At 47.3% G+C, this 288,358-nt stretch overlaps 5 protein-coding genes across 11 annotated transcripts; 2 read left to right on the forward strand and 3 right to left on the reverse strand.

Moving 5' to 3' along the window:
* Window positions 1-12,412: 12,412 nt before the first annotated feature.
* Window positions 12,413-37,166, reverse strand: LOC126527315 (sodium- and chloride-dependent glycine transporter 2-like). 2 transcript variants are annotated; one of them, XM_072284449.1, is made up of 13 exons: window positions 36,659-37,166; window positions 35,784-35,953; window positions 34,725-34,909; window positions 33,913-34,045; window positions 32,907-33,041; window positions 30,130-30,233; window positions 28,943-29,067; window positions 24,810-24,922; window positions 23,416-23,544; window positions 21,606-21,705; window positions 18,612-18,712; window positions 17,098-17,253; window positions 12,413-13,728 (listed from the first exon to the last, which is right to left on the reverse strand). In XM_072284449.1, exons 1-13 carry the CDS (start codon window positions 36,850-36,852, stop codon window positions 13,280-13,282), a joined length of 2,094 nt encoding a protein of 697 aa, XP_072140550.1. In that variant the 5' UTR covers window positions 36,853-37,166; the 3' UTR covers window positions 12,413-13,279. The 2 variants fall into 2 exon arrangements, with proteins under 2 accessions (XP_072140550.1, XP_072140551.1); XM_072284450.1 differs by having other exon boundaries at window positions 13,343-13,728; window positions 35,784-36,726.
* A 7,998-nt stretch (window positions 37,167-45,164) lies between these two features.
* Window positions 45,165-80,000, reverse strand: LOC126527494 (sodium- and chloride-dependent glycine transporter 1-like). The gene is made up of 16 exons (XM_055068652.2): window positions 79,929-80,000; window positions 76,826-77,067; window positions 75,279-75,410; window positions 73,880-74,052; window positions 71,702-71,877; window positions 70,440-70,572; window positions 67,082-67,219; window positions 65,425-65,528; window positions 62,968-63,092; window positions 61,770-61,882; window positions 60,418-60,546; window positions 58,165-58,264; window positions 56,861-56,961; window positions 55,924-56,082; window positions 48,900-49,040; window positions 45,165-46,469 (listed from the first exon to the last, which is right to left on the reverse strand). Exons 2-16 carry the CDS (start codon window positions 77,049-77,051, stop codon window positions 45,165-45,167), a joined length of 3,255 nt encoding a protein of 1,084 aa, XP_054924627.2. The 5' UTR covers window positions 77,052-77,067; window positions 79,929-80,000.
* A 5,669-nt stretch (window positions 80,001-85,669) lies between these two features.
* LOC126527312 (phosphatase and actin regulator 2) lies at window positions 85,670-223,256 on the reverse strand. Of its 6 annotated transcripts, none has more exons than XM_072284451.1 (13): window positions 223,115-223,256; window positions 127,825-128,034; window positions 126,633-126,731; window positions 117,558-117,743; window positions 114,033-114,248; window positions 108,548-108,953; window positions 105,908-106,110; window positions 104,733-104,889; window positions 103,489-103,544; window positions 103,312-103,373; window positions 102,337-102,474; window positions 101,315-101,391; window positions 85,670-86,283 (listed from the first exon to the last, which is right to left on the reverse strand). In XM_072284451.1, the coding sequence occupies exons 1-13, from the start codon at window positions 223,230-223,232 to the stop codon at window positions 86,079-86,081; spliced, it is 2,133 nt and encodes a 710-aa protein (XP_072140552.1). In that variant the 5' UTR covers window positions 223,233-223,256; the 3' UTR covers window positions 85,670-86,078. The 6 variants fall into 6 exon arrangements, with proteins under 6 accessions (XP_072140552.1, XP_072140553.1, XP_072140554.1 ...); XM_072284452.1 differs by lacking the exon at window positions 223,115-223,256 and adding an exon at window positions 142,774-143,608; XM_050175099.3 differs by lacking the exon at window positions 85,670-86,283 and adding an exon at window positions 87,302-99,167.
* Window positions 223,257-227,015: 3,759 nt separating this feature from the next.
* LOC126527323 (arylsulfatase B-like) lies at window positions 227,016-240,066 on the forward strand. The gene is made up of 9 exons (XM_072284363.1): window positions 227,016-227,084; window positions 231,462-231,621; window positions 232,084-232,196; window positions 232,874-232,984; window positions 234,378-234,515; window positions 236,099-236,225; window positions 238,196-238,510; window positions 238,656-238,826; window positions 239,957-240,066. The coding sequence occupies exons 1-9, from the start codon at window positions 227,016-227,018 to the stop codon at window positions 240,064-240,066; spliced, it is 1,314 nt and encodes a 437-aa protein (XP_072140464.1).
* Window positions 240,067-268,946: 28,880 nt separating this feature from the next.
* LOC126527497 (uncharacterized) lies at window positions 268,947-273,218 on the forward strand. The gene is made up of 3 exons (XM_055068776.2): window positions 268,947-269,225; window positions 270,862-271,201; window positions 272,737-273,218. The coding sequence occupies exons 1-3, from the start codon at window positions 269,062-269,064 to the stop codon at window positions 272,899-272,901; spliced, it is 669 nt and encodes a 222-aa protein (XP_054924751.2). The 5' UTR covers window positions 268,947-269,061; the 3' UTR covers window positions 272,902-273,218.
* The last annotated feature ends 15,140 nt before the right edge of the window (window positions 273,219-288,358 follow it).

The raw sequence follows: 288,358 nt of genomic DNA on the forward strand, positions 1-288,358 counted from the left end.
AATGTAGTTCCATGTCCTCTCTGGTTAAACTCTATGCCATAAGATGGCACCACCACCATGGTTACTCGTATGCTTCTAATAACCCTGCATTGCGTAAGTGGCAATATGCGTACAGATGGGCTAACACACTACCATTGCATTGAAATTCAAAAGGTGGTGGTTCAGAACCTGAGCTCATAGCCACCATGGCTCACAGTGCTCACGGAATCCAGACAAGGAGGTCGCAGGAAGATGGAGACATGATCACAAGTGGCCGGATAAGAGATGCCTCAGACTGGACCCAACATTTCAACAAGTGCACTTGTCTATATTGTGGGCCTTTATGAAAACGGCTCAAAACTCAAAAGAAAAAACATACAAGAAAGTGTCTTGGTAACTACATGTGCTGCCCTTGGCAGCTCAAGATGCCAGACGGGTGCTTGCACCGAGCAAGTTTTATTCAGCCAAGTTCCTGAAGCAGGTGGAATAGGCACACCAATATCACTGAAAAAGTCAATGCAATCTAAACACACTGTGTTGCTTGTCAGTCTCTGCTGTTCAATGTTGGCGGCTCTGCAGTTTTCAATTGTTCATTGGCTCTAAAGGTATGTCATCGTTAATAAGATGTGTATGTATTCTACAAAAGCTGTGTGCTCCAGGGAAACTAATGCCTGCTATTATGCCCCCCTCCCCAAGTCATATCCGTGAGACTTTAACGAATATTGAAGTGCTCAGGTTGGCTGGTACGTAGTATATGCAAGCTCATTTTAAACGTACACAAGATGTACTGAATGATGAACACGCCGATTGGTGACATTAATCACATTGCACTGTTGTTATGAGACATCATGCAGCTACATGACATACTCTTCATTGTTCTAGGAATGACTCTGCATCCATTCAACAACTCGCCACAAGCGGCCACACCTCCATAAACGTCTACGCCACACTAACTCATGCTGGGCTAGGACCGCTGGTTCGGATAACCGGCAGTGCCACACCGGAGAAAGTCGTCAACATCATCAGCAACACCCTCGTGCCGTACCTGTTGGATGGGCCATTCAGGGATGGTGATTACATTCTGCAACAAGACACCACACCAGCCTACACATCAGAGGAAGTGCAAGACCACTTCGAAGAGCTGGGCATCTCCGTGATTGACTGGCCACCAAAAAGCGAGGACCTGAACCCCATCAAGAGCGTCTGGGAAGTGGTGAAAAAGCGCATTTGCCGCAAGCGCGTGTCGGAGCCTTCGCCCGACAAGCTGTGGCACCTCATCAAGAAGGAGTGGGATGTTCTGAGGAAGACTCCAGACTTCGTGCGGGGCTTTTACACATCACTGCCAAACAGTATCGCTGATGTAGTTAGGCTTAAAGGTAGCGCATTCTGAACACTGCTGAGCCACCACTGTGGCAGGCAAAGCGAAGGTAGAGAGAACCAAACAAGGTGATTTGCTGGTGCATGCTATATACATGTTTCCCCGTGGCTGCCTATATTTATGTGGTTGATGTGAAGGAAAAGGACCGATTTCACTCTTTGCATAAGTGTACTACTGTGTTTTTCTTTTTTTAAAGCAAAGCTTTCTTCAGACACTCTACCGGGTTTGCATGGTGGTTGTGAGCCACATCTTGAGCACAGTGCACTCACGTGGAAATCGCATGTCTGGCATCTCTTGAGCACAACGCATACAAAAAGCTCGGGCATAAACGCATTGATCATGCTAAGTGATGTGCTCACATGGAAGTCTTGTATCTCTCGAGCGCAATGCCTATATCATACGAAACACTTAGTTGAACACAATAGACTCAAGCATCAACGCATCAGTCTCACCAAGCAACGTGCTCACGTCTTTATGGGCAATTTTGTGATATAAATCCGAGTAATGGTGAGACAAAACTACCAGTGCAGCGGAAGATCGAAAGATATCAGCGCTATGCAGCAGATAATGTTAGGCATTAGCGTCGGGCAACAATGTCTGTCCAAATGCCTAAAAAATTTTGCATTCTCACGGTTTCAACACCAGCGTTGGCCCTGCGCAAATTTTTTTCTCATAATTCATTTAGATTTTTGCTAGATTAGTCTGTTATTCTTTTTTATGTTGTTATATTAGGTAAACTGTGTTTGCTCTTTATTTTTCTGTGCTGCTGTTAGTTTATCATTGTCGATATTTATTGTTTTTGTTCTTGTATTGCACCTGCTAGCTCTTTTAGCTTGAAGCAGACATATGAGCTTTTATAGTCATGACTATCTTGATTTATGATAAGGCTTTTTACAATGCTTTCCTTGTTGCCTATTTTATTATGTATATCTTTTTACTGGTGCTTTATAGGTGCTATTTACATTGCCTTGAAAGCAGAGTAATATTGATGTTGAAAGCAGTGAAATGAATTAGTTATGTGGTGTCATTCTGTTCTTGATAGTTGTTGGCAATGTTTGCCAAGTTCCTGGAAACTAATCTGTTTAAGATTTTCCTGTTTGAGACTTACTCGGGTGTGCTGCAAATGAGAACATTGTGCATTATGCCTGGAGTTATCTATTGACTGTTCGTGGTAGAGCAGGCATTGATTCATTTTTCGTGTAGTTCCCACATTTCATAACAATATATTCAGTTCATACAGTTCATGAATGCAAAAACACTACAGAAGATTGTACACACTGACATACATGCCCCCTACACATGTCGACCAACTCTTCTCGGCGTGTCCTTAAATTCAACCACACCAGCTTAGAGTCATTTGTGTTGTGAAATGTGTGTCCTCATGACAATGCTTTCTGCACAGTATGACCCTTGCTCAAGACTTTTGTTTTTGCTCTAAGGTAATTGGCACCATTGACACGCTTTCTTGCATATTTGCTTAGGATGGCAATATTACCCAAAGATTTCAATTCACCTAAGGAAATGTAAGATGCAGTTGTTTCTTTGATATAAGAGGAAGCCACTCTCTTTACACTTTACGGAATTGACCTTCACGTACATCATGTGGCATCATGCCAGTTTTGTAAAACCTGTTGTAAGTTATCCTCTCTAGCAGCCTTGTAATTTCATCTTCATTTTATTTATTTCAATTTGCTTTTTTGAAGCCCTAGATGTTTTAAACATAATACAGACACACCGGAAAGTTGACTGAATATTATCTCGGCAACAGTCTTCATAATTTTCTTTGATGCGTGATGTGTGCCCTATCTTGGGATCCTAAATGTTGCTGCCATATTTTGAATGAATTCAGTCTGTTGTGTCTATTCTGTTGAAAATTAAGTCTTTACTATTTCGAAAAGTGTATAGACTGTGGTACAATCTGGTGTGCACATAAATTCTTAGAAATACGCTATTTGTTTATTAACGAAAAATTTTATAGCCACAGTGGTTGCATCTGCACTGACAGGCGCTACTTGTGTCAGTAATTGGTAGAGTGATGCTAGAATGCCACCTATTGGTGTTGAATGCAACTAGCCTGGCAGTAAATAATTTTGTAATTTACTGAGAAATTATACTGCTAGAATAGTTACATCTGCACTCACAGGTGTCGCTTTACTTGTGTCAGTAGCTTGTACAGTTAAGGTCGATAAATAAAGAAGTTTCAAAGTAAAGCCACTCTTTCATCTAGCTGAGGCGGCTCAGGCCTCCCGATCCGCCTCAACTTCGCTTTCGTGCGAACGCCGAGAAACCTGTCGTGCGGCAACCGGGTTACTCTCTCACGCTTCCTTCTGGACATACGGCGCCATCTAGTGGCATTGCTGAGAAGCTCACACGTGTCCTCCGAGGGTTGCAGAAGATAGTGCCAGCCTTTCCTCCTTTCCCTACAAGAACCACTTCTCTCTCGCACGAACGGAAGCGCCATGCATTTCGGAGGCCACGCTCAGGTTTCGTGGTGGCGGTGCTAGATGGCGCTGGATGGGCGCCGAGTGTATTGAAATGTAAAGAGTAGAAAGCAGACCATTATATGTGGTCCTTTTAGACATTTCTTAAGGAAGCGCGAAAGGGGACCCCCCCCCCCCCCCCTGCAGTGCACGCCTCATATACGTAACTTGTTTCGACGGTGGCAATACGTTTTTTCGCTATATTGATTCAATGCCAAGGAGGTTAAAGAAAAACTGGTTTTTCTTTAACCTCCTTGTTCAATGCTAACGCATAACAGTCGACAGTCATGGTGAGATAAGTTCTGCGGCATTTTTTTTTTTGGCTTATAGAATTTTTTTGGAGTTTTGGATTTAAACCATCTTGAATATTTATTTAACGAAAAACAAAGAACGGCAAGTCGAAGGTAATTTAGTACATTCCTTTAGGTGTATACCCTTGTGGCACCGCGCGAATAGCACGAAACTTTCAGTGTATATTAAATACGAATATGAAGTTGAGCTGCATTTTAAATAATTGCCGTCCTGTGACAGCAGATGGTCCGCTCTCAGCAATAAACAGTTTGGAAGCCACACACACGCACACGCACACGCACACACACACACACACACACACACACACACACACACACACACACACAAACGCTAGAACGAAAGGCTGGTGGTCGACTCCGGTAGTGGGTGCACGTCTTGAATTAGGTCGCGGTGACGTCAAAAAAAAAAACGGAAAACAAAAATCGATTAAAATAAACTCTAAGCTTTTACGTGCCTAACCACATTCCGATTACGAGGCACGCCGTAGCGGGGGACGCGGATTAATTTGGCTACAGCTGGAGTTACTTAAACCAAGCTCGTGAACGATCTGCAATTATTGGACATCTGTATATGTGAAATTTCTTGCATATTTAACATATAAATAATACACAATGGCTGTTACTACTTCTCTTCAACAAGACCAGCAGAAAATGCAATAGACGTTCCTGTTACCATATATTTAAAACAAAAATGAGCGCAAAATAACAGGTCGAAAGAAATTCCCCACTTTTTTTTTTAAAAGTTGTTTTCCAAAATTTGTCACGGCAGTTAAGTGGTTAACTTATATCTAAGCATACATGAGCGTTTTTTTTTTTTTTTTTGCCTTTCTCTCCCTTCGAAATGCGACCACGGCGGTCGGGACCGAACCCACGACCTCACGCTCAGCGGCGCAACGCCATGAAGCCACATGGGCCGCCGCTACGAGTGTGAGGGCAAGGATTTTGACAGCGGCTGTATTAGAGTCCAAGCAGTTGTTTACCACCAAAGGTGCGCTACACTGCATTCTGATATAGTCAAGCACTCAATCTAGAAATTTTGACAGCTCTTCGATCGCGCATCAGAAATTCGTGACGTCACAATGTCGCAGCGGCGCGAAATCCAAGTGACGGGGTACCATGCCCTTCGTTTCTTTGCTCCTGCGAGTGATGAACCTAACTTCCCTTGAAGTGATTGAAAAAAAAAAAAACAGGCATTTGAAGTTAATGTTTAATTATTTTTACGACAAATTTACCTCCGCATTCTAGAACGCTCCCTCGCTCCACATTCCACCTCGACTCGAGAAAGCGAATAATGGCCGCGCCGCCCCCATACTCGACAGAAGTGGTCACTTACGCTTCACTAACGTTGCGCTTCACCCCGCGACAATCGTAGCGCCATCATTAGCCAAGGGGCGACGCCGTGGTCAACTCGAAGCACGTGAGGCGGCAAGCCGGCGTATACCTACCGTGGCCGCCTGCTTTTTATGCGGAAGGAGCGATTGGCCCAGGCAGGCCTTCGAATACTTGGCATCGACATGCATGCGCACCGACTGGACAAACCGCATGTGCCGCCTTGAGAAGAAATACGGCTTCTTCACGGCACCCACATAGGCGGAATATCCGGGACGTGCGCGACCGCGTCAAGGAAAAGGAGGAGGCACTATGGCTGCAAGCGATCGAAAAGACCACATCGATTCTATATGGCCGACACAAGTGGCAAATCCCCGCGTAGGTGTGAAGTTCTGTGGCGACAGCTGCATACTCGCACCTTTCCGTCCCCTTAGCTCCTCCACCGCATTCATCCCGCCATTTACCTTTCTCCCTCTTGTAAATTCTGTGTCTCTCCCAAAGCAGACTGAAACCACATCATGTGAGGGTGCCCTAAACACCCCCTTCCCCTTTTCCTCAAGCAATTAATATCTAGTGAGGAGCAGTGGGAGGCTGCCTTGCGCAGCTCCAGGCCCGATCTTCAGGAGGCCATCCTGGAGTGGGCTGAGAGGACAAAGGAGGCTTACTTCAAGTAGTTCCTCCCCCCACCCTCTACTCCATTGCTTCCTTCCCTTTAAAGAGGGATGAATAAAGTTTTTCATCATCATCATCATCATTGGCGTGGTGCCGGTCTTCGGGAGCTGCCTGCTCTTCGAGGCACGAGCTGGGGCACTGCGCACGCTGGAGCGTCAACGGAGGATTGACAGTGAGCGGCCGGACGTGACGTGTCGCGCATCCGGTGGCGGTGACGAATCTACGCGGCTCATTGTAATGCATTACATTACATTACATTATGGGGTTTTACGTGCCAAAACCACTTTCTGATTATGAGGCACGCCGTAGTGGAGGACTCCGGAAATTTCGACCACCTGGGGATCGTTAACGTGCACCTAAATCTACGTTAGGATGGATAGTTGGGCGTGTTGGTTAAGCATGATTTCTGAAGTGAAGGCGCTCTGTGTGTGTGTGTTTCTTCTTTGTCCTCCGTCTTTTTAGCGCCTTCAAAAAGGCGCCCTGTGTGTGTGTGTTTCTTCTTTGTCCTCCGTCTTTTTAGCGCCTTCAAAGGCGCCCTGTGTGTGTGTGTTTCTTCTTTGTGTGTGTGTGTTTCTTCTTTGTCCTCCGTCTTTTTAGCGCCTTCACTTCAGAAATCACCTAAATCTAAGTACACGGGTGTTTTCGCATTTCGCCCCCATCGAAATGCCGCCGCCATGGCCGGGATTTGATCCCGCGACCTCGTGCTCAGCAGCCCAACACCATGGCCACTGAGCAACCACGGCATTGTGATGCAGTGCAAGAAAATTGAGCCCCACAGTGTGTAGGAGATATCCCCGTTCATATTGCACTAGGCTTTGAGGGCGATGGTGGGGAGGTTAACCATGGGTTAACAGGGGAGCGGTAGAGCGAACTAAGCGGCGCCTCGAAAGAGATGAATAGCTGCAATTCTGGGGAGGTGGTCCGGATAAACGCTACAGAAGTACGCGTAGTGAGCGGCTGCCCCATAATGTGACCCTGCCCTCCCGCCTTCGCTCCCTCTGTCTGTTTTTTTTTTTTTATTGCCAAGCCGCTATAAATGCGGTGACCCGTTACAAAGGGAAAGGCACCACGTCGTCGCAAACATCATCATCATCATGGAGATGAGAAAGGGCTAGTCGGGGATCGTTTAAGAATAAGGGGGTTAAGTGTCGCTCATTAGTGTCCCTTGATGATGATGATGATATGTGGTGTTTAATGGCGCAAGGGCCAGGTGTGGCCAAAGAGCGCCATGACAAGTGATGATGTTGACGATGTAATATGGAGATGTGACTTGGCTGTAAAGTGGCCTAAAATAGTTGCTGTAAAGTGCATAAAATCTACGTGATATAAAATTATGGCGATGACTAATGACGAATACTATGAACATTAAAATCCATCGTAAAAGAATGACATAGAATTGAAAATATATGAGATGGTAAAAATAGCTGGAGCACTGTTGCCTCGCCGGAGCCCTTGAAACACAAGGGCCTAGAGGCACGTGCTATACGAAAGAACTATCACAGCGCCATCCTCTGAAGAGAGGAGACGCTACGAACATGTGGGGCTAACAACATGCAATACAACATCTTTCAGATAACTTAGGACTGCATTGGTGTCAAATAGCGGTTCTGGGCCGAGTAACATTAATGGGTGAAAGGGAATGTGCTGCCGGTATGCTAAGGGAAAATGTTTCTTTCTTTCAAATTCGGCTTTCCGGCACTCCAGGAGGACGTGGAGGACGGTAAGCCTCTCCTCGCATCTACCGCAGGTTGGAGGGTCATTTCCGGTGATTAGAAAATTATGGGTGCCGAATGTGTGTCCTATTCTGAGATGACAGAATAGGACATCTGTTCGGCGTGATTTTGTTACAGAGGGCCAGAATCCTAACTGTGGCTTTATCACGTGGAGCTTATTATTTGTTTCCGCGTCCCATAGGCGCTGCCAGTGGTTTCCTCCGTAAGAAGGGCTTCAGGTCTGTGACAGGAACTGCAGCGGTGGGATTTGCAGAATGCGATGCAACTGACGTGGCCATCTGGTCCGCCAGATTATTACCTTCGATGCCCCTGTGACCTGGCACCCAGCATATGATGACATGCTGGTTACCTATATACGCTTTACACAGAACGGAATAGAGTTCATTAATTACCGGATTTTTGTGGTTAGAGAATGACATCAAGGCCTTCACAAGTCTGGTTAACCTCCCTGCCTTCCTCTCATTTGCATCTCTCTCTCTAAGGGAGTCCGTATATATGACTGATTTCTGGAGTTTTGATTTCCTGATATGCTTCACAGCTGATAATAGTGCGTAGGCCTCAGCCGTAAAGATACTAATTTCGGGATTCAGTACATCGGTTTCCGAGAAGGATGGACCGACGGCTGCGTAGGACACCCCGTCGTGTGACTTCGATGCATCTGTGTAGAACTCCGTGCAGGAGTACTTGTACTGGAGTTCCCGGAAATGCATTTGTATTTCAATCTCTGGAGCATGCTTTGTGACTTGCACGAAAGATATATCGCATTCTATGAGCTGCCAATCCCAAGGAGGTAGCAGCTTAACTGGATGCATTAGGCGGAGCTCGAGTAGTGGGACATGCATTTCATCACTAAGCTCCCTCACACGCATCGAGAAAGGCTGTCTTACGGAAGGACGATTATGAAAGAGCGTAGCATATGTCATATCGTTGATGGTATTAAAACATGGATGCTGGGGATTAGAGTGGGCTTTCAGGAAATATGTTTGGCTGATGTATGCTCTCTGCAGCTGAAGTGACCACTCATTTGATTCTACGTATAAACTTTCAATGGGACTTGTTCTGAAAGCTCCAGTGGCCAGTCGGATTCCTAGATGGTGGACCGGATCTAGCATCTTTAGCGCGCTCAAGGCTGCAGAACGGTAGATCACGGCACCGTAGTCCAACCGAGATCGAATGAGACTCTTGTATAAATTCATTAAACATTTCCTGTCGCTGCCCCATGTTGTGTGGGATAACACTTTCAGTAAGTTCATTGTTTTTAAGCATTTGACCTTGAGATTCTTTATGTGTGGAATAAAAGTTAATTTAGAATCAAGTATGATACCTAAGAACTTGTGCTCTTCGTTCACAGGGATTTGCTGGCCATACATTTCAATATTGGGATCTGCAACGAGGCCTCTCTTTCTTGTGAAAAGCACACAAGAACTTTTGTTCGGGCTCACTTTAAATCCGTTTTCGTCTGCCCATTTAGAGACTTTGTTCAAGTCCTGTTGTACTTGCCTCTCGCACACTGCAAGGTTGCAGGACTTGAAGCCTATTTGTATATCATCTGCGTAAACAGAATAAAAAATGGCTGGCGGTAATGAAGCACGAAGGCTGTTCATTTTCACGTTAAAGAGTGTGCAACTAAGCACACCTCCTTGAGGTACACCATTTTCTTGTATGAAAGGTCGCGACAGTACACTGCCGATTTTCACGTGGAAGGTACGTTTGGACAGATAGCTTTCTATTATGTTTAGCATATTTCCACGGATGCCCATCCCCGTCAAGTCTCGCAAGATCCCGTATCGCCACGTCGTGTCGTACGCCTTCTCCATGTCGAGGAATATCGATAAGAAGAACTGTTTATGTACAAATGCATTGCGGATATTTGCTTCAATGCGTACGAGATGATCAGTTGTGGACCGCCCTTCTCTAAAGCCACACTGATAGGGATCAAGCATATTGTTCAGTTCAAGGAAATGTATTAGTCTACGATTAATCATTTTTTCGAATAGCTTACAAAGACAACTTGTTGGAGCTATCGGGCGATAACTTGCCGCCAAGGAAGGGTCTTTACCCGGCTTCAAGACGGGAATAACAATAGCTTCCTTCCATGAGGATGGGAGGTATCCGGCAGCCCAAATAGAGTTGAAAAGTGCCAGAAGTGCCATTTGTGTGTCTTCGTGCAAGTTCTTAATCATATCATAGATAATTCTGTCAGCTCCCGGTGCAGAGCTTCTACATGTGCTCAATGCAGCTTTAAGCTCGGCAATATTGAAAGGACGGTTATATGGTTCATCTGGACGGCATTTACGATCAAGTGTCTTAAGTTCAGCTAATTGTTTATATTTGAGGAATGATTTTGTGTAATGTGTGGAGCTTGATACTTTTTCGAAGTGTTCGCCCAGAGCATTCGCCTGGTCCTCCAAGGTAGTCCCTTGGTCGTCCACTAAGGGCAGAGGGTGGATTTGTTGCCCCTTTATCTTTCGTACGCCATTCCATACTTTGGACTCTTGGGTGTAGGAAGTGATGCCCGAGAGAAACCTCTCCCAGCTAGCCCTCCTTGCCCGTCTCCGTGTGCGCCTTCCTTGTGACTTTGCGAGCTTAAATTCTATGAGGTTTTCTGCGGTCGGGGAGCGACGCAGCAAACCCCACGCTTTGTTTTGTTTCTTTCGTGCCAGTCTACACTGTTCATTCCACCAGGGTACCCGTCTTTTACAAGAGAGACCTTGTGTTTGGGGAATGAACTTTTCAGCTGCGTCGATTATAAAACCAGTAAAATATGCTACGGCATTGTCTAAGTTAAAATCAGTGATAAGATCTCGTGATAAGTAAGTTGCTTCCTTAAAATCATTCCATTCGGCGGAGGCTAGTTTCCATCGGGGTGTATGTAGGGGGCATTCATATTGAGGCGTTGACTTTAACATTACAGGGAAGTGGTCACTTCCATAGGGATTTTTTATTACATGCCATTGCAAGTCCGGGTAAATTGAAGCCGAGCCAATAGACACGTCTATTGATGAATATGAATTATTATGAATATTATAATAAGTTGGCTCCTTCTTGTTGAAGATGCATGCACCGGAGTTCACAAGAAAGTTTTCAATGAAACGACCTCTCGCGTCGCATCGCGAGTCCCCCCACATGGTGTGGTGTGCATTAAAATCGCCTGCGAGTATGTAAGGGTGCGGAAGCTGGTCAATTAGTTTATAAAAATCACTTTTTTCCAGATCAAAGTTAGGGGGTATGTATATGCAACATACAGTGATCAATTTATTAAAAAGAATTGCCCGAATTGACACTGCCTCAAGGGGCGTCTGAAGGGCGACCTGGTGACAAGCTATGGACTTGTCTACAACTATTGCTACACCTCCAGACGAGGTATTCGCCTCGTTGCGGTCTTTACGGTAGATGGCGTACTGACTAAGAAACTTTGTTTGTGTGCATTTAAGATGTGTTTCCTGAACACACAGCACCTTTGGGTTATATGTGTGTAATAGTTCTTTAATGTCATCGCCGTTGTGGATAAGACCTCTAACGTTCCAGTGTATTATTTGTGTAGCCATATTGTTCGTGTTTTTATGCTGTGTGTCAAGAAGAGTCAAGTAAGAGAAAAGACTTACGGAGCCTTTTCAGGCCCCGTAATTATGGTACGGGTTTTGTCTGTCTTGGAGCGGTCGCGAGACTCGCGCCGCTCCCGAGGCGCTAGATGCGCCTTCTGGCTAGGGGTTGTGTCCATCGACTCCTGGGAGCCGCTGGACTTCCGCTCACTAGAGCGGGGTGTTTTCAGGGTAGGCCTTGCCTCGAAAAGCAGGGCCTTGGAGGCCACCAACCCAGAGGTCGATGGGCCCTCCTTCGGGGACGGCACAGCAGCGCTGGCTGCTGACGCCAGCGGGGCTGGTGGCAGGGCCGCAACCACGCTCGTTGTGGTCTGGGCCGGAGCCGGAGTCCGCTGCGACGCTGCCCCCTTGCGCGCCGCACCAGCATACCCTGAGGTATGGAAAAAGGAAACACGTTTCCGCGCTTCTTGAAAAGAGATGTTTTCTTTGATTTTCATTGTTATTATGTCTTTTTCTTTTTTCCATGTGGGACAGGTTCGAGAGTATGCTGCGGGTCCACCGTCACACTTGGGACAGTGGGGTGTGCCATTACAGTTGTTGGATTCGTGTTCGTGTTCGCCACACTTTGCACAGGTTAGTCGGCCACGGCAGCTTTGCGAACCATGGCCATATCTCTGACACTTGAAGCATCTTCGGGGGTTTGGGATGTAAGGCCTGACTCGAAGTTTCGTATATCCTGTTTCTAAGGTTTCTGGCAAAACGCTGGACGCAAAGGTGAGGATGAGATGTTTAGTTGGGATATCTTGGTTGTCTCGCTTGATCTTTATTCTTTGCACCTGAATCACATTGTGTTCTTTCCAGCCCTCCAGGAGCTCTTCCTCGCATAGATCTTCATCAGAGATGACTCCTTTAGATGTGTTCAGTGATCGGTGGGGGGTAACAGTGATTTTCACATTACGGAACGCTAAGAGACTGGAGAGTTTTCCATATTGTACAGTGTCGCGGACCTCAAGAAGAAGGTCGCTACTGCTCAGTTTCGTCACTTTGTAGCCAGCACCTAGTGTTTCGGTAAGGCATTTAGCTACGATGAAAGGTGAGATAGTTCTGACTGTCTTTTCAGGATCTTGACTGTGTATTACATGGTAGCGGGGGAAAGTTTCTTTGCGCTGGCTGAATAGTTGGAAAGTTTCTTCGGTGCGCCCTCTTTTTGAAAGAGGACGATCGGAAAGGGGGGGGAATGACGTGTTAGCCATGCAGAATTCATTTATTTCGGCAGCTACGCCAGCCGCCCACCACCGAGCCCAACAAGGGGACGCCACGAGTCCGGGAGGAAACGCAGACGCCAGCTGTACGTAGCCACTATAACCTAATATAACATACCCAAGGTTGGATACATACACCAGGTTAACCCTTGCCGCCTAGAAATTCGGAAGTGAAAAGAAGTGATAAGAAGACAGGAAAGAAGAGATAGCGAGAGGGAAAGCAAAAGATTGAATAGAGGGACAGGAAAAGGCGACTGCCGATTTCCCCCGGGTGGGTCAGTCCGGGGGTGCCGTCTATGTGAAGCAGAGGCCAAAGGGGTGTGTTGCCTCCGCCGGGGGGCCTTAAAGGTCCAGACACCCAGCATCGGCTCAACCCCCAGGATCCCCTTTTCCCCAAACACGGCTAAGCCGCGCACGGCTACACGCGGGAGGGTCCAACCCTCGTGTGCTCGGGTACGTGGTGTCGCAACACACCAAACGCCTGCTTGCGCAGACGCCCCTGCGGGGATTAGTGTCCCTTAAGACACTGAGAAGTTGTCTCGTTTGTTGCTCCTTTTTTTTTTTTTTTGACGCCGTGTGGCACGCATACTAAATTACGTAAACGTGTGCTTATACTTTACAGTTTTACTGGCTCCGTGGGAGCTGGAAATTAACGAAGACCACTTGAAGGCGCCCAGCTGGATTTCGCCTCTCAATTTTTTTTTCTTTTTCTTTAGGTGTAGGCTCGAGCGATCCGCCGTCAAGGCCTGGCCTCCTAGACGCCTGGCTGGCCCGGCCACGGAGCTCCGGGCTGGCCAAAAGCAGCATCTCCCGGCGCCTTTGCCGGCACGGCCGACGGCAGCCATGCAACCGGCGGTGGTGGGACTCCCTCCGGGGGGATCAGTGGCAGCAGCAGGTTGAGCGTGTCCGGGGCCGACGACGGCAGCACTGGCGGCGCGGCCGCACCGTAGCCGCGGTCTGCGAGGAACTTCTCGTACGCGCGACGGGTCTCGGGGTCTCGGGGACCCCACACCGGCCGCGGCTGCAGCGCCTTGGTCAGGTCCTGCGTTTGGGAGGAGAAGCCGGAAATCGCGCCGTAGCAACCTTTCGCTGTCGTTTTCGTTTTGTATACCTAATGATGAGACACGTGCATTAAGCTATTGAAACGTCCAATGAAATCTAATTCAAGCAATATTACCGCATTCACACGTTACGCTGATAATTTACAAAGTATGCTATTATTGTGTGTCACTGACTCTGAGGCACCTGCTTCGCATTGCCGTATGTGAAAGCTGCGTTGTTTATTTTGACTGTACGAGTGCGTATCGGGAACCCGAAAACTCGTCAGGCAAAGATGTGCGCCTTTAGTACCGGTGCCGCTGCACAGTTTTGTAAATGTGAATAAACTGCTATTACATTACCATTATCATAGTCAGCCTGAACTCCAGGGCATAGGCCTCTTGCAGGGAACTCCATTACCCCTGTCTTGAGTCAGGCGACTCCACTATAGTAGAGCCAGCTATTTGCCCTACACCATAGATGTCCAGTGCAACTTTCTTCCTGCTAACGTCGGCGGGAGGGAAAAAAAAGAAAAGGAAAAAAAATGAATGAAAAGAAAAAGAAAGACACACGCGAGACAGATCGTCTACATTTCTCGTTCCGCTGCTCTGTAATAATGCAATGATTGTGCAATTTTCTTTTCAATGATAACGCTAATCTGTCGCTCATGACTTGATAAGTTTGCAGTCTGCGCTCCAACTTATTTTCATGCTGTAAATTTCCTTCTCACGATACGGCTCGCCTGTGGCTAATTGGCCTGGATGAATGTACACTTGCGCAGATTCAAGGAACTGATTACCAACAGCGAATTCTCGTTCTCTCCGGAAATCAGTGGTGTCCGAAACCTGCGGCTATGAGAAGCTTTCGGCTCCTGCAGTTGCTTCCGATGCACGCAAGCCGCAGACACGTAGCCTTCGAGATTTGTTTCCGTCACTCGACGAAAGCTCTTATATCGTAGAAATCCCGCGAGTACTAACGTGCATTTCGTTTGAACGGCACAAAAATCCAACGGCGTTGCTGATCGAAGAAAATCGGAACGTGTCCGCCTTTACTTCTGGACACAGTATACTATCGCATAAATTCGAACGCCTACAATTCCGAAACTATGATCACACGAGTTGTTTTGTTTCCAGTTTCGCCTGCATTTGTAACAGCGGCTAAATTCCGAAATTCAGACTACAGTGTACTAGAATAAGCTTGAATGGGCCAGACGGCGCTCTTCCGCTGAGGCGCAGCATTTCTAAAGAAAACTCAAGCACGAACTTCTCTGGGTATTGTCTAAGTATGCGTAAGCATTGTTTCGCTTGCTTATCTCAACGAAGTGTAGTGTCGTTATGAATGTCATGAAACTTGATTCGCCCAGCACGAACGACAGCGCTGCGGCGACACGAACTGGTGCAGACGGCGGCGCCAGGTGGATTGATGACGCAAGCAAAGTGTACTGCAGGTTGCGGCGCCAGGTGCTTTGATGTCACTCCGATCATTATACGCCGTTATCGCTCTTTAGCGCCTTGTTCGTCCGCGTCGAACTATTATGAACCGTGATCAAACGTACTCCGGTGGGAGCTGCGTATGGCACGGCCGCGCGGACCGTATCTTGAAACCGATCTACGAGACGGGCAGGGTGTGCAGAGAGCTTCGTAAGCGCTCTGTTCTCGCCCCCTTCGTTCGCGTTGCAGCGACAGGCAACAGGAAGGTTGGGTAAGCATAGACATGCTTACGTATTAAACGACCTCTCGAGGGCGCCGAGGGGGAACTTGATTGGGGCGGGGACGCGCTCCTCCGCGGCATGTTCAACGTAATTTCTCTGCGGGTGCTGAGACCACTGGCATCTACTGAATCTCCCTTCTATAGTGGAGATCAATGTATGAGACGGATTGCGCATGTAGACTTTTGAAATAGTACTGTACTTCAACTGCTAATCTATATTTGCGTGATTTTGCCACACACACACACACACACACACACACACACACACACACACACACACACACACACACACACACACACACACACACACACACACACACACACACACACACACACACACACACGCACGCACGCACGCACGCACGCACGCACACACACACACACACACACGCACACATATTATATATATATATATATATATATATATATATATATATATATATATATATATATATATATATATATATACATACCAGAAAAAGAAAACGTTTCTAGATCCGGGCAAATATATGCAGTGCAGTAGACGTACGTATGAAGTGATTTATTGACGTTTCGGCCGGGGTCCGGCCTTCATCAGAATCTGATGAAATTCTGAAGAAGGCCGGACTCCGGCATTGAGTCACCCAGTTTAGTTTTCACCACATGGGGTTCCTTAACGTGCACCTAAAGATAGGTAGACAATTGTTTTTCTATTTTGTTCGCATTGAATTGCGCAGCCTGGACTAACTCTGCGAGCTCCAGTTTAGTAGCGCAACGCCCTAACCACTATATCCACCAAAAAAAAGCAACGTTTAAAAAAAGAAAACGGATTGGGAAAAAAGTTGAAAGCGGTTTATTGACCAAATATTAATACAATGAATGACGAAATAAAGCTGTTTTCGGAGCACGAGGTCCGACCGCAATAAAAGACCCCGCACCAATCAATTACTCCGCACTATGTTACGCAAAGAAGACGCAAACACGAACAGAAAACTTGGAAGGGTTTGGTCGCCAGCTAGTTGGTACGGATCATTCATTTTAAACAGCGCCAAGAGACACACGGACCAGATCCAGCGCTGACTGCCGACAACACGATCATTAAACATGCGCTAACATATACTACACGCAACGGGCTTAAAGTGAAAAAAGAAGAAAGGGAAGGCGACTCATCAGCAAGAGTTGATTGACGACGACTCGCCTTCCCTTCAGATTTTGAGCAGAATTAGCTACGATTGTAATGCGCATGCAAATATCAAAGCCCTCTTTTATAAAAGAAAAGGTGCGCGTTAGAATCGCGCAAATACGGCATATATGCAGACACGAGCCCCGCGAGGACTTCGCAGAGGCGCCGCTAGATGGCGCAACGTGTCCGGCGGGAAGCGCGAGAGGAGTCCGGCTGAAGCATACACCTCGTACACGAAGCGTTTCGGCGGTGGCCACACAGGTGAGTCGCTGCATTGCTTTAGTGCAAATCGCGTTAACGTCGCCGTTTATTCCGAGACGGTTTGTGCCGGAATTTACGGCCCTCGTCAGCAAACGCACCACGACTGGTGCTCGCACTGGATCACGAACGAGCCAAAATCGTCATCCTAATGAAGTTCCCATAGCAGCCATTCTAAAGTTCAAACCCCCGAAATAAATTTGTCTACGAGCGTCGAAAATTGCGCCAAGGTCGCGCGCTTACCAGTCCGCAGCTGAGCAGGTGATGGATGGCGATGGCGACCCCGATGATAACGGGTCCGAGCACGAGCAGGACGGAGACGCCCTCGGCCCACTGCGGGTACACGTAACTTCCGAACGCCAGCGGCTTGTACGTGAAAAGCTGCGTCGCCAGGATGGTCTGCGTGGATAGGTTGTGAGATAGCTTTGGCCGGTCTTGTCTTGTCCGCAAACACCTGGTCACTCAGGCAAGGTCGAGTACCGTTGTCGTAGGCGTGATGCTGATGATGAGCTGAGGCTAATCCCATTGTAAAGAATATACTATATACATAGCGATAACAAAGCATTCACCGACGATTACGATACTCCCTAATGCGAAATTTGAGCGCAGCTCGATACGTGTTTTCATTGCGCGATGTATTGGATGGCGCGGGAAAACCGCCTCGCGCGGCGCGTTGCGAACTGAGTCAAGCGTTGCAAAACAAGTAACACTCAAGCACAGCTATAGTGGAAAGCAGAGTCGGCGATGGCCGAAAATCTGATCCGCGGGTCAAGGGTTCAAGCCCGTCGGCTATTATAGATGACTCGTCGAAGGTTCCAGCGTACTCGCTGGTGCCCGCATTGCTTCCAAAAAGTGATACACAATTCGCGTTGCGCGTACAATCACATTAGAAATACTATGGCGCCATCACGTGGTCTCGTGCGCCACTCTGTCTTCTTCTTATTATTTTTTTTTGGGGGGGGGGGCGCAAATGTAACAGGGATACTGGATCTGGGTATGTATGCTTCAACGTTTCAGATCGCTGGCGTTTCCGGGACCAAGCTTCGCTTGGACGAGATACGTTGCGGTAGGATTCGCAACTTGGACTGTGTTACGGTTGGCCTTGTGTTCCCGCGTTATGCGACTAATTATTACAGAAGGCAGCTAAAACCTAGCTTTAGCCAATCACATAAACGCTGTCACGTGTCCAGATCTAAAAAAAAAAAATCCCCTCTGGAGGTAATGTCCGTGTGATTGGAATGTCTTCAGTGGTATTACGCTCTCCTGCCTGAAAGTCCCTGGTCACGTGGTCACGGGGGCTCACAAACGCGTTCTCACTTTAGTTTGACCGAGGTTCAGCTACCGCGAGCTTCGGTGTTGTGCTGCCTGTAAAGCGTGCATCACAACCTACACAAGCGCACTGCGGCGAAGTCAACAATGCACTCCACATGGGCGTTTGTTTTTTTGTTGGGTAACTCGTTGCTTGTACAAGCACCATTTAGCGCTACATATGCAGCAATAACAAAGGTGAAGCTTTCTTTGGCTCTTTCCCCTTGCCGTGGCGAGCCCGTGGCGATCACCTGCCTTTCGTTTTTGTGTTTTTTATTTATGATTTATCAAAAACTCCTCTAGAGGAAGTAGCCGCCGCGTTGCTTTTGCAAAAACGTAATTTACTAATACAGAATAACTTAATATTTATCCTTAGTGTCCATTTAATGTCGTCCTAATTTAATTTTAGCACGATGCGTCAGCGTTCTCCCCCAGACCGGTGAACTTACGCTTAGGACTATGGGACAAATAAACTGCCAGCAGATCCTGACTGCCGTTCCCGGGATCCTGTCGAGCATAAATTCGATGTCCAACGACATCCGCTTGACGCCTGCACGAGAAGAAAAGAAAACGAAAGGGCTCTGTGTCATACGTTATTGGATAAAAAAAATGCACGCAGAAATAAATAATGGCTCCCTGAAAGCCCCAGTGCGTTCGCCCTCAAACCTCCTTCGATGGATGACAGTCATTGGTGCAATTGCAGTATACCGACTTCCGTTAAGACTAAACTCGGTTGAAACGAATTCTCGGATACGCTGAACAATTCGTTTGGCCGTAGACCCGATTAGAAAAAACAAACAAACAATTGAGCTTATCCCACGAGCTGTGGGAATCGACGGGAAGCCTCAGCACTAAAGACGCGTGACCGGGCTAGCAGTCATGGGCAGCCTGATTGCCCACTGAATCCCGCGACCTAAGTTTCCACGTTTCTGAGAGTCTTGAGCGCTATATAAGGCCCCGACTGGCGACCAACGAGCCAAATCCGCATTACAGCCTTCGACAACATAACATTAGAACACCAAAAATAAGAACAAATTACGGAAAACAACTAGTCAGTTACCAGGCACATTCACTACTAAATCGCCTGCGTGATTTTTAAGATGAAATTATAGAATATTTGAATAAATCATTCAAAAGTTCTCTCATTCTCAACAATATTGAGTTTGTCTGATTAGAACCACAGTATAAATTGTCAGTCTTTTGTTTCTCTTGTTTTCTGGTTGTGGTTGGTCTGAAACAAAATGCATCGTACTTTGAGTATCCTGTTGGTTTCTCATATTTCTTGTATACATGTTTCGTTTCACAAAAATAATAATCTGTCTCGCGACTCTCCAGTTGATTTCAGTATGTATGTATGATACATGTTGCTGCGTACGGCCTGCGTGCCGAATTGTTGTGGGAGCAGAAGCCTCCGTCAGGCCACATGGCCTTTAGCTTCTGCTTCCTTTCTGTTGTAAACAGGAGAAATAAACTCACTTCATTCATTCATTCATTCATTCATTCATTCATTCAATTCAGACACGTAGGTATAACAAAACGAAAAATTAGATTATGGGGTTTTACGTGCCAAAACTACGATCTTATTAGTATGACGCACGCCATAGTGGGGGATTCCGGAAGTTTGGACCACCTGGGGTTCTTTAAAGGGACACTAAATCGAAACAATAAATCAATTTAGACTAATAAAGCATTGTTAGAGAACCCTGCAGGCAGTCATTTCGAAGTAATAGTTTGATTATTACAAGAGAAAATTAAGGTGGAAGTATCAGTATTTGAATTTCGCGCCGGATTCCCGACGCCGGTACGTCAGTGTGACGTCAGGGGCTCCAAAGTATGTTTTCACATTCGGGCCGCGTTGGCTGAGTAAAGGTTACCGAAACTTGCTGTGTTTAATATTTGGCACCATTAGAACACAATGTAGTCAATATGTACCACTGTATAAGGAGGTAAGCCCTAAAAGATGCCATAAACATCCATGACGTCACAGCGACCAGCTGCGGGAACCTTAAGGAGGCGTCGCCACCCGTCTTTCGTTCTTGCACTTTTTCTGGCTTACCAAGCGTCTTATGGTGGTAAGAGTGGTGTTTTCAGCGTCGTGGAATGGTAATTCACTGATGCAGAAGGAAACATTTTTCTCTTTAGTGTCCCTTTAACGTGCACCTAAATCTAAGTACGCGGGTGTTTTCGCATTTCGCCCCCATCGAAATGCGGCCACCGTGGCTGGGATTCGAACCCGCGAACTCGTGCTTAGCAGCCCAACACCATATCCACCAAGCAAGAACGGCGGGTTTGTGTATAAAAAAGCTCACCACAGCTAATGCTATATGAAGTCACAGTGCACTATTTCACACGCTATTGCTATCGCACTATTATAGCCAACTCCACATAGAACGCAGTGTGTCGGAGAGGATTGCGACATCCGTATGCGCAGCCGAGCTGCTTGACGAGAGGAATGCGCAAACCCGCGCATCTGGAGTGACGATCCATCGCCACCGTGACGGACAGCGCTAACCGCAACGACGGGCAAGAAGGGCAGACGGAACAGATTTCTCCTCCCGTAGTCGGCCCGCGCTGTTCGTCGGGCTGTTTCACAAACAAAAATAGCACAATTTCGAGCTGTCGCGATCAGTCCACGAGTACAGGGAGAGCAGGTGAGGAAAGTTGAAGGCGATGCCTGCCACCCGCCTTACGGTTTTGGCCGCCTTTGCTGGCGAAAAGCAGCCTGATTGAAGCTACGAAGGAAACCCTTCAACGGTCTCTCTTGAGAAAGAAACGATTCGCAGCGGGGCCAATAATTCGTCCGGGGATCGAGTGCGGCACCACAGCCTCTCCTCGGCAGTCATTGTATGCATTTTCAGATGGTCAGTAGGCTATAGTAGGGAGGGCGCGAATAATTTTATAGTCCGAGTTTAGTCATACCGAGTATAACCTAAAACGAGTTGCCGAGGGCCTGGCTGGCGCATACTTGGTATATCAACACACACATGCATGAACGAAAAAGGAACAGTTGAAAGTAACACATTTGTCGGTGTGTGTGCGTGTGTGTGCGTGTGTGTGTGTGTGTGTGTGTGTGTGTGTGTGTGTGTGTGTGTGTGTGTGTGTGTGTGTGTGTGTGTGTGTGTGTGTGTGTGTGTGTGTGTGTGTGTGTGTGAGTGTGTGTGTGTGTGTGTGTGTGTGTGTGTGTGTGTGTGTGTGTGTGTGTGTGTGTGTGTGTGTGTGTGTGTGTGTGTGTGTGTGTGTGTGTGTGTGTGTGTGTGTGTGTGTGTGTGTGTGTGTGTGTGTGTGTGTGTGTGTGTGCGTGCGTGCGTGCGTGCGTGCGTGCGTGCGTGCGTGCGTGCGTGCGTGCGTGCGTGCGTGCGTGCGCGTTCTCTCTCACAAATTATGTCAAATCCTGAGCATACACAGACACAGCGAGCGCCAGTGAAAAGATGTCTTCCACGCACCGTAAATCAGGGACATCGAAATGGACTCGAACACTGCGATGAACAAGAGCAACTGGCCTCCGATGTACGTGTCCAGCATATTCAGGATGTACATGCCACCCTGCATACGGAAACCCCCGACGTCTGTCTACGAACATCCAGGGTACATGGTAAGCAGCTATACTACCTTATAGTTATCGTTAAACTATAATTGTTCATAAACTGTAATCATCTTTGAAACCCAAGCGCAATTCTTTTTTCTTCTTTTTTTTTTTTTTTTGCAGATCGCCTGTGAAAGGCAGCGCGATTCCAACTTTTCAGACGGACTATACGTGAAGCGGCGGACATTCAAGCAAGACAAATCGTAAGGGTAGGATTATCTGACAGATCTACCTCAGCACGTTGAGAACGCATACATGCCTGTTGTAAAGGCGTTGTGATGCACCAGTGGTCTTTGACGCTTTTCTGGTCGAGCATAACCCAGAGGCGAATTTCGTTATGTGTTTTGCCGCACCATAAGTAAACCACCGGAGAGGTCTCTGGCCCTAGTGTCTACGGGAACTGCAACAATGGTGGTTCAGCCAGAACGGGAATGATGGTAACCACTTTAATGACGTGCAATATATGTTGTTACGGCGCAACCAAGAGCGGCGCCAGTCAGAAGACGACGATTTGCCGCGTGTAAGTGGAAGCGGCCCCGACAGTCATCTTGTTTATGCACGGTTGTCTCTGTTGTAGATATTATAAGTACATCGCTATATGTGACTTCTCAAACTTAACAATATGAATTCGGCTAAACCTGGTCCCTGTAGCTTCAAACGGCTTTGCGACATTGTAAATCGACAATTATCAGCGCAGTACTCCGCTATATGTGCAAAAGTTCACAATGATTACGAATGCACGCAGAGACTTAATAGATGGCGTCCAGAACATGGCGGAAGTGACGTGTTTACGACTTCCGAAACCACTTCCGGCGCGTGCAGCCCGAAAAAAAAGCGTGCACGAACAAGTACACGTGTCAATATTCTGTCACTCACGGGAAAGCGGTCGCTGAGGGCTGAGTTCGGACACCAGCTATTGCCCTGCTGTGGTGAGGAAATTACTAGTGCTCGGAAACCTAGAAAGCTAAAGCATAACAAACAACGTCACGAGAACATTTGAAGCCACAAGAACGAAGATTAGACAACTACAACTACTGACCATCATTGGCATTGTAAATCCGTGGTATCTGAACGGGGAAATGATTTTCGAAGTTTCGGGGTACGTTCCCGAATGGTGCGCTCTACGCGTGCACAGGCCAACCAAGCGTCGCCTAGCAACGAGGACTCGCCTCTTCTGCACAACACTTTTCCTCTTTGGCTTCTGCAGTGCTTGTGTTTCTGTTTGTTTTCCTATGCCTCACTACAAGGCCTGCCACGAATGGTTCCGAGCAACGGGAGCGGTGTGAGACGATTAGGTAGATGCCATTTTAGCGAGGAAAGGCCAACGAATAATATGACACGCTGCAAATTAAAAAAAAATATATTATTGTGACGTAGCCATTTGGGAGGTTACGTACGGAATTTCGTGTTCCTGGCTTGGCGGAGCACACGCAGATCGTACTGCTATAAGATCCCTCCCATCTGAACGATTCGCCATCTTGTGTAGGACTACTGTGGCCGAAGCCTATACACCTTGTCTTTCACATATCTGCTATCACGGCCAGTACAAACTTCCGCGATCGACGGCGCAGCGAAACTGATCTTCAAGCGAGTACGTTAAGGAAAATTAGTTCAAATTACGCCCGTGGCCATAGTATTTGAAAACAAAGCAGTCCGCTCGCCACGCATACTTTGGTGGTCATGGGAATGCCGAGTAAGAAGCCCAAGACGCAGACTAAGAAACCCATCGCCGTCAGGTGCTCCTGCAGGACGGGATAAGCATCCTTCAGAGGTGTTAGGAGGCCCTCCACCAAGCCAAACTGTGAGGGGGGAAAACAACGAAGGAGAAAATTAGGCAGATCCAGCGTACACTTACATTTTGTAGTCTATGTGATGAGAAGCTATCGTGAAGCCGTTAACTAAATGTTATAAAAACTAAGTGAGATGCGTGTAATTGCTTTTATTAATTCTCATCTTAGATATGAAATGCGTAATCTCATGCACTGTTCGTGTTTATGTGCTACACCGCTAACAAGATATATGCCGCAATGAAAGCAGCAGTTCATGCAAATGCACAACGTAAGACATCGACACAGTGATCTCGCGAGAACGTAGGCAATGCTTGACGTTCGTCGGCGAAAGAACGGTGAGAAGAGGTATAATAATTCACAGAGACACTTACAATATATCCATAAGACGGCTTGAAGGCGAAAGCCCAAGTGCCGATGCATTAAAGACGGACTCATGCCGTACACATCCACCTTAATTCACTTAGTCATCCCTTTTAATTCGCTTACTCATGCTCTTCATTCACTTAGCCATCCCCCTTAATTAGTCTACTTCGCTTAGTCATCACTCTGCGTTCGCTAATTCATCTTCTTACTTCGCTTACTCATCCTCTTAGTTCGATTAGTCTAATTCGCTTAGTCATCCTCAAAACGGATGATTCCCTTATCTACAAGATAAGTGAATCTACCGCAACGAAAACGAAAACATCCACGTTTTGGCGCAGTAACACGCGTACATGTGGCCTCGTTTATGTGACCCGTAGTATATACGCGTATGTGACCTCCTGCAGTGGCGAGTCAACGGTTAGAAAACAACAACAACCCAGTTTTCTAAAACGCTATCAGGCCTCAACACTGCACTCTGCCTGTTCTGCCGCATCGCAGATGCAGGCAGCAGCAGCGCAAACAGCTCGGAAACTCCCGTGAAACTCAGCGTGCGAAACAGTCTCTTGAAGAAACGGCTTTAGATCAAATGCAATTTCTTCTTTGTACTTTCTGTATTTTTCTTTGTGAAAAATGTTCTTCGAATGAACAGTTCAATGAAGGCGATCAAGTTGTTTCAAGTTTCCTCACAGTGGAACTGCGTTTGGGCGTTACAAGGTTAAAAAAGTATGAACTGTTAGCGTAAAAGCGAGAGTACTACGCTCAAGGCCTTCGTGAGCGACCCGCTTTGCATTCGTCGCTTCTAGCCGCCCGCGCTGGGTGCCGCGATTGCGCTACACCGCAGACAGAGTGGACGACCGTGCTACAACCAAACAGTCGGTACTCGTGGGTTTCATTATGGGGGCCAAGCACACCTCGGAGTCCACGGCGAGGAAGAAGAGCATGACGAAGAAGGCGATGGCCCAGAGATGCGGGAACGTGATCAGGGTCACGGCCTCTGGATACGTGATGAAGGCCAACGCGAAGCCTGCGTCGAAAGCGGTATTTAGGGCATGCAAAAAATAAAAAAGAAAGAGAAAAAAAAAGGAAAAATAAAGGAAACAGAACTAGAAGAAATATTATAGTAGTTGGGGGAGCAGTAGTAGGAGGTGGAAGAACAACACTAGCAAGGAGAGTGTCGTTAAAGCAGTACTGACATACTTTCTAAGTCTCAGAAACTACGCCGCGTGCTTCTGGCACGCAAAAGTATGAAACTTAGCAAGTACGGAGGTCTGGAAGCGCATATGAAGTGCTTTAATTTGAAGTGCTTCGGCATCGGTGGCGTAGAGGTAGAACACCCGCCTCGCGTGGAAGAGGTCCGTGGTTCGAATCCCGGTGCCGCGCAATTTTCCACCGGATTAAAAAAAAAAAAAAAAAAAAAAAATCCGCGTGTTGATAAAATTGCATAAACAGGCCTGGAGTGTGGCCTGATCCCGGTGACCAGAACCGGTAACGCACTCCCTCACCAGAGCAGGATTGGCCACCCTGGTGCAGTACTTGGCCACAACCTCCTATATGAACACAACAATCAAACCCCGGCCCTCAGTCCCCAGCAGCTGCGAAGCAACTGACCACGGCGGCGGTCAGACCTGCGACGCTGCAGAGGGTGCTAAGAATCCCTGGCTCCGGACAGGCCGCCATTGGAATATAAACCTGGCAACGTTTAACGCTAGAACATTATCTAGTGAGGCGAGTCTAGCAGTGCTATTGGAAGAATTAGAGGGCAGTAAATGGGATATAATAGGGCTCAGTGAAGTTAGGAGGCCAAAAGAAGCATATACAGTGCTCAGAAGCGGGCACGTCCTGTGCTACCGGGGCTTAGCGGAGAGACGAGAACTAGGAGTCGGATTCCTGATTAATAAGAATATAGCTGGTAACATACAGGAATTCTATAGCATTAACGAGAGGGTGGCATGTCTTGTTCTGAAACTTAATAAGAGGTACAAAATGAAGGTTGTACAGGTCTACGCTCCTACATCCAGTCATGATGACCAGGAAGTCGAAAGCTTCTATGAAGACGTGGAATCGGCGATGGGTAGAGTGAAAACAAAATACACTGTACTGATGGGCGATTTCAATGCCAAAGTAGGCAAGAAGCAGGCTGGAGACAAGGCAGTGGGGGAATACGGCATAGGCACTAGGAATAGCAGGGGAGAGTTATTAGTAGAGTTTGCGGAACAGAATAATATGCGGATAATGAATACCTTCTTCCGCAAGCGGGATAGCCGAAAGTGGACGTGGAGGAGCCCGAACGGCGAGACTAGAAATGAAATAGACCTTATACTCTGCGCTAACCCTGGCATCATACAAGATGTGGACGTGCTCGGCAAGGTGCGCTGCAGTGACCACAGGATGGTAAGAACTCGAATTAGCCTAGACTTGAGGAGGCAACGGAAGAAACTGGTACATAGGAAGCCGATCAATGAGTTAGCGGTAAGAGGGAAAATAGAGGAATTCCAGATCAAGCTACAGAACAGGTATTCGGCTTTAACTCAGGAAGAGGGCCTTAGTGTTGAAGCAATGAACGACAATCTTATGGACATCATTAAGGAGTGCGCAATAGAAGTCGACGGTAACTCTGTTAGACAGGATACCAGTAAGCTGTCGCAGGAGACGAAAGATCTGATCAAGAAACGCCAATGTATGAAAGCCTCTAACCCTACAGCCAGAATAGAACTGGCAGAACTTTCGAAGTTAATCAACAAGCGTAAGACAGCTGACATAAGGAAGTATAATATGGATAGAATTCAACAAGCTCTCAGGAACGGAGGAAGCCTAAAAGCAGTGAAGAAGAAACTAGGAATTGGCAAGAATCAGATGTATGCGTTAAGAGACAAAGCCGGCAATATCATTACTAATATGGATGAGATAGTTCAGGTGGCTGAGGAGTTCTATAGAGATCTATACAGTACGAGTGGAACCCACGATGATAATGGAAGAGAGAATAGTCTAGAGGAATTCGAAATCCCACAAGTAACGCCGGAAGAAGTAAGGAAAGCCTTGGGAGCTATGCAAAGGGGGAAGGCAGCTGGGGAGGATCAGGTAACAGCAGATTTGTTGAAGGACGGTGGGCAGATTGTTCTAAAGAAACTGGCCACCCTGTATACGCAATGCCTCATGACTTCGAGCGTACCGGAATCTTGGAAAAACGCTAACATAATCCTAATCCATAAGAAAGGGGACGCCAAGGACTTGAAAAATTATAGACCGATCAGTTTACTGTCCGTTGCCTACAAAGTATTTACTAAGGTAATTGCAAATAGAATCAGGAACACCTTAGACTTCCGTCAACCAAAGGACCAGGCAGGATTCCGTAAAGGCTACTCAACAATAGACCATATTCACACTATCAATCAGGTGATAGAAAAATGTGCGGAATATAACCGACCTTTATATATAGCTTTCATTGATTATGAGAAAGCGTTTGATTCAGTCGAAACCTCAGCAGTCATGGAGGCATTGCGGAATCAGGGTGTAGACGAGCCGTACGTAAAAATACTGAAAGAAATCTATAGCGGCTCCACAGCCACTGTAGTCCTCCATAAAGAAAGCAACAAAATCCCTATAAAGAAAGGCGTCAGGCAGGGAGATACGATCTCTCCAATGCTATTCACAGCATGTTTACAGGAGGTATTCAGAGACCTGGATTGGGAAGAATTGGGGATAAGAGTAAATGGAGAATACCTTAGTAACTTGCGCTTCGCTGATGATATTGCCTTGCTTAGTAACTCAGGGGACCAACTGCAATGCATGCTCACTGACCTGGAGAGGCAGAGCAGAAGGGTGGGACTAAAAATTAATCTGCAGAAAACTAATGTAATGTTTAACAGTCTCGGAAGGGAACAGCAGTTTACGATAGGTAGCGAGGCACTGGAAGTGGTAAGGGAATACATCTACTTAGGACAGGTAGTGACTGCTGATCCGGATCATGAGAGTGAAATAATCAGAAGAATAAGAATGGGCTGGGGTGCGTTTGGCAGGCATTCTGAGATCATGAACAGCAGGTTGCCATTATCCCTCAAGAGAAAAGTTTATAACAGCTGTGTCTTACCAGTACTCACGTACGGGGCAGAAACCTGGAGGCTTACGAAAAGGGTTCTACTTAAATTGAGGACGACGCAACGGGCTATGGAAAGAAGAATGATAGGTGTAACATTAAGGGATAAGAAAAGAGCAGATTGGGTGAGGGAACAAACGCGCGTTAATGACATCTTAGTTGAAATCAAGAAAAAGAAATGGGCATGGGCAGGACATGTAATGAGGAGGGAAGATAACCGATGGTCATTAAGGGTTACGAACTGGATTCCGAGGGAAGGGAAGCGTAGCAGGGGGCGACAGAAAGTTAGGTGGGCAGATGAGATTAGGAAGTTTGGAGGGTCAACATGGCCACAATTAGCACATGACCGGGGCAGTTGGAGAAGTATGGGAGAGGCCTTTGCCCTGCAGTGGGGTTAACCAGGCTGATGATGATGATGATGATGATGATGAATTTGATACTAAAGTTATGGCGGCTAGAAGTTGTCCATACTAAAGTTGGTGTCCAAGCGCCGCCGGACCTGACGTCATCGACGTCAGGCCCGACGTAGGGCGTAAGGGTGCGAGTTAGACCTATTTACACCCTCATTTCACCTTTAAGAGTGCAAATTACTTTACATTGTGTGATTAGGTGAATGGACGTTGAAGAAACAGAGGTGGTCAAAATTAATCTTCGAGCACCCGTCACTACGGAGTGCCTCGTAATCGCCTCACGGTTTTGGAACGTAAAATCCCAGAATTAAATTGTTTTAATGTATTTTTTCCACTGTGTTGTGTACCTTAATATTCCTGAAATTCAATTAAAACACCGGTAATTTGCCTTGCGCATTCCTTGACCTGCTGCCTTCACATATATGGCTGCTCTTGATATAGATTGCTTCTTGTAATTTCTTGGCATCAATCGCACATATCAAGAAGAGAGGCTTCGCAATTTACGATTTCATTTGAGCAACAGTACAGGAGGCCCACCCACCTCCCGAGGCGACGTTCGAGACGTCCTCGCCGAGAACGTACGCCATGTTTCCCAGCACGGAGAACACCGCTATGCCAGCCACGAAGCTCACCAGCAGATCGGCCAGGGCTATGATGTACACATCTCTGCGGGGCGAAGAGTGACAAGAGAAGTTATTTATCACCGAAGAAAAAAAAAACCCAACCAACAAACAAACATGACGATGCGTTTCGCAGAGCAGCATACGCATTACGTTGTGAAATTGCACTTGCATTTTCTGCACGAAACAAAACAAAACAAAAACAAAAGTGCTTATCGGCGGGGAAAGAAAGCGATCAAAAAGTCTGCCACTTTTAATTTTGCGCCTATCACCGCGGCTTCGATAATGTAAGTGCGACGGCACCTATTTTAATGTTACGTATCTTCGTGTCTCCTTCCACTGAAAATTTACTTTCACCGAAACAGTTTTGGGCTACTGTCCTGGCCGAGTGCTTAATTGTCATCCGCTACTGATGCTACCTATCGTTATCTCGAATATGTATCGTGTCATGTAGAGTCCGATATTGCGTTACACCTGTCTGCTTTTTAATGCAATTAGCATTGTTAGGATACCTAGGAATGCTAGGGTGCAACATTCATAGGTGTGGGCATTCCTGGGGTGTAACATACGCTCAGTCTAATGACATGTTAGACTTTCATTTACATCCAGATATGAAATGGGGTAGCAGAAAGCAAGCGCTTTCAACATTCTCACGCGATTCCTCAGTTAACCCCCTGTTAAAATATAATTAAATATAATTAAGAAACTGCTACGAATGAACACGAAAAGTAGGCTTATCTGTATGTGTAGCACTGGTCTGACATAACCACAATGTCCGCATCTAACTGTTTCAATTTCACGTCAACTTGGGCGACAGTGCACTCGCCGATCTTCAATGGACCTCTCTGACGTCAGCTTACGTCACCGGGAATGTGCCACTGAGCATGGGATCCTGAAAATGTGCTCCTGGGCTCCTCTTCAGGAGAGAGGAGCCCAGATGCAGCACATGCGTCATGCGTGACAAATTTAGGCGGTGGCAATAGAGTGTGTCACTACAATGCCTCAATGCTAATCGCATTAACGTCGACAGTCATTCTGAGACGGTTTATGCCGGATTTGATGTTTTTTTCGCTCCCGACGGTCAGACCGGTGCGTTGCGAGATCTCACTTGTAGAGCGTGTTCTTGAAGTCGTTGTAGCTGCCGAGGCAGAAGATCACGCCCTGGCTCACGCTCAGGGAAAAGAACACCTGTTGCGCTGCCTTCTGCCACACCTGCAAAATGTTAAGGAAGGAAAAAAAAGCGATTGCCTCCGAGACCACACTGGTGCACCTGCCACAATCTCGGAGGCCACGAAGAAAAAGAACAATTTGTTACAAAGGACACTAGCTAAAACTCGTGCAAACCTTTATGTAGGAGCTGCGAGTGTATGGCGGTCCATACAGGGGGGATTCGCCCTAAACCTCGCCTTTCTGAGTTCAAACAGATTGGTGACATCGTAAAAAGATCATAATCAACAAGGAATAATAATAATAATAATAATAATAATAATAATAATAATAATAATAATAATAATAATAATGAGGCAGCTCGACAAAGGCCCACAGCGACGTTTGTACTAAACAGTCAGCAGTGGCAATTACAATAGTATTCATTATCATCATCATCAGCCTAGTTACGCCCACTGCAGGGCAAAGGCCTCTCCCATACTTCTCCAGCTACCCCGGTCATGTACTAATTGTGGCCATGTTGTCCCTGCAAACGTCTTAATGTCATCTGCCCACCTAACTTTCTGCCGCCCCCTACTACGCTTCCCTTCCCTTGGAATCCAGTAACATACAGCAAATCTGTTAAAAAATACGGAGGATCCCTTAGCCTCATAAGCAAAGCGCAAGAACATGTATAAGGGTGAATAGATAGCCAGTGTAGTTTTTAAAAACCTAGCATATGCAATTTTCGCAATCATATCGGTGCACACTGCAGAAAATATATACCAGCGTTCACACATATATGAAGTAGTGTGGACATTACTAGGGTAAGTTATCTTTCGAATAACTTGTTTTTGGGGTTATCGCTTTCCGTATTTAACCGATGTAACCTTTTGCTGCAGATGTGGAAGGTCACGTGCCGTTAACTGATGAGAGAATTCCCAGCAATTACGCAAGCACGCAGAAAAGTATATGAAAAAAAAAAGAAAATGAGGAGGAGGAGGAGGGGGAGGAGGAGGAGGAGGAGGAGGAGGAGGAGGAGGAGGAGGAACTTTATTAAAAACACCCGTCAATGAACGTCAACAGAGAAATGCTTCTCCCCCTTCGCCCCCAGCCGTCGGCCGGAATACCTTGAGACACAGCAGCAGCAAGAGCTTAACCGATGATGTCCTGCTGGACGTTGGGGTCTGGGCTGCGGAGCAAAGCCTCCCAGGATTCTAGAGTGCGCGAGCTATCATGCTTAGACGGACATGTCCACACCATGTGAACCAGATCTGCTGCCTCATCACAGAATTTGCACTTTGACCTGAATACTCATGGATGCCACTTGCTGTAGAGTACGGGGTTTGGAAAAAACCCCGTCTGTAATTTCCTCCACATAACCTCATCTTTCTTACTGAGCGTTCTGTCCGCTCCCGGGTAAATTTGTCGATGTAGTCTCTAGTGTACTGTGATTTCCTGGTATGCGCGCATATCTTCTCTTCTGTTTATAGTTTCGGTGATTTGGGAGCTTCCGGGGGTCGACCGGCAAGTGAGACCTCGGGCGACCGAATGAGCCTCCTCGTTGCTTCTAAGTCCCTGGTGAGCTGGTGCCCAAACGAGCAGAACAAGCTGCCTGGGTCCTCCTTCCCTGATTAATATACGTATGGCAGTCTCCGTCACCCTCCGCGATTCGTAATTTCTCACAGCGTTTTTGGAGTCGCTGATGACCACATTTACCCCCCTTTGGCTGACGGCCAAGGCTATGGCTACTTCCTTAGCTTCAACCGTCTCGACGCCACTGATTGTGCAGCACGCCACCGGTGTTTCATATTCTCTAACCGCCACGGCCGCGTGTGCCGCTTTGCTGTCATATTCTGCAGCGTCCGTATACAGGACGTCCTGTCGACCAGTATATCTAGCTTGTAATGCCTCTGCCCTGTCTTTGCGTCTGCCGTTGTGAAAGGCAGGGTGAATGCTTCTGGGTAGCGGAGGTATTTTTATCTTGTCCCTGATCTGTCTGGGTGTGTCTCTTGAGCGCACTTGCTCATGTTTCGGCTCGTAGCCTAATTTCTCTAAAATTTTCCTCCCTGTTTTAGATCCAAGTAGCCTTTGATGTTGCGTGGTAACGGCAGCCTCAATCAGTTCCTCGAGAGTGTTCGACACACCTAGCTTCATAAGTTTATCGGTAGGCGTGTTCGGGGGGAGTACATGAAAGCTTACAAATAACAAATAATGCAACACGAACGTCAGAAGCCACAAGCATGAACATTACGGACAGATGCATGCGCGCACTATACTTGCCATTTTTTCTTTGCCTTTTTTTTTGTCGCAGCTGAACGATCGGAGTGACAGCTGCAGAGATTCCCGTAGCGTTGATTTTGTGGAAACAATGCGTATTCTTTTGTTTGTTTGTTTGTTTGTTTGTTTGTTTGTTTGTTTCACTTCGGTATTTTGAACAATTTTTGTAATAAGAGCCTGCTCCATAACGTGTATACACTGGAGATGGAGGTTTCTATCTGTATCTATAACTAAATCTATACCTATAGGTATAGATTTTAACTTCTATGAAGCGGTACAGAGAGAGAGAGAGAGCAAGGACAGGAAAGGCAGGGAGGTCAACCAGACGAGCACCCGGTTTGCTACCCTACACCGGGACCAACAAATTCACATTTGGCGCAGTGGATTCGCGTTCGTTTAGAATAGGAGCTCTTAAGGTTAAAAGCTTTCTCAATTAAAGGCGGGCTGTCGCCTTCTCACCTCGAACTCCAGTATCTTGGACCAGTCGGGGATGAAGTAGAACTCGAGGCCCATCCAGGCGCCGGGCAGCGTCACGCCGCGTACCAGGAAGGCGCCCAGTATGAAGAACGGCAGGGTGGCCGACACCAGCACCACCTGCGAGACAGGGTATTCAGAAGCATGCACAGCTGCAGTGACCCCCCCCCTTCCCCCTTTCTTTCTTTTTTATTTCAAAGCGAATAGCTTTTTTTGGCTATTTTACATTCGCCCATTTACGTGGTCGGTACATGGCCGATGGTCGAACTTTCACCGCCCATACAAAGGTGCCCATCCAAAGGGCGCATGGTATCGAACGCCAATATATATATATATATATATATATATATATATATATATATATATATATATATAGTAAACATATTAAATTAAAAAATATCGCAGATGTGGTTCTAGATATGACACTCGCGACGATCAAATAAATATTTCGTCGAATTTCATCATACAGCCGGGGTCATTGCGGAGGTTTTGAAGGTAGCGCAAAGGAGGGGGGGGGGGGGGGGGGGCACAATGCGAATGTAGAACTTTGCTTAGCCAAAGGACATGGCCTTCGTCTGTAAAGCGCAAGGGAGTTGTGCGCGTTAAGCGAATATTCGAGACTTCTGCCGCCGCCTTCTTTCCCAGTGTGTCGTCTGCTGGAAGGGGTTTCGGTTCAGCGACAGATATACTGGTTAGCGGGTACGTTCTTTGTGCAGAAATGCGCGATGAAACGACAAACGGTACCTAACGTCCAAAATGCAAGAAAGATACCCCTTTCAAGCACACCATTCCTTTAACAATGCGAAATGCTCTCTAGAAGTGTTCCATTATTAAAATTACATTGACAATTCGTCGTCGATTGTTTCTGCACTATTTTGCTTATTTGCAGTTTGTTAAATACGCGTTCTTTTATGTTATTTTTGTCCGTCTCATCTCCGCATGGGGGAAATTATCCCCATCAAACAGTTACGCGAGACATGGCCCTCCGCACCTTGCCGGATGACTTGATACCCCTGAAGATGCAAAAGAAGATGCATATCCAGGCGATCAGCAAACAGACGAGCAACTTGGGCTGCACCTCGCCCAGGTTTTCGATGCCGTCGCTCAGGTTGACCACGTTTTTCCTGGGAAAGCGAGGAGGCGTACGTGCAACCGATATACACTGCACGACACACGCTGCTCGATATTTGGGGGAAAATGCGTTAAAGAGTGGACGGGTCAAGGGACACGAGTGGGCAGCACGGGCTCGCAGCATCAGCTGGTTTTACTGCAAAGGTTATAAGCCACCTACCTATACAAGCTCGGCCATCGCATGTTTAACTTTATAATCAACCAGGGTCGCGCGAAATGCCGCTCTTATATAGCGGCTGTGTTTTCGTCGCCAACTATTGAACGCCGTCGACAGCAAACCATGGCTCTGCATATGCATGTACTTTCTGTAGCCCACATCCTGTAAGAGGCCCGACGCGCATTCCAGAACGGCCGGGTCCCTCTCGATCGCGCAACCGCAGCTCACAAAAACAACGTGCGACTTCCTGGAGCAGTCGGGTTTTCACCACCGGGCCGTTCTACGTTGGAGTTACTCCCTGCAGGAGCCAAATACAGTAACTGCATGTGACCTAACTGCGCCGCTGTGCGGCCTCGGGTGGTGACATACCCTCTTGAGGAAGTCACTCCGCAGGCGAACTGGGGATAAACTTTACCATGTAGCTCTGTTGTGCACGTATGTAGTTGACTCCTACTACTCTGCCCTCTGCATGATAATTCTCTCTCCATGTCTTTTTGGTCGCTGTCGCGACTTACCAGAAGAACTGCTGCGTTGCGGGCTCCGTGGCGTTGGTGCAGTTTGCGAGGGCAGCTCTGTAGGTGCTGTTCTCCACCATAACCACCGTGTCGTGCCACTTGACCGGCACGGCGTCCTTGGAGGTCGAGTTGGCGTGCTCGAACGTCTTGAAGAGCTCGCGGTCCACTCGGGTACAGGGCACGAGCTGCGGTCAGTCGACGTACCGATCGTTAACACACACAAACACACACACACACACACACACACACACACACACACACACACACACACACACACACACACACACACACACACACACACACACACACACACACACACACACACACACACACACACACACACACACACACACACACACGCGCGCGCGCGCGCACGCACGCACACGCACACACACGCACGCACGTCCTTCGCAGATGCATGCCAACTTTAGAAACTGATACGTCTAAGTCAGCGACGCTGTGTGAGCAACAGTCTGGGAAAGATGAATGGTACTTCTGGTTTGAAACGGCTTTGTGCCTTTGAAAGATATCGTCAATTTTTCAACCAAGATAGCCCGTTAGAAATGGGAAAACTTGCTGTTGTTATGTATGCCGGCAGAACCTTATTGCCTTCACACGTTTCGAAAAGTACGATAGCTTGGAAATTTAGAAAAATAAGGAGTGATAAATAAAGCAACAGGAACGTCCGAAGCCGCGCGAGCACGAAGAACAGACAAATCCATGCGCCAGCCCATTAATTCCCACGGCAGCTGAAACATCGCAGAGCCAGGTTTCCCTCTAGTAATTCTAGCGGGCAACTTTGCTGCACAAATACGTCGAACGTCGTTGTAACGAAGTCGCACCTATCGCAAAAAACACATTCGTTATATAGGCTAATGTTATAAGCATACCACACGTCCCCCTTCCCAAATCACACACACAAAAAAAAGAACACACACACACACACATTGCACATTTGCTGCGCTATATCCAATATTTCTTGCATCCGTGTTCGTTATATCGAGGTTATACACTGCCCTATACCGCTCGCTACTCGAAATGGTGCAAGTGGAGCCGTACCGCTCTGGAGCCTCGCACGTAGCAGTTCTTGTCGGCCCAGGCCGGGTCGCAGGAGCTCCAGGGCAGCGGGTCGAAGCACGAGTAGTACGCGTACAGCAGCGCGTAGGCCAGTATGACGTTGTAGTAGACGGCGATACCAAAGCAGGCGTACGGCATGCACCACCCCACACCTGCAGGATTTTAGTTAGTTCTTTATTTGCTTCGTCGCCGTACAGTGTAACGGGAGGCGGACGGACTCGTATACCCATGCGCATTTTTACAGCGGTACACAGCTGTCGTGGGTTCCTTGAGCTCTCGACGTATTCGTGTACACTGCGCGAATAACACTCGTGCATATATAGAGGGGTCAGTCGGCCGATTCGCTAAGTTGCTCGACACTTGCCAAGTTTCGCCTCTAGCTTCCGTTCTCCGTTTGACTACGACGCAGTCCATTTTTTTTTTAAATGATAAACGATTGATAAGGCACTAGCAGACAACCTCAAAAGCCATGGCGTCATGGTTCTTGCGTCTTCTTGCAGGTTCACCAAGACACCTGTCACGGTAAGAGTTTTTTTTCTTTTTTGTATCGCAGAACGGTAATTTACTAACACATACCAAGTGATTTTCTTTTCTCTTTAGCAAAATTCAAACAAAAATTTAACAAGAATGGAAATAGTTTTGAAAGAATACTGCGTCCACCTAAACCAATTCGGCGTTTTCCCCTCGCGTCCCTGTTAAACGTGTGGAGGTTGCCCGAATGTTCCTTCGATAAACGAAAACAGTCATACAGTCGCTAGCTCGCTTTCGGAGTAATAACGCTGTCCGCGTCCCCGTTCGCTACACACATGCGAGAGTTGTTTCGGCGGCAAAGACTCCTCAACGAGGACGTCGCGTACCTTGCGCCAGGGGCATCGAGTTGAAGGCCGCGACGGGACCACCGCCGCAGAACTGTCCTAAAACAAGCTCCATGTAGTACATCGGCCGGCCAATGGCGGCCACGATGCAGATATACGGGATCAGGAAAGCCGCTGCACGCCAGCACAGTGGAGACCATAGGCACACATTTAGAAGACTCGGGGAGATATAGCATATAGGCTCACGCGAAGCCCTTGCGTACGTGCAAAAATAGCGAGTGAAAAAATAAGCTTGAACTTCAAGACCATATTGCAACGAGATTTTTGAATGAGTAAAACCAAAGAGTCGAGTTTCCGGTAGCGTTGATAAATCAAACCTCGTTATAAAGAAGTCGCAACCAACATAAAAATACGTTCGTTATAACCAATATTTATTATAAGCAACACTTATGTAAAACACGCGAAATCCTAATTGTCAATTCCAGTCATGCGTTCAGGATCACTTAGCAGCCCGCAACAAAGCCTTCTTTCTTTAGCGTAGATAAATTAAACCTCGTTATAGCGAAGTCGCATCTGACAAGAAAATATATTCGTTTTATCCGATATTCGTTGTAAGAAACACCCAGGTAAAGCACGCGCAATCTTGTGCAATGCAGGCATGCGCTCAGGAACATAAACTGGCCACATGCTTTGTCTGCGAATGTGGGCATCTGTATTAAATATTGAAAAATATATTGCCACGACATCGCTGTTAGGCGGCCACTGACGTCTACGCCGTGTACTGACGTAGCAGCTGCAAGTCTACATGCTTAGAAGTCATTCGCAGCGAAACAGGAATAAACGCGGTGTTCTTTTTATCCGCATCGCCATTCAAACGCTTCACATCTTCTCTTGCCTGCTTTGTAAGGGAACATCTTTTTTTTTTTTAAATATATAAAGTACGAACCGTCAAATGAGCCCCAAAATATTAGAGAAGCTAGCTACTGCAAATGTGTGGTTAATTAGGGGTCGCGACGCCTGTTGGCAAATAAACGTAAACACGAAACAGGGAAGACAACGATGCCTGTTTTTGCTTTACTGAACAACTTAGTCTATTGAAACAAAGGTACCTATGATAGGAATTTGGATTGAAAATGAATCAGTGGCAATCTTCTAATGTTTCCAGAACAAAGGCGCGCGCCACCGTGCACGCACACCGTGCACGTGACACTACATCACGTGCCTCCTCCGTTGTCGTAGACGATGTAGGGAAACCTCCAGATGTTGCCCAAGCCGACGGACAGGCCGATGCAGGCGAGCACGAACTCGAACTTGTTCGCCCACCGTTCTCGCTCCACTGCCATTCTGCACCGACGAGAAGAGAGAGAGTGAGAGAGAAAGCATAAGAGAGAAAAGGCAGGGAGGTCAACCAGACGAGTGTTCGGTCTGTTACCCTACACTGGGGAAAGAGAAAGGGGAGAACGCCGACGAGAAAACTTTTGAATCACTAGACCCGTTGGTGCAGCATGCGCGTTGTGTGACCACCGCGGAAAGTTGGAGCATGCCTCTTGTATTTTTTTTTTTTTCAGGGCCTGTTCAGTGAACGCCAAAACTAGCGTTCTGTTAGGAGGGCGCCATCTTCCCAGTGGTCGACCAGAGTTTATGGACATGGTTAGGGTCACGCAACTTTTCTTAAATCAAGCGGCCCGCAGAAGCAAATCAGCAGGCCCGGAACGTCAGCAGGCGCCGGGCAAAAGTTGGTCATACTCTAGCTATAATTGAGGTGTAAAATAACTGAGAACGTGGTTGGCGTAACGTAGTGCCACCGCCGTGGACGATTGTCTCCTATCCGAAGCGTTCGGTCACTTGAAAAAATACAGAAGGCTATAAATGTTGGAGATACATTTTCATCTACTTCGATGACAAGCCGCTCACAAAGGGGACATTAGATATTTTTAGTTTCGCCGTATTAGCATTTACACACTACCGAGACAACCAAGTCTTCAGCAGTTCTTGTGGCGTGTTATTGCGACTTCGAGTTCAACCAGAGCGCACGTAGATATTAGTGCACGGTCACAGTCAATGTGCAACTTCGCTGGTGGGGCGCAAAGGTCTCGGCAGCCTCATAATAATTCATAGTCGTTTTTTTTTTCCTTTGAATAGAACAGCAAGAAGACCATCGTTTCTGACCTGTTGTGCTTCAGCAAACTGTCACAAGATGTCGGTCCTGTCGCAACTGCTGCTGCTTGTATACACCTCACTGGTTCCTCGGTATTCCGTAAACTGCAATACGCAGACGAACAGGCTAAAACGTTCCGTTGAACCCTGGACAGGACTTTCATCAAGAGCGTTCTCCGAAAGAAACCGTTATGGGTTCTATTGGAGAACGCTCACGGGAAGAAAACCCGCGGGGGAAGAACCTGACAATCATTGACGTCCGGTCTTGTTGTTACGGCACACTTAGTATTGTTTAAGCGCAGTGACAACGAGAACAAGCAAGCGGACACGCAGAAGCACCTGCGCATCCCCTAGCTTGTCCCCGTCTGTCACTACCCTTTAACAATGCTGGGGAAGAACTCGTATGGGTTCTTTCAGAAACCCGTATGGAAAGTCGAGTACGAGTTTTTCTTTTATATATGCATATAGCTTCGTCCTACTCTGTTGTGAATGACAATTTTTTTTTTCGCTTTCGTTAAACTTGCTCCACCCTAGCGATCTCCGCAGAAACTCTTTTTGCCACAAATCCAGCTAAACAAAATCACCACAGTACCGTTTCCCACGGTCACGCCCTCGAAAGTAACAAGGGGCAGCAGAATAGACAAAGCGAATGATCTCCACTCACGCTGAAACAGGTTGTTCGGAAGGCTTGAGATTAGAGACGAGCTTGCGTGTAGCGCGCGAAGGTGCAAACTGCGCTGACCGTTGGAATCACAGATGACGATGATGATAATAAAGATCATGACTTCGAAAAATTTGGCTCATACCCACTGAAGGGGAAAACATAAATAAATGAAACTGCGGTGAAATAGAAACAAAAGGTGCGATTGAGCTTTGAGACGTGGAGGACATAAACCGTGAGTCCGAGTTAACACGAACGAAATCTCCAGCGTATCACTGAAGTCTGTATCTCTCTTTCGCTCTCCCTCTCAGAGAAATTACGAGAAAACTGCGAAAAGGAGACGCGAGACAGAAATGAATAAAAGAGCGTTAACAATTGAACCGGCGAGAAAAGGAAAAACTTTATTAGCAATGCATACGTTCACCTGGGTGCCCCTGTTGCGATGGTGACCATTTAGAACGGAACGTTGCTCGTGAGCGTACTTGCGAGAAGACGACGAAGACAGAGTGAAGCACCGTAACGTGCGCGTGTGGTGGACATCGCGTGAGAAGGAAATAAGAATCGAGGCGAAGCCGTTTTCCTACTTTAATAATGATTGTCTTTCACATCATCCATGGTGATGATGATGATGATGATGAAAACGTTTTATTTAAAGGAAAAGGGGAGGAGAGTTAGGAGAAGGGTGGTCGGATTCTTATTCCGGAATTCCGTTGGCTATAGAGCCGCCGCCCTAGCTCTTTCCACGAGGGCTCGCTGGTCCTTGAGGGTTGAGCTAGACAGGGCTGCCTCCCATCCTTCCTAAGGCATTATTAGCCTGGCAGGCCCATAACATATGGTACAAATCTGCTTTCTGCCCGCATAATTTACATTCGGCCGAAAAGGATTGTGGCTCAATAGCATGTCGCTTGAGTCCCGAAATTTGTTTTGTTTGATTGTCTTGTATTCTCAATATTTTCGATATTTCTACGCAAGACTTGTAAATATGTCGTCCATTCTTATTCGTAGAGTATGTTTCGGATTTTTCTGCTCTTGCAAGGCTGACTGCTGGTTTACGCATCGTTCCTCCATTTACCAACTGTTTCGTTGGAAACTAGATTAATCTTTTCTATTAACTACTGAAGCTTCCTTCTTTGACTATCCTTCACGGCTCGCTCGTGTCATTTTGATGAAAAGAACACAAACAAAACAGACCGACATATAGACACACAGACAGAAGAGAGCTGACTCAGCAAACTAACAAGCAAGCAAACGAGCTCATTTCAGGAGCTCCCTTTGTTACGACAGAAACAACTTCTTTATATATCCCCCTTATTTATATTTCTGACGCCAAAGCCTAAAAGAATGTAAAGAAGGGGGAGCGAAAAGGCGGCGTTTGTAGCCTGTAGCAGCGAAAAGACACCTAAATTCCCATTGGCTGCAGCACCACGTCAAGGGCGTGCCTCGACAGAGCGGGCGAAAGGGACCACCTGCCAAAAAAAAAAATACTGACCCAGCTTTCCCCACTCGCCTCGGCAGTTCCATTGAACGAGACACGAAACCAGACCTCACTTTCACCAAAAACGCAGACAACGCCCATTGGCGCAACATACAACACAACCACGGGAGTGATCACTCTATCAACAAAATTACTCTCCCACACCGAACAGCCGTTACGATAAGAAAAAGGGACTTTACTTGGATGGAATGGGATGCGCTCCGTAAACGCCGTGTAACAGCAACAACGGACACTCCCATTAACGACATAGAATCATGTTCATGCAATCTACAGTCTGACACTAAATCGGCCACCCGCACTATCCCAACAGATGCCCCGACTGAGCGCATGGACAGCAGACTCGCCCACCTTATCGAGGCCAAAACATCTATCCTCTCTAGATGGAAGGGACAACGGCTCAATAGAAGACTCAACCGCAAGGTTGCACTTCTCAACAAGGAAATTGAAGCACACTGCCGCGTTCTAAGTCAACAGCAAAGGACAGAGATCTGTAACTCTCTAGACGGGCAACTCCACGATCCCCGCACGAGGAAAATCCTTAAACATTTCCTTAATAGCACCACCACCCGCTAATATCAACAAGATCGCCTCACCAAGCTTTTATTCACAGAAAGCAACACGCATGGCCAGTACCATGTTAAGAATACCTTCTGTCAAAAGTACATCCCATCTGGGCCCACTCAACCTCACGGGCCATACACGGACACCTCCAACCCTGCCCTTGATGATTTCAGCGTGGCAGAGATTCACGCTTTTCTGCACAAGCTGAACAGCCGTTCGGCGCCAGGCCCAGATGGTTCTACGAATAAAACAATAAGAAATCTAGATGACCCCTCGGTAAGACAACTCACCGAATACATCAACAACTGCTGGCGCCAAGGATCCATTCATCCGACATGAAAAACGGCCAAAGTAATTATCTTCCCCAAACCCGGTAAGCCATCTAGCCTCGCCAATCTCCGGCCCATCTCGCCAACTTCGTGTGTAGGCAAGGTCATGGAGCACGCACTTCTAACCCGTGTAAGCACACACCTCGAAGACGCATCTGTTTACCCCCGACTCGATAATTAGCTTCAGAGAGCAGCTTTCCACCCAAGACGCTATGCTCCAACTTCAGCATCAAATCCTAGATGGCAAATCCCGTCACACGAAGGGGATCTTGGGCCTCGACCTCGAGCGCGCCTTCGATAACATCAGGTACTCCACCATCCTCGAACGCATCTCCTTACTCAACCTTGAAGTACGCACTTACAACTACGTAAGAGACTTTCTATTCAATCGAAAGGCCTTCCTCTCGGTCGGAGTCATTCGATCGGAGGAACTCTCCCTCGGCAGCACGGGCACACCGCAAGGCTCTGTCATTTCCCCAATGCTGTTTAATCTGCATGGTTATGCTCGGACTAGCACAAGAACTACAAAAACTCGACGGCATTCAAAACACCATATACGCCGACGACATTACAATCTGGGCTGCAAAGGGCAGTGACGGCCAAATCGAAACTGTCCTACAAGACGCCATTGACGTCGTAGAAAATTATCAAGGCACGAGACTCCGCTGTTCCCCAGAAAAGTCGGAGCTTCTCCTATACCACCCCACACTCCGTGGACGCCCCCGCGGGGCTCCTCGAATAAACGCCAATACGAGGAAATTAAGCTCCGCCTGAGGGATGGCAGACCCATAACCGTGGTCCCTAGCATCCGCGTTCTTGGTATGACCATAGAAGCCAATGGAGCCAACTGTGCGGCTATCTCCAAGATCCTTCGACAGACCGCTAATACATCCAGACTGCTGAAACGAGTGACCAACCGACGACGGGGTATGAAGGAAAAAGCCTCCTCTGCCTTGTCCAATCTTTTATCATCTGTCACATTACTTACGTTGCGCCCTTTCTCAACTGGTACAAAGCTGAAAAGACTAAACTGGACATCATCATCAGAGGACCCTATAAGCAGGCCTTAGGATTACCTAACCACACCAGCACGGAACTTCTACTGCAATTAGGTATCCACAACACGCTAGACGAGTTAATCGAAGCGCAACGTCGATCCCAACTGGAACAGCTTACCCTCACAGAAACGGGCTGCAGCATTCTAACCAAGCTTGACATCACCTGCCACGACCAACCTGGAGACAAACACCCAATACCACGCGGCATTCATCAATGGATACAGGCCGACCCTATTATTCCCCAAAACATGCACCCAGACCACAACAAAGAACGCATGCAGGAAGGCACGAGCTATATACCTCCCTCATCAAAGCTTATGCCAACACCGCGGGCGTCACCTTCGTCGATGCAGCTGAATACCAAGATGGACGTCGCTTTGCGGCAGTTACCACAGCAGGCAGCTTGCTCCGAGATGCTGCCAGCATCATTACCCAAATGCCGAGACGGCCGAGGAAGTGGACATCGCCATGGCCACTCCTCGGCCTGTGATGGCCACCCAGCCACCCGCCATGGCCACCCAGCCTGTGACACCATACTGAGCGATTCTCGCACAGCAAACAACTACATCAAGGGTCGTATTTCTCAACAGTCACTCCGTATCTTACAACAAGCCCCGCATTCATCTGAAAATCAAATCACCCTCGTCTGGATCCCAGCACACGCCGACGATGTCCACCCGCACCTCACCAACCTCAACGAGGTTACACACTCCGCAGCACGAGGACTAGTCAACCGTGCCGGAGACGGTGCAGGTGCGTCCGCCAGGACGCGACCGCCTTACAAGATGCAACGACCTTGTGAAGTCATTTTTCCTCGAAAGAAGAACTTTCCCCACCCCTCACCGCAAGTTAAATAAAGCACAGGCAACCACCCTTCACCTGTTACAGACCAATACGTACCCCTCCCTCACACGCTATCACATCATATACCCCGACATCTACCCAAGCTACACGTGCAAGATCTGTAAAACTCAATCAGCAACACTCCCCCACATGCTATGGGAGTGCAAAAATTAATACCCAGACCTTAATCCCGTGACCCTCTCGTCGAGATGGCACGCCGCCCTGCGCAGCTCCCATCTCGACGACCAACTCTGGGCTACCCAGCAGGCCTACGAAGTGGCGAAGAGGCAAGACCTCGACGCCCCATCGTGGGCGGCCTAGGCCCAGCAGACTAAACTGCTGGTTCTCATTAAAGTTCTCTCTCTCTCTCTCTAAGCCTCCTGCTGCCGCATTAGCGCGCCAGGTGTTGCGTGAGGTCAGAAGGCACCGCCGCAACGTCACGTCACCCTCGCTCTCAGAAGCCGGCATGCGGTCCGTATCTCTCTCTTCCCACTGGGGTTAGCTGCTGCGCGTGCTTGCTAGCCTTGGTGGTCGCTGTTTATTCCTTGGCTGGTACGCTATATGTAACGGGTTTCGTCAAGGTTTTTATAGTCTTGCCACCCACTATCGCAGGTATACGATGATGTCTGCGAGAAAACAACTGATCCAGCGTATTCCTGATAGCCTTGCTGATCTCGCCGCGCGGGTGTCTGCCTCGTTTAAGAAACATCGTTTGCTTGTAATAGCGGTGAAAAGGCACGTATTTGTTACGAGAGCTTACGTATGTGGTACTTTATTGGCGGGGACGGTGATGTTCACGCCGTGCAGCCTTTCTGAAACAAATTTACCCGCTATCAAACAAACACGTGTTAAACGCATCCGCGGTCTGTCCCGCACAATGCTGCAAGAACGAAACACAACAGAGTGGCCCATGAAGCAGCTAACAACACGAAAAAAAAAATATCAGTTTTGATTTACTAAAACTGGGGACACAGTGGGTTTAGAGGGACGCGGTAGTGGATGGCTCGGTATTATTTTGACTACCTGCAGGCGTTGCTTAGGGTGCATGCCCAATTTAAACGGTGCACGAGCGTTCTTGCATACCGTCTCCATCGGAATGCCAGGGTCGGGAGTCGAACGCGGGTCCTCGTGCTCAGCGACTGAACGCCACAGCCAGCGAGCTACCGCGGCGACCAAATTGACAGATTCGCAATGAGATCGTGATAAAGAAAGCGTAAGAGAAAAGTTGTCCAGGAATCTCGTCTGGTCAGCATAAGTAATGGCTATTATTATTTTGTTGTTGTTTTTGTTCGCACCCCTTTCGGCAAACACAAAAAAATGTAAACGTAGAACAATGGTTCTGCGACCAGCGTGCGGCCCGTCCAGGCCCGGCCACGACACGAAGAAGCACAGCCGAATTGAAACGGCGACGGCGACGATACGTTGCTCCGTTCGTCTCGACCGGTCAGTCGTTGTCGGGGCTCGACAACGCCGACCTGTGGGCGATCTCCCGCAGCCGCGCCAGTTCTTCGGCGCTGAACGGCGAGGCCGAGTCCCCGGGAGGGCTGCTGATCCCGCTGACAGAGGGGCGCGTCGAGGACCGGCGGTCGAACGGCGGGACCGACGCGGGGCCCCCGCCGACAGAACCCCTGGGAGCGGCGAACTGTTGCGCAGGGAAGCCGCCACTCACAGACACGCGCGGAACGCCGAGCTCCGGATTGAATCCGCCGGGTGACGGCCCAGCGCTGCTGGAGCGCCGAGGAGGAAGAGGACCGTACGCGAAACTTCCCCGGCTCACGGACCGGCGCGGACCCGCCATGTACGGAGATGCGCTGACGGAAGGTCGCGAAAGAGCCGAACCCGGCGGGAGGTTCTCTTCGCTAACGGAACGGCGCGGTGGTCCTCCGAGAGGCTGAAATCCGAAGCCGGGACCCCCGCTGACGGACATCCTTGAAGAATTAGCGCCGGGCGGCCCGGCGGCGCTGAGGCGGCGCACGGCGGCGCTGGACTTTCGCCGGATGTGTCTGACGACCCTCTTGACCTGCTCCGCCGCTTGCTTCTCCATCTCGGGCCCGGAGTCCGCCACGGACTCGAGAAGCGTGACCTTGATGCTGGGTCGCCGCAGGACTTCGCTGTAGCCCAGCACTGGTGGGCCGTGGATGCTGCTCAGACGCCGCGCGTACGGCGAGGCGTCCTTCATCTTTACCCCGCTCTCGTGCTCCCCGGTGGGCGCGCTGATGGTGATGTGACCCTTCGCCCGACGCTTGGCGTGACCGTCCCGACCTTCTCGCGTCGCTCCCGGAGACGTCGCCGCGCCGATCGGGCTTCCGGACGCGCCCTGGGCGTGCGGTGGGACGCCTAAGCCGAGAGAGTCGGCTAGTGGAGCACCCGCTTGGCTCAGTGATCCCCGGCGGACTTGCGTCGCCGTCGAGGCCGGCGCTGGTTGTTGCTCGGCGATGTCCGGTGGCTCGAACGGCTTCGGCTTCGATTCCGGCTCGGTGGCGTCCGAAGTCGCGCTGGCGGACGTGGTCGAGCTGCACAGCTTGAGCAACACCTCCATTCGCTTCAGCTCGTTGGGGGTGCGGCCCGTCGCCATCGACATGCGACGGATGGCGGCCTTGCGGAAGGCGCGTGAGCCGCGCTTGCCGTCTTCGTCGGGCGGCCCGTCCTCGGGAAGCGCGATGCGAACGCCGCCGGCTTTCGCCGCTCGCTTCGGCACGGCGGCGCCGGTCGACTTCCTCATGGTGGTCGTGGTGCTAAAGTGGCTCGCCTGGCGGAAAAGGGGGAGAGGCGGGTGTTACCGTAAAGGTTAACAAAGGAAAGTTCTCTGTACAGAAGAACTGACGGATAGGATGCCGCTCCACTGGTTCTCGTTTGTGGGCATACTGACATAGCGTTAGTGCGGAATGAACTAGACATTGGAAAACACCCGAGAACAACCGACGTGTAATTAAGTGAGACTTTCACCGTGTCGGTCCTCCAACATAAGCTAGTAAAGTGGCGAAGATTTAATTCGTTCACTCACTTTTCGAATTTCAAGATGTAGTTTCACAGCGTTCAATATTGTTTGCATTGCATAGCGCGTTCGCGGCGAACTGAGCGCAGATTCGACCAGTGTACGCGTTGCGGGCAACACATCTGTCAACTCCTCACACGGCACGATGACGGATATGGAAACATTGTTTAGAAAATATACGGTGATCCTTCAACCAAAGTCATGTGGGTGACAACTAAGGTGTTACGATTATCCTTCGATCATATTATGTATAGCAATTATCTCTATTTATTACCAGTAACAGTTTGTACGAGATCGATCATGATTTGTAATTGACCGGTCACTAGCCATTTAGGTTGTCGGTCGAAATATTCCTGTATTAACGTTTCCTAATCATATAATAAAATTGGTTGATTGATTGATTGATTGATTGATTGATTGATTGATTGATTGATTGATTGATTGATTGATTCATTCATTCATTCATTCATCGATTGATTCATCGATTGATTGAAATGGGTGACACGTAGGGTGTTACGATCATTCTTTGACCGAAATCATGTGGGTGACACGTCGGGGAGTGACGAAATTGTGGCTGGGTTAGATAACCGCTGTTATTTAACGGTTACACTACATAGGAGTTTCCAAACGATTCTACAGATTCAAGTAAACGGTTCCGCTGGAGCTTGCTGGCTAGAATCTGGGCCATCGTTTTAATTTACCTAAGAATTAACAATATGCAAAAAGCAAGTGAGGCGTGCAGAGAGGACACAAGAGTAGAGAAGTGGACCAACACGAACGCCACTTCTCTACTCTTGCGTTCTGTCTGCACGCCTCACCTCTATTTTGCATAACTAGTCCTTACCAACTAGCTCAGCTTTCTGTCGTTGGAATTAACAATGTTCTGCTAGGTGAGAAGTTGAAAAGAATTAGACACTGCGATATTTCGAGCAAGCAGCTACTAGCCCACCCCTTTGGTGATCTGCTTCGTCGCGGACGAATGCTACGCTTCGCGAAAACTGGCCAACAGTGAGTGATCAGCCGGGAGCCACTGTCTCGACCAAGGGACTAAAAGAGCACCGTATTTATGCACGACGAGTTGTGACAGCTCATTGTCGTTATTATTATTATTATTATTATTATTATTATTATTATTATTTTGCCAACCTACTTTAAAAATGTGCAGCACATGCTTCCACTCCCTTCACTATCAGAACTAGTCTACATAACTAGTCTCCGTTTGAACGCGTCCTGTTCTCTCAGTCGCCCACATAAAGGTATGATGAGCTATATTCATGCAAGGAAAAAAAAAAATAGAACGCCGACCAATGTGATGCTGTCAACGTTACGGCGGCTGCCACAAGGAAGCCTAGTGCACTAAACTAAAATACTCCTAACGTCGAGCTCGTCTCAGTAATCTGTTCAGATACCTTGCGTTAGGAATGCGGCAGATTGCCGTCCCTGACTTTATTTGTTTTTATCGGTATGGTCAAACATTCCAGGTATTTCCACTTCACCCAGTCCTTTTTCTTGGAACCAATACAAGCCTCACCCCAATCGATATCGCGCTGCGTGGTGTCTGCGTGTTGGCCGTAGCATTGGAAACAACCTTTTTTCCGTTCGACATCGTTCAGCTGCTCGTTTAGGCGCCTCTACAAAAATGTTTCAGCGGCGTATACGTAATCACACAGGCCGCACGATATCAACTGGTGTCGGGCTTCAATTGTCGCCAGGGAAAGCAACTGGATGGCGCGGCAGTGCCGTGTAATCCTCGACTACTCAGAAAACGACAGCAATCTCACATGCCTACGATAGATACCTGAACAGGTTACTGAAACGAACTTAAGCTCAATGTTTTCAGCATTTTAGTACAACACTTCCCAGTGGAAGCCGAAACGTCAACCTTTTTTTACAACATCACTTCGATTAACGCTCTGTTCTGTTCGGTTCCTATAAGTTTACTTCCCAACCGCACGCGATATCGTTCAGTTATTGATTTCAGGCTGAGTACGAAAGTCGGTGAAAAACTTGTAGTCGTCGCGTCGACAAACGCAAGCTTCCTCCTGTCGAAGCGTTGACTCTGCAGCCCGAGACTCCTACTATTCGTTCACGTGTTTGACGGTCATCAAATCTCCATCTTCCTGTCAACACGCGTTTGCGTCTGCGTTTTGTGAAAAAGTGTGACTTCAGCGCCAGCTGCCGCACCCTGGTGACCATGGTCCGTGCAGACGACGTAAACGGCGATTTGATGCCACCGTGCTTTTGCAGAAACTCCAGGTACCCCTGGAACAGTTCCGGGTTGTCGGGGCCCCATATCGGTTTCGGTCGGCAAACTGCGCCGAAATTCTGCGCCAGTCGGAAGAGTCAACTAACTCATTGTTGGGTTCATAGGCTGGGCTATACAAATATTCCACGTATAGACATCTGTGTATCGATATCTTATGAACAATAGACTATAAAATTGTAAGGCAATGAGCCCATACACCGTCTATATGACTAGTCTATTATTTATGCCCGTAGAAATTCTATAGAACTTAAAGACAAATATCTACAGATATTCTATACACTGTAAAGAAATGTCGCAAGGGTCAAAGTCCCGAAATTGCACGGCTGATTATGAGGGACGCCACGGTGCAGGACTCTGGAGCAACTATGACCACCCGCTATATTCTTTAACGTGGAGCCGAAGCACCGTACGCGAACGTGTTTTTTTTTTTTTTTTTTTGTATTCCGCCTTTATCGGAATGCGGTGGCTGGGGTTCGAACCTGCGACATTAGCAGCGCCACGCCACATCCACTGACCGACAGCGGTGGGTAAGTTGGAAAAGGCGAGCAGGAAAGCACAAGGGACACACACTCAAGAAGACCTCTCATGGGACGCCCAATGTGCTTCGTTAAATCGGTTTTACAAAACTGGTAAGATGGCAGAGTTTTGTACGTATAGACCGTTTTTTCGTAGGCGCCGCCATATTGTGAACGCAGTGGCGCCGCCTATGAGCAGCGCCATACTGGCTTGGGTGAAAGCGGTCTTTTGCATGGCAGGTATACGCTCAGCGGTAGGTTCTGGCGTTTGTTTTCGCGGTCGTGCGGTCTGTTTAGTATGACGTCCGTCTTCTACGTGGTAAACGGTTCTGTGAGACGTGCTGAAGTGGTTTAAGGCGTCATGGCCGGAATTTCTGCTGGCGTTGAGGTGAACGGAACACGCAGCGCGATGGTGTGCGCGCATATTTGAGCCTACAATCAGCCTCGGAGATCAATTGTGTATTTCTGAATGTTCCAATCACTAATGTGACCTTATTGCAGTATTATCCTCTATTTCTAAGCTGTGGTTTAGGAGCCATGAAACATACGCGATGATCGTAACAGCGTGGGTACCGTTCTGCTACGATAGGAGCTGTGCTGTTATACTTTGACAAGCGTTCAAACTGTTCGCTGCAGGTTACATTGCGTGACTACTTGGTTGGATGGATGAGGTTTCCGCCCATGAATAAAATAGTTTTGGCTAGTAATAGCAGCATACCTTACAGTCTGAATTAAGCTTGTCCAGCAAAGCGACCGTATACGAACTGCGCGAGCGTCGATCTTAAGCAGTAATAGGTGCTGGATTACAGATATCTTTGTTCTATATAGCGCATGGTCCAAGCATACGGCATCAGCGGTTATATATTTATAAACGTTGTGCAGCGTTAGCCCGTTTTCTCTTGCTTTTTAGAGAAGGAGGATGATAACCGAATTTTTTTCCCGTTGTGTTCATTCAGTTCTCTACGACGCACTGACACGTATTACGGAAATTTTGCGCTCAAAAATGGCCATCGCATTCTTTTTATGCGAACTCTCTCATATATTATGGCTGTATACAGGCCAAAAAGGCAATGCCGAAGCACACAGCTTATATATGTATCGTGCTGGCTCACCAACCGCAGTGATCACTGTGTTGAGCAGCGCTAGCGTAGACTAGCGTAGACATATGGTAATTTCAAGCATGCTAGACTTGAAATGCGTGAGAACGGTGCCAGTGTATCACAAATATTTGATAGCGCCTGCCGCTCAGATGTTTCGTGGTTGCCTTAGGTTGGCCGCGCACGAGCATGCGCTCTTATGTTTTACTCCTTACGCCAATCGATCAGACAGTGAGCTGATTTACTATTTAATGCTGGTAATACAGAGACGCCGGTTGTCTTTGTTGAATTAAAATCGATATAAGCAATATAGTAAACAACACATACACGCACCGCGACTGATAATGCGCGTACACCTTATGCTTATGCGGGTCACATTTTTGCGCCCCCAAGACATATTTCTGCCTATACTGTAGTTACGATGCACCGAAAGGCTTCCCTGACGACGTTATATGAACTAACATGGCGTAAATTTCACAAAGTAAGATCTAAAACATCTCGAAATCGTTCCGCAGCACGCGACAGCAATACTTTCAAGCAGCGCCGCGCCGGATCGCCCAAGCCAGAGAGGAGGAAAGGCTTTCGGCGCGCCCTATCCTCCTCGCCCGATGAAACGGTCTATAACCAATTTCCAGTTATGTGACGCCAAAAGCGTAATTGTTACCAGATGAAATCAAAAGCCATACATTCCCCCTTTTGAGGGGAAAGCCTTAAGCTTCACGGGTCGAAAAAATCCGTTGTCCGGTGTTATCGAAAAAAACTGACTGCCCGGTGTTATGTCACCAAACTTAATCAAAATTGATGGCGCCACCCACGACCAGGTGGGAGTCGAACCCATGACATTTGGTGTTAATTAAGCCTATGTTAATTAAGGCACAGTTAAGGGACACGAACCCATAACGTTTGGTGGGAAAAAACAAGTAAGAGGAAGTAAGAATGCATTCGAATGAGAATGGCAAGCAGTTTAATGAATGCCGATATCGTTGGCACGCAGGCTTTCGCCTTTATCCTCTTTAGCGTATGCTAAAGTGACTGTCAACTTTTATTAAGGCAGGCTGAAGAGAAAAACAAATAATTCCAGCTGTGTTGGTAAATTACCTTTCTATGCAATACCAGGAGAGCCACCCTTACCGTGAGGAAAGGGATACTAGGCAAGCTTTAGAAAACATGCCAGAATGAAGGACCGGTGGCGCCGCCACCATAGAATTTCTGAAACGGCTTGTCGTGACGTCATAGACTACGATAAATATAGTCATCTAAAAAAATAACGAATAATAAAAATAAAGAAAGGTAACTTTTGTTGCATTTTCTTTTTATTGTTAATAATTGACGACATCACACACTAATTTGGCCAAGGACTGAATTTAGCAAGTTTACATAAATTTTTATTGTGCCACAACGGCTCAAATGCGAGAAAGATATTTTGAAATGTGTGACGTCACACTGCCGATCCGGCGATGGAGCTTCGACGCGAAGTTACAAAAAAAAAAGCAAAACAATTCGGCCTTCATTTTCCTTCTTAATCAGACCCTTACTGCGAAATTAACGTAAAAAATAATTTTAAATGAGTGCTTGATCAGCATAAAGCCTGCCGTGGTTGCTTAGTGGCTCTGATGTTGCGCTCTACGCACGAGGTCGCGGTATCGAATCCCGGCCACGGCGGCCGCATTTTGATTGGGGCGAAATAAAAAAAAAAGAATACCCGTGTATATAATAACAATAATCTTTATTTTACTCATGAAGTGAGGGAGTGCGGGAAAAAAAGCTGACAAGTCAGCTTGACTAGTTCCCAGCTCCCCGGAGTACAACATAAAAGAAACAGAAACACTCTTCGCATGGCAACATAAAAACCACAAACAAATAGTAATAGTAATGCAGCAATAACTTGTCGATAACAGTGAGAATAAGTAACTATAGAAATAAAAAGTTTGTTAACTGCGTGATAGACCAATGTTAAAGGAAACGTACAAACATGAAAAAACTGCAAGTAAAAAGCGCTACATAATGAAGGAAAAAAACGAAAAATAAAACGGCACACATTGGTGTAGTATGAGACAGTACATTGGTACATTGCAATTCGTATAGCGTACATGCGCAGAGATGAAAAAAACACATGAAATTCTGTCATGGGAAAGGAGCTTTGTCACAGAAGAACAATTTCAGTTTCTGGTTCGATGCTGTTTCGGGGGTGAAACCGTTGTTATGGCAGAAATTTAGCAAATGCGGTAGCGTTCTGTTTGCCATTTGTTCTCCGTATCCGTCTCTGCACGTTTTGATTAGCCATGGCTGTGTGTTTCGATTCTCATAAGGTGTGGTCCTTTTAGAAAGCGATGCCAACCGTAGTAGGGAATAGCTGTTATATTTTAGTTCAAGCTTATAGCGTGAACACAGGCAATGCGGATATAGCTCGTCTATTTTCATTACACAGTACTTCAAGAACAGAGGGTGGGAAGGGTGACTCATGGGGACGCTTTCAATATTTCGTAACATTTTTTTCTGTAATATCATGATTCTTTGCAAATTACCTTTTGTTGTGTTCCCCCAAACTAACTGGCAATATTTCATATGTGAGTAGAATAGCGCATTGTACAATAAAAGCTTAACCTTTGACGGTAGAATGTATCTGTTGGCGTATGTCAATCCAACGATGCGAGACAGTTTTGACACAACGTGGTCGATATGAATGTCCCAGGTAATATTTTCGCTGAAATACACTCCATGTATTTTAAATGCGCTTACAAGTTCTACCTTTGAGTTTTGCAGCTTAATGTCTGAGGTAATGTTAATTTTCTTGTTTTTCGCACGGTATATGACAGCCGTCGTTTTACTAACGTTTGTTTTCAATTTGTTAAGTTGCGCCCATGTATCTAATTTCACAACCATTCTGTTCGCTCTCAGAATCAGCTGATCCGTACTTTCTGCAGAGAATAACAGTGTCACATCATCAGCATAAATGACAAATTTCACCATAGGATCGACGTTAACAATGTCATTCAAATATAAATTAAACAAAAATGGGCCCAGAATACTCCCTTGAGGTACGCCGGCAGAAATTGGTAATATATTAGACGAGCAGCCATTTAAATATACGTACTGCTTGCGCTCACTAAGGTAGGACGTCAGTATAGTGATAGAACCGTTCCGCGGAATCCGTACATTTCAAGTTTCTTTAGCAGGATAGAGTGATTTAAATAATCGAAAGCTTTCGTGAACTCTACGTATATTCCAAGGGCTACTTCTTTATTTTCGAGCGATTCCAGGATAAATTCTTTTTGTTCTAACAGTGCCATTTCTGTTGATCGATATTTCCGGAATCCATACTGCGCGCCGTGAATGATATTGCATTGTTCGCTAAAATTTGTCATTCTAGTAAGAACCATTTTTTCGAATCCTTTTGAGAAAACGGGTAGTATGGATACTTGTCTAAAATTTGTAAAATCCTTCTTACTACTTTTTTTTGTGCAATACGCTCACTTTGGCGAGTTGCATTTGCCCCGGAAATGTTCCTTGAGATAAGCAAAGGTTATATATGTGAGCTAAACACTCTGATATGTCTCCTATCACAAGCTTCCCTGGTTTTATCACAATTCCGTCTGCGTCACAACATTTGCTATTATTTAGCCCCATAAAAACCGACATGACCTCTGATACTGATGTTGGTGTTAAGAACATTGACTACTCGTTTCTTATATGAATAGTATTAGAATCAACGAAAGTACTAGTTATCTCTGTGAAGTAGCTGTTGAATGCGTTTGCAAAATCAATGCCTGTGAGTTCATCTTGAGTATGAATTTTTGTTACTGGGTTTGGGCCTGTAGATATGTTTAGAAGCCCATTCAATTTCCTCCATAATTCATCCGACTTATTCATCGAGCAGCAAAACTGGTTACAGAGATATTCATCACGTGCACTGCGTATTTCCGCCGTCAGTTTATTTCTGAACATTTTAAAAGCTTTCAGCCTATCAGGGTCTCGAGTTTTTTCAAACTTCTTATATAGCCTATCCTTTTTGTAAATTTTCTTTAGCAATTCAGGTGTGATCCATGGCTTCCTATATGGGTTTAGGTGCATGTTAAAGAACTGCAGGTGGTCAAAATTCATCCGGAGTCCCCCGCTACGGCGTGCCTCATAATCAAATCATGGTTCTGGCATGTAAAACCCCATGATTTAATCAGCATAAAGCTGATTCAGAATTTCGTGCAGCGTCCCTTTAATATTTTGCGCCGCAACCACATCTGCCGTCATATTGGTCACTAATCGCTAATATAGTTACGCTAAGTCACTAGCCTTCGCATATCTAGATTGGCAACATATCACAGATGCGCGTCTTTGTCTTCATTTTCCTTCCAACGCGATGATATCTTTAGTGACAAAAGTGGCCCGGAGCAAGCGCTAATAAGATCAATGACGTCACACAAAGATAGTACTATACAAAATTATATAGTGCTGTATAAATGCTCGTAGTTGAAAAGAAATTCGTCCCGGTCCGTAGTGGAGCCACCGCCCCGGAAAGGCGTTGGCCCCGTGTTAGATCCCCCCCCCCCCCCAACCCCCCCTTCACCCAGGACAAATTTTTGTTCAACTCTGCAGCTTTCTTCTTCTTCCTTCCTCTTTTCTTTCTTTTTCTTTCTTTATTTTTTGAGGAGACCACGTATTGCACTTCCTTTATAGTCTCGTGCTACTGTCGGGTGCATTAACCGACACACGAACAAAAAGGAGTTGATGCGTCGATTGAGTTAACGTGTCCCAAGGTAAATCTACCATGGACCGTAGAACCCTGTGTGCAAGAGACATATAGGAAAAGAAGGAAAATCGTTGCGAACAAGTTGTAAAACGCGATTCGTTTGACGTCACGGCAGAGGCGAACTATACTTTCGACGTCGGCATCTCTCTCGGGATCTGCACTCTTAGACAAAGGTACACCCTTTGGGGTGTATCTCTGCCACACAACAATAATCGTCATCTGCCTTGCTTGCGTTTACTTTCTGGAAAACGCCGCGCCCGCTACTTTCCCGTCAGGAATGCTATGCCACGCTGATAACGCGCATGCCGTTCGTTACTGGGAAGTATCAGGCTCGCAGCGTTAAAGAAAGGAAATGCGGACAAGACAGATGACGCTTATTGCTGTGCGGCAAATATACACCCCAAAGGGTGTAATCTTGTTTTAGAGTGTGTAGTACGTGTCTGGGAGCGCGGGGGCAGATACAGGAAGTGTGATCTAGTTTTCGTGGGAGGCGCTCTTATAGAATCGTTACGCTATTGGTGACTCTATATGGCGTCGATTTCGCTATATGCGGAGCGGAAATCGAAGGGGGAGGAGGTTGTCTTACGAAGTGGGCGGCGTACAGCTCGGCGTATGCGAAGAGGGGGATCTGCAGCAGCCCAAAGGCGGCGACGCACCAGCCGATCATCTTGGCGGCCACCGGGTACTTGTAGTTCTCGAAGTACAGGTCCCGCTGCTTGCCGAACAGGGAGAATAGCATCGTGAACTGCGACGCGCGCAAGTGGGGACACCGCGTGTCAACTCGCTGCACGTGTTCCCGAAATCAGCGCTCGAAGGAAACGCGGAGGCCTCTAAAAAAAGTAATACAGCGAACAGACAAAGAATTGCATGAAGTCGATACATCTTTGATCGCGTCTAAAGATACGATCGAACAGATACGATAACGCCCATGGGTCCGTGTCCAGGGGCGGCTTTCACGAACATGTAATAACGAAAATTAGTAACGAATTTAACAACGCGCTCTTGTGCGGACTATGCGTTGTCAATGGAACATTTAAGAACGCGTTCTTAAATTCGTTATTATTTTCGTTATGAAATGTCCGTGTGACCCGCCCCTGGACACGGACCCATGGGCATTATCCTATCTCTTCGATCGTATCTTTAGTCGCGATGAAAGAGGCATCAACTTCATGCAATTGTTTGTGTGTTCGCTATATGACTTTTTTTTTTGTAGCATTGATACAAGTCTCGGCTGCGGTTTGTAACCTTGGGGCCTATGCATATTTCCATGTGTATTACGACGTTGTGATGATAGGACAAACGGACGGAAGCAAATTGACTGCGTGGTATATGGGCGCGTCGTGCGCAAATAATCCTCGGGCAGTAGCCATACAGGTTAGTAGCCCTTATGGTTGCAGCTTCCGAGTTTGCGTCTTCTAAGTTCCGCGCTCACTGATCTCTGTTCTCTCTCCTGCGAGGGCAGCGTCAGGATTTTTGATGGCGTGAGTCAAGCAATTAGGCGTAGAGTCGCTGAGGAAACGCACGCAAAGAGCGCAAGGTGCGAACACGCGCAGGCAGAGATCCAGGTAGCAGCACTGGCGACGGCCCGTCGCGAACTCGTAGTCTAATCCCAGCCTTGTCACTCCTGAAACATACAGACGCACACACAAAATAGCGTAAAAAATAAAGGAGTTCTCACGTGGCCAGCGAAAGCTTACCCGAAAACTATAGTCTTATTAGAGTTTACGAAATCCGAAACACAAGAGACGGGCGCCACCGGCACAGTGGCTTCGCGGTGGCGTCATCTTGCGGCGCCGGCGAAAGTATAGTCTCCAAGATTTGGAGGCGCGCGCGAAAGCAAGCATGCGCGAAAAAGATCTCGGAGGACTTGTGTAACTGTAATCGCTATTTTCTGCCTATGGGCTGATGCAAAGGCGTTGGCCGCCACAACCATTAGCGTATTGAGGATGTTTTTTTTTTACTTTTTACTGCGATAGCAATTGTACGGACACTCAAGGCGCGCCCGCGCCGCCGTTGGCGCTGTCGCCGCCGTCGTGCTGTTCTGGTATCGACGGCGCATGCGCGCGACCCGCGTGTGGAATGGTTAGGTCTCCGGAGGCGCGCAGTGCGATTGGCTGCAAAAAAAGAAAGAAAGAAAAAGAAAAACGGCGAAGCCAAGTAGACGCGCCGTCAACGCTCCACTCAGTCGGCTCTGCAACGGAGCTAAGACTACTTTCTCGGCTGTTCGCGGTCCAGCGCTGTCGCGACGTCACCATAGACGTCACCGTGGTCCGTATACAGCGGTCTGAGCGGGAACACGCAGCAAAGTTCGAGCTACAAATGCCGATGGCGTTCCTTCGGCCCAGTCTGGTGCACTATCGAGATGCGAAGCCTGCAGCACCACCTGACGGCGCTCTTCACCACGCCAGCGTTCTGAGACACCTGGTAGCTGCCAGGGCGCTGTCTCCCCTGCGCGTCAGCAGTATTGCCTCGCGTGCTGCGTAACAAGATGGCGCGCTACCAGCACTTCCGGTATACCGTCAAAGTTTTTTCTGTGCTCCGGTACTCCGTAAACGGAAACAAGTTTATGAACGGGCTAATTAATAAACGATCTGCATTGTGCGTTCTACATGAATTGTGAACTTTCGTTCCCTATGCTCAAATTTTTTTTTTAGTGCTAAAGAAAGACAAGGAAAGCGCATGACCTGAGGCTACCTGCAACTCCCTGCTTAAGCCACCTAAACAGGCAATCGGCCAAAAGAGACATTTCGATTTCACAATGGAATAGGTGTAATTGCATTCGTGGGAGGAAGAATGCAAGTAAACGTCACGTGAAGGCGTTGCTCACCGTAAAATATCACAATGACGCAGATTTCCACGAAGGCGATTATCGGTACCAGCATGCCCCGTACGTACGTGTCAAGAAGGAAGGCCAGGTAAACACCGTTCTGCCAATGAAAAAAGAAAGGAAGAAAATGAAAAGAAGAGTTGACATCACTTTTTGGTTGTATGCGTTCGCAACATTCTGCGCCGGCTCTTTGGTTGGCATGGGGACGTAATTGACACCTAACATGTTTAATGTGTAACTATTGGTTTAATATATAATACCGTTATATTGTCAAATCCTTTCTGCTAACCAAAGTGCTCGCAATGACACTGCTGGAAATGCACAAAGGTATTCATATCTGTATAATATTTCTGTATGTATATAGCATGTACGCGCATGCTTTCTCTATTCATCTTGACATTTATATAAATCGAATGCCAGAGCAGCCGAATTCTGCTATAGGATAATATTGTTGAGCTCTGATCACCTTTTCTTTTTCAAAAGCTCATTTACCGTGTAACCCATGCCAAACTATTATTATAGAGCTGGGAAATCGAACCCGCGACATGGCGCACGCGTTTTGCAAGGACACAACACTGTTATCGCTACTACTGCTGTCGATGGTACAAGGAAGGATCATGCTTGCTTACAAGGCCGTTCGCCCTTTTCTTATGGGAAGGGTCTCATTAAGTCGTGCATCGCTAATGATCGACAGGGATCGAACAAGGTACTTCAAGCTAGCGTCAGCGCTTCGAATAGGGAAGTTCACTTCGCCAATGTTGCTCTGACGAAGACCAGGGAGGTTAAAGGAAAACTACTGGAGTGATGGGAGCACGCGTCAAGTGAAACTGCCGCGTCGCCATCTTGCGGAGGGCATTATCACACTAGAGTCAACGTTTCGAAGAGGGAAGTTCACTTCGCCAATGTTGCTCTGACGAAGACCAAGGAGGTTAAAGAAAAACTGCTGGAGGGATGGGAGCACACGTCAAGTGAAGCCACCGCGTCGCCATCTTGCGGGGGGCAAAAATTACGCCAGTCGCCGCAGCTTACGTGGTTTACCTGTTTCGGATCGTCGTATCTCGCCGTACGCGGTGCTGCGTGGATCCCAAAAGGGTGCTAACGCGCTCGGGTGCTCTTTAGGAAAGTTGACGCACAGGCAGTTGACATGTTGGCGTTTTCCTTCTAATTTAAATAAGGATGAAGATTAGCATTGCCTCGCTCTAGAATAAAGGAAAATTTTGCATTTCAGGGTAAAAGAAAACGGCCGCCACCAAAGCTCCGAGATCCTCCGTGCAATGAGGATGCTAAAGCACCGGCAACGCCTGATGATAATGAAGATAATAATGAATAGTTACGTTTGTTGCGTGTACTGCTATTTCTCATGCTACATTTTCAGTCTTTAATTGTTTTTTTTGTTCTGACACCTTTCATAATCGATCAATTTCCACACTGCATAAAAGAAGATGAATAAACGCTAATTATAGCGCGATTTTTTTTTTTACTTTGCGGCTGCTGCGTATTGATGCCAATAAAATGGAAAAATGTCCCGTACTCGGATATCTGCAATCCGGAGGTCTCCAATATGGCTCGCCTCATAGACCACAGCGTTGCAATAGAACTTGAAATTCCGTTAAGCAACATAAAAACCACAGGAAATGTCGGCGAACAGCGCTGCGAAGCTCTTGGCAGGCCGCTTTTTGCCCGCCGCAAGATGGCCGTCGCCGGCTTCACCCGAGCTGCAGGAGGTTATGCTCGAGCTCATAAGCCGGTATCGGCGACTTCCACTCCAGCATATTTTTTTTTAATCTCCTTGACGAAGGCAAATGTGCTTTCCGAAACGTTGGCTCCAATCAGAGACAACCCTTGTTCGACTCCAGTTGATCACTTTAGGCATAAATCAGCCTCTGAACCTCCCTCTCGTTCAAATTCCGACCGTTAATAGCACCCTACGTTTTCAATTTATGCCAGCAGAGTAACAGTTTATGAATAGATATCTATGTTAGGCCACATGCGAGACACGCTGTTTCTCTTTTTTAATAAAGCTGGATAAATGTTGATGATACATAGTATTCAATGCCAATGACGCGTTTACCGTAAAACGGACCTCTCATTTTCTCTCGTCATGGCCTCCAAGATGGAGCGGCGTCACCGAGCGCGCTGCCCGGTCTCGGAGGCCACGCTCTGGCGTATGCTGAACGTAAAGCTCGAAGCCCTCCTCTCCGGAAACGTCGAACAGGCTGTTATTTGCCGCGAAACGGTGTCGTCTGTTCTTACCTGCATCGCCAGTGGCATGGAGGCGAAGAACGCGATGAGGCTGTAGGCGAAGGCCGTCCGGGGTCTTCGGGCGCGCACGCAGGTAAACTCGTCACTGAGCGGCGTCAGCACAGACTCCACCATGAGGCACTGCGAGTGAGTCGACACTAGCGACCTCTACATAAACCCGATAAAGTCAGGTCGAGTCGGCTCGTCGGGCCGAAAACCGATCGCTGCGTTTACGTAAACGCTAGCGGATTGGACGGAGTGAGCGGCGTCGAGAAGCGGTCGGTCAACCCGCCTATACAAGGGGCGGGTTGACTCGACCCGCTTGGCAATGCACATAGGCTACGTTTACATGAACCCCACGCGAGCGGGTCAAGTCAGGAATCAGGCCGACTGAGCTCCACGTGACCGCGTTTACGTGAAGTTGATTCTGACGAGTCTGAACAACGACGTCAACAACGAGACATCAACACGTTCGAACTGGACTTCCGGCTCCCGCAGCCATCTGCAACAGCTCTATAGTTGGGTTGCACCGCGCACTGCCTGCATTTGCCTTGTCCCGATACCGTGCCCGCTGCCGGCGCATAAATCGCAGTATTGCAGCGGTTCCACGCGTCTCAGCGCTGGCGCGGCCCGACCCGTCCGCGTTCCCACGCACGCTGCAAACGGGCCGGGCTAGGTCAACCTACCCCATTCAGTCGGGCCGACTCAACCCGACTCGACGCTCGTTGAGCCCCACCGGCTACGTTTACATGGACTGAACAAGACGATTCCAGCTTGACGAGCGAACTCGACCCGCTTCTGTCGGGTACATGTAAACGACCTGACACAAACGCAGTCGGATCGGGCTATAGGGTCAGCTCGACTTCAGAGTCGACCCGCTCGCGTCGAGTTGATGTAAACCAAGCTATAGTGACCGGTTAAATTGTGCATCTTCTCCCAGTACTTAAACGCTCACAAAACCAAATCCTGGGACTCGTAGCGTCCAGCCTTTTTCATAGGCCATATAAGCACTCCAATTTATGTTCGATCAGCAGTGGGCGAACGAGGGCAGCCTTCCCAGCTGGAGCTTGCCTTGTGTTAGTCTGGCGTTGACCTCGCCTATTCGTCAAGGCCAGGCCGGAGGCAGACCTGGCGAAGACAGGCCCCTAGCTAGCAAACACAATTGAGTCCCGTTGTATAGACGTTGGCTTAGGCTGTCCAGACGAAAATCTCCTAAACATCCCCTCCCCCCCATATATATATATATATATATATATATATATATGCAGTGGCGTCGTGCGTTAGTTGCGCTCGTGGTGCGACATTAAAGCTAGCTTATAAATGCAAAACAAGCGAGCAAATGGAAAGTCTGAGAGCCTGCTCACGTTCGAGTCGAGGGCGCAGAGGACGAAGGCGCCGAAGAAGCCGGCGCTCCACACGTACGCGAAGTCGATGTCGGCGACCGCCTCGGTGAACGACAGGAACAACAGACTCAATCCTGCGGGAACGACCGGTCACGGGCGGTTCAGGGTGTATCGCCCATGTGTCTGAGCAGGGGCGAGAGAAGAACCCTCGAGACACACACACACACACACGCACGGTGGGACAGGCCCGGAATGACTGAGCTTGTATACCATCGTGCGTGCCTTGTGCTCATATGCCTGTCTTTGACTTCTGTTCGAGCTCATTTATTTTTTCGATTGATTGTAACAGAATGCGAAGACATACAGCCAGAGAGAACCGTAGAAAACGTCGAGCTTCCGGAAGCGCTGGGTTTTAAAACTGATGGGCGGCGTTAGCTGGTCATCAGTGAAGATAGGCAAGATAGTCTTTAGAGTATTGGTGGGGATACAACAGAAAAGAAATTGGGACGGTATAATAACAGACGCAGGTAGCTGAACTAGATAAGACTGAGATAACCAGGGTACGAGATTACGATATTGCGGTATAAAAGTTGCAAAGAGCGATAATGTGCCTCAGAAAGGCTGCCTTGCGTTTCGATAGGTGGGCCTATCTTCGTCGAAGGCGGTCTTGTCATCCTCGGCAGTATCTCTGTTTGTAACTTTTATATCACAGTGTGCTAGTCCATCTGTCGCCCCTCCTTGATTTTAGATTACGATATGGTATAGCACATAAGTATCTCACATAGGATGTAGGTGATTATTTGTCGCCCCGCCGATTAAAAGGGGATGGCATTTGAAATCATTATCGTCATATTTAAGAAGTCGACGAGAAGCTTAGAACCGACATTTCCCTTCATTTTTCGCTCCTCGCAGTGTCAGGTGAACACGTGACTTCTAAGACTCAGCTTAAACTGGCCAAGAATGTGTGGTTCCGGTAACTTTTCTTTAATCGACGCGCACCCGTTCCGCTGCCCCGCCGTAGCTCTGCCTTCGGAGCGGCAGCACTAAAACCCACCGCGCGCTCCGACGTGACGATCACGTGTTGGGCCGACTCGTTTAGCTTCAATCGCACGGCGCAATGTTACCCTCCCCTATTCTTGTGAACACGACGGACAGCCGCACACATTACACATTTAAAAAAAAATAAGAAACGAAAGCGCAATCTGGTATTCGCACTGACCGTGACGTGCGAGGTCCTCGATGGGCGTGTCCAGCCGCTCGGACAGACTGCCCAGCACGGAGAAGACCACGGCGCCGCTGACGAGGCCCAGCAGCACCTCGGCCAGGGCCACGCCCGCGACCACACTGCGAAGGACAGGTTACGCCCAGGCCTGGTTGCCAATGTTTTCCGCTCATTGCAACAGTAGTGTGAACAAACTAGCTGCGCTTTTTGCGTTTACGCTTATACGATCCGCGCGAACGATCCGTACTTAGCGCACTAGTCTGAACGTGGCATTACACGACGTTTGTTCGCCGCGATTACAGCCCGTTGTGGGCTCCGGCTCGAGATGACGTCGTTGTTGGCGTTTGGAGCCACTGTGATAAACACTGGCTGTAGTGAAGTGTCAAGTGCATGTTGCTGGTTGACTGAATTTCAATGTGTATGCTCTTGATATTTATATCTTGGTTGGTGCATCGCAGGTTATCTGTGAAGCGCGTCTTGGGGCCCCATGCGGAAACATGTGTAAAAGTACGATTCGCGCTTGTTTTCGCGTATCCTGAAGTAATCGGTTCGTATGTTTCTGTTGACTTGCGCACGTTTACATGCCTCTATCTATATATGTTTACTAGTTTTTTTTTCCACCTGCCTTGCACTCCGGGAAAGCCCATTGTCAAGCCGATTTGTGGCTTTCTGACTGTGTCTCCGCGACATTTCGGTGTTGAAAGTAAAGATTTTGATTTTATTTGAAGCGCAATCAACTGGCGACGAAAGGGAGAGGCGGCCGGATATATATTAACCGTGCCACTTATCGGCGGACACCTGCTGGACTGTTCCACAGCCACGGAGAAGATTATAATAACAGAGAGAATAGAGCGGAATAACAGAAATGTTGCTATAAACGAGTATATCGAAAAAGATATAATCAAACAACGCATATGCTTAATGCCACACAAGAGCACTCATAACAATAGTGAACGTCAGAGAAACGAACAAAACGTTACTAGAAAACTGCAAACAAGAAATTGACATAACACTCGCTCATTGCTACGCATGTAGCCGTGAACAAAAGTACACGGACTACAGGCTCGCCCGAAAAGCTTAATTACTTCGTAACTCAGACGCAGAAACTACAAGTGACGTGTGTATTGGAAAAATTCGCAATGCCAAAGGTTAAATGCAGTCTCTCAATTTCAATTTGCGTGCATATATAGGCGAAGAAGGAAATCGGCTTTATCCTCAAATCCGTGGTCAACGTATGCCTTTGTTCAGGGAAGTATACAGGCATCGTTAAATACCTATAAAAAGCTTCCCCTGCGGAAGGTCTTTCTTACTCGGCAAATGCACAGGTGCACAATCGAAATTGATGCACGCGGCAGTAGGGGCACAGAGCAGACATGAGGCTTTTCTTTTTTAATTCTACAGTGTGCAGTTGTTATTTGTTTATGAACCTTTCCATTACAGAGGTGCAATTCTATGTGTGGCGATGTGCGATATAGCGATGTGCTATTCCTTCGCATATCCTAGGCTGACCGACACAGTATGCTAATGGTACTAGCAAACAAGCCTGTTGGTTTTGCTACATTATGATACTTTAAAATGCATGTTTCAATAAAACATCTTAATCGATTCATTGTTGTCGCCTTTATAAAAGCGTCCCTAAGCTTCACGCGCATGCATAAAATTAAAATGGAAAGTGGAGTTGCCCGAGCTAAGGATTTATTTTATTAGACCAAGAATGCGAAAGTTCAGAAACAGCAGGCGCTCCGGCATTGCTTGAATGCCTTTCTGAAATTCTAAAGTGGAGTCACAGAGCGATGTGATGACTTCTTTGGTGTGTGCATCAGAAATGCAAGCCCTTCCAAGAACGAATGCAGACATTCTATAGAGTGTCTGCAGAGTTCTTATAAACCGCTAAGCCTTCTTATGTAGCCATGTCTTTATGACTATATATTCTCACGTGCCATAAAGACAGCCGACCTTTAGTCGACAAAAAAAAAAAAAAAAAGCTCAGGCTTTGTCACGCGGATAGAAGCATCTTTCGTCTGCTTCTTTACTGGCGTCTGTTAAAACGTCTGCCCCATTTGGCCTATTCTGGTACGTAGACTACGACACGTGTTGTTTGGAGAAGGTTTATATAAACTGTAGTCAACGAAAAGTTTAAAGCCAGTCCGCATGGTGTCTGTAAAGTGTAGACTTTTAAGAAAATGGGTTTATATACTTCCTACAGACTGTCTAAAAAAAGGTTATTGACTTTGTAATCAATAAAAAAATATAAAGTGAGTCTATACACTGTGTCTGTAAAGTGCATGCTTCCAGCTATATGCGTATAATAACTTCTACAGACTGCATAAATAGACTCTTCAGAGTGCGGTGAAAACCTGTGCCCACTAGAGTAACTACATACGCAGTAACTCTAGTGCACACCGCTCACTAGCCCCCCCCCCACCCCCCCTTCCCGGAATGCACTGCGCTCACGTGTAGGTTCCGCTGGAGAATTGGTTGAAGCTGCCCACGTTGATGATGACGCCAGTGGAGACTCCGCCGCTCAGGAGGCTGTGCCGCATAGCTTCGTACCACACCTGCGCGGTCGAGTGTACTATTATCTATTGCCAGAAATAGAGACAAATTATGGCAGACAGAGCCCTAACTTCTTGATCCCTGCATTTTTGAACGATAACAGAAATCTTTAAACTGAAATTCAGCAAGCAAAGTCCCCGAGTCATTTCAGAAAGCTACCTTATAGAGATCTGTTAACAGACCAATCCTCCTCTCGACATTTTTTGCCAGGGTTTAGGTAACACAAGACTTGGCACTTTCCTTTCTTTTTTTGTGCCAGGCTCAATTTTTTTTCTGTGTATTTACGTTCACACAACAAAGGGTTAGTGGGTGTATTTTACCTAATTTCTTTTAGAATGTCGTTTAGTTATACGATCTCTTGAAGAACTCCGTTTACCTCTTGATAAATGCATTTCCTGTTTGTTGTTTACGTATTTCTTGTCAAGATGTTTAGGTTGATTCGGCTAGAGTGCATCAAAATTTATATTTCGTTGATTTTTTAATTTTGTGACACGATGATACTATGCAACCGTTGTTGCTTGAGTGTATAAATTATTGAGGACAGGGACGTAGTCAGGTGCAGACAAGCACCTTTGATCGCCGGTTTTCCTTGGTTTCGCTTTTCCTTTGTCGTATATTTGTCTGTTTTCCAAATGAGTGTAAAACGAATATTTGTAACGAGCAGGGAAGGTGAAACTCAAATGAACTGAAACTGAAACTAATATATCTCCTTGTATTAAGAGACAATTCGGTCTTTGGGTTATCGGTCCAACTAGCTTTGTAGAGAATCAAGTGACAAGCTGATAGTAAAGAGATTGATTGATTGATTGATTGATTGATTGATTGATTGATTGATTGATTGATTGATTGATTGATTGATTGATTGATTGATTGATTGATTGATTGATTGATTGATTGATTGATTGATTGATTGATTGATTGATTGGTTGGTTGGTTGGTTGGTTGGTTGGTTGGTTGGTTGGTTGGTTGGTTGGTTGATTGTACACCCTCGAAAGAAAGGAGTTCATGGATGACTGAACAGAGCAGAAACAAACTGAAACATGAGAACAGTACACCAGACGAGTGCTAGCTTCTAGTTTCACTCAACACTCAAGTTTCAGACACAAGTTCGAAGTTGCATACAACTTAACTTGCGTCTAGAACCCCTTGCCTCGCGTTTTCTTACGATTTCGCGCTGTTCAGCCAAACACAATATCGTACAAAGTTCCAGGTTTCTGTCCTTGTAAATTCAGGATTAATGAGAAAGAAAGTTAACAAAGACGTTTTGCGAATACCGGCAAGTTGATATTTTGACAGTCCCTCCTAACACCCCCTATAACCTTTGATAGATACGTGCACGCTTCACGCTGAATAATATACAGTTCATATAGTAAGCAGCGTGATTTGTTTCTTCCGGTTGTTACCCGTTTCGCGAATTGAGCTGACATGCATCAGTGTTGCCCATCTTATCCGACTTACTATGGCGACGTATGCAGTAGCTTAGCCAAACTATGGTACGCATTTCTTATAAAAAAAAAAGGGGGGGGGGAAGAAAACGAGGCCAAGGTATGCAAACCCTGATGTTGAGCAGCTTGCTCCATTCCGGCTTGAGCATGTAGTGGATGCCGAAGTCGGCCCCGGGCAGCCGCACCAGGCCGCGTAACAGGAGAACCGACAGTAGCGCGTACGACCCGAGTGACGTCACGTAGACGAACTGCGCAGCCGCAATACCAGACGCCGTGTGCAGGGGGTAACAGGTGAAGGCCACTTGCAACGAAATTTCGCTTTTGTTATAAGTTAGTAATAACATTAATAAGCGTATACTACCAAAGCAATCGCGGCAAAGCTGAAGGGTGGTAATCGTCTAATTTTGTTATTAGCAGCGTTTAAGCAGACGACGAAGCAGACGACGTAGTGACCTTACCGACGATGCGTGCGCCTGGTGATTAGCGGAAACGACGCAAGTCCCAGTACATGGCCTCCTAGGTTTTCCAGCGTGCCGTGGGGGTGGGGGGGGGGAGGGGGGGCAAATCTCCTAGGTCATTGGTGTAGGCACGACTAGAAGGACACCAGATGTCACGCCTAGTGTCCCTAGAAATTACCTCTAGGGACACTAGAGGTCATGTCACGGAGCGACGCGTTCTGAGTCATGCCTCACTTAGGCAAGCGGTAACGGCATGTTTTTTTTTTTTTCAATTTCGGTATTAAGAACATATACTTTTGAAATATTTAAAATACGCACCAATGCTTATTTCAAGTGAAACATTTCGCGCAGAGGTGGCCCAATGTCTAGCTCTCTGAAACTACGGTTCTTACTGGGCCCAAAATTTCGTTGCAGGTATTTAATTATTTAAGCTTAGACGGCCTGCATGTGAAGCGAATGCCACATGAGAACGCATTCCAGATTCACATTCAGATTTCTTAATTCCAAAACCAAGTAATTAAACATCACAAATATACAGACGAGGCTCCCAAAGCGAAATAACTGTAGTGGGACGGACCCTCGGTTAATAATAATAAGATTGATGGTGATATCTATAGATATAGTTCGGCCGAACCCCGCAAGGGCGTCTGGGCGCCTATTTCACGAGGCAAAGTAAACGACTGAAATACGGTCTATGTTAATTATGCATTAAGATTTTGAGCCTCCGAATATAGCGCGGTTAACTGGTGCCGCGAAGGATAGGCTCTGCTAAGAACGGCCAGATGCAGTGCAAGTTTTGCCAACCAGTTGCGACTGTGGAGGCAACATTCCGGGAGCGTCGCCGCACACCTCTAGCCACGGTGTGACTAAGTCGACTGTGGGTGAACAACAATACGTGCGTCCTCGATTCTCCGTCGCCGGAGCCGAGTTTAACGAAGTCGCCATTGTAACTAAACGGGCTCGGCGGACCAACTATTGTTACTGAGCCGCAGGAACATCTACTGACACCGCTTCCCACGCGCCGTCCAAGACGCCAGACAATGGGCGGCCGGTGGGCGCGCTGCAGTTCGGGGAATAAATGCCCCTACGGTGCCTGGCCAATTCGCAACTCGACTACGGTGCTTGGACGGCCGTTTCCGTCACCTGGGTATCGGGAGAGGACCGAGTGTTTAAAAACCGCTGTTGTGCGGCTGCTCAGGACAGTCTCTCTCAAGCAGTCATGTTAGACTGATATAAATACTGTAAATAAACCCATATTCCTCGTTCTCGATGAGAAGCAGTCCTTCCCTTCATCAACGTCCTCAGCGTGGATAAGTTGGACGACGGCATGGGCCAGCTACCTTCTAATTCATGCCAGACTCCAATCTTGACAACGGATCACGAGCGATGGGATTGAACCCCCAATCATAACAGCTCCCCGACGTTGTACACGTCGTGTATCGCACGTGTAGTGCCAAAACGTGGGTTAGTACCCCATCTGCGGCCAGTTGTTTCTTCATCCACTTTTGTTTACATTTATTTATCATTTCTTTATTTGAATTAAGAACTGCAGTTAGTCTCCCTTATGCTGTCCTTTGTGTCGTTTTTTGTTGACTTCTTATGATATGACTAATTAAAACCGCGCCCTTCGGTTTCCTTTCCTTCTCGTTCATTTATATTTATAAATAAATAGGTAAATAAATAAATAAATAAATAAATAAAACTTTTTGTTAAGTTTGACCTGCGTGATAACGCTTCGTACTAATTTCATTATCTAGAACTCGAGACACGGCACACCTTACGTAGTCATTGTTTTTCCGTAAAAAATAAATAAATAAATTCTGAGGTTTTACGAGCCAAAACCAGGATATGATTATGAGGCACGCCGCAGTAGAGGCCTATGGAAATTCCGAACACCCTGGGAATCTCTAACGTCCACTAAATGCACGGAACGGGGGCGTTCTCGCACTTTCCTTATAGAATGTTTCAATAGCGGACGCGTGCTCAGTTGCGGGCGACCATGACATTCCTCAAGCATTCGTAGTACTTTTTTATTGTAATGTGAATAATGTAGTGTAATTTTGAAATGTATTGTCGTGCCCGGATCAACAAATAGTAACTGAGCCGCGAACAGGAAAAGTGTATAATGCAACACTTTCTTGAGACAAAGTGGTAATAACGGACTTAATAGCGACCTAAAGGATTTCCTACCCGCTATAGCGGCCATCAGTCTGTCTAGCAGCAGTGCAGAACTATCGCACTTCGATATTATCAATCATTTAGTCATTCTGAAACTATCTACAGTACAAAAACTACCAAAACTACCATCGACAGCGCACTATCGATAGTGTCGAGACCACAGCATTAATATCTATAGTATACTATCGATAGTACGAAAACTATCGGTCGCGTAAAGTCATGAGACGTACAGCACGCAAACACTGCCACATAAAGTTGGCGACGTTTCCCCTTTTTCAATTGCAAAAGCTGAGTGTTATACCGATAGTTAGCTATCGCAAAATTCTATCTCACAGTTGGCTATATTTCTAGCCAACTGTGAGATAGAAGTGGGATAAACGGGGACAAAGTACCGAAAGGCTGGCCAACGTTTCGATAGGCGGGCCTATCTTTGTGAAAGGCGACAAAGATAGGTCCACTTCTCGCAGCGTTGGCCAGCCAGGCACTCTATCCCTGTTTATCTAACTTCTATTCCACAGTGTGGAATAGAATAATAGAAGAATAAGCGGCTCCACTTCACCTGTGGAGCCGCTTATTGATTTGTATCCCTAGCCAAGAATTGCGAAGCTATCGATCACACTGCCAATAGCGAACCATCGGAATACTGTCAATATCACTGCCAATAGTTTCATAGCGAAATATCGTAATACTAGCGATATGGCTAATACTATAGTATCCGTAGTCTTCTTCTTACTCTATCAATAGTTTTTAAAAAAAGTTGTCAAACTATCGATAGTCCATTTATCGATAGTTTCACATGACTACACTGTCTAGGCGCGTATTGGGGGCGCACCTTCCTGGAGAGGCGTATGCCCCTGGAGGCGGTCAAGTAGAAGACAATCCAGCAGATGCCGATGCAGACGAGGATGTCGATGCGGAAGTTGCCATTCATGCTCACGCTCTCGCTCAGGCCCAGGATGTGACGGCTGCGAGCAGTAACCATACACGGTGCGTGCGTACACACCAACGGTCGGCATCAATCTGCCGACGGTCGGCAGATTGATGCCGACCGACGGCCGACACGAAGAAAAAAACGCTGTTGCCGACAGTCGGCAGACCGAAATCGGTGTCGGGTCGGCCTAGTGTGAGCGAACCATTACAGTCTCAAGACTACAGTCCGGTGCTCTGCAAATTGTCCGTAACAGCCCTCGATCGTTGCTGTTTCTTTGCTGCTATGTGGTCACACATTGAGGCCAAAATAACACCTTCCGACATTGCTTGCCTTGCGATGCCTGCCAGTGTAGAAGCCAACACCTTCCACGGCGGAATGTACTTATGGCAGTATAGCAACACCTTCAAACAGATTATGTCTGTATTTATTTATTGAATTAATTATTTATTGGGAGATACTTCAGTCCAGTATTGGATTTAGCTAGCGATGTTGAATATAATAGCAAAAGTAAAATGCGTTGTTGCATCTATACAGTACCACTATGACAACATCAATACAATAATATTGATGTATTAGCACTTCAATGCAGTAACGCAACATAAATGCCAATCTTGCAAGCATTCTGAAACGCGGGCAAATAGAAAAAAAATCGCGGCATTTGCAACGTTATCAAGGAGCCGGTTCCATTCATACAACGACAATGTAGTTGTAATATACAAAAAAAAGTAATAATAATACGTTAACACTTCAATACGCTAACGCAATCCAAACGCTATACTAGCTTGCAAGCTCTCCGAAACAAAACTTGAGAACAAATCGCGAGTTTCGGCACCGACAACGTGTGCAATTCAGGCGCGCAGGAACCTGTCTCACCGGCCAATCGCCGAGGCTTGGCTAAGTACGTACACCCGGCCACAAAATATTACGGACCATGAAATCTGAGAAAAAAGCTGAATATATCTGCAGCCTCACAACGCAGCCTGCATGGTATATGCACTTCGGCTCTCGACTAGAATGTGCCAACAACATCGTCGTATGCAGGTTCGCTGGCTATACAATGCTACAGGCTGCTCGGGAACGGAACGTTTTCCGAGACCCCGTGGTCCGTAAACTTTTGTGGCCGGGGTGCGCACACAGCGAAGGCATGCGTGCGCGCGACTCACAAGTAAAACTGCTCGGCGGCCGTGTTGGTGCCGTACTGGCAACCGTCGGACTTGTTCTTGTACACGTCGTCGGGCACGTAGAAGACCAGGTCCTCGTACGACACCTCGTGACCCTCGGTCAGGTTGGCGTGAGCGTAGCGCTCGGCCAGCCACCACGTGACGTCCTTGCAGGGCACCTGCGCATTCGCGCGCTTTCCCCGTCTCGTCTTAACCATGTCTTGACCGCGCTGCCCCGTGCCCGTGGCACAGAAGGGCTATCGACCCGAAACAGCGACCCCCTTTATATACAGGATGTTTTTTTTTACGTGAAGCTTTCTTTTTAATGCGAAAGCATTATATGTCCCAATCGCACGAAAATCCGTCGGCGTGCGGCGTCGGCGTGACCGAAAGATGGCACCGGAAATGGCCGACGGCGCAAAGAGTAAGAACACGTACAATAAACGCTCGGATTGACGTCAAATTTATCGGAGAGGTTCGTGTAAACTAAGTACATTAATAGATTCGAAATGAAATTAGGTAAATTTAAGTCTGGGTGGGAATCGAATCGGGGCTTCTGGGGTGCGAGACGAGCCCGCTCACCCTGCGAAACAGCGGCTCTCATGGTTCTGGCTGACTAAAAGGTGGGCGCCCCGAGCCATGCCCCGAGCGGCCAGTCGCGCGGCAATTTTGCGTGTATTGGCGGGCTTCTTTCACGCTGGGGAAAAGAACTTCTATGTGGCACGTATTGAGCAACAGAAAGCTGCATCGGCATAGTTTTTCATGTTCATGTTACTATACAATTATCTCATTGACAATTGTCATCTAGTTATACTATTTCAGAAGTTGATTGATTAATTAAGACTAATTATGTAATAAGCAAGAACGCAAAAAAATAATCTGAGTATCCCCAAGCGACGGCAAACAGCGTTACCTCGGTTCTGTGCAGCTACGTGGCAGTGGCATACGTTTAAATCTTTGTGCATTATAGTTGGGACACCCTATATACATGCGGAGCCTCACGGCGACGCCGACGGTGAAAATTCGATTCCTATCGTTCGTTTTATTTCGGTAATTTAGGTAATTCGTTTTATTGCTATCGCAATAAAACGACGAAGCGAAGAGGACGTGCATAGTCACACAATAGGCGCGCAATAGGCGCGCAATAGGCGCGCAAATAGGCGCACAATAGGCGCGCAAATAGGCGCTGCCAGGGCCAGGGCAGCGCCCAATAGGCGCACAACAGGCGCGCAAGTAGGCGCTGCCTGGGCCAGGGCAGCGCCCAATAGGCGCACAATAGGCGCGCAAATAGGCGCTGCCAGGGCCAGGGCAGCGCCCAATAGGCGCACAACAGGCGCGCAAATAGGCGCTGCCTGGGCCAGGGCAGCGTTCTGGCTTCCACTGCTGGCATGAACGTCGCGCGCACACCCGTTAGCCTGTCAGCTGAGCAGCTGCGTATATGCAAATGCACTATGAGCAGCAAGGAAAGCAAACGTCAAGCTAAATGTAACAAGTTTAATTCCAGAAAGGGGCCCAGCCGGCAGCTACCGGATTGGGTTGCGAACTGCCCCTTGATATCCCGCGGGATTGCTATAAGGCCGCGTCTTTGGCGGCTTACATAGCTATCGACAATCGCCACCGAGCGTCACCGTCACCTGACGTCACGCCCGTCCTTTGGCGTCACGTTAAGTATATGTGATTCTCTCATTGGACGCTGACAAACGCCGAGAGTTTTCCGTGGGTCTCATCTCGCGCACCTTCGAGGCGCGACGCCGGTAACACCGCTGCCGTCGTCCCTCGTCGTGCCAGCGTCGTGAGACGCCTGGCATCTGTCAGCGGCGCTGTTTCTGGTACGCCACAGCAGTTGTGTCACGTGGGGCCACGTCGCATCCGCGCATGGTCAGAACACCGTGCGAGGAGCTAATGCCCAATGCCAAACTTTGTTCTGTCGCTTTCGATGCTTCACCATCATCATCATCGTCATCATAATTTATTATTCCCTCAAAGGCCCCTGCTTGGGGTATTACATAAGGGGGGGGGGGGATAGTACGTTTACAGAATACACAAAGATTGGTCAGCATAATACAAAGTGGGGGAAACGTGAGAAAACTTCGCAATTTTCTTGTTTCATTATGCTTATTTTTTTCGTTGGTAGACCCGAGGTTAACACGAAGACCAGGTATATAAACAAACAGCGCTCACCTTTCCCCGCTGGCGTACGAAGCAGGCGGCGTCGGCGCCCCACTCCTCGTCGCACGTGGCCCACGGCAGCCGATTGCCGAGCGACTTCCACACGAACAGCATGGCGTGCGCCGCGAAGCACACGAAGTACGTGCTGATCAGCAGGCTCACGTAGCACATGCAGATGCCGATCCCTGCGCCGCGCGTCACGGCGGGGCAACGGTCACGCCTTTTTGAAAGTTACGCGCTAGGCCTACTGAACTCAACTGCATGAGATAATCGACCGATCCATTGATTTGGCATTGCTTTTCTTCTCCAAAGTCAACTTTCTCAACAACAACGAAAAATGCTGGTGAAGCTTTCAAAGAATGAGCTATCGGTCTAAAGTAAGATTCTATCTCTGTTCACTCATCCCTTTCAACTGTTGACCATATAGAATGCATACTATTGAATATAAGTAATAGTGACTTTGATGGAGTGCCTCCTAACTGCTCTTTAAGGCGGTGATAGCCTATAAGAATGCAGTGACAAATATATACACGGCTGTTCAACTCGAACAGAATTCGTATACATGAGCCAGCCAACTACGCTCGCTTATTTTGATGACGTCACGGCCGGGACGAACTTCTTTCCATATGGGCGTGTCTCGGAGATTACGTTTTGTGGAGCGGAGGCACGGATGAGTGTGGTTTAGTGGGCGGAGCTTGTACTGAATCCTTACGCTGCCACCGAGTACCAGAGAACTTGCCCGATTGGCCACTCCGCCACTCCAGTGACTCCGCGATGCATAGGAGCCAGCTAGGGTCCACTGCAGCGGCACCGCGTGCTCTGAAATTTTATACCAATTGTTCTTAGAGCATGGACAAGCTTTGCCTGTTACTGCTGCCCTTCTGTATCCGCTCCTCTCCTGCAGAACATGCGATGAAAGAAAGTTGATGTGACCCTATAACGAAGACCTAGAAAATGAGACCAACTATTGCGAAAGTGGCGCCCTCTAAGTGACACTCTGCTTTGGCGTCACTGGGCGGGCACCGAAAAAAACAATATAACTGCAGGAGGTCATGGTAAACACGTGGCCGCTGTGTATGCGTTCATCCGCGCCCTTGTTGTTTTTTAATTAAAGTATGGGGTCTTACGTGCCAAAACCACTTTCTGATTATGAGGCACGCCGTAGTGGAGGACTCCGGAAATTTCGACCACCTGGGGTTCTTTAACGCGCACCTAAATCTAAGTACATGGGTGTTTTCGCATTTCGCCCCCATCGAAATGCGGCCGCCGCGGCCGGGATTCGATCCCGCGACGTTGTGCTCAGCAGCCCAACACTATAGCCACTGAGCAACCACGGCGGGTCTTGTTGTCCTTTGCATCTCATGCGGAAAAGCAGATCAAAACAGCTACACCAGCACACCAACATGCGCACCTCTGCCGATGGGCGCGCACCGCCAGACGCCGACGGAACCCTGGCTGGAGAACTGTCCCAGGAAGAGCTCCATGAAGAACACCGGCTTGGCCACGGTCAGCGACACGACCACGTACGAGACCAGAAAGGCGGCTGCGTGCACACGGAAAGATTTGCCACTGTAGAAACGCGTCCCTACGGTGGCCATACGGTGGCCATACCTCTTCGCTGCGCGGGGACATCCCGCCAGTCATCGTGAGTGTACGCAAAAGTGCACGCGCCGAAACACGAATCAAGTTGTAGCCACAAAGGCTTCGCTCATGTCATAACTCGAACCGGCCACGGCTACATACGTACAGACGCGTGCAATATGACTTGCAACACCCTTGTCCGTGATCAAAGGGGCGCCAGGGCTGTGCGGTATGGATCTGACATGCGAAATTGCGGTTTAATAAATACCACTAATTGAAGATGTGTTTCGGTCTGGAACTTACCCTTTGTCAGCGCAGCCGTACAGTCTTGGAGGCCCTTCGACCACGGGTACCGGTGTTGCAGGTGATATTGCGAGTAACTGTGCGTTATACCTGTCTCTACGGTCGAAGACCAATCTGAAAGTTTGGAAGGTTACGTCCTCGCGAAAATCGAGAACACTCACACCAGTCGAAAATGGAAGGCAGCCGAAGTCGGGAGACCGCGGTAAGGCGTCGATCCTGTTCGTTTTCGATTTAGCATGCATCAATGTAGGTTGCGCACTTTCATAAATGCAGCTGGCGATATACAGTTTTGCGCACAGCAGGATCCAAGAAACAGCTAATATTTCCGCAGCCCGGTAGTCGCATTTTCAGCCTGTATTCTATCATACATTCTGTACTAGTATATACGCTATGCCAGTAAATACAATTGGTCAATATTGTGCTTTTTTATACTGGCTACGGTAACAAACCACTCAGAATTTAAACGTTTTCTCAGATAGGGGTTCAGCAATATTTCGACGCCCACTGTACGTGACGTCCATAAAGGCTCCCCAGAACTTTCCCTCCCTCTTCAAACAAACCGCGCTCAGCAAAGTCGGGTATCAGCAGTGGTCCTCGCATAATCCTCAGATTCCTACCCTTAGCTAACAATTTGAGGAAACACTGCTCTAACGTCACTCTGCGTCATTACAGCGGAGCAGAGCCCGTAGCAGCTAACGCTGCAAAACATCTTCAGCCAAAATGTTCCACCCTTCGGAGTATTAATAAATGAATAATGAGACGTCCACCCAATCGTAGCAGCTGCTAGAAAGGAAACACATACTGGTTCCTCGAACGCAAAGCTTTCGCAGTTGAAGAAAAAATCGTCCTGGTCCGGGACTCGAACCTGCGGGACCGCCGCCTTTTCGGGGCAGCCGCTCTACCATCTGAGCTAACTAGGCGGTTAGCAGATGGCAGGGCGAAGTCGAACTTGTCAGCAACTCGAAGCAAAGGCAAGAGTTTGACGTAATAGTTTACGTCAAACGTATTCTTCGGAGTATACGCAATGGCTGCTGGCTATAGTCCGGGAAGTACGGCAGGTGTCGCATCTCGCACCTCCGCCGTTGGCCTTGACGAGCGACGGCATTCTCCAGAAACTCCCCAGGCCCATGGACATGCCGAGGCAGGAGAGAAACAGTTCGCACTGGTTTCCCCAGGTGGCGCGGGCCTCTCCGGGCAACGCCTCTTCCTCCGAGCTGCTTCCTCCCTCATCCTCGTTCTCCGCCTCATCCTCATCGCCCGCTTTCCCGGCCGGTACAGCAACTGACGAGGTGCTGATCATGGCTGGAACTTGCGTGCTACTCGGAAAGGAATGACAAGAGAACAGAGACCGCTAAGGTACAGAGAGGGTTAAAAAAAACAAAGAACCTGAACGGTAGCGATGTCAAGAAGCCCCAAAATGGCTGAAAGAAACATTGTAAGGTGGGACTCCGTGTTAATTTTTATTTCAGCGTGCACTCAAAAGCCCGGCATGGGAGAGTTTTTGCATTTAGGTCTCATCGGTATGTAGCTGCCGCATGTCGGGAGTCGAACCCGCGACCATCTGCTCTTCGGCAGAATGCAATAGAAAGATTGGGGGTGACATGCGTGGCTGCCTCTTTGTGCCGTACTCCTGCGTTCTACACGCTGCGCCAATATAGAAAGCAGGCTCCTATATGAACACATGGCAAAGGATAAATCGTTTTCCTGTATAAATACAAGCTAGGTAAAGGATAAATCAGGCTCCTGTATAACACATGGCAAAGGATAAATCGTTTTCCTATATAAATACATGGCAAAGGATAAATCGTTTTCCTGTATAAATACAAGCTAGGTAAAGGATAAATCAGGCTCCTGTATAACACATGGCAAAGGATAAATCGTTTTCCTGTATAAATAGAAGCTAGGTAAAGGATATATGAGGCTCCTGTATAACACATGGCAAAGGATAAATCGTTTTCCTGTATAAATACAAGCTAGGTAAAGGATAAATCAGGCTCCTGTATAACACATGGCAAAGGATAAATCGTTTTCCTATATAAATACATGGTAAAGGATAAATCGTTTTCCTGTATAAATAGAAGCTAGGTAAAGGATATATCAGGCTCCTGTATAACACATGGCAAAGGATAAATCGTTTTCCTATGTAAATACATGGCAAAAGGATAAATCATTTTCCTGTATAAATAGAAGCTGGGTAAAGGATATATCAGGCTCCTGCATAACACATGGCAAAGGATAAATCGTTTTCCTGTATAAATAGAAGCTAGGTAAAGGATATATCAGGCTCCTGTATAACACATGGCAAAGGATAAATCGTTTTCCTATGTAAATACATGGCAAAGGATAAATCGTTTTCCTGTATAAATAGAAGCTAGGTAAATGATATATCAGGCTCCTGTATAACACATGGCAAAGGATAAATCGTTTTCCTATATAAATACATGGCAAATGATAAATCGTTTTCCTGTATAAGTACAAGCTAGGTAAAGGATAAATCAGGCTCCTGTATAACACATGGCAAAGGATAAATCGTTTTCCTATGTAAATACATGGCAATGGATAAATCGTTTTCCTGTATAAATAGAAGCTAGGTAAAGGATATATCAGGCTCCTGTATAACACATGGCAAAGGATAAATCGTTTTCCTATATAAATACATGGCAAAGGATAAATCGTTTTCCTGTATAAATACAAGCTAGGTAAAGGATAATTCAGGCTCCTGTATAACACATGGCAAAGGATAAATCGTTTTCCTATGTAAATACATGGCAAAGGATAAATCGTTTTCCTGCATAAATAGAAGCTAGGTAAAGGATATATCAGGCTCCTGTATAACACATGGCAAATGATAAATCGTTTTCCTATGTAAATACATGGCAAAGGATAAATCGTTTTCCTGTATAAATAGAAGCTAGGTAAAGGATATATCAGGCTCCTGCATAACACATGGCAAAGGATAAATCGTTTCCCTATATAAATACATGGCAAAGGATAAATCGTTTTCCTGCATAATTACATGGTAAAGGATAAATCGTTTTCGTGTATAAATACAAGCTAGGTAAAGGATAAATCAGGCTCCTGTATAACACATGGCAAAGGATAAATCGTTTTCCTATGTAAATACATGGTAATTAGGATAAATTGTTTTTCTCGGCAAGCCACTGCAACAAATTTCATGAAGTGTGTTGTTACATTTAAAAGAAGAAAAAATCTAGTGGCTGTTGGTAGCGAGTGTTTGATTTAGGTCGCCATTTTTTTTAATTAAAATTGTTGAAAATCGCAAAATTTCAGAAAAGGAAACTATAAAGCTTACCACTCTGTAGCTCAGTAATGACAAATGATGCGAATTGCATCTAATATAGTACATCTAAAGCGGACAAAAATTGATGCCGTATACATGGCTGTTAGATACACCACTAATATGCAAGTATGAGTTTTGCAAGACCATTGCAAGCAATATATGAAAATCGCGTGAGCAATGAATGGATATATCAAATTTATCCGTTTTGGATGCTCTAACGGATGCAGTTTGCAGAACTGCGATATCTGTCCTCGGTACAGAGCTATGAATTTGTAGACTTCGTGCTTCTTTTTTTCAAACTTAGCAATTTAAAAAAAAATTCTACCAGAAAGCTCAGGTCGTAAGTAAAAATCTCGCTTCCAACAGCCACTAGGATTGAATTTTCTTTCTCAAGTGCAACAAATTTCATTAAAATAGGGACAAATGGTTATCACAGAAAAGCGTTTCTATGGTCCGCAGGTATCTGTATAAGCGACATCGGAGTTGTGGCCCGAGCTGAAGCTTCATCGTGTTCGAATGGCGATTCTTGTGAATGCGCCCTTCCAAACCTCCCTCGCTGTTATTTGCTGATGCGAGGGATGTCGTAGACTCACTCGCGTCCCCCTGACATTCGTCTTCTCCGCACGTACCCCGAGTCTCCCGATGTTCGGCTTCCCCGCCTAACACAAACTCGATGGTGGGAGTTTGTAATTTCTTCACGATTATACGGTATTTCCTCTCGGTTTTCTTTTCCCCCTGTAACATGCGTCTTGCTCTCAAAGACAAACAGGTGCGGCTTTCGAAACATATGCGACGAATCTTAACGCGGCGAATGCAAGCTTTGCGAATGCAATTCCCGCGCCTATAGACCAAGATATTCGAGGGAGTGGTACTTACGAAGACACTTCGAGTTGCTGGCGAAAATAAGGAGTGCTCAAGTGACGTTCAAGGACGACAAGCGGAATCGCGGGTAGCGTTCTTCTTCTTCTACGAAAGAATGATAGTGATGATCATGAACCTCAGACCGCGGAGGGCAACTCCGGCGACTTCTCGGTGATGATGATGATTATGATGATGATGATGATGATGACGACGACGACGACGACGACGACGACGACGACCTTTAAGGGCCCCTCACCAGCCCTTATGTTTATGCAGACGATATTGCGTTTGTTGCATCTGCAAACGACATCCACACGCTATACCAACGACTGCAAACTTACCTTTATGATCTGGAGAGGTGGTTAGGTGCTAGTCACTTCACACTCAATGCTAGCAAATGTGCTGTTCTCGTTTTTCCGATACGTGACATAGTGCACATTTCATTGTCTTACCACCTTCAAGACATACCACAGGTGGAATCTGTTAAATACCTCGGAATTATTTATAACGCCTCTCTCAACTGGCGCTCACACATAGATCTGTTGACTGGGAAAGGTACCCGTGCAATTGGCATATTGCGTAGGCTGAGCAGTCGTCGAATAGGATTGAGAAGAGATACACTCCTAATGATTTATCGTATGTACGTTCGCCCTGTATTAGAATTTGGTTGCGTGCTCTTCTCTGGAGCTCCAGCCTACATGTCCCGTCCTCTAATCCTCTTAGAAAGAGAAGCATTACGTCTGTGTTTAGGTCTTCCTAAATTTGTTGCAAATTCTATTCTTTATCTAGAATCCCGTGTTCCGCCACTTTCGTGCAGGTTCCGGCTTTTGACGGTGCAGACGTTCTTAAGGATTTACGAATCACCACTGCGTCATCCCCAAATAATCTTTATTTCACAACCTGCGTTGTTTTTTGGTGTCATCTGGCCGCGACTGCATAAACCGCAAATTATATTCGTGCAACAATTACTTGACTCTTTGGGAGTGCGCATATGCGATGTACTTCCTATTACCGACAGAGCTGTTGCCCCGGATATTCAATTTGATGACATCTTTCCTAATAATGCAAAATTACTTCCACACCGTATTCTAGACGGTATATTACAAGATCACCTGAAATACCTTCAAACAAACGTTGTAATTGCTACAGATGCTTCACAATGTGAAGAAAAGTCAGGTGTAGGAATATTTTCCCCGATTCTCGATTGGACATTTTCTCTTCAGCTGCCAGATTTCATACCGATTTTTTTAGCTGAATTCATGGCCGTGGTGCTGGCATTACGCAAATTAGGACCATCAATTACGTCAGCTGTGGTGATAGTCACTGATTCTTTATCATTGTGCTCATCCCTTACTGCTTCTAGTGATTCTCGCGTGATGAGGACATTTCAATCACTGGTACCTGGTTACTTGAGAAGCGTGCGTTTGATTTGGGTGCCTGGCCATAAAGGACTAATCATTAATGAAATTGCAGACTCTCTAGCCAAGGCATCGATAAGTGGCCCGATTCTTCCTTGCTGCCCTTTGACTGCTTATGTTACTGCAGCTAGATTTCGCAGGAGTATCATTATACAGTCCGTATCAGGCTCCGCAATTACTAACTCTGAGGATTACGGACATCTCCTGCACCCTTGGAACAGAGATTTTTGCCGAACACGGAAAATTGAAGTGTCCATCACGAAGCTGCGCTGCCGTATACCTGCATTGAACTTCTACCTCCACAGGTCTGGTCTGGTCCCCTCACCAATATGCTCATTCTGTGGCGAAGCGGAGACAATCGACCATTTCTTGTTGTCTTGCAGACGTTTTTCTATTATAAGAAAACGACTACTCGAAACGCCGCTTCGCTCTATTGGTCTAACTTTATCAGTGCCTGTGATCCTATCTTTTGGAGCCTCCATTGTTGGGTTCAGCCACAGAAATGTTTGCTTGGCGATCCAAAATTACCTAATTGAAACCAATCGATTTCCATGTTAGATTGATCGTTCTCCCTCCCTACCATAGCTTTCTTTTATTTCTTATTAATTATTATTGCTATTATTATTATTTTCTTATACCCGGTTTTCATCTGATTATCTATTTTTTTCTCCAGACACAAAACGTTTACTTTTAAGCTCACACGCCCAAATTGTTAACTCCCTTGTTATCATTATTATTTTTAGGCACCTAATTAAACCGCCCGATTCTTGGCCAATCCCCCACTGTGGGTATGTGCCACGGCCACTCAGGACAACAACAGCAACAGCCCTGGCCCTTTTGAGCTGACAAACGCAGAGCATACATTGCGCGATAACGATCGTGTCTGCGAAGTATTACATCACTACGCGCCGCGGAAAGATCTGAAATTCCAAACAGAATGCCGTTTTTCCTTCTCCTCGCGGCCGCCGCGCTCCAAGCCGGAGGATGACGTACTCGCGTCCCTGCGCCTACGTACTCGAGTCCGCAGTGTGACGTCGCTCGTGACACGTGACTTTGAGAATTGTTAAAGACAACATCTGTTACCTGTGCGATCTGTTGCTTGACTTGACGAATTGAAGTTTAGAAAAATAATAAAATACACACACTGAATGTCTGCGTGTTTTTTGCTTTACTTCGCGCCGAAGCAAGAGAGATGTACTTCCGCTTCGTCTGCTTGTTCCCATGGTCGTGAGGTCACGTGTGCAGGTACCGAAGGAAGGAAGGAAATCAACTTTATTCAAGGTGCTGCAGGTCACGAGAGCTTTGGGCTCAAACTATACCATTTTCTATCGTGTTCCAGCGCGTGATCATGCTCTGCGATGCGCTTGTTCTGCCTCAGTATTTGCGTGGCACGGAATTATACCGCTAGTCATGTGTCCTTGTGCACAGCGCGCAAAACCGTGCGCTGCGCAAAACGATAACAGCTCGCGCGCGACGCCGCCAGCGGAAGTGCGCATCGCCGAAAAAAAAAAAAAAACCAAGGAGGAAAAAAAGTGAAGGCGGGGCCCATGACGTATGTGTCACGCGATCCTCGAGGTCCGGCATGGGACAACGCAGGGTAGGAATTTCGCTCGCGAAGGCTAGACGGGGCGAGTGGAGTCTCGCTATGCAGTGGAGCCCGCCTGCTGAAATCATGTGTTCGCGGCACTGAAATATTTCTACCTCGGATATTAACGAGCCGACTTGAGAAATTTTTGCTGCAGAATGCTCCCTAGAGGACACGTAACAACTTTCAGCGTATAACCAAATTTACTATGGGCCCTGGCGACGGGTCATTTCAAGTCTTTGACACATACCCACTCACGCAGATTGGCCGAGAGTCAGATTTTACATATGTGTTAGGTGAATAAATTTAGAAATCCTTAATTTTCGTTATGATGATGATGACATTAAAGCCTTTGGCATATATCCACTCATGTAGATTGGCCGAGAGTCAGGCAACTTTACATATGTGCTAGGTGAATAAATTTAGAAATCCATAATTTTGATGAATAAATTGAAACTAGTAAAATCCAGGTCACCGGATATAAAATAAAAATTATACTACACGTTCGCTCGATCTGCATTCTGATGACTTGCGCCAAACGGTGAGACAGGTTTATTTAGTTTCACGGTAAATTCATTAAAAAGATCGTCGTGACATATTGCGGACTCGCGCCAGCGGAAGCATTCTTTATTTTTTTTAATGGTCACCAAACCGTTTAGGTAAAGTAATTAATGGAAAGGGCTAATTGATACACGTTCATGATTACGTTTCGCCGAGTTTTAGACCGGCAAAGAATATGACGAAGGACGCGGAAGGTAGCTCTTCGTCCTTCCACGCCATCTTCCCTTCTTTTTCTTGCTGGTGTAAAACTCAGCTCAACGTAATAATCACCGGACCAATACATTTTTGGTAGTATTCGTTTACTAGGTAATGCTCACTGTAATTCGATTACTTTTTCAGTATCCAATTACATTTCACCACGTTACTTTATCGACGATCGAGACATGTACCAGGCGTCTCAGCTTCGGGGCACTCGAATTCGGCGGCAACTATGCAGTGGAGCATCCGCGGTCGTGTCAGCATGCGCGCGACAGTTTCGCGAAGGCGCATGTTCACCCAGGTCAATCCGCGGGTGCTCACTATTTGTTTTATCATCATAAAGCTGCACCATATGTTGGCCGGCGACGTGGACCGGTGCTGCATGCTGAGGTTCGATAGCGATGCCCACATCGGATGTCGTTGCCAGGAAATCGAAAATGGACGATTGAAGGGGGCCCTGAAACACTTTTTATCGAAGTGGAGAAAGACATTTGAAGATAGGCTATTTCACAACCACTTTGCCGCAAAAAGTACTTCAATGCGTTCAGCAGAAGCGGAGTTACCGGCAATCAAACACGGCCTCAGCTGTGCTCCCCTTCCTCCTCCAATGCCTTGCACTGCGAAGGCTACGGCCGAAACGCCACCGTGGCGCGCAGTTCAAATTTCCGATTGGGTGCCTATGCCGCGCTAAACGTAAGGCAAACGCGGCTGTCCTCAGAGAGCCGCAGTGCACTTAGCCATTTGTAGGAAACTCTATGCACTTAGCCACTGGACTCGTGGCGGCACCTCGCGGCGGCCGCGGTGTAGCCGAGCGCAGCGACCAATAGCAGCCGCGTATTGGAGTGTGCTTTATGACGAAATGAAGCACACAGACAAGAGCGAGGATCATGGGGTTTTTGAAACGAGAGCGTTTGAGAAAATGGTGACTTCGCGCTCCGCTTGCGAGTTCCACGGACCGCATACGACAGCAGAACTTGTCTGAGATGTTCACAACAGCGTATGCTACCCGCGGACTATGTTATTTCACCAAGCTCGAGGGGTGGTTAGAGAGAGAGAGAGAGAAGGAAAGGCAGGGAGGTAAACCAGACTGAGTCCAGTTTGCTACCCTACACGTGGGGAGAGGAATGAAAGAGAGAGAAAACATGTCTATACCGCACTTTCACATGCACTAAGTAAGGTGTAGGATGTCTATAGTCTGGCACTCAAGTCTGTTGCCTTAAGGTTGAAGCGCTCGAATTTCGAGTAAGAGAACCACATGCTATAAGCCTCATTATGTCATATCAACGCGCCCAAAACGCTCTCTATGAATGGTAGAAATGCTAGGAAAAAGAAAGTGGTTCATGTTTCGAGTTTCCGCTTAACATAATTGTTTTCTCGGATATTCAAATTACAATATGGCCCCATCATGTCTACAGGTTCTGTGCAAGTCGGACTTCACGGTTTTTCTGACGTATCTTGCCTTGAGAAACTCTATCAGTACAGTAACTTCCTTGCGCTACAAGGAGGGCCTGCGTTGGGTATGCGTGGTGTGAATTTTTGCCGAAACGAAGATCGACGCTAAACGCAGAGGCCAGATTTTCTGCGACTTGGGGCCCTTAACGCTCTCGCGTTACCGTCTTGTATCGGCGTGTTGTCGCTGGAAGTCTTTTTAGAACTTTTAGCACGAAGTAAAAAGAAAAAGAAATGCAAACCTGGCTTCTAGTTCTTTTGCAAGTCAGATTACGCAAGAAAAATGATTTGTTGGCGTCAGTACTAGCCATAGTCACGCTCATGCTACGCGGGTAAGCAGTACCTTCTCAAATGTGAAAATGGGCTAGTTCCTATTGCACAGGGAACATCTAACTTTAAAAATTGCAGCAGGTACCCGATTTGTTTTTCACTGCATGCTTTAGGGCTCGCGAAGCAATGGTTGTCAGGTCGGGGAGCATGCGGAAGCCTGCTCATACTTGTTTACTGCGTTAGATCAGCTTTTCTGTGCAGGCGTCTAGTATGTGCGTTCAACTGGCGCCGAATTCTCCCCATACTTTGTTCAGTTCCTGTACAATATTGTATTATAACGAATAAGGGCACTTGAACAGGCGGTGTTCACAATACAAGGGATTAGGCTGTTAGTCAAGCTTCGGTAGAAGGTTGGTCTGAAATCGACTGCGTGCGTTTGTGCAAACCCCGCACGAAAGGAAGTACCGCTCGTAATAATTTGTACGTATGCTGTTGAAACGCTGATGGGTAAAAGCAGCCTACAGTGCGGAAAAATAATGTTGCCCTTGATATTTGCCAGAAACAATTATCAGAACAACAAGTACTCAGGAGCATCTATTGTTGTTTGAGACATCGTTAATATAGCCAAGACTTCGGATAAAATTATTCAACCCGACAGAAGCTTCCGTCTTCAATGATGCTGTATCATATGCAAAAAAAAAAAAAAAAGAAAAACGAAAATTCAGCATTGACCAAAGCGCTAATTTCGTGTCTTTTTATTGAGGCGATAGCAGCACTGGAGGCTAATTTCGACGATACCTCCAGTAGAAGTTCTATATTTTTCAGATTCCCCATGGTGCTAAAAATTGAAAAACGGTTTAAGTTCAGTCGTCTCGGGAGGTGCATGGCACTGTTGGTAGAATAATTCGAACAGAAATGTTAAACATGTACAGAAATTGTCGATCAAATTGATTCCTATAGTCGCAGTAATGAAAGAGTATGTTTCGACACTCAATTGTTATTTCTAGATCGCAACAACTTTTGCAGAGATTTTAATGTTGCTATTTCGCCTGCTTCAGGAATTTATCTGTATAAACTTGCTCGAAGCAAGTGACCTCATGTATATATATCCTAAGACTCTGAACAATATAGGGCAACAGACTTTTAGATTGGACTAGGGTGGTTGCTTGAGCTAGTTGGCAATTTATGATCAAAAATAACGTGCAGCGCGAAGGACAAGGACTGCGATAGACGACATACAGATGGATAAAGACAACATTTAGATTGGATTGGATATCCTTCTTTGGTGGCACGTATCCACTGCAGGGGTCTGGCCAACATTTGGATGGTATTAGGAAGATGTCGGTATTGCAAAAACTGGTAAAAGCGTCATCTGGAAACGGATGGAAATGGTACGGTCGCCTGCACTCGCATACAACATCACAGGTGTACGGGAATGAGGGAAACTTGTTCGCAAATAAAATTTAATTTGTCGTAAAATTTTAAGAGACATTCTTAAATTCGCAAAATGACACCAAATTCATAAAGCTTGCAAAAAATTCGAAAATAGTTGGCAGGTATACCTTAAGGCATCTAACAGTCTCACAATCTCTCATTTTCAACGAGCAGAAACCTAGCCAATGTAAATCACGATATGCAAGATCATATAGTTTTCTTTCTAATAAACATTTTTCATCATTTCGTTATTTCGCAAAATAGGCGTTCACCAAAACCGAGGAAAAATGTTAAGCCTCGCATAATTATGCCACAGCACTATGTACATATACAAATAGTGTTCGCAAAATCCAAAAATTCGTAATATCGGCGTTTAGTTGCAAGACCGTACACGCACGCAAACACACACACATGCAAAAAAAATTTTAAGGAAAGCACACCATGTAAGCACGCACGATTCAGAAGACATGACACCTGGTGCTTGAATCTCTTTATTAAACGCACGCTCCCCTCCAAACAGCAGACTGCAACACACCCTGCTAGAGTCGTAAAGAGCCTAGGAAACTTTTACCTCGGGCAACTCTGGCCATCTTTAAAAAAAATTTGCGAAAGAGAAAAATCAGAAACAACACAAGAAATATTGCCAGAGAGCCTCGTGTATCGCTCGTAGTGCTGCTTACTTGCGTATCCCTTTCTTTCCACTTTTCTTTTTCTTTCGAGTAAAGCATTGAGCTCACATCCTCGTTACGATATACAGTCACGACAGCTTCGCGCGCACCGCCATACAAGCACACCGCCACATAACACCGCGCGCAGGCTTTTTCGGTGCGACAGCTAAGAGCATGCCACACTCGCTAGGGATGTCGGAAAGTGTCCACTCTGCAAGCACGTCCCGACGACACGTACACGTGGTGACGTCCGTCCTTCTCGCGACTTCTCGTAACCTATACAGAGGACATCAGGCGCACAAAGTCTCTCCCGTCACATGCACGCGATAGACGCCACCGCCCAGTCATGCAAAAGTCTACCGACTACACACGCAGTACTATGGCATACTTGTAGTGCTACCGCCCATGATTTGAACTGGAACAAGAACCTCGGCAATCTCGGAACAAACGCATCGCTGCCGGAGGCCTTATTCACAGTAATTACCTAAAATGTTAAAAGGAAAAAATAAAAACGATTTTTAAAAATATTCCGACACTATGTGCATAATCGTAATATCGTCAATGACAATTCACCTCGATCAACATGCAGCGAGAGAAAATAACTTCACTTTTTATACATAGCTCGCAATAGGAATGTCAACGACTGCATTATCGACATAGCTTAAAAAAAAGCGTTCCGGGGTTATTACGAGGCAAAAGCACGATCCGATTATGAGGCACGCTGTACTAAGAGGTGACACTGGACGAATTTTCACCCCTTGGGTCCTCAGGCAATGCACAGCACATGAGCGTTTTACACATTTCGAACCCGTGACCTTGTACTCTAGCTGTGCGCCGCCCTAGCCACTGAGCTGCAATAAATTGGTAAAGGTTTCTTTTCTTTTTTTTTTAGTTCGGAGCCGGCTAAACTTTGTCGAGCAAGGCTTATGCACAAGGTCTCGTCCACACAAACCATGGGCGACAGTTGCAATAGGAAGTTGACAATGTGGCGCACTGCTATATACTGACGAAAACAAAACACCGAAATCGCATATGGGCAAACGCGAAATGAACCTCTTGGTCCTCTGTAACGAATGAGTCAATGATGGCGACTTGTATAGTTCGGTACAGGCATGTTTTACAAATAATGTGGCATCGAAAATATACGAGCGCCCTGTCGGAAGTACGACTGGCCTTATACGTTCACGCGTCTCTACCGCTGAGTAGAGATCAGTGGCCTGTATACCTCGCATTGTTGCGATATCGTTGCACTTACTGATCATACCGAAATAAAGCGAGTATTTTTAAGAGAGTGAGTTAACCTCGCTTAGAAACAGCCCGCCTTTTCGCAGTCTGCGCGCTTAACGATTAAGTGACTGAAACGCTAAGCCTAAAAGGGCAGACGAAAACTTTATAATCTATGGTGTGATTATTACATACGGTGACAATGATGCGGATAACGTATTTGCACAGTGATCGAAGAGGTCCATATAAGCACTGGTCAAAGTTTTTTATCTAGTTGCTCATGCCATCTCCCATTCTTTTCTTTCTGGTTATCATAATTAGCAACACCGTCTTAAATATTTCAGTCCTATACCGAAATTGGGAGTTGCATGTCTGGCCAACGATATCCTGACAAAAGCTTGACCAGACGAGTGACAGGCGTTTGAACGAAATTTCACTTGTGTCCTTCGCGTTAACCAAAGATCATGTCCCAGTCATATGACCTCGACGTTTCCGAGCAAAGTGTCATTCAAAATGCCGCGGAGTTTTCTACGACCAATGGCGTAACGCTTTCACAGCAGAGATCACAATGACGTTCGCATGACACTGAGTGCTAATGAGGGCTGGCGCCTATGCACGAAAGTGATTTTGCTAGTGCCATGCTTATGTATATGGCTGTCATGGTTATGTATCGGCGTCGCTGCATACAACGACCGTCCGTCTGTGCGCAGCGTCCGAAGCTGTTTTAGGGACCCATGAAAAGTTACAGCGTTTTGACACCTATATGGATGTTGGTTTGCAAAGCTACAGCGCAGTTGGCTGCAGCACCGCCGTCTGTACATAAATAGAGCTTCTCAATGTTCTGGGGGTCCTAAAATAGCTGTGAAATCTCTGAGAAAAGAAATGTCGTTTTCCCTGTGCATCTTTCTGGTGTGGAAAGGCAAAGGAGGGACCGCAAAATAAAGACTATTGCAGAAACGTGCTTCTTGCGAAGTTCTGCATAGAAGAATAGTTGCCTCTCACACAACTTGTACATGGTCCATCGTACACCGGCGTTAAGCTTGTAGAAGCCGAGATGGGCCTCACGTTATACATGCTGCAAGCGCATGTTCGACAGATACGCGCACTTCGCGGAATCGCCAGCAGCATAAGAGCTCCAAAACTACAGCCTTTGGCATTCATATGTGGCAGAAAATCCGAGTACAATAAGGCTACAGACATCGGGCTGTGAAACGGCTCAAAACAGGATTGCTTTGTCAATTACCTAACGCGCTGCACGGCTACATTGACTTCAGCTTTGTTTAACAAGAGAGAGACCAGGAGCCACTCGAAAAAGCAGAGATTTAGACATATGATTCATCTCGCACGTCTTGACACGACCAGGTACGGCCAGACTGGCCACCAACTCTATGTCTATCGAACCCACTGTCAAGATCACTGCATTCAACGAATAACCACACCCAGTTGTTTTGGCATCAGGTCAATATGCTAAATGTAGCGAGTTCGCATTCATCGTCAGTCCATTTGATGTCCACTGCAGGAAGAACAAGGTCACATCTCTCGGGGTAAAATATCGAACTTCCATGTGTTATTAAACATAAATGTACAACTACACGTCTGAGCCAACGTTGCTTATCAGCCACACTAAAATAAGTGCAACGTCACTCAGAGACAAGCATTTCTCGTTATCAAATGGTCTAGCTGCACAGACTCTTTCCAAAGTAAAGCCTGAAATTAAGCTTGCTTTCTGCTATGACCACGCAGTGAATGTTGGTTTATGTGAGCATGTAAAGATACACTATGCAATCTAGTACATGGCCATGAAATCACCAATAGATAGCAGCAATGACAGTGACTTCTGGAGCAGTCTTCTACAGTCACCACTACTGAATGCCTAGTTCTAATGCAAGGGAAAGAACACTTCAAGTCATGCGCACCAACATCCTCGAAGTTCCTAAACTAAGATTAGATGTCATCACAAGGACTCTGCTGTCCTCATGTGTGAGCTTAATAACCATTTCTACTTATCACACTCGATGCGAGATTAAGAGTATAGTTGGCTAATGTTACATACGTCATAGACAAGAGTTAGAAAGATCATTGAGCATTCTGTAGTTTACGTCAAAACCCCCCGACCTTTGCTTCTCGCCTCCGAGCACAGTCTTCTTTTTAGTTGAATAATGCAGCAGCAAAATTCAGAGTGCAAACGCTAACCGATTGATGTTATAAATGGAAGCAAAACCTTTCATTGACCAGATTGCAACAAAGCAGCACGCTGGCTTAACCGCACATTTCTTTTCTTCAAGTACTTTATACCCTGTATTGCCCAGGACACGAGTGCTCCGTCAAATTCCGCAACAATCATTCACCACCTCGTTATATTTGAAGCCTTCTCCAATTGGCTTAAAATGCTAACATGCCAGACAGTGACAGCGTCGGCATAGTTTCCCAAGAAAAATTACTCAGCCGCTAGTGTCTACGAGAGTTGAAAGCATTGCAGTTTAATTAACCATCGTGGGAATGATTAGTACATGGATTGCCCGATGTTTGTCCTGGCTTCAAACAGCCTTGCACGTTTATAACCTCAAACAAAATACTGCATTATAACTGCAACAATTCACAATGGCAAAGCGCAATAAAGCAACCAGAATGTCCGAAGCTGCCATTGCTAAGACCAGACAAAGCTACGTCCTAATCACTGTGCCCATGGTAGCTGAATGATCTTAGCGCCAGAGTTTCTTCCAGTAATTTTAGTAGGAGGCTCCATGGCTTCCACAATAGCGTTTCAGATGCCAAATGAAACAAGTGGAAAAATTTCTATCTGGATTCCAATGGCTCTTACAGAACTAACCGAAAGTTTGTTCATGTGAGGAAGAAACTATACAACAGATACAATCAGCAATACCTTACCAAGCCGTAATTAGAAACCACGTAAACAATTAAAAAAAAAATCCTGGCTCCAGATGCACGACATTTGATGTACATCACGTGAAGTACGACTTGGCATCAGCTGGCAGACACTATGTCCTTTCGCTTCATCAGTGTTCATTTGTTGCTACGCATCTTGGGCACTGTAGATACTATGTACTTGCTGCTTCAGTAGTGTTGATGTGTTGTTACACCCCTTGGGCACTCTACAGTGCTTACTTGAACTTTCGTTACAAAGAAACTCGCAAAGGTGTCCTTACCAATACGGCAAAATTTCCTCATTGACGAATGCTTAAACGATGAACATTCTTGTCTCGCACGCAATACATTGGGCATTGCAGGGTTAACTTGGCCACTGTGACTAGTACGTATATTACATACTCTCCGCTCGATTCAACGGCAATTCAAACAAAACACAGAGTTTAATAAATTGCTGTTCTAAGCTTTCCCTTAGAAGAAGGCAAAGCTTCTACCAGTCGCCTGTGGTTTTGGTGCTACAATTTGCACCATAAACTAGGCTTACTTGGTTGCCAAGTGCATGTACCGAATGTTATGCAGAGGAGCATCAGGTATACAGAAGTTGTCTGGCTAAGCCGCCAGCTCATTTGCACTCAAACGTCGTGCAAGGGCAGCATTTCGAGGTGGATGCATTCCAATACCTCGTGAAGGCGCAACACCTGCCTGTTTAGATTTCCTTAGAAGTACGCGTCACCTATGGCGAGGCCAGATAAAGAAAGAATGGTACTTTGTAGAAACAGAACGGTGGTGCCATCTCTTGTGGTACAGGTCAAACAGTGCATACACTGCATTTCAGTTTAATATGACATATGGCACTACTGTTAAGTAACACTGAGTGTCCCTTCATAGGGCTCTACGGAGACAAACTTGCACAACATTCGGTAGAACACCACAACATGTGCAGTCATTTTCCTAATATGTAACAAGAGAAACTAACAGAACAATCTTGAGCAGTTACTGATGCAAAGTACCTGTAATGCTTTAGGCTGCTGGTAACCCTTAATGAGCTGCACAATGAATGAGCCAGCAGCCATACAATCTGTGCCCTCCTTCAGCAGCAAAGACCTGTCCAACTACACATTTGCAAAAGCTTGGGGCCCCCAATTAAGCTCGCACTTACAACAGCAATATACAGCCAAGAGAAGACAATGCAGATGCCTACACTAAGGCACAAAGACGTTGTGTTTGCCACATTGAAGCACACCTACGGGCTTTGAAGCAGAGTACTGAATTGGGTATGAAGCACAAGCGCCGTCATCACGTCTTTGTGCAAGGCATCAATGTCCCATACCGTTCAGCAATGTACATGCCTACAAGTGCAAAAAGAGAATAAAAATGTTTTTGATGAGAAAAACCGTTCCCACGTAAAAAGATCGGCCTGTTCTTTCAAAACCACTCAATTACCTGCCGACCCTGCTTGCATCTAAAACCAGAAGGGCAACAAACAAACTTATAATTGACTTTAGATACACTCGTCACTGAACTGCTGTGCCTGAAAGGCGGAGTCCAGAGTTTATGCAGATCGAGATACGAGGAATGCAAAGGCACTCAAAAGCTTATTGCCCAACGATGGTGAATGAGCGCTGCAGAGAGCTAGTCAATGCCTCTCAGTTTTCAGCAACTGAATTACCTGCTCGTTAACTGCAAGGGGGCTTTGGGAGCTGCATACATGGTTTTCCACTGGCATCAGCTCCCGCTGCCTGCAACCTGCTCATTTCCCATCAAAATGAAGTTTTCCAAACAAAATCCAGCGTTTACGACAACCGCAACAGCATGCTTCTTGAACTGCAAGAGGGTAAGAGTCATTAACTTGACATTCATTTAATAGATTACTTACTGTGGGTGCAAAGGTAACTGCAGATGTTCAGTACACTGGGATAATTAATTAGAGGAAAACCAATACAAATGCCCATTGTCTCTGCTACAATAAGCGTTTAGCCCAACTTCAATGTCAACCACATTTGCATGGCACAAGAAAACTGCCAAGGAATTGTGGACATTTCATTCCAAAAAAAGCTTGCACAGATAGATAATCTGGCAAACTTACAAGATGCTCTCCAAGAAGACCAAATTTTAATAATCTCGGCACTGAGCGTACGGTTTGAACAGCCGGAATATTTTCCTAGGTAGGGTGAAGTGGCGCCGACTTTCAAGTCCGAGGCAATCGCAGTTCACAGGTAACATTGCCCACCGCGCGTATGACCAGAATGCAAGGAGCAAAGCCTTTAGTCACTCATCAGCACACGCGCCTCAGCATTACCTATATCTCTGAACAGAGGCAACTGTAAAACCACAGTAGAATGCCCGTTGCATAGAGCAAGACGTCAGATAAACACGTTACATGCACAATTAGAAGCCAATTCCTTCCCAACATTCTGAAAGACAGATGCATGGTATGCTAACTGGAATGCAGAAAGGAAAAATAAAATAAAAATAAAACAACAAAACGTGAACTGCAACATCTATCGTCACTTTTCTTTTATTCACATCCAAAGGCGTTCGTCAGTCCACCGCCGCTTTAAAAGCAGTGCCTTCAATTTCTATGAAAAAAAAAAAAACAAATGTGTAAAGCATGCACTAAAACCTTTTCTGCGGTAGAGAAATAAACAGCACAAGTTTGGGCTTTAGACAACAACTGGGCTAAGTGTAAAAAAAAAAAAGTTGCACCGTATAGACAATTTTTAAAAAGAGCTTGTGTCACCATCGTGGCTGTTAGGCAAGGTAAATTTGTAACTGAAACAACCAATGTATGGTACTATGGCTGATTAAATTATTAAACAACACTCAAAGAACCAGTGGGTTAGTTTAAGACTGGTAGCGTAGTTTTTCGAAAATCTCTGCATTTCCTTGGCCAAAGAAAATATGGCTGCTGATAGTCGAGAAAATGGAAAGAATCAAATAACAGAGCACTGACGTGGCACCTTAAGACTATCACTTTTTAAGTCCTGTGACGAGCTAATTCAAACGAGTGAGATGACTGGTCACAAAGTACAGGGTCCGGCAGTTCACTGCACAAATTCCCTTTCAAAGATGCACAATGGTGTCCAAATTTCTCATCCTCGTAATTTTACAGCCTGGCTGTGTCAACAATGACATTCGCGACATCCCAAATTTCACAGAGTTTTGGGACATCTGCATTGTTTTCACACACAAGTCCCTAAAAGCTCCTATTTAGAGCAATTAAGTCCCTCCATATAAGAAACAAAGATACACAACAAATATACAGATATCACAAAGTGAACCTAAATACACCTTGGCAATATCAGAATGAAGCAAATATATGCCTATAATGAATATTGTGTATAATGAATTATTTCCACGTTACACGCGGCTATGTTATAGCACGGTTAGACTATGCAGTAATTATTAGTGAAGGCTTTGTAAGACCACTGGAAGGAATTGTCAGAATTTATGATGCCGTGAAGGGGCGGAGCCAGTGTGAAAATTTAAAAGTTGGTTTTTTAGCGTATTTTGTTTCGCTGGCTTACGAAGCTTCGGCCCACGGCAACATTGACCCAATTTGTCACTCCTGGGTGCACAATCTACAAATCTAGCTAACGTCAGCACTTCCCTATAATGCATAAATGATCTTGCAAATGTTTTTGATATTTCACAGGCGTGTGAACTTAAGGACACCATGTACAAAAGTGTTTGGGGGAAGAAACTTTTTGCATTACAGCCTAAGATGGTGACACACACGGTCAAAAACCTAAACTGGTCTACACCGCGTGGAAAGAAAAAAAAAATAAAACAAATCCCCCAAATTTATCAATAATGAACAAAACAAGTCGAAAAGAAAGAAAAAAAAAAAAAGAAGGCATTTGCACATGTACAATATTTACACAGCCTTGTTCGCAACCTATGTACAGGGCCAACTAAGGTTTCCTAATCAATTAAAATAGCCGTAAAAATCCATTCGCACAAATCTACACTACATAGAAGGCAAGAGAACTTTCACAGCCTTGCGCGCTTTGGCATGTGACAAGACCAACAGGCGCGTACGAGATAATCGAAGGAACACCGAGACGTGCACGATAGATACATGTATGTATATATGTATATATATATACAGGTGCCAAAGCAAAAACGCATGCCCGACACTTATGTACATCCTTCATTCACTTGCCTGAGCAGCAGAGCCTTGTCACAACAGGACTACGTGCACACGCCCTCAACAACAACGACAAAGGAAAGGAAGGAATTAAGTGGCTTCATTTGTTCCATTGCTCGCCAGTGTTCTGTTCCAAGTTCAAGTTTTTGCGAGTGAGACAAAGAACCTCGTCAAACGACAAGAACACAAACTAAACTCTCCTCTGCGTCGATGTTTCTTCTAACGCCCTTATCAAGCATTGCATAGAGTCTAATGCCAAGCTATTCCCTCAAACCTTGAATGAAAGAAAAATGCGGGAAGCCTACCAAGCAAACATCAAAGGCATTACTGGCGTTAAAAAAAAAGTGCTGCAGGAGTGTGGGTTTGCATTAAGTAGATAGGACTAACTACTCAAAGTCTCGCTGATACGGCAATCCGGCATAAGTAGCTCTTGCATCTCTTGGATCGCTGGATTGTTTTTGAAGAAACGATTGGGTACGGGCAATTGTTTTTGAAATTTTGCCTAGAGATCTTCCATATTGCATTTTGTTTGTTAATAACATGTCTTTATTCGATACTTTCCTACTTTATCTGCGCAAAGGCAGCAAGTGATTCGTCTGCAGCGATGCTGGACAGATGTGGATTTTGGCATAGTGGTGCTATCTGTCTTCAAGAGCATAAAAATGCTTTGCATCCAGTCTTTTCCAAACACCCACCGCATAATTCGTTACCCTTTCAGTTGAAACAGGCAATTACTGCATCCAAATATGAAAACCAAACAATAGTGACCTTGGGAAAACACACCTGAACTGCATCTTGGGGCAAACAACCATTTTACAGCTGGAACAGCTACTTTTACCGGGGGACTTATCAATGCGGCATTTGGTGTGAAAAGGACTTTGAGGAAAGTAGGCAAGAGAGCGACACTACAGTACTTGCCGGGTGTGTGTCTAGAAAAAAAAGGAAGTCGGGCGTATTTGTTTTTCGTGGTACATTGTTTGACACATGGTCATGAAGACTGCAATGCTGCCAGATCATCGCAATACTCTCTTAAAACCTGCGCCCAATGCAACCGGTCACGGTTAGAACGGTACCTTTTGCACAAAGCCCTGTGAAACATTGACCGGTGCGCTGCCTTCTGGTGAATACCTCAGGCACCGGAACTGACTGACTGGGAGTGAAGATATCTCGACAACCACCCACATGCCAATGCGAAAATTTCCACAGACCACTTCTGGTTGCACGAAGTTGAAACAATGGGAACATTTTCAAATAACATTTGCGTAGCACGAGTAACAGACACCTGCTTTACCTGTCGCTCTACCATTCTGCATCATCGAGACGCAAAGTGACAAAGTTGACTCGTACGCAAGCAGATGTACAGCCTCAGTAGCTTTTCGCAACATAATTACTGATAACACGAGCAACTGGCAAAAAAAAAAAGAAAAAAATAGAGCACAAATGTAATGAAGCGAATTTCAGAGGTGATGAAATGATGGAACTGATGCAGTACTTGTTCTGAAAGTTGTGGCGCCTAACACATCCGACAAGGCGTCAACACCAACAAATGGCAACTCGTAACACGAGCAAGCGCGTACACACACATGCGTACACGCCACATACGTAGGCGTACATACATACTTGCCGGATGATAAACGGCAACTCATACATCACACAAGCGGCGCTACGCGATTTGCTTGCTTCCCAAGAACAGTTTTCGAAAACTAGCGAAATAGAGAAAACACCAGGAACAGCCAACAACAAACAAACAAACAAAAACCGTCAACGTTCCTCCACACAGTAGGGACGCTACACCTCCCAACAGGCCTTCGCAAGCACTAAAAGCGAGAAAACAAATTTTTCCATCTGCCACCAAAGGCTGCAGAGCTCACAGGCGAGCAAGTCGCAATGACAAGCCCTTTTATCGTGACTAAAGGTTAAAAGAGAATAAAAGAATAATAACAAAGACTAAAAGAATATTAAACACAACAAGGCTGGCCGAATGTAACGGGAAAACAACATGCACGCTTCAAAACCCAATAAACGACAGAAAAACAAAAAGTACATGCACACACACACACACACAGCACATGAAGCAGCAGTCTTCCATGACACACAGAGAACTGGTGCAGCTTTTGTCATGTGACTTGGTGGCAGGGAGGCGTCGCAGCACAGCTGGCATAACGAGTCTGACGCGGCGAACGAGAAAAAGAAAAACCTCATTTTTCCACTCTCTGCAGGCAGCAGGACTTGACGTAGAGGCAGAGAGAAAAACGAACGAAACAATAAAGCCGTTGCCGACGACACGATAGCCCCAGCTTTGTAGGTCCAGCCCGAGGAATTGCGTGGAGGGTTGCACGGGGAAGCCGACGACGTGACACCCGCACTGATGAAGAACGGCACAAAAGAACTGGTGACTGGCGTGCCCAACCTCTGGGGAACGCTTAACTACACTCGGCGGTCACAGAAAACACCCTCCGCAGCTCCCGTTGTTTTTCGGTCCTTGAGGGTGGGAGGCGGCACCGGGAACAGGGACATCGTGCGACTTGAATGCTGCGGTGCAACATGAAGCGCGTGAACGGAGCAGGTGGTGACGAGAGTCGTGGGCAGGTGAGATTGATCAGCTTTCCTGTTTTCGCAAACGTTTTGAAAAAAGAAAGGAAGCGGGAGGCAACAGATGAAACCGAAATTGGAAGAGCCCTGCCAAGACCAGGAGGGCAATGCAACCATCCGGCATGCCCGATGTAGATATAAGACAGCAGCAGTCCTTCAATTTTGCAAAGTTTTTGCTGGCCTTGGCCTCTGGGGCTGTCTTCATGCAGCAGGCTTTTTCACGTCATCGAGTCACCAAGGTGCTGGCTAGAGCGGATGACAAGTTGGTCTGTCCTGCCTTCGCAGCAACCACTTCGAAGTCATGGCCGCGCGGTTGCAACGCAGGGGATACAGTTGCGCTATCACACTGCAGCCGCGACTCCTCAAGCACGCAAAGCAGTCACGTGCAGACCTGCCTGCTTGCATTCCAGCCAGGTAAGCAACTCTTGCTTCGTGCAACTTCCTTGCACTGCCGGTGTTGATAAAAGCTTCCTCTAGAAATTTCTTGGGTGTCAAGTTCATCTTCCTAGGCATTGAGGCTCACCCTGATTGGCTCCCCTCGTTGCCTAATGGGGGGAGGGATGCTTACTAGCGAAGCTTGCATTTGAAGTAATGATGCCTGCGAATCTCCAATGCTGATCGCACCTTGCCCCTCACCGAATGCCTTGTTCCCAACGGGCGCGTCTGGGTGTCGGAAACGTGGTGCGCAGCCCAGCTGTGACCACCGACACTGGAGACGTTGTCGCGGGAGTGACCTTGGACAAGGCGCCAAGTCCCTTCGCCCTTGACCGGGCTTGTTCAGTTACCATGAGGGCAGATGAGCTTCAAGGCCTGTGAAACCTGGAAATCAATTATATTTTTTTGAAAAATGAGGATGATGTCGTAAGAAGCTGCATCAACCAGCAACTTGAGTACGCAATCGACTCTATTTTTAATTTGCTTCTCTGCATGGCAGTAACGATCATTGTCTCTGGCGCATGGTGTCACCACGTGAGCCACGTATACATTTTCCATTTCATAATGCAAGCAAACCACGATTGTACACGCTACACCGCCATTAGTTCGGCAAACTGCCTTGCAGGCAAGCTAGGTTCTTCAATTATGAAAAGTGTCTATTGTCCAGCACAGTTTCCTATAAAAAACGCAAGAAGGAACTCTGGTGTTGCATTCGTACAGACAACACGGGAATGCTGGGTAGTATACATCAATTTGTCTAACCTCTGAGCTCGTGATTTCAGACATTCCTGCGGCTTTATTTACTGACATTTATATTTCCAATTCTTAAGTATCCTCAGAAACAGAATAAGGCAACAGGTCTCTTAGTACATGCATGATTCTTTCAAATTGTTGAACTTACTATGCAAAGATTAATTGAAATTGATCAATTTGCATTGCGAATGGAACCTGCAGGCTTATATGCTCATCTGCAGGAGTGGCCCAGCCACAGAGCCACCATTGTGGTTATTATGTAAAAAACACAAAGGCTTCGCGTTAGCGTAACGCGATAATGCATAAAGAAAACAAAATTGCTCCTCCAACTATTTACTACAGTAAAGCCTCAATTTGGATTTCATGAGACCAAAGAAATGTCGAATTATTGAATATATCAAGAAAACAACACACAAATGCTTACCACGTCTACCTGCCTTTACTTACTGAACCCCTGCTTCAACAGAAACTAAGCACTGCTTAGTTTCCATGGGACGCTTGCACCGATTTTGCTTTTTTTTGTTGTAGACAGTCAACTTCCATTAATTCGACACCGGCTAATTTCACTTTTTGGTTAACTAGATCCTGAACGAAGGCTCCGGCCTCCACCCATGAGTGTTCTATCGGCCCAAAGTTTCCTTATTTCGATCCTACGCTTAACCTTTACCAGTCAGCATGTATGCACCATACCTTTACAGTGACCCCAATAGTGACCTCATTTAGTGGCAGCTTTTGTCTCAGCGGAAGTTAGGGGACAGCACATGCGTTGAAGACATATCATTGCCCGTTGAAAATGGATATTTTCAGCCTGCCCCAAGAAACTTTTCAAGATAACTGTCTGATTTTACAGTATTTACCTAATTCTAATGCACACTCTTTTTTGTCTAAAAAATTTGGGCCTAAAATTGCTTGCAGGTGTAATCACATACGAAACCAAAACCACCTTTGAGGCGTTCACGTGCTTTACTGCACAACACAAATTTATTGCGGCAAAGCTGACCTTAGAAAACCAGCCAATAACGTGCAACATGTATTTGACTCGCTCACTTTGCTGAAAAATCGAGTGCTCATCATATTTCTACTTGTTTATGAGTTATGTCATTTCTATGTTAGTTGTTTACTCTGGACACATAGAAAGCAGGTGCACATTTGATTTCGGAGAGAGTCAGAATCTGTTCAAATACTGCCACATGAATCAGCAATGTGTTTGGGTGTTTTTCCTGCACCTTGTTTATTTGAGCCGCTGAACAACTTGACCAATTTCGTTGGTCTCGTCAGGGTCAAAGTAATGAGAGTCGACTGTAGTTTTGGCACTCTGTGCATGGCACATTCCAAGGATTGTCAAAATTAACCGGGGTGCAGCCAAATACAACCGAATCACCGAGAGTTTGACGCCTTTAAATAATGCATGCGCTTGCCGGGATCAGAGGGCGAGCGTGAATTAGCCGATTTTCCTCCGAATTAACGAGGGCCGAATTAATGAGGTTTTCCAGTACATTATCCCAGCCAATTGTTTCATACAAAGTGAACAAACAAAAACAGCTCACGTGACACACACAGACAGACCTGGAAACACCAATACCTTGCACGGCACAAATACAGACAGCAAACTTTGCACGCATGTCTCCAAATCTCGCCATGGCTTCTGCGTTAATAAACTAATTCGTCAGCTGGTTATGAACACGGCCGACAATAGCACACTAGTCAACGTCATGGCCACCAGCCGAGAGTGCCACGCAGGGCAGCGCTTGAATAGACTTCCCGGGTGCCTCACCTACCTAGTGAGGTGCCTGCTGTCTTCATGAACCTCCATCTCCATGCTTTTGAATTCATTCAGTTCTTTCCTAATGGCCGCCTGCGCAACCAAACACCAAAGTGTGCTGAGAAACAGTCAATGACACAAAATCTGCATCGTGTACAGAGTGGTCTAGAGGCGCATTTGACAGTCCTTAAACATGGTCAAACCTCAATAGTACAAAGAATATGTAAATAATGAATTTTCAGATATAACGATGTAAATGTAAAATTTGCACGTTTTTTTTACAATATTGGTGTGTACTTAATATATGAACATCAGATATCATGAAGTTATTACAGTGTCAGATGCAACTTGTACTAATGAGGTTCAACTCCATAAGGAATGGTGCGACAATTGTGAGATTTCCAGGAGTGCAATCAAGGCAGTCAGTCTCAAGACAAGTAATTATGAAACTTACGCTAATCAACTTTCTGGCAGACAATGCGATACAACTGACCTTAATGCAAAACTTGCCAAGCTTGCAATCCAATGGGTTCGTAACGGTTCCAGACTTTCAAAAAGCCCAACGTGGCTAATTTTTCACAACTCAATGATTAACTCCCACCAATACTGCCCAGAAAACCGAAATGTAACTGCCGAAAGGTGCAACTGTCGTAATTTTAGCAGACACCCACGAGTGATGCAAATGTTTCGGCCGCACAGTTAAGCGAGTATGAGGAAAGCATCCTCATCAAGTCCATCACTCTATCGTAGTATCATAGTACCATAGTACTTCATCAAAAGAACTGAAGCTGCTACATGCACAACCACTGCTGGAGGTGCACTTCTGGTTCTAACTTCCGCATCTTTTCGGTGTCCCACTGGCATGACACGATGCAGCCAGAAACCAGCAGTGCCCATGCCCCTACAGGCTTCACTTCTTTTGACGAAGACTGGAAGTTTTGATCGCGAGCTATCCAATGACAACCCTACACCAATGGCGGCATGCAATCCAGTCTCAGCCTCTTTTGGGTTCCAGAAGAGCAAGACAAACAAGCCTACCTTATCTTTAGGCGTCAACCTGGTCCACGGTTTGTCGGCCCTGCGGTCGTAGTCCTGTGCCTGCGTCACCTCGACGTAGTCGTTGAAGCGAATGATCTTTCTCTCCTTCAGTTCCTCGATGGTGGGCCGGAAGCTCAACTGCACAAAGCAAAACACACATGCCGCAAGGCTGAAAAAAGCTGGGCTGGGTTTGATGCGGGCTGAGCTTGCATATTAGTGTCCTAGATGCCATAGCGTGCGTCCTGACAACTCTTGTTGCTCGCCCAGGTCTTTTTTACTAGAAAAATGCTGAGCCTCAGAAGAAACACTTTCCTTCAGGGCAAAGTTCTATAACAGGGTCCAAATTCTGTAAGCAACTGTGACGTGACGAAGCAGCAGCACAATTTTAGGTAGAATGAAACGCTGAATGCAAGCTACCGTATAAATATCCATGGAGAGTTTTATATATGTTTCCCGGCAGACTAGCGTAGGGTTTCAGGAAAATTTAGCAGAAAGAGTGCATTAAATGTCGAAACCATATGATGCAATGTGACAGCTTTTGTATGTACAATTTGCACCACAAGATTAGAAAAATTTAATTACACGTGAGAGAGTGGGTTTTGAACAAATTTTCTTCAAAATGCGGGTTTACGGCAGGGATGACTGAACATCATAAGATTGTTTCTGGAGCTTTGCTTCGTGCAGTCATCATTTGCACCAGATTGCTTTTGTGTAGTGATTTCAACATTGCTTCAGTCCTTGTGCAAGAGTCATACACAGGTGACTGACTAATGCCATGACTAAGACTGACTATGGCTATCACTAGAATTACAAATTTAGCTACCACTTCGACTATGGCTACAGCTCAGCAGAACTCAGTTGGGTTTCCCATTTTTCTCACAAGATGGCGGCACTTGTCATCCGAGGAGATTATGTCATCTGGGGTTGTTAAGGGATAGATTAAAAAAAGAATCTAGAAAGCTAGTGCATACTTGCCTTCCGTATTAATACTTTCTTCTTCTGCTCCTTCTCCTTCTTGAGCTCTTCAGCAGTCTGAACTGAAAAGCAAGAAACTGAAGCTTAGACCACAACGGGCGGTGCTTCGAATTAGTCTCTAGAAAGAAACACTGTGGCCACCCAAAGGAAGACGTCGTAAAGACTAGAGCAACTCACGCTTGAGAATATTCCTTTGTTCTAGCTCTTCAGGCGTCGGACGCAAACTTAGCCTCCTGCAAGGGTGCAAAAGAAAAAAGAATGCCGAGACATTTCTTGATTGTAAGCTTCGAAAGTTACGGTCCCATTGCATTTAGCACACTACAGTCATTTATTTATTCAATACTGCAGACCTCGGCGGTTCAGGCAGGACGGTTACACAAGAAAAGCATGTTCGTCACGAGATGCAAGTTGAGGTGAGGTGCTGAGTGCAGTCAATGTTGCGAGAGAAGAGTTTACCAAAAGGAGAAAGCTGAGTAAGTTGGCTTAGGAAGTGAGCCTCTGACCTGCCTTGCCAAAGGTTGACACACCCATGAACACACTGACTCATACTTGCTATTGTGGCACGAATGCGAGTGTGAGCTCAGTTGCTATGAATGTGTGGGGAAGCAAGTTCGATGATGAGCAAGCCACAATGGGTGGAAAAAGTACTGGCTCTGTGCAAGTGTCCATTCACTCATTTTTCCTAACCTCTGCCTGCTATTCAACACTAGGACGCAATACAAGTGCTTGAATCGAATGTGGACAGTGAACCCCACACCACTATTTGGAAATTTTTTGTCTCGCAAAGGTCAGCTCTTCGCAAAGGCATGTATGACTGGCCATAAGTTACCCAATCACATGCAGAAAATTTTTGCCACGAACTGACAGCAGTTGCAAATGCCAAATGCACAAATGTGTAGATAGTCCCAGCACTGCAAACTTTAAACAAAAGGAAGGGTCTCTTCTTGGTCTACAGTGCAGGCAAATGCAGTAGCGGAGCTGGACCAAGTTTTTGTTCTTGACCAATGGCAAGGACGAAGCTAAGGGAGAGGTGGCCAACCAAAGATGATGTAATAACGACACAGATGATAACTATGGCCATCGCTATAATGGCAAATCGACAAAGCAAGTCAAGCTTGACACTTTCAACTGCCATCACGGTAAAGTGACGCTAGCTATTAGGCTCCAGTGAAAGTGCTGCCATGTTCCCAGACAAACCAGTCATAGCAGCCAGTTTCAGTAAAGTGGGTGGTGGACATGCAAGGAATACTACTGCATTAAAACAGCATGGGGTTATGCAGAAAATGCTAGTGCATTAAAAAAGAATAGTATTGCATTAAAAAAGCATAGGGGGCACACACAGAATGCCATTGCATAGGAGCTTGGGATCACGCTGAGAATGCTAACACTTTAAAAGAGCACGGTGTGGAGTAGTAGTGCACCTTGTTAATTTGTTTCCAACCGCCTCCCGCGACTCCTGCCTTTCGCGATCAGACTGCATCTGTAGGATGTTTTTGTCGATGAGCTCCTGCCGATCGGGCCGCTGGGAAAGCTTGAGGGCCAGCGAGTCCTTGCGCGCTATCTTGGCGGCCAGGCGACCTGCGGCGACACAGTCACTGCTGGTCAGAGACAAGGCGACAGCTGGAAAAGCCAGGATGGCTAGTAGGAGTCCCAAGAGTTCCCCTGCTAAAATTATTGGAGGAAAATCTGGCGCTGCTGTCATTTGATACCATGGAGATGATTGGATGTGCACGGATCTGCTAGTCTTGTTTGTGGCTTTCTAAAATATTTCTAAATTTCCAAGTCATTACATTTCAAATGCAGCAGCGCAGTAAGTCTCTGCACACAGGCCTAATCACAGGTAGTGTACCAAACATGGTGGCCATGAAGTGTTTTCGGCTCCGCATTTACTACCTGCGCATGTAGTCCCCAAAAGTGGGGCCTCCGAGATCTGCTTCTAAGAGGCAACCCTCGCTGGGGCGCGCATTGGGCCACCACCTATTTGAAGTGTTGCCTGTATAACACAACACTTTGTTGTCAAAGTCACAAGGCCACCTGAAGCCAGAGGGACGAAGTTCAGGCAACTCCATGCATCGCCGACTGGATTCCCCTGCTGGCTGAACCGCCACGCTTGCAGCTCAGGTAGGCACTAGGGCAACAATTCTCTCTAGTAACTTCTGTAGAGAACTTTATCGAAGGAGTACGTGGCAGCAGCACCCGCTGTTCTTCCCGACAATAAATGGTACCTTGTTACAGGCTGCAGCAGTGTGCTTAGCTGAAGCATGCTCTTAGCACAGGTTTCGGCAATGCCGACCACACCACAACACTATCTCCAGTTGCAATAACAACATCTTGAAATGCACCTATACAATAAAAGTGCTAGTTGAGCAAATTAGTAATGCTGCATTTTGAATATAAAACAGCGTACATAAAAAAAACCTGAATGGACAGACAGAATGACGCCAATGGAGAATCTGGTATAGAAGAAGATGCAGGATTAGGAGACGCCTATACAGCTTCTATACCCAGAAGCTGGCAGTATAGAAGAATATGCAGGCATAGAAGACACCTGTGCAGACTTGCAGCAAAGAAATGGCAACAACACTGCAGCTCGCACCTTGCTCGTCGTCGCCATAGTAGTCGCGCCAGTTGATGGGGCCATCCTCATCCGAGTCTGAGTGGTTGTCACCGCCGGGGCTGGCGGAGGGGGGTGGGGGGGGCCAGTGGTTCTCCTTGTTGCTGCCCTCATGAAGTTGCAACCCGGGAGGCAGGGGACTCTGGGCCCCACTGGGGCTCAGGTGAATGCGCGTTGGCCGCAACCTGGACACACGCGCGCAGCAGGACACTCGTTCGAGCAAGAGTTGTAGGAACTCCGGCACTTTTTATACATGCAGTCCTAATGACCGCCTGCCGATAATGCTGATACATAGCTAGATGGACAGATAGATAGGTTGGTCGATCAACAGGGTTTAACCTTCAAAAAGCTAGATGGAAGCTATGACAGACATTGCAGTGGAGGCCTCAAGTTTACTTTTAACCACCACAAGCACCTAAATCTAAGTAGATGAGCAAATTTTGAGTTTCCTTCCCTGCTTCAAATGTGGATGCCATGGCTGGGAATTGAACCTGGGACCTTGTGGCCAGCTGCAGAACTGCTACTGAGCCACCTAGTTGCGTGTCCAATATTATCAAGGTGCAATGGCGGTGAATAAAGAGAATCAAGTTCTGGAGTTTCACGTGCCAAACCCACACTCTGATTATGAGGCACGTACTAGTGGGGAAGAATACGGATTAATTCCGACCACCTGGGGTTCTTTAGGTGCACCTGAATCTATGAAGAAGCAGAATGACTAGCAGGAAGGGGAGTGGAGGATCGGACCCCAGAACAAAGAAGCTCTATGTGCTTTATCCTTGTTCTTTCTCTGTGTTATGCCGTACAATCTGCTTGTTATCATGGTACCGTATTTACTCGGATAATGAACGCACTTGCGTAACGCATACACCTCCCACTTCTCCAAAGAAAAAGAGAGTTTTTTGTCTCTTTCTTGCATAATGATTGCATCATGAACTTGCTGCAGTGAAGTAGGAGACGCACGGTACGTTTTGGCATCCAACATGGCATCTGATGTGGCGAAATGGCCGCTGAATGCGAGGCATTTCACTGTGCTCTAATGACAGATCGGATGCCTGGCATGCGACAAAAGAGACACAGTATGAATTGATATCCGATATGGTGCCTGACATGCCTGAATGGCAGCTGTGTCTGAGGCGTTTTGCAGTGCCGTAGTACCAGATTGGATACCTGGTATGACAAAAGTAGGAGAGACAGTAAGATTTGGCCTTCGATACGGCGTCTGATGAGCCAGATCTGAAGCATTTTACCCTGTCGTAGCGTTGGATTGGATGCCCGCCTTGTGACAAATCTAGGAGCAATGAGATACGATTTGCCATCCACTGCAACATTCAACTTTGCCTTAATTACCACCAAAAGTGGCGGGTTTGCCTCTGACCAAATGTCATGGATTCAAGTGCCTTAATTAACTCTACCTTAATTAACAGTACCCAAGTTAATGTCACCTTCATTAACATCAAATGTCGTGGGTTCGAGTACTTTAACTACTGTACTTAAGAAGAGACGCTCCTCGAAAAAACATTTTTTATATATTTGTACTACAAATATGAAAATCCACCCATTTATAGAGCATTACAAGCAGATTTCAAATATGTCATTAGTTTCTGTGTAACCCCTGTAGTTCTTGAGTTATGTCCTACACAATGGCAAAATAGAGCGATTTTGTGGGCACTTTACTGTGTAAAAAATTTTCGGAAAAAGTTTTGCGTTGTAGCTAATTTAGCTCTTTGTAGATTGCTAAGTACCGATGTATATTCAGACAACACCTACAATTAGTGCAACTATGAAAATTATGCACATTTATAGTTGTCTTATGCTAACAAAATTTGCCATACATACCTTTGAAGATATGTACAATGCTGATATCTATTTGAAATTGCAATATCTCCCAGCAGTAGTTGCGAAAGTACACGATCATATTTCAAGGAATCGAAATTAAAAAAAATTAGTTGAAATGCTCTAATCTTTTTGCATAGTTCCAGTAATTGTACACGCCATTTGGCTAGATATTGGCACTTTGTGTACTATGAAGAGCTAAACAACCTATACACCACAATGCATTTTATGAAAATTTAGTACATCAGAAAGTGCCCACAAAGGCTATATTTTTCCACTGTATCACCTAACTCAACTATAACAGCTACAGAAAAAGTAATGACATATTTGACATCTGCATAGAAAACTCTATGATTGGCTGAATTTTGAAAAATCTAGTACAAGTAATAAAAAACATTTCCTTCAGTTATTCAAGTTTCGTCCTTAAAGGATTTGTAACATGAAGCATGGTTTCACAAGAATATGGTAAATGAGTACTGCGCAGCAGAACTGATTTGCCACATTCTTGCATACCCATGCTTCATTGTTGTTAATTCACCCTAATGGCTTCCTTTCTAATGGCTTCCTAGTTCACTCAGATGGTAAAGCAATAGACTTTGAAAGGCATTGGTCCTGGGTTCGATTCCCAGAACCAGGCTTAATTTTCTTTCAACTGCGAAACTTTCTTTCCGATGAATCTGTACAGATTTCCTTTGCAGTTTCCCCTGTATTTCTGACCGTGAACGTAAGTGCTTTGCGCACGTCTGAAGACCACCCCTGCGAGCAAAAGGGCCTAGTGTGTTTGGTCACCTGGCTTGTGCTGCCGTCAGCTGCTGCTGTGTCGCGTGGGCCCCGTTGACCTGCTGCTTCTTGAGTGCGCTCTTGCGGGGCAGGGCGGAGCTCCGAGGAGGCTCCTTGGCCGGAATCTCCTCGACGAGCGGCCCCCCGCCGTCTCCACCGGCGCCGCCGGCGGGCGAGGCTCCCGTCCGCGCGGGTGCCGCCGCCTCGCAGATGTCGCCCGTCACCCCCGAGTCGTCCGAGTCATCGCCCTCGGGAGGCACCAACTGGCGCGGCGGCAGGGGCGTCTGCTGCCGCGGCGGTTGCTGCTGCTGCGTCGGGGGCGCTGCGGGGGACCCTTCCTGCGATGCAGTGGCGGCCGCCATCTGCCGGTTGCGCTCCGCCATGGCGGCAAACCTGAGGTTCAGGCTCGAAGCCACTGCGTTTCGAACGAAAAGAGTGTCGAAATAGGAGCACAGGCGAAGACTGCTACTACTCGTTCACCACACGTACACCACACAGTTCACCACGCGCACAGAAGTGTGGTGAACTTGTGAGGATGGAAAGGAGACGGTGACAAACAGCTCCAAAGATCTACACTCCCATTTCCTACTTGGCAGGAAATCCCGCTATGCAAGTAGTGCAGTCACAGAAATGTATTACTCTGTGTGTTTCAAAGTGTAGTTGCTTGTGATCTGCGACACCCTAACAAGAGTTGTATGCAGCCTACTGTACGTAGCTTACTACAATTTATTCATGAAAGCAAGCAGTGGGCTGCGGACACGGTGTTTACCTTGCAGTTGCAGAAATGTGGCACTCTGCTCATCTGGTGGAAAATGGGTTCAGATGTGCAACACCTTTCATGTAATGATTATGTCATACTATGTGGAACTAAAGTGTGAAACTTAATATGACTCACATGATGCATATGTGTGACGTATGCGTCAAGTGCGACGCAAATTTTTTGCGTCACAAATGCAAGCAGCAAGAGAAATGTATCTAGCCTACGTTGCATTGTCTTCAATGTATGAAACGGTGTCTATCAGTCACAGGGGAACATTCTAGGTCATTAACTTTGGAAGATACAATGACATGCAAGATGTCACATGACAAATGGAGGAAAGGATAGCATCTATGGACAACAGGGTTCCTGACAAAGTGCAAAGCACACTGTCCTCACACAACGCTAGGAATGCTATCGCCCGCAGATGCAGACGCTTTAAGTGCTAGCCATGTGAAATCTCAAAAACGTGATTGCAGCCCCAAAAGTGATCAATGGAGAATGTCGTCCACAATGACAGAAAGCATATAAAAGGTGCAAGTAAAATGGCTGAGCATAGCTTAAGGATAATCTTGATTTGGGCTATAGCATATGCACTTTTTTATGCGAGGAGTGTATAGAGAAAACGGGATAAGGTTACGTAGACCTCCGATACAGTGAAACCTCGTTAAACCGTATCCGCTTAAACAGTAGTTTCTTTTTAAAAGTAGTAAAGTCAAATCCCCGACTCAGCAGCCCTTGAACATGTGTTTTGTATCAGCATAAACCGTACCAGCTTATTGCGTACGTATCGGTTAACACGTACTGTTTCCACTTTTCGTCACGCAAACAAGGCAGTGCGCCGTCTCCATCGGGCAGCCCGGCAGAACAACAAACCTCAGAGATCGGAACAACGGCCTCCAAGCGCCCTGTGCGTGTGCGCGTGAAGCCACATCAACATCAACATCATTTCGGCACCGTGCCAGAGAGCATTGTGGCGTCGTGCAAGCGGGAGCTCGCGCCATGCCGAAACTCTGATAAAAAAGGCGCCGGGTGCTTAGCATAGAAGAAAAATTAGACATCGTTTGTGCTATCGAACGTGTCGTGAAAAGTCGGCGCTGACACACGACATGGGTCTACTGTTGACTATGGTGTGTAGCATTTGGAATGTGAAGAAGTTGCTCAGCAGCGCTGCTGCGACCGCGAAGAGATGTTGGTTACGAGGTCTGACTTTTCGCCATCGTTGCCTCTGTTGTTGCCGAAGTGCCACCTATCGACAGTGATGAGGACGGCACCGGAAGCGACAGCACGGGGGATTCAGGCTCGACAGTGGCAGAAGCTACGCGTTACGTCAGCCTCATGAATGCAATCATCGCGACGAGAACAGCACCCCGCAATGAAAAAGGCACCCCGCAACTTCTGCAACGCTACCGCACCCGTGCACAGAGAATATGCAATGCCAACGAGGAATCTGCCGTGCGAGTTTGCCGAGGAGGCTGGCTGAAAAGCTGGCTCCCAGCTTCAGCAAGATTGAGGCCGGCGTCGTCTCTGCTAGGCCGCCGCGGCATCAAACGAAAATAATACTTTTGTCGCGCAAAGTGAATAAATACTGCATGTTTTTTCCCCTTTCATCGCACTCTCTGAGAGTTCCGTTTTTGACAGGTAAGTGGGCGATCTCATGCTATTTCGTTTAAGCGGTACTACCGTTTAGTACGTACTTTTTCCGAGCTCCGGCCAACTACGGTTTAACGAGGTTTCACTGTATTAACCATCATATCTTTGGCGATGAGGTTAATCGGATTTTCGCCAAGGGGGTCCCTGCCAATGAGACATTTGCCAATTAGACTTTTGAAAATCTATCTCTGACAATGAGATGTTTGGCAACTGGATCTTACGTTCCAAGACCTTTGGCAATCAGACCTTGGCAATTAGACTTTTGATGAATGTATTTCTATCTGGCAATGAAATCTTTGGAATCAGACATTTGGAAATAACAGATGTAAGCAATACCAATGCAATAAACGCAAGTCTACTGCCTTCAATGTCGCTGAACTGGCAGTGAAAGTGAAGCAGCAGCATACTACTCTACCTTGTGCTTCACTGGAAATTACAATAACTGTGCAGTGTGGCACAACAGCATATGCCGCACATTACCCGATACATACAGTATGGTTCACATTTAAATGAAACACCAAATTGAACTACAGATTACAGCCGAATTAGAACTTGAAGGCATGCAGATTACCTTTTAATGTAAAGATGTCAGCCTAATGTGTTCTAGCAGCTATGTTTTTCCATCGGTAAAGAAGAAGTGTTTCACTTTTATTGGCTTTGACAGCAGCCACGTGTTCCTTTCAAGAGTGCACCATACTGTAGACTAACCTGCTTATTTTACCAAATTGGAACCATACTTCATTGCTGGTTCGATGATGCAAAGGTTCTGCACTCAGCTTGAGCGGCAGTGCACTAGGATAGGAATAACATAATGATGCCAAATGAACGTCGAGAGTGTTACAAGTGCTGTACAGAGCTCGTGATATCTATTATACATTTTTCTGTTTCTGGCTTTATAGTGCGCAGCCGCTTAAGTATGTGCAACCAACTCGCCCTTCCAATTGTGTGCTTGCCCCAGTACTACACGTTGTAGTATGTTAAGATGTAGCTATGGCCACTAATACAGTAGAATTCCGTTGATTCGACAACGGTAAAATTTTTTGTTTAACTCGATCCCAACCAAGCGTCCCGGCCTGCACCCGCACATTTCTATGGGCCTAAATTTTTATGATTTCAATCCGAAAATTGACCTTCGCCGAATAATTGGAACTTGACCAGTCAGCATGTATGCCGACCTGACCTCTACAGTGACCCCAATAGTGACCCCATCGGCGGCAGCTTCTGTCTCAGCGGAGGTTAGGGGACAGTGAATGCATTTAAGACACGTCATCGCCTGTTGAAAACGCCTATTTACAGCCTGCCCTAAGAAAACGTTCCAAGCAATAACTGTAGCTCGCAATGTTTGCCTATGGTATTTACCCGATTCTAAGGCACACCTTTTCTTTTAAGAAAATTGGATCGTAGGTACTCTAGGGAAACATTCCACCTCCCGCTTGCCTTCTCACTCTCTCTCACTATACACAGTGTGGGAGTGCAGCAAGAGAGTGAGGACTGCACACTCTTTGCTCGTTCCAACACCACCTAGAATTTGCTCTAGGTAGTTTTGTTTCTACACATCTAGTCTGTATCTCACAGTTTGTCGCTGTGATCATCAGCCGCTTGGAATGCTGACGTCAAGCGCGGCGTCAAGCGAGGAGCACCTTAGCCCACACCAGGTGGCGCCACACCAATTTTCCATTTCCACCATTTTCTCGCTTACAAGAGCTTGATTCTCACTACGAATGACTAATTCATTATTGCAGAAGCCTAATTTTTCAATCAAGCCAGACTTAATATTTTGCTTTTGTGTCCCTTTAACCAGCTGCCATTGTTAAAGAATGATGTAATCAATCACAAAGCAACATTTCGGTGCCAAAAACCAGTGGTAAACTTGTTTAGTGTTGCTCAAACACACAGGTCACAGTATGGCACTAGTGGACTCTATGTATGGCATATGTGCAGCAAGTGCTACCCTTGTTTAATGCATTCCAACATAAAACAATACTGTGCACTTGTCCAGCAACTGGCAGCGCCATGCAAGGTAATGCACGAGTGCCGAGTGCCATTTCAGAAAACAGGGAACAGCAGCAGCTACCACTGTGCATCCTCGGCGCTGGTTTTTAACACTGGCAGCATCTAGGGTTTGTTCCAGTTGGTTCCAGCAACCTTAACATCGAAGATCGCTTGAATAGTAACACGCATTGCCATTTTTCATCACTTGGCATCTAATTTCATGTCAAGGTAAGCTGGGAGTTTAACGAGAGTGATTTTCCGCAAGCACCTCTGGAACCAAAACTAACTTTCCTGACCTATTTAAGGCTTTCGTGTTGCTTAATCTGCACCTTAACAGTTGACTGATTGATGCAATTTGACAACTCCTCCACATCGCTATTTCAGAGCCTGCATATTCCCCAGAGTCTGGTGACTCGCCTAAAACAGCACTTGTGGCTTACATAAGTTTGATGAATCTGCCATGTCAATGGGCCTTTAACACAATTCCGAGTCTCGTTAACGGCACTCGCTTGACAATAACATACTAAATGCCACAGCTCTCTATCGTTTCACTCGTCTGCTGCGTCTGCTCGCCAGCCAGCACAATAGTGGGTGTCACTGTGTACTACTTGTATAGAGTCACCTACAAGCTGTCTTGCCAATATCCACATGTTTCTAGCTGATATCGGCATGGAATGAATATATTGTTACATAAGCATATTGTAGTGAATACATTGTTATGTGGGTCAGGATAATGTAACAATTCTACTGCAATGCCATTCCTTCTTGTGCTTCATCAGTGGTCAAAGCGGCATTTCGCCCACGTTATTCAAGGGGATCAGCTGGTCTTGAACAGTGGATGGCAAGAGTGGCACAGAATTCAGGTGAGGGAATTGCTACATTATACCGGCCATGCCTTTAATCAAACTTGCATATAATGAAGGTGTTTTCACATCAGATAAAACTTAATTGTAGTGAGGATTGAATGCGCTACATTTCCCCATTCATGCTTTTTTTTGCGATAATAGAAGCTACGCTGCGGTTCTGTTCTACTCTCCCGTTCTCTCGTTTCAGATCCAACGTATCTGCACAGAGGGTCTCCTTCCAACTAACCTTCGGCAAACCGTAGCCCTAGCGTGGGCGACGGGTTGGAGAACATTGGCGGGGGCGGGATGGGTCCGATCTCGCTCACTGCTATAGGAGGCTCTGGCAGCGCCGAGAGGGTCAGGAGTTCCAGGGAAGGGGGCTCCCCCCCACCACCACCACCGCCGCCGCTGTGGCCCACAGGGGACAGGTGCAGAGAGCTCATGTCCAGCAGGATCGGGGGTGCTGTGGGTGCCGTCGGGAAGGGGGGCGCACCATGCGGGGGGTGGCGGCCGCACATTCACACGCACACCCACAGACACGGTGGTGGTGAGCAGCAGAGGAAGTAGGTTTTGAGGAGGAAGAAGAAAGGGAAGGAGGCAGGCGAGGGAGAAGCACACCAGTCAGTCAAGTGCACCGAGTGAACACAAACGCCTGGCACAGATTTAAGCTGCCGGGTTTTCTCGCAATTGTTTATTGTTGCTGTGAAGTTTCAGTTTTGTAGTAAGTTTAAATTTCGGTGACTAAATGCTTAGGTAATATATTGTTTACGTTGCTCTCTGTAAAAGTATACCTCAGTAAAAAATTTTGTCATTTTTGGTCAGAATTCAGGATAATAGTGTGGCAAGGAAGGGGTCAATTAATTTCTGTGATTGTATGCACTAAAACATGTATTCATTTAAGGGAGTGTCAACTCATCAAGCAGCCAATAAGGCGACTTTTATCTTTCATCCCCCCTTCATGTCATCTGAACATGAAAAAAAAAAATCAATTGAAGTGAAAAAAAAAAAAGCATGATCTGGTTATGAGACAGGCTGTAGTGGGGGACTCAAGATTAATTTTGACCACCCGGGATTCCGTAATGTGCACCTATACCTAAGTACACAAGTTGTTAAGCTACTGGCTGCAATAATTAATTTGCAACTTGGCAAATAACTGAGAAAGATTTACACTACTAGTTGCGACAATTGGCAATCGCTTGGCATCCTGTTCCTCTACTAAGAGCACAATAGTATTTTCCGCCAATTTTTTTACATGCATTTCACTATTATGAAGCAGCTCACAACTACAGATGCTCACCACATACATTAAAAACAAGAAAAAATTGGCAAGCGTTGTTACGACAGCAACATTAACACAAAATGAAATGAAGCAAGTGAAGTCCAATTTGGGAGAGTATTTGTGAAGCTCGAGAGAAGCATGGACATCAAATGAACCATTCTCACATTCTGGCGTTGCACTTTGCTACAGCTTTTATACGTTGCCTGTTGTTTTAAGAAATATGAAACAATTTTATACTCCATTTTACACTTACCAGGGAACACTGCTGAAGCTACGCAAATAGTGCAGTCATAGATACCTCGCCCGCATGTTCTGCAGTGAAGTTGTTTTCGGGTTGAGGCTGCAAAACTACTGACGAAATGACTACTTCACATGCTACAACTACGGCTACGTAGTTCATGTCTATGGCAAATCATGTATTTTTGCGCCTTCATGCTTTCTGTATGCAACATACCAAATTTTTGGTTTTGGTTGTGAGCTCAAACAATGCAATGTGGCCAATGGCCACAAAAACATCCCAACTCTGCTTGTTCCGTGGCAAATAGGTTGAGATTTGCGATGCCTTCCCTGCAACGATTATGCCATATTTAGAGACATCAAGGTATGAGACTTGATGTTACATGGATTTACCAGACGCATACCTAGGTCTTTTTTTTTTAGTTTCACATATCACACTATTCTCGGTCCCGCATGCTAGCAGGGAGATAAGTCTGCTTAGGCCTTCGCAGTGTTGACTGCTGTGCGTGCAACAGAGTAAAGTGTCAGAGTTCTCAGAGGCCTGTGGTGGTGCCATACAACATTATGCCATTCTCGCAGCACAAAGAAAGCACACGTGGGCAAACACTCGCAGACAAAGAGCAATGATCAAAGCACACACTGCTGGGAATGGGCACACGCACAGAAGCATGTCTCACCAAAATGCAGGTGGCAGGATACAAACACACAAGGCGATGCGCATGCAAAATAACGTCGACATAGGTGTCGCACTGAGTTCAAGTCATAAGCATGCCCAGATGGAATGGCCACTTTTGCCAAAAACTGTGCTGGGTTATATAATCGTAACGTCTCGAGCTACTGCAAACAAACTAGAAGTACTTAAATTTTGCGCATAGTCTAATGTTCGATAGAAATTTGTATGGCGAGCACAGAACACAATTGTGAACGAGGAACCCTTATGGTCCCTTAAATATCAGAAATGATATATATATTTCTTCCCTATTTGGTGAGAGGATGTGTTCTTATTTCATGAGAGTACCATTTAAAACCTGGACTAGATCAGATGCTTCATGATGTTTCAAAGCAAAGTGGGTGAAACAGACTCACAATTTCAGTGACTAGAGTCCACTTTTAATGATGCCGATTGTGCCTTGTCCTCAAATCTTTACACAGTGCTATGTAATAATGACAAGGTTCATCTGGAAGTATAACCTACTGGCACGACTCCTTATATATGATGCACAAAAGACAAAAATTATTACCACTTGAGAGATTACAAGTGAAATTGTGAGGACACACAAAAAGTGTCAGATAGAAACAGCTGCAGCAACCACATTGAAAACCAGTGCCACAACTGTTTACAGTGGTTGTAAAGAAGTAGAAGCAGGAAAGGCTGGAAAACCAACAAGATGTGACAGTTTTGCTGCAGCTTAGCTTATCAACAAAGCAGATACCTTGCAACAACTTTCATGAGCGATCATGAACGTCATGTCAAAATAGGCACCAGTGCTGAACCCTGTAGTTTCTATAAAAGTTTTAGAAGCTTCTCACCTAGCTTACAAAATGGGCTACAGCTTTTCCAAGCTTTCCATGCTTTCTGATAACACCACTGTGACATAGCCCCACTCCATGGACTGGCACCCTTTCTGCTAATAAGCATTCATTCATCACCACAACGAGTGACTAAATGTTTTCATGTTCTATCAAAGAACAGCAGTAGCTTTATCTCTCTTATTTTTTTACTTCGCACTACTTGATTTTTCATTAAAGGTGTAGAACAAATGGCACCGAGTGATTCAGCTGTCTTAACAACCACTTGGGAAAAGAGCCATCAGCAAAGCAAGAGATCATAGGGACATTGCACCAACTTTTTAACACACTCCAACTGACAGCAGAATCAGATTGCCGCATGTGTTTTGGCAAAGCTGCCAGCCATGATGTAACAGGGACGCATTTTTAGATCACATGTGTAGCTGACCAAAGCAAAATGCAGAAGCTGTGGCATAAAACTTGCAGTTTGAGCCCCATGCCTCACAACGACAAACACGGAGAAGTCAGACATTTGTGACTGGCTCACAGCACGCTTGATGGTACTTTAATTTTCGGGCCTACTGTATTATCACGAAGGCCACGAGGAGTGAACTTGGTGACACTGAAGGCACAAAGAATCTTTCAGGTCGTGAACAGTGCACTACCAGCAGGAACTAACAAATCACGACAGGTGTCTTCACGTCTGCTGCGTGAGAGGGGACGGCATAGGGGGCACACACCACCTACCTGTCGCGGGGTTCTCTGCCTCAGAGGCAGCGGAGGGCGCTGCGGCTTCGTCCCCGGTGGAAGCGGGGGAGGAGGCTATCACAGACGTGCTATCAGGTTCCGACTCGTCGGGGGACACAACAGCGCCATTGGCTTGGGGGGGAGAGGGCGAGGGGGGCAGTGGGGAGGGTGGGGTCACAGTTTCCCCTGCAAGCGCCGCCATGCCGGGGCAGAGAGAAGGAGGGACAGTGAGGAGACCACTACGAGGTGGGGGTGCCACAGCGTGCGACTGGGCCAAAAACTAAAGAGACTAATTAAAAAAATATATACATGAAGAAATAAATAAAAATGAAATAATATAATCAAGCAAAATAATTAGGAGTGTGCAAATATTCGAAACTTTCAAATAACGAATCCAATATTGTCCTATTTCACTTGGTCTGAATTCATTTGTCCCTATTCGTAAATACGAATCAACTGTGCTCAATCAAACGTAAAGTTGGAGTGGAAGTATGACATAATTTAATCTCTGCAGCAATAATAGGCATAAAACAAAAGAGAACCTAAGGAGTGGAGCAAGATATGTCGCTCAGCTGAACCACCATCATTCACACTCCAAAGAGTCCAGGGCATACAAACTATTTGTTCCCGATAGTCAATTTGTGCTTTTAATAAGCAAAAGCAAGGCTTCACAATATGCAGTGTAACAACAGAAACTTGCTAACGTTATTAGTAATAGCATGTGGACAGTGATATATTATAATAGTGAAAACGGCTGTTCATTATTTGAAAACTATTCACTATCAGATTTGATTTGCGTCTGGCAATATTCGATTCATGTTCCATTTGGTCTCAAAAGTAAATATTCACACACCCCTAAAAATAACATGGGAGCACTATAACCAGCATGAGCGAGTAAATAGAGAGTTTCAGCCTATTTCCATCCGTGCAATTACAGAATACCGGAAACATGAGCTTCAGCGCTAGCACTGATGGCTGCGATAGCGAGTTCAATAAGAGGATACAACTACAATTGCCTCAGCCATATCAATTTGGCTGCTGGTGTGGAGGCTTAGAAAGCAGCAGAAATGGATGTGTAGTGACTATCTCTTTTCTGTTTTCCTTCGACGAGAGCCCTCGTGCAATACAAAAATGTTCTCTAAGGCATTGCAACGAGTGCTGATGCTGATACCATCTGCGTCTTGTTTTCCGGCATTTTGTAAACCGTAACATTATAGGAACAGGATAGAGCTCTCTAACGCTCGTAAACAAAAGCACGCAGAAAGGTGCAGAGAAAGATGAAGATGTGAGAAGGGGAGCGTCAGTGCCAGAGCTGCCATAGAAATGGGCCACAGCCTTTGGCCGATCAAGCAGAGCTTCGCCGCTACACTGATTCGCTGCAGTACTCAAACCTTGTTATGTAATTAACTCGAAATATAGGAATTCAACAGACGTAGGCATACTATTACAGCAATTCCTGATGTGCTGCAATTGTTATGCTACTGGAGTGATGCTGTCGGGGGTCCATCCGGTACGGCACATCACTGCTTTACCCGGAGACGTGGTCTATCAAGGTGTCCTAGTAGCAAGTGTAGAGTGGTGACATCAGGTGGCTCAGAGTGCAAGCTTGAAGTAAAACGCTTGGTTGTCGTGGCAACTGCAGTAAGTGGAGAACTGACCCTTCAGCCACCAGACAATGCAAGCATGTAAAGAGCTGTGGGCCTCCTAGTGTTTAGGAAATTAGTTGACCACTTCGTAGAGACAAGTTTAGTCTCGGAAGTGAATCTTGCTTTACGATAGTGTAAAACTCGAGTGGTTGTTGATGAAAGAAAGAGCGAAGAGAGATGGAAAACAAACGGGGCAAGGGAAATTGGTGAAGCCGCAGCATTTGTAAGGAGGGTAGCAAAAGAAGTTACAGAAAGTGCTTGCTCATGATATTGGGGTGATGTGGAGACAGGATGAGGCCTTTTTGACACAATAACGATCGACACAACAGGAGCATTGCCTGCTTGAAGTACCTGACATGATACACAAGAAAGTAGGAAGTCATATGAAAAGCATGAAAAGTAAAAAGAAGCAATAGAAAATGTTTTCAAAATTAAGAGTGAAATGGAAAATGATGTTTGACGCAAGCATGTGGAGGCAGCACGACAATAGAAAATGTTCAGAGAGCTTTGTGTCTACGAGACAATGTTGCTTGTACAAGAAAAGCAGTATAATATGCAGACATTAGAAAAATAAGAAAAATACAGAAGCGTGAGAAGAGGGCAAGTGACATTCAAAGTGTCATGTGCTATGCAAAAAGAATCTACCACAAATAAGTACAAGAGGCAGAAGGCTGCAAGTTGCAGAGGCCACACGAAAACTAAGTTGTGACTTTACTAGATGGTAGAGTTGTAATAGTTGTAGTAGTAATGTGAGTAGCAATAAGAGTTGTAGTATGTGACAGCCTTTTAGTGCTTGTAACTGAAGTGCTGAAGTGCATAAAAATGAGTGAAGTGCTGCCTTGTAAGCATTGTATGCTTGTAAAATTCCTTGTAAACGTCTCGTAATGTCTATGCCTTACATGCTTACAAATGCCTTGTAAATACATAACCCTAGCTCTGCTGTTCTATCAGAACTGTGTTAAGCAAACTGCCAAGCATGTTCACGATCACAATGAATAGATCAGCAGGACCGTGCCGAACAAAAGTTTAGAGGATACCGTGCAGTGTTCATAAAGTCAAACGCGAACAATTCTGAAACTACTGCAATGCGTCATTTCGTTTTTAGGTTCACCTGCATCTACGAAACAGTGGCTAAATTCAGACTCCCAAATGTACACTTGAAAATACTCTGTGCTTAGAAACCAGCTGCCGAGCAATTACACGTCATACTTGCATCACTGATCATACTTTTAATTTATGAGCACTGCACAGCCATAATGCCCAAGGTAATTACAGTGTAAGAAAAAAAAAAAGGACCTATGAACAGTTCAGACAACCACCTCCTCGAAAACCCAAGGAGCCATGGTAAGATGGATTCAGAAGAGCACCGGGGATGATGAAGCACTTCTCAAGCGTCGGATTGTAGTGGGCGGGAAATGAGGCGACGATGCGCAAAACTGAGGAAATGGGAGTCCTGCCAAGACAGATCTGGCAGCAGATAGCTGCCCCAGCCACCATTTTATACCAGGCAGATCGACGGTGGCATGACAAATGCTAGGTGCTAACAGTCCTTCACTCGCAAGATCAACGGTCGAGCAAACGACCATGCCATCACTCGGTCACTGCACCAAATACATCAACCACATGAGAAAAACACAGCAATGAAAGGAGAGAGACAGAATCTGTGCGACAGGGGTATGGAGAATGCCCGAAGGTCTCTTGCGCAAGATTCTGGGTGCCAAAAAGAAAAAAAAGAGATATATAGAGAAAAAAGAAACAAAGAAGGTAAGCTATGCAAAGCACACTAACTACTTTGAGGAGGAGAGAGTGTCAGGGTCTAGTGTGCAGCAGGGAGGTGCGAAAAAGAATGGAGCTGCCCAGGTCGTTACAAATCTATTTTTGGCAACAGTGAATCGAAAGGGAATGTTTAACAAAAGAAAAGCCAAACCTGGCGAGTGATAAGCGTGAATCCGACTCAAACACGATTTGGCACAAAATGAGAGAGGAAACAAGCAAGGAAAAGATGCCTACCCATGGTCTTCTTGCAAAAGTGCCCGCCGACCTTCTCCATGATGAAGGGGCAAGGCAAAATCCTCACTAGCACCGCATGCTTGGTCACACGAAGTTGCTCAGTTCATCAAAAAACACAAAAATGCGTGAACTGCTGCGCGGCCGAGACGAACCACTGGCTGTCGACGACGAAGCACGTTAAAGGCCAACGACACACACTTTCAAAAGCGCCGCAACAAATGGGCCAAAGGGCTTCGAATGAGCAGCGACAGGACGGCAAGGAACACGCACGGTGAAAAAGAAAAAGCCGAAGCACGACTGGTGTGCGGTTGCTGGAGGAGACACCTCCCGAAGGAGAGCCCCCTGGAATCCCGAGTGCGCCGGAAAGAGCTACGTCGGCGCCGTTGCCGACGATTTGCGACTAGCGGAGGCGGCGGGGGAGAGGAAGTGGAGTGGGGGACGGAGTTGTGGGAGGTATGCATCCCCAAAAATAACCCATTGAGTCAAGGTGAGTGGGGGAGCGGCAAATGAGGACGTAGAGGGGGCAGAGCACCCAGCACGTCCGAAGAGAAGGAGGGGGCGGCGACGGTGGGAGCAGTCGTTTGTTAGAGGGTCTGGCACGCGTGGAACAGACAGTGGAGGCAGGATAGCGGAAAAGATGAAAAAAGACTTAGCTCAGGGTCGTCAGCAGCACAGGAGAGAGGAAGGAAGAGAAGGAATGAAAGAAGTAAAGGGTGCTTCAGCGTCTTTGAGGAAGCCCGTTTTGGGGCGGGTAAGGATTAAGTTTGATGAGAATGCTGCTCCACTTAGAAGAGGGGCGAATGGGCTCTGTTAAGGTGCGCCAGGTTTTCTTCTCCAAGCTTCGTAGTAAGTAGTAAGCTTTTGCGGATGTGCAAAGGACAAGTGAACCGGCACCCTCTTTGAGGCTGCCAACCAATGAGAGGCGGTGGCGACAGCGTTGCAAGCTTGTTTGTTTTCAGTCGCTGCTATTTCTGTGGCCCTGAAGTGCGCACCTTGGTGTTTGTGTTTACTGATAGTGCAACTCGTCAGAGCCTGCCTGCATGTCTTTCACAGCACAGCTCACTAATTGCCATATTAAAGTAGACAGAGAGAAGCAAGGAGTGGCGAGTGTCGTCAATGTGCAACATTTTCGTGACAAAATCTTTCACTGCAGTTGTGTTGCGGTTATCTTAGTCTCAATAAACATCTTATTAGGCTTTCTTTGGCCAGAGAAATCAGTTCATCTTGAAATCGCTTAGCATGATGAAACAGAAGGGTCTGAATTAGTTGAAAGCCCCTTTCTGACTGAAATATTTTTGGATGCATTTAAGGATTACCGACAAGACATTTCTAACACGAGCTCCCTAACTAGTATTTTCTTTTTGCACGAAATGAAGTTCTAAAACACGCACGCATGCGCGCGCGCGCGTGCGTGCGTGCGTGCGTGTGTGTGTGTGTGTGTGTGTGAGTTCCTAAATAATTTACTACAATACTATTTTTGTATATTTAGGAGTCAAAAAGGAACATGTGCAGCCTTCTTCATTATTTAATATACATTGTCTTAGTACCGGCCTTATTGGTACACAATGTTGATGATGCCGCGGTGGCATTTTGAGACTAACTTTGGTGTCAAATCTGAATATTTTGTAAGCATTTCTTAGTCTATATGCAAGGCAGGTGTTATCCTTTTATGCACAAAAAAAGTGATTGGTAGATTTTCTGCAACACTGAAAATATGTGTCAGGAATCCTTTAAAACGATGCATGTCAACCATAATGTGGCAGTGTTTGTTTGAATTACACTTTTCAGTATTAAAGCCATTCGAATGTGAAGTATCTTGAATGGACAGCAAGAGGAATTTAAAGAGCACTATGACTGCAGCAAGCATGCAGGTAAAGCCTCCAGAAGAGCTGTGCCAGCCAACTGGCAAGTCAACTCAAAAGAACAGCAGCAACTTCTAACCTCAGCGATTCCCACAAACCACACGTCCTGGCCATACTATTAAAAGCTGCACGCGACTGTGTTGGCATCACCGCCCGGTCAGGGTCTTCCGGAGATGTGCACGGATGGTTCGAAAGTAAAGAAAGGGGTTTAGAAAAGAAAGAAAGAAATAGGCTAGAGAAATGAATGGAGAAGAGTCGTCTTGACACCATGAAGGTGAGGGACAGCCGAGGCGTGCCAAATGCGGCTCACAGGAGTATGTGCCAATTTTGGTTTTGTTCGCAGAGTGGTTCCACACGTCTTTCAGTGGCCCATTCTTTCCACGGTGCACTACGTTTTTGCTAATGTGGGTGCTGAAAGTGACATCGTACAGATTCTAAAGGGGCACTAGGACAAACTATCTAAGAAAGCCAGACTGGTAGTTTACACTTTTGAAATATAGAAAACAGCTGACAGAGGTCCGAGGTCCAGTGTGGCAGAAAATGTGAATGTGAGAGACGATGCTTGCTACACTATCAAAAAAAAAAAAAAAAAAAAAAAAAACAGAAGAATATATCAGCTACCTTGTAAGGCATCGTTATCATAATCATCAGAAGTCATCGTTAGAACTGCAATGCTGCACAGCCACAGTTTTTCATTTTTCTGCATGTAGCACCCATGCACACAGCCCAGATGCGACTTCTTTTTCGGCAAGTTGCAGCATAAAGCAACTGTGTCAAAATTTTGTTTAGGAATTTTACCCAAGCTGTACGGTGCTGCCATCTATGATCAATGCACAAAATGGACAATCTGCATACTCTACAGACCTGAAACAGTGATGCCCCTCCCTATCAGACAGTCTAATTTTGTCACATTAAGCAATGAGTCACTTGGAATTCGCGCCATTTGGAGGCTGTCACACAACGTGTTGTGATGCACTACAGGGCGCACTTGACGGTGAGTGCATTTGCTGAACCCACCCCTTTGAAGTACAGTCTCAAGCAGGTGTAAGAGCTAAAAGAAAAAAAACGAAAAAACTGAGGAGTTTGATATTCATGTGCAAGTAGGTATCATTACAGCAGTGTATTTGCATCAATTAACAAAAAGAACCATCTTGTGCGACCAATGTTCCGCTTTAAAAACCTCTGCTGTCGCATCTTTTCCTCCATGTACAATTACAGCGAATCATGAAACAACCCAGGTGCATAATAGTGTCAGTGTCCAAGCAGATGTGCTTTTCACAATAGACATGAAACATTAATCACACTTTGGCAAGTGATAGCTTTCCAGGTCTTTTTGCGACACCCCCAATTATCAGTGCCATTCGTTCCAAATGACCCTTTGAGTGTTGCACCGAGCCGCCAGAATGGCACACAGTGAAGCAATGTGCACCGATTCAATTGACCTTAAATTTGCTGCTCTTACAGGCTTATAAAAGGTGTGTGCAGTTGTAGTCAAACTGCATTCGTCCTAAAGAAAGTTATTGATACGACTGCGTAGGCAAGCCGAGCTTGTCCAAAATGTGGAAGGGGTTAAACATTCCTTCATCGTCGTGAAGTTGCGGCAGTGTGACATCGCATTAAGAAAGACATGTTATGAGAAAGTGAGAAATATATGAAATGAGACTCTTACGAATTGAACAGTAAGGTCAAGCCTGTAAGGTGGAAAAGAAGGGTGGACAGAGGGGCACAGATAAGAAACAGAAGCTACGACGAATAGGATAGCGTTTCAGTGCGTTAGAAGCCTCACCTACACACAAACACACATGCACATTGAATCTCAGTAGGGAACAAGAAATACAGGGGACAACACGACACACTTAATCTCTATACTGAACACCATAGAGTTAAATTAGTGCAAAAAGGTTTAATACTCTCACAACCATCTTTCACACCTCAATGAAGTGCTACTTTACTTTAACATATACAATGTATAGCAATAAAAAATTGTTCTCATATCGTATTACAAAGCCTGCCAATGCAGAAGTACTAGGTTTTACAATAATGCTTGTCACGGCTGATTCAAACAAGAACTCATTCGCTATGTGTGACACAACTAGTGCATTGCAGAAGCAGGGACTGTCAAGTATCAGTGTCAGAAAAACCCCAGGAATTGAAAAAAAGAAAAAGCCCAGTTCACTAGTAGCTCAAAGTGATGCATTTCAAGGCCATAATGCCCATTACCAATGGCAGTTGTCATGACAGAGCCCAAAGCCATAATAAATAGGCCCACAAAGACATTTTGCAATCATGATGCATAAGATTCAATTACACCACCACCGTCACCACCACCACCATCACCACCACTGTTCATACCATAATACACATTCACGAATTAACATGACAGAAGTCAAACACGAAACAGGTGTGCCATTTGCAATTGTCATCACCAAACATTAATCAGGGCTTGAAAACATGTTGCTTACTATAGATGCGAGTCAAGAAGGACCATAGATGTCCCCTTGGTCAAATGCGGACAACACAGTTTCGCCGAAACAAACCCTTGTAACAATCAGGCAATCAGAAAAAGTTTTCGACATTGGTTAGGTCTGCACTTTGCACTCAACCAAGGCCACCTCAGCAATGTGTTAGCTGCTGAATGACCATGCATAAGTACATGCGTGAAGCCATGCACACACTATGAACAATGCACGATCACCCATTCAACAATCTATGCCCATTCCACGAAGCTAATCAGGAATAGTAAAGACAAATAGTAAAGAAGAGAAAGGAAAATAAATTTTCCACTTGTTCGGTTTTGCTAGCCAAAACCTGTTGTGGAGGTATGCATTTGGACATGAAATGTGCTGTCGTTTACTATACAGGTGTACATGCTCTATTATTCTCACAAACACCACCCTGCTTTTCGATAGGCTTACGAAATGTGCAAAGCTAATACAAAGACCTATCAGAAATCTATGATAATTGATACACCATAATGCTTACATCATGTAGCCAGTAGCTCCTCAATAAGAAAGTAGGAAATTAAAACCGCTATGTGCATAAAACATGCATTCCTAGAAGTTTCAGGTGTAATTTTGTCCCTCAGCCATAATCATTGTTGTCCCTTTTGGGTTCTTCGGTAGCACTAGGAGCACTATGCATGTCCACAGTGTTCCTGATAGAAAAGTACCAAGCAGAAACAGAAGAAAAAAGACACATTAAACCTGAACAATAACTGCCGCTTTGGGACAAAACTGCACCCAAAATGGTGTAATGAAATCTAAGAGCACTATACAATTAGAATCACGTCTAGGCTAAGCTACAGCTTTAAGCAGCTAGCTGGCCGACTATGCAGCTCGCAAAATACGCCTCAATACTTACAGCAAGCTAAGTGGATAGATATTGCTAGCTAAATAGGTATGCATACAGCAGGGTTGACTATACAGTTATGGTGAGCTAGCTGAATTGATACTGTAACATAATGAAGAACTTGTGGAGTTATTGATTCAGCACTCAGCGAGACATGCTAACAGCAGAGCGGAATGAAGCATCCAAGCTGCAATAGCATGCGGGCCCACCTTTCTGCGTGGGGCTCCCAAGCTCACGGTCAGAGAGCAGGACGCCCCGCTGGATGAGCTCTTCTTTTGTGGCTCGCATTGAAATTTTGCGCTCCAAGGCTGTAGGATTTGGCAGAGGGAGAGAAGAACAAAGAAAAATACGAGGAGTAAGTTGCACAAATGTACCATGTATTTGCCCGACTGTAAAGCGGACTCAATTTTCACGGTCAGAAATACAAAGAAGCAGTGCCCTCGACTGTGACTTGCATCCAGATTTTCATAATTTCAAAAATGGAGAAATGCAACGTCTATGATTGTTCACCTGCCAGGCGTCACGGTAAGAGTAGTGGCAATTTATCCTCACTTGGAAAAAGAAAATTCACACCATCTGAGCTACAGATGACTGGGCCACATTACATTATAAAAAAGCAGTAGTGTTACTTGAAAACCAACCAGCAGCTTTCACATTACAGAAGCTTTCAGTTTGCCAATTATAAACATGAAAGGCAACAGAAGTCTATCAAGACCTTTCAATGATGCTACAGACTTACATTTATATTAATCATGTGCAAGCAGTAGCACCTAAAAATTTTAGTCATCGTTGTAAGATAAGACTACATCACTCTGAGATCTTCAAACTGCAGGCAAACAGACGACTACATGTCCGAGAGAAAATTTGGATCTAGAGAAACCTATTGGATTGCGCAAACGTTGTGGCCGTGTGCCAAAAAAAGTCAGCCAAGCTTACCACAAATATAAGTTTAAGGGTTTAAAGCATTTTGCCGGATGCAAGAGCTTTCAAGGCTGGCATTTTTGTATTCAAGGATTTTAATAGACTATGACCAGCTTCTGATACCACTGCGGATGATGCTTCTCCGATACAAAACGTACCATACACCATAGAGACACAAGCAAAAGCATTATTTGTTGGGCTAGTTGATCTTATGTGTAGGCCCGACGTAACAGCACAAATTAAGGCAAACACAGAGATATCACAAGGACGAGTGCTGCTCACAGCTAACTTGTACACTGCCTGAAGACTGGAATATACATGCATGTAAAGACGCACGCACAGGTTGCAGATGCATCGTAGTGAGGAATAACAATGAGGGAAAAAAAACAGGAATTTCTCTTAATTCGCGCTGTTACGTCGTCCTCGCCAGTTTCCAAAATAAAGGGGGCAACTGTGGCAGAGGGTGAGGAGAAAACTCACTGCGTGAGGTCTGCTCGAACTTGTCGCTCTTCTTTTTCCGCTTCCACTTCCAGGGCTTGAAGAGGCGGCTCAGGGTGGCCAGCCGGCTGGCATGCTTGCTCACCTCCACGGCGCCGCTCGAGCCGCCCCCACCGCTGCTGGCACCGTGCGGAAGCCGCGAGTTGGAGCCCAGTGAGCCCGTCCTCATGTTACTGTTCCCGCACTTGGGACCTGTACACACCACGAAACAAAGGAGAGACGCACGTTGTAGACAACTGGGACAAAACAGTCGAACCTATTACCCTGCAGGACAAGAGCAGATATGCACCAAGGGCACACGTACGAGAAAAAAAAAAAAAAGCTTCTCTTCAAATCAAACTGTGCGGTCTAACGTCCGCACGCTGCAGAGCAGGCTGTGAGGCACACTGTAGTGGACTACAGATCAATTTCGAGCACACCAAGGTTTCTGAATGTACACTTGAATAAAACTGACTTGTGTCTTAAAGCAACGCTCTAGTTAGGAGAGACACCGTAGTGGAGATTTTGACCTGAAGTGGTTCTTTTAAGTACACAGGCGTCTTTGCATCCCCCCCCCCCCCCTAGAATGTGGCCACCACTGCCGAGAGTCAAAACTGCGACTTTGTGATGAACTGGACAACACTATAGACGTTTCCATTGGATAGAGATAGCACCTCCTTTCTGGAGTGTTGCGCCGAGGTACAAAGGCAAGCACTGCAGCTTCTGCAGTGCTTTTGCAGGAACATGATGCGTAATTACAATGGTGACTTAGATAAGGCAAGTCTTGCGAATGTGGGCCAAGATTCCTTGTGACCGGTAAAGTCGCATCTAAGGAACAAAACAGCCCATCATAGTGTCTGTGTGCACACGGAGATGTTTGTGGGATATTTTAGAAGAGTTGCAATTTGTTTAGTAATCTGGAACACGTTGCGGCCTGCTACGAGGGGATGTTGTCACTGCTGGAATTGTCACTGCTGGACACTACAAACTTGCTACGTTCGCGGCTAATGCCCTTGCTAAGCTATCATTGTTCACAAGCACTGCTTTCTCCAATAAGCAGTCTGTTTCCACAGAAGCTCATGTAGCCAGCTTGCTTGCCTAGCTGCCTGCCCAGTCACAAACTCGTGACTGCACTGTCTTTTGCAACATCAGTCAGCAACTTGTTTTTCTGTTCAAAGTTCAGCCACCCGACCACATATGCCATTTCATCAAACACTTGATTGTGAGGCAATGAAACTCGAAACTGAGCACCAGTTCATAAGCAACTATGCAAAACAGAAATATGCTGTTGGAATTCGACTACCAGCAACTCGGGTGAAGCAAGTATACATTTCCATACTGTGATGCAAGAGCAGGTCAATGTTGCAGGACTTGATTATTCTGAAAGGCTTCTATGTTTCGAATGCTCGTAAATAACTAGCAACTGACATTCCTTCAATAAGCATAAAATGTGAAGCCCGACATCCTGTCTTCACTTTGCTTCGCAAACCGAAAGGACATGCATTAAATGATAAACTTGATAAACAAATTAAGACGGCAAGCTGGGCGAGTTGGTGATTGAACATGTTCCTATGGGTGGGCAGCGCTCGTGTTGTGTTCTTCCTCTCGTCACTCATCCGGGTTGCGCTGCCCACCCATAGGAACATGTTGATAAACAAGGTATTGCAATTCAGTGAACTTACAAAAGTTTACGCACACACAAAATGCATTCGCTTTACTTCTTAAGAAGCATATAGTATTCCCCAAGTGTGCCTGAACGTCAAGACGTAGAATTAACTGGAGTGCTTGGACAAACCACTACTTCATTTGGTCGCAATGCTTAACAAAATGTTGTTAGCAAACCGCCTATATACAGGATTGTGAAAGTAACTGACATTACACTGCCTGCCCAACGGAGCATCAACTATTTTTAATTATGTAATCATCACCCTAATTAATGTCCACTGCAGGCCAAAGGCAGTGGTCTTTTGCTACTAGTGTCAGGTAAAGCAAAGTAAAATGGCAGGAAAATGTGACAGACACACACAGCACTTCCGAGTCACTCCTCACACTTTATGAATGCTGTGGTATCAAAGCTACTCCCAGAGCTACACAGTCAGCAAACAATTTAGCCCTTGCTAGGCAAGGGTCATTAAACCCAGCATGTGGAGCCCCTGCTCTTTTGGCATTTTGTTAAACAGTGGTCTGTACTCTGCAAAATCAAACAGGCGCAAGGCAGATGCCTGCCCGCACGCATGGAGCCAGGAAAACAAACGGAGGCAGAAGGGGGGGGGGGGGGGGGCTGCAAATACCACCCCTTCCACCCACGAACTACAGCAAAGACCCTATAGCTCCTCCTGGCAGGCTTTCCGCTGTTTGTTGCGACAGAAAACAGCTGCCACCGCGATTGCTTCAACCGTCCCCACCATCACTCTACACTTCTCCATTTTGCACAGCACTCCTCTTGTGTTCGGCCCCAACAAAACTGTGCAGCGTGTCGTAAATGTGGCCCCAATTGGCTGCTGCAGCCAACCAATAGGGGGACAAAATGTACAAAGTAGCTGGCGAGCAAGCATGCTGCTTATTCAGGTCCCTGCCTGTTGCTAGACATCACGGTGCTTAGGATGGCATGGAAATTCTTTTATTTACTGCTTTGTCACTTTGTAGAAGTGGCATCCCGGTAAACCATGGATGATAACGAAATGGAATAAGCTGAATCAATCACTGTGTCACACCAGCTCCGAGACATAGCTTGACCAGAGGGAATGGAGACAGGCAGGATTAGATAACAGATGCTGCTACTATTTATGTCGCTAGTGCAGCATGCCAGGTCTTGACTCTTGCTCAAAGCTTGAATGCATATTGGCAGCACAAAACTGAAGTAAACAAACATGCAAATATAGAAACGAAATAGACTGGACGAATGCTCCATTTTGTTTCTTTCTTTGTGTGAGGTGTTTCCTTCCAATTTCGTACTGCCTACATGAGTGGAATGTTTTCACCTCGACAGCTCTGGCTGTTGCACACCAAGAGCTCATAGAATCACAGATGAAAAAGCAGTGACACTTATGTTCCTCCTTTTGACATGTCACACCTGACAATGCAAAAGTGTGGGCACCACTTGGGCTTCACACTGCAACTTTAGAAGCGCCTGCTTTGCATCAGCTAGTTGTTTATGGTGGAGTCAGTGGCACCTACCATGATTACATAATGACCAACGGGCATGACTAACAGGCGCTGACTGATCACGAACCGTTATTGAAAAGGGATAAGCTTTGGCTGGCCTCGGCTGTGGGTTTCCACGACGACGCACGGTTCTAACAAGGCAGAGAGCACAGCACGTGAACAGAGGCTGAATGGCGAGGAGGAGGAGGCGCATGTGAGAAGGCAAATACCTCCTCCCATACGCGTCTATCCGCATCAGAATTCAATGACGTCACGAAATGCGCAACTCGCTCTGAACCGACGGTCTTATCACGAGGTCAAAGTAGTGAGTAAGGGGGGGGGGGGGGGGGGGGGCAGGAGCCTTGTCGCAATGCGTGGAATGTGCGCGAGGCCGGCAACAACAAAGGCGGGCGATTCAGCGAAGACGGCGTTTACGTCATGCGGTTCGGTCGACGACGTCCCGGCGGGCGTGCGTAGCAGACGGATGAACTTCTGCGCGCGGGTGAAATGAAAACAAAGCGGGAAGGCGCTGTGCGCCCTCTGCCGGAGGTCGTCGAACTTCCACTACCGTGCATCGCTGCCTCCGAGATGGTTCGCATCGAGTCAGTTGTCTGCGCTGCCTCCGTGATCCCCTGCCCACACTTTGCGCGGCGAACAGAGTTCCGCACCGTTCCAGAACAACGAGAGCGATAGGGGGGGGGGGGGGGGGGAAGGGATGAATAACCGAGCCACCAAAAATAAACAATATTACTAGCGTTTTACCGATACGACTGACGCGGTAATCGGGAGGTCATTCATGAGGAGTTGCTATCTGAACGCTTTTCGCGGTCCGGATGAAAACGCAGGCACATGACTACTAGTACGCGTGGAGATTTCCAGAAGGAACGTCATGCACGCCTTGAAAGACTCGCGCGGGCTTCACCTCGCAAGCATCAATGCGTGACCGAGTCTAATTATTGCTCGTCTTCTACGTTTGCGCCGACCTTCGACACGCGAGTCGCCTGAGAGGAATCGAAACAGACTACTTATGAAAGCTGGCCCCGTTCCCATCCGATCCACAAGGAACGGAAAGCCGATGGCGCGTCGATTTCCGAAGATACACGAACACCGCGCGAATACGAAACTGTGCAAAACCTCCGTAGTGGTGGAAAGGAGAAAAAAAAACGGGCGTTTGACGAACGCTTCTCGAACCGAGTGAGCGATATTTCACAGTTCATTCGCATTCAATAAAAAAAAGAGAATGCTTCGTGTGTGACACGAGAAGTCGTGCCAAATGCCGCACACTTCTCGTTCTAACACGTAACACGTTGGTTTCGGAGCCAAGCGTTCGGCGAAATGCTCTATATAGTATAGAAAGTAAGAACGTTCCTGCTTTTTTTGTTCTTACCTATTCAACGTTGAATTTTTGAAACGAGTTTCGTCACGCAAATCAGCGAGCGTAATTGGCCGGCCAACGCATCAATACAATTTCTCCGAGTTGGGACGGCGGTGTATCGCCACTGCATTCTCACAGGCTGTCGACCTCAATCACCTTTATCTTGCGCCAGCTGACACCATCCTATATGTGTGCGAATTTCCTAGCTTCGTAGCACCACCCAGTTCTCTGCCGTCATCCGACAGCGCTTGCCTGCTTGACCTTGACACCCCCATTATGTAGCCCTAATAGGTCACCGATAACCTGCCATTACACACCATCATGTGGCCTACCAGACTCATATTCTCCCTCTTGACCTAAACTAAAGAGCGTCGGCGATCCCCGTATGCTTTCTAATCCACGGTGCTGCATTTCTCTCTCGTAACGTTACGCCTTAACGTCACGACGTCAACGTTAATTTGTCGTTCCGCCCCTCGTTGGACGGCACTTAGCTTCAAGCATTTCCCCCCCCCCTTTTTTTTGTTAACCACACGAGAGCAAAGCTTCACCATCCTCAGCTCAGATGGTAAGACAATCTTCTGTAAGACGACTGCGATTCACGAAAGGGGGCGGCATTTCTGGACATTGTCAAATTACGCCACATTGTCGAATTCGCCATCTTGACACCTCTCACTGGCCCGCAGGCTACCAACAACCTCTGCGATTGGCTAAAATCAGCGCCATTACAGCATTTAGGCAATACGAAACCATCATCATCATCATCATCATCATCATCAGCCTGGTTACGCCCACTGCAGGGCAAAGGCCTCTCCCATACTTCTCCAACTGCCCCGGTCATGTACTAATTGTGGCCATGTTGTACCTGCAAACTTCTTAATCTCATCCGCCCACCTAACTTTCTGCCGCCCTCTGCTACGCTTCCCTTCCCGTGGAATCCAGTCCGCAACCCTTAATGACCGTCGGCTATCTTCCCTCCTCATTACATGTCCTGCCCATGCCCACTTCTTTTTCTTGATTTCAACCAAGATATCATTTACTCGCGTTTGTTCCCTCACCCAATCTGCTCTTTTCTTATCCCTTAACGTTACACCCATCATTCTTTCCATAGCTCGTTGCGTCGTCCTCAATTTAAGTAGAACCCTTTTCGTAAGCCTCCAGGTTTCTGCCCCGTACGTGAGTACTGGTAAGACACAGCTGTTATATAGCTTTCTCTTGAGGGATAATGGCAACCTGCTGTTCATGATCTGAGAATGCCTGCCAAACGAAACTATAGCATCCCACTATACATTTCTCGATTAAATTACCCAAAAGAGAGGAGAAAAAAAACAATGTTAACTCCGGGATTATAAAAAAAAAAAGAAAACACGCAAGATTAAGCTGGTACCGATAACCGGCAGAGCACAGCGTCACAATGCCACAAGTGTCGCGTTTTCCGAAACACCAGTCACGTCCCCGTCAGGGCCGTTACTGGCGCAGATCGTCCGGAGAGTGACGTCATCACTTGGCTTGGTGAACACACACAGAAGCGCTTTTGCGGGATGACGACGTTCGCTGCGAGAAATGCGTACGCCTATTAATACGAGTTTCAGCGTTCGTCTTGGCGTTCAGCCCGCGCGGAATTCTCCGCAATTACAAGGCTCCGTCCGGGCAGCATTCACGGCACCCCTGCAGGCCAAAGCTTACGCAACACCTCGAAGTTGCACAAGCCACACAATCGGCGGCTAGCTCTTGGTTCTATAGGCCCCAGTGGCGCGCATGCCTTGCACGCGCAGATGTGGGCTGTGCTCCAATACTCGCCCTAGATGGCTAAATAGACAACTGAGCGGGCATCTTAAGCCTCGTTTTATTTATCACGAAGCCAAAAAAAGAAAAAAAAACGAAAGGCTTTCGCGAGGATAACGTCCAAGTAAAAAAAAAAACAGAAAACGGCGCGGGCTATATACTTTTCTGTTCAAACACGATGGCTGCTGAGCAGAATGCTCGGAAACCCGACGGAAAGGTCTTCGGAGTATACAAGGAAACGTAGTCCCGTTTTCTTGCGCGCCTAATCTAAGCCACATTGCGGTTTCCATAAGGTTCGCACGCGCAAATCGCTAAAGCACAGTTATAACGCACGTTTTTCGTAACCTTTTCTTGCCGTCGAGAGATGGCGTTCAAGTCGCACATAGAAGTCTCCGAAATGCGTTCTGCTTCTCGGTTTCGACGCTGTATTCTCATGGCAGTCGAAGTATAGTCGGTCTTCCAATGCTCGACACAAACGGAACACACCCATGAGTGGAAACGGAATGCTCAAGATTACCTAGCTTGGAACGCTAATCCCATCAGAAACGGCGTGGCGTTGGAAGCCATCAAGGCTACTCTCTCTCTCTCTCCAACCTCCTCCATTCCCTCCCTACACGCACGCATTTTTGTTACTCGAATCTTGTCAAAAGAAGTTGAATAACGAAACAACTTTCCAAACTTTTATAAACCGACGAACCTGCGAGTGACGACAAAATTAAGCAGGCACAACGCACATGTTTGAATGTATGTGAGGCGGGTAATTAAACGGTTAACTATACAAGGGCGACGCGTACAATAGCATTCATTTTATCCTATACGCAAGGAATGATATCGAGCAATGTTTATGCACACGTGGAGGTAACAAGTTGATTTCCCACGTAGTTTTACGCACTGCACACTTCACAAGCCGTGCCGAAATTGAAACACCACATCGTGAGGCTGCACAGTCTGAGAGGTCTACGCAACCATGTCACGAAAACGGAGAATGCGACGCTTGTTGGGGAGGTGGCGATGACGCGAGACGTATATGCACTGAGAAGTACACGACACACACGTAAATGCATTTAAGGCTCCAATAAACCTTGTGTCACAGTGGCGGATGGTCAGTCCAGAGGATTGACCAATTAAGAATGGCCACATACTACATGGTCCACGAATGGAGAAACCGAAGAAAAAGAAAGATATGAAAGAAACATATGACGCACTATTCCGTGAGGAGATTCGCGCTTGCCTTAGAGATATATAGGTATAAGTCGACACCTACCTATATACCTAAAAGTACGTACAGGCATCACGCGATTCATTCTTTTATTGTTACGCAGAACCTGAGATGCGCTCACTGGCACTACTCTTTCAGTCAACATATAAGAAACAAGCCGTTTTGCCGGAGCTTGCATCCCCGACGCCCATTTAACGTCTCATACTGACGACACACGAAAAAACGAAAATCAAGGCAGGATGGAAAAAACTTGGCTGTAAAACAACAATGCGTGTAAGATGGCAAATTGTAATAAACCGTCGTGAAATGCCAACCGAGCGACTTTCATACGCGTCATTTCTAACTCTGGAGCGCCTATGATGGCAGATACAACTACACGAAGCCAACGGATAATGAATCCGGGGAAAGCGTAGGGAATGGCAGATGCCTGACTCTTGATGGAGGATGTTTCTAATGGTCAGTTAAAAAAAAACAACCCTCAACGAAGTCAGCCCTCCGGAGAAATAAAGCGTTGCAACTTCTAGCACATGTCACACTTGAGGCTTAGACATGACAGTCCGCAAAATAACCTCTCGTTCCACGTTTACTCTGATGTCTAGGAACAGACTGCACTGTACAGCTACACTTTTCGTCCTCCCAGTTGACACGGCAGACTCGTTTAGCTCAAGCGGCTTAAACTGCAGCGACGAACAACAGCGCCACCTACACCGCTGGCGGTTTATTCTGAAATGCGCGCTAACAGAGGAAGAAAAAAAAAGAAGGCGGACGGAAAAGACCCCATCCACTCACGGCGGACCAAGTGACGCAATGAACTGACTAGATAGAAACAAAAAGAAAGCAAGAAGCAAGGAAAACAGCGCTACACAGAGAGAAGCACTTGTCCCCCTACAGAGAGACAAGTGCACGCTTTCTCCCTATAGCCAGAAAAGTGCAGAAGTGCGCGAGCAGACGACGCGCAGCCGACTAAAGCCCCTCCAGCCGACCAGCGTACTGCGTCATCTGTTGCGCCAGAGGCAAACACCGCAAACACGCTACCGGCTCGGATGAGGGAGAGGAGAAAAGAAAGATGGCGAGGGGGAAGCGGGTGACGCACGCCAACTCACTGGCCGGCGACCGATCAATACAGACACGCGTGCGCGCGCTGCACCATCGGCCAAATTAGGAGAGCGAAAACGTCAGAGGGAAATGAGGGAGGTTTGTCCAAAAAAAGACCGTTTACCCGTGGACACGAGCATGTGGCCGTATACGAGGCCGCGCTTACTAACAACTCGAAAGTGGAAGCCGGCGGCGCTCTGGCCCCAGGGTCGTAACGCCGGCCCGCTCCACAAACGGCGGCCACGCCTTAACCCTCCTCCCCCTTCGCCCCCTCTCTCTCCACCCGCCATAGCGGCGTAACGGGATTACGGTGCTCTCTCTCGAGCCTGCGTGCACGGTTGAGGCTTAACGCGACGTCGAGGGTCGATGGTTCGGCCGTTAACACGTACGCGAAGAAAACAAGAAGCTTGCAAGCGCAACGAGGTTAACGTCAGCGGGAGCCTCGCGGACCATATACCATCTACATTTCTTTTTTTCTGAACTTTTAGACTTATTAAAGAAATCGCCTGTGACGGACAACTCTTTCCGGCGGCCTTTCTTCAGGTGGATTACCTGAAGAAGCGGACACATGCGACTAATCGCAATGTCCAGGCATATAGCTTAACTGAAGAGGGTTATTAAATACTTAATTATTCAATTTGGGGCGTCTGTCGCGATTGCCAAACCGAAGCCGAGCAGCGGTGAAGACTAGCACCACTTCCCGAGATATTCCCGCCTGTGAAGAGAAAAATGGTGACGAGGCAGAGAGAAGCACGACACGCATGTAAAAATGCACTTCTGTTTACTATAATCCCGCCGTCACTCACAGTATATAGCACATACCTATTCTGGACGATTGGTCGAGAACAGAGAAGCCCAGATATATAAACAGCCGTTGAACATGAAGCGCTTCCCATCTGATTAGGCGCGATCCGCCTACCTAAGACTATGAGCATACACCATACGCACGTGTTCTATCTCGCGAGAGAATGCGCTATCACGCCGAACAAACAATACACCGACAAGGCTCACATCTGTAACACAATAAACATGCCTACTCCCCCGATCCTTCCAACCTACCACACTTCCCTCCCTCCCTCCCTCCATTATATATATATTCTCCCGGCCGAAGTTATCAGAGCCGCGCGTGAACGTCGGAGGCACCCGGCTCTCACGCTCGCTTCGCTGTAACGCGAGTCACTATCGCTGCCACTTCGCTGTCGCGGGAAACGCAGAGGAGGGGGGGGGGGGGGGGCTCTCGAGCACGAGCGACGAAGAGAAACGCGCTCAAGTTGACAGCCGAGAGAAACGGGATACGTCGCGGAAAGCACTGACGAATGCGTTCTCCACGAATATGAGCGACAAAATATTGCGGGGCTCGGTATACGGATTACAACGGTGGGATGAAAGCATACGCTAAGTTGGTTTCTCGTTTTCGCACTAAGGTACGAAGACGAAATAAGGGCACAGTTTTTTTTTTTTTAGCAGTTCTAGCTTGTATTACGAAACGCATTACCCTTTAGGGAAGTTTGGGTTACCGAGACGGTGAACAGCTGCAACAACGAAGACAGCGACATCTCGTGATTATTGGTTCAACCACAACTCACCGAACACGTTTTTGTGTTACGTGGGTGCTATCGTAAAATAAAATTTTAACAACGTTGCTGTCGTTTAATTATTACGTCCCTGCCGACACGTTACGCGAGCAGCTCAGGAGAACACTGCTGGTTACTGCACTAACTGTTGCGTCCACTTTGGTTAAACGATGCGCACACAGCTAGGTGGCGCCGCCAACCCGCAGACGGCTCATTACAAGGCCGCTCAAGTTTGTTACGTCTCCGGTAATCTGCTTTTGCGCAAGAAGGCAATAAGTTTACAGGCGAGCTAAAACTCCCTAGTTATAGCAACACATACCGGCGCGGAAACGCGAAGAGAGGTGCAGTGAAGCGAGTTTGAGGCTGGAGGACGACATCAGAGACAAGAAACGTGTCACGAGAGCGTGATATCCCCCACCCCTCAAATTACCACCGGGTTGCAAAAAAAAACGCCCCAATATGACGGACTGGCAACGCTGCTTATCCAGAAGTCGCCTAGCGACTATGAAGCCGGCTCACATATGCTGCATTCGCCCTGGCAGAATTACGGCTCCGGCAGAATCTACCGAGTCCACCCCCAGCCCCTTCCTCCCCCACGTTACAAAACCGACAACAAAACAAAACCTGACGCGACGAAAGACCCGGCGTATATATATAGTGCTAACCCAACAACCTCGAGAATCCAAAGCCTTGGCAGAAGCGGAATATAAACCCGCTGCTGTCAGCCGAAAAAACCTGACTAATAGTCCCTTCTTTGGTCCAGAAAATAAAATAACCTTGCGCAGACCGTTAGTTAGGCCTCGCACGCCTTGACTGGTCCGCCCCGCGGCCGAGATTTCGCCTAGCGAGCGAGCCATCTCCGCAGATGGGTCGAGCGAGGCATCGGAGCGCGAAGTCGGCAGATGGGAGGAGACACATTCTAGAGCACAACATATGCGCGCGCGCCCCCTCCTCCCCTACCGTACTCCTTACCCCTCACCCCCCACCATATTCCCCCCTCTTTCTCACGGCCGAGTGGGAATGCAGAATATAACCTCGATTCCCCGAGACGACGACGAATGCCCCGCCGTCGGTTCTTTCCTTCTTCAAGCATCTAGTTTACAATCAGCAAAGAGATGCCGCGTAATATATTTATAGTACGCAGGTACAATGAAACGTACGAAAACCTTGATGCGAATACAATTTCCACTTTATGGTACTGGAGTCGTCGCTTGTACCACGTTTGCCCTTTGCGGAACGGGTGGGGTCCAAATCTACGGCCCAGTGGTAGCGCCCTCTGGATAAACAGATGCGGATCTTCAAGGCTACGGTTTTTGCTGGTTGCATGCGGCGGAAGCGACTGCGAGAGCCGGAAACACGTCACAGACGTAGGGTTCCGAACACCGCCGATACCGGGTTACCGAATGCATGCGCGGCAGTGGGAACGCCGAGCAGCCACATCATGGGACGCTTTTGTTGCATCACAACGTGTCGGAACCATTTTTGTGTTACACAGGTGTTCTCGTCGAGAGAGAGAGAGAGAGAGAGACAAAGAAAACATCACGCGAACGATCATGGCACTGCCGCCACAAAAGCGGCGGCAGTGAAGTTACAATAAGTTTCTGTGTACACTTTGGTTGAACTGTGCACCTCCAGGTGGCGCGGCGAGACGTGTGGTAAGGTCAAAGTTTAGTACGCGTCTGCTGCAGCAAAATTCCGGAGACGACGCGGCACGTTGCAGTGGAATGCCAAGGCATTCACCAGTCAAGAACCGTAGGAAAAGCACACCTTTCAGAAGCGCTGGATTCAAAGTGGAAGGGAGCAGTAACTGGCAGGCAGGTCGAAATAAAACAAGACGTTTAAGATATCCCTGGGAAAAAAGCAGGAAAGACATCGAAAGACAAGGCATGGTTACAGGCACAAACAACTACCTGCATAGATGGTACTATCAAGCATACATTCAAACGCGAAGACGACGTGGTTAATCATAACTACTGTTAAGCGTAATTACGTGGAAGTGTATCCTCTCTGTACGGCTCCTAAGCGAGGGGCACACTTTCAGGTGTACGCTTTGGAGTCTCAATAAAGGCACTGTTACAAATGCAGGTGGGCCTGGAAATGGAACAACGCATTGTAGTGTTTTCGGAATTTTTCGCGTCTGAATTTACGTCTACAGTACAAACATCCCGTACGACTTGTTGGCAGTCGATACTGCTCTTTTACAGCGCACGCAGACGACACACCAATGCGTCGTCTGCACCGTCGTCTGCATCGTAAACTGGTATACAGGATAAAGCAGCGGACGTACTGCATACACGATGGCGAACGTTGATCGCCAGGTGAAACATGGCCGCGCCTCGTATCTAAAATAGCATAGATTGTTTTTACGCGACGTTATGGACGCAGGCCCTAACCATGCTAGTAAACCCAAACTTGGCAGTTCACGATGAAGCCAGTGCACCATTTTATCTCGCGTGCAATGTTTTGCTTTCTTTTTTTTTTTAACGGTAACCGCTTTTCACCGGATTATCACTGCCGTAAATTTGTCGCTGAGCGCGAAACGTGCCTGTCGTGCTGTCACGTTTCTTGTTTACGCGGTTTTTCTCGACGTGCTTATAGTACCCCCCCAAGATGGCGGCCGCGATCACGTCAACGCACAAGAGGCCGCAGAAAACGGTTAGACGCAAAAATTAAATGACAAAACACGACTGGAATGGAGTACAGACGCGAGACATGGGACGTCCATCGCACAACAGACAGGCTTTGCCCGCAAAGCGAAAAACCACGGTGCCACTACTGCGACGTGTGGACAAGTCACGAAGATTCTTTTTTATAACGCGTGACAGTCGCAGAAAACACGCCGCATATATATATCCCCTCCCGTAGCATACGAGGTGATGTAAAAAAAAAAAAAATCACGCATTCTGTTATCGGACAGACGCCAGATCACGTATCATACCCTTTTCCCTCTCCTCGCTCAACTGGTCAGACCAGACTGAATGCTTTCGTCCCCGCGTTTTTTTCTTTCTGTGCCGTCTTCAGCGACGACGGAATTCAGCGCAGGGGGGCAATTTACTACTCCCTCCAGGTTTGCGTCGGCCGACCAGCACGCGTCAATTACGCCAGAGTATCTCGGCAGAACACGAACCTTCACCCCCCCCCCCCCCCCTTCCCTGTTTATGACGGGCGCGCTGTCAACTGACAACACGGCGCGAGCCAGACCCACGATTTTTCAATTTGCAGGCCGCCGGAATTAAGCGTGTTACAGAATGGGAAAATGACATTACTGCGACCTCGGGGTGAAACTCCCTCGCCAGCTGTGTGCTGACGCCGGCTACACCGTGTAAGCGACGATGTCGGCGAAAAGCTTGTCTGGAGAGAAACAGGTTTCACTTAGGAGATAAGAGAAAGTGCTGAAGGTGCCCCTCCCGTTCGCAATTTTTCCGACCGATATAAATTATCGCGCGGCGGTCCGGGTAATGGAAGCACAGCTTTGCAGGTTGCGGTTCTTTACGTTAACAAAATTAGGCCAAAAGATATCTGCGAAAGGGGAAAAAGAATGTCAGGCTGTTCTGTGAGTATCTAAGACCCACATTGTATTTCTTTTAATTTTATTTTTCGCCAAAAGACACTCGAACGTGAGCAGCAATCTTTTTGTTTTTTTTTTTTTTGCAAGATGACATACAGTGTTGTAACTTAAGTGGCGCGCGAACAAGGAAAGAAGTCACGTGGGGAACGTACAACTGTTTTAAACAACGTTACTTCGGCAGCCGAGGTCCAATGCTTCGAAGCTGCCGAAATTTTCACCACCTAGGGCTGTTTAACGCGCACCCAAGACAAGCTATACCCAAGCTTTTTTTTTTTTTTCGCATTCCGTCCGTCCCCATCAGAATGCGACCACCAGAGTCGGGGATCAAACCCGCGACCTCGTGATCGACGGTACAACGCCACAACTACTGAACCAGCGCGGTGGGTTGCAGAACAGCTGCTCGTAGTAATTAAGTTAACGAAATCGGAAAGATCGAGTCTGCCATCTTGTTGTTGCTACGTGCGCGTGTTGTCCTGCTTTTTCTTTCTCTCTCTCTCTCTCTCTCTCGCGGTTGGCTTGACAACAATGCCGACCAAAGCTTCACTCCGTCCTATGATGCCGCGCTCCGGCTTCAGAGTGTCGAGGCCTCTCGGGTGGTCATATACATAAGTACCGACTAATTATAAGAATGCCACGTCACAGTGCACGTCGCAGTTAGGTGTAACCTCCTCAGACAAGCTTTTCGGCACTGCAGACAACCTGGCTGCCGATCAATTAGGGAGGACACCGTTCCGAACACCAGGCGTGGACAGGCGTTTGACTCGCTACACGCACTGCGGGCCGCCAACTGCCCCGATCGGTGCCGACAGCCGGCAATATTGGCCCCCCGCCGGCGCTCTCTTTAGGAGTGTCGCGCGCTGTATTATTTCTCCGCATGTATCGCAACGCTCACTGACAACTCACGGGCTAATCGACAGACCAGTTCAGTGATTCTCCGCGGAAAGCGCAGTGAACAAGCCCCCTCGAACGCGAGCGATTGGTAATCCATCGCGCGCCGCAAGCCAAACACCTGACACACACACACACACATTCCTCGCGCCACCACGCGGCAACACACCTCTCGGCGCTGCGACTGTGACCTTGACACCACCGCAAATTTTTCCTAGCCGACACCATCCGGACATGCAGGCGCAATGAAAACGAGGAAAGAAAGCAGAGGTATAAGTAAATAAGGTCTGTAAACGCGTGACCATACCTCGTAGACTAAAGGCACTGCGGCTGCGTGAGACCTTAGAGCGGCGTTCACCCATCTCGGATGCGTTGAGTCGGCGGCGGCGGCGGCGACTGACAGCGCAAGTACGCCAGCAGAGACGACGACGTCGACGCTTCCTTCAAGTCGGGGCGCCCGCAGCAGCGCAGGCACGGCAGCAGCCTTCGGCCAACGGTCGCCGCTAGCATCCGAGGAGCGGCACGCCGACAGAGGGGCCGGAGCGCAAGCCGCAGGCGCCATTGGTCATTTCTCCGTACCGAGCTAACTCCACACCAGAGAGCCGCGGCAACGGCAGAAACCGAGAAGAGACACCACGTCGTAATCGTCGCTTAACGAGGAGCGATCTCGGCTCGTCGGATCGCCTGCCGGTGGAATGGGGCGGCGGGGGCAAAAAAAGAAATGACACAGGGTGGCACAGCCCCCAACAGACACTGCGGCGTTGATCGAAGAGAGGCGGGCCGGGCCGGAGGAGCGAAGCCCGAAATTCCGACGGCGCTTTCTCTTTCGCAGCGCAGGACGTTGTTGGACTCCGACGCGGCACGGAAACAAGCGGACGGGAAAAGAAGCACGACGCAGGAACAACCAGAGCGCTCGCTAAGCGGACTTCCCACTGACACCACTCCACCAGCAGCACACGGCGCACAGCCTGCCACGGCAGTCAGTCGATCGGATCGTAGCAGCGCTGGAACGCGTCAACGATGAAAAAAGAAACGCCTCGCGCAGCGCACGGGTGAGAGAGAGGACGATGCGCTCTCCTTCCTCCTCTCCCTCGACCGCAGCGAGAATTCTGCGGATGCCGCATAGAGGGCGGCACATGCGCAGCGACGGCGGCAGCAGACGAAGCGCGCGGTGGCACCGCCCATAGCGACGGCCGCGCCCCTGTCGGCAGACCCGCGAACCGCAACGCCGGACGATAACGAAACTGGCGACGAGAAGAGGCGCGTTGCCTGAGCACGGCCTCCAAGATCGAAGCAGCCCGGCAATCTCAGATGCCATGCTGTTTGGTATCGGGCGTGTTGGGACGTTTTTTTACGGGCAACACCACGTTTCAAACTCGAACGGTCCCGTGAAAGGGGATTACGGTCCGTAAGGCTCAGTATAAAGTTTAATCGACTGCTTTTCACAATCGATGTCGATATGCCATTTTCGTTTTACTTCTCAGAAATTATTTGATAAGCTTAACACTTCGTAAGATACGTAGAATAAGTAGTTCGATTTCTCTGGTACACCCAACATTAAGAACACGATATACGTACTCAGCACAGATTAATTATATATTTCACACTTACAATGTTCCGCGGAACCGAAGCTTCACAGTGGCCGGGAATTCAACCCTCAGCGTCGCGATAAACAACAGAACACCCTAGAGTGGAGAAATAACGGGAGGCGCTGGGGTTGTTCTCCAACCCCTGTTGCGATCTGGATGCCACCTGTCGGAAGCGCTGAATATTAAATCCGCGTCGTATAACCCCCCTCGCCCCCTCGCCTTCCCCCCCAACAAAAAAAAAAAAAAAAAAAACTAACTAAAAGCCATCCTGAAAAAAGCATTATTTCTCGAAGGTTTCGTGAGCTAGCAATGTACAATAAGACAATACGAAATTCTGATTATTTCCATTCTGTTGCATGTGCCATCATTTTGATGCATAGTAGGTCTCTCTTTCCTTTAACATTCGCGTTACGATGGCTTCGCGAGACGAAATTACTGTCTCCATCTCAACTTCGATTAAAAATTCTTGTAACTTACATAACCACCAATGGTCTTCATACTTTTTCATCTTTTTTTTTTTTTTTTTTGCCACTGCAAAATGTACTCCAAGACGGGTCTCCACACCAGCATCGGCTATTTTTCCATCACATCCTTGCACAATGTGTATGTGCGCATTGAGGCAAATAAAAACGATATGAACACGAAACACGCCTACGCCCGGAGAGTGAGCGTGTGTGTGCGTGTGTGTCGGGGCACAGCGCTCTCCAATGCGGCAAAACCAACCTCCCACGCGTGAGGGCAGTCAAAGAACCGAGTGGCGAACTTGATGGAGAAGGAGAAAGGATATCGGAGACGCAAGAGGGAGAGGGAGGGAAGGAGGAAGGGGTGTGGGTTCTCATATCGTATTCCGAGCGATGCCTACAGACTTTGGCGGCGGGAAGAGAATAACGCACAACAAAGAGAGGAGATTGATCGAAGTCGAGTCCGGCGGGAACGTGTGCCTTTCTCGGATACAACCCGGCGAAGCCATCTACCAACTATAACGCCGCGGTCGCTCCTGAGAGAACCTCGTTCAACCAAGACCAGGGGGGGGGGGGGATTATATATATAAAGCCAAGAAGAGAAGCACCGTTACCGTAAAGCCTCGAATTTAAGGACGCACCAAAGAGAAACAATAAATCACTTCGGATTGATAAGGCGTTCGTTTAAAACACTACTTCAGTTAATTTAGCATCGTTACCATTATGGTAATCAGCATTACCAGAGTAAAAAACTAGGCCTGAACTTGGCACGCCAACTCTCGCGAGTAGGCTTCCGCATACCTTGAGATTCAGCGATTCTCGCGTACTCAGAATGTGGTCACTGCGACGCCTCACCCACCGCAGTATAGCTTGATGGGCATGGCGAGGTAGCGGGTCCGATACCGGTCGCATTCCAATGGGGGCGGAATGAAAAAAAAATACCTGCTCGTGTGTTTAGATTTAGGTGCACGTTAAAGAACCAAAGGCGACCAAAGTTACCCTCAAATTGCCCCCCCCCCCCCCTTCCTTCCCCATCCTTCCCGTTACGGCGCGCCTCATAATCTAGATCGTGCTTTTGGCACGTAAAACCCCCTAATTCAATCTCAAACGTTCATTTGTTTTACCTGCTTCACGAAGTGCAAGCAGCCGTCTGAAGGCAGATCAGTCACGGGGTGTCGGCGAGAAAGAGACGAACGAAAAGGTCGTAACATGGGGGTGGGTGCAGATTGGAGAGAAACACGGTATACTGCTTGCCCGTACAGCGGAACAACATCAAACCGCAGCCGTCGTCCATGGCGGGGATTCGCTTATATATCGGAGGCCACTTCCCTTTCCTATCCAGCCATATACACAAGCGCGCCAGACAATGCTTTCGCAGAGGAAGACGGAGGAGCGGTGTAGAGGCATCGTCTTGTTTCTACATTTGCTTTTCTCTTTTTGTTCCTTCCCTCTGTATCACGCCGTTTCCATTCTCCGCCACACCAAAATGGCGCGTCCGACACGAGATCGCTCTCTTCGATATATAAGTGAGCAGCCCGTGTCGCAATCGGGTCAATCTGTGCACGCAAAGAAAGAAAAAAAAAAAAAGGGGGGGGGGGAGACGAAAGGACAACGCCATCGACGGAAGAGCAAGAAATAAATACTCTCCACTATTACTCAAAAGACCAGCGGTACTCTAGCTTACTCAAAGGCCAGAGTCACTCGCTACTAAAGTACAGAACGTAATATAACGTGTAATAACAAGCAGTAATAGTGTCTTCATAGAAGACGAGTGATCTAAGCAGAAGTACAGTAGACAGGTAGCGGCAGTTGCACTGTCAGAAGAATTGTAGGGTAGCAAACTGGACTCAGACGGATTAACCTCCCTGCCTTTCCTCATTCCCTTCTGTCTCTCTCTCTCTCTGCACTGTCAGAAAGTACACTGCAGTGGCAATAGTATCACCTCGTAGTGGTACTACTAGTAGGTACCAGCTTCTACTACCAACCAAGTAGAAGCAGGCCTCGACCTGCTGTTACTTGAATACTACGCTGCTGCTGCTACTACAACCATAGTTAGTGCCACCACTACAATCATCCCAACCACTACTACTTGCTACGGCCCAGTAATACCCCTACCGCCGTTGGTACTACCGCGCCCACAATTACAACTGCCCAACTTAACAGTATCTGCTGCTGCTGCTACTACCACAATCACCAGTTCATTCTATGCCCTCTTCGTTCGGAGCGCTGAAATAAAACAGAAAAGGAAAGAAAAACTGAAAGGAAAGCCTCGGACATGCTGAGATACCAAAACAGAAAAGGAAAAATTGAAAGGAAAGCCTCGAAGTCGGCGTATGCAGTAGCAGGTAAAGTTGCGCAACGTCGTTCACGACGAGGAAGCCTCTACGCATTCGCCGTACCGTAAAGAAAAGAAAGTAAGAAAGGAATAAAGAAAGGAAGAACATTACACCGAAAAAAAAAAAATACGAGAAACAGGTGAAACCGCGACGGCTAAAGAAAAGAAAAAAAAATCAGGCGGGAAAGAAGACTCGCCTCAACAGAGAACACAAAGAAATTGAAACGGCCGTGCTCAGCACGGAATGCTCTCCCATGCGTTCAAGCCGTAGGAAAGCGGCAACCCGTGCCTAAGCGAGGCTCGCGCGGTGAGAGGAAGGATTCGCCACGCGAGCGTGCGTGCGTACGTGCGTGCGTAAGCAAGAACCAAAAAACTGTTTTGCGTAAGACGGCGGGCGGGCGGGCGCCGGCGCTAGCGCACGCGTAACGCAAATGAATCGAAGAGGAACCGTCACGCCCCCGGACAAGGTCACGGTCGCACGACAATGTGTGTAACTGGGACGCCGAGGAGGACGAGGAGGAGGAAATGAGTACACGCGCGTGCGCCACTGCGTTCTCTATGGTCTTCCAAGACATCCAAGAAGCATCGTGGAATCGTGCAACGTAACTCACGTGCCACACAGACGGGCGCGAAGCGGAGAAGGCGGGCACCGACTGCGAAAGGAAAACGGACGAAACTAGACTTATCGAAATCCCCGATTTAGCGAATTCTAAACGAAAGACACTGCTTGCTAGCAGCAGCCGCCGAGGGTTCCGGGTTACTCCAACTTTCAACCACCTGTCGTGTTCTAAGCGTATGTGCACGAGCAATACACACACACACACACACACACAGACACACACACACACACACACACACACACACGCACACACACGCACGCACACGCACACACACTATATATATATATATATATATATATATATATATATATATATATATATATATATATATATATATATATATATATATATATATATATATATGGGGTTTTACGTGCCAAAACCACGATCTGATTCCGAGGCACGACGTAGTGCGGGAATCCGGAAATTTCGGTCACGTGGAGTTCTTTAACGTGCACCTAAATCTAAGTGCACGGGTGTTTTTCGCAGCTCGCCCCCATCGAAATGCGGCCGCCGTGGTCGGGATTCGATCCCGGGACCTCGTGCTTAGCAGTCCAACACCATAGCCGCTAAGCAACCACGGCGGATTACACGAGCAATATTACACACACACACACACACACACACACACACACACACACACAGAGAGAGAGAGAGAGAGAGAGACAGACGCGCGCGCGTTCTCTTTCTTTGGAAACATTCCACACATACTGAATGGTGGCTGGGAATCGAAACCACCGAGCTCAATGTTCGAGGTCGTGCAGTGGACAACTAAAGATGACTATGCTTCGAGCAGCCGCAGCGTCTACATGCTACAGCCCCTAAGGCAGAATACAGCAAAACAAGATGACGGCGCGACAGCGAGCGGCCAGAGAGCAGAACACCCGTAGGAAAGCGGAACCCAACGGAGACAAACGTGCGAAAGAAGACAAAGTAGAACAAAGGTTCGCTGCAGCCTCCAACCGGCTCACACAATGGTGCGGACAGCAAGTAGCAGATAGCAACAGGAGACCCGGCGACAAGTATGATTACAGCATAGAGAATGAGCGCAAAAAATAAAGAAACAAACACGGGTGTCGAGCGCTCGGTTCAACACCCGAGCCGGACAGTGCACTAATGCTGCACTGGCGACAGAGAGAAAAAGCAAAGGTGTGTGTGCGAGCCGAGAGCGAGTGTCTGTATGTGTGCGAGTGTGTGTGTGTGTGTGTGTGTGCGAGTGTGTGTGTGTGTGTGCGCGTGTGTGTGTGTGTGCGAGTGTGTGTGTGTGTGTGTGTGCGAGTGTGTGTGTGTGTGTGTGTGCGAGTGTGTGTGTGTGTGTGTGTGTGTGCGTGTGCACATGTGCATAGACGCCATCACCAGAGAAACCCGCAATGCAAAAGAAGGGGAGAGAGAAAGGTGCCTTGCACACACCGAGGAGAGGACCGACAGATTGTTCCAAAGTAGCAGCGGGGGGGGGGGGGGGGGGTTGAGGAGGGGAGAGGCTGGAGGAGAGGCTCGAGTATCGTGTTAGCATGAATGAGACGGCGAACGAGATACGGCGGCCATTAATCAAGACCTCGACATGGAGCACCAGGCAACGGCGACGCGACCCCTTTCGCGTATGCTCAAACCTTACTAATACCGTGCAGCGCGGTGGAAGCTATACACCACAGGCGCCGGCAAAGTCAGAGCCCGGGTTACCGACAGGCGCTCCTCTTGTCGATCTCCTTCCTCTGTACGTAGTTCATTTACGCTCCTCTTATAATAGCTGTGCAACCAACTATCCCAGCAAGAAGTGCCCCCGAGAATCATTTGCAGTCGCAACGGTTCACGGTCCAAAAACTACCGCAGCATTCCTACTAAAATAAGAACTCTGAGAACGCGTAGTTTGCACCGTTAACTTCTAAAACGGAAGTTCCATGCACAGCGGTCCTGAAGTTTCGGTTACTTTTTGCTGCGTCTAGAGATACCAGGTTCATCGAAGCCGGCGACTTCTAATTCGTAGGGGGAATGATGAACACACACACACACACACACACACACACACACACACACACACACACACACACACACACACACACACACACACACACACACACACACACACACACACACACACACACACACACACACACACACACACACACACACACACACACACACACACACACGCGTACCGTGCATTGGGTACCACATTACTGCGTGCCTCGTAATCAGATCGCACAGTTATGACACGCATAAAACGCAAGAATTTATTACAGTTTGCACGACGCATCGTAATGGTCGATGCACCAGCGTACGTCTTCGCACATGCAGCGTTCCGACACTGCCGCGGCTATAAATTACGCTGACACGGGGGCGTAAGGCTATACACTGCACACGCGCGCAGCAGCGGGGTTGATTACGCGTAAACAAAACTCGGCAAAAATAGCACGAGTGCACGCAACGAGCTCGAATCGCATTGTGCGCTTATATGTGAATTGTTCTTTACAAAATGTCGCGAGCAATACACGCGAAAGATAAAACAACGCTCACTTTATTATTTCTCTTTCTTTTTCGGCGCTCGCCGAGAACGCGGGCGACTTCAAACAGCGGAGTGATAATGAAGAAAGCCATAGTGACACATGATACGGATTGTTTTCTAATAGAAACTGCGTGTATTCCAGTGGCGCGCGGAATACGAACGAACTTTGCCTCAACCGACCAGTGAAGCTCGTTCGATCGACGTTTGACAGCCTTCGCGTATCGAGGTCCACAGCTTCAGTACGAAGGTGTATCACCTGTCCACGGGCCAGGCTGTGTAGAATTGGCCACGTATACTCGGACGGTGACTCCATCGCGCGTGCCCCCAAGAAATACAAAAAAAAAAAAATATAGGGAAGAAATAAGAATCGCTCGTTGTTCGTCCGCACCTGAAAATAGTCCGCGCTTCGGTGTAAGCTGCTGCTGCATTGTACGCCTCCCCCCCCCCCTTTTTTTTTGTTCATTTGAGAAAGCGAGGGTGGCCATTTCCAGCAGCTCCACACCTCTTATACACACACGATTCGGCGCAGAACGATGACAGCGGCACAAAAATGGCCATAAACACACACGGGCATGCGATTCAGACAGACGATTCACGGCCGCTGTTTAACGACGCGCGGCGCGATTTCCAAAAAAAGAAAAAGAAACAAAGAAGGAAAGGAGCGGCTCGTTCACCGTATTCGGACAGTTAGGGACGCGCTAAGCAGTCACGATTTCTTTCTTTCTTTGCTCGTTTCAAGAGCTTCGTTCGCGTATATGCCCAAAAGAATGACGCCATGGGTAAAAAATAAAATAAACATAACATAGAACACAGAACAACAAACAGTAAAGGCATGGAACAAGTTTACTGATGACTTCTGGCACTCTCGAACGCACAGACGCGCGAAAGGAGCGGGTACGGGAACAGACGGAAAGCAGACGAAACTCAAGTGAAAAAAAAAAAAAAAAAAACGAGAGAGAACATAACGACGTCGTCTGTTCGAACACGCACCTAACAGCCAGGCAGGCGAAGTATAGCAACACAGCCGCCGTGCGCGGATTTTACGAGGCCGTTGAATGTGCCGGGCGCGCGTCGCTGACAGCATCGTATATACCGCAGGCATTGTTGCGTGGAATGCACTGATGCGCGGACGAAGGCGTGCCAGCAGAAGACACACCGTGTTTGGCGGCATATATTATTTATTTATTATTATTTAACACACCGCGCTTAAAGAACCGTTGAAGGCATGACTGCGTAGAAGAGCCAGCGGGGAGCCAGATGCGAGGCCCTACGCAGGCGCCATCTTGCGTAGCCTCCCACCCAACTGTGGAATGCGCAGATCCGCCCCAGACGACGAAATGCTCGGCGAGCAGCCAAGGCAACCAAACCGTTCGAGAGAGAGAGAGAGAGAACGATTCGGCAGTTAGCGACGAGAACCAGGCTTCACCGCCCATTCCATGCGCACACATTGCAACATCAAGGAAGTAGACGTTTCTTCCGCGTATTTTTTTTCTCATGCGGAACGCATATGGCGACATTTCTTTTGCTCCTTCCTTTTTTTTTTTACTGCGAACGGAAGATACAGTAACTCCTCTTTATAACGAAATCATCGAGACGTAAAAAGGAGTTCGTTATAAACGACAATTCGTTAAAAGCAGAGTCTCCAACGAAGTCATTGCAACGCCGCTCACTGAATTTCCACGGTATCACGGAACGTGAAACGCCAACTATACCTAGTCCTGGAGAAGATAAAAACAAATGACCCCCCCTCCCTCCCTTCCTCCTATACTCGACCGAGACCAATCCTCTTCAGTTGCGATTCTCGCATTTGTGGACGCGAATTTCATCTTGCCATTTCTGTCCAGCAGTAGCAATTGGTGAATAAATAAAATAAAACGAAAACTGAGCTGCGGGTCAAATGACCGCTGTGCTTAACCAATGTTACTATCATTTACTTCAGGCTGCAGAGTACTGCTGTACGTGACCGCTTTACTAAAGCTACGTACTACCACCGCATTTGACGGAATGACACACGTTCCGCGTTACGTAAGCAACGGCGAAGTAGCAGTTTTTCCTTCCTCGTAATGCGCGAAGCTAATAATTAACTTGTGCAAGTGGTTTGGCCCGGTGGTTCGTAGCTTTCTTTCTACGAGTAAAAAGCGACATTATACTACTGACTGTAGACTTAGTCGAAATTTAACTACACTGTTGACGGATCCCCAGAAAAGTGCGTAAGGATATTCCTACCATCTTTGCTTCCGCTCAGGGGAGTTTGTGTCACCTTACATAAGATGACGTGACATATTTGTGTTTATTGATTCAACGGGGGGGGGGGGGGGGGGGGGGGGGCGAAATGCAAAAACGCCCCTGTATTTATATTTAGATGCACGCCAGAAAAACTCCAGGAGGTCAAAATTAATCCAGAGCCTCTCAATAAGGCATGCGTCATAATCAGACCGCGCCTTTGCTACGTAAAACCGGAACACTTAATTTCAATGTATTCATTCGCAATGAATCGTAATTCGACTGAAGGGCTAGAGTACGCGTTATCCAAGTAAGTAGCGCGTAAGAACAAGCCCGCCAGCCGAGACGAGGGGGGACGGAACATGTTGGGGCAAGGGGAACAAAAAATTGACATTAACAACAGCCCCCCCCCTTTTTTTTTTTTTCTTTTTCTTGCCAAAACGTGGCGGGCATCAAGTCTGGCGCGCAAGGCAGCCGGGTGCTATTTTTACAGCGGGCACATCTGTCACGAGTTTATCGGTCGCACTAACGCAACCGAGGAGTGCGTACCTAAGCTAAAGAAAAAGGAAAAAAAGAACGAGAACGGAAGAAAACCAAGCAATGAAGGCGAGCGAGCGCGAGAAGGAAGAGGGGGATGGAAGTGCCCCTGGAAAGCCGCATTTCTCGGCGTTCTATGTGCGCAGAAAGGAATTCAACACTACCTAGCTAGGTTACAGCCAGGGGTCGCACTCGGATTCCCGCTTCTAAAGCTTTACCCCACTCCTAGAGCCTATGCAGGGACTCTAGTCACTCTTTGCTTCTATACTTCATGTCGCAAGTCGTTTGCACGGCTGCGGAAGCTGCAGGGCTCCTTAGCCAATAGGAAGGCCGAGTGGCCCTCGAGATGTGCTCATCCGCGTCCCGTCGTCTGCTCAGCGGTTGCCGAATCCGCGGCATATACACGACGTGCATGCGCTAACGTCCTAACATGCCACGTGCCGCTGTAACGTATCATGCCCCAAGCAACAACAGCAACAACAAAACTAATCCTGCCATCAATCAGACAGTTACGCCCGGAACTATGTTCTGCCGCGCAGTCATAGTGCCTCTGCGCCCCTCGCACCTTCGGCAGCGCTGCAAACAAATTGCAGCCTCGATGTCCTCCTCGCCCGCCGCTCGAAAGAGGAGGTGCGCGTTGAAGCACACTACCCCCTCTCCAGTTTGGAAAACGACTTCCCGGAACCAATGAAGCAGTCGTGAAATGTCGATCCGGTGTGATTTTAGGGTGCACTCACTGGATTGGCCTTTAAGGATCAGTTTAGTAAATTACTGAGAGTAACCCTTTCTGCTAGATACCAAGGTACGATTGTCAGACAGGCTGTAGTGGAGGAATTAATTTGGACCACCCGCAGGATTCTTAAACGCGCACCTATATCTAAGTACACGATCTTTTTTTTTTTTTTGCTTTCATTTATGGTTATTTTTTGCATTTCTTCGCGGCTGCGAATCAATCCCCTGCCACCTGAAGGTGTGCCCCTCCCCCCCTTTTTTTTAACGCTTGTGGCATTGTGCGAGCACACCTATACAATACGGTTGACGACATAATCTGGCTCCTCAGCCTATGTGGCTAATTTTGAATCCATAACATAAAAGTAATCGTAAGTTGCAATCCAAAGCAAAAGCAAGAGTAGGTAACCTTAGCCACACGCTTTAAAGCGACCTTTTAATGAGTGATCAATATTCGAAAGCTTTAATAATGAAGCTGGGTATTTCATTCAAGATTTTTGCACCGACAAATTATAGGGAACGTTGACCGTATTTGCATTACGAGTTCTCGGCAAGCTGAATTCGTTACGTTCAGCCTGCCCAGTATCTCTAGTATCAGAAACGGTCTTGAGGTTTAAACTCGCACTTCAAGACGCGTTTCTCGCGCCCCGGACTCGGTCCCCGCCAAGTGAGTGCAGTCAACTGCAGCGCAGACGCAAACCATTCCAGCCGGCGGCGGCAGACTGCGGCCTGAACCCGGGGTCGAACAACCAGCAGGCGAGGAGAGAGCAGTGGCCGATGAATGATCGAAAAGGCTAGAGCAACGGGAACGCCGTCCCCTCCACCCCCCCCCCTTTTTTTTTTCTGGGGGCACATTTATATTCCCCGCAGTCTAGCGTGCCATTTTTAGACACCGATCGTACGACGACCGTCCCGTCGGGCAGACTATCAGCCACTCTCCGCGTATGCCAGACAGGCAGATCGGAAGGGAACGCCACGTGACCATGACCGGCTGTCCTCTGTGCATGCCATCCTGTCCTTATGGTGAGCGAAAACTTTTTTTTTTTATGTTCCCGAGGGGTTCACCGATTAACAGTACGTAGGCTTTAGTCAGGTTTTCATAGGCACCTATATCACGTAACACGTAACGTACGGTATACTTTGGTTCACGGCGCAGTATGGACCAAAATTTAAAAGATTTTTCAGTTGGGTGCCACCACACTAGTAACGTAAACGGAGCAGCCTAAGGACAGCGTTGACAATTGGAAAGTTTAAGAATTCACGCACCCGAGCAAACTCACGTCTACCCGAGTATCGCGTCAGCGGAAGGAACTGCGCAGCTGCCTGGACATTAACTCTTCCTAGGTTCTTTCGTACTACCTTTCTTGCCACCTTTGGTACGCCCGGTCCGTGTTACACATTAGAAGAACGTCTACTGCCGATCCCGTTACGCATAATGCCAGTTATAATTAAGCCCTCCATACTCACCACCTCGAGTTTGGAATGCGTAGAGTCGGAGAAGCACAGCCATAACCAAAGCCAGAGAACACGCCATCTCTATACGCGGCACCGGTGGGAGCGCGCTCAAGCTTCCCCACTTAATTTCCCGCTGCTTCTTGCGAAACCCGGGAAACGCAGCGGGGCGCCGGGAAAGGGTTAAGGAATCTCCACCGGCCCAGATTCCTCGATGTCGCAAGCGCGGCTCCCACGTATGCAGTAAGTACACGCGTGTTGGTGGGCTTGGGCCACACGCTGGCAACAGCAATGCTCGCTGACCACAGGCGTTCCTCCAAACTTCCCACGCACGCTCTACTTCATCGGAGCGAGATTTCTGGGGAAGGCAACTCCTCCCCCCTCCACCCCACCCCCGCCGAAGAGCTACCACGTTACACTCTATCACGAGTGTCTTCACTGGTTTCGAAAACCCTGTCGGGCGCCAGTGACAGCGCAACAAGATTGGCAACTGTGCGTTCGGAGCAAAGAACGACGGTGCTGCAAAAATTGAGCGCCGCGGGCTGCTGCGCCTGGACGCCGCTGTGTGTCGCCACGGGTGTGCTGACGTCACAGAGCTCGGAAGTGATTTTTTCTTCTTTCTGGTCTGAACCTCCGAGAAGAGACGAGCTTCTTAGTTCACACTTTGCGCCATCGTTTCTTTAAAAAAAGAAAAAAACACCCAAGCGTTCTTTGACTCGTCCTCCCCCCTCCCACTTGGCGGGTGCTGTCTCGCCGAGTGGACAAGTCGAGCGACCGGGTATGTGCAACTCGCGCATGCGCAACTGGGGCGCATGCGTCCATTCCTGGCCCCAGAATATGTGCCCCAGAATGTGTGCCCAGAATGTGTGCCCAGAATGTGTCTGAATGGTCAAGTTAAATGAGGGGTAAGACGCTGAGATGCCGGCAACACAGAACTCAAGAGATGGGCAACAGAAGCAGCCGAGTGTTCGGAAACATGAAATAAATCTTAACACCCATCTCACGGATAAGTGTGGGAACATAATATATATATATATATATATATATATATATAATCTTGCTAGCTTTGTTCCTAAGATACAATTCATGGGCTTCGTTGATGCGTGATGGTGATTCGAGGGACTCGCATCCTTCAATGTTAAATTTATTGGCGTGCTCACAATTTTAGGTTGCTGCTCATTGCTTTACTATACAGGGTGATCGTAAGATTTATGAAACTTAAAAAAAAATCGCCCGTGGCAGATAGTATTGTATTTGTCCTTGAGGTGGATTATTCGAAGATGCGGACATTACTAGCACGAGAAATCGGAAAACATTCAACGAATCAACAAAAAATACACTAGTCATCTTATAATTCATTACCTTACGGCATATATTGGTAGTTATAAACTGTAACCGGTGAGCTTGCAAGAATTGCGCCCTTGAAATAAATTTGCAGGATCACCACGCAGTTTACGGATATTATTTAACAAAGTGGAAATACACGGGCGTTCCAATTACATTTGTACTTCAATGCATAAAAGAGCGTTTTGTTTGATGGCGCATACCTCCAAACTGACGTCATTTTGGAAATTCATTCCAAGTGGATACACCTTGCAAACTCGCCAGCTACAATTTGTAAATTGCAATATATGCCGTAAATTAATTCAAAATATTAGTGCATTTTTGTTAATTAGTTGAACATGTGTTTCGATTTCTCGTGCAACTAAACTCTGAACAATCAAGCTCAAGGACTAGAGCTTTGTTATCTGCAAAAGACCGTTTCTGAAAATTCCACAATACTTACAAATGATCACCCTGTATTCAAGGTAATGAGATAATTAACCCATATTCTCGCTTTTCATATTAATATAATAATAATAATAATTATTATTATTATTACCTTGCCTATTTGTCAGCAACGTCCATCTGTAATTTATGGCAGGTTAATTTTAAGCATGGAAAAGCATGGAAAAGCCAGCGACATTCAAGTGGCCTTGAGCCAAAAGGCAGAGCCGTAATTCGGGCACTCAAACGAAAACATCCAGGCAAACAGTCAAAACTTAAATGCAGTCTCTGGCCGCCAACCCTTTCTTTATACAGGACCGCATTACATACGCTAATTACTGCCCAAACCAGCTACAAAAGACATTGCTTCCGAGTTCTTCCTAACGTTTGGTCACAATATGACTAAAACTAACTTATAGTACGCTGAAGTTTTATTTGTCATTTCCAATAGGCGATTTCCAAAGGCAGATACAGGGCACCGTACACTTCTTTGTCTTTTGACGCTGAGCGCTCTTTTGAACGTCAGCGGTCCGCAAGTTCGGCGGCGCAGGTTTTGCGTCGCCTCGATAGATGGCGCCACGTTGGGTGGCGCCTCCTTCGGGCGATTTTCTTTTAGCTGGGCAGCGTGCTCTGTCTCGCTGGCGTCTTTCGCTGCCTGTTGTGCCTCCTTTAGGCGGTTTTCTTCTTCCAACTGGGCAGCGTCCATATGGAGCAGTGCACAGTACGGCGTGGAGCAGTGCAGTGTGCCATTGCGAACATGGACTACACCGATTTTAAGATAGTGGCTAGTATCATCTCCAATCAATCAGCTTTGGCGGTTGTCATTTCATGCTTACATCTACTCTATTTTTTGTCAGGCCTGTCGCATCCGCACTTTATCATTAGGTATGATGGCTAACTTTTAGGAATTAATTGGGAACCCCTTCGGGTTGTTTACCACGCGCCTAAAGCTCGGCACAAAAAATGCTTTCTGCCTCATTCCGCACCACGGGAACCGCGCCGCCGAAAGACGAAATCCAATCCCGCGACCTCGTGCCCCATCAAAATGGCATCTAGACCAGGGACCACGTGAGCAGTAATTCACGGTGGCCTCGAGTAATAGAGCCACCCTCACCTTAGCGACAAAACAAACGCATTTCCCTCCCCAGTATACCGCTAAAAGACAGCGCGTATTCGCGACGGAATTCGCCCAGCCGGGCGAATTCCGCCTCGAGGATCCAGCGGAGCAACCGCAGGGACGAAATGGCGGCGCGCCGAAAGGGTTCCAACCCCGGGCGCCGAAAGGGAGTCAGGGTCATGACGAGGTAGAAGGGGAGGGGGGGGGGGGTCTCCCAAGAAGCCAGCAGGAGCTCTCTCACGCGACATCAGACGAAAGAGAAAGTTTGCTTGTTTTATGGCGCAAATGCGACTATACAGGCTACGTTGCGCGCCAGCCACAGGATAGAGAGAGAGAGAGAGAGAGAACAGAAGAGAGAAAGTTGGAGAGACGAGAAAGAAAGAGAGAGAGAGAGAGTGAAGGACCTCAGGGTGACAGCGTGCCCGGAATGCCGCGTTCACGTTTATAAATCGGGCTCGCTCCGCGGGCACCGCGAGCTTGCAACGGTGGCGATCGCGACAGGAGGAGGAGGGGAGAACGGAGGGCGAGGAAAAAGGGGTTGTGGCGAGCACCCGGCGGAGCCTGTCTGTTGGCAGCGTGTCAAGGTTGGACCGCTTTGGCCTGATATGAGAAGCAGGAGACACGGGACTCTTTTTCTTTCCTTCTTTCTTTTTTTTTCTTTCTTTCTAACTTTCTTTCTGCTCCCCTCCGCGAAGACCGCTGAGAATGAGGCACGGAGCCTGCTTATATGCTTTTGTGCGGCTTGTTGCTTCATTGAAGGCGCAGCAGCTTTGAGTGTTGCTTTTCTTTTTCGTTACGCTTGTTTCTAAGCTTTTCTCTAACCATGCCTTGGCACTCTCTTCGGGGCCGGTGGCCCCGAGGCGCTATAATTTCCCTGCGCCGCAGGCCGGCTCTCCGTCGAATGAGATCTCACCGCTGCTGCCGCCGCTTTGACGTCCTCCGTAAGGCCGATCGAACGAGTGCGTCTTTGGCGAGAACGTGACTTGGAGGGTCGGAAGCCGCGGGGACAAAGAAACAAAAGCGCGACGAAGTAGAAGAAGAACAATCCCGAAGAGACGTACAGGAACGGGTGACAGGGGGCTTTTTGAGGGCTATGATAGCGCATGCGCAATACAGAACACAATAGAGCATGAGTTCCTACTCCACACTGACCCGCCCACAAAGCTGCCCAGTGCACCATTTGTTTGTATCGCGATGACCGCTTCGCGTTTTTGGAGCAACGCAAGCAATTACAGAATTTCTTTTTTTTCGCTCGTGTTTAGATTGTCCCGTTCGTGTTGTACTCGTCCACGACGGTACGAACACAACGACGGTAAATTTAAAACGCTGAAGCGCATACTCAACGTGCGCTGACGGGTAAATGAAGCTATGCCAACTCTCTCTCTCTCTCTCTTATCTGGAGAAGCGCTGAACGACGGGACAAGGAAAGACAACACAAGGGCGCGGACCTAACAACCATTTATTCTATGTGAAGGAACATATATATACGATACGCAAACAGTCACAGCCAAATGAGTTTCAAAACGTTCCAGCAAGCTCGATTTCCAACCCTTATCTCTGACTGTCCGTCTGTCTGCGCGCGCGCGCGCGCGTGTGTGTGTGTGTGTGTGTGCGTGCGTGCGTGCGTGTTTGCGTGCGTCCTTGTTCCTGCTAGCGCTATTATAGAACCAATATAAAGAAGCCTACAGATTGAAACTCTGGTCCAAACTACCGTCGCAATAAGAATCTCCGCAGCGAAGCCACTATAGCGCGCCACTCCACTAACATCCTGGATGCTTGACAGAGAGAGAGCAAGGGAGAAAACGCGCGCGGGTACACACACACATATATACACGAGAGCGCACACGCAAGCAAACAAGCCCGTTCGCACCCCCGGATCATTAGTACGCGCCACACGACCGCCAACCACCCGATGTATGCCCGCTACGCACGCAACCAAGGACGAGGAAGGAAGAAAAAAATGAAGCGCACGCGCGCGCGCGCACACACACACTTGCACGCGATGTAAGCGCGCGTGAGCGCAGAGGCTACATGCGCCAGAGTTACACCGCGGTGCCCAGAGCCAAGTTCCGTACACGAGTAGCTACACGACGGAAGGCCTCGCGGCGCTTATCAATTTTCGCGGCCACCTATAGAGCGAGGGCGGATGTGGAATCCGGTGAAGGTCCCCCCCGCGCCAAATGCTTTCTTTAAAAGGCCGGGACAAACTCGCTGGAAGCGAAGAAATCGTACGACATCAACGCGCATCGGTCGCGCCATGCTGCGAGGGCTGCGAATCGTTTGTACATTTCCATTCGTATTATACGAGAATTCGATCCCGGCCCTCATTAGTTCGTCGTTAACGGTGGAAGGACAGTTGACGTTATATCGATCGGACACAGCCTGCGCGGCGGATGTCACGACCCGAAGAGTTGGAAGAATCATTGCAAGTTACGGTTCTTTCTTGACGCGGCCCTGGCTATCGTTATCGGTTAATTTAATCCGACGCAACATCTCCACTGTCTGTTCTACCGCTATCGCTTTAACCGGAGAAGGCACAAAAGCTTAACCGCGGAGGGCACAAAGCAATTATTGCAAATATCAACCATATCCTGCTTAAATGAATGGTGTGAAATGTCCGGCATGGATACAGTCGTTAACAAGTAACCCTTTCCCGAAAATTTTCTTCGACGAAGAACAACCGTGTTACAGAAAAAAAGACCCCCTCTAGCCCGTTGGAATTCGACACACCGCCCCGACATGTCGCTACCAGCGTTGACTGTACTACCATCCGCGAGTCCGATAACCCGGTATCCCGCAAAGGGTGTAACTACGCAGAGGTCACCAGTACCACACATAATACAGCAAATGGTGCTAAAGTAGGCTAGAACTTAGAGTATTACAGTTATATAGGTCGTGAGAAACGTTCGTATCGTTTACGGATTAGCGGGTTACCGGAGCCGGGCACGGCGGTAGTAAAACTGGCAACTGGCAGCGACCCCTTGTGACGCCCTGCCCAACTACAACGCGTTTGGAAAAAAAAAAAAATATATATCTACCGATCCGATATGTCATTGCAGTACTATAGCTTTGTGGGCTCTCTGGTTAAGCTAGGCGTCACAAGATGCCGGCACCAGCGTCGCTGCGGCCGTATACACACCTTCGGTAACCCGGTATTCCACGGACGAGGTAAATAAGTCCGCCTCATTCTATTAGCGCACCGTGTACGATAGAGAGAGGACAACGCCGTGTTTCTTCCACAAAGCAACCAAGATCAGCATAGCAGTTAACTTAGTTGGTCGGTTCACAGGTAAGACGAGTTTTGAACAGCTGAGCTGAAATACAAACGACGAAGGAAGAAAGTCGAGGGTAGCGACGTACTTCTGTCTTCCCCAGTCCGCTGTTTTTCAGTTCATCTGTTCAAAACTGGTCTTAGCAACGCGGTCCGCCCCCGACCGACGGCTGTTTTTCTTTCTCAGCCTGTTGGGCGAGGACGCAAGAGAGATCGAAGGCAAGATGCCCATCGCCGCAGCAGCAGAGATTGAAAGCAGGAGAAGCAGCGAAAGAGAGAGAGGGAGAGAGGGATAGTTCTTGGGACACCGGCGAGGCGACCCGTTTCACGGCAAGGTCCAGCTGTGATTCATCGCATTGGCGTTCTAAGAGAGGGGGAAAAGGGGAGGAAGAAGAGAAAGTGGAGAGGGAGAGGCTTCGCTCTACGGTCGACACAAGCTGACGCTACGAGATGGACCGGCGAAAGCGCGGAAGGGAACCGTCAGCGACGTGGCGTACTCACCCTACAATTTCCGCGTCGGAGCATTCCACTAGTGCGCCGTCAGCGCCCTCTCGCGTCATGCGGATGCCGTTGCGGTGGATGACGACGACGCGCACGCGTTCGTAGTACACGTATACGTACTGCTCCGCAGAAGGACGCGCGTAACCACAGGGCATCTCCCCGCCCTGGCACTAGGCTTCCTTTCATACATCAGCTGCAACGCTGTGGAGGGGCTAGAGATACTTTTTGCAGTGGCTGCGTTCGCACTTGGGAGTTCGGCGTCTTTTGACCGATCGTTCTCTTATACGGCCAGTTCCGAATGAAAATGAGGATTTACCCTCAGAAGCAGACAAACCATGCGCTCATTCGGTAGCTAACACGCTGTTTTATATCAATTTGATTTTCGTTGATCTTTATTTGCATCCCGTCGCGGCAGCCTCACGTGCATGCTCGCGCGAGCAAACGTCGCTGGCGATCAGCGAAGCATAGAAGGAACGCGCGGAGTGATAAAGTTTGGAGACCGCACTATTTGCGCAGCTTCCACAGCGTTGCACCTGATGTATAACTAACATTACTAACTCAACATTCAGCTACCGTTGTAACGACGGGCGCACGTAGTATGTGAGCTTGTCCATTATTCGTGCTTGTGTGGCTTAAGACGTTCTTGTGAGGCTATTTCATTAGGTTTTGTGTTTCTAAACTTCCAAGCACTCGCAGTTTTCTGAACAGCGCAAGACAACTATACATTGCGCGCATGCGCAGTCACTACGAATGACAGGCACGAGCTGTGACACGGCGCATAGTGAGTGGCTTCGCGGTTTCCTTATTGTGCACTTCAGTACACTTATACTGACACTTATCCTTCAGTATAGTACATAATTTGGGCAGTGGTGCTCGTAGGATGTTGCGCGCAGTGAGTTAAAAATGGCGAACAAATTGAGTGTACAAGATGCAGGAGAAATGGGCTATAAGCAAGCGCAAAATCCGGCGCGGTTAATAATAGAGCAGGCGTGAAAGCAACGCAACAGTTTTCGTCTTCCTCACAACGAGAAAATGCAATCGCATGCGGCCGCCAGTCGAACCTGCGACCTCGCGCTGAGCCGACGAGCGTCATTGTATGTTGACAGAGTGACACTGGAAGAGCTGGCGTGGTTTAGTGCCACAATTAAGCCACTTCCTATAAAGAGCGAGACAGGACACGTTTTCTTTTTGCTGTACTTATTATTATTATCATTATTTGGCAGAGTGAAACACAGCATGGGACACAGCATGGGACAGACATACACTTCAGAGTACGCAGGCCGAAACCTCAGCCTTCGGGCTTGCCCCCCGAGCGCTGTAAAAACGTTGGACGTCCTTTAGCGCACCCTATAGCCTACAGTTAAGTGAGGCCGGACTGACCTCGCTTATATATATATATCGGCCGGGTCAATATTTAGGTCACCACATAATCGATAAACCCTCAGCATCCGCCTCGTACAGGACGCCCCAGCTAACGCGCACAAAGTGAAGAAAAAAGAAAACCGACGCCCATGTTGTGGACGTACTATATAAGCCTTGGGGCAGAGCCCCAGAAGGAAACGGTCAAACCATCGCTGCCCAGGCGGTCGCAATTTGATCGGCGCAAGGATAAACATTGCGGAGGCAAAGGGCGTAATGCGAAAGGCCGGCTGCACAGCAGATGACGCGCGTCTTCTTCAGTTACGTTCGTGCACAGGAAGCAGACGAAAACAGAGTACGGGTGGCGATTCGACCCCCACCTCCTTATTACCGCACCAGCCGTTAGTGACTTCCCAATTTCTTGGCGCCACCGAGTCTAATGAAAGAAAAAGAAAGGAGGGGGGGAAGAGCGGGCTATGCTATGTAAGCACTCGGAAAGTATTTACACAACCGACAACATTCTTCAACTTTCTGCGCAAGAATGGCAGCGAATCCTTTGCGCAAAGCTGGCTCGATGGCAAAAAAGCTGTGTGTGTGTGCGTGTGCGTGCGTGTGTGTGTGTGCGTGCGTGCGTGCGTGCGTGCGTGTGTGTGCGCTCATGCAACAAATAAGACATAACGGTCACATGACCATGACGATTTCAGTGGAGATACATTGAAGATCATCACATACCTTAGCGGATAAAAAAATATCTATATTACTAATTCTCGGTCTTCTGAGCTAAACGGTTCATAAAAAAGTTCGCACTGCGTCGTGCGAGAGCACCAGTTTCCGACAGCTAACAATAGCCGCTTCAACCCTCACCACCGAGGCTACTCACCAAGCTCAGCTTGCCTATCGGGTATATATACACACACGACGCGCGTAATCGCAATGACGCATCGCGGCGAATCAGCACGCAGGCAAGCGTGGGCTTCATCCTACGCATAGGGGCACGCCTGGCCTGTGGGCTACGAGGCGGCCCATGCATCATCGCGACAACATCGACGATCATCACAACGATCGTGGCCGCACAAAATTCAAAGGAACGTCTTCAACACCTCTAGCTGTCACGAACTAACGAAAAGAAGAAAGAAATAAAGGCGAGAGGACCGGGGGGAGGGGGGCGGGGGGAAGAGAGCCATTTCAGGAATCTGTGTCCTTGAAACTGCATTAACAGTATTAGCGTAGTACATTAGCGTAGACGCACGGCGCAGCGTGCCAGGTCATGCGGGGAAGTTGGCTTAACGAGGGCACTCCACCGCAACGCAAATGGCGTTCGGCGATTCCGTCGGCGGTCCACTCGGGACGCCCCCAGAAGCTCTCGCTTTGCCGTCTACCGTTCCGCGTGGCTTCGGCCTCGCCATGTTATAGGGTTAAGTGCTAAACGCCTCCGCTTGGCACCGTCGTTTGCGTAGCCCGGATGTACCACGTACGACCCGTACTGTTAAACAAACTAAACGAAAAAAAAAAAGAGAGAGAGAAGAAACAAAATAAACGTCGTTACTAGCAGCGCTTTCTGCGGAGATGATACCAAAGTTTTTTTTTTCGTTCTTCTTTCCTTTTTTTTTCTCTCGAGAAGATGCGAGAGTTAATGTGCGCGTGACCCTGTACATCAGGACGGGGGCAGTCATTTGTAACGTGACCCGAGGCAAAGCGTTATCTTAATACGTTTATATCACCGCCCCGCGGTTATCGCGCTAACCAGCGGCGCTGCAGGTAATTGGATCGAAGGTCATTAGCGCCACCTTTCCCGCTTCGGGAATGAAGCGCAATCAGAGCAAACGTAGGCGCGCGATTATTAAAAGAAAAAAAAAGGAAAGAAACAAGACACGTATAGAAGCTTCGTTGAGGGTGCGCATCTTCGAGCCTGAATTTCCACTGCGTTGGCTACGCCGGGCTACGCGAAAGCACGTATGAAGCTGCATTCATCATACACCATTCATTCATTCATTCATTCATTCATTCATTCATTCATTCATTCATTCATTCATTCATTCATTCGTTCGCTCGCTCATGCGTACACTCGGACGTCCGTTCAGCGTTTCGGTGCGACGTCTGAGCATGCGCAGATGCCATGTCAGGGATAGCTGACAGGCCAAGGATTTCCCCGCAATAAACTGCGACGAAAGCCGTAGTGACTCCATGCGCTCTCCTTCGCTTCGTGTGAGTCACAGTCGTCCTCTTCTGATCCTGTTTAATAATATCTGGCGGACAATATTCAAACGGACTCCAAAGAACGCACCGAATCGGATTACGCTACGCGTTATACGTCCCCTGGAGTCATGTACGGGGTGTCCCCAGCAAACTTTAGCGAGATTTTAAAAATTATGTGAATGCCACGCAGCTGGACAGAATCAAAGGCAATGTTGTTTGCCGTCGCTTGGATATACCCAAATTATTTTTGTTTCATTCCGCCTAATTAGATAATTAGTCTTCATTAATTAATCGGCTTCTGGGATATTGTAGTTAGGTGAACAGTGTCGGTGAGAGTTGTAGAGCAACATGAAAAAACTCCCGATACAGCTTTCTGTTGCTCGATACGTGCTAGATTGAAAGAAGCCGGCGAATACACGCAAGATTGTCGCGCGAGTGGCCGTTCGAGGCAATTTGCGTGTATTCGCGGGCTTCGTTCAATCTAGCCTTCAACAGGCCTCGTGCTATCTAGGTGGCGTCGGTTTAACGCGGCCACTGCACACGTCGCACACATGCCGGGTCTCTTCGCGACCGACGACGAGACACGTCGAAGATGTGCCGTCCGAGTGGAAAACGCAAACACCGACGGCGGGGTTGTCGCGAGGGGGGGGGGGGGGGGGGGGTCGTCTCCTGCCCAAAACGAACGCGACACAGCGTGCGCCGGGACCGGGGGATGGCGCCCCGCTCGACCAAGCGTTCCAGACCGTCGGCTGGAGCGACGCGCGCCGTCGGGACGAGGCGCCAGACGTTTTACCCGCGGTAAAAATAAACCGCACACGGCAACGCGAGCGTTGGAACGCCACCGGAACGTCGGACAGCGCGTCGCCCTTGCCTACGCACGTGCTTTCTCTGCCGAGAGTGCCGAGGCGAGGTTTCTTTAGAGAAAGGCTTGTTGTGCCTTCCGCTTATAATTTTCCCCCTTCCTTTATTTATTTTTTTTTTTTTTAACAGTCACAACTGTTAAGGGGGTACTGCACTGAACTTTCGGAGCAAGAGTCATGGCTATCGCATATCATTATATATTCATGGTGATGACACCAGAAAATGCCAGAAACATTACTGTGCCCCCCCCCCCCCCCCCCCCTACACAGTAATGTTTCTGGCATTTTCTGGAGGGAAGGCCAGGAAGCGGGTGGTAGTAGGGATATATGACATAGTACAAAGGAAGCTCGGAATATGTACACACACACAAACACACACGAACACGCGCGCGCGCGCGTCAGATGGAGCTTACCACACGCAGTCGCAAGCAAACACGGGTACAAAGAAAAAGGCGACGCTAGTCTGAAGCCAGTGAGGAATGTGAAAACGCGCGAACACATAAAAAAAAAGGACTAGTCTTGTGACTCCCGTGTCCAAGCTGCGTCTCCCGTTTCTGCGCCAAAACACGCACGCTGTGAAACGAAAACGCAGCGCTCTAAAAAAAAAAAAAATATGAAAGAAAACGTAAAGGTAGCTATAAAAAACGAAAAGTCAGGTACGCGAGCATCCGTCATTTTTGCCTCCTCGCCCTCACGTCCGTTGTTGCGAGAGTTTCCCGAACGGGAGCACAGGCATTACACTTTTGATTCCGAGAGCAATAACAGAACACGGTGACAAACTCAGTCAGAAAAGAAAAGGAGAAAAAGAGAAATGAAAAAAATAAGTAATGAAGAGAGGAAGCGAGGAGGAGGAGGTTTCATCGAGGCGCCGGCGAGTCGGGCAAGTATAGGGCGCAGGAATAGGCAACGCTACACGGACCCACAGCCTACAAGGCCTGTTGGCCGGCCGCCTCCTTGCCGAAGCAGACGGATTTGAGCCGACAACGCTCAGAGGAGAAAAGTGTGTGTGGGGCGGGGGGGGGGGGGGGGGGGGTTGCAGGATCGACACGTGGTTGACGGAGTCCTAAGGCCGCCGGACCAAAGCCTCTGAGGTGGGCAGGCGCGCTGTCCGATCTCGGAGGCTAAGTCATAAACGTGGAGTTTCCTGCTAAAGTTGCTAGAGAGGACTGCAGCGCTGTGCTCGTTCAAGCTAGCGCGAGAATGATGGGTTGATGGATTCGTCTAATCTTACTACTTACAGATACAAGAAAGGTTTGCAGAACAATGCAAACTCGTTGTACCAAATGGTGCAATATACTGGACGCAAGTATACGTGCATAAAAACTCGTGTTTTGGACGAGTTTGGATTAATAGGAAAGCTTGTTTCACCATTTATTGGGAACCAATCTTTTCTATTTTGCCCGAACGATAGCGATCGAGAGCGCAACCATCGGGAGAATTCACGCTGATCAGCGGGAGTCATCGATTTCGCAATGTTTTGACAACGATACTTCGTAGCGTACGTGAACACTACGCCATTTCAACCCGACTAATAGCGCAGGTTAAAATGGCTATACCTAAGCCGCGGATTCCCAACACTGAGTACGAAGCTTTAACGTGTCCGTAAACTTCTTGTTTGGTGGTGCCACGGAAGGCGGGAGCACAAAGCCCCTTTGCTTTGTTGAACTACAACGCACCACACACACACATACAGAAAAAAATGTGTCACGTGAGTGTTCTTGGCGAAGGGAAAACATAAAAGGACCGCACGTTAACGATTATGTCCCTACGAACGTTTTACACCTGCTTTTAGGCAGAACATGGTAATTATGAAGTCGCTGCAGTGGGTGCTTTCTGGTTCAACTCTACATGACAAGATGTCGCTACCGGCTTTGTTGCGGCCATTTAGACGCAGTTTATGGGTACTCCCAGTTTATGGGTGACCCCGTTATCCCGTAAACGCGTAACTATTTGCGGAATACCAGGTTTACCGGATACGCGGATGGCAGCACAGCAATGCCGGTGGCGCCCCCTTGTGGAGCAGAATGTGAAACCAGAGAGGACACCCGATTTAATGGTGCGCACATACCACATTCCACAAAGCTGCTGCCCGTAAATCGCGGACATCGACATAATATTTAACATCCTTCTTTTTCTTTATGTTCATTGGACGAGACACGTCCATGCATGTGACGAAAAAAAGGGAAAAAACGCTTCTAACGCGTTGCTGTTGAAAAAAATCGCCACAAGATGTCACTACCAGCGTTGCCACCGCCATACACGCATTTCTTTACAGACAAGTATTCAGCAAATAGTAACACCTTTCCCGACAAGCTAACACTCTCTAACAGCGTACGCAGTACGCGCGGTGAGGACAACGGATTTTATTTTTTTTCCCGAGCTTCCCCTGTCGCGTGTTCCTTGTTTTCCACTAACTTGGCGCGTCACCGTGCCTGCGACAGTGCAGCAGAACGACGAAGCTATACTAACCAAACACTTTTAAAGCCCTGCTCACTTTCCCAATTTCCTTACGTACGTAAGGCCTCTGCTTGCCAACGCTATTCTAAAACTGCCTAACAGTTACAAGGGCGACGCTCTGGCGACACATGGCACACGCGACAGTTCTGGAGCCGCGACCTCGCTTCTCTCTCTCTCTCGTCGCAATTTTTTCCCACCGAAGTGCCAGTGTATGGACAAAGAGAAAAAAGAAGAGTATGACAAACAAAATGAAATAACGAAAATAACAACACAAGCAACGCTGGAGAGTGGACCAACCGCGGACACCGTCTCAGCGGTCGCACCGGATAACGCCAAGCGGCGCTCGTGCCAAATACAGGAGCGCGTGGAAATTTACAGAGCAACAGGCAATGTTTTTTTTTTCTCCACACAGCCAATGAACGCTAGAAGCTTCGTTCTTTACTGCTTTTATCTATTTCAGGAGAGATGAGGGGTGTCAGCGTAACCGATATCGCCGACACGATCACTGTTGCTGAGATTGGTTCCAAATGAAAAAGAAAAAATGTCACGAAAGATTACATAAGATGGAAAAGTAATACGGTTGTAGGCGCACGTCGCCAGATGAATCCTTTGTAAACGTTTCGCGCTTTCAGCTGCTCGCGGGAAAAGAAAAAAAAAAATTACGCACCGGCAGCAAGGTAAGCAGAGCGCGAACGATGGCGGTTTTACGTTACAGCGCACTCCAAAACAACCGCTCCTGCAGCTGCGCGCGCACGATTTTACGGCTACATGGAATGTTTTTAACAGTTATTCGCTGCGTACGATAAGCACAGGCACGCTAACAAATGCGCGTTCGCGTGCGTGCTTACGGGTCTTAAACAGCAGTCCGTGCTTGCGTGCTTGTGTACGCGCTTACGCGCAGTTATGCGTGCATGCTTCCGTATGTTAATGCGTTTGAATGCGATTACGTGTATACGTGTTCTCGTGCGGGCGCTGGTGTATATATGCTTTTACACGTAGCTGCGTGTGTGTTTAAGTGTACACAGTCTGTCCACGTGCCTTTTTAGCGCCTCTTCCTCTCTACAAAACGCGCTGACTTTCAGCACCTGCACGGGGTGCGACGTCGTTGCAGTTGGCAGTGAAAGAACGAAGTTCCCGAGAAGAGATATCAACCGGAGCGAGCAAAAGAAAAAAAAAGCAATGTAAAGCAAAAAAAAAAAATTAAAGGAATACACGGCACACGCTACAACGCTACAAAGAACTAACGAATGCAGATCACAAACAGCACAAGCAAAAAAAAAAAAAGGAGATAGAGAAAAGAGGAGCGGCCAATCAGCCATGCAGCGCGGTCGCACAACGAACGCCACCAGCGGGCGTGCCAAATACACGAACTCGTCGAAACAGAGCAACAAGCGATCTCTCTCTCTCTCATTTCGTCGTTTCTTTTTTCCTCGTTGCACGCTTATTCCCTGCATACGCATTGCTGGAAGCGAGGCCTTGCGCGAGCCAGGAACCCCTACTGCTGCTATAATAACTGCAGGGATCCGGCGATACAAGCCGCTAGGCAAAAGCGGAGCGATTTTTTGGCCACACACCACCACCACCACCACGAAGTCGAGCCAAGACAACAACACGCCTCCCCCATCTCTCCTCATCTCTCCTCCTCTCTCCAGAGCAACTAGAGCCACTAGCTAACGAGGCAAATCGCGAGCCACGGGAAAAGAAGGAAAAGGCGAACGGAGCCGCCAAGTGGCTGCTTAGTGCGTGTAGAACAGGGCCAACGGGGCAAGTGTACCGCAATTCCTCGCGCTCAAGCGACGAGATTTCGGAAGTAGTACGCGGGAGAAACAAGTCAGAAGCCTGGGCGGGGGTGGGGGTGGGGGTGGGGTGGGTGGGGGGAATCGGGCGCCAACGGCAGCCGTTTATCGAAGCGCCTACATACGTATTACGCTGTAACAACGTAAGAGCACAAGGGGCCTCAGATTTCCTTTTTGTTGAATGAACGTTCGAAACAATAGCAACAACGGACGCGGAGAGGAAGTAAAGCATGAGGAATGCGAACACTTCCGTCTTATTACTGCGTAGCGATGAAGGAAAAAAAAAAAACGAAAAAGAAAGAAACTGAAAAACAAGCACGACTCGAAGCGCTGCTCATCCCACGTGCACATAGAGGTGACGGAGATGATCCCAAGAACTCATAGTGGTTTGACTCGTCAAGTACAAACTTAACTGAGACAGTTGGGGTTGTAGCGAGAATTCAAAAGCGAACGTATTCTGAATGTCCCAAAAAATCACGCCTGAGGTCGGATAGCAAAAGGCACCGGGGAAAAAAATGAGATAAGTAACCGACGCGCCACACCAAGCGTGGCCTCCATGATCCGAGCCGCGCGTTGATATCCAGAGCGCGCCGCCCGAGCTCGGAGGCCGTGTATCAGGACACGCATTCCCCACGAGGACGAAAGATGCGTCAAGACAAAGCCAGGGCAGGAGTGCTCACGCACCTATAGGCATTTTGCTCACGAATACGAGGACGATTCATACATCGTTTACACAATCCACCTGAAATATTGTCAGTAGTAGGCTTAATGCCTTGTCTACAATACGCCGTAAAGACGGTTAATGCGCACGGTTGCTGCTGCATACAGCGTGCACATAACTTAGGCTGGTGATAATGATAGCAAGTGCTACGTGTGCGTCTCGCGTAAGTAAACTACGACCACATGGAGTCGATAAGAAATTAAGTCAAGGGAAGCTTAGGGACAAATGCCCGTTTTTATAATCGAAATGTGAAACGGAGAAATGAAAGTGGACGAAAAACAATTGATTTAAAAGAACAACAAACTTTACTTTTGCTTTCCTCGACTTCGACTTGGTTTGTTGACTTCGTGTTGATTGTTGGCGACTTGTCGATTTCTTTTTAGTATCCTAGTCCGGGCCATTCACACCATACCCCGCTAGCTTCGAATGACCACCGGAACACACGTCCATCGGAATCCGCGAGCCAGATTGACTCATTCTGCGCGAGCTCGAGGAAGGCAGCCAATGGGGCCAGCGAAATCTTTCATTTCAATAGTCCGTGAAAGTGGGCCTGTGACTACGGTGACAAATTCTGCGCGAGTGACACAGCAGTGCCGACTGCAGACGCCGCGAGCTATTTGCATGCGTTCCATCTCACAAGTCGTTTGCAGCGAACTATGGAAGCCGCAGGACACCTCAGCCAATAGCATGGCCGAATGTCCCCTCTTGACGCGTTCCTCCCCACCGCGTCGTCTGCTCAGCGTGGTTTGCTCTGCTCTGCTCAGCGGCTACTGAATTCGCGGTATACGATGCGCATGCGCAGATGCCCTAACACGTGACGCATCGCAGTAACGTATCATTTACGAAGAAAAAAAAAAGAAACATTAGTTCCGCTATTAATCAGAGAGTTAGGCCCGGAACTACTTCCCGCAGCGCAAGGACATTACCTGTCTACACATCGTACCTTCGGCAGCACTGGAAAAAAAAAAGGAAAAAAAGAAGGAACGACTTGCGAGATGCGGTATATGCAGGAGACGCCCGATCATGCGAACCACAAGTAAAAAAAAAAGCGCGGATAAAAACGTGAATCGATGCGGTATGTGCGCAAGACGGTGCAGGAAATGGGCGGCCAGTACGCCCGCAAAAAAGAAAAAAGAAAGAAAAACAAAAGTTGCGGCGCCGCCCCCAGCTGTTGCGCAGACTGGCACACATGTAGAGCGCCGATCGGCCAGCCAGCTAAACCAGCAGCTGCTAAAGGCTAAACCCCATTAGCGCGATTTTGTGCGCGACAGCGACGAGCGACGGGTTCGCGCGACGGATCGGGCCGTCGCTTGAACAGATCGCTCGGTCTTGTCGCGCGATCGCTCGGTTTTGCAAATCTAGAATTCGTCGCTCGTCGCCCGGAAGTGCTATGAGCGACTAGCCAATAGCGCGAAGCCGGAACTGGATGTACATAACTCCAGTACTTCCGATTGTCGCACGGAACGAGCAAACGATCGAATTTTTATAGGTGCAAGGATAAGAACCTACTGCAAGACTTTCAGAAATATCTTATGGTGCTTTTTACAGTAAAATACATCAACTTAAGTTAATAATGCACGCGTCACGCTAGTTTCGGCGCCTATATTGCTGCCCTCATACTGGCAACACTGGGGAGACGTCGCTCGAAGTCATCGCTCGCATGGGGTGCAACTTGTAGGCGATGAGCGAACGCGACAGCCATCTCCATCGCGTCGCTTGTCGCTGTCGCGTGCAAGATCGCTTGCATGGGGTTTATACTTAATTCAGCGCGGCCGCAAGGAGGCCCCCCCGCGGCGCATATCGGAACCGCATTACGGCGCACTCCGAATCCACACACACTCGGTGGAACGGGGAAAGCGGGAAGGGGGGGGGGGGGGCGAAGAACTCAATAATCCCGTTACGCAATTCCGATTGCGCGCGCAGAGTAGCAACTCTTTCCTCCGCCGCTGTGAAGCGAAGCGCGCACGCTAGTGTATTGCCCCGGACATGAAAGCATGCGTGCGCATATATACAGCGGTAGACGCCACGCGGACAAATGCAATTATATATAACTACTCATATTAGAACAACAAACAGAGTGCGATAGCCTGCCCGCGAACTATTGCATTTATAGTGGCTTGTGTAGCTATTGCATAAGCTTAATTTACTAATAAGGGCCTATATATAGCTCAAGAGAGTACTAACATGACAGCCAGAACTTGCACACTAGTTTATATATATATATATATATATATATATATATATCCCACGCATGCACAGCGCCTCACCATATATTCAGAGCGACGACGTATAACCGCAAGACGGGATCAGGGGTCACTTCAAAACGCAGCTGTCTGCAGACTCCCCTTAATTTGGCAGGCCGGTCTACTGGTTACGTCACTCGGGACTCCTGCATGCCAGCTTCATGTCATCACTGTTTTCTTTCCTTTTTCGCACGCGCGAAGTGTGCGCCGGGCATTTACTTCCTCCAGCAATGACGACGACGGGGGGGAGGGGGGGGGGGGAGGGAGGGGTCAAGGATGCGAGCTTCTCTCTCCGCAGCTGGACTGTGTCCGGCATTCTCTAGCGATGAGCCAGAACCCGAGCGCGCTTCTCTAGTGACGAGCACATCGAGGAATGGGTGGAAAGGGGGTGAGAGAGAGAGAGGAGCTAAACGCGCACATTGCGAGAAATCAGGGGAACAAGTATGCTACAATTAAGACACTTGTAAAACCGGCCGACCTGCGAACATTAAAATTCGTAAGAATTACCGCGGGAATTCCTGCACAACAATGCGGCCACGGGCGGCCGGGTATCGAACAGACGACCTCCGAAACAGCAGTGTTTGAAATGATATAATGAAGGCAATAAAAAAAAAAGATTAGGAATAATGCGAACAAATCAAGCCTAGACCTAAAAAAAAATTTTTTTTTCTTTTTCAAGTAACACAAAGCTTGTCGTTTCGGGATCTGTGCAGCGACTTGTGTTTATGATGTTTTACCTGATGATGATGATGATTTACCAAGATGTCAACGAATGCATCTACAAGTCCTGACTGGCGTTAAGTATAACAGCACAGCGACTCCTCCTGTCACAAGAGCCCCAGGAATTCGCTAGTCGCGCTCTTAGCCTTCACAAAGATTACGGCATGCAGTCAGTACCTTAGGACAGCGCAAGCGCATAAAGCGGGGAGACGAGGAACCAGAAGGCACTAGATAACACCTCCCTCACTGTAGCTCGCCCTTTAACGTCTTAATCTCTCTTCTCCTCCGACTTCTCCCTCACCCTTACGTGCGGCCGATCCTCCCTTTAGCGGGTAGGAGTTACTGCCACTGTGATCATCATCATCATGATCATCACAATCATCACCATCGCACCCAAAAGCGGGGGCCCATATTCTTTCTTTCTTTTGCAGGTTCACTGCCCGAAGCACGTATGCTACAGTCGGCGCCTTGAACCCGCTTATTCAAAGAAAGAAAGAAAGAAAGGAAGAAAGTAAAGCGTGTCCGCAATGCATGAAAGGAAAGCCACCGCCCCACGTATACCTCGGCAGAAATGTGGAGCGATGTAGCTCTCGGATAAGGACAACCGAGAGGGGGGTTACGCCGGGCCACAGTGAGCCTTATCGGAGGAGACGCACGCGAATGGTACATAGGCGAAAAGAAGCACGGAGATAACCGTTCCTCCAAGAAGAATGCGAGATAGGAATAAACGACCGGAGATCGCAGAGAGCATCACAAAAGGCTTAGGGGAAGGCGGGCGCGCGCGCGGCCTAGACAGGTATATGGCGGTACGGTATAACGACTTGCGCAAGGCGAACGAACGGCTCATTGGGGAAAGGTGAAGCCGACAGAATCCCACAAGCATATCTTTAGCCTGTCCGCAGAGGTATTATTGCACAGGTTATTATTACATATTATTGCATAGGTATCCGTATTATATGTGAATTATTGTAAATGTAGACACTGTTTACTGTACTGCTGCCTTGTCGGGTCTTTTGGGTCACGTCAAGCTACGTATGTGGCTTCTAGCCCGAAATGAACATCCGGTATGTAGTAAACTGGAGAATAAAATTGATTGATTGATTGATTGATTGATTGATTGATTGATTGCCCTGCACAATATCCCGCGTAACCGTAGACGGAGCAACATAATACGGTATAGCAGCGTTAGTAGCGACAATTTGTGACGTTTTGTGCAACCACAGCGTATTAGAAACTAGGGTGTGGCTACTGGGTGTTCTCGTCGGAAAAAGAAAAAAAATCAAAGGAGACCGTATGTTAAACATTAGAGCACTGGGCATACTTTTTTTTTAATACATGCTACTACTTAAAACAAGGTTGATCACGACAATTACGCTACGACAGTTAGACTCTGCCCTCTCTGGCTAAACTCCGCCCCACAATATGGCGGCACCAACGCAGCTGTTCAGATCTACGTCTCCAGGAACTGAGTATTCTGTGAAGGCTAAAAAGAAACATGTGCGAAAAGGTGAAATTCTCTAATGAAGCAGCTGCAGCCACTGAGAGTCGTGGCCGTACAAGCACTGCATTTTACGGAATACCGAAATACCGGTGACGTGGACGGCAGCAGTATTTCGCTGGTATCGACACCATGCGGTGGCTGCTTCAACTACCAGGCGTCGAAAATCATGCTGTTCTCATCGAAGGAAAATATAGGAAGAGTCGAGCTACAGCCCTCAATAACGAAGAGGTCGAGAGGGGTGATGTCAAAGAAAGGAACTATTTAAAAGGAGAAAAAAAAAAAAAGAACGAACGATGATGCGTGTAGGAGAGAGGGGCAAAAAAGGAGGCAAGGCGTAAGGAACAGCCAAACCAACAAGGAGATGGCGAACGTTACAAAGGTCACCTGGCGTAACAGAAAGACTGCCCACGCTTACGGAAGACATAACCTGATACAAAAAAAAAAGGAGGCTGGCGATGGAATCGAGAGCTCATCTCTGAAAGTCGAAGGACCGAGATGAAGAGCGCTGCGTGTCACAAGTACAACGGGAAAGATAATCGCATTAAGACGACCAAATACACAGTGCGCGATGAGAATGAGCGACAAAACCGACGGACTCGGCACGGTTTGTGTCAACAATGCTACTGAATCCAAGCGAAAGAGACACACATAAAGTACTCTACAAAATTTTTTTCCGGTGTTAGTCACGAAAATATAGATAACCAGGCTCGAATGGACACACACACACACACAGGAAAACAAATACTGTGAGCGACAAGCAAGAACACAGAGCGTACAAACGGCCGACAGAAAGTAAGCCCCCACCGGAAGCCCCACTTAGGAAACGTCGCCGCGTACTCTCAATACCGAACAGGGATACAAGATAGTCCACGCCGCTAGCGAACACTGCTGCAGTATCCTCCATTCGAAGCGCAACCAGGAGCAAGAGCAAACAAGCAATACCTCAACAACGCTTCCGCAATCCAGTCGAAGCGTAGTACATTAATCGGAAACTCGCGGGGAAACAAAAGCGATCCGGCGATAGCTAGAGCAGCGGCGGCAGCACCGTCGCACTGCTTTCCCCAAACACTGCAGTCCAATTATGTTGCGTGCCCCGCCCACGCAACAGGAAACTCGAAGCAACACAGTCGAACCGCGTCCTCCTCTCTTCCCGCCCACACGTCTTCCGTGCCACAGGCGCGAAGAGCGAGAAACACCAAGAGACACCCCCTCCCCTCCTCGCCGGGAGAAGGGAGGGAGGAGGAGGGGCTGTGAGGAAGATGGCACGGCCGAGAGAATCCTATTTCCATGTTTTGCAGAAGCTTATTGGGAAACTAGAAATACGACACGCAGGCAGCGCGTTTCTTCTTTTGTTTCTTTACTCTTTTCAATCCAACAACGGTTCTTTTAGAGTCCGTTGCGAGCAGCGGCGCGTTACAATGTAACGCCTCATCTCCATTGTTTCTTTTTTCTTTCTTTTTTTTTTTGTGTGTTTTTGCGCGGAAGCTGCGTGTCTGGCGTGCTCCTCCGCCTCCGCCGTACTTCCGAAGGGACAACGGGTCTCGCGCGAGTGAGGAGGGATTCGATCCGGCAACGTGAACCGAACTGAGCGCGATGAAGACACTAACTGAAAGCAACGAATTAATGCAAGCGTCATCGATCGGTTCATACACAGGACTGCAGTGATCGAATTGTCGCTGGAAAGCTGCATGGGCTAATTGGTTGCTGGCGTTACGAGACGTGTTTACAGAGCTAAGGAACACGAAGACGGAAGCATTTCGTGTTTCTTCTTTTGTGTGCCGTAGTGATGTAACCCTTAACCCTGTTTCATGATAAAACGACTCGCTTATTGATGTATGGACGGAGTGATTGACTCCTTGGCTGACGTAGAGACAGATGGGTTGATGGATGAGTTGTAGTGATGGTACAGATTGCATTAAGAATGATGGGACGGGAGGACGCGTAGGTGGGTAGGATCTTATGTTTTCGCGCACGGATTTTACGAGAACGAGTATTCTCAAAGGTTGTGTTTCTTTTCTATTTAATAGCAGCTTTCCTATATGAATTAAAGTATTATCGCTACTATGAATAGCACTATTAAACAGTCACGGCACCAAAGCAGCGATTCTGCGTCGAAATGAACCATAACAGAAGCCTCTCAAGGCCCAAACAGCTAGACGTTTCAATTTCATAGTGAAGGGAGTCGAGCTCGGTGTTAAAAGTTGAACCAACCTTTGCAACGCGCGTTTGGGCACAAAATTTACCTCTTCAATCGCAACAGCTGCGCAACGATCCCCATGCAGGCCCCATGTTTCGAAACCCGGCCACAGAGATGGCGGACAACATGGGAACTCGACCGACTGTCGCGAAACCTATGGACAATAAATCTAACAAAAGCGACAGCAACACTAAAATATGTAAATTAAGGCGCATGCACGCATAGTGGGCAATGCCAAATAAACGTCATTTCCCCAATAAGCCCTACTTTTCTTTTTCAGCAGTACTAACCATTCCAAGGGTTCATTTTATCAGGCGTTGGGGAAGAAGAGTGCAGGTTTGATTTTGTTGCTCACTGGTTGCATGTCAGTCAGCAATCCCCACACCCCCATTTTAATTTTGGTGCATGGGGAGCAGAGTGGGGGGGGGGGGTTAGTGGGGAAGTAGGAAATAGATGGGGACGGCAACACCCCAAGATTAGGGAACGTTACACGATGAGGTAGAGAGAGACATCTCACTAGGTTGCAATAGATATAACTAAATTCAAATAGCTGACGCAGGCTAATTGTATATGTGTCGCCACCCTGTTTCAATTGAGATTACAGCGAATTGAGCGACAGCAACAAATCAGTCAATTGAGATGTCGATAGCTATCATCATCAGTTCATCACCCAACCACCTACCGCACCCACAGAGAAAGTAAGGCACGCCACGGGCATGTCCGAAGTCACAAGCGTAGCTTAGAAACCGCTACGAATGAATAACCCCTGGGCGCAAACTACGACTACGTGCTCATTTCCGAGGGAAGCGGCACCGAAGGGAAACGAAGATAAGCAAGAAAATAGAGGCACAAGAAAATGGAGAAAGGGGGGTGGGGTGGGAGGGCTTCGCGAAACAAAGCAAGGCATTGTGTCAAGACGGGCAGGCAGGTGGTGATATAGTCGGCTGCTAGGCCGGCTGAAGTGAGACTTCAACGACAAAAAGAGAGACCCCCGAGACAAGCGCCGGCACACATAGCGCGGTATCTTCCAGCAGACGGGGTCCGAATGGCCGGCTAACTCCTCTTCACGCGGCAGGGCCGAGACAGCGCTAGAAACGCGCGCACTGTCCACTCGAACCAACCCCTTTTGTCTGCCAGTTTTGTTCTTTTTCTGCGCTTTGTCCACACACATACCGACTTCCGCGAGAGAAAGAAAAGAAAAATTAGAAAGGAAGAATCACCGCGTGCCGGTCATTACGGCGTTAACGCCGGGGGTGGAGGGAGGACACCGGCGACGAACAACAACCAAGCGCCGGGGCTGACTCTCGGCGTAGGAGGCGCTCGACAAAGGAATCTGCGAAGGCTCAGCATCTAGAGGCGGTGGCGGCAAAAAACGAGCACAACAAGCAGCACGTTTTAGACGGACGCCTCCCGCTAACGGAGCGAGGTCTCCTGAGGGGGAAAAGAACAAAAACGAGACGGCGACGACAACAACAAAAGAAAACTGTCGGCGAACAAAAGGTACTTCCGAAGTACACGACAACGGAAGGCTCGGCCCGGTCGCCTCTGGTTTCTTCGTTGACTTTCCTTTTATTTTTTTTCCCCTTAACCGAAGAAAACAGCAGCCTGTTGCGATCCCCCTGTCATAATGCGACGGAATCGAAGACGGAGCGAACTAGCGACGATGCCCGCATACGACGAAGCGGGAGCGAGATTGTCTTTCGGACTTCATTCATTCGGAAAGAAATAAAGAGAAAAGCTCGTACCACTCGGATGGGAAGGAGGGGGGGGGGGGAGGGGGGGTTATATAGCGACCCCATTTCGGGCGCAGTCGAGATGTCGTTAAGCGGAGCGGAAGACATTACTAAGCGTGCCCAGTTCGCGATATTGTGTTTGTACCGAGCGGCGGGCTTCTCGAATTCTCCGACAGGGGGGACATTCAATATGGCGCCACAGGCGTCATACTGTTGCCCCCATTCGCAGCTCCTGCAACGCCACTGAAGATAAGGATGGATGGATGGAAGGATGGATGTTATGAGCGTCCATTTAGGAACGGGGCGCAGGGTTAACCCGGTATTCCGCCAAACGGTAAGAAGTTCACGGACGAGCCAAGCCGCTATATGTGATGTAACATGGCGTTCACGACCTGTTTACGTTGAGTGCTATCGTTTCCGGGACGTGTAGCCAGCTGCAAAATGGTTCGTTCGATTCAGAAAAGGTACTACGACACTACAAACGAAAAGGTGCGGGTGGTGTCAGTTACGGTGTGCCGGGCTGCACCCCCTCGCTGCAAAAGGTTCAGGGGTTCATTGCAGTGCGGTGGCACCTTGCCTTGCACGCCTCGATCAATCGAGCACGCGGGCGCAGGGTGCACCGCTACACCTCGGGGCAATCGAAGGCCTATGGTGCAGTGTACCGTGGATAGGTGCAGCAGCAGAAGTCGCAGAGAAACTTGGCCCAGTCGAATAAACCTTCATAAAGCATAGCCTTCGAGATTAGTTTTTTGTTACTCAACGGAGGAGAGCCGTCGCCAGGGCGTAGATTTGGAGACCACCACCACCTAACGCTTGGAAACGGGAACAAAAATGACAAAAGACGGTTCTCCAGATTGGAGCTCTATAGCTACCGATAACCCCGAAAGTGTGAAGCCGTTTCGTTTCCTTCTCCAGTCAACGGCTGTGTGTCTGAGCGTACGTAGCGCCTCGCCGGCCGCCGAACAAAAAAACAAACAAACAAACGCAACGGGGGCCCGCTCACACACGCCCTTGGCAGAGCTCGAATAGCGGTTCTCGGAGACAAACAACGACGCCTTCGACGTCGTTCGTACATTCTGCGGCGCGGATTGCGAGAGATCCAGAGCTGTGTTCTCGCATCGCCAATCAGGCGAGTCAGTCGGCGCACTACCAGAAAGAAAGCAAAGACAAAAAAGAAAGTAACAAAAACGTGTGCACGGTAGTCACACGGTCAACGCCGAAGCCACTGCCGCAGGAGGCGGAATGCGGGGGAGCTCCCCGAGCGGAAAGAAAGGCGTCGGGAAATGGAAATTGGACATCACTCGAAGGACGCGTATACGCGAGCGCCCATCGGACGAAGAAGAAGGCAAACAAGAACGTTGGGGTACGGAAAGAAGGAAGCAATTTCTTGTTCTTTTTGGCTCCGCGCTCTTGAAAGGCGAGAGCTCTTGGCCTCAAACCACGAGAGGGCGTTTTGTGTGTCACGTAAATGCGCGTGGATGCAGGTGCTAAAAAACCACGCTTATTGTATGCAATGCATGTACTGATTGTGCCTGGTGCGTGTATGGGTACGCTGCGTGGATATAACATACATACATACATACATACATACATACATACATGCGCATGTATACATACATACATACATACATACATACATGCGCATGTATACATGTATGTAGTACGTGCAGCCTTTGTCAAAAGCATACAAGCTACTTGGAGCGGTTCTAGTGCTCAGATCTCTGGATGGCGAGTACCGTAAGTAGTCCTTTTCACTGCTCACAGACAGTGCAATTTATGGAATACCATGGAAACTCTTACTGACAATTAACCTGCACCCCACGCGCACGGCTGTCACGTGAAACATTTTTCCGTATACGGCATACCTTAGACAAAGAGTGCGTGTTACGTACAGCGGGTACTACAGCATAGAAAAAAAAAAAGGGAACGCTAGAAGCGGACACGTGAACTCCCGCTTAAAGATACTCTTTTTCTTTTTTCTTCAATCGCGCACAAAGAAAATTCTGCGACAGTTGTCAACTGCAAGATGCCGCGCGTCTTTTTAACGTCTACGTGTAGGGCTGCCTAAGAGTGCAACAACCTTTCTCTTCTCCCCTTCCTCATTCCGATTTGAAGAAAACATTTCTCGACGATTCGGAGAATGAAATTCGAAAGCTTCCACGAAGTCGAGTGTGTAGACGAAAAAAGAAAGAAGAAACGCAAGAAAAAGGAACTACACGCATAATAAATGCAGGGGCGAGGAGGTGGGAAGGATAAGGAAGGAAAGGACGCACAAAGAACAAATTGTTGGACGGAAGAGTCAATAAACCATGCACACGATACGTAACGAAAAAAAAAAAGAGAAAAAGGAAAGGATAACGGTACAGAAAACGGGGCTCGGGGCAAGGACTCCTCCCCACTTTCCCGCTTTGCGGCAAGTGCAAATTTTCCCATCGCTTCCCCATTTGCGTCCGAGATGGCGCGCACCCCGGCGTCGCCTTTCCCCGCCCACTTCCTCCTTCGGGGGGCAACGCCCACGTAGTTGTCGCTTGACCTCAACAGTGACCCGCGGCCTCCTCATTTTCTTGCCCTCTCTCACGACGGGGGGGGGGGGGGGGGGGAAGAGGCAAATGACCAGATATCGACTTATATATGACGACGAAAACATTGCGCTTGCTTTGATGCGTTCGCGGTCATCATCCTACCAGCGCCCTAAGGCGGCCGCGCAGAAATTACATAGGGTGGTATTTGGAAAGGTATAAAGTTACTGCTGTCGCTTAATAAAAAAAGAAAAAGCCCAGGTTACAAACTTCAAAGCCAATCTTGAATGGCTGAATGGCTAGAAGCACTGACATGAATGGCTAGAAGCACTGACACTCGGCTATTCCAATCCGCGACCTTTCGTATTTTCCTTCCTTGGCTTTTCTTCTCTTTTAAAAGAAAAAATAACGCCTTAATTCAGCGGTCCTTACTATCGGTTGCCCCGTTTACACCTTTAGGAGAAACCTACACGAGCGAGCGTCAAGATTAAGAAAATCTAGGGTAGGAAACAAAGCCGTTAGGAAAAAAAAAAAGACTAGGCGCAACGTATGTGCGAGGTTAAAGGGCGACTACGGAGAAAAAGTATTTTAATTAGCTGTTTTAGCAAATTGCCCTTCGACGATAACAAAAAAATAGAAACGCTTACCGTGAGGAAAGGCCAAGTAAGCCATAAAACATGCAAAAAAAAGGGGGGGGGGGGGGTTCAGGTGGCGCCGCCGCCGTGGAATTCCCGCACCAGTTCACCGTGACGTCACGGATTTGGACGGCTCCTACTCGGGCATCGTTTCTTATTCATCGGAAAATATGGACTATACTACTGCATTCTACATTGAGCCAAGGACTGAGCTTACCGAGTTTCGATAGTCTTTATTGAGCCTCAGCAGGGGAAAAAAAGAAGTTAACTCCGTGACGCTAAAGTACTACCGCCGAAGTTTCGGCGCGAGATACAACGAATGATGCGTCAGGCAGCTGGGTGCATAACTGTCAATGTTTGCTTCTCGAAAGTTGCAACATGAGAAAGACCAAACCGACAGAAAACGGCGCCAACGACAACCGAGTGACATTTCTTCCTGTTTGTTGTTCTTCCTTTATACATTACCTTCAGCGCCGCAAACGCCGACAGCCATGAATAGCGTTCACACTGATTCGCGAAACCAGTTCCGTGTCGTACGCACTTCCCAGATCTCCAGTCGTGCGAAATTTCTAAATTTCACTCGCGACAGCAAGTTACGCGTTTGCAACAATGTAGCTCTCGTCTTGTCTGAAGCCTCCTTGTGTGTCATATGTCTAATCACGAAAAAAGGTGGGGATTGTGACGCATACGTTACTCACAGAAATACCGGATTGCAACGGCCGTGACTGGCCGACGGCACGCTACCAGATGGCGCCACAGTACCCAACCGCAGAGAAAGACAAAGGAGTTTTCATCACCAAGTATGTTATAGCATACAGGCCGCTTCAGTGTAGCGGCGCGCTAGTAGACGTGCATCGGCAGCGACTACCGACGGGCAAGAGGACATACGTCAAAGAACGAAACGAATCAAGAAAAGAGAGGAAATGAGGGAAGGGAAGAGAAAGAACGCAAAACGGGGCGCATCGCAAGATGCTAGCGGTCGGCTTTCCGCGACGCTGGCGCCCAGATCGACCGGCCATCGGAGAGGGAGCGGACACCCCCTACGCTTGCGTGCACATCGATCTATGCAGCGCGCGAATAACGGTGCACGGCGAGTGCAACGTGCGCGCACCGGCTGCTGCCTTTCGAACGACCTGCAGCAGTAGTGGCAGCTACAACAGCTCTCGGCTATATATATATATATATATATATATATATATATATATATATATATATATATGTACACACACGCTTGCCGAGGAGAGCTCGGTTGCAGCACCCTCATTCAGCGGTATACGTTGCCCGCGAACGGTATATAGTAGCACGCCGACGAGGGCCGAATTAGACGTGCCTACAATGAACCAACTTGTGCACGCACGCAGACGACCGACCCGAAATAGTTAGAGAACAATAGTTAGAAGAACAATAGTTACAGAACCATAGATATAGAACCATAGATATAGAACCATAGTTACTCCTTTGTCACTGAACAAACGCTTTCGAGTGCCGTTGAGTTAACAGCTGCGGAGACCCTTCCCATACCTCACTTCGAATAAAGTTGGACGTCGATCTTTTGCGATGCTTACTTCCGATATTCTCGCCCGTCTCCATCGGAAAGTTTGAGGCGCGTCGACTTCAGTAATGGCCGAAAGCAAGCGCTTTTCTCAAAGGCGAATTGTTCAAAGAAATTGACAATCCTCGATCTATTCGTATTCCATCTCGCGCGGTCAATCCAACTCTAGCCGTTTATTTATTTATTTATTTATTTATTTATTTATTTATTTATTTATTTATTGGGGGTGAGGTGACGTCGTGTGGCAGTGACGGTGTGCAGGCAGGCAGGGCATCGCGCAGTCAGAGATGATGAATGAACTGTATAGAGATTATTTAAAAAATTGCTGGTTCTCCCGCAATCGAGAGTGTTTGTAAGCATGAAATGGCTACTGTCAATGCAAATTGGCTGGAGATGATACTAGGCACAATCTTAAAATGGGTGTAGTGCAACACGCCATACTGTGCACCGGTTCATATGGACGCTGCCCAGCTAGAAGAGGAAAAACAGCTGAAGGCTGCCCGACAGGCTGCGAAAGACGCCAGGGAGACGGAACGCACTGCCAAGCTAGAAGAAAATCGCCCGAAGGAGGCGCCACGCAGTGTGGCGCCATCTCTCGAGGCGACGCGAAACCCGCGCCGCGAAACTCACGGATCGCTGGCGATCAAAAAAACGCTCAGCACCAAAGCATGACGATGAAGTGTATGACGCCCTGTATCTGCCTCTTTAACGTCGCTATCGGAAATGACAAAGCTTCAGCGTACTAGAAGTTCCAGCTTGAGTGATATTGTGAACAAACATTAGGAAGAACTCAGAAGCAATATTTGTTGTAACTTGTTTGGGCAGTAACCTGCATATGTAATGCAGTCCTGTACAAAGGGTTAGGCGCCAGTGACTGCCTAAAGTTTTGACTGGCTGACCGCATGTTCTCCTTTGAGTGCCCGGATAACGGCTCTGGCTTTAGGCTCATGGTCACTTGAAGGTCGCCGACAAGGTGAGCGAAAAACATTTCCTGCTTAAAACTTCGCCTTTTAAACCGATACTGCAAGGCGGCGGCAGCGACTTCGACAAACGCGGTCAGCGGTCGTCCAATCGAATCGGGAAATCGTCGAATCAAACCTGGCAAAAGTAAATAGAGGCGTAATAATATTTACCGGAATACCGATACAGCTCAGTGGCGACGACACCAACGACGTCAGCGGTCGCCGAATCGAGTCGGCGGTCCTCGAATCGCATCCACGAAAAGTAAACGCACACGCCGTGGAGATACTAATGGGAATACCGATACAGCTCAGTGGCAACGACACCAACGACGTCAGAGGTCGTCGAATCGAGTCGGCCGTCCTCGAATCGCACCCACGAAAAGTAAACGCACACGCCGTGGCGATACTAATGGGAATACCGATACAGCTCAGTGGCGACGACACCAACAACAGCCGTCGAATCGAACGTACGAAAGGGTAAACCAACGCAAGCGTGCCAACAGGAACAAAATGGCTTAACGAGGACGCGTGAACCATACAGGAAAGATAACCGGTGGTCCACCAGAGCAACGGAACGATATATAACATATACGCCACATATATACCACGACACGGGAAATGCGGTCGAGGGTAGCAGGGGATTCACGCGGGCTAATGAGATTAGGCGATGCGTGGGCACGGAGGGAAACGCTGGTGACGCGCGGGGGAAGCAGAGGTAATTGGAGGTGCTCCGGGAGAGATCTCTGTTCGGCCGCGGACTTAATTACTCCATGATGACGGTCGCCGCCATCGCGAGAGAGGCAGCGCGGCCTAATCGCCTAATGAGGCGCAACAAGGAATTCCTTCGTCACATCGCGGAAAAACACGCCTCGTAAAAGCTCTTCGGCTGAGGGAACTCGTGCGTGAATGCGACAACGACAGGCAGCGTTATACAAGGTTGGTAAGCGATCATTTCGATAACGTGCCAGAGAAAACCTTGGAAAATGGCGCAAACAAGGGCTCAGAGTAGGAGACAAGGCTTATCCTATACGCTGTCCATTTCCACACGCATGTGCACGTTATCACGCAGAGTTGGTTCAAGAAATATATTTATGTTTGACAGTCACAATTGTTGCTTGTGTCGTATACAAACCCACGGCGATATACAGTCCAAAGTGGAGACACGAGTTTCACTGACTGATGATTATTAACGTCAAAATCTAGTCTGGGTCTATGAATGATGCCGCAGTGGAGGGCTACCTCCTCATTGAATAATATGCATAAGATATAGTATATAGGTAACATAGATATATAGGTAAACTAGATATACGAGATAGATAGATATATAGGTAAACTAGATATACGAGATAGATAGATAGATAGATAGATAGATAGATAGATAGATAGATAGATATACGAGATAGATAGATAGATAGATAGATATACGAGATAGATAGATAGATAGATAGATAGATAGATAGATAGATAGATAGATAGATAGATAGATAGATAGATAGATAGATAGATAGATAGATAGATAGATAGATATGCACAGTAAAGGTACGATCGAAGCAAGCTATAGGAAAGAAGCAAATTGGGCCGACAAATGTAGAGGTGGACCTGTTTTTGTCTAGGCATTGAGGTGTACAACTACAGGTGTCTCTGTCCGTACACTGCGCCGCTCATCTGAGACTTCATTCAACCGCACCTACCACGTAGATATTTGCTCAGCAGCAACATCTCTGTTTGTGTTCCACCGTATGCTATTCCAAACTTCCGTGTCCGTCGCACTTCTACGCCCGATTACCGAAGTGCACCTGTCAATTCCAGACTTGGCATCAACGAGGCCCGCGACAGGTTTTGTTCTACCGTTCTTCTCACGGTCCGTCGCAAACTTCCGCACGCTAATTTTGCACACGGAACCGCGCACGCGGCTCTCACTTCCTTCCTCTGTCGGCCGCGAGACGGCGCGTCGGTCGCCGATTGCGCCACAAATGGTGGAACGGTTCTTCCTTCCGGTCTCCAAAATCGATCGATCACGATAAAGACTGTACATGGGGGTGGGGAGGGGATGGGGTTCACGAGCGAGGCGTGGGACTGATAGAAAGACAGCTAGGATAGAAATTGATAGATTGTACGAAATGAGGCAAGCGAAATGGCAAGGTGGGGGGGGAGAGGTGAACCAGCAGGATAGGGGGCATGAGGGGGGCGTATTCCCCTCTCCATACGCACTTTCTCCATCTTGATCCGTACTTTGCGCAGCAGATGCCCGTCAGAGCACGCCCGCGAGACGGAACTCATCTCTCTAGTAACGATGAGACAACAATAGAAAGGGGAGGGGAGGAAATCAGCCAAGCTCGCCGTAAGTCCTCCCTCCTCCTCGTGGGCGCCGAAGCCCCGAAATACCCACGCGAGGACGAGGAAGGCAAGAAAGAGAGAGAGTACGGAATCGGTGATGTCACGAAAGCTGCTCGTGACGTCATCGGTTCGATGGGAGACAGGCACGCCAGGGGTGAACGGCCCAGCATGCGGCCACAGCTCCGCACCAGAGGGCTGGATGCCGCAGAGGAAGAGGGAAATGGGAGAGCAGATTCCCAAGACGGAGCGGCAATCATGGCCCAACAGACTTCCCCCAGCTTTAAGCAGGAAACTGTTGGCTAACACGCGAACAATGGATGGCTGGAAGCGACGCAGGAATGAGCCGTACTTTTGACGAATTGTGTTCACCGCACACGCAAGCTACCGGGCGAAGTATAGTCGAGTTCGCTACGGAGCTAGTGCTCGTTTGCCCTTGGAGATAAGATGTTGACTGAAGCACTTGACCGGGTTAATAGGCCTCGGTTAATGAATCGCTTATTCCGCTGCGTCGAGTTGGCCGGGGTGGCGGTAATTTTTGTATCTACAGTTGTTCTCCTTACGACTGCCCGCGGCAATGCGAACCCTTCAGTCACGTGCATCAATGTATTCAGTACATTTGGGTCGTATTTTAGCACTGAAAACCGCTCGAAACGCGGTACGTTGAGCCTACTGTTCCTCTAAAACGCATAGCGATCGTTATTTATCAATGAAGAATTGACCAACACCGCACAGACGTTGTCAAATATCTGACGTCGCGGAGCGCCAGTTCAGAAACAAAGGCCGTGGCGCCACCGACCAGAAACCTCCCCCCCCCCCCCCCCCCCCCGCTCTATACACGCTCTTTTTCTTTAATAACTATTTTGTCGCTTAACAAATAATCCCCTCGCGGTAAGGCCGACATTTTCTGTTTATTTTTTTTTTTTTTTGCACTGCAGATGCGCCTCTACTAAATCTGTCTTTTATTAATACTTAACTTTAACTTATTCGTAATTAAGTTTACTGACCAAATGTAAAGGTGCAGTACAGGTATCAGGTCCCAAAAGGCCCATTCAGTGTCCCTGTAATTCACGTAGAGTGATCTTATACCCGATCACTTCCATCCGCATCACCGCCAATTTCAGATCCGCGCGTTCGATCCTTCTCAGAACAATGCACAGAGATGCGCAACTAGAGGCGCTTATCGGCCGAAATTCCGAATGACCAGAAGGACGTCGGCATAGCTGGCTGGAGACAATCTATACACTGTTCCTTCGCAAATCCGCCGCATACAACTGAGGCGCGCATTTCTTGAAGCGGCATTGTTGCAGAAAGGGTCACACAGGGAATGATATAGGCACCGCCTTCTAAGCAGGCGACCTGTTCGAACGTCGTAAACAACCCTCCAATGACCGCACGGAGAACGAATACTGGGGAGGAGGGGGGGGGGGGGGGGAATGAGATAGTCGACCCCGTACGCGGAGTTAATCTTGCAAACAATGGCAAACTTCGCAAAGTCGATTTTCCACGGGGCGGATGAGAAAATAACGTATAACCAAGCTATCTGCGTTGCCTGCAAATGATGAAGTGAAGGAGTACTGACAGTTATTCGCCAAATTGTAATTGTACCCCGCGCTTCCTGCACGTACTCAAAAAAAGAAAGAAAGAATGAATGCAAGAATGGAAGGAATTGATAAATAACACTTGGAAAACATGGCACAGGCTGGGAAACTGAATGCTACTGAATCACGTTAGCGCGATCGATTACCGAACCACGAAGTCAGTTCGCCAGGCGTGAGTATATTAATGGAAAAGAGCACTTCAATTACGCGTCCGGTAAGAAGAACATTCGCGCAGCTTCAATTTGGCGCACGATCAAGTTTCGCCGACTGCGTAAGCCGGAACGAAGACAAGAAAAGATCCGGAAAGAAAATATCCTATCGGTTCGTAAGTTCGCACTACAGAGGGGAAAAAAAAACCTCGCATAGGGAAAGGCGGTCTCGCCTCCGTGTGAAAGCACGCTCATGTGCGTGTGAAAACAAAAGGAACAAAAAGGAACGTGGCTTAGATTTTAAGCGAAATCAAGAACAGCTCCTCATAAAAAAAAAAAAAAAAAACATTCTAGTAATTGAGTCAGCTGACACAATCCCTGGCATTAGCTATATATATATATATATATATATATATATATATATATATATATATATATATATATATATTATACGGCGAGGCAACACTCCCATTCATCGGCGCCTACGCAGACGTCGACACAGCGTTAACGCCGACTGTTGACTGGTCAACAAAAGACCCCTCTATACCTGAACTAATTGATGAAATTGGGCCAACGTCGAATGCTACCGTGGGAACGGCTACGACCTCGTATTCCCAGATTGCTACGCGCTTGCGCCATATGCGGGGGCGAAGGTGCAACACGGGAGGCGGAGTTCGGCGGAATGGTGCGATATCGTGGGCGGGATTTTGGGACCGATTCGAGGATTGTGAATGGCCGCGATACAGTGATATCAGATTCCCTAGTTTAGTCTCCCAGCGAAGAGGACGGTATGAACAGCGGATACCTTTGGTGCAGTAAGGGGCTGACGTGCCCCTAGTGATAGATAGATAGATTAGATAGATATAGATAGACAGATCAGACAGATTAGATAGACCGACCAGACAGATTAGATTGATAGATCAGATCGATAGATAGATCAGACAGATTAGATAGACGGACCAGACAGATTAGATTGATAAATCAGATAGATGGATGGATAAGATAGACCAGACAGATTAGATTGATAGATGGATAAGATAGATAGATCAGATAGATAGATATAGATTAGGTATATAGATAGATCAGACCGATAGATAGACCAGACCGATTAGATAGACGGAGCAGACAGATTAGATTGATAGATCAGATAGATAAGATAGACCAGACAGATTAGATTGATAGATCAGATAGATGGATAAGATAGATCAGACAGATTAGATATAGATAGATGGATAGATAGATAATTCCGGCAAACCCACACAAACTACAGTGGACGAGGAAGTACGTAAAGGAAATCTGCAGCGGTATTACTGCAGCAGGTGAAGCAATAGCTTTCGCAATATAGTTATGACTACGCTGACATACACATTTATCTCTCAAGAGAGAGGAACGCTGAGAATGATTGCTGCGTTAAATAGCTACCGCGCGGTGAGCTACGGAGCCTCAGTGGGCACCACCTAGAAGCTTTGGAAATAACGCTTCAGATTTTTAAAACGTGCATCGTGATAAAAATGTTAACAAGATCTTCAAGAGCAACTGAGACGTTTTGGGTAACATCGAAAAAAAAAAAGAAAGGCTTTCCCCCGGGTATAGCCAACAACATTTCTTCCCCTTCCTATTCTACCTCATTTTCCCCCGCTACATTTGCCCCAGAAACTACGGGGAGAAAAAGAAAGGAGGGGTGGGGGGAGAAAGGAAAGAAATGTAATGCGCAACCTTGACAGAAAAGGAAAATGTAGGCAACAAAACTCACTAACGCCCTGGTGCCTCGCATATAACGCGAAGGAAGGCCTTCGCTTCCAACCCTGTTTCGCCATAATTTCGCGGAGATTCTCCCCATCTCATGCCAAGTTGCTGCCGCGGAAGTACCTAAATATAAACTGTTTCGTGGAACAAAAAAGAAGGTAACTCTTTCCAGTTCTAAGCTTGGCGAACGACGAAGTTCAGAAGATTTATTTTATCTTCCCATTCTTTCTTTAACGCGGCAGGAATGTCGTTCCCCCTAGCTGCATAGTTTTCGCAAACAAGGAAAAATAGAAGAAAAAAGAACATACAGCACTGGTTCTCCCTCTTTAAAAAAAACTTTCGAAAGAAAAAAGAAAACCAAGAAATCCGGCCGCGTCATGGCAATCCGGAGTGTGCACTCCGGACTGACACCACGGGCTTTAAAAGGGGAGCCTGGACCACGAGTGCATTTGGGTACATTTGCGACCTCCTCCCCTTTTCTCTGGACCCTCTCCCCGCCATTCCCAGGAACACTGTAGGCAGGGTTGGAGGAGGGGGAGCCGGCAAAGGAAAGGATAGAAGAAATCGGATAACAGCTTTGCCAGCGTATTAGTGGAAATACATGTCGAGGTCCGAGAGACCGCACTACGAATTCTGTCTTTTACTCGTTTTCTTCTTTATTTACTTTAAATTGCTGCTTTCTTTTTGATTACACTCGTTTTCTGCCTACGTCACTATCTTACCCTCTCGAGCTGTTCTTGTCTTCTTTTATTTGCTCAGCGGCAAGACGTCATAGCCACTGCTTCACCACGATGGGAAGGGCTATCTACCTCAGTTTATCTCTCTTTCTCTTTTGTGTGTGTGTGTGTGTGTGTGTGTGTGTGTGTGTGTGTGTGTGTGTGTGTGTGTGTGTGTGAGTGTGTGTGTGTGTGTGTGTGTTTGCGTGTGTGCGTGTGTGTGTGTGTGTTTGCGTGTGTGCGTGTGTGTGTGTGTGTGCGTGTGTGCGTGTGTGTCTGTGTCTTTAAACTTTGTGAAGAGTTCTTACAACCTTTACCGGAGACTACATCAATATTAACAGCCACAACAATGGAAGCGGCAGCTTGTGACACTTTAGTAAGTAACCCCGACGAGTTGGACACGAAACAAGACAACAACAAAAGAAAACAAAATCGAAATTTCAACGGCTGCGTCGCGGGCGACCCTTTACACCAGCACCGTAGAGATGAATACGTTTGGTCACTGCAACAATAGATCAGTGTCCTCTCTGGATAAACTCCACACCACAAGGCGGTGCCACCAACGCGGGTGTTCGCCTCTATGGCTGTGTTCGAATACTCGCCGTAGACGGCTAAGTAGACAGCTAAGCGGTCAGCGGCCACCTTAAGTCTCGTTCCAATTCTCACGAAGACGCTGAAGTAAACAGCTTCGCAAAGACAGCATGGAAATCAAAAACGATGCAGGCTACTTTCCTGTCCAAACAAGATGGCGGCTGAGCAGCTCAGGACGCTTATAAGGCCGACAAGAAGGATGTCAGAGCACAAAAAAAAAAAAGGAAAGAAAAAGTAGACGCGCTATCCTACGTCATTCATGTAAGCTACATCGTGTTTTTCACGGGTCTGCAGGCGCAAGGGCTTAAAGATACAGAACTAATATGTGCTTTTCTCAACTTTTTCTTGTCGCCGCGAAGTGGCGTCATGTCGCAGAAGCGTCTTCCGTACGTCTTCCAGGCGGATAGAAACGCGTTCCATTACATAAGTCTCGAAGCTGTCTCGGCTGCCTCCTCAGCTGTCTACGTTAGACTGTCTCGGATGCTGGCCAGAACTGGAACGCACCCGATGTCTCCCGTAGCCCAACTGCTCCGGGAACCGCCAATGCGTTCATAGACAGGCTAAAATCTGCCTAAACGTATACAGACACGCTAAAGCTCATTACATACCTTCTCTGTTTCCGAGCTCTTCGTGTATTTGTTTTTTTTTTTTTCGTATTTCGGTTTCTCTCCCATCTCCCTATCTACCTTTTGCTCGCGTTCCTTTTCTTCTTTTTTTTTTAAAGTCACGTACGAAACTAAGCTGTCATAAACGAAGCTGCGGCAAAACCAGCGCAGCGCCCCCTCGCGCGCGGAAACCGCGAGATAAAACACGAAACGCATTAGTGCGAGGCGGCTCAGAGTCCCAGCCTCTCGCTCCAGATTGCTAGCCTCGACGACGACGACCCTGAGGCGATATTTAGCGCCTCCTCTTTTTGCCTCGGTATATATATATATGTGTGTGCTTCTGTAACGCCGTTAAACCCGTGCGGACAGTGCATGCCGGGACATCTCAGATACTCGGCAGGGAAAAAAAAAAAAATGTAACAAATCAAGCGAGAGCCGGAAATTGCCACTCAGGTCGCTTTTCTTTTTCTTTCCTCGGTGCTAAAAATCCGGGAAGCTTTTCTCAGTCGCCGCGGTTTCATTCGCTGTCTCGTCACGCCTGGGTGAACTTTGGGAGGGCTGAGAGGATTGGGTCCTTTCGCAGGATCGCGCCGCACATTACCATCGCAAAGAGGTGCGCAGTGGAAACACGAGAAATACGCGCATAACATGATGTCTTTACAATTATTTAGCAGACAGACGGCGCTGTAACTTAGGAACGGTTAGCACATACAGCAACTCTAGGAAAGCTCAAACATGAAGAAACGCTGCGCGGGTTAGAAGAAATGGAGAAGGAGCCAGCTAAAGATGAATAAATCGAATCTGAAGATATCTAAGCTTTACAATACTTCTAGTGACAGTACCGTACTGTTCGAAATCGGATCGGCTTGCCTGATAGCGCGCAGTTAAAGTTTCCGATTAAAACGGACTTGCATAGCGTGAGAAAACAAGGTGGAAACAAGCATGTCTTCGTTGAATGTCATCAGAGTATCCGTTCGTAACTGGTTCGCTTGACCGAGGCGTTAGCTTCTAGGGACAGTAGGGCGAAGCTAAATGAATCTGCAGTGAACGACTATAGGTCAAGATAGAGCTGGAAAATTGGTGGTCCAAAGGGAGGAGAAAGCATACAGCGAAGCGACAATCACTTTCTCTGGCTTCCCCATCCGTTCTCTTATTACTATCGCAAGTAACGAAAACTCGAGAACTGACTCCCCCTTAAAATTTTCTGGCTCAAAAGTACGGACTATTCTAGTAGTATCCAACGCAGTCGACATAATGCAGACAACTGCTGCGAAGCCATGCATGCACTCGCCGTCTCTGCCCTAGCTTCAACAAACAAACAAAACTAACAAACAAACAAGTAAGCACAAGTTCTTACAAAGCAAGTCGTCGAAACTGTTGACAGCAGAAGGAGGTCGAAGTAACATTGTTAAGAGGTGCGCGACCTTTTAAAGAGCGCAGCGGTCGCATCGCGTTTCTTTGTGACGCTTGTCCCCTCGGGAATTTTTCTGTTATCTGTCAAGCGGCGAGAACACAGACACGGCTGAAAGAAGGAAAGAAATGAAAAAAAAAAGAATACGTGCTTGCCACCTTTTCAGCCGGTGCTGGCTCGTTCAACGCCTCTAGTCTGCGTAAGCGTAAACAAAAAACTCTTCTTCCGTCGACAGTGTATGCGCACTTCCAGATGGTTTCAAACAAGTCGTTCCACCTCGTTAGCCGTGCGTAAACAATGCCACGTACAAACATCGGTCCCGGGAACACACACACTGACGTGTTTTGTTTCTGTTTATTTTCGCTTGCGTCGGGTCTGTGCAGATCGTGCCACTATATCACAACAGGGCACCTGCCAACCTGTGGACTTTGGAACTCGTAAAAGATACCGTTGTCACTACACAACGAAACTGGGTAAGGTGGAGATGGGGCAAAAAAAAAAAAAAAAAAACACGCCTTTGGTTTAATACATACGCAGACGCTTCATTCATGACTGAGCTTTATAACGCAGCAAACTTGCAACAGCCCCCCTCTGAGAGACAAACAACCCACTGTTTTTTGTCTGTCTGTGTGTTTTCTTTTTAGACCACAGCGACATATTCGGCGACTGATGTTGCCAGTTTTGGCCTACTCGGTTGGTACACGTGCGCTGCAGCATTTCGCCCCCCCCCCCCCCCCCCCCAAGCCTCAATCAAAATGCGGCCGCCTCCAGCGGGGAGCCGAATTAGTGACATTATCGGCATCAAAACGCCACAACCATTGCGACACCACGGCGGGGTAAGAAAGAGAGAAAGAAAGAAAGAAAGAAAGAAAAGAAAGAAAGAAAGGAAGAAAGAAATGGCGTCATCTGACATGAACGAATTTTAGCGAGTCCGCTCCCAACTTCGAGTGGCGTTGTTCCCAATTAGTTGCACTCGCACTATAGCATTAACCGAAACATTTCTTCCGACTGATGACGACTTCGCGGCAAGCAGCCCCGCACACCGCCCCGAACTTCCAAAACTGTGGCGAGCCACGAGCGAGTCGACATTGCGACGACACGACGACGACGTCACAGACCGCCGTCGCCATCACTCTGAACAGCGCCGAGGCAAGGACAGCCGTCCATCAAGCCCGAGCGAACGTCTCTCGTCGACGAGAACGTATCACGGCGGCTCCGGCCGCACAAAAGGAGTTGACGTGCCTGCATGGGCAGAGCTGAGACAATGATCGTTGGGGGGGGGGGGGGGGGGGGGGGGGGGTGCACGGAAGAGCGCGAACGTCACAGTTCATCAGCACGACTCACCTCGGCCCGCGAGAAGAGAGCAGCTGCGGGACGAAACGAGACGCGAGAGCAACGCACGAGCGAGCGGCACACGAGCTAAAGCACTATAGCAGCAAGCTTATCACAAAGAAGGCCACAAACATTGACACCAAGGACAACATAGGGGGAAATTACTGACCATATCATCAAAATGATTAGCTTAGTGTTGCAAGCTTGCTGCTACAATCATAGAAGCAAGCTTGCAACACGCGAGCTCGGTGCTTCTGCCTCGATTTCCAGGGGATCTTAGGGTACTGGCAGCCTCCGCTTCAAGGTCCCCGTAGTCGAGCGCGAATTGAAAGTAGAAATGATCACACTTGGCCATCGCAGAACCAACTTGAACGAATTTTCGAGAACTTCAGCCCTCGAGCTCGGTGGTTGTAACCTCGAGCGCTAGCGAGTCTCAGGGAATACGGTATATTCCTCCTTGACGTCTCCCCGATTTTAAACACACGTGAAACACAGAAACGCTTACGTGTCGCCATTGGTGAATCGATTTGAATGAACTTTCGGGGCATCCAGCACACGAGCCCGGTGCTTGTAACTCGAAGTACTCGACTACCTCAAGCTAACCGTATTCAAAAAACGTGCGAAAGGTAGAAATACCCACATTCGGCTACAAACGACCCAACCTGAATGAAATTTCAAGGCATTCTGCGCGCGACCTCGGTGCTTCTACCTGGAGTTATAGGGAGTCGTAGAGAAAAGGCAGACTCTACCTGCCCTTATTCAATCACGAGTGAAACAGAAATGATCGCACATTTTACTTGCCACCGCGCAGAATGATAAGCTGAATGAAATGCTGCGCATAAAAACAAAAAAAAAGTGGAATGCTAGCGGCTCTTGACGGTACACTCATAACTTCGGCTGCCGCTTCTATTAATTAATCTGCGAAATGTCGGAATAGATCATAAATTGAAGCTTCAAAAATTACAAGTCAAGCTCCGCAATGAAAGCAGGCGCCAACTACGTAAACCGCATCGATCATGCAACGTCAATGTCCTACGAAGAATTCCGACTCTGCTGCAAAGCTCGGTTGACAAAAGGTCCCTTTGTACCAAACCCCCTCCCCCTTTTTTAAAAAAAAAAAAAAAAACTAATCGCAGACAGACCCTGCACAAACACGCGACTCTATCGATCACCTGTTACAGCGTGGTCACGCCTTGCCGCTAGACGTGAGCTCTCACGCCAGAGCCATGCAGTAAGCCACAAGCGAAGGGAAAACATTTCGAGCGTCAGCTTGCTTGCGGCATTCAAAGCGTCATTGCGACAGGGAAAGTTGCACGCTAGAAGTGGTTGAAGCCGCAACTCGGCGAAATACTAGCGGATTTCAGTGAAGCTACTGCGCTTTTGTCTTCATCGTCAGTATGTTGTAGGCGTACACTTAAGCAGCACATATACACACTTTCAAGGACCTTTCCGCACCCGCCCCACCCTAACATCCCCAAATTCCTTGTTTGTTGACTACCGGTATCGTTGACGCAGTAGTTCTGCGGAATTAATAAAGGGAAAATCAAGCATACACCCATCCGGATGAATTCGTCCCGGACCAGGACGAATTCGTCCGAACGGGTGGATGCCTGTTACGTCAGCGACACCGATAGTCAACAAACAAGGAACTTCAAGGTGTTGGGGGGGGGGGGGGGAATATGTTGTTGAAAGTGTGTATATGTGCTGCTTAAGTGTACGCCTACAATTTACTGACGATGCAGACAACCGCAATTCTTCAACTGCGAGGCTTTCCTTTCGAGGTACTCGTATGGGTTTTCCTTCGCAGCAATTGTTACGAACGGGTGTGTGTCTGATTTTCCCCTTTATTATCGGCGTCACTCTCGACGACGATCATTAAAAAGGTGGTTCTCATACCGGAATTTCGTTCTTCCCATCAGTCACCCAGTCCAATCCACTCGGTCGCAAAACCGCCACGGACGAAAGACGGCGAACGGTGAAAAATGTCACTTCCCCCGAAAATCGGCGCCGCCTGGCCGATGCGCGAACACAATCTTCTCGCGCGCGCCGAGGCCCACAAATCAGCAGCTGCGCGGAGTCCGCGCGCCGTCCCGATCGTTCATTAGGCTAATTAGCAAAAAAGCGAGGCGGCGGCTCCCGCCTTGGCCGGCTGCCGCCGCTACATCAGCGACCGTCGGCGCCGTTTCCACTTCATCGCAGTCGAGCCTCGCCCGGACGAGGACTTATTAGGGAAATGAGCGCCGGGTCCCCTAACGAACCTGGCGACGACGACGACGACGACAGTTTTGCAAAGAGAGTACAGCACGGTCAAAATGTGGCACTATATAGTGTGCACTGGAGCGGTGAGTATGGCGGGTTCGAACTACATATTAAGAACGATATCGAGTGTCTTGCAATGACGTCATCCTACGGGCGCCATACTGCAGAAACGACTCGGTGGGAAACTGCGTCGGTGACGTCACGTACAGTATACATCCGTCGCGTGCAGTGCGGCAGTATACACACACTGATTCGCCCGAAACGTCGTCCCTCGTCCTCGAACCATTTCTTTTTTTTTACTTTGAAAATTGATCATATTAAACAAGATACTGAGCTATAAATGCGACAATTCGCAACGATTGCGCAGTCTCTGCAGAACTCGTAGGCCTTTCACGCACTGAAATATATGATTGGATGTTTAAAAAGATATAAAGCGTAATAATTAAAGCCACAACAACGTTCGAGGCTATCGGCACGAAGATTATGGCAGGTCAATTCTGCGGAAGCCCGCTTCTCAAATGACAAATTCATCCTTGTCCCAAGTTCAAACCCCGGACGAGGGCGATTTTTTTTTTTTTTTAATCTGCGGAACTTTCTGGGAGGCTCGTACGTGGGGGGGGGGGTGTCCTTATATATTTGTGCTACAGCCCGTTTGACCCGAATTTTTCTTCCTTCCAAGCACGACGATTTGACAAATCAATGACCTCAACAATAGAAGCAGAACAATTCGCAGCGCCCGAGTACAACTCTAGTATAACTTCTTTTGCAGGAAACCGCTTCGTACCGCGTACGCATCTAACACGCATTAAGAGCAGACGACGAGACAGGCAGGCAGCCTTCAGAGAGGAGAAGCAGACGGCACCGCATCGTGAGAACAGAAGTACGGCTTATGTACACACACACGCGCGCAAGAGATCGCATCAAACAGAAGCCCGCTCGGATCACTGCGGAAAAGTTGGGTGACGACATGGCCAAGCCACGCACTCAGCACGCACCATTAGGAAAGAGGCGCAACCTTGCTCGCGCCGTGCATAGCCTCTTATTTTTATTTATTATCCCTATTTTTATTATTATTTTGCCAGCGAGGGCCTGAGGCCGACCAGAGAGTATCGGGGGAAGCCGTTAGCCCGCAGTCCTCGAGGCAACGTCGCAGAAGGACCGTCCATCAGAGAGACCGAGGAAGCAACGATTGCAGCACGCAGAAAGAAAGAAAAAGAAAAGCCGCACCAGAAAACACAAACACGCCACGGCTGCGTCTAGGGAACGCGGCAACAAGGCCATAATGCATGCAGAGGCTGCCGACTACGCACACACTATAGGTCTTAGGACATGTGCAGATTAGACGAGGAGCGCGTAATGTGTGTTTGGCTATAGCTAGTCCAGTACGGCGCCCGTACATCAAACGCCGCGTGGATATATTGCGCGAATTGCTGTGATGCGCACGTTTGCTTCAGCATATGCCGCCCGATTGTATATATACGCTTCAGAGTATGACATAGCGTTTTACCGCCACACCCGAAATTTATACGCGGGTATGTTGGATGTCTCACTCGCAAACGAACTATTTGCCGAAGCGCGGAGGGATCTTCCGGTAGGCGCAGCACGCGCTTTTTTCAACGAAGGAGACCCTCCTGAATTAGCGAGCTTGTCGATCATTACACGGGGGTTGAAAATTTCCAGCTAAATCTAATGAGTGTTAGATTTCCATCTAAAGAAATCCGTTTGGCCAAACATCGACCGACATTCTAGGTTTAAGACTCCCAAAAAAGAAAAAAAAAAGTGCATAATATAACGCGAGGATCTGCTCTGTTCTGAAGAGAAAAAGAAAAAAAAGAAACAGGACAAATATTTCTGACAAGAAATGTGCAAAGCAGCATTCATTAAGCAAGAAAAGTACACTTATAGCGTAGGCAATTTCAAAGTGGCTGCAAAAGCAGACGAAAAGGTTCCTTGCTTTAACGGAAGTTCGAAATGACATATGTTGGCAAAACATATTCCTAACAAGCGATCGCTCAATGATCGCAAAATTCCCCAATTTTCGCCAACCACTTCGAAATAAAGCGTGATTGGTCTAGGCTGAAATCACGTTTTAATCAGTTACTCGAGTTGCTTGCTTTTATTCATAAATGATAGTGAAGAACTAGGAAGTTGCACAGGAATTCATGGGAGCTCCAGAACGCACCAATATTTGGCCAAGGAGACCAAGCATTTTACCAGTCCCATAAGGGAAAGCAGTACCACAGATCTCCCACGCTTCGCCGGACAAATCCGTGTTTCTTCAACGCGCACCTTAAAGGGAAACTAGATATTAATGTTAAATTAGGCTTTACTGGTAATTAAAGCAGCGCTTCTGCGATAGTACAAATGTCACTAACCACGAGATGGAAAGGCCAGAAAGGTCGCTGGAACGACAAGGCGGCTGGCGACACTGTCCCGTACAATTCCCGGGCCGCACCACCTAACCATGACGTAGCGGAACTTTGAGAGGAATTTACTCGAGTCTCGTTATTAGGCAATACGCGAAATTTCGCAAGCTCACATCCGCCGCACATCTCGTATAACCCGCCACGCACATCAATGGCGGACGTCGCCCTAGAAGTGAAGAATAAAGCGGGAACACGCAGGCATTGCTGCCGTTACCCTTGTCACCGCCTTATCCTATATAATAGCCTGCTATGGCATCGCTGTTTCTTAGCCTACCCTCGTAGAAATGTGGTCATGAGCACCTGGACTTCGGCAGTCATGTGTACAGCCGCCGCCCAATAGCGTGGAAAAGCCTGTTTCCGGAATTTCGCATATTCCAAGCCTGAACCTAACTATGTTATGTTCCTTTTTTCCAGCGCCGAAATGTGCGAACTTCGAAAAAGTACTTCGGAATCCGTGACGTCACAGTGACGTAAGAGAAGCTCGGACTTCCTTTTCCGTTGTAATTTAACCATTGTTGCGACGAATGAGCACCGATTTCCGAAAAGACACTTTACCAGCTAAAACTGACTTTAGTTCTGAAATTTAGTGGCCCTTAATAATCTATAGGCACACGGTCGCGAAAGCCTAACCCCCCCCCCCCCCTTCCCTGCTGAGGAATAAAACCAGCGAGTTGCATGCTTGGCACAGGAAGAAAGCCAGTACAAGCGCCGATCAAGATTTCACGGCACTCCAATCGACCCAGCGACTGCGCAACCACAAGCACTTCGGCAGTCCTAATGCATTTAGGCATGCAAAAAAAAAAAAAAAAAGAGGTGAGAGCCGGTCTTTCGCAGGAGCTGCCCACATTCTCGAAGCCCATTCAGAAGAGGAAGCCACATGACGCAAGCGCATCCCTATGCTATACAGACTGCTTTCAAATTTAGGACTCCCGTTGGGGAAGCGGCCGCCGCGAATGACAGCCCCCGTCATCCTAAAACCGCAGGAATATGCCCACGTTCATAAAGCGTAGGCCTAATAAACCCGCCGGGACGGGGGCGACCCCACTCTTGCATACTAAAACAGGACGCACGCAAATTACTCCGCCAATCCCCGCAACGGGCTATATTTAAAGGGAAACTATAAAGAGGTATATTGTAGGCTATCTGACGACGCTTATTATTTTCTTCTACTCCTTTTCAGAACATTGCCGTAGTATCAGTTAGGAACCTGCCACTGTTCAAAGGTCGCGGGATCGACAACATTTCACTGCACGGAGGTACGAGTTGCTGACAGTTCTAAAGAAACAAGAGAAAAAAAAATGAAAGGTACCTGCTCACATTCTGAAGATTTTCGGTTGACTTTTCGTAGACTTCAATAAACTGCCTTTAGAGAAACTATTGAACTTCACTGGAAGTGTTGTAAAAACAAGCCATACGAGCAGCCAAAAAGAACATTCAGCGCCTGCGACATTCCTATCTGAGAAATCAATCATGATGCCTAAACCTTAAGCGTCTATTCATTAACTTAAAATTACCTCCATTCCATTTCAGCTGCTTGTTTACATCCTGCCAACTCGACCGTCACAATTTTCATGACTACTATTCCATGGAGTGACACTACCTTTGATGCCATCCGTCAACATCCCGAACAATCATGAGCAGGCTTGCGGATCTCACAAGCCACAAGCGGCATGTAAAAAAAAGAAAAAAAAAAAAGAAGCAGACAGGGCATATATGCCTTAATATGAAGCTTACACTACTCTCTAAAACCGCAATAAAGTTTAATGAATATGAAAATTTTCGAAATTTTATAGGTTAGCGACTTTGTCAATGTAAGCAACAACAGTCGCGTAGGCTTGTACGTTGTGGTTATATTTTGTTAGGTGTGACGCTAAGCGTAGATGTTGTTATTATTCACCTGGCGTTTTATTATCCATGCTGAAAAGTGACAGCTGGCTTCGCAATTGAGATATGTTTGGCGCCTGGTACTTTTACTGCGATCGACGTGAACCTTCGTACCCATGTTAATTGAGGCCTCGTATCATTTATTATCATTTCATCATGACCTGACTATCCAGGTCAAATAGCAAATGTGACTATAGCAAAGTTAGCATGTTTAAGGTACAACACATAACCCGCGCAATACAACGACCACCGGAGTGTGTACTACGTCTCCTTCGGCACGTTTCGATAAATGCCTAACACTCCCCGAAGCCTTGCTAAAATCTGTCACTACCACTAATAGAATATGTGCGTATTATTATTATGTAACTATGGACACCAGAAACTTTCGATGCAAGGAAAGAACACTTGCCGTTAACAAACGCTGGGAGTTCCGGGCGACCTGGCGGTTGCAACTCGACCAGCATACAGGTCATGGACGAGGAGCCCTTGAACACGAGCTTGGAAATGTCGGTGACCGGTGTACGACGCCTCCTTTCCTCGAAAGCAGAACACGAACGGCTGATGACGTCCGCACGCTTACTCACCGTACACACAAAACACACGTGACACGGTTGGCAACTAGAACCGACGACCACGAAACAGGAAGGAATCCCAAGGGCATCTAGACAAACTGAGCTGTAGACACGGAAGGCTCTCCCGTCGACGCAGCGTTCATACTAGCGTCTGCGAGCGACTTGACAGGCTTAGCGGTGCGCAGGCGCACACTGCAGAGCACGACGACACCGATGTACGGCCAGCAGACGACAACCACGACAATCCGGACGACAGCACCTACCAGCCTGCGACGGAGGAACGCTGTCGCATGCGCAACCGGGCAGGTCGTGTGCCAGGCCCAGAGAGGCGAACAGACGACGGTTCTCCAGACGACACACTTCTGACGCTACCAGACGACACTTCTGCTGGCGAAAACCACCAGCCAGACGACGCGCACACCTCACACGAGCGTGTCAGCGGCAACTGGACAGACCAGAACGAAGACTGCTGGCAGACGACACTCTCAAACGGAGCAACAGACGAAGCGCACCCCCTGACAACGATGCCGGCGATAATGGGGCAGAACCGCAACAATTCCGTTCACGCACGTTTCAGGGCTTCTTTTCTTTCTCGCCTGGCGTTGTTCTCCCACACCTCAATTCCTTTTGGTGCACCGTCACCTAGACGGCGCGCTTCCGTTTCAAGAAACGAGAATGGTTTGGCCGTGATTCGCGGGGATTCGCACCCCAAAAGCTCGCAAGCAGACAGTCGTCTGGCGTTAACGACAGCGTCACGAACCCCGGCGCCGCAACGAGTAGCAGACCGCCGAAAGGAGACCGCGCTCTCACGCGCGGCAGCAGACGACAACGCAGCAGACGACGACAGAGGCGCGTGCGCGCGCACCCGTGGCCAGACGATCAAGGCAGAGTGCGAGGCATGTCGACATCCGTGTAGAGGGCGAGAGAGCAAAGAAAAATGTGACAATAAACCTCCTAACACCTTCGCAAGAAGCTGGAGAGCGAGCGAGAAGGAAAAGAACCGAAACTGACGTCGCTGCTGCCGCCGCCGCGAAGCACAGCGCCATCTAACGACGGCGCGCGAAAGCTGCGGATGCACGAATTAAAGCACCCACGACGGCGTCCTTACGACAGTGCAGCTCCCCACTGAGCGAAAAACATTTGGCATTCCGCACGCATTCGGGAAGGTTTCCTGCTTTTGGCCGCGGAAAGCGGAACGACACTTTCCGAAACCGTTCCCCCTGAAAAAGTTCCGATCCATACGCTCCGTCGGCTCAAACGATGAGTCGCAAACTTCTCCGTGATCAGCATCCGCTATTCTTCCCCGACATTTTCTTTTATCCAAAGCGCGTTCCACTTTTACAAGAAAGGCACTTTATTAGCTGTCAGTGTGTGTGCGCATACAAAACAGTGCGCGCGCGTGTGCGACGGCGTTCAACACCACGTGACTTCTGAAATTAATAAAAAAGGAAGAGAAAGATGAAGCTACGCAACCACGGGTGCTAAATTGCCGCACAGCTGCTCGGGAAAAAAAAAAAGAAGAAACAACGAAAATGAAGCCGCCCATCCTGGTAATACGTCTGTGCGGCGCCGTACACGGTTTAACTCGCAACAACTCCGCTTACTGAAGTGCGGCGTACGTTCCAGACCACTTTAGAAACAACCCTGACCTCTTTCCTTCGACCCAACAAAAAAAAACAAAAGTGGATCCAGAAGTATCAGCAGAGAACCCAAACGCTAAGCAGGAACAAAAGAAGAAGGAAAAAAAAAAACAAGTGAATGAGAGCTCACCGCCGTTCCCGAATATTGGAAAAGCCGAAACCAGGTCACGACCACACGCACTCGCGTTCATTGACGATAGAATTCGGCGCACTGCTACAATGAATTTTGAGCAGCCGCCTCTTTTCTTGTTTTTCGTTTTTTTTTTTTTTTTCGGAAACCGGCGGGGGCGTACAGCAGACAACGGAGTCAAAGCATTTCCACAATTGTAACGATAATTTTTTTTTTACTCGGAGCCTCTTTTCGAGGCGCTGTGTTCGGCGACAGCTTGTAATGCGAGATTGATTGGTTGTTTGATTGGCTGACTAACGGCTTGATTACTGATTCATTAGTCGATGAGTTGGCCGTTCATGAGGCAACCGCTGGGCACCTGATATGCTCGGTTAAGGAGAGTACAAGAAATACTAAAAGCCTTTTAGTTAATCAAGAACACCTGCTAACCTGTGAACCTTAATATTTAAAGAATGCCCGCGGACACAGCACCGGAAGGGTGGAGGGGAGTAATAGCTCGCATTTGTTTAAAGTTGGCCCGGAGCGCACACCGTTTAGGGGATACACATCGCATTGTAGTACCATGGTCTCGGAGATGGGTAGACGCACGCCTCCCGTCTCGGAGGCTTCGCTTGCAAAGGTGAGGTCGGAAACCAACGAACTGATTTTTTTTAATGCAATTTTTTTTTCTTAAAACTCGACGAAACAATTGTAGAATCGTAGAGGCGGTCTAAAATCGTAAGCAGCACAGAAAATTCTGGCAAACTTTGGTAAAATTCTAAAAAATGTCGTTGGCAGGTATACCGATTCGTTCATTGGTGAGCTTGTTCGAGACGCGACATTGGGCTTATCAGAGAGGCCGCAGTGGAGGACCTCGGAGTCTTTTGTTGACCTATAGGCGGTGACAAGTTAATGGAAATACCACCACCGCTGCCCAACTCTGAAATCCTGTTGATGTGCCAGCCAATTACAGTAGCTCATTTTCGTTTAGTCATGGCGGAGACACCGCTCGTTTAATATGGACACCGCTCTTACATTTAATATTACTAAAATACTAAAATTTAACGAGAAATAACAAAACACATTTAGTTTAGATGATCGATGTTGAATAAAGAAGTCGGCAGACTTTGTGGTCAGCAGAGATAAGAACAGGTACTCCTCCTCGTCCTCCTACTACTACTACTACTACTACTACTACTACTACCACTACCACTACCACTACCACTACTACGGTAAATTGGAGCATTCTTAGGGTAATCTTGACACGGTGCTACAGTGTAAATCTCGCTGATTACTACTACCATTTACACGGGTAGCGTGTGGGAATAGCGAAGAGACTACGGGGCACATTTTGTTAGCATGTCACAGTATCCGTCCAGAGCTTCAATGACGACGCAGTTACTTTGCCCGACGCCTCGGGTTTTCACAAATATAAAGGACAGGTGAATGAAACCGCGGCGGAGAATACAATGGATGACGGCTGGCTGGAATACCGGTTACGCAAGAGTTGGGAACACACAGCATAAAAAGAGCTCCGTTCTTATATGGTATTTAAATTTCTAGACTGTTGGCGCGAATCACGATTCTAAGGACTGATAATAAACGCGGAAGCAAGGTAAAAATAAAGAAAGAAAACCACAATCATCCGCTTGGTGGCTTCGGCCACTCTTTTAGTTTTAAGGCCGTGATCATATCATCAATCCATCAATAAATCAATTCGTCCATCAATCCATCCATCAACAAATAAATTCAATAAATCCACCAATCAATCATGAATCAATCAATCATCAATCAATCCATCCACAGCAGTTTTAAAGCTCTTTATACTAACGACAAGATTGGTATTACATAAGCTCTGCCCACACAACCACAATGAACCTGCACTCCGTATCCCCGCGCACCCAAACGTAATTCCCGAGATATTCCGATACCGCAAGTAGTGCGATCGCCTCCGCCGTGACGTCACGGAAACGAGCGAACGTAATTGGCCGGCGCCCCCACATAAGTTCTCGTCGGCGACCCCCAACTTCGTTCTCGGGTTGTCACCAACTTTAGCAAGGCAATATCAAAATGCGAGAAGTATACCAGCGTCGGTGTATCATACACAGAAGTACTCCGCTGCGGACAATAGCTAGTTCATACTGAACAGGTAATTTATATAATGTGCAAACATCCAAGACTGACAGAATGAGAGGAAGGTCAGAACGCTCTGTGCATTCCGAGCTTGGATATTTTTGCGCAGTGCTTTAGTCGTTCACTATCAACAGTACACGCCGTGTCGTCCGTAGTGGGTCGTCGTGTTAAGAAGCGTCATAATGAGCAAATTACGGCCCCGATTCGGGCGCCTGCTTTCAAGAACGACGCCTCTCTGCGTCGCAATTGGGAGGTTGTATACGGCAGTCTGATATAGAAATGCGGTCAGAACACCCGATACAGCATGCCGGGAACGAGCTAAATTATTACGATCGCCGCACATGAAATGAGCCCCCTTGCAGTCCTTTCATTCAATATGGCTGCGCCCATCGGGCTAATTAGAACCGTCTAAATAGCTATATATAGCTAAACCGCACGAATGCCCAGCGCACTCAAGCTCAGGGCGCATATTGGGGCGCCGCTACGAATAATAATGGCTACCCGCACCACGGCACATTCGATGACTCAGGCAATCACACGAGATGGCTGGTACGGACGAAGCTATTTTTAACTGCTCGCAAAAAAAGAATCCCGAACAAAGTATGAAAAGAAAAAGCTGCAATAAATAAACGAAATACGAAAACAAAATGGCCAGTTAGAGCCCGGAAGCCGAAACGCCCTCCGCATCGAGAAAAATTAAATGCACCAGATCGATTCAATGAAGCGTAATTTTAACGCGATAGCGCTAAGGGAACTGTGTGTCGCAGAAAATCCGGTGTCAGCGTCGGCGAAACTGGTCCGCGAACGAACATTTCCGTATATATTTAAATATATGCATATGCCCCGCCTTGCTATATGTCATGCGGTATATGCGGGTCATATCGCCACACCATTCTATCACTGAAGTTGCTCATACTTTGTCTTATATTATTGACAAAGTTATTCCACGGAGTTTTGAGAATGACAGCGCACAAACAGATGCCACGAAACAGAACACCGACAGCGCATGCCTTTTAGCTTGAATCTTCTCAGACTTAAATATTAAAAAGTGCGAAACAATAACAAAAACCTGAAAATGATTTTTTTTTTTTTTTTTTAACGGCTGTGCACTATCTCCGGTATCGGCCCAATCAAGAGGCCACGTTTTTTACCAGAAAGCTCGCCTTCGTGCGCAACGTTCGCGGGACAGCGTCTTCCGGTAAACGTCACGGTTACGTAAGGTGCAGTTGCCGGGAAGCGTGAGAAGCAGATAGGGAATCTGAACGATATCGCGTTCCACTCTTAAAGGCGAGGCTTAAGCAACCTCCAAGTTTTTTAACATATAATAGTCTGTGCGAGTAGTAGTGGGACCCGAGGAGGCGCGAGTCTGTGAGAGTCGAGGCAAACACGAGTACGTTTTTCTTTTTAAGTTTAAAAATTAGTACAGTAATAGTAATCTACTCCCCCCCCCCCCCCCCTCCACGCGCTCAGCAGCTCCTAGAGCAAGCCCGCGGAGCAGACGACAGAGCCCGCGGACCAGACGACAGTGTGTGTCTCACGTTGCCAACACGCTACGAAAAGCCCATCGCCGGTGCACGGCACGTGGTTAGAGAGGAAGAAGATCCAGCACCCACCTCCACTGTTCCGCTTTCCGCGTACAGACGGGCAATATATCAGACACCGAGATACCGAATGGAAGGCCCCAGCCATGAGTCAGCGTCCTGCTACGACGAGACAACCACACTTCCGGAAGTGGAATGTTTTTTTCTTGTTTCGTTTTCTACTGTTTCTTTTTTGTTTCTTGCCTTCTGCAGAAGCAACGTCCGAGAGCCGCGACTGGCGGCGCTATGCAGCAACCTCGAAAGGCGCGTGTTATCGAGTGCAAATGTTTACGGAACACAGAAGTCAGGAAGAATAAAGATAAAGAAAGCGAAACGCTCGGCGTACACGCCCCACAACCGAACGGTGCAACGACTGCTCTACGCGGATGCCTCAAACCCAAACCGTGCCCGCAAAATCACACGTAAAGCTGACATATTTTTTTCTTCTTTCTTTCTTTAAAGCGAAGCCTCATCTGCCTCTTGTCAGGTGCTTTGCGGTAGGCCGGTTCCTGCCTCGCATCGCTTGGGGCCCTTTGAACAAAAAAAGTTACATCTACGGTGGGTGGGATTCGAACCAGGGTCCCGCCGCGAAACAGCCAAATCAATGCCCTACCTACCCAAAAGGCAATATAAACGCACACACGGAACGAAAGACAAACAACACTAAGGAAAGTTTGCACCCCTTGAGGTTCGTTTTGTCTCCAAACAATATTGTATACCTTGCGTAACTTGCCTATCTTTAACGCTGCGCTATAGGCTCTTGCAGGTGACTAGAGTTTCTTACAAATACCACCAGAAGGAAGCACAAAGATCAAACAATTCCATATACTGACCATCATTCCCGTGGTAGCTGAACAGCCACAGCGCCGAAGTGTCCCCTAGTGAATTTTGCGAGTTTACCCACGCACTGGCTCCGTGATCGACCCGTGTGGTAAATGGAGTAGCTTACAACTCTTCATCGCGCGAGTGCGATAAATCAGTTGTCGTGCCGTAGTCGTGTCGTAGTCGTGCAGACGTCATTCACGGACACAACTGCTCGTCTTACACGGAAATGTTGCGCCATCTCGTAACAACTCGAGGGAGACAGAACGATGCTAGATAGCCAGCTATTTGTAAAACAATTCGTGTGATTACCACAGCTGCGTTGGAGCTGCACAACTGGGGGGTGGGTTCTTCCTCGGCTGTCTTTTTCGCGGTTTCGTGTATCCTGAGCACTTGAGTACGAGCAAACAACCGTGGGACGAATAAATGTAGAAAGAAGCCGTTCGAACGGCAAGCAACACTACAAGATTAAAAAAGAAAAAAGTGCTGGATTTCTATGCTTTCGAGAAATTCAACGGTTTTTCAAGGCATCAGAAACTAAATTTTGGTAGTACAACGTTTTCAACGCGTTTATTCCTTTTCGAGGCACGAAAAAAAAAAAGAAAGGAATAGTGGCGCCGCCGCTTCACAGCCCTGAGCTTACAACACTGTGTTTCGGCTTAAGCCGTCCGCGACTGTACACACCACGCACACAGCAATACGTAGCACAGCGAAGAAAACGAGAAATCAAGCCGGAAAATGGTCTTGCAAGCAGCGACAAAAAAGAAAAAGAAATGATGAAGAACACCATGCCAACGAGAGAACTTTTTCGTCAGAAGCAAACTTGCAGTTGGCAGCGCGTTTCGAAAACTTTGGTCATGTTGCAACTCCCTGAAGAGCGACGAAGAAAAAGAAATCGAGGTTTACACGCTCAATGGTAAATCGACAAAGGGAGCCTCGACGCTGAGCGACGGGAAAGTTCCGGCATCAATACGGCGTGAAACGCTAGAGAGAGAGAGAGAGAGAGACGTATAACGAAAACATAAAACGCAAGACACACCGAGATCTACTCACAGGATGCGCTTTCGCTCGGTGATGAAAAAAAAAAAACGCGAGAGGGGGAATCTTCGCGTTTTTGATGTCCAGAAATCGTTTCACTTGCAGAACGAGAAGACGGCGATGATGCGACAACAATACGACGTGGTGACGGTGACGCCCCCTTGGCGGCTGGACTGACGTGTCGAAACGACACGGGGCGGAAAACGCGGGAGAAACGAGACGAGACGGCGCGCTGAGTGCAACACTTGGTCCCGCAGATCGCCTTACGCCCGCCCATCACCACTTTGGGCCGAACACGGAGAAATCCCCCCCAACTTTTAAGAGGCTGAGGGTGGCTACGAAGGGTGGTGACAGGAAAGGAGGGAAGGGTGGAATGAAAAAAAAAAAAAAAAGCGACGAAGTTTTCTGAAGGTCATCGCTATGCAGGGTTCGCGTAGAGCACTCGACTCAAAATTTCAAGGACGATTCGAGAATTTCGAGGATGGCCAAGGCCAATATTGAAGGAGGGGGAAACGAAGAAGCCTTATTCGTGCACATACGCTAGAAAGCAGTCGTCTCCCCCTCCTTAGCTGCAATTTCGTGCAGCTCTGCAGCTGCTGTGTTCGATACGTATGCTGCATACCCCTGCCACACGGGCACAGAAAATGACATTAACTGGCTAACGCCTTAAACTTTAATGTCATTCGCGGGGTGCTACACAGACATGCTTAATGGCATTGAAGCTTAATGCCATTCGCGAGGCAGTGCGTTCTCGTAACTCACTTCGCCGTCAAATGCGTACTCTGGTTCCCTATGTCTCCACATTCTGACGTGACTAAACGAATTATTAGTCAAGAACAATTAATATATATTTCCCTTTCCTTAAAAAATTTCTCTTTCTCGCAGCGTAGTGCGTTCTTACAATTATCACAACTCAATTGGCCGTCGAATGCGTACTCTCGTTTACAATGTCCCCGCCGTGGCCGTATAGTGACCATATTCTCACGATATTAAGCAAACTTGTAGATAAAAACAACAAATATGCTCTTCACATTTTTAAAAGGAGCTCTTTATTTTCGTCGATATCAGCAGTGGATCTTGCCTCTACTCACGGCTAGCGCATTAATGGTGAGCGCGTTACCCAGGAGAAGCTGTTCGAATGCACGGCGGCGGTTCCTTGCCTTGTTGGCCTCATACTGAAGCCTTAGAATTTCTCGATGATGCTTGACTCAAAGAAGCACATGCGCCAGAACAAACTGGAGCACGCTGTCAAATTCTTCAGGATCGCTGCTTGAGAGCTTTGAAACTGTGAGCGCTATTTTTCCAATTCAAATCTTTGGATACGCTATGGATTGGCCGTCGAGCTAGCTTTGGCTTCAAACAGTTTACGGCTGGGTGCAACAATGACATTCCTGAAGCGAACTACAGACAATACACATATTAATGTTTCTCATGCCATTTCTTAAACATCTGCTCCCTAGATAACTGTATTACGATTGGCAAGCAAACTTAACCGTTTCACTGCAGCTATCGCCATCGCAACGCTTAATGTCATTAAGTATGCGCGTGTAGCAGCGATCGAAATATAATGGCATTAAGAAACTTAAGTCTTAAACTTTTAAAGGCATTAGCCTCGCCCGCGTGGCACATGTATCAAGCTGTTCGGGCGGCTTTTCAACGTTGGCTTTCCCACTGTAAAGATGTCATTGGGCTTCTAGCCTGATGGTCAGTATAGTTTTCGGCTTCAATCGCAAACAGTCAGCGCGTTATAGCCAAATGGCCGAAAGGTACTTTCCGCCAGGCATTTCAAGAGCCTATAGAAGCCCGAAGCACAGAGCCACAATGGCTGTGCTGTGAACGAACTAACGAACACCAAATTGTGGTAGGACAGGGTCGCTTGAGCTGGCTTGGACTAGTTACTCGACGGCAATGGCAATTTAAACACGTCTGTCAATGGTCACGCCACATTATATCGCTTAGCGACACTTTGAAATTTTTGTTTTAATTACATACGTTACTTTTGTTTGTTACCTTGAATCTTCAAAAGTAGCCCCTAACCCTAGTTTTCAAGGAATCCAAGAAGCACATTAAGTTTTGAAGAGCTTTAATAAGGAGGCGTACGAACCGTGCCGCTGTTGCCTCCGAGATCCGGCGTCGCGAGGTGTTTGCCGCTTGATGTCGACGGTCGATGAAGTGGAGAAACGACCGAAATGAGGTGCGCTCGGAAAGAAGCACGAAGAAACAGACAACCGGCGGCGACTTCGATGAAGAAGATGGCGAAGCCAAAAAAAAAACTTGGAAGTTCTTCGGAGCCCATGGCCACCACCGCAGTTTCCTACGAAAATTACCGGAGGGGAATCTGGCGCCACAGTACACACGGAAGCTTCAAAAGTATGGTCGTTCCACCACGGCATGTAACTAACTGTAACGGTATGTACGCTTATTTCGAACGGCCTTGCGACTCTGCAAGTTGTTAATTTTCGAGTAGACGTATGCATGCGCGCGGCGGTTTATTGCCGTCGGGCTTTTAAATAATATTACGACTGCTTGGAAACTTATAAAAGATGAAAGCGAAATGAATAATGCCACTAGAACGCCTGAAGCCTCAAGCACGAAGATAACCCATGCGCTAAGAAGGTAGCCGAACACTCCCATCATTCCCCCGGCCGCGCCGTAGTAGTATTTGTAGTAATTTCTGTTGGGAACTGTACGGTCAGCCGCACCGATCCGAACCCCAAAATCGGCGCCGCGATTGGCCGCGAACGCATAGCAGGAATGGCCACCGCTGGAAACATACGGACCTAGCATGAACAAACGACGGTACTCCGCCATTCTTCTAAAGAGCCCCAAGCGCAATGTTCGAGCGATTCGCCGTAGTTTCGTAGCCGCGTACGTTCCCGATAACGGTATGAGCACGTGATGCGCGTTGTCATGGGCTGACCGGGCTCGAATCCCTCACTGCAACTGCGATTACCACCAGCGTCCTCTGCCGGTGTGACACTACACCGGTGTACTGCCTGCCACTTGCTGTAGACTTCACAAATTCGTGCTCCCTTCCTCACTGGAATGGGTGACCTTCCCATACGCGACCGCTGCAACTGACGGGAAGACCACCGAGCACCTCCTCTGCCACTGCACATTGCTTCGACATCCCAACGTCAGCCTCCTCGGAGCGCGCTAAGCCAGGTAGGTGGACGGTCGATCCTCCAGAGAGGCAAGGATCCTGGTCGTTAGGCCTCACCCATCCTCAACCCGGAAAGCTGCGAACGCTCTAATGACTTTCCCAAAAAACCAACGTAACTGAGATTATTATAGGCGCACCCGTCGGCGTCTGTATACTACTGTGCGAGTGAGCCCTCTCTCATTCAATCCCCTTTCCCCTGTGCAGGGTAGCCGATCTGTCGGGTTAAACCTCCCTGCCTGTCTTCTCTTTCTCCTTGGGGAAAAAAAACGGTTCTAGGATAGCTGCACGCAAAAATAAAAAATAATAATGAAAGTAGTCCAGATGCACCCAGTTCTTCAGCCGGAGGTAAACCCCCCCCCCCCCCTCCCCCCCTTCGGCTCCAAAAACAACCAGCCTATCTCGCTAACTTTCAAACTACCACTTCGAAGCGATTCCACCACCCAAACTTTTTTTCCCCCGCTGCCCTTCTGGAGGAGGAAAAAAATTACTTAAGGCCAACACTAAGGCCCAGTAATGAAGAGCGCTTGCTCCGCTACGGCCCGTTGTTGACCCGCCGAGTCCGAGTGAAGCCAAGCACACCATGAAGGAGGGGAAGGGTCGGGAAAAATAAGGAGATGTAATGGCAGTGTTACGTAAGTACAGAATGCGTTCTCTATCTACCCTTGTCTCCGGACAGTTGGGGCAGTGAGCTGTGCTACGCCGACCAAAGTTGTAGAGCATTAGTGGCGTGAGAAGAGCGTTCATTTGAACTTCGCGAAGGACACATGCTTGTTCCGCGTTGAGTGAAGTCTTCTGGAAACCTCGAAACGAATTCAACCAAATGACCAGACGCGCCTTAGTGAATTCTCGCCAGACGCGCTGGCCACTCCGAACGCAAGACCCGACACATGCACGCATGGCTTGGAAACGCCTACCAAACCCGCACATACAGCGGCACAACACATGGTGGCCCAACCTCGTCAGACTGGCGCGCAAACGCGCCGGACGATTGTTATGCAAAACAGGGGGGAAGCCGTTCCTTTATGCGAGACAAAAGCACCGCTCCTCGGTGAGCGACGCGCGAACTTTGTCCAGAGTTTCACCGGACGTGCGTGGGCGAGTCCGCCTATTCAAAATAACGCCGCGCCGAAGGGATGAGGGAACAGAGACGGCGGGAGGAAAATGAGATAGTTAGCCAAGGCGCGGAAAACCCACCTGCTGCGTTGTGTTAGTTGCAGAGAGATGTATAAATTAGCGTCTCCCGAGCAGTTTTGCGTACTCAAAAAGAAAAGGGGGGGGGGGGGGCGCAATAACGAATTGAAAAATGAAATCTTATTAGATTATAAATGCGTAGGAATGTATAATTTAAAATTTTAACAACGCTAAACGAAAAGAGAGAGAGATATAGCAGCTTATAAAAATGCCCGGACTTCGCCTAAGCGCCTCTCCCAGATTGCACACAGCTACTTCCCTTTTTTCCTCTTTTCCCTTCCTTTTCCCCCCGTACAGCCATTGGGAAAGCGACGTAAATATACGAAGCCCACGCGCCCAACGAAACCAACGCAGAGGGCACACTTCTGCCTTTCATGTTTCCTTTTTTTTTTCACAATGTGACAGCTACTAACGTTCGCTTATCCCAATATGGGGATACTTCCAAAACACAAGCGCTAGAATCGCATTACGAAACGAGACGGAACCAATACTCCGAGTAATCCGAGTTCCGTTCAATCAAACGGTTCCACACGGAGGCGGCCCCCAGACGCTATAAACGCAACGGAACAAAATCTCCAGCCTTCATACCTCCCCCTTTCCCCCACTCTTCCCCCCTCTTTTATAAAAAAACGGGGGGGGGGAGCCTTAGCACTGGGGGAAATGAGAGAGAGAGAGATCCAGGTCGACAGTTTCGAACGAAATAAAAACAAATACAGGAGAAAAATGACAGAGTTATACGGCTCGCGAAACCACGCCGCGACGAGCTAGGTAGCGCAGGGAGACGGAGCGCCCCCAATCGCCGTCAAACCGCAGTTAATGGGCGTAAACCAGCCGCGCGCGCGACGAGAAAACGAAAAAAGAAAAGAACGACAGCCCCGAGCGCACGAGAACTAAATTTAAAGAAAAAGCAATAACGAAAGATAAAAGACCGATGGCTCTTTGCCGCAGAGAAATCTCTTGAGAGCGGTGGCAGGTGCTTTTAATTTAGAGTGGGAGGGGAAAAAAAGAAGAAAAGCACCGAAACGATTACACCGCCGTCTCACCAACTCCGTGCAGTGCACCGAGAGCCCAGGGACTATTACAGACGTATTACAAATACCTTCAGGATCAAATAGACATTAAAGTGAGGGGGGGGGGGCGAGGTGGTTGCAAACAATACGAATTTAGAAGTATCTTATTTCACAATGTTAGCAAACCCGTCCACAAATCGGTCATTACCTTCGAATGCTTACAATGGGATAGGTGGTTCCACTACCTCGCTTACGTGGTGAGAAGAACCGTACTACTTCTGCATAGTGGAACGCCAACTTCGCGAGAATGATCTAGTCGCCGTGAAATGAGATCGGGAGATTAGTTGAATCGTCCAGGCGCTAGGGATAATATGTCTTACGAAATATTCCCAAACGAAAGGTCTTACTGCGAGCTGACTATGGGTGAGGAGTCTAGGCCGGAATTCGCTGCACTTATTCTCGCAATGCGGCTGCAATCGGAGAGAATAAAAGCGAACAGAGTTTTGACCCATTTCAAGCGAGTCAATCTGATTTGAATGAGACGGACTTCATCAGGTCTCCGCAATTCCGTGCATTGCGGCGAAATCTATGCATAAACCGATCGGGAAAGAGAACCAGACGAAGGGGGCTCCCCCCACTGTCCCTATCTAATCGCGCTCCACAAGGCGCCCTCTGGATATAAGCTTCACGGAAGGGTAAGTAGCTCACAACGGGGGAGTCGGTCTCCTCCGAAAGTCGGAGGGCGCTACCGGCTCCTTTTCCCCCATTGGCTGACGCAGGCCCTACGCTTTGCCGCACTGCGCGGAATTAGTGAGACGGAGTAACGAAACAGAAAGGCATCGCCCGGTGTCCGACGCTAATCCTTCCCTTGGTGCCCAACGCCAGCTGCACGAAAGGAACACGGTCGGGTTAGCAGCCGCAAGTTACAGCTACAGCTAGCAATCAAACCGAATTCCTAACCTGAGCGACAATTCTTGCTCGAGTGTGTTAGCTCACCCTAGCCAGAATTTTCTACAATGATTAACTTCCCCAATGAATAACTAATTGTGTGTGGGCACCAGAACCTGCCTGTGCAGTTGGTATTGCCTCAAGGAACCAGATAATGGATCACAATATAATCTATGAAGCACTCCGTTGTAAAGCTAATCATTTGGAGAATAGCACTCGCATTCCTAAACTGATGACAGTGCATATTTTGGAGACTGTGCCTACAGCCGTCAGTTCTGCCAAGTCAGCCTCTGCTTATGCACCAAACATATGTACTACTGTAAGGTGTGACGTCATGCTCTATGCCAGGTTAATTCAGTGAGACAACGAATGCCTACTTAATTAGCTCTGCGCAAAAAGTGACATGGCCTCAAACAATGTATCAATATATAGCCACAGTCACTGAAGTTTACGCTTCAAAATACACCCCATTTTTGTGAACAGTGCTGTGTAAAACGAAAAACAAGGAAAAATAACACATCTTCAAGAAAAGTCTACGCAATTAAATTGTTGCATAATCCCATCAACACCCCACGCTACTCATTAAAGAACAACTATCTGGCTCCTGATAAATTGAAACCTACTTGGAATAGCCACAAACTTGCACCATTTCAACCGCACACTAACCTATTTAAGTTTAGCTTCTTTCCTCGTACAATAGAAAAATGGAACTTACTACCAGGTGAAATTAGGCCCCTACCTTTAGAGGAATTTTTATGCAAGTTGATTCATGCTGTGTTTATTATTATTCATTGTATTTTTTGGTTTGAAGTTATCATGATTCCTACGGTGTCGAAGTTGATTTGTGCAGAGAAATGTTTTGTTTAATGCAACGTACAAACCCACTCGCGTGATAGCCCAATCGGGCTGCAGTATGTGTAAATAAATAAATAAATTTTTTAGGTCGTTTCAATTCCACAAAGATGTGCACGCTTACAAATCACAAAAAGGAGTATGCAGTGCTCTGCTGTGCATTTCAAACCTTATCTGATGACAGAATTATTTTCCCGGCGCAGCATCGAGCATCATTACTATGTCTAAGGCCTGGACAACGTCATAAATAAGTATGGTTGAAAGTATGCCCATGCCAACCTGAAGAAGAAATTACGCTGCAAAGGAGATGAAAACAAGAAAATAGGGGTGTAAATGGCCCAGGTAAATGGATGTCATTTAATAAATGACTGATAAGGAAGGTGACTTGGTTAAGTTAAATCATCCAACCTCATCCAAGCAGGAGCTTCATAACTACATTTCTTGCAAAAGAAGAACCCATTTCTCAACTTCCATGTGCAAGCTAGCTGGAATGCATACAACAATTAGTCACATGCTTGTACTCAGTAAACCTGCACAGTTAAATGCACTCGCACAACTTGATTCATGTGGCTGCAAAACCCACAGATGAGGCTTGTGTCTTGCTATAGTAAAATAGGAAGTAAAAAGGGAGGCAGAAGTTCGCAAACTGAGCAGAGGACTGTGAATGTGACAGTTCAACCTGGAGCCCAGCTAGCAAACAACATTCAGCCAGGGGGCTAAGTTAGGAAGCCTGGAACTAAGGCTATATTTAGAAGCCACTCACCGTTTTTTTTTTTTTTTTTTCCTGCTTTGCATGGCCTCGCATTTCCAGCAAGGTTCTGTAAACTTATTGCAAACATTCCGATCGAAAACAGTTCGGGAAGCGCGCCAAAACAATGGCTATCTATGTACTTGGTAAACGATGTGCCACAAACGCACCACTTTTTCTCGTTGGCACCCAGAACTACTGTTAGTTTATTAAGATCTCTAGGTATTCATAGAACCTTTGTTCCCCAATTTACTATAATTCAAAACTTAGAATTAGCAAGAAGAGAATGGCTGTCGGAACCACCGCTTGTAAATGGCAATTGCAAATCGTTAGACACATGAAAAGCCAACATATCTAGTTCTCAGCAGTGCTGAGGAACGATGCATTATGATATGATGCAAGATACTTGGGCAACAAGTAATTGAGACACAGATACAACATACTACCGCAATTATTATATCCGATACGATACTTTCCATTTGTATCTTAAGGTACTTCAATACACTCCCAAATTTCTTGTTATAGATCTATATGATGCCGCAGCAAACACATATGCACAAAAACGTTTGCTTGGAAATTTCAACTCTCACCAACCTTGTTTCATTTGAATGAAATGTCTGTTAGTACCTCAATTTACTTGTCTGTCTCGTTCAAACTATATTTTCATTTCAAAAGAATTCATTGGGTTTGCTTTAGCTGCTTGACATGAAAGGGCTTTATGCACTACGCTGTCAGCAGTTTTTGCCTGTCGCGTCTTTAATTGATGGAAGTCGCTGCTTTGCTTGCCGACCACCTTGCGGTCACCATCTAATTACAAGAGCATCAATCAGAAGCCTTTGCACAATGGTGCAAATAATGTTGTGGAGTGCCTTCTTCGTAAACGCATTACCACTTACGCAATATAGGATCACTAGACAGATGTACAAAAGCAACAACACTGGTGGCGACATCGTTTGTGACACATCGTGTATACAGAAGACAAGGGGTTAACCGAGGGGCTTGATTTTCATCAATAACATGAGCCAACAAACAATAACACCAAGGAAAACATAGGGAAAATTATTATTAGTTACTAAATTAATTAAAGAAATGATAAATGAATAGAAATGAAAGTGGATGGAAAAAAATCAATTGTCATCCACTTTCATTTCCATTCATTTATCATTTATTTAATTTAATTAGTACCTACAAGTAATTTCCCCTATGTTTTCCTTGGTGTCATTGTTTGTTGGCTTCTTATGATATGATTGTGTATATAGAGAGCACATCAAGCTGCAATGAACTTTCATATTCTACTTATCTGCTGGTGTGAAGCATTCGTCAGTGACATATTAACATGCAATACTTTAAAAAAATTTGTTTGTACGAGAAAACTTGTGCAGCCCAAGAACATTTCATACATATTGTAGTGGCACAAAGCACCACACAAGAGGAACTTCGATAACGGCACTATAGTGGCATCAGAATTTGCATGAGACAACACATGAATTGGCGTACGCAGCACAGCACCGTAGCTACAAGGAAGTGTCATGGCACCAGCACAACTAAAAACAAAACAAAACAATCCCAAAAGGTCGGCTGCGTGCAGAAGTTTGCGCACTTGTTTTTGTCGAGAGGGCACAAGCGCCACCATGTGACTCTGCTCCACCGATAGGGATGGGCAGACCTTCTCATTGCCTACCCTCGCCTGAGGGCTCTGGCGGAAAGATAAAAGAATGGCGCTGCCTCTAGTTTTATTCAGCTGGCTTATCTAACGGAAAGATAAAAGAATGTCGCTGCCTTTAGTTTTGTTCAGGTGGCTTAGTGGCCACAGTATCAGCTTGAAAGAGGAATTCAGCCAACATTTATAGTTTTGCACGGTAATGTTCTGATAGCCAATATTTTGTACTTAAAGTACTCGATACATTCTTTCATGTATCGGAAATACAGATGCTCATACATATCTTGCCAGACGTATCATGATACAGATACAAGATACCCAACGAGTATCTCGGATAGTATCTAAGGTACATGTATCTTCCATACTGTCCAGCACTGGTTCTCAGTCAACATGAAACATGTTATAAATCGAATGACAAAGAAAAGACACAAACAGCACAGACTGTGTTTCTCTCAATTTTCTGCGTGCAATATGTTTCACGAACCTAAAAACCACTCTGCCGGTCTAACCTTATTAGTTAGAGCTATAATAAAGACAAGTCACTGGTGACATTCTCAACATGCTCTCCTCCTATCGAATGAAGACAAACAACAAACGGTGCTGTCAACTTGTGTTCACAAAACACTCACTCACAGTCTAGTGAAGAAAATCTTATACTTACACATTTGAGTGTGGAATGCCCATGCACATAAATATATTCATCATCATCAGCCTATTTTTTATGTCCACTGCCAGACAAAGGCCTCTCCCTGCGATCTCCAATTACTCCTGTCCTGTGCCAACCGATTCCATCTTGCACCTGTAACTTTTCTAATTTCATCACCCCACGTAGTTTTCTGCTGTCCATGACTGCACTTCCCTTCTCTTGGAACCCATCCTGTAACTCTAATGGTCCATTTGTTATCCGGTTTTAAATGTGTTACAATGTATATCGATGCTGTTCTCCGAACCTTGACTCTCAACATAACGGAGGCTTGTAGAGAAGCAACTGTAAGTGCTGTCAAACAGAGGTAGTACAATAGCAGCTGTGCAAAACATCCAGAACAATTAGAACCAACAGGCCTTTCGCAGTTTTATGAAATGCACCTGATACGTCAGCTCAAGACTCCTCGGACAATGTATACAATATACCGAAACAAACAAAATTTTTTCCTCGAGTTGCAACTGAATGGACCTATACTGCGAAATGTTCTTGGACAGTATGAAATGTCTTATCTGAATGTTTGGGGAAAGTCCTTTCTTACAGGAGACTGTGCGTCACTTGTTTCAAGCTGATTATTCTGTAAAGGTGACAGTGCTCTCAAAACGAAGAGAAAAAAAAAAAAGGTTTGTGCTTCAGCAATACAATAAGTGTCTGAGCTATGCACCCTGAAGCAAAACAGTCTTTGGCACATAATGATTGCAAGAATACAGGCTTGCATAAAAGCAACCGAAGTTAATGCTCTAGCAAAGCAGATAACAAGAGATTATGATGTTACTATCCTGGCTTATGTGAAAGGTACACAAGAGCCTCTGAACAAAGACAAAGCGTTGAGCACGCTGTTTTGATGCACCGGTGCATCTTCCATCCCTTTGTTCGTGTTTCAACGGCGCACCCACAAGATTATATGCAAAAGATAGGCCAAAGCGATGTCAAAGTGACAATGCAGCATCTTCCATCCTTTTGTTCATGCTCTGACAAAGTACCCACAAGATAGCCGATATGTGAGAGATAAACGGAAACGATGTTGAAGTGATGATAAGCATATAAAATCAACGCAAATGACGGACCAGCATAGGAATATGGCAAGCCCCTGGCAACAAGTTCCTAGTGAAACCATACGAAATGAACAAAGCGCACTTCAAAACAAATAGAGACTTGAAAGCAGCAATCAGCTCAGCTTGAAAAATTTCCTCTTCACATCTGAATTTAGAATTTACTGCAACGGTACACCAACGAGGAGGAACAGAAGGTAACGCACAATCTATAGCGAGATAGGTAAGCTGCATCGCAAAATAAAATTGATTCAGCAACGAAACAAGACAACTGATAGGCCAGTGACAACGGTAGCCCAGTGACATTGGTAGAAAGAGTTCCAGATTCGAAGTGCACAAGCACACGACATGTAAAAAAACAGACTAGCAAGACCTGGAGCAGACGTAAAAGTGCGAAACTGCCACACCTGGCATAATGGCTAATACGCACGTCCCCGCGTGCGGCTTGTGCTGGCGAGGCACACTGGCGCCTAGGAATAACGAAATCGCCTGTCGGTGCGAAGTTGCACCACGAGGCAAAAGCGCAGCCGAGGTATCGAGGGAAGCGGACTTAGCCAACGTCCAGTAAAATCGCGACCACGCCAAAGAACGCACAAACAAAGAACAAACAAATAATAAAAAAAGGCTTCAGGTAGGTGCAAGGCACGCGATATCCGCTGGCGATTCGCCAGCACATTCGACGCGCGCTTGTGCCTGAGTATACTGTTAAAAAGAAGAGGGGGGGAGGGACGGGGGGTGCTTGCTTCATCAAGAGCGCGCGCTCGTTTGGATCGAAAAGAAGAAATACAACCCACGCACGCACATTAGGTTGGTATCCGCCCCAAATGCGATGAAATCTCGCGGGCTAGGTGCAATCGGCTCACCTGGCCACAGTGAATACAGCTTGCAGCCCTTGGAACGAGCGCCGGATCCCTCCACTTCGCCTCGAAACACCGTCTTCGCTGGGCAGTCCATGACTTTGGAACACGTCCGTCCGTGCGTCCGACTCGCGAGAACCACACCGGACTTCTTTTCTTGTTTACTGGCCTTCTGCTGCCAGAGGGGCAATGAGGCAAAGTGCCTTGCTCAAACCCCCCGGGGAAACTTTCGCCGTACGAGATTGCGCGCGACTTATCGCGAGGTGGGCAGAGATAACGCAAGCATATCCCAAAAAGCACTATCTTGAGTGTCCAGAAGTGCGACTTGTGTGCTAGTGAGGTAAGGAGATGAAAAAAAGAACGGAGCCTCCGCCGCGAAGGTGGCTGCAACGCCGTGAGCAATTGCCTGATATCAGCGCCTCGGCGGTTTGAAGACCGGCTCCGAGTCGAAACACAAGCACGCACGCACACACGTAAGATCACTGGCTTCAAATGCGGAACACGGGCTTCGAAGGTGCAAAACAATAAAGTTTGCGCACACACACTGAATAAACGAGCCCGTAAAAAGCGTAGCGAAAGCATTCTTTTTTTCCTTACCGGCTAATGCACAAACGGGCACAACAGCAAACAAAAAGACTTGTGAATCAAGGGTTGCGGGTTGTAAACATCGACGCAGTGCACATAAACACGCTCTCGGCGTCACATTACTCTGGCCGCTTCCCATCGCCAGAGGGCTCCGAAACAATGAAGAAACGTTCGTCTCGGCGCGCAGGTCACGTTCCGACGCCGGAAAAAAACTTGTGCAGCCGGGGTCGCGTCAGAAACATCGAGCACCGGAGCGCGATTCACCTGTCAAAACTCGTTAAGCCTAGCACCAGCGAGTCCGTTAAGCCGACGAATCTCGCGAACTACGGCGCGTGGGGCGATGCGGCCACGCGGGGGAGTCAAACAAATGCTCACCATCTTCAAGGCGAAGTTGGGCTAGGGCTTCGGCGGTCGCTTGAGGGTCCGAGTTGCTGCGATGTCTCCTGTGACCAAGTTCACGCACCTTCAAATATCCACTGCCCGTGGCAGACATTACAGTCCCCGAACCCCACGCGAAGATTTCCGGAACCTGCCAAAGTGAGAGCAGAGCGCTGCTGCCATCTATGACTGTTTGCAGCAAACATCGTGCCTACAATTTCACTGAATGCAGTAGATGGCAGCACAAGTTTTACAACCTGACGTAAATCTTCAAGAGCTTGGAAATAAAATGTTATATAAATACATGCCAGCTGATTTAAATTGCAGATATGTAACACAACAAATTTAAAAAGTGAGCAAATTAGGCGTTCTCTAGCAATAAAGCTGTGGCGCTATCTGTGGTTATTTACAGAACCTTTCTTGTACAGTAGTTTGTGAAACATTTTTCAGATGGCAGCACCGCACGTACAGATTGCATGCAGATTGCGTGGCTTGATTACAAATTTTCCGCAGTTGATGTATGCGTGGCTTGGTATAATACCACCGTTAAGGATTTAGCTCTTTCGTTGCCGCTAGAAACATGCGAATTTTCGCTGCTGTTATGTTTTGCCGTTTTTATCAGAGAGAGAGGGAGAGAGAGAGAGAAAACTTTTATTGTGAAGTTTGAGTGGAGTTTTCTTTCCCAGCGGTATGGGCTAGCGTGGCGTCTGCTTTGCCGCGACGCTAATAAATTCCGCGTGGCGCTGCTGTCGCTCTTTGCTGTCCGCGGTTGTTCACGTGGTCTGGTGGTTGAACGCATATCTGTTTTGCTGCAGTCTTGGTGATTTTTTTTCTTTTTTGCGACACTGCGAAACTCTTGTGCGTGTTGGATGGCTTATGTATTTTCAGGTGTTTACGGCCCGTATGATAACATTTTATTTGATGATGCGAATGCATTTTTAAGCCCGGTTCCTGCAGCGAGAACGGGCCTTGAATGTGCAAGTCTGGCTCGCATGCGAGCAAAGCTCATGTCGGCTTGAACATTGCACTTGTGAATCTGAGGCTCTGATGAAAGAAAATAGTGCTAGCTTCATTTTATTCATCCTGAAATATGAGAGTGCGTACATATTAAGAGACGGTACCTTGAATTTATATAGGTGATCGAAAAAGCTGGTCTAAAAGTGATCTTGAAACGTTTAGGATAGTCTGAAACTACTTTCCTTGCACCGGAGCATAGGCGTGATGATGATACTGGTTCTGGAAGGATCTTCCCGAAGACGTCGTGCTCCCCTTCGACCCACACGATTTCAGTTAGTAAAAACTTTATTGAGCTCTAGTAATCGCATTCTGCTGCGGCTGGGGCGGATTCTTCAGGGGAGTGTTCCTCCTTGTGTCTTCCCCGGTGGTTTTCACCCGCTGCTTCGTCCGTTCTCTATCGCAATGGTCGGCTGCCCTCAGTCCAGGACTCCGCTGGCCTCTGCTGTCCGTCGTGCCCGCCGCACAAGATCTAGCTGGTCTTCGCAGCGGTCGCTGGACAACAGTTCCTCCCATTGCTCCGCACTTGGGTGCGACGTGATTGGGACTAGGCCAGTTTGTCGATATGCCCATTTTATGTGGTATAATGTGGGTTTCTAATTGCACCATGCACCATTTGTCCTTATATAGAGTGGGGTGCATTTTATTTAGCGCGTTAATGCACACGATTTCAAGATTGTCGTCAAACCATTATCGCTAAATAATGGCCCATATCCCTCGTATAAAACCACGTGCCGTGAGGTATTTGAGGTATTACAGTAAATAAATAAATAAATAAATTAATTAATATAAATGATTAATGAACTTACTAATTAATACCACTTTACGTGCTGTAACAAATACCATGAAAGAGAGAACGAGGAGAAGGGAAACAGGGTGACTCGATTATTGTTCATCCTGACTGTGTAAATCTAGCAGGCACTGAAGCCTTTTAGTGGACGGATTGATGGCCGTCTCCGTAGCACAAGAGGTAGTGCATCATGCGCGTAATGCGAAGGTTGTGGGTTCGGTCCCCGCCGTCGACAAGTATTCATTTCGTCCCCTTTCATTTCCCATTTTCATTATTTTCTACGTTTCCATTTTAACGACAGATCGGGAGGAGCCATGATTTGCTTGGCTCCATGCTGATTTCATATATTCATGAAAGAGGGAGAATGATGAAGAAAGTGAACCCGTGACCTCGTGCTGAGCAGCCGGACACTGTAGCCATCTGAGCCACCATGACACGTGATCGTAAGTTCGAAACCCGTGCCCGCGCCTCGTACAAAAAGAAATATATTTACGGACCCGTTCTGTCCACCCGTTGGACGACCTACGCACAAACATACGTACTTGGGTGTGGTTTACTCGTGTAACGCCATGGTCATCACAAAAGACATTAGAGACCTTTAGCTTGTACGCTATTCCGGTAAACGGGAGCGGTTTGGGCGGATTACCGGATGGTCGGGGTGTAAACGTGAGCGGTGAAGCCGCCTGGTGTTGTAGAGCTCAACCAGACAAACGCATAGCTAAAACTGCAGTAACTCACCATATCCTGCTTCGCCACTCGTGCAAATTTTTGGCAGCGGCGTAATTGTGAACACGATTACGCCACTGTCGAAAATTTACGCCAGCAGCTAAGCAGAATATAGTAATTAGCTCTGTGTTTGTGTGGTTGAGCTTTGCGCCACCAGCTGGCGCCACCAATCTGGCCGCTCACGTTGACGCCCCCGCTAAACCGGAAAACCGCCCGCGCTTGCCCGAATACCGGACACGCTAAAAGTCTATTCTCGCAGCGTGTGTCACGTGATCGTGTGACGCAGCGCAGGATCAACGCCTTCGACCCCGCCGAGGACACATAGCTCAGCGACTGGCCGTCGAACTTTATCCCAGCTGTGTGTGTGTGTGTTTTTTTGTATCTTACAATTCCTCCCCGAAGCCTCCGCTTCGGTGACGTAAACACAGCGACGGCACGCCTAGGCGCCACCTGTGTCGAGAACGGGAAAGCCAGCGTCGTATCGTATCTCAAGTGGGTCGATCGGGCTTGCCGACCGACGCGAACGCGAACGGGAGGCACTGCTCCGTCCGCATCGACCCCATGTAGTTATAGCCTGCGTCTGTCAACCCCCAACGCCACCTGTCAACCTCGGGTCACCAGCCGGTCACTGACGCTATTGCGTCGAGCGCTGCACGTGACGCAGGAGCTAAGCTTTACTTCTGCTCCTATTCTAGAAGAGAGAGAAGGGGGAGGGCAGATAGATGGATTTATGGGGAATGCAACGTCCCATGAGCAACACACACACACGATATATGAGGGAAGTCTCAGTTTCTTCATCCTTTATTTTATTTTATTTGTTTGTTTCTTTCTTTCTTTCCTTTTCTTTTACAAATATAAGGAAGGAAATAAGAGAGAGAGAGAGGGCACTGCTATTTTGACCACCGATAGGTTCTTTAACGCGCACTTCAATCATGGTACATGAGCGTGTCTTTCTTTCCTTTTTTCTTTTTGTCAGAATGCACCCTTTGCAGTCGCGAATGGAAGGACGGAAAGAAAGCAAAGAAACCTGACAAACGAGAGCGTAGAGGCTACAAATTGCCGTCTGCACAGCATAGACTGTCGCCCAGCGAACCCGGCGTCCTCTTAGTGTCAGGGACCGGTGCGTCTCGCCCGAACGCGTCAGACGACTTTTGGTCAGTATTGTAGTGACCTGGACGCATGCAGATATCCAGGCCGTGCCGTACACTTACCTGAAGGTTGCACAGACAACGAGACGTGCTCGAACCCGTCCTCTGGAAGCTCCTGTAATTCGAACGTGCGATGTTCAACAATGCTTTCATCAGGTAAAGGCGTACGAAATGGCGCTATCATACGTGCGACAGTGCGTCTTTTTTTCTCCTTCTGACTATGTCGTCGCGTGTCTGGTTCATGGAACAAGGAGGCTCGCAAGACTATCAGCGTGCTTCTAACGACAGAGTAACTGAATTCGTAGCTCCTTCGAATCTTTATATACCTTCTCTCATTTAGAGAGCCCGAATTCACGAAAGGCAGGCCACAGGTCGGCGACGGCCTAAGAATGCGGTGGCAAATACACCGCTGTCCAACTCGAATACAGTTTGTGCGAACATGCACAAGGGATTGCGATCTCTCATTTCCGTCACGTCACGGTGGAGGGGCAGTTCTGTTGACAATTCAATTATTTCGGGAACTATTGTCAGGCGTATGCACTATTTTGTTTTTGTTGTTGTTGTTTTGCCGGTGACCACCTTTCATCGGATTTTCCCTGCTATTAGGTATCTATTCGGCGCAAGACAAAAATGTTGAATCAGAAAATTCTTGAACCTTGTAGTGGATTTTGTAGCGAAAGTGTCTTGGCCAACCAGACTACACGCGCGACGCAAATGCTGTTGTATATACGTTCTCTAAACGTAAGTGAACACGAGTGATTATTTTAGCAACATACTGCGACGTACCGGGTGTTTCAGCCAACACTTTCAAAATTTTTTTTTTTTTTATGTGCCTGTGGCAGATAACAGAATTCTAGTCCATGAGCTGGTCTACTCGAAGAGGCGAACATTACTTGCGCAAAAAAAAAAAAAATGAAATGTATAATCGACAAGAGGTTACGTGAACAATTAAATTAAATTATGGGGTTTTACGTGCCAAAACCACTTTCTGATTATGAGGCACGCCGTAGTGGAGGACTCAGGAAATTTCGACCACCTAGGATTCTTTAACGTGCCCCTAACTGTAACTACACGGGTGTTTTCACATTTCGGCCCCATCGAAATGCGGCCGCAGTGGCCTGGATTCGATCCCGCGACCTCGTGCTCAGCAGCCCAACGCCATAGCCACTGAGCAACCACGGCGGGTCGTGAACAATTCAATCAATTCAAGTGAACAGCTAGCTTTTGGCGAATTCAAGGGAAAGGCTAGCGCATCACATCAAAGCGGGAGAAAGCACAAGCGAGACGCCCGGCGTTTGCTTTATTCCGCTTGCAAGGCGAGGCGTGATCGCTAGATACAGGCGCCAACTCGTTTCAGACGCCACCGCGCGTAGCTTTACTTACGCACGAAACAGTAGTGCACCAAAGTAAATTAAACTGCAACGAAATTTTGGACTGCGTAAAAAGCGTTAACTTAAGGTATAGGGTTGAGGTAGGGAACATATGGGTATAACAGCGCAAAACAGACGACCACCAGAAGGGAGGTGGTGGTGGTGGTGGTGGTGATGTTGAAGCAGGCGGGGTTAGCCTGGCATACATAGCCGGCAATTGTTCCGCCTGATCCTCCTTCGAGTTGAGATCAGGGGTGTGCCACTCCCATCGCCAAGCGAAGTCCCTTTCTGTGCACTGCCTCCAAGCGCTCGAATTGACTCGATGACGGTGATATCAGAGGGAGCTGATAGAGAATGCGGCTTGTTATCAGTGCAGCGTTCAGTTTAAGCATGGATATAGGATTGTTTCCCCAACGTACACCTGCCAATCGACGAAGTGCGTTGATTCTTTGCACTGATGCAGCCACAACACTTTCGACCGCACCACGCCATAGTAGCTTGTTGTCGATGGTGACGCCCAGGAATCGAACATGAGTTGCACGAAGAATTGAATGCCCTCTGATATTCAGCGTCAGACGTGTTTACTTGCGTCTCACTCCCGGGAAAAGCATGAAGGCTGATTTTTCTGCTGATAAGGATAGGCCAAGCGTCGATAAGTGGCGATCGATAGTGGAGATTGCGGCCTGGGCTATCCGGGCCAAACGTTTGTGTTGGTACCCCGAGATCCAAATGCAGATGTCATACGCACACACAAGCGCTTGCGTGTACGTGTCTCCCTTCTTGTGGTCGTCTGTTTACGCTGTTACCATATGTTTCAAGATGAACTATCGCGCCCAAAAAGAAGTATTGAAGATGTAGGGAAGCCTGCGGGATAAATTTTGCATTTAAAATGCGAGTGGATGCGTCGCGAAAAGCTTGCAAAAATATATGTTTTTAATACTAATATATCGACAAAAAAGAAAAGAAATACACCTGAAGCATAACTGCGAGTCGGCCTAGTTGGAACAGATTCATTTTTTAAAAAATTTTTGTGCGCAAACAGGGACGAAGAAGCGGAGCAACACGAGGACGAGCGCTCGTCCTTGTGTTGCTCCTCTTCTTTGTCTGTTTGTTTGCGCACAAAAAGTTTGTGGAAAACACCTCCTTCACCTCTCGGTGGAAGTGAAAAGAACGCACGGATTCGTGGCAGGAGCTGCCAGTTCAGCCAAAGTCAGGTTTCGCTACAGTTATTCTTGAATTCCATCGCACGTAGCAAACGCGGCTTATGCGTACCATAGGGAAGACCCTTAAAAGACGGGCAGAAGCCTGACAGCTTCCAGGCGATGTTACTGTACCTCTTTTCTTTCCCTCTCTCCCTCCCTCTCTCTCGTTTGATGAAGCAGCGCCGTCGTCTGCGCGTGCCTGGGGATATCCCGGCCGTCAACTTCGAGCGAGGCTTCCGCGCCTCCACACATCATCTTCTTCCTGGCTGACGACGTTGTGAGTATGTTGGGCCAAAATGTTACGCCAACAAAGGATTAAGAACTGGAGACTATTTACAAAGTACATCTACAAGGGATAACTGCAACGCTGGCCAGTTCGGCCGACAGCTCGACAGCCAGCACGCGTCCGTCGCCTTCGTCGGGGCGCCCGCGCGCATCGTCCACATGAAACACGCGACATGCGTGTATCAATGCACGGCGTCCACATTTGTGGACGCGAATCTTTCTTGCCAGTCTCTGTCCAGTATCGTCAGATGCAGGTGTTTTAATAGGCGCAGTGTGTACCACGCATGGTGATGATCTTTTTTTTATAATCTTTTTTTCTTTATCGCCTAGTTACAGAGTTGTGTATACTTGATACCTTAATTTACTTTTGACATTCTGCGGTTGTCTATTATTTTTCAACAAAAAATGACATAAATTAAGCATTTGCTTCTTATAGCCGCTCGGCATATTTGAACTTTTTTTCTTTTAGACGCGACAAACTTCGTCAGAATCGCCGCAGTGTATGGAAAGAGAAGACATATTTCTCGTTTGTTTCCATGCACTTAGAAGCTCCCGAGGTAAACCTTCCTTGTAGAAATAAATTCGAGGTCCCCTCTCATTTAGGCGACAGGGAATACGTAAGGGAATACGTCTACATAAGACAGGTAGTGACTGCGGATCCGGATCATAACACTGAAATAATCAGAAGAATAAGAATGGGCTAGGGTCCGTTTGGCAGGCATTCTCAGATCATGAACAGCAAGTTGCCATTATCCCTCAAGAGAAAAGTGTATAATAGCTGTGTCTTACCAGTACTCACCTACAGGGAAGAAACCTGGAGGCTTACGAAAAGGGTTCTACTTAAATTGAGGACGACGCAACGAGCTATGAAAGAAGAATGATGGGTGTAACGTTAAGGGATAAGAAAAGAGCAGATTGGGTGAGGGAACAAACGCGAGTTAATGACATCTTAGTTGAAATCAAGAAAAAGAAATGGGCATGGGCAGGACATGTAATGAGGAGGGAAGATAACCGATGGTCATTAATGGTTACGGACTGTATTCCAAGGGAAGGGAATCGTAGCAAGGCGCGGCAGAAAGTTAGGTGGGCGGATGGGATTAAGAAGTTCGCAGGGACAACATGGCCACAATTAGTACATGACCGGGGTAGTTGGAGAAGTATGGGAGAGGCCTTTGCCCTGCAGTGGGCGTAACCAGGCTGATGATGACTCTCGTCGGGGGCACCCGGCGTGAATTTCTACAAGGCACGCATACATTTAGGGGCATCTGACATTGACAACCTTGTCTTTCTGGGTGGTTTCGGGTAACGTATGTAGGACAGGGGCAAATGATCTTTGGCTGCGCGGCAACTGTCCTTAAGCGGTCCTAATTAAACTGGTGACAACGGCCGATCAGCGCGAGCTAGACTTCCCGTGGAACACTCGTGTTACCGAAGGCACACAAGCGGAGAGTAAAATTGCAACACATTATAGTCAAGGTTTGTGTTGCCCTTTTCCTTCATACTTGTACCCGTGTTTGGACACCTGAGTTTAGTAACACAAACCCCAACCAATTAACTTGCTCAAGCTACGGTCGTTCAAAACGTGAAACCCTGATATAATGATCCAAACAAGAAAAAGGGCTTCACGGGAAGACAGGTACCAAGTAGTCAACGGTGTCCAACAAGCTATACCATTGTCCGAACGCTGGTTCCAGCACGAGGCTAGCTTCCTTCGTTCGCTCACTGCTTTGAAGACTCATATGAGATGATACACACACCATCATCGGCACACTGACCCAACGTATTTATCCGAACACTTCCGACGTGCAGGGCTGGAACGATGTGAGCTTCCACGGGTCTCGCCAGATCCCGACGCCCAACCTCGATGCCCTGGCGGCCACCGGCGTCATACTGCAGCGCCACTACTCGGCCTCCACGTGCACGCCCTCGAGGACGGCCCTGCTGGCGTCCGTGTACCCGGCTCGCACGAGTAAGCTTCGAACTTACGTACGCAGGGTGCGTGTTTGTGAACTAAGAGGTGCAACATAAGATACAGGAAAAATGGGTATATAGCGAGGATATGTAGTGAAGACTGTTGGTAAGAGAGAGAGAGGTCAAACACAGTGACTCTCCGCTTCTTCGTTACGTGTGAAATATTCTCATTGTTAAAAAAATGCCTTCTTTTTTTTGGCGAGAAAGAGGTGATAAGGCCAAGTTTCTCAACGATCAAACGAATCTGGTACTTGCAGTGCCGTTCGTCCGTAGGAGATTGGTACTGGCCGCTCTCTCTCTCTCACACACACACACACACACACACACACACACACACTCACTCACTCACTCACTCACCTCACTGATCTGTCTAAATTGTATTTTCTCTACTGCATGTTAACCCACTGGCTTACTGCCAATTATCACATGGTCGCTGACCCTCACGCGCGATTCATCGCAGACGTGGGCTACAAGGCGTATCCGCCTGCCTCGGAGCAGTCCCTGTCGCTGCGCTTCGAGCTGCTGCCGCAGAGGTTGAAGCGCCTCGGATACAGCACGCACCTCGTGGGCAAGGTATATAACTCCGCATGATATGCATTACCAGTACATAGGCTGTTGTAAGTGCGCTGGTTGTGGCAAACGTAAGCACGCAAATATATAAATTGCAATCATGTAATCACTATCGAAGTGTTCCGAAAAGAAAATGAGTGGCAAATCTATCTATCTATCTATCTATCATCTATCTATCTATCATCTATCTATCTATCATCTATCTATCTATCATCTATCTATCTATCATCTATCTATCATCTATCTATCATCTATCTATCATCTATCATCTATCTATCTATCATCTATCATCTATCTATCTATCTATCATCTATCTATCTATCTATCTATCTATCTATCTATCTATCTATCTATCTATCTATCTATCTATCTATCTATCTATCTATCTATCTATCTATCTATCTATCTATCTATCTATCTATCTATCTATCTATCTATCTATCTATCTATCTATCTATCTATCTATCTCTGATCGGCTGAATGGCTGATGGGCTTTGTGACCGACCGACCAACCGTCCGCCCGTCCGTCTGTCAGCTAGCCAGCCAGCTAGCCAATCTGCCACTCAAACGATTGTATCACTCATTTCCTCCAGCTGATTTTTTTCTGACGGTTCAACGTTTTCGCCTAACACAAAGATAACAAATGACCTATGAGGGCGAATGACGCATGTAACACGCAGTGGCACCTGGGATACTCGAGCGTCGAGTACACACCGACTTGGCGAGGCTTCGACACGTTCTTCGGCTACTACAACTTCGGAGGCTTCTACTTCAACCACAGCGTTGCATGGGTGAGTCGCCGAAAAAAAAAGATAAATAAATAAAGTACAGTTTGGTCAGAGCCGGTCGCGAAGCGACCCTTAACCCGATAACATCAGTTGAAAATTTTTTCGCGGAGTAGGAGGGGGGCACACTTTCGGGTGTTGGCTGCTTAAGGCCAGCGTTTGCCGCGCATTTTGAACCTTGCTCTACTTTTCGAGGGTCCGTATATCAAGAAAGGAAGTATTATCATATTATAAAGGACCACACAAAAAACATGGTGCACAAATGAATTTTGGCTATACAACTTAATAGATGCAGAAAATTTTAATATTGCCAACCCAATAATTACTCCCAAAAGCGGACAGTAATAAGTAGCATGACCTCGAACTCGCTCGTGGATGCACATAATGATACTCGCATAGAATCGCGTGGGCTCTTCCTCGTGTAAAGTATCACCGACTTAAAAATAACTAGAATAGTGAACTGCAGCGATTCCAACTTGAGCTCACTCAGGCCCACCCAAGCTCCCAATCACTCGTACTCGTTCCAACTCAAGCCCATGTGAACTCACATCGACTCACTCCGATTCGCGCTCGCACTTACGCCGAGCCACCTCGACTCACTCAGGCTTGAACTCGCGCCTACTCAGACTCCTGTTCGACTGAGACTTACAATCTCTTGGGTTCAGTGGGGGCTCACTGACAGTTATAGGTAACGCTGTGCCTGAGTTAGTCGACCACTCGGCGAACACAGGAGTGAGTCGACCAGTCGATTCCAGCCAGGTGCATAGAGATCGTCCACCTTCCAAAAACGCTGGGTTTCAAAGCTGATGTGAGAGTTACTTGGTCAGTGGTTGAGATAAGCTGATAAGGAAGAGACGTTCGGGGTAATGGTTAATAAAGAAAAGCAGTGTTCAGATGGAACCTGGGTCGTTGCAGGCGTACGTATACCGTCACAATATAGAGATAGATGTTTTTAACAAGGGGAGAGAAGATATAGTAGAGATGTGTATAAATGCTGCGCGGCGATAGATGTAGTAAAACGCGATTAGATCAGGCAGGCTAGGTGCCTAATTGTCGCCGCCCCATATCAAAGGAAATGCCATTAGAAATCATTATCCCCATCATCATGGACTCGTGCATGAGGCCACCGACGTCCATGACAGTGACGTAAGCTGCAGTGAGATCAAAGCCGAGGGATCTGACTCAGCAGCCATAAGACACAGCGCTACAATGGGGTGTTTTAAATATGTTCGGACCTGTTTATATGGTCCCAAAACTGGGCCCAGTGTACCTTTGCATCATACTGGACTACCTGGAAACGTTCTTTCAAGAAGCGGACAGCTTCTCCCTCATTTTGCTCTACTCTTCCCTGCACGTTCGTCACGGATGCTGTTCAACCTGACGGTTTGGCCTGACGCAGGAAGGACACTGCGGCGTTGACCTCTGGTACAACGTCGGCCATTCTATACGACCCGTGACCAACCTGAGCGGGATCTACTCCACCCACGCGTTCACTCATCGGGCCACGCAGATTATTGCCGAGCACGACGTTCAAAAGGTCGGTCGGTCGGTCAGTCAACAGATATTTACTATATTTTTAGTTTGTCACTATACTGTCAGTCGTGTCGGAAACCATAAGAGGGAGGGCATGTTCGCGAGATTAGGGGATGCATACAGGCAATGTGCTAAATGTCAGAAAAGATACAAATTTTGAGAGGAGCCAAATAAGACAAGCCGTATAAAGGTACACAGCGACAATTTTCCGTTGCTGAAGGATAAGATCAATGTCAATAAAACTCTGCGACAATGTCATGATAATACTAATGATTTCAACAAAGAGAGAGAGAGAGAGAAAAAATACATGCCAGAGTGTATGCCAGATTACCAGAATGACAAGTCAAACCGAAATTGAGTGTGGCATTGTGCATTATGTACAAACTTTAACACCACATCAATGGGAGCATCGACAAAAATTAGGCAAGAGAAACAAGGTACCTTGAGAAGTACTTTGTTAAAAAGAACATCTATTCATGCAATATGTTGCACCTTACTCAGACCGATAGCCAGCATAGTAGATGAGACTGCCCTGCAAAAATTATCGATTGCTTAGGGTGGAAAAGGAAACCGCCCCTCTCTTTTGCTGTCATCGACTTCGTTTATCTTCCTTCGGAAAGTGGTACCCATTCTATGACTATATCAGACAACCATGCAGTTATATTGCGTGAGTGTAAGTAAAAAAAAAAATACACAGCTTGTTTCACTATAGTCCCTAATTCGTGGGCTAGTGTACATTGTAATCGGGTTTGATTGCACAGTAAGGCGGACGTTATATATAAATACCAACCGAGCTTTATTCTAAAACACACGGCACCCACTTTCTTTAGTTTATGCGCATCTTGCTTTGGCAGTGAACCCCACAAGCCAGTTCACCGACCAGCTGGTGTTGAATCATCACGCGACAGGCAACAGGCGCGGAATGCCGAAGTCGTGAAAAAGGATTTATACGAACGGATAACTAGAATGATATGAATGTATACGTGACTATAAAAAAAGGTCATTTTTCGTTCATTTTCCCTCGATTACCTGACATAAATATTTTTCTTTGATTTAGTACGCCTTCCTTTTTTGAGTTTCGTCCTCGCAATTGAAAATCACGAAGGTGGCCGTCAGATGGAGTTCAGCCCACTGTGGTATAGAAGCTACGTAAGCAGCTATGGATAAAGTGCGTCACATAGGCTGTCCACCTATATATCGAAGCGTCAGCCAGCCTGTCTGAGGCACTTTATCCCTGCTTATTACGTATCTTCTATACCACAGTGCCCACGTCTTTCAGCATCAACGCTTTCACCAAGTGCGAACGACAAGCTCGCAGAAACTGCATTCTTACTCCTGCCGTCTGCTTAACAGGCTACTTTTCGCCGCATTTTAATGAAGAATTTCATGCGGGGAGAATGCTTCCTCAGTGTGGCTTTGTTTGTCTTGATACATTTACGTTTAATTCATCCCTGCCCAAGGCACACCCAACCACTACTTATAACTGGACGTCTAAGCCCCGAAGCTCGCTGCCAGCATCGTGAGAATACGTAAATGAAGACGCCGCTGGAACAATGACGACGCGTTTCCTTGTTCCCCGGCTCGCAGCCGCTGTTCCTCTACGTGAGTCACGAGGCCGTGCACGCCACTTGCGACAACTGCACCGCGGAGGCGCCCCGGGAGAACGTGGACAAGTTCGCCTACATCGCGCAACGCAACCGCACCCTGTTGGCCGGTGAGATATCGCGACCGCGCGTTTACTGTCTTATCTACGATTTGGCAACGGCGCCGATTCTGAGCCAATCAGAGAGGCCGTTGCATAGCAGATCTCTCTGGGCCAATCGGAGCGGACGGGATTGCGAATTCGATGACTTGGCGGAAATCGACAATGTCCAGATAAAGCACGCGTGATAGCAGACGGCGCCCGTCACGTGTTCATCACGTGATGGTGCCCATTGCGCGTGGACGGCATCAGGAATATAGGAGGAGACGGGAAGCAACGCATGTTCGCTGGTGAGCGCTTATACACCGCGTCGCCGGGGACGTAATTTTGTAGTTTCTCGACAGAGAGGTTCTGTTAATTGCGTACTGTTAATGAAACACCACGTTACGCGCTTAAGGAACGAACTGCTCAATTTCACTAGTTCCAATAACTTTTCCTGCGGAAAGAAAGGGCCCGAATAGAATCGAACATCTTGAAATCCGTGCCCTGACACTGACGTATAGGCACTTAAGTTCCAGCGCGAAATTAAAAAAAGAAAGGAAATTGGGCCTTTCTATCTTCACTAGTAACAAAAGCGTCCTCTCTACCAAAACATGAAGCCCTGAACGAATACCTGAGCAGGGTAAACTAACTTAATGATTCTCTTTAGGGGGAGTTCGTTAGCTTTAATAAAAAGTTGGAGGTGGTAGCGGGGCTGCATGCTCGCCTGAAGTGCTACCTCAGGTGTTGGTGTTAGGTCTGAAATGTGGCATACTAGTCACTCAAACACGCAAGAGCCACATAGGCCCACAGGCAAGCGCATATATTCACTAAGGCTTTTCATAAAGTATCACTAATACCTGTAGACTTTGGAACAAGAAAATAGGAGCGCTTTTTTGTATTAAGCGCTCTGCACAGGCGGGGCTTCTCCGAAGGCTTATGATGTCCCGTACACAGTAAATTAATTTAGACCCTTCAAGGTCAATAAGGGTGTGTAAATCAGTCTACGTATCACAGCCTTACACCCAATGATATATACCCTTAAAAGTGAATAAGCCCTACTGAAAAAAACCCGTATTCCCCTTAACTCCTATATATCCAATAACGTCATATGATATATAAAAATTTTTGTGTGGGATCTTACTTGCATCATATCGAATTATTGAATATAGGAGTTAAAGGGTATATGGATTTTTCAGCAGGGAGGGTATATAATCAGTCTATACCTCACACCCTTACACCCAGTAATTCACACCCTTAAAAGTGAATGAGGGTTAAACCAGACTATAACACATGCCCTTACACCCAATAATTTAGACCCTTAAAAGTGAATCAGGATGTAAATCTGTCTATAGCTCACACCCTTACACCCAAAAAGAATGTAAGGCTGCGAGTTATAGATTTATTTACACTCTTATTTCCTTTTACGGGTGTAAATTATTTTACTGTGTAAATGAAGTTGGAGTCGTGCAGGAACTGTAGGGCGACCTTCGGACTATTAGAGTTCGAGCCTTCTTGGTGGCTAAAACGCTCATTACATTTCATGGTATACAGGAACATCGGAGATACGAACGGAAGTAACGGAAATTGCAGCACCATTTTTCTAGCGCAACAACAAATGCGTTGGAAACGTTGCGTTTCCTGCTGCTATACTCGACTGGACCCTCTACACATGAGGATTTCGTTGCTGGCGACAAATTTACGCCGTCAGCTAAGCCGCACAGATCGTGTCTCTGCGATAAAGGCATTACGCCTTCTCGTTGGATTCTGCGTCGTAGCATGGCGCCACCAGCGCTGGTGTGGTCTGAGGGCATGTCTTAGTGCCTTTAGTGTGGTCCGGTCTTTCGATTTTACGTCCCGTCTCTTTATAAGCTTAAAAAGCCTCGATGTTCTCCCGGTAAGAATGATTTTTTTTTTAATTCCCCGTTCTAGAAAGGTAGTTTAATAGCTTACTAAATTACTAAACTTAAATGTCTGTGTAACGTTCACTTAATGCGCATGCGCAGGCGCCCTGGACCTGCTCGACGAGTCCGTGGGGCAGGTGCTGGCGGCGCTGCAGTCGCGCGACATGCTCTCGCGCAGCGTGGTGGTTTTCGTGAGCGACAATGGCGCGGGACCGCTGGCAACGGGGGCCAGCGAGCTCCCGAACGGGGGCAACAACTGGCCTCTGCGGGGCACCAAGGAAGGCGCCTGGGAAGGCGGCGTGCGGACGTCGGCGCTGCTGTGGTCAGCCAGCCTCCGAGACAGTCTACCGCGACCGCCCTCCCAGCAGGTGGTGCACGCCGTGGACTGGGGTCCCACTCTCTACGCAGCCGCAGGTAGGGTACACGTATACGAAACAGACACCGACCCCCCCTCCCCCCCTTCCCTATCGGACATATATTGAATATGTAGTTAGTTTCTCCCACTCTTGTGTCCCCACCATTATTTACAAGCATTCATGCTTCTTTATGTTTCTGCAAGGTGGCAATGTGTCGGAGCTGGGCGATATAGACGGCACGGACCTATGGGATGAGCTGTCTACGGGAGAAGGCGAAGGACGCTACGAGGCACTCCTGCAGCTCGAAGAGCCGGATCAGTTGTCGGCCATCATCTCTGGCAGGCAAGAACGGAAATTTGCGTCACAGGCGAAATGTTCTTTTGATTTTACTTCGTTGCTTTTGTGCTAAGTTGCCAATATCGGCTAGAGGACTTTTGTCTCAGACCACTCTCTCCGCTTTCCTTTTTTAAATGCGTAAGCATTTTTATGCCTACACAACGAGGAAACCCGCCCGTCCGTCACCTAGGACGATTGCTTTAAAGATAGGGCCCGGAGCAGCGAGCGTAGCTATACAGTGCTTGTGCCTGTTCGCGAAACTTCTTCTTTGAAGCCTCTCGCGTGTCATATGAGCCTCTGTGATATCTGATCACGAGACATTTTACTTGCGACCACAAGTCATGTGTATTGTCAGCGTTGGTTCGCGTCATTCTGTCTGAAGCCTCCTGTGTGTCATATACCTTAGCACACAAAGACACACACACAAAATAATTTTTAAAGAATACACAAAGGTGCATGCGCACCAATATCTCGCATGCAACAGCCGTCATTCACCCAGTGCAGGACAAGTGGCGCAGCAATACTTCGCTACATTAAAGGACTACTGAAATTTTCGATTGCTCAATTTTTGTGCAGTAAACAAAGGCACAGAAAAGAGTGTAGTGGGAAGGGTCAGATCGACACAAATAATTGACTATATTACTTGATTACAGTTTCGGTATTGGTTAGCCAGCATGCGGATGCGTCATGACGTCATGAAACGCTGGTTCGTTCCGTTACTGCGACAGCTGCGACTGATTCTGATCGCGCGCATGGCTTCCTAAAGTTACAGGCACATCAGTTACAGACAGAAGCATTAACAGCGGTGAGAGCTAGAGGCGGGTACCACGTGCGTTGCGTGCATGCCTGAAAAAAAAAAAGGGGGGGGGGGGGAGAAAGGAAAACGAGTACACTATATATGACAACGATACAACTCGCTTCTTGGCACAAAGATTACGCATGGCCGAAAAAAATGACACCGAAATGGGCCGCCCCCGTGGAACGGCCGCACCTCGTCATGAGCGCGAAAGGACATAACAAAATTTAGGCTTTCACACCTAAGAGTGTATGTACCATAGATGAAAATAGCCTTGTTACGCGGTCCGAAATTTTCTTGAGGTTGGCCTTTGGAACTCCACGATCTTAATTTTTGGGATCGCCTACGTCATCATAACTCGCTTTCGCGCAGATACAAGCTCATACAGCGACTCGAGGGACCCTCGGACCCGTCGCTCGACCAGCAGGTGGCGCTGCCGCAGGGACAACCACCGGAAGGCCTCGACCTGGACGCCCTCATGAGGGCGTCGGCGGCCTGGCAAGCGCTGCAGGCCGCCCTCAACGCCACGGGAGGGCGCTCTGCGCCGTTGACCCCGCTGCCGGATTGGCGCGAACAAGCCGCACTGCAGTGTGGCCGCGACGCGGAGGAGTCTGGCAACTTAGATCCTTACGAGAGCGTCTTCATGTTCGACATAGTCAGCGACCCGTGCGAAACCGCCAATATTGCGTCATCCCATCACGAGGTTTTCTTCTTTCTTTTTACTCCGCGATTTGCCTTCTGGGGAAATTCACGTGCCAAGGTGCAGCCTTTGTGAGAGGGCCTCCGGAATAATTATTTTCCACTCGGGTACCATTAACTAGCACCCAATGCACGGAGCTAGGGAGGTTCTTGCGTTTCACTCCCCAAGGTTGACGACTGGGCGTGTTGGTATAGCATATTAGAGGTTGGATTGCGCAACATTTTTACGAGACACACAGAAGAGACAGTGCTCAGACAGCGCTCTGTGGTGTGTGTCTCTTCTGTGTGTCTCGTAAAAATGTTGCGCAATCCAACCTCTAATAGTTTCACTCCCCTCGCCCCCTCCCCGTCCCCACCGTCACACACACACATCGAGATGCGGCTGCCGCGGCTGGGATGTTCCAGGATTACCCGCGCAAGGCCATTGTTGGCATTATTTCGGAAGGCACCGTATTTCGAAGGGCAGACAAAGAAAGCCCCGATTCCCCCTGCTGTCTGGGAGTTCACTCGAAAGCGAAACTTCCTTTGCCAAGCCTCCCCGTTGTACTGCGTGGGCTGTTAGTTGGTGGTTCTCGGTCTTTCAATTCTCGTTTGATGGGCACGCGAGCCGGGCCGCGGCAAACCGGCTAATTAGTGCCAGTGAGCGCACCTCTGTCCTTCATATTGAAACAAAAGAAATTACGACATAAAATTTGTACATATCACGCCGCCTCACATATATCCCTAATACACGCATACCTCTTAATGTTATCGCGCACGATAATGAACATCCTCTTTGATTGAAAAAATAATGTATATATATGAATTCGACTGTCCCGTTCTTAGGCCATTGGGTATTTACCACTGGTTATGTGCCCATTCTTGAACAATCCTCCAGAATGGTTATGCGCCACTGTAACTCAAGGGGTATAGGATTAAAAACTGATTAAAACTCTCTGCAGGGCTAGTTGGTACATAGAGTCTAAGAATGGCATATATATTAAGGGTATAAGATCCTTAAATCATAACAATGGTATAAGGGTATAGGATGCTTGAATGCATTTAGGCGCGTTCATGGCACGAAAAGAGAAGCCCAAACGGCAACGCGTTCTACTTGTGTCTGTCTCTGCACGCCATGCCTTTCGCGCAAATGAATCCTCACCAACTTTCCGAACCTTCAGTCGTTTTCGATATGTGTCGTACGTAATTCTCCATGCACACACCTCTCATCGCCATTTTTCCTCCCACAAGCATCAGCCGTCTCTTTCGTCCCCACCGACAGTCGCTGAGATGGAGAGGAATTTTATTCGCAGGAAAGGCAGACAGGTTGCATCGCTTCGTCGACGCCTGACAGTGTGCGTCCGCTTAGATCTAGCCTGACTAACTTAATCTAAATCTATAGCTAGCGTAACCTAACTATTGTATTTCAATTTCGGCACAGCTTGTGGACGGTGCAGTGCATGAACTTGAACACTGCACGAGATTACACGTCGCAGAATAATCACAACGCATTTGTAGGCATCCCATTTACTTGTATAGCGTTTAATTAACCGCTTCTCTTAAACTCCGCTACACATAAATTCCGAATTGTGAGTTGGATCAGCATAACTGTTTTTCTTTTCTTTTCAGGAGCGTGACAAGCTCTTGGAGAAGCTAAGCAATTACCGCACCGTCCTTTCTCCATCACAAAGCAACGACAATACCGACGAACGGGGATTCCCGGAACACCATAGCTGCCTATGGTCTCCATGGGTGGGCGTGACACCCACGCCGTACCAGAACTGTCCTTGCTGAGTAGGGAAACCGTACCCATGCCCTACCAGAACTGTCCTTGCCTAGTAGGGCAACCGTACCATAGTGGCTACGACATTTACGAGGGTGGTTCACAAACGATAGACAAAAACCCTCACAAAATCAAAATTTGAGCAGAACTTTTTTTGTTGTTGTTGTTAACCGGCCAATGTTATGACGGCGGCGCTGCCGCACCTTTGTGGCGTAGCTATGAGCCTTGCATAGCCTCCGAGATTCGGAGCACCCGCGCGCACCGCCATATATATATCCGAGGTAGCGGTGTGATATACGTTGAAGCGATTGCAACTTCGCATGACGTCACTTGCTACTGGTTTCGGGTGCGCGTCCGCGGTATTGCGGTATACACGATGCTCTCGTATTACGTGTATACGCGAAGCTAAAAACCCTCCAACTTTAACATACCATGAGTGCACAGTGATTCACAAAGGTTTGCGGAACACCAGATTGTCGTACAGGCCGAATTCCCACGAAGCCTTGATATACGTAGCCTCAAAAAAACTGCTACAGAATAGTTTTTTTTTTTCAACCGACGGTGATCCACTTAAAGGCCAAGTGCCACGAAATATAACTCTGGCTAACGTGGTTGTAGATGTGCAATAGTACAGCCGAACGCATCTGCAACGAATGCTTCTACAACGAAATTACCCGTAAAAGGAAAAAAATAGTGATGTCCTAGTTGTATTGTGAGCCGTGCGGTACGGGACCTTTACAACGAAGTTACCTTTATAACGAATGATTTCGAAGACCCCAAGCACTGCGTTATAAAGGCGTTCGATTGTATATAGCGTCGAAGCAACCTTGGCAGAGCTGCAAGACTGGTAATTGCCCGATTTTCTTGTTAGCAGCCCTGCAGTAGTAACTAAGTAGGCGACTCACGCAGCTCGTTGTTAGCGCGTATGACGCAAATTACAGCACTTTGTCTCCGAGTTTTTTTTTTCTTAGCCCGCCGTTGGCACCGCCTAATCAAAGAGGTCTTGTCAAGAAAGCCTCCTTGGTTCTCAATTTTCCGGGTCACGCGTCACTTTCGGCAAGTAGTACTGGCGGCGTTCCTATTTTTTTTCCTAGTTTGGGCATCGGAAACGTCTTTTTTTTTGTGAGCCTTTGATGACGCATCCGCTCGTATTTCAAACATGAAATTTCGGATGAAGGTTGCTCAATGTCTACACGCTATCAGAAAGTATAGAATTTCTTACGCGTTGCAAAATTTTGTCGCAGTTGGCATTTAAGTTCTTAGCGCCAATGTCTTTTAACAGAGGATATATTCAAATTTTGTTGTGAAACAAAACATTTTGCGATTGTTTATACGCAATGTGCGCCATTATGAAGACGAAATATTCCTTTTAAAGACGTACTTTTCTTATCCTGTGCTGAAATAAAAACAAAAAACGTTCTGTGAGAGAGAGATTAACTTTAGTGCCCAAACAACGTTTACGAAACCAAATTTTGTTAGAGTTGTTCTTCGAAACGAGAACAATACGTGACAGTGTACATTTGATACTAAAATAAAGCTGATTGATTGACTTACTCACTGACTGACAGACTGATTCAATGGCATTGAGTGAGCTTCAGCCTTGAAGGCCTCAAAATTAAATTAAATTCTGGGAGTTTTATACCTGCCAATACAACGATGTGGTTATGAGGCTCGCCTTAGTGGGGTACTGTGGATTGACTCAGACCACCTGGGGTTCTTGAACGTGCACCCAATGCACGGCACATGGACGTTTTTCTTTCTTTCTTTCTTTCTTTCTTTCTTGCATTTCGCCCCCTTCGAAATGCAGCCGCCGCGGTCGGGGTTTCGATCCCGCGACCTCGTGCTTAGCAGAGCAACGCCAAAGCCACTAAGCAACCACGGCGGTTTGCGGACTTTCGGGAATCGCAGATTGAACAAAAAAAATTATGAGGTTTTACGTGCCAAAACCACTTTCTGATTATGAGGCACGCCGTAGTGGAGGACTCCGGAAATTTCGACCACCTGGGGTTCTTTAACGTGCACCTAAATCTAAGTACACGGGTGTTTTCGCATTTCGCCCCCATCGAAATGCGGCCGCCGTGGCCGGGATTCGATCCCGCGACCTCGTGCTCAGCAGCCTAACACCATAGCCACTGAGCAACCACGGCGGGTGCAGATTGAACACAGGTTAAGTGGACATTAAAGAGGAGGACTGAGAGGAAGCTGCAACCTCGGGGCGACCTCCGCTTTCGCTGCTCAAATACGATGAATGCCACAGGCCATTTATGGAGCTTCCGCGGGAAGGACTGCATGTATCGAATTATTCATAAAATGCCCCGTGGCAAGGAACACTTGAAGAGCGTAAGGTTTCAACTTTGTTTCTAAGACATACACTAAAAGACTGTTTAGACATTATATAACAAGCGGCACCGAACCCAGTTTGCTATAGCTGCAGAGATTACGCATAGTCTACCAAATTGCTCCATAAAAAAATTGAATTTCGGGTCTCAGTTCCGGAATTTATCATGTCAGTACGAGGCACACCATAGTGTTTTGTTGTGCGTTAGTGTTATGCGTTATAAAGGCATGATGTTATGCGTTATAAAGGCATGGTGTTATGCGTTATAAAGAGCCTGCGGTTCTTTAGCCAGCACCCAAATCGAAGCACACGAGCATTTTTCGGTCTCGACGAAATGCCGCCGCCACGAACGGGATCGAACCCGCGACCTCGATCTAAGCAGCGCAAAGGCACAGACGTTAAGCTGCCATTGCGGGTCAAATTCCTCTCTCATGCAAAAAAAGTATGTTACGTATAAACCCGACGTGACCGTGTTTAATTGACAGGCTAAGAGAAATATCAACAGTGTAAATGAAGAACCTTATGGTTGACTGACTCTTAGGTGCAGCACGTGTTGTAGTGAACCGTTTGCTTCAGACTTGCTTTTATTTATTTTTTTTGTCTCTAGACACAGATGAACTCGCAATAGACTTATTATTGAAGGGATAAGAACAGCAAGTTTGAATCCCGAGTGTGTGTCTGACCCCGCTTAGTTAGCAATGTCACAAAGTAGAGGACTACGTTCTTTTCTTTAAGTGACATAGTGAGCGCATGGAATATTTTTTTTTCTTCCGCGCGAGTGTGATATGCACGTGTATAAATACGTGCAACTGTCTTGAATAAAGCCATTTGTTGAAGTTAGCACTCTTGTATGTCCAGTTTCTTATTCGCATTTGTCACTGCGTTTGAGCAATGCTAAGCAGAAATGTTAGCATTAGAGAACCACTTAACAGACTTGAATGAAATTTGTTGCATCTAAAACGTTTCCAACACATCAGGCAGGAAAATAAATGCGGTAGGAGGACTGAGAGAGAAAGAAAAGAATAGACGACAGCAGGTTGCTGGCGTCCTTCCAGCGCTCCATATATCCAGCGTTCTTCTTGATCTGTTGTGTTTCTCTCTCTTTATTTTTTTTACTTTTGCAACCAAGTACAAGGTAATTTAAAGTGTAAATAGACAACCAGTAGTCATCACAGGCATAACCAGCGTTTTTCCTGCTCTGTAGTGTTTCTCTCTTTCTTTTTTTTTTGCAACCAAGTACTCGCACACATGCTCTGAGAGTGTAGAAACGCTCTTGCCGACCCTACCTGGGACAAGTGGGAGAAGTCCCTCAGAAGCTCACATCCGACCAGCAACCCTTGAAGCAGGCCCTCGAAGTGGCCGCCAGGTACTCCCTTGTCGGTCACCGCATGGGAGACGACCGCTGCGCACTGACACGAGTCCTGCAAGACCACAATAAAGTTTTCCGGTCCAGTCCTAATTTCCTTCTTTCCTTCCCTCCTCTCTCTCCCTGTCATCTTTGTTTTCCCCTTTCCCATTCCCCCGGTGTAGGGTAACCGACCGGACGTTTTTCTGGTTAACCTCCGTGCCTTTCTGCTTTTCTCTTTCCTTCCTTCCTTCCTTCCTTCCTTCCTTCCTTCCTTCCTTCCTTCCTTTCTTCCTTCCTTCCTTCCAGTTCAGTCCGGTCTGCGCTGTGTCTGTGTTTTCTTTGCTTTCGTCTGTGTTATTTCGCGCTGCCTAAGTAAAGGTAGCCGATGAATTTGCGAGACGTATCTACTTAAAATGAGTTTCCAGGATGACACCAGCTACGAGATGTAATTCCTCAATGTGTGGGGCGTAATACATGGGCGTTCCAGTTACTTTTGTGCTTCCATGCACAAAAGACCATTTTGTTAAATAACGGAAGTGGAACAACAGTGATTTGTTACGGCGAGTTTGATGGCGTAAATCTCCAAACTGACGTCTTTCGGGAAATTCATTCGAAGTGGATACGCCTTGAAAAATCACCGGCTAGAATTCCTAACTCGCAATATGTGCCGTTTAGTAATTAAGGCTTTTTATGGTGAATTTTTGTTAATTAGCCGAATATGTGCTTCGATTTCTCGCGCAACTAATGCCCGCCTCTCTGAATAATCTAGTTCAAACACTAGAATGATGTAATGTGGAACAGACAATTTTTAAAAATTCAGTAAAACCTAAAAGCGACCACCCCGTATTTATGACTAACATAGAATTTGCAACTCACTTCAAAAACAAATAACCAAATAAATCCCGGGCCGTAAATCTTGCAACATTATAAAGTAGTAGATTATAGTATCTTTTGCTTTTGGAAAAAGGAAAGGAAATTCTGAAAGAAGAGAAAAGAAAAATGTCTGTCTTGCAGTTAAATTTTTTTAATTTATTCGCTGAGATATCTTTAAAGCTGAGATGAGTAAGGTGAACTTAAACATACCCGTTTCGGTCTATGTCTGTTTTTGAGTGGAATATACTGCGAAATAATTTTATCCTCAATGTCTTCCTTCGATCTTGAAGTGCGGGCCAACCCAATGACATCATTGCACTTGTTATACTAAATGTACGTTTGAAATTTCCAATGACAAATTGAACACCTATAGGTCCTGCAGTTCTTAAAGCTTTTCAGCATCGAATTTCGTCGAAGGGTCGCACAGCATGCAGGCATACCGCAGCACCGAACGAACGTAAGTATTGCCAAGAAAATTTTTCATTTTTGAAGAAAAACAACTTCGCATTACGGCGCAGCAAACATAAAACTCTGCAGCCCTTGGATATTGAAACTGACATGACAATTCCAAGACAACGTTGACCTGAATATGAGGGGGTGCACAGCAGCGCGATTAAAAGACGGGACAAGAGAAGACACACAGGGACACACACAGTGTCGTTTGTCTTCTTTTGTCCCGTCTTTTGATCGCGCTACCTACACCCCTTCAACATGCATTAGCAAGCCCACAATGCAACCCTCCTGAATATGAGACCAGTGTATATATACTTATAAAAAACAGATAAGAGTGCTACTTCATTAACCGTTTAAAGGAATTCTTGAGAGGTTCTTTTTACTTTTCAAAACACATATCTACGGTTTCTTTAAATTAATAGGCGCTCTCATATTATTACATTCCTCAGCAACATTCTCGAAGCCTTGTTGTAGCATAGCAGAGGCGCTTACATTATTCATTGTTTTCTAAATGACGGAGACATCTGCAGCAAATAACCGTTGCTGGGATGAAATACCAACACACCTCTAAACATTAACCCGGGGGAATACTCCGAGGTCCGCCCCTGGTTCCACGACAGACAAGCGGACATTAATCATATAATATGGGCCTGCCGTGGCCAACCCTCCGCCACGAGAGCTTGCAATTTTAAATACCAAGGATGGGGAGGCTGCTCTTCTCAGCTCGGACCCAGACCAACAACATCGGGTCGTCCAGCGGGCCTGGACGCTCCTGGCCAATTAATGACCTTTCGATCCTTGTTGCCAATAATGTTTTACGAACGAACGAACGAACGAACGAACGAACGAACGAACGAACGAACGAACGAACGAACGAACGAACGAACGAACGAACGAACGAACGAACGAACCAACACACCTCTAAACATTAACCCGGGGGAATACTCCGAGGTCCGCCCCTGGTTCCACGACAGACAAGCGGACATTAATCATATAATATGGGCCTGCCGTGGCCAACCCTCCGCCACGAGAGCTTGCAATTTTAAATACCAAGGATGGGGAGGCTGCTCTTCTCAGCTCGGACCCAGACCAACAACATCGGGTCGTCCAGCGGGCCTGGACGCTCCTGGCCAATTAATGACCTTTCGATCCTTGTTGCCAATAATGTTTTACGAACGAACGAACGAACGAACGAACGAACGAACGAACGAACGAACGAACGAACGAACGAACGAACGAACGAACGAACGAACGAACGAACGAACGAACGAACGAACGAACGAACGAACGAACGAACGAACGAACGAACGAACGAACGAACGAACGAACGAACGAACGAACGAACGAACGAACGAACGAACGAACGAACGAACGAACGAACGAACGAACGAACGAACGAACGAACGAACGAACGAACGAACGAACGAACGAACGAACGAACGAACGAACGAACGAACGAACGAACGAACGAACGAACGAACGAACGAACGAACGAACGAACGAACGAACGAACGAACGAACGAACGAACGAACGAACGAACGAACGAACGAACGAACGAACGAACGAACGAACGAACGAACGAACGAACGAACGAACGAACGAACGAACGAACGAACGAACGAACGAACGAACGAACGAACGAACGAACGAACGAACGAACGAACGAACGAACGAACGAACGAACGAACGAACGAACGAACGAACGAACGAACGAACGAACGAACGAACGAACGAACGAACGAACGAACGAACGAACGAACGAACGAACGAACGAACGAACGAACGAACGAACGAACGAACGAACGAACGAACGAACGAACGAACGAACGAACGAACGAACGAACGAACGAACGAACGAACGAACGAACGAACGAACGAACGAACGAACGAACGAACGAACGAACGAACGAACGAACGAACGAACGAACGAACGAACGAACGAACGAACGAACGAACGAACGAACGAACGAACGAACGAACGAACGAACGAACGAACGAACGAACGAACGAACGAACGAACGAACGAACGAACGAACGAACGAACGAACGAACGAACGAACGAACGAACGAACGAACGAACGAACGAACGAACGAACGAACGAACGAACGAACGAACGAACGAACGAACGAACGAACGAACGAACGAACGAACGAACGAACGAACGAACGAACGAACGAACGAACGAACGAACGAACGAACGAACGAACGAACGAACGAACGAACGAACGAACGAACGAACGAACGAACGAACGAACGAACGAACGAACGAACGAACGAACGAACGAACGAACGAACGAACGAACGAACGAACGAACGAACGAACGAACGAACGAACGAACGAACGAACGAACGAACGAACGAACGAACGAACGAACGAACGAACGAACGAACGAACGAACGAACGAACGAACGAACGAACGAACGAACGAACGAACGAACGAACGAACGAACGAACGAACGAACGAACGAACGAACGAACGAACGAACGAACGAACGAACGAACGAACGAACGAACGAACGAACGAACGAACGAACGAACGAACGAACGAACGAACGAACGAACGAACGAACGAACGAACGAACGAACGAACGAACGAACGAACGAACGAACGAACGAACGAACGAACGAACGAACGAACGAACGAACGAACGAACGAACGAACGAACGAACGAACGAACGAACGAACGAACGAACGAACGAACGAACGAACGAACGAACGAACGAACGAACGAACGAACGAACGAACGAACGAACGAACGAACGAACGAACGAACGAACGAACGAACGAACGAACGAACGAACGAACGAACGAACGAACGAACGAACGAACGAACGAACGAACGAACGAACGAACGAACGAACGAACGAACGAACGAACGAACGAACGAACGAACGAACGAACGAACGAACGAACGAACGAACGAACGAACGAACGAACGAACGAACGAACGAACGAACGAACGAACGAACGAACGAACGAACGAACGAACGAACGAACGAACGAACGAACGAACGAACGAACGAACGAACGAACGAACGAACGAACGAACGAACGAACGAACGAACGAACGAACGAACGAACGAACGAACGAACGAACGAACGAACGAACGAACGAACGAACGAACGAACGAACGAACGAACGAACGAACGAACGAACGAACGAACGAACGAACGAACGAACGAACGAACGAACGAACGAACGAACGAACGAACGAACGAACGAACGAACGAACGAACGAACGAACGAACGAACGAACGAACGAACGAACGAACGAACGAACGAACGAACGAACGAACGAACGAACGAACGAACGAACGAACGAACGAACGAACGAACGAACGAACGAACGAACGAACGAACGAACGAACGAACGAACGAACGAACGAACGAACGAACGAACGAACGAACGAACGAACGAACGAACGAACGAACGAACGAACGAACGAACGAACGAACGAACGAACGAACGAACGAACGAACGAACGAACGAACGAACGAACGAACGAACGAACGAACGAACGAACGAACGAACGAACGAACGAACGAACGAACGAACGAACGAACGAACGAACGAACGAACGAACGAACGAACGAACGAACGAACGAACGAACGAACGAACGAACGAACGAACGAACGAACGAACGAACGAACGAACGAACGAACGAACGAACGAACGAACGAACGAACGAACGAACGAACGAACGAACGAACGAACGAACGAACGAACGAACGAACGAACGAACGAACGAACGAACGAACGAACGAACGAACGAACGAACGAACGAACGAACGAACGAACGAACGAACGAACGAACGAACGAACGAACGAACGAACGAACGAACGAACGAACGAACGAACGAACGAACGAACGAACGAACCTGCCACAGCATAGTACGCTGTGATTACATGCCACGCGGCACCCACGGTCACGAAAACCCGGTGAGGTTCACACAGAAAAGCTTCGCTTTTGATAACAGTAATATATTTGGTGTGTACCATGTTAACCTTTCGAGTTGCTGACGCTTCGAGCGCGCATCCGGCAGGTATTGTCAGCAGCGCCGCGTCAACAACCTTCACCGTGTGAGCCGGCAAGTTCAGTGCTTCGATGCAACATTCCTTCCCGTTTCACCGTCACGTATACATTTTCCTTGACATCGGACAATTACATGCTTCGGCGACTTCTTCTCTGGCGGAAGCCATAACTCTCTGTGCTTGAGCGGGTCGGGGTTGGCACTTGATTTGTCGACACGATGCTTCGACTCTGGACATTTACTTTCGATGACGCGCGCGAATATGTGTTTGGGAGGGAAACACAGCTGCATGGATTTGTAGAGCATGAAATCGACCAGTGTACGCCCTGTTCTCTGAACAGGGAGTAAGGACGTGAGAGAAAGAACAAATTAACGAGCACGAACCGCCTGTAAACTCTCGGTCACTTAATTTACGGCCTTCGTTCCAGAGTAAAAGTCGCAACGCACCTCACCTGCACACGGGGACGGACTAGTCACGTGGGTCGAGTGAACGTGACAGCGCTTAGTAACCTGTGCTCTGTTGTAACACGGAGGTAGACAAGTAATCTCCGTCGGTTTTAACGTGGACGCTTCAGTACTGTGGAATTGATTTCCACTTTAAGGATCCATACTACGAACCTGAATGTTCTATAGTGAGCTGAGAAGTACCAGTACCGTGGATTTGTTACGGGCAACCTCGACGCGTAATGCTGAAGAAAGCCTTGCTCAGGTGAATGTTTGAGATGTTGCCGCGATCCAGTCCGTCTTCTGGGGCACTGTTTATCGTACTCTTGAGTGTGCGTACGTCTAACAGCTACGGGTCTCTGTAAAGCTCGTTTTGGTGTTTAGAAAGACCCACGATGCAGTCGAAGTGCCGCTTACGAGCTAGCTGCCTCTTTGTTATTCGTTCATTTATCTTTTCGTGCATTTCAGTGTCATACATTGGTTGCTGGCGATACATGGTACCCGATTTTATTTATTCATTTATTTTATTCATTTACTTTTATTTGGACATGAAACGTACGATAGAGTATCTTATGAGTCCACAGAAGCATTGATACTTTCGAGCTGGATGGGGCAGTGCGTTGATCCAGCACTTTTGAACCTATTCTTGCATCTAAATGAACATTAGGAAACGATGAAGACAGTACAGAGAAATGGGGACAATTGTAAAATTATTTTCCTATATGCGTCATTACCGCAAGGTGTCTCCTTCGACTGCTTCATTTGTTCTGCTTCCATGCGCGCTCGCAGCTGTTGTCTACTACCTGTCCTCAGCTAAATTTCCACGCTGTAGAATTAAATTATGATCCCAGGCATACTACCGTGGAGGCTCCCTCCATACCGTGCAGCTAGAACCGCCGGGCCTCGTCTGATGTTTTCGTCAGTGCTGTTTGCTATAGGGAGTCCTCGGTTATTATAAAATGAAAATTTGAATGTGTTTTTATAGCAACTGTCCAGTACGTCGTTTGACCTAAACGTACTCCCTCCTCTATTTGTGGAGACAGAGACGATGGAGAGATGCTGGTTTCAACGAGAAGCTATAGATGGTTGTCTGGCCGACGGCCCCACATGTTACTCCAGTCACTAAGGGAGTATTATGGCCCACACATGATCAATCAATCAATCAATCAATCAATCAATCAATCAATCAATCAATCAATCAATCAATCAATCAATCAATCAATCAATCAATCAATCAATAAGAAAAATTAAAAACAAACTGACTAACAAACCCTGTATGACGTAGCAGTCAGGTCGGCCTCTTATTTAGCCCGAAAGTCACGGCCAATGTACCAGGCACAGTCAACAGTGATGATGCGTCCCCACAGCCTTTGGAGAAGTAGGGCAGACGCATGATGATGATAACGCACCGATGAGGAAGAAGTACATAATAAATTCCCGCAAAACAAACTAACAGCACATGTGTTCATATACCGCGCGTTTCTTTTTAGGCGAAACACTTTAAAAATTGTCATATCTAGGCCGGTGAACTTTTTGCAGATAAGGTGCGTGGCCATCTGGACATTAGAATCAAGAAAAAGAAATTATCACTAACGCGGGACACAATGCAATCCCGAACGACAGAAGCGGAAGCTTTACAGCGTGGTAAACTCCAGTTTTTCTATTCAAATGGATGCAAAACGCCGGAATACTTTTACAAGACAACCGCTAAACGGACATGAACCACGTTTGTTGCAATTAGAAGAGAAAGATGAGTTCTGCCAAGCATAAAAAGCAGAATAGATTTAGGAGATGAAATATTTTTGAAAATTTGCTGAAAATTGGCAAACCAAAGCACAAAGTTTACAAATCAATAACTCTGTACTAATAGTTGATATTGCAGTTCTGCAAGTTGCATCTGTTAGAGCATATAAAGCGGACACATTTGATATACGAGTTCACAACTTATGTGAAACTGTTTCAATGTTTACGAGGGTTTCGCAAAAGTCTGACTCGAAACTCAGTGGTATAATAAAATAGGGTGCATAACATACTGATCTTTCCCGCTTTAGATGTCTCAATAAATGCCGTTTGCAAAATTCTGATGCTGTTCCTTTTGCTCTTCCATAGATACAGAGTTCTAAACTTGATAATCTAGTTTCTTTTTATTACATATGACAAGGGTAATACCTTTTAATAACCAGGTTATGAACCATTTAATAACACAGGTGATTTATCTTGTCTTCTTCTTCCCTTGTGAAAACAGTGTCCTTGTCTGCGTGTGTTTCGGGACCCCCCATACACGCCGTCCGGAGAAGTCTTCTCTGCGTCCGCACATCATCTTCATGCTAGCGGATGACCTAGTGAGTATACTAACGAGTCTACGGCACAAACTTGTACTAACGCAGCTAGAGGTAAACACGGTGCTACAGTCGCTCAGCCAAGACGGGAATTATGGGTAGAGTATGAGTTTTGTCCACGATTTCGCATGGATCCGCTGAGGTAGCAGAGTTTTATTAAAGCGAAGCCTTCGCTGCCGCGTCCCACTTCTCTGCGGGGGGTCTGGCTACTAGCGGTTGCTCTCTTGGCGATTATACGACTACTTGGCTCACTGGGTATTTGCCTGCGGGTTAATTGCCCCTATTAAACGATTTAGGCCCCGATTTAGTGGCGGGTTCAAACACCATGTGGTGTATATTGGGAACGGACTGCTGGTGAAACAAGTGATCACGTGCAACTGTACTTAGCGTCTGTGTGCGGAGTACATATTTAACCGCACGGTGAACTAGGCCTGGAAGTTATGGGGGCATGTACCATTGGGTATGTGCAAGAATGAGCCAAACTTGGGACACTAGATAAGTACAACTGGGTATGGGTCAACTGGGCACGTGACACTAGGTGTATGGGTATATGCCCCTGGCTATGTATGCTCGAATAGACAACTTGGGTCACTAGATAAGTGTAACTGGGTATAGGTCAACTGGGCACGTGACACAGAGTGTAAACATTGGTGGCCATTCCTCAAGAATGGGTATGTGCCCCAATAGATAGCTCGGTCCACTGGATAAGTGAAACTGAATATGGTGCAGAAGATAACGACGATGATGATAATAATCTTAAACTCGGTGGCACCTACTCCCTCAGAGGGATTGGCCAAGAGGCAGGCGTATTTTGTAAACGAATTAGAAGGACATAAATTTAAAAGATACAATAGTGATGAATAAATGAAAGGCGACTATACAGAACATTCAGATCTCTTTCTCTTGAACATTCTGAACACTTCTCTCGTGCATTCTTGATGGGCGGGTAAGGAGCGTTGCGAAATCGTACTTTCCAGTAATTTCCTTGCGAGCTGAGTTCCATATATTTTTCGCACTTCCCTGCTCACGTTTCAATTTCAATAGCGCGAGACTACAGGATAGACGGGGTACGCGGCGTTACTAACAACTGAGGATTTATTGCACGTGGTCGATACATATACCCTGAGACAGGAGGACGGAAAATAAAATAAAACAAAAATAGAAGAGAAAGAGTACAAGGCCACAAAACCATGTGTCACCAACCAGCTGTCACCCTGTACGTCCACGAACAAATAAAAAATAAAAACTTGTTTCCTGATAACGTGTCGCACTACACTTCTTTTTCTGGCTTGAATTATTAGTACTTGTGCTTTTTGCCTTCCTCTTTTACCGTAATATATACGTCAATCGCTCGCAATAAATCCTCCCCAATTGTTAACAGCACCCCGTCGCCGCTTTTCTTTTCTTTCTTTCTTCTTTTTTTAACGGCCTGCGCGTTTTGATCGCGCGATAATGTATAGCCTGCGTCCCCGCTTTTTAACGCTTTCAATCTCTGTGCCTCCATGCGGAACGCTTCCCATTTCTAGAAGTTACGGATATAATGACAAGACCGAAATAAAACTCTTGAACATGAGACTAAAGGTAAATGTAACTCTCTGCCAGCCGTGCACAATGTCGGAGGTGTGTTTATAATACTGAGAGTATTGCAAAACAAAGATAATTTAAAAGGTGCAGACCAGGTTTGACAAGCTGTTCAGTATCAGTAAGGTGCCCTCGTGTTCGGGCTTTCCAGGTCACCAAGTCAACCATAACTGGGGCCTCTACTTGCGCCAAATAATTTCGGTTTGTTTCATACTATGGCGCATCAGCGATTACAAGTCAGTATCCGCAATTAATTTTCGTAATTATTAATACTAGCCCGAAGTGACTTTACAGGGCCCATTTCTTTATGCTGCAATATTTTGATCGCACTTCCAGAAGATATGCAAACGTTTGTAGGCATTGAGAACACCAAATCATAGTTTGTTACTGAAAGGACCAGAGTGCTGTAGCTTTGCACTGTAAAAAAATAAGCTACAGGAATTCTGAGGAATGCAGAAATTGTCTGCTAATGCGTAACCAGTCTTTGGCTCGCCTGTTACTTCGCTTTGCATATATATCGTATCAACTAAGCCGGAACGCCCTCACAACCCAGTTTATTTTTTGCCACACCATAGAGTCTAGTGCGAAAGTACTACTAGCCTACCAACCTGGATTTTGCCTGTCTGTGCGAAGCCTCTCCATACAGCACCGCGCGCAGAGGCTGCGCCCGCGAAACGATCGACTCCGCCTCCATTCTGCTCGGATGACGCCTCCGCGCGTGACGTCATGGAAATCTATACCGCGCATGCGTGCCGCGCCTTAGTCACTCCTCCCTCGCGCCTCACCTTGTGCGCAACGAGGCCCGCCTGCGCAGCGGGCTTTACGTCGTACGTGGTTCGCGAAAGGTTTTTAAGCGCATCGAATTTATTTCAAAAATATTTCAGCGCAGAGGCAATGCTACGGTGACGACGCAGCGGAAGAGTTGCATAGTTCTCGTTTTCCAAAATACTGATCTCGTTGGAGACATCAAACTCGTGGTCCGTTACTTTACAGACCACAAAACAGTCCTTATGCAAGTCTGCAATCCTTCTCCTCCTCCTTGTGTGTCCACCGAGTAAACCTGTATGCATTACGCCAACCAGCGTGCATGACTATGCGTATCGTGTGTGCGATAAAACAGCAGTTTAACAACGACGTCGCGGCTGCAAAGCGTTTAATTAGCAACCGGTCAAACAATGGCCTAGCAATGCCTATGACGGTGCAAGAAAAATGACTAATTTGGTCCAAGAAAATGTGCTGTTCTCACGATATTCCGAGGCTGGCGCTGCCAAACGGACTGTCATTTTACTTTATTTTTGTTTTTTGTTTTTTTACTCTTCTGTTACGACTTTGACGCAGCGAGGGCTACGGCGACGGTGACGTAACCAGTGTTCTTTTCCTAACGCTTCCAATCATCTACTATTACACTAATATAACGATTACCCGTGTCAACTTGAAAAATTATGCATTTATTTTGAATATATAAGGCGTCACGGGACGGGCAGGTTTTGCTGGCGACTCACCAAAGAATGCTTACGCATTAAAATAGCGGAATCTATTGGCAGTCTCCGTAGACTCGATCGAGATGCGACACTCAAGAGAACGTTGTTTGCGGGTTCTTATGCTTTTCTTTGAGCTTTGACACTAAATGTGCCCCTCGAATAGACTAATAATCTTTGAGCGACACAGCGTTCCAGCGATCCTGAAAGAAATTACACGGGTTGTAAAATCAGTTGTGACAATGCCACAGGGCAGGCAGGGAGGTAGGAGCGACAAGTTCGAATTTAGGAAGAAGAGGTGCCACGCGACTGAGTTCTCGTCTTCCCTTCGCCGGCAGGCTCAGCCTTCCTAGCGCAGAACATTCTTGATAAGCTTTCCTTCTCATCCCACTCGTTCTCATAACCGTCCTCATCACCACTGTAATTATGGTGGCTAGTAAGATCAGACGGCATCTCTTTGTCAGCAGGGCTGGAACGACGTGAGCTTCCACGGGTCTCGCCAGATCCCGACGCCCAACCTCGATGCCCTGGCGGCCACCGGCGTCATACTGCAGCGCCACTACTCGGCCTCCACGTGCACGCCCTCGCGGACGGCCCTGCTGGCGTCCGTGTATCCGGCTCGCACGAGTACGTAGGTATTCAGCGTCTTTCGTATTACAGCACCGTGCTCTATATATAGTTCCGCGCTTCGAACCGTGCAGGTTGCGTCATGTGGATGTAAAAATCACACCACACGGGTCTCTTATGTTTTTTTTTTTTTAATTGCGATAGCAATTATATGGACGCTCCAGGCAAGCTTTCATCGCTGTTGGCGTCGTCGTCTTGAGGTTCCGTATCAAGTCCAAGTGCGACGTGCCGTATTCTTTGGCTGCGAGGGAAAGCGTGCGAGTGGGAGCTAAGAAGCATGGTGACGCCCGTTGTTGAGAGTCACCTGATAAAGAGTGCGCCGGAGAGGGGGGGGGGGGGGGGCAGTGAGCGTACGTCTCTCCCTTTAGCACAGCCGTGGCTTCGCATTGCTGTCGCCGCGGCTCACCGCCTATGCGACCCGCGCGCCCTATCTATCTTGTAGATAGTCTGCGGCGGGTGCAAGCTTGGGTGAGCCGAGATGGCTGGTGACTTTGTGGGGTGCTCGAGCGCGCACCTAGTGTTGCAGGTGACGTAACCACGTTTAGGAGAAGCGTTCAAGCGAGTGGTGCACGAAGTGTTCGGTCGCTGCCGTTGCCGCATTTCATTGCGCCAGCGTTGTAAGTGGTTGTACGCGGTCGTCGAGTGAGATATGTTCGTGTTTGCCTATGCGCGCATGACAGCGTACTTGTATGGTATGTAGTGAAGAGGAATGCCCGGCGCTGCAGCTACATCGCCAGTCATCCGGGAGGCGCGAGCTCTAGATTGCCTGAGCTGATCTGGTTGAGACACGCTACCTGCTGCTCTCTTGCACTGTACTTATATTAGATTCTGGTGGAGGTGCTGCGGTTTTCCCCCAACCTGGAATTACGCACCCAGACTCTGCCATCCGTCATGCCTCATGGTAATTAAATTAGCAAGTGAATGTTCATTGCAATTTACACGACCGCTAATGCTCCGAACTTCATTCTGTGTAGTTACGTTTTGATATCGCTATCAATGTTTCGTCTTTCGAGCGAAGCTGGAATTTTTGTCAGTTCAAATAGATTTTAAAGGTCAGCTGGGTCAATGGCTTTCTTTCGCTTTTCTAGGTAATTTTCTGTAAGAGGATGAAAGTACTCGTGTGCCTGTTTATCCTAAGAAAAATAGCGTGACTGGAAACAAGGACGGAAAGGCAGAATCCGTAGGTGCACACGTTGATAACTCAGAAAGCTCTCTATGCTTGGCAATTTGTGCGCCCGATTTTTCTGGTCATCAAATACTTTATTAATTACTGAATGTGCTGTTATTATTCATTGTCTCGTAGGCGTGGGGTACCAGGAGCTTCCTCCCGCCTCGGAGCAGTCCCTTTCGCTGCGCTTTCGTCTTCTGCCGCAGTGGTTGAAAAGGCTGGGGTACAGCACGCACATCGTGGGCAAGGTAAACGTTTAATTACTACACAACAGGTAGTGCTTTCTGACCATGGTAAAAGCCGTCAATTGATGGACACGCATTCTGTACCAGCTTCCCAGTACGATCCTGCGATGCAAAGAGAAGCTTGAGAGAAAAAAAAGAAGAAAGCTGGAAGGAGCCCTGAAGGGCGATATAATGTTCATCTGGTTCGTTCGATTACACTTCTTAAATAGGCGCACTCCAAATGCGCGCCCCAGCAACATCTCCCTCGGACAACGGAAGCCAATTTCGAAGACCGTGTTTCTGTGTAACGCAGGCGCCGGAAGTGATTGCAGGAAGCCGGAAGCACGTAATGGCTGCCATATTTTAGACATCCGCTATGTGTAGTATACATCATCTATTAGTATAGCCTTCGTAAGCGACAAAAGAAGCACGGACAAAAGACGACGAGTGGCGATGCCAGGTTGGAGTTCCCGCCTCGCGACATCGCAGCTATTAAAGGTGTTTGCTGGTAGTTCATAGAGCGTTTGTCGACAACCAAAGATTAGATGTTTTTGGCGAACAAAATGCTGGCATTAGCAAACATTTTCTGCACAAAAACGACCCCTATAGACGATAGTACACTGAAAAGCGTGACGTCACCCGACCTATACCATAGAAGCAATAAACGAGGCTATATGCTTCATTCGCAAGGTCTGGTTTCGCACTTTGTCGCGGGCTTGTGTTTCTGTCTCTGTTATTAGTATCGTGCTTTTCGATTAATAAAGTCGCGCACGAGTGCTGCGTGGTGTGACTGCAAAATCTAAGAAAAAAAGACTCCCGCCATAGTGTTCTTCGCTAGTAACCAACCGCAAACAAATACGAAAAAGATTCCTGATGTAATGGTTTAGCCAGTTATAATAATATTACGTTTCTTTTGGCTGGCGTAACTGCAGTACCGTCTACCCAAGTACTTTGTTTATTGGTGGATTTCAATACTTTCTAGTGAGGTACAAACTAGAAATGGTGGATTCAAATAAAATCGCGGGTAATAAAATGAAACTGGTTTGCTCTTATAAAGCGCTGAACAAATAACCGGTGGCATGTTGGAGTAGCAGAACGGATGCCAATGGAAGGAAAATGGGTTCTCAAGCGGCGGACTCTATAGAAATTTTGATTAGGAAAGACATGAGACCATTGTTCCATCTGCGTAACCAAGTCTGTTTGACTTCCAACAAAGCCAAAGCCGTCTTTGTGTTACGCAGTACTCAAGACGCTGGTGTCCCCTAATCTAAAACTTTTTTTATATTTGGACAGGGAGAGAGGGGTTATGAAATTTTCAGGCGTAAAATATGCTCCGTTGACTCCCGACAAGGAAAACATGTAGATTTCTCGGATATGCATTTCGACTGTGGGTGGACCTAATCTAATAGGCGGTCGGCTATAGTCTGGAATGACATACATCCTCCCCCCTCTTTTATTTGTGACCGGTGTTTAATTGTGCCGACTGCGCTGTTTTGTCCCGCTTAGACCCTTGCCTGCGCCAAGCTAGAACTGAAACTTCATACCAGCAAGATTGACATGCGGGCACATGCTCGCACACACAAGCGCCGACACCGAATACTGCAGTGTAACATATATGCTAAATCCCCCCACCTGAAAAAAAAAAGATTCGTAAGGTCTTGCTGCAGGCATCGAAAAGGCATCGGTTCCACCCCGTCACAGACGCTTTGATTAACAGCCACACAGTGGCCACGTTATCGGAAATCGACAGCATAGCGAGAAACCAACGCCGTCACGTGATGCCAGAGAGAGAGAAAGAGAGAGAGAGAGAGAAATCTGGATTCTGGAGTCAGCGAGCAGCTAGATACACGAAGCTCAAGATAGTTCCCCATCGCACACAGAAATGCGACTCTTGTGCAGAAGCGTTATTGATCAGTGCACTCTATGAAATTAATCGTCAAACATAAATCGAAGTGGAAACTACCTGCACACTAGATGTGGTCACTTGTATAGCTAGACCCAAGATGTGTATTCAGCAGAATTGACCTTGAGTGTCGCCTGCGCATGTACAACACGCAGTGGCACTTAGGTTACTCGGCCGTCGAGTACACGCCAACCTGGCGTGGCTTCGACACCTTCTTTGGCTACTACAACGGCGCCGCCTACTATTTCAACCACAGCCTGAACTGGGTGAGTCGTCACCACTCACGGTGCCGCCTATAGTCAGGGTTTCGAACTTCTCACAAAATTGATGAAAGTGCAACACAGGTTCTTAGAAGACAGGCAGACATAGGAAAGTCGAACTAAGCTTTCGAGAATATAAGAAATACAATTGTCATATGTTCTTGCAATTATCATAGGTTCTATTTCCCATGCGGCGTCTACACCTTCGGGCGTCACAAAGAAGGCTTCACTAAACGCGGCCTCCCAACTACCGTCAATATTGTCCCGCTGGCACTGTTGAATCGGAGTTCAGCATATCTGACTTTGAATCAACTACGGCGTGATTGCATAGGCGCTTTTTTTTAGACATAAAACTCTAATTTTAATCGTAAGCCAGAAGAGCGCGTCTTCTCACTTTTATCAGTCAGACATGCTTTTCCTGATTTTTTTTTCGTGAATGAGAGCAACGTTTGACGGTATAGATAACAGACAGCTTAAGCACGCCAAAACGGGCGAAGCAGCTAAAGAATGCTTATCGCATTAAAAACTTGTGCAAAACCCAGGCTAAGATCTTCAGCGATGGTTTCACCCTTCAAGTTAGTCATCTGCGGCGGCGCTGTAGTGCACGGGTGGGTTAATAAGATCAGCACTCTAAGCCTGTTTCCTTCACTGCAGGTTGTAAATAAAGCGTGTCTTCAGGAATGCGCTTTGTCGCTACATTGCCTGAGTGCTAATCGCGTTTAACGTCAACAGTCACCGTGGCATTCGTTCTATCCGAATTTTTGCAGGCACCTTTCACAAAGCCGTTTTCTCACTCTCTCTTTTTTTGTTTGGTGAATTGTATGAGGCCTGCCACTGCTGCGCCTGCTATACGCAATTCGGTATCATAATGCTCCTGATTGGCCAGCTGAACTCACGATAATTGTGTAAGGATGCTAACAGTCTCCTATTTAGGATGGTTCATCCTTGCACCTAGCTCAGCAGTTCCGAGAGTCATTTCTAAAACGCCGACCTCCTGTGCAGCAAGGACACTGCGGTTTAGACCTTTGGCACAACGAGGATAAGAGTAAATGGAGAATACCTTAGTAACTTGCGCTTCGCTGATGATATTGCCTTGCTTAGTAACTCAGGGGACCAACTGCAATGCATGCTCACTGATCTGGAGAGGCAGACCAGAAGGGTGGGACTAAAAATGAATCTGCAGAAAACTAAAGTAATGTTTAACAGTCTCGGAAGGGAACAGCAGTTTACGATAGGTAGCGAGGCACTGGAAGTGGTAAGAGAATACATCTACTTAGGACAGGTAGTGACTGCTGATCCAGATCATGAGAGTGAAATAATCAGAAGAATAAGAATGGGCTGGGGTGCGTTTGGCAGGCATTCGCAGATCATGAACAGCAGGTTGCCATTATCCCTCAAGAGAAAAGTGTATAACAGCTGTGTCTTACCAGTACTCACGTACGGGGCAGAAACCTGGAGGCTTACGAAAAGGGTTCTACTTAAATTGAGGACGACGCAACGGGCTATGGAAAGAAAAATGATAGGTGTAACGTTAAGGGATAAGAAAAGAGCAGATTGGGTGAGGGAACAAACGCGCGTTAATGACATCTTAGTTGAAATCAAGAAAAAGAAATGGGCATGGGCAGGACATGTAATGAGGAGGGAAGATAACCGATGGTCATTAAGGGTTACGGACTGGATTCCGAGGGAAGGGAAGCGTAGCAGGGGGCGACAGAAAGTTAGGTGGGCAGATGAGATTAGGAAGTTTGGAGGGTCAACATGGCCACAATTAGTACATGACCGGGGTAGTTGGAGAAGTATGGGAGAGGCCTTTGCCCTGCAGTGGGCGTAATCAGGCTGATGATGATGATGATGATGATGACAACGAGGGCCACAGAACTAGACCTGTCACCAACCTCGACGATGTCTACTCCACGGATGCGTTCACTGAGGAGGCCAAGCGGATTATTCGGAAGCACGACAAACGAAAGGTGAAGTCAGAATTTTAATGCGTTAGCATTACGAGTGTTGACGTGGAAAAACAAGATATTTGTGTACTTATGTGCGGTAAGGTATATATTTACATAGCGCAACTGACGGTGGTCTCTTCCGGACCCCCGTAAGCTCCCAATTAAATTGCGGATCTGGGACTTCAAAGGCGTGCGTCGCAGTGCTAACGCATTTCTCTCGCATCCCCCGTTAAATCACCACTGAATACCGCCCCCCCCCCCCCCCCGTTTTCTCGTCCAATTCGCAGCATAAGTTTGTCTAGTTTCTGCGCTCAGAACTGAGTTCCCAGCTACTTCCCGTTGAAAATACCTCCGCTTCCGAGCGTTTCTTGACATTTTGAATGCAATAGGCGCGTTACATAGGCGTTTTCGACAGTTATTCACTGTTCGGTACTTCAAATAATCCTAACGGTAATACGATATGCGCTCACGCAAGCGTGGAACTGGGACCGCTATTTTCTCCTATCATATCATTAAGTCGCCTTCTCATGACTTCGAATATTGAGGAAGCAGTGCGCGCAACCTCGGAGGCGCTCCCAAAATTTCTATACGGCAGCGGATACGGTGAGAAAGATGTGCCCGAAACTGAAATCGCTTACGGAGTAGACTACATATGATGACGGCATTTACATGCTTGCACTTTCTACAGCCGCTGTTCTTGTACATGAGCTACCAAGGCGTCCACAGCACCTGCGATGGCTGCACCGTGGAGGCACCCCGTCGAAGCTTGCGCAAGTTCTCCTACATTACAGCTAGGAACCGCACTTTGCTAGCCGGTGAGTATTCCTGATACAGAAAGTTTCGTGATCCAAGAGGAAATTTGACCCCAGGAGGCTCTTGTTTAAGATACAAAGAAACGGAGACACTGTTTTGCTCAGCATTCACTACAACGATCTTGACGAAGTTTCTTGCTTTAAAAAGAAAAGAGGGGGAGGCGGAGAGTTTAAGTCTACCGACGGCTTCAAGCAGGTCTTTTATTTACAGCCTCAACTGACCTTCAAAACTGCTGAAAATTTTAAAATAATAAAAGAAATGTATACTCAAGGACAAAATTATTCGCTCTGTAATCGGGAAAGAAAGAAAGAAAAAAGAAACTACGATATTGTAGTTCTATAAGTGGTTCCAGTTGAGATCTACCGTGTGTCGCAGCTAACGTTAGCCAAGCTATTGAAAGAAAATAACATATTGTCACGTGGTCGTGACGTCAAAGAACACAGTAGCAATACTGTGAAACACAAAACTAACTTTTATTGAGCGAACCTGTGCCCACAAAAGAGGCTACACTTATAGCACAACGATAGCGGCGAACACGGTCGGCGATCGTCGAAAATCTGATCAGCGGGTCAAGCGCGTCGGCTTCTATAGATCAGTCGTCGAATGTTCCAGATTAACCGATGGGACCCGCGTGTCCTCCACAAAGTTCTACACTATTCGCGTCGCGCATGCATGCAATCAGATTACACAAGTTGCGGTGAAAGACAGTGGACGGAACCATCGATAACATTCCAGAAACTTCTTTTACATGCAGGCGCGTCCTGCGCTGCGCGATTACATTTGTTAGGCGGTTAAACGTGGTTGCCCGATAGAGATAAGTACACGTGTCAATATTTAGGAAGCATTGTGAAAGATGCAGTTTTAAAAGCGAAGGTATTCGCTCATTAGAGGTCTGGCGACTAATCACCGTATTTCTTAAGATCGTATCTTGCACCATGTTTTTCTCAAATTATTTTTTCGTTGAACAGCTTGGATAACGTACATTAGCTGGGACACGTTATATAAAGCGGAGAAAATCGATGTATTATGCACCGCTCTGAAGCACGTCACTAATTTAGAGTGTACAACTTTTGAAAGACCCTCGTACATATTGCAACAATTTGACTTCAGTTGTAAACGCTTACAACATATTTGTCCGCTTAAGGTACCTAAATGATATTGTTTATAGTGCTACCACATGTTTTTGACGCAGAGTTACGGCTTTGTGCGGTAATGTTGATTGTTGGAGCTGTTCAAAATATTTTGCGTTTAATTGAATATTTCTGAGTAGTACAGTTATAAGTGCGCTTTCCCCACTATGCATCCAGTAATATTTTATTTCGTGGCGTTGTTCCACAGTATGATGCGGTTTCTTTGTTAACACGCACACAAAAAAAAGCACGGGAAGAACAGGCCCAACAGGCGCTGGTGCGGGGAAATTTAACAAAAAAATATATAATTCTGGAGATTTACGTGCCGTAACCCCGATGTGATTATGAGGCCCACCGTAGATGGCGTTCTCTCAGTAAAATTTGGACACCCGGGGTTCTTTAATGAGCACCCAGTGCACGGTACACGGAAGTACATGCGGCGCACATGCGAAAGTCGTGGCCGGGATGTAATAAGCTTTCGGTTACATATTTTACTTACATGGTACGTGCCTAGGCTTGTTTTCGGAGATAAGGTAATCTTAGCAGACTTCATGCGGCTTGGCATATCTGAGAGCTAGGTATCTTGTGACCACTGTGAGGGAACCCTCTCGCGCCTCCAGAGCGTCGTAGCTAATCCCAAAAGGTATCGAAACGGGGGCCTCAACGAGCTAAAAAGCGAGAATAAGTCGAAGAGCAGGCGAAGCTAACGGAACGGGCCTACTCGGTGCCAATATAACAAAAATTAACCACACTGCAACATACCTCTGTCAAGGGTGCACCGCAGCAGCTGTTAACATGATCAGGGAAAGACACTGTACGGCACATTTTTGGGAAATGGAGCGAGTTCGCTTGGACTAAGCAGGGGTCCCGCGACGCAGATATGACCGACAGGCGGCTTCGCTGGTGCCCGCACGAAGCGAAAATTGGCTGCAGAGATGGTAAAATTAACGGCGCGGGCATGATTAACGTCAATATAACGAAAAATCACCTGCGCTACACTTTAGCTCCTGTAAAGGGTGCACCACAGTACGTGTAGTTATTTTGAGGCAAAGCCGCTCCACGGCAACCTTTTGGGAAATGGAGTTAGTTCGCTTGGGCTAAGCAGGGCCGGTATAACGTATAACTATTCCAACCTGTATTTATTACAAATCGGCCATTATTCATATATGATAGGTAATGCTCGGGCGTTGCCCGTATGGGCGTGGTGCCTCCCCATACGGGCTGGACCTGAACTATTCTTACTTATCACGGAGGGCTAATGGCCAATTTCGAATAAAAACCGATTGGCGTAGTTTTACGTTATACAAGTCCAGGGCTGACGCCAGGTAATGGTGTCTGGAAGGTGGCTTTGGTGGTGCCCATCAAAGACGATACTTAAATGCAAAGTACTAACGGTACTCTACACTAATGTTACGAGAGTAAGTAGCTCCATTACAGTCGAAAATAATAACACTGCACCATCTCAAGTGGTCCACTTGACCTCTTGATCAAGAAAAAAGAAAGAAGGATTAACCAAGTGTATATGCTAAAGAATACAAGATCGAGATAACAGCGCGTGAAATTAAATAGGAATAGGATGTGAGATTAGTGAATAATGAACATGAAAAAGAGACAGAATAGAGGGATATAATCAACATTTCAATATCGGATCCTTTGGACTACGATGTATGTCGACCGCAGACACTTGGTTGATCCTTTCTTTTTATTCTTATTAGGCCTCCTTTTTATTGCACCTAAATATCCCTGAGCCATAAAGAATAGACAGTTTTAGCAGAGCGTTTGCTTGCGCTCCGCTCCGCACACGTTTCACGCGCGCCGGTGGCTGCACAGAATGCATTGATTTCGCTTATCTAACAAGAGCGCCTTCCAGAAATGCCACTGACGTGCTCTCATCTTGGCGGTAAAACGATTACGAAAGCAACTACACGCTCCCTGACGCACCGCTAAATCAGGTTCCTAGCGGAACGTGGTCAGCATCTCACGTTCCGCTGCCGCTATGTGTGCTGTGCGCACGCGCGTCAGTGTTCCCAGTAGCGTTTTGCTGAGCGGCTGCCTGCCAATTGTTGTAATAGACCGGTCTGAGCGGAGCGGACCGTAAACGCTCTGCTAAAACTCTCTAATACTAAAAGGAATGCTATTAGGTATAAAAAGATTCCCTGTTATTAAGCCTAGTAGCCCACACGTATAGTCGGCCTTTGTTGAGGCGTTTTGTCTGCGTCCATAACAACGCTGTGACGAAAATTAAACTTGATTTGACCTGATGCGGAAAGAAAGAATGCGCTGTTCCCTACCAAAAGTGCCAAAGTTGCAGCGTGCTGGAGTATGCAGACTTTGGGACCGATGGGGGGGAGGCTCCTGAAGTACGCAGTTTTGACGCTCGAAAGCTGTGGATGACTAAGAAACAAATGTCCCCTTCCCTCTTCAAAAAACTTGATACCAATCTAGTACAGGCCCCTCTGCACGGAGTCAACGTGTTGGCGCACACGCTCTGACCTGAGGACTTTTGCCCGAGACTGTACATTGTGCCTTTACTCGCACTGAAGTCGCAGTGTGTGGCGCCCGTACGGTCAGGTCCCAGTCGTACCCCTTTAACTGTAGCATGCAAGTTATGCGGGGAACGCCTCATTGTGCACACCTCTGGCTTCAACGGGAGCGCGATTGGCGAATGCGCGTTCGCAGGAGCCGTGGACGCGTTGGACAAGTCCGTGGGACGTGTGCTCGAGGTGCTGCAGTCACGTGACATGCTCGCCCGTAGCGTGGTAGTGTTCGCCAGCGACAACGGCGCGGCACCGCTGGCCACGGCGTATCACGAGCTACCTAACGCGGGCAACAACTGGCCTCTGAGAGGGGGCAAGGAGGACGCCTGGGAAGGCGGGGTCAGGACGCCGGCGCTGTTCTGGTCCGCTAGCCTCCGAGATACTCTACGGCGGCCGCCCTCTCAGCAGATGCTGCACATGGTCGACTGGGCGCCCACTCTTTACGCAGCCGCAGGTGGGGTGGGCTAGGACAGTGGCGGTAAAGCTTAAAGGATGTTTAGCTGGTCTTTGTAGATTACAGTAGCGGAGAAACTTGAGCAAGTTGGTGAACGCTCATATTTGTCAAAACAGTTTTGAAAAAGACAAAGACGAACACGAAGCAAGGTATAGATAGGAAGGTTAGGCCGTTCCCTTCTTTTCCCCCTTACGTGACGATGTTTAGGTTTTGCCTTTCTTTTAAATTCTTGTACCCGGATGGTTCTGCCGCGCATGCAAAGCTTATCTTTGTTTAGGTGTCCACGGTATACACATATTTTTTCCTTCTTTTTTTTCGTGAATAATCTTCTAGGTGAGAGTCAGCACTTTGTTGTGTACCTATCCTTCTTCATCTACGTCTTTTTTTCAGCATCGATCTTTTGCCAAGTATTTATAGACTATTTGGCGGAAGCGTTTCGGTGCCACTATTTGGGGCTTATTTTAACGCTGCCATTATATACCTGTGAGAAGCAAATGCGCGGTATACGTTCGATTTGTAAGCATGAGAACTGTTGTACGGGTGCATTCGTTGTCTCTTGACCGTGTTAATTTTACATCGCATTGCACTAAACTGACATATAGTTCGTGTAACAACCCAGAATGGCGGTGCCTGTGGGCCGAAAATAAAATAATTTATACTTCGAAGAGTCCAGCCCGTCCGTAAGCGTCTCACGATTTACGGAATATTCAGGAGTGCCGGTGATGTCAGCTTGTGAGGCTGTCGTCAGCTGGAGCGCACATTATTATAATTGCGACGACCACGTCTTTTTTTCTATCTGCTCGTGAAAATGACTCGCCAGCAACAATCAGTAACATATGTGGAATTTTTTCGCCTTCTCTTCTCCAAAACAATAACACGACAGAAAAACGTTTAAGGAAGTTGTGGTATAACAAAGCGTCATGGGATGGCTATGTGGGTGCCGCTGTTGTTATCGAAGTTTGCGTAGTTCTCATGTACCGTAAAACGTAATAACTAAACGTTCGCTGGCACGCTAAATCTCACTAGTTTTGCCCTGTCCTCCTCTGCGCAACGGTTTTTATGTCTTGGCATGCACCTACGCAAGGTGGTGACGTTTCGGACCTTGGCGACGTGGACGGCAGGAACTTATGGAAGGCGTTGACGACCGGAGAAGGCGAAGGCCGCGACGAAGTACTCCTGGAGTTGGAAGGCGAGCAGCGGACGTCGGCTCTCCTCTCCGGCAGGTGCGCATTCACGAGCAGATAGCGTAGTACGTTGCCAAGAACAACAAACGACGAAGCAACTACAGACACCTGGTGTTAACTCACGAGAGTTTATCTTGAAGCTCAAATACCCGTTTTTTTTTTTTTTTAACGAAAAAGATTTCACTGCTCGTGCAGTCAAGCAACAAATGTTCGAGCCCACTGACAGATTAATGATCTGTTTTCAGAGTCGCCAACGTAATGCCCATCCGTGAGTCTCTGTTTAAGTAGAAGCGGTCATTGTCGGTCAAGTCATTGTAGCGCTGAGGGACCTGTCCACCAGCCTTAGTATAGCTTCCCCCTGTATGTGCTCACGCGTGCCCACTGGTTTCCGCATGTTGCGTTTTCTGCGCAGTAACCCAACATATGGGCTCGAAGCGACAATACTGTCAGTGCATGAAAAGTCACAGGCCCCGATTTTGTCTTCACGTTATGTGCGCGTTTGTGGTACCTATCTTTAAGGCAACTTGACCTTGTCTGCAACGCGCTAAACATTCTACTTGGAAGATCTTTCGCGTAGAGGTCTGCCGAGACAGGACTTCTCCGACGGTGTGCTAAGAACGCTGATCTGCCAAACTGTGTGCTAAAACATTGATCTCCTAAAGGGTATGCTTAATGTTGACTGTGTGACCGGCTCTGAAAGTTTCAGCGCGTTGCATCGCGTTGAGTGTGCGCACTTTTTTTCTCAATTTTCTTTTTATCTATTCTCTTCTTCTACCACATTTTATTCCCTTTATCCATTCCCTCATCACAGGGTAGCCAGCCGGTATTACATTGGATAAAACGTTAACCTGTGAAACGGTATGCTAAAACGTTGACGATGGATTGCCAAAGCGTTGATGTCCCGACATCCTTACCGCGTGGTTCTGTGGGAAGGTAGTGCATGTGTAGAGGCATATTCTGTCGTAAATGGCAGTAACTTATAACACAAAGCTATGCACATTGAAAGGAGGTTCCTCTACGTGGCACACTATCTTGAAACTAGCCTTTTCTTTATTTCGGTCCAAATTCAGCTGCAGTTGGCCTTTAATTAGTCTTCGGGGTGCAGGCGTAGAGTTTCCTACAATAATTACTAGAGGGAACTCTGACGCTGCGGTCGTTCAGCCACCACGGGAATTATGGATAACACATGGATTTGTCTGATCTTCGTGCTTGTGGCTTCAGACGTTCGTGTGGCTTCGTTTATTACGCTTTCTCTACCTTCATTAGCATAAATTTTATAGCAATCTATACCTCTTTGTTTTTAAATGCAGAAGGCAGTAACACCCTACGAGCATGCACAATGGCCAATAATTGCAGTAGTAGCACTGGTCCGTGCTGTCCGTGGCGTAACATGTATTTTCAATATTGGGCTTCTGCTCTAGGAGGTCCTGCGCTCGAATCCTGCCGTCGGAGAGTTTCGATAATGTCCATTTAAATATCTATAACGCAGTACATTTTTTTGACAAGATCAGTTTGCAAAGTCACGAAGTCATTTAGCGCCAGAAGGAAGAAGTTTAGGCAAATCCATGCGCTAACCATAGCTCCCAAGCTGGCCTAACCGCTCTGCTTGCAGCTCCAGTAGACACTAGCGCCACAGCTTAACTCTAGCTAATTGTGCGAAACGCTATGGTTGTAGGTACAAGCTAGTGGAGCGTCTGAGCGGACCCGAAGACGAAGCACACGACTGCCGTGTGGCACCACCACGGGGAGAGCCTCCCGACGACCTGGACCTGGACGACCTCATGAGGTCCTCCGACGCCTGGAAAGCCTTGCAGGGCGCCCTCGGGGACCCGAACAGCAGTTCGACCCCGACGTCACCGCGAGTGAACTGGCGCATGGAGGCGACCGTTCACTGTGGCGGCAACGACGGATCGGCCAACACTGCGAGCAACTTCGATCCCCACGACAGCTTGTTCGTGTTCGATGTCGTCAGCGACCCGTGTGAAACGAAGAACCTGGCTACGTCCGAACCCGAGGTACGAAGCGAGCTCTGGAAGAGTGTATCGCTGCGACAGTTGGTATATTAAAGCGTGATGGGGAAAAAGCGCTAAACGAACGCGGTATTATACGAGAGAGAAAATTTTGAAACTAATACTTTGAAGGAATTTTGGAACATGCTAGGAATTGCGGAACCCAGGTTCTGGGATATGAGTGAGATATGAGATCTTACCGCACTTACTTTAACCCAACTTTGACATCTCTATGCCCGTGCTGACAAAAATGGGGGAAGGAGATTAAATCCAAAGCAAGTAAACTTTATTTAGAACACGGGCCAAGAAATAGTCCTCTGCGGACGAACACAAAGAAGGGGGCTATCCGTAGTCGATAGAGTGGGAGATATAGGGTACAGATTACTGTAGAAAATATTTACCTCCACGGATACACTCCCTTGTATTCTATGAGTTATGGCGCCAAGTGATGTACAGTCCTTCATGTAGCTGTTAGAGTTACGGCATTTGTTGTCCTCCGTATCCCATAAGGGGCTGTCAAGTTCTGTCGAGCTCCTACCTGGCTGCGAGACGTTTCCATCCTGGTTCACAGGTTCCAAAGAAGGATTGCAACAACGTCAGCCACATCGTAAGATGTAGGACAGCCACATCGTTCAGGGTTCACCTTAGAAATCGCATTTCTTCTTCTCCACAACGTTCACAGACAGTGCGCTGACGCTCTGCTCCGAACTCCAGTTAGTTGATCGCTTGGAAAGCGAGTTGACTTCGTTCAGAGCTTAGAGTTCACTGAACATGTGTTCAAGTTACACTCTGCAACTTGAACTGAAATCAATAATTGTTTGATTGTTCATTGTTTCTCTTATTTCATAACATATACGGCTTCGTAAAAGCTCATTCAAACAACAGAATTTGGTGCCTACTGTACAAATCACGAAATCCGTATGCTCACGAAAACGGCACGTGTTTGTGTTTTACCAGCTGTTAAGCTGTGCATCTGCGGCTCGTAATTCTTGCTCAAAGTGCCAATGCGTAAAGAATATGCAAATATGTGCGTTATAAGAAGTAACTGTGTTCTTTTTTTGTTTTGTTGGTCCTGTAATCAATAGGCCACTCGATCCTCAATAAATGGAATGCATAGGTTTATAATTACGGTGACATTGAAAGCTACATTACAAAACGTGTACTTGTGCTCAGAATGCTTTATTGTTATCAGTATGGCTAACGTGTGCTCTTGATGTTGTACAAATGTAATGATGGAACGAAATGTGTATAGCACGAAGGATGGGTTGCCCTATTCTACACACAGGCGTTTACGCTTTTATGAGCAGTCGTGAGGTACTTGCCAAGGCTGACGACCGGGCGTGTTGGTATAGCATATTAGAGGTTGGATTGCGCAACATTTTGACGAGACACGCAGAAGAGACACACACCACAGAGCGCTCTGTGGTGTGTGTCTCTTCTGTGTGTCTCGTCAAAATGTTGCGCAATCCAACCTCTAACGTGAGGTACTACTGTTGCGTGCTCAATAAAAGAATAAGAGCTCTGTTTCTCTGTCTACACAGATACGAGAGGAATTGCTGAGAAAGCTAGCTGCGTACCGGGAAGCCCTGTCGCCCAACTCCAGCACCATCAAGTCCAGTGAGCGGGGATACCCAGAGCACCACGGGTGCCTTTGGGCGCCATGGGTGGGAGTTGCGCTAGCTCAGTACAACAACTGCTCCTGCTGAGAGGGACAACCACCGACTGTGCGTTGTGCATGGAGACACACCTTGCGAAGCGAAGAAGATCGGTGTATAATATATAAGTTGAGCGGCACAGTTTTTGTGTGGTTCGAGTAGGCCTCAAGGTTGACGGATGCTCTCTACAGACCTTGTGTCCATCCCGCTTGGGCAAGAGCTTTCATCGCTTTCAGAGTTAGAACCGAGAAAGATAAGCTAAAATAATTTTATAAAACATGAAGCTACAGGTGCAGGCGGCAGCATATGGCAGGCGTGTAATAATTTTATAGCCACTGGTTTGTAAGAAAATTGATACTTTGTGTGAGACTGTCGCTTACGACAAAACAAAAAAATGAATGTGCGGTACATTTCAAATGCCACGAGATGACGGGGCACCCTAGGATAAAAAGTGAAGGCGAAAACAGCCATGCGATGTTAAACCTGCATTTATGTGTTTAGGAGGACAAAAAGACGCATTTATGTGAACAAACAGGAGAAACGAACTCTTTGTTCACATGCGTGGATGTGATGATCCGAGCATGTTCTCGAGCGATTCGATCAAGCTAGTACTTTTTTTCCGAATCGTAACAGACTGCTTGACAATAGGCTAGACTTTTAAAAGGTGTTGTGCCACTAGGATTTTGTTCGTTAATTCGAAGGTAGACACTGTGTCGATCGACCACTTGCGATCTGTCGTACTCGATCGGCCATTTCCGGGTAAATTGAGAGAGATCAATAATTTGAAACGATGTCTCGAGGCGGTACTTCGGAAAGTGAGCAATTGGCAGTGAGGTAGGGCTAAGGTGCAGTATGCAGTATAGAATCCTCGGATGCAAATCTTCACTGTCAGTTCCTCAATCCTCAATCCGTTGCCGGAGTAAATCCGCGTATTTCTTTCTTAATTATTGATAAAGTTATTTCCTCCTCCTCTTCTTCGAAGGACGTCACCATCTCGAACAGGTGCTTGCCCCTGGATTCCCACAACCTTGCGTATTCCCACGCCTAGGTGACACATGCATAATTGTGTCGCTTTCTCACGCAAAACCTTTCGCTTTTCGTGGCTAGTCGGGGGCTGTATTTTCACTTTTGCATGACGTAATTCTCAGCATGGTGTACTTGCTCGCGGTACCGACGGGCGTCCTGTCAACGCACTCGAAAACCACGTGATGTGAAAATATAACGCTGATGCGAGCTCTGCTAATCATTTCCTCGCATCCACTGCCACTGACTCTTTAGCCAATCAAGCCTGACTGAAATCACCCTCAAGTCACGCTGAAGTCACTCAAGTCACTGACGACACAGAGAGTGATCGAGCGAGGACGCGAGGCTTAATCCCAAACTTGACCTATACATTGATTTATATGTAACGCCTCTCAAGTAAGTCGCGAAGCATGCTTTGACACGTACAAGGTTTACTGTATGGCACCAAAAAAAGAACACCTCGGCCAAGAACCTCCGGTGACGCTGTCTCGAAACTATCAGAGATATGCTTCGTGACGTCAGATACTGTGAAAAAGAATCGGTCTTGTCCGGTTTCTCCTAGAATAACAAACAATAAAAATTTAGTACTCCCTGAAACTCGTTGGAGTAGTTATCCAGGGAAAAAAAAACGGCAAGAACTGTCAAAGGTTGGAATTCGAGCGCTAAATCTCCGTAGGGCCTCGTCAAGCTGCCTCTACTGGAGCAGCTTTTACTTGCTAGCCTCCTCCATCAAGTAGATGGAAATGAAGTTGTTATTGTTATTAGTGTAAACCTGCTGAGATGTCCAATCGGGCGTGACGCGAGCGTGTGTGTGAAGACAATGCGACAGCGGCGGCGATGGCATGACCATGAAGCGAAAAAATAATGGCAGTGAACATATGTCGTCATCGTAATGACGTCATTGGTTCCGCAGTTTGGGTGAGAGAGAAGACCCAGAAAGGAAGCTTGGCCGTAATCTCTGATCTCAGACACGCCGATGCTTCTGCGGAGCGATAGGATAGTGGTTTCTGCGTACGGCGGACAGCGAAATTTGTCCGCGCAGGCATTTAGACGAAGACGTCGACAGGGAGGAAGTGGAAGGAAGCGCCGAATAAAAAACTGGGAGAGCGCGTGAACGCGAAGGGTTCTAAGACTGTCCCGGCCCGGGGGACCGTGTGCGGTCGACATGCGAGCTCTATCCGCTCATTTGAAGAGTGCGTCTGGCCACCTGTCACCATGGAGGGCGAGTGTCTCGGTCCTTCGCCAACGAGACTGGCATCACCCACGAGTTAGGAACTAGTCCTTACATTTACACTACATTTCCCCCAACAGGCCTAAGCGCCATCCTCTTTCACACAAGAATTATTAATTCATGAATTTGTTGTTGTTTCTTTCAAGCCGCCATTTTCCCTCGCTCTGAAGAATGTTTCTTGCAGTTCCAGCGGGAAATTTAGGCTTAACATTTATCAACATCGATCTTATAGTCATTTGGTGTATGTCATGCGGTTGGAGACTTACCGCAGGTATATTATAATAGCTCTGCATAAGTTCATTCAGGTGACTGGGAGTGCCAATCAGGGCACAATCTTTTTGTGCGTGTGTGTGTGTCTGTGAAATATGTTCGATCAGAATTATGTTATCCTTAAGTTAATCAATGTTTCCTTTTCTCTTATTCTTTCTTTCGTTTATCCTTGCGGTGTATAGTTTTCGTCCCTATCAGGGTGGCCGATTCCCCAACGTAGGTATGTGCCGTGTCTTGAAACAACTACAACGTTTCATGCGACTTCGGATGGCTCGGCAAAACATTTCTGGCCCCTGGTGCCCAAAGGTACAGTACGACCTAACCACATACAGGCAACCGTTGAGCGCGAAACAAAACATTCATGAGCCATGTCCTGAAACAACTGTACAATAAAGTTTCGTACTGCTCATGATGGCTCTGCAAGACGGTTCCGGCATCTAATGCCCAAAGGCGCAGTACAACCTAATTACATAAAGGCACTTCGTGAGTGCGAAGCAGAACCTTGGAGGAGTAGAGAGATTCAGTCGAGAGTACGCGCTCTGTAAGATCAAGTCGTTTCTGTTCGTTGCCTCTCTGCTATGTTGCAGTTGAAAATGAATCAATACCAACTGAGCCGACTTTCGTTTCTTCTTTCAGAGAAGTCTGTTTATTTGAGCTGAAAACTCGCGTTAGCATAGGCACGCAAAAGAATGTACAATTTATTTTATACGAAACAGACGTACGCATATCATACAGGATAGCACCAACTGAAAAATAAAATAAAACAAGACAGAAAATGATGAGCATTGGCGAGATGATGATCATGTCAAAGCATCGTCTTTTTGAATGAACCTGACTGTGTTGAGCGATTGTCTTCTATTCCGCCACTTATTTTTCAGCACGGAGAAAGACTTGCTTAATAGTGCCTTGTCATCATCCTGGAGACCACCTATAGAATCGCCGCTTATTCTTCTTTATTTGCAAAGTCAACCTATTCTATTGAGCAACAGGAAAGTTTTTTATTGTCATTTGCTTCGTTTTTTGCAGCAGTATTTGTCGCAAGGCATAAGGGAAAGTAAAGTAAATTAAATAAAAGCTCCCAACTCTGCATCGTGCACAAACTGCCGCGATGTCTCTGCAAACTTATTGTCCGTCACCCAACGGATGTAGATCTTCATTGCGCTTTATAACATTATAACATTATAACATATAACTTTATAGCTATGCCCTGGTTCATTCCCTGTTAACCGATTTGCACCCTCAAGGATGCTTTCTATGACAGATAGCCTTACACCCTTTACGGGTGTAAGAGTGCGAGTTATAGACCGATTTCCACCCTTACGGACCCTTAATGGTGTAAATTAGTTTGCATGCGATACCCTAGAGCAGACGACGCTCGAACACTGGCACGCTCTGCGCGCATGCGCACACCCTCACCACATTCGCACGTCTGCTCCGTGAGCCGTCGCTCCCGTGCAAAATATTGGAGAGCTCTATAGATAAAGTAACGCCATCAAGCGTTTTGCAGAAAATGAGGTAATTTAATTTGTTATATATATATATATATATAGATATATATATATATATATATATATATATATATATATTCACCGAAAGTTAATTTGAATACAGCCTGCTTCTTTGCCAGTCACCCGTAATGGCTAGCGTCATTGCTTGAGGACGAGAGGACGAAGAAGAAAAAGAAGTCGCGTCAAGGTCACGCAGCTCTCAAGTCATTTTTTTGAGGCCACAACAACAACGTCTGTAGCCACGTTCTGCAACGACTCCGTCCGCGAGCGTCCGTGAGAATTATCGGTCCTCCACAAGGCGCTAAGGCGAAGATGGGTAAGAGCCGAATTGGGTGAAAAGACGACGCTTTTGAAGGGGACCAGGACGAGCCGACAGACACCCATTCAAAAGCGCTGTTTCTTCGCCAAAGTATGCACAATCTCGTATAGAATGTTCTAAGACCACAGCATGGGCGAACGCGTCCACTTTCAGGAGGCGGCGGCGCTCCTGGAGAAATTTTGATGCTCGAAAGCTGTGGATGGCGAGCAATGATTGTCCGGTTTCCGTCTTCGGAACCTTGGAGCTCCTCAAGAATCGCATAGAAGCTTTGCTACGTTCGCGCACACTATGGCCTGTGAACTTTTGACCAAGGCTGTACCAACAGGTCTAAGTTAGCGCAATGTGGCCGTGTTGGCCAATCGCGCGATGGCACAAATGTCAACGACCGTTCTTCTGCCCCACAGATCGGCCCGCCTACGAGATATCGTGGATCGGTAAGCCAAAATGCCTCACCGTTCACACGTGTACCACCACTGACCATAGCGGTAACGTTTGAGATGAATAGGCGTTCACAGATGCATAGTCCTGTGGCAGTACCCGCCGCGGTATAGTTCAGTGGGTGTGGCGTTGCGGTGCTAAACTTATGTCGCGGGTTCGATTCTTACCTCGGATGCCGCATTCTGATGGAGACGGAATGCCATTCGTCCTTACTTAGATAGTTAGGTGCACGTTAAAGAATACCAGGTGGTCAAAATTAACCCGTAGTTCCAGACTGCAGCGTGCCTCATGAACACATAGTCGTTCTGGCACCTAAAACCTTAGATTTACTTCGAGCGAATAACCTCTGCGAAGGCGAACTTAAATAAAAATGTTCGTACGCCCCTCCAACACCTCCCCCCCCCCCCCCCCCCCTCCGGCTTCAAAGCGTGTTAACGCGGAAGCAACAGCGGCATTTTCGACCGTGGACTCTACATCTGGCGACAACTGCTTCGCTTGGTGCCTGTGAGAAATCGCACTAGCAATTTTCTTTTGCCTCGCCCCTCACCTCCCTCTCGTCTGAGCTAATCAAGATACAACTCAGGAGGCCGCCATAGTTCGGGTGGACTACTCAAGCTTCCGCATTCAAATAGATGTGAACCAACTCATAAATGGTTTTGATAGACAACCGAGCTGGACCGAATGAAATTTGTTGCATTTGAGAGCAAAAGCTAAATTATAGCAACTTTACAAAGCAGAATTTTTATTTAGGACATCATGCCTTTTGCGAGAATTGCCGAAAATTTTTAAGTATAGAACAAAGTGAAGCGTGATGTTTTCACATCTGTAACCATTCACCAAGAATAGATGTCGCGATCCTGTCAATTGTATCTATTAGAGCACCTAAAGCGGACAAAGTTTATCTACATGAGTTTACAGCTTAGGTAGAGTTGCTAGTGTTAGCGAGAGTTTTGCTAAAGTCATACAAATGACTAGTATATCACAGAGCTATGTATGACATTCAGTTTTGTGCGCTGCAGATGTCTTAACATGTGCATTTTAGAGAAGTGCAATATTTTTATTTATTACTGAGTTACAGAATTGTAGACTTAGCGCACGTCCCTTTTTTTTTTACTTTTGCAATTTTCAACATTCTTATTGAACAAAATGACGCCCTAAATAAAAGAAAATTGTCTTCTTGCATAAATTAAATTTAGAATCTTTTTAGAATCATTTCAGAATTAGAATATTTTTTTAAAGTGCAACAAACCTTATCAAACACAGCGTAATGGTAGCCGAGCAAAATAATTTCTCCGTTCCCATGTATTTAGATGGGAGCTATCGAACTGAAGCTTCTTGTAAAGCTATAGCTCGGGAGCTTCAACATTGGGGGCAGGCATGCTATAAAAACTGACTTAGTGCTGCCGCAGCTGTTCGTGCCGGTTCTGCCAATTCTCCTCTTAGCTAGCACAAGGCCTACGCACTTCGATCCATGACGTCACGCTGCCTTGTCTGACCGCCACAGAATCTAATGGGGATGCGTTCCGAAGTAAGCCGCGGTGATTTCTGACGTCACCGCTTTCGTCACGCCGGTCTTGCAACAGTGGAAATTTCGGTCCAAGTAGCACGACGTCATCAAGCAGAGTGCACCGGCCTACTAACTAGGTGGCGTTGCCTCTGCCCGCGGCACCGACAAAAGATGGCTACCGCGTATAAGTACGTTGAAAAACTCAGATATACATAGACCAGCATCTTTTCTCATCTCGCTCGCAATTTTTTCGCGGCAAACGGATTTAATCTCGATCCCCTTCGTCAGCCTTCGGCGCAGCCCGGGCTGGACTGCGGGTTTGACACCGGGGTCAGCTGACGACAAAACAATGGCGAGAGGGCGCTTGCGGCAAGCACGCGATAAGAAAGAAAGGCTTAGCGTTGTCGCGGTCGTTCTTTCGTTCTTTCTGCCAGTTGCCGCAGTCCCCGGCAGAATATGGCTGCCCTCTGGAATCGCCGCAAGTTCTCATATATAGTCGATGCCAGCCCACCATTTCAAATAAACGCTGCTGACTCTCGAAGTGAAGAGAGAGAGAGAGAGAGAGGCAGAAAGATTTACACAGATAGTGCACGATCTATTGCTATAAGTGCTGTCGCTGTCGTTATCGGCTATCGCTTACGACGGAGCTGCGAATTATTTCTAGGAGCTTCCTTTTCTTGTTTTTCGCGGCAGGTGATCCTGAAATGACGTCTGTCGCAGGTAAGATATGAAATACGAAGCGCTTTTACAAAGCAAATAATGCGTCCAGCTAGGAAGTTGGATATATTCGGCTCGACGTTTTTGAGAGAGACTACTCTTTCCTAAGGGGTCAAACGAAAAGTCGCGGAGGAGTGATGCTTTAATAGAGGATCTTGATAATAGAGGGCCTGGATTTCACTTTTGCTGATATGAGCTTGCCTTCGTGGTTTATCATGATAATAGAGAGTCGGTAGGGAGGAATTCAAGTTGACCCCAAAACGTAAACATAAATCCCGTTGTTTTTCCTTTGTCCTTCCTTTTTATTTATTTAGGTATTTTTTTAGTGGGGACGTTATTTGCTGAAGCATGTCGGCCGGCTTGTTGATTCGGCTTCATGAGTAATGATGTACCCGCCGTGGTTGCTTAGTGGCTTTGGTGTCGCGCTGCTAAGCACGAGGTCGGGGGATCGAATCCCGGCCGCGGCGGCCGCGTTTCCATGGGGGCGAAACGCAAAAACACCTGTGCACCTAGAATTAGGTGCACGTTAAAGAACTCCAGGTGGTCAAAATTCATCCGGAGTCCCCCACTGCGGCGGGCCTCATAATATTATCGTTGTTTGGCACGTAAAACCCTATAAATAAATTCTTAATAATGATGTAGCGCTCAGTGTGCTTGCATTGCCTTTCTTCAGTTTTCGTCTAGTCTCAATACACGTTTAAATTATGAGTTATCAAAAATGTCTCTAGATGCCTCTAGCAAAAATGCAAAGAGGCATCTAAAGAACAGGTAAAGACAACTTATTTGACACATCGGTACACATCGATGTTGCATGGCTTATATTTACTTTAAGAACAATTATATAATTATACATTACTTAAACAATTATACTTCCTTTGATAAACGAAAACAAGCAGCTTTTTACATTCCTTCAAATCAATACAACGTTAACAGCATATAGCTCATAACGTGAATCTAAACGTCATCAATGCTGAAAGCAATACTGGCGACGTCACAATCTTACGTGCAAGCTTTAATGTGGTCTTCAAGTGACACCAATAACTTTACAATGTTTTACCGTTTCTTGTTTTCTTTTCGGAATTTTAACAGCTGAGGTGCCGGGAAAACAAGGGTAAGTACACAGAACGTTTTTTACGGCCTTAATATAATGTATCAATATAATGGTCTTATATATTAGGCAGGCTCACCTCTTCATTTCTCTGCGAAATTTATATGCGAAAGTTATGCTTATTTACGCAATTTATATAAACTCCTATTTCCCTATTCAAATGCGTGTGCAACGAAGAAAGGGCCTTAATACGCAACCGGTCGACCTATTTGAATGAAATTTGCTGTATATAAGAAAGAAAGTTAAGTTCGAGCAAATGTAAGAGCGAAATTTTGATTTCGGATATCACGCGTTGTAGTAAATTGCCAAAAACAGGAAAACATAGAAGACTGAAGCCCGGAGTTCAAAAATCTGTAACTCTGCAACGAAAACAGATGTACTGCAGTTCTGTAAACTGCATCTGTTAGAGCACCTAAGGTGAAAAAAAATGATGTTCTACATGAATTTACAACTTACACGAAATCATTGCAATGCTTACGAGGGTTTTGCCAAAGCCTCACTTACAAACTAGAGTGCTGTATATTAGATCAAATTTGTTCGCTCAGCTTGATGGTTTATGAGGTACAGTTTGCAGAATTGTGATTTTTTTTTTTTTACTGAGTTATAGTTTTAAACTTTGTGGTGTTTTCGAGTGCTCGCAATAGTTGTGCAAAGCCATCTGCGATTGCGTTTCCGACAATTCCGTGTCCCTCGCCTGCCTGCCTGCCTGGACGAGATGACAGCTGGTCATAAACACTGTCACTCGGCTGTTATCCTGTCCACGGGCAAGTCAACGGGCCTCCCGCAGTGGCCGACATTTTGGCGGCATTCAGGCCTTTCCTTGCTACGCGCGCACTTTGGTTTCGGACGCGCAAAACGGCGCCCGGGGAGACCACGTCCAGGCGCCGGAAGGTGTGTCAGTGTTCCTCTCGGCAGCCCCGTTTTTCGGATGGTCACTTCGGCCCCTCCGTCGTCTCGACGTCCTGAGGCAGCGCCGTCCGATCGTGCCCACCGGCTGTTCTTCTGTGTGTTCCGCTTTCTATTTTCTCTGCTGTGGGGGCGTGCGGGGGCAGGCGCCGGCAGAATGATACAACAGAACTGCTTGTTGGCCTAGTTGGTGCTTGCTAAAACACGGGCGCCCGTGTTGTCTTTATGTGTCTTCCTTATGCAAAAAAAAAAAAAAATACATGTCTTTTGGCAGAATGATAGGCATCCTCTCTAGAGTAGGTTCTTTGTTTTTCGCTGTCGCGGTGCGCCGTTAGCGGCCAACTGCGATCATGTGGCTTTTGTATAACAATTACATTACAATGCGGCTACGAGGTTAAACTTGCGTTGCATCAAAACCCAGCTTATTAAATGTCACGTTGTTCTTTCCGGAGAGCCTCGCCTACGGTCTCCCTTGCTGGGTGCGCGGGCTCGCCTTTCCCAATAGCTGGCACCGGCTGGCCTCTCGCGCATAGCAGGGCGTCGGCACACGGATGGGCCGGAGCAGGAGCGGAGGATGGCGCACTGTACGCGTGGAGGCTCGTGGTGCTCGAACCAGCAGCGGTCGTTCGGCGCTCCCGACCGGAGCGCGCGCACCGCGAGGGGTGTGTGTGAAGAGTGAGAGGGAGGTGGATGGTGGTCGGCACACGGGGAGGTACATATATGCATCGGTTAACACAGCCCGTTCGCGGCAACCTCCACCTCAACAACGCAGCGGGTTAGGCGACCAGAGGCTGACTAGGCTCCTCGTCCCACGTTGGGCGCTAATCTGTGGTCTCACTCCCTCTCACATACATGCACGCACGCACACACGCACGCAGAATACATGCACGCACGCACGCACGCACGCAGAATACACACACGCACGCACGCACGCAGAATACACACACGCACGCACGCACGCAGAATACACGCACGCACACGCACGCAGAATATACGCACACACACACACACACACACACACCCACACACACACACACACACACCCACACACACACACACACACACACCCACACACACACCCACACACACACACACACACAGAGGAGTCAGCGCAGTGCAGTGCGAACAGAACGCGGTCGAACTTCGGTATTCGCGCAGCGCAAGACTGGCGCGACCGCACTGTCCGATGCAACGCGGATCGGGACAGTGCGGCAGAAGTGAGCCACCTGTGTCGCCCGCTCGAGACCCAAACAGAGCTCTCTCTGCTCGTGACGATTCTTTTCTTTGCAGGGGGGACCAAAGTGCATCGTGGCTCTCCTGGACCACATTCTTTTGGATAGCCGTCATGATGGTCATCATTGGTTTTCTGCTTGCGGTGACCATGTGTGAGTGGATTCTTCTGCACAAATAGTTTGTGGTTAAACCTGTCGTTACGCGTCATTACGCACAACTAAAGTCAGCGCACAGACGAGGTATAGCGTTGTAGAAAGCATCATAGAACAAGGATCGGTATAGGCTAGAGTGGTTCACAATAAATTATATCCTTCATCTTTAGAAGCAGGTAACGGTATTATGATATCTTGTTTTAGTAAGCGGTAAAAAAATGTTTAAGATTGAGCCTTACCTCTCGTAGAGAAAAAAGGAATTGATTCCTTGGGAGAAATTTTGGGTGTATTTTCATGTAATACAGGCTAAGGGAAAAAAAAAAACTTATTGAGACAATGACTACGACAGACAACTTTTCATCGATGGTACAAAGCTACATAAAATTGTTTCAGTGCTTGTGAGAATTGAGCGTTCCCGTGCCTCACAATTATTTGAGTAAAGATGCCTTCAGGAGCAACTTGTCCCGGTGTTTGTCTTACTATTTCCTCCTCTCCATTACACACTTGTAGCAGGAAGGAAGTCGCGGTAAGTATACATAAAGCACAAGTTTTCTTCGGTTGTTGTAGTTGTTGACGCACTTTGCCAAAGGGTGCTAAAGGTCAGCTATAACACAATTTTGGACCAACGCGAAAGACCCATTTTCAGATAGTGAAGACAGAGTAAACTGCGCCCAACATATTACGTTTAAAATAGGAGTGGATGCGACACGAAAAGATCGAATAGACATACATTTTTTTTTTCATCCGGACACTAAAAAAAAAAAAAAAAAAAAAAACGCGACAAATGCCGCCACTAATGCATGCCGGAAATGACGCAGAATTCAGAAGGTTGACAACGAGCGCTGATTCAGCAGTGACCTTCGAGACGCTCGAGGTGTTGCATTCGCTACGCTGAAGATCTCGGAGGTCATGGCCAGGGATTTGCGTCATATCTCACAAGGGGCACTTGTCTGCTCAAGTGATGTTTAAAAGCTGTTAATAAGAAGGCTAAACAATTAACGGCTTGGATAGTGACCTGTATGTTACATGTATAACGAATTTAGACAAACTCAAATTCATTTCCACCTGCACGCTGGCATCCAGTTCATGACCGCAATCTCCATCAGTATCAGCTGATTTAAATCCATTACAGGAAAAGAAGGCTTCAACCCCGATATCTTTAATCAGCCTTGTCCTGCGTCAACCCCAAGCCGTGGCGGTCGGTATACATGTTAACGTCATTGAACGTGTTAAATTTCGTTACAATAAATTAAATTTGTTCACTTTATGACCTGCAAATTTGGGAATTTGTCAATCTGTATTTGCCGAGGATGGACGCTGAATCACAAGCTCTTCAGGTGCTGATTCTGCCCACTGATAATTCATTTTCATTACATTTCTTGCATCATAGAATTGTTGAAAGCGTACCGCAGCAGAACCCAAACTGAGAATTTTGCATTCCTTAACTGGAGTTCTGTCAAATCTATAAATTGACAACTTCATGCGTGAACCCTCTACAGGAATGTAAGACACGAGAACTGAAAAAGCGTAAAGCTCGTAAACAGACTCAAAATTTAGCTTCCGTGTTTGCCTCATATCCCAATTAAATGGGAAACAAATGGAGGTCCTTAGCTTCGATAGAGCAGCTCAAACAACCGCGTCACTCAGCTGCCACCGTTGTTACTACTGTGATCGGTGTTTGCGCGAAAGAATTACGCGTTCTCCAAGCGAAAGATAGCTGCGCGCAAGTTCTTAATCTATGTCCACGTTATGGAACACATGAATTGTTCACGTGAAAGGGTATACGAAGAATGATATGTCGGCAGAATAACAACGCGTACTATACGGTCTCCCGCTTGCTGTTTGCGAAGGTATCCGGTCGCTTACACCAGCGGGACTAGGAGGAATGCGACAGTACTTACGTGCACAAAATCTGTGTATTTTTGCAACGTTCCGACGTTATTTGATGTCATTGGTGCGCTGCTTGCATTATGTTTCACGCAAACGACGGGTGGTCGATGTACCTTGTCGATGCGAACAAATGCATTGGTCACTGCTTTGGGCACTCATCGGCGTTCTTCCGGGGAAATTGTGTGCTCAATAATCAAATGCGGAAAGCAGTGCGCCACAACATCTTACAGGGAGTATGCGAAACGCTTCCATTAGAAGGGGAAAAACACCTAAAATAGCAAGCAACACACATGGAATCGGTGGTTAGGGCTACCCTTGGTCTTCACCTTGCAGCTCCGGTGTGCTCCACTGTGCGCGGTCTCACGTGGTGGCGGGTGGAACGCGAACGGTGATTCGTGGTCATTGAATCCGTCTGAATAGCAGCTGCCGCTGTTTCACCGCTCCGAAGAGCTAGCGCAGCTGACATTGTCAACTGAAGACATTGTGCCAATGGTGCGGTTGTGCCATTGTGCGGTCACGAATCAGCCCAGCATCTGCTTTTCACCGCTTTCGTTCTTCGCGCTGGCAGGACCAGCATGCCTTGCGCGCCTTCCCCTCTGGTGAGCCGCTCGCGACGTCACACAAGTATGTTCGCTCGGCTGCTCGGTCAGGTTGCGGTTTAGTTTCTTGCGCTTTTATGCTGCTTATTTAAAAGTTCGGCAGCATGTTACACTCCTGTAACACCTGAAGGCGAAAGTCTCCTACACACTTGGCAATGCATTAAGTAATACGATCGGAGAGGTCAGACTTCTCGCAAGACATAACGAGCCGCAGTGTGAAGCACACGTGTGGCGCTTTAGGTCGACCTCCTCAACGACACCTGCGAGCAGTTAACGCACCACCTAAAGGTACAGCATGCTTGTCGCCAGTAAGCGTCACAAATGTGCAACGCAAGCCGAACCCAATTACGTTGCATCCTCTCGGCAGGGGAAAGCAGCACTCGAGGTCGAACGCCCTGCTCCCGCCGCTTCGCCCGTCGCGCCTCGTTTCTCGCTTGGCGAGCATCCGAGGCTACTTCCGAGGCCTACCGCGCAATCCGCTAGGCCCCGCGCGTCGCCAACTCCTCTCGCTTCGCAGTCGACTGACGCCACAACCGCTGCCGCCGCCGCCGCCGCCGCGTGACGTCTTTTTTTTCTGTCTGAACGCGCCACTCGTTTCCCTCGGAGAAAGTCACGTGTTTTTTTTTTTTTTTTGCCACTCGACTAGATGCCGCGTTTTTTTCAATGCCATCGCGCAACGAGCCGCTTCAGTTATTTTCTAATTTACGGAACAATTATACTATCATACGCGTGACAGCTAGGGAGGTCTCGGGCACCTAAAAATGCCATTACCTTTCATGGTGAAAAAAGAAAAAAAAAAACGCCAGAGTTGTCTTTTAATGCAGCCTTTTTTCCTATCACACTTTTAAAAGTCAAACAGGGACTGTTACACGTCCAGCATACTTGGAAAGCAACCCTCCGGCCCCTTGATTAATACGCCAGACAGAAAACATTGTCAGAAACGAGGAAAGGAGTGAACCTTCTACGTGACGGCAAACATGGCCCCGAGTCGTAAACAACCAGATGTCTACATTCCTAGTTCTTCACTAAAACGCTTTGCTCGTATTTAATGACCAGCTGCAACAAAATTTCACTTTGATTTGTAATAAACGAGTAGTACACACGGCTGAAGCAAACTTGGTAAAGCTGCCGAGGCTGGTGATTGCCTAGTTTTCTTATTAGCGGCCTTTAAAAAGCGCAACAGCACCACCGCTAACGGCGCCTGGCCCCGGTGGTTAGCGGATATGACGTCAGTCCTAGCACGGGTCGCCTCCGGGCGTTCAGAGCACCGAGAACAGCCGCGAGCGACTGCTGATCTCGGAAGCCATGCTGAGAAACCGCGAATTACAAGTCGAGTAACTTCCGACGAGGGGTAATGGTGGCGATGCTTTCTTTTTCCCGGTTCGTTTGTTATAGACGTCTACGTTTTCGAGTCTTTCGTGACGTATTCACTCGTATTTCAAGCAAAATAACTTTGTGCAGATTGAAAAGCAGCCTTCGAACAATCTGAAACCTGGCTTTTTGACACTGTCCGAGATTTCGTTGCAGTCTGCTTTCAAGTATGCAGCAAAGGTCCAATCGCAACTGTCTCCTGTTATATGCGATACGTTACAAACAATTATTCTGTGGTTTTACTTTCATGGGCTATTCTGGCGTGTCTTTCTAGAGTGGTGAATCGGCCGAGTCCGCTGCCATCTCTCGCAAAAAAAAAAAAGAAGCACAGGCCAACATCGCAACAAGACCACGCATGGTCCCGCCGCATGCTGGGTCTGTGGGCTATGTGAGAAACATGGGCCGAACGTAGCAGCTGCACCGCGAAGTATACGTAGTATGCATGTGACGTCATATCCACTGCTGTCGTCTGCTTCCGCTACCTTCCGCCATCTTGGGGAACCTTATCAACAGGCGCGCGCATAGGCCTATAGGTTCGCCAACATGGCGCCGCCGTAAACCGGAAGTCGCGGAGTATCCGTGAATGACGCGCGTGCATACTATGTATAGCAGCTACGGACGCTAGAGCAGTCCACAGCCGGCCACTCTACCGCTCTAGAAAAGAAACGTGATTCCGTCTGTATACAGCTGCAGCCACCGCACTTGAAAAGGCGCTGCGTCAAGGGTATATGTGCTGTGAATCAATTGTAAATGAACCCGCATTACCTTTCTCCCCTATTAGGCCCGGCCACCCCCTGACGACAGTGTTACTGATCTCGCCTTTCTTCCTGGTGGTCATGATATTCGCCTTCGCCGTCATCGGAATCGTCACCTATGGTGCGTCGTCGCTGTGCGATCTGGCGGGGGCTGTCGCGTCCGGCGCTCAGCACGTGTGCGGGGGTTGGACGCCGAATTTCGATGGTAGCAGAATGCAATATTACTAATAGTTCGACTTCCGGCATCGCTAGCGGCGCTTTGATGGGAAGAAACTGCAAAAAAAAAAAAGAAAGAGAAAACGCTCGCATATATTCAACTGCAATTTAAGTAATCCTCAGGGGTCGAAATTTATTCGATTCCTTCACTACGCCGCACCTTGTAATGCTATTATTGCTTTAGAACGCCAAACCCGTCGAGTCAAAATTAGTTCATTCATTCCTTCATTCGTTTTTACTTCTGCCTTTACTGCATTATATGTGC

The sequence above is a fragment of the Dermacentor andersoni genome, chromosome 9 (assembly GCF_023375885.2).
Source record: "Dermacentor andersoni chromosome 9, qqDerAnde1_hic_scaffold, whole genome shotgun sequence".
Lineage (NCBI taxonomy): Eukaryota > Metazoa > Arthropoda > Arachnida > Ixodida > Ixodidae > Dermacentor > Dermacentor andersoni.

Coding starts and splice junctions, on each gene's coding strand:
- LOC126527315 (XM_072284449.1), bottom strand. CDS start 36,852: ATGCTATATCTCCCCGAGTCTTCTAAATGTGTGCCTATGGTCTCCACT. Junction 34,910..35,783: donor ACGTGCGAGGCTCCAGAGCG/GTACGGCTCCAC, acceptor GACTGACCGCAG/CTCGTGCCCTGTACCCGAGT. Junction 13,729..17,097: donor ACCTGCTCAGCTGCGGACTG/GTAAGCGCGCGA, acceptor TCCCAAACGCAG/GACCTGACCAAGGCGCTGCA.
- LOC126527494 (XM_055068652.2), bottom strand. CDS start 77,051: ATGATCAGCACCTCGTCAGTTGCTGTACCGGCCGGGAAAGCGGGCGAT. Junction 65,529..67,081: donor GCAAGCTGCTCAACATCAGG/GTTTGCATACCT, acceptor TCGACCGCGCAG/GTGTGGTACGAAGCTATGCG. Junction 61,883..62,967: donor CGAGGACCTCGCACGTCACG/GTCAGTGCGAAT, acceptor TCGTTCCCGCAG/GATTGAGTCTGTTGTTCCTG.
- LOC126527312 (XM_072284451.1), bottom strand. CDS start 223,232: ATGTCTGCCACGGGCAGTGGATATTTGAAGGTGCGTGAACTTGGTCAC. Junction 126,732..127,824: donor GTTCGAGCAGACCTCACGCA/GTGAGTTTTCTC, acceptor CAAATCCTACAG/CCTTGGAGCGCAAAATTTCA. Junction 103,545..104,732: donor GTTGGAAACAAATTAACAAG/GTGCACTACTAC, acceptor GCACCCTTGCAG/GAGGCTAAGTTTGCGTCCGA.
- LOC126527323 (XM_072284363.1), top strand. CDS start 227,016: ATGTCGTCGCGTGTCTGGTTCATGGAACAAGGAGGCTCGCAAGACTAT. Junction 227,085..231,461: donor AGCGTGCTTCTAACGACAGA/GTAACTGAATTC, acceptor TCCGACGTGCAG/GGCTGGAACGATGTGAGCTT. Junction 232,985..234,377: donor TCAACCACAGCGTTGCATGG/GTGAGTCGCCGA, acceptor GGCCTGACGCAG/GAAGGACACTGCGGCGTTGA.
- LOC126527497 (XM_055068776.2), top strand. CDS start 269,062: ATGTCTTGGCATGCACCTACGCAAGGTGGTGACGTTTCGGACCTTGGC. Junction 269,226..270,861: donor TCGGCTCTCCTCTCCGGCAG/GTGCGCATTCAC, acceptor CTATGGTTGTAG/GTACAAGCTAGTGGAGCGTC. Junction 271,202..272,736: donor TGGCTACGTCCGAACCCGAG/GTACGAAGCGAG, acceptor CTGTCTACACAG/ATACGAGAGGAATTGCTGAG.